This window comes from Microtus oregoni, unplaced genomic scaffold, assembly GCF_018167655.1.
Source record: "Microtus oregoni isolate MIOR12 unplaced genomic scaffold, Mior012 000006F_ref0000085, whole genome shotgun sequence".
Classification (NCBI taxonomy): Eukaryota; Metazoa; Chordata; class Mammalia; order Rodentia; family Cricetidae; genus Microtus; species Microtus oregoni.
The window spans coordinates 19,921,116-20,209,473 of record NW_024543065.1 but is presented as its reverse complement, the minus strand read 5'-3'; the positions used below and the strand labels follow the sequence as shown (position 1 = coordinate 20,209,473).

Here is a 288,358-nt window from a genome sequence, read left to right as displayed (position 1 = left end):
ATCCTATCACTCAGACTGACACCTGAGAGGGTCCCAGTGTGTTGCTGGCTGAATGAATGAGATTAAGAGAAGACCACTACATATTATGTTCATAAAAGAAAAACACCCTCTCTAAAACCTATGTGAGAAAATCCATGTGTCTTTGTGTCTGAAATATAATGCTTGCTTTTAGGGGAAGTGATTCTGTTTCATCACTGTTCTTAGCATAATCTTACATAAATCGACTTAGATTGTCTTCTACAGATTTAATTGGAAGTTAAGAGCTAGCATGTGTAAGCCATGTTTAAATTGCAAAGTGCTTTTCACACACTCTAGCTTCCATAATCCTTACAATCCCCAGCCTGACTAGACAAGGCTCATGGGGGCTGCTGGGCCTTGGGAAGTGCATTCTGGACACCAACCCTGCTCCTAGACTGCAGATGCAGTGCCAAACTCTTAGAGAATCGTTGTTCCTTAAGCAAGATACTAGACGTTTTAATATGTAAAACCCCATACATACACACACACACACACACACATATACACACATACACACATACACACACACACACATGTATATACACACACACACACACACACATACACACACACGTTTATAAGTCAGATATTTAAAAATCTGAACAGTGGGAACACAGTGAAATTCAATTGACTTAGAAGACACTGTTCTTTTCGGTTAGCACCTGATGCACGCAGCAAATGTGTACTCAAGTATGGGGGCCGTGGAGATGTCATCTGTGCACATGGTGGGGGCATCTGTTTGTGTTTTACCTCTCTGCGAGCAAAATTTCCACTTATTTATCAGGCTCAGTCAGAATTTCCAGTCATGCCTTGTCCCCCCCCAAAAAAAAAAAGGATGAGAATTTTGATATTCTTTGAATAGACCAGAATGCTTTGCCCTATGCATTATGAAAAAAAAAAGCAAATTGTCATTTAAGAGAGTTACTTTTGTGTAGCAAGCTGTTGCTCTGTTGAGGGTGTGCGGTTGAAAAACTCTTTGTGAGGGTGGGGGCTGTTTTCCTCATTTTGTAATTGTCATAATCCACCAGAAACGATATCTGATGCCATGTGACTCTACGGCTGTCCCACACATGAATGGTATAATATATCTCTGTTTCCGCCAAGCCAAACTCAGATCCCCTACTTCTGTTTCTCCTCTCAACCCAAAGTCCCTATAATTGTCACTTGGTAATGTATATGAGCATTCATGGGCAGAGAGGGAATGGGGCATGTTCATGCTCTCCTGCCAATAACGTCTGCGGCCTGATGTCATAAACAGTAAATCCTTTATGCTGGAAGCCTGTTCATTTTCACACCATTCGCTTGTTCCCTAGCAGTTGTCCAGATTTTTAACTTCAGCCCTCTTACATTAATCCTACAACTGCTGGTCCAGACAGGTGCAGGGATCAGAGCAGCTCCGTTAAGCAAAACATCTGGGCCTGCAAGTGATAATAGGCTCTTTTTATTCCCTCAAGTCATAGGGGAAACGGGAAGTCTTCAAACATTACAGTCCCATAATTAAGCTTTAATATTCACTTAAATACATACATCCAGCATGCTCTCACACACACACGGGGGCTGCTGTATGCACAGACAGACACATGGCATTGGTTAATGTAGCATTAGTTTCTTTATAAAACAAGGCCTCTTGCAAATAAAAGGCAAGGAAACTCAAGGATGCAGCTCTGGGACAGCCCGTTCCTCCCTGGGTCTCAGGATCTGGCTCTGTTGCTCTCATAAAAGCATAAAGATAACTCTGCAGGAAGCATTTCTCTAGGTTCAATGACACTCAGATTTTATAGTTTAATGAGTTCAAATTATATGTGATTCAAGAATGGAACGAAGAAGTTGAAGATGCCTGATGGAAGCCATCCCGTTGAGACTCGAGTCCTGACAGGGGCCAAACGTGAAAAACCACTGACATTTATAAGTCCTCTAAGGTCTAAGCATAAGGTGACTTTCCAGTCTCATCACTATGGTGGCTGAATTGTTGTCTAGGTCTCCATAGGAAAATAGAATTATCACAATGATTCTGTTTTTCCATAAACTTGAGGAAGTGCAGAAAATCTACTCTCTGGAGGCAATACTTCTTTGCTTTCAGAAGTCAAATAAAATTTCTGCATTCATTGACAGAGACATCCACCAGAGTTCTCATCACCACTGTCATCCGGAAAAAGAGTATTATTGTTTCCAATAAGTCAGTTCAGTTAAGTTTCATGAGGCTCAATCATCAACCAAAATTTAGACAAGGCACAAAAAGGAAAGCTCTGGCCAGTGTTTGTGTGCAGCCAATAAAAACCAGAAAAAGTATTTTTTAGGGGTGACCTTCCAGTCCTAAAGATTGGTACATAAAAGGGAGATCCCGTGAAAAATAAATATTCACTTGTTCAAGGATATTAAAAACACAAAATGTCAACATTGGGGCTAGAGAAATGATGCAGGAGATAACAGTGCTTATTTTGCAAGTATTCATGTCTGAGTTTTAATCTCTAAACCCCTATAAAAAGCTGGACATGCCAGTTCTTGGGGGAATCCACAGCATGGTGGAATGGAGAAAGGATAATTTTTGGATACAGCTCCAGGTTCAACAAGAGATTGTCTCAAAGGAATAATTCAGAAGGACAAAGTAGGACACTCTGCATCCTCCATATGTACATGGTCTACATGGGCTCACGTACCTGCACACACAAGTTCATATGCACCACACAAAGAGAGAGAGACAGAGACAGAGACAGAGACAGAGGCATGCGCATACATGCAGCAACAGAAAAACATTCAATCAAGCATGATGCAGTTCTAAGAAAGCCCCTGTGTGGCCACGAGGCAAGCACTACGCTGCCACCTACGATCACATACTATACCCAGTAGATTGTATGTGTTTTGCGGCCATGAGTAAGACTTATCTTTTCATCCTGGGAGCCTCAATACTACAAACTTCTGCGCCACTTGCTTTCTCCTCAGATGGACTAAATACTTGCAAGAATCTTGGATTTTATTGTTAGGTGATGGATAGCAATGAGTTATAAAAAACTTTCTAATAGTCTAAGTCAGAGGTTCTAAACATGGTCTCTAAGCCAGCAACACAAGAATCAGCTAAAAGCTTGACAGAAATATAAACTCAATAGATCCTCTCAAGCCTACAGGACCAAGTACTTGGCATGGAGTCGTTGACGTGGGTCTAGTCACAAGACGGTCTAAGATACACTAAACCAGGAAATAAAAGGTCACGGTAGAGAACTGGGGACAAAGGGGACAATGCCAAAACAGTGAGAGACATGGCTGTTCAGAGGTAGTGACTCATCATCTGTAAAGAATAAAAGCCCAGGATAACTCTCAAGTTTGAGGGCTGCTATTACTGCTACCCTGTGTACCACTTCTTAAGACAAGAGAAGGAGGGTCAATTCTTAGCAAACAGGAGGAATTATATTTTAATAATAAATATGTAGATTAGATCTCCCAACTCTCTATACACACTGTGTTTTTACCTTCAGATTTAACCACCAAAAGTTATTATAAAACTACAATGATAATAAATCAGTAAGATATAATTAATTCCAATTATCTAAAGATATAAGGTGTTATGTTTTGTGTGAAATAATCAGATAAAGTAAGATACATGATGGATGACTAACCTACATCTATACCTTCGTTAAATTCAAAAAGCCTAACCTACCCACTACAAATGGAAATTAGTAAAATGCAGTATACTTGGTGGTTGAAAAGACTCAGAAAGGATCAGAAGGATGAAAAGAGAGAAAGTGTTGTAGAATATTATTTTAACTGTGTAAAGTAACTAGAGTTCTAATTGGTCTGTCTGATATAGGGATTAATTCTGAAAGATCAGAAAAGCAGAGCAATCAGCCGCTAGAGAGGTCTTACCTCTACCCATGCTCAGACTAAAGGGACGATCCTGTCTCTACAAATCCTATCAGACTTCTGCTGTCTCTCCGAAACCTCAGACTGAATGTTCTATGAAACCTCAGACTACATCTGAGTTCCTGTCTCCTCCCGCCATATCGCTCCTGTCTCCATCTCCCTAAATGCTGGGATTAAAGGCATGTGATCCCAAGTGCTAGAACCACATTTGTGTGAGCTCTGTTTCTCTTTTAAACAGATTCAATCTTGTGTGTCTCAGGGTGGCCATGAACTCATAGAGATATATCTACCTCTTTCTCCCAAGATATGTGCTTCCTGTGCCTGGATTCTGTGGCTCCCTAGTGTCTCAGCTCTGCACTCTGCTCTTCAGGTGCAAAGATGTGTTACATTTGTTTGAGTAAATAAAATTAACATGGAGACAGGAGGCTGAGTCAGCACCTAGCTGACAGGAAGGGGTAGGGAGGAGCTAAGTGCAGCAACGGATCTTTAGTGGGGGTCGAGTAGAAAGACAGCCCTTTTTCAGAAGCCCATACTATTCAGCCTTTCTGAGTTAGTGGAATTTCACCTCAAACTTTGAATCTTGAATTCTGTAGCAGGATAGAGATTTAGATATTTTCCTTTAGTGCCAATGATAAAACTGGTGCTTGAGGGAACAGAATTCCTTGGGACAGCAGTTTCTTAAGGTGCAGCCACTGTATTGAATGTAAAACAACAGGAAGAGAGAGCAAACTGCTTGTATTGTATTAATATGCATCATATGCTTCATACGATGTGCGTGCAAAAACAAAATGACAAAACTTTATGATAAATAAACTTGAAATATAAATATAAATCAGGTAGAGGTTTTTTTCATCTAGAATTTTTGAACGACTTTCACAACAAAATAAGATAAATAAACCAATTCAAACAATGGCATCCAGGAAAAAATCCAAAAAATTAAAAACCATGAGGAAGAGAAATAATTTTTGTTTTTTGTTTTTGAGGTCTTATTTTGTTTTGTGTAAGACAGAATCTCTGTATGTAGTTTTTGCTGTCCTGAAACTCACTTGTAGAGTAGGCTAGTTTTGAACTCACAGAAATCCTCCTGCCTCTACCTCCCAAATTCTGGAATTAAAGACACACTGACAGTGTGCACTTTAAGTTCCTGTCATTAATTATCCTATAAGAAATCAATCAAAATACCATTCAGTACCACCAGCTTTGTAACAATGACTAACATGATAGTGCCATTGCTAAAGAAACAACACCAAATGCTGCCTTGGAGCAACTAGAACTCTTTTAAAAGGCTGATGAGCACTTACTGCCTTAGAAGGCAGTTTGGAAGGTTTTTACATTTCTAGGCATGCGCAGATCATATGGTGAGGCATAGTACTAAAGATACTATTCTGTTTTGAATATTAGGAAATTAGAACTGCAGCTGTGCCTGCTTGCAAATGGTGTGGTTGTCTCAGGGAATGCTAAGTCCCCCATGAACTAGCAAACAAGCTCAGGATGGGAACAAGACAAACATGGGGAAAAAACAGTTGTTTTTTCTAAAATTGGCAATGAACATGGACTGAAGTAAAAATGCAATACCAAATACAACTGCTCAAAATATAAAGAATTATCTCCTAATAAAACATAGGAGAATTTGCATGCTGAAATTGCACAATGATGATGAAAGAGGTTGATAATCTAAACAGAGTTACCATGTCCATGGACTGGAAGGTTCAAAAAGTACAGATGTCAATTTTTGATTTAGATGTAAATCAACATAGAAATTCGCTGCAATTTTTAACAAAATCCCAGTAAGATTTCTTGTGGCTATAGACAAGATTGTTTGAAAGTTAATATAAAAAAAACCAAAGAAATTAATAGCAGAAGCAATTTTAAAAGAGAAGAAGAGAGTAGGGAATCGCTAGTTAATCAGCGGACTCATGCATAGCTACAGTAACCAAATCCATGTGACCCCGGTGGGAAGGAGAAATCGGTGACCTACAACAGAGAGTCTAGAAACTGATGCACGCAAACATGTGCACTGGTAACTCGTGACAGAAGTCCAGAAGCAATTCTGGGGAGAAAAGACTGTGTGTTTGTTTGCTTTTCAGCAAAACTAAAGCTTTGGACACCGGAAACAAAATAATAGCCTTAAGTCCTACATCTTCTCAACGCTGTGATTAAATGACTCCTCAGTAAAATATGAAATCTGAATTTATAAAGGTTTAGAAAATACAGGAGCAAATCTTCCTGACTCAGGTTTAGGCCCCTTTGTTCTTAGAACTGGCACCAGCAGTGTGAAACACGAGAGGAAGAAAATGACGGCTTAGACTTCATCATGATGAAATTACTTGTTCCAGGAGAGATGGTGTTAAGAAGATAAAAATACTTGTTATCCAAAGAGTGGAAGAAAATATTTTCAAATCACTTATCTAATGAGAAATCACTGTCTATAACGCATATTTAGAAGTGCTTAAAATGCTTATACACTTCAATTAGAAAATAGGTAAAATATGCAGAGGCATTGCAAAAGAGAGAATATTCAGACACCAAAGACGTACATCCATTAGTAAACTGCAAACTGAAGACAAAATAAGATATAATTGTGCGTCTTTTAGAATGACTGAAAATTTGAAACAGTGTGAGCGCTGTTGAGGGTGCAGGAAATGAACACTTCAGCGTCAGAAACGGAGAGCGGTACAACCACGCCCAGCGTGAGCTTGAGTGTTATTGAAGAGCACATACCCACCCGCCACAAGATCCACTTCACTTTCTCGGGCATGTATCTCAGGTAAGCGCAAACCTGTGCTCACAGAAAAGCCTATACATAAATGTTTGAGGGCATTTCTTCACACTAGCTCAAACAAGGGAACAACACTGATGCCATTTGGTGGGTAAGGGTGGGTATTTGAATGGTAAAAAGCAGTGCATCTATACCATGGGGTACAGTAGAAAGGAACAATCTACTGGGACTCACAGATGCTTGGATAAGTCTCCAGAGAACTATGTGAAGTGGGAAAAAACCATAATCCGGTTCCTGATTATGATGATATATACATAATAATCTTAAAGTGGCGGTATTATAAAGCTGTACGGTATTTTACGGATTGCCAAGTGGTTAAGGGTTTACAAGTAGTGAAATGCTTAGGGGAAGTGAGCACAGTTATTCAAGGGCTATCAGAGTGACTGATGGAGATCAAACACACTGTCTTCACTGCTCTATGTCAGTGTTCTCAATACTCATGGTTGTCCATTGTGATTAACAACTAAACAGCTGTCGGCCCAGTCACTTCGTTCTGTTACTTGCTTTTTGTGTTATCTTCACTTTCAAAACTTTCTCTCTCTCTCTTTCTCTCTCTCTCTCTCTCTCTCTATATATATATATATATATATATATATATGATACATATATATACATATATATATATATCAGTGTGTGTGTGTGAGAGAGAGAAAGAGGAGTGTGTGCTTGTGTGCATGCGTGTGTGCGTGCGTGCACATGCTCATGCATGTGTACATGTACTGAGGATTGGAACGAAAGCTTCCTGGAAGCTAAACAGGAACTCAACTGCTAAGCTGGATCTCAGCTGCTGTTCCTCCTTCTTCCTCATCCCCATCCTCATCCTCTTCATCTTCTTCCCCTACCCTAACCCTTTCCTCTCTTCCTGCTCCCTCAGTGAGGACTATACTCTTTTAAAGGTACTTGTTCACTTTATTTAGCCATAATGCTATGGTCCCTAAACCTATTTAACTGGACTAGAGAGAAATTCTCTACATGTCAGTAATTTAATGAAGGAATCTTCCATTGATGGAATTTTGTTCTTCCCTTAGAATTCCCCTCACACTGAAAATGTGGAGTGTGTCAGAACATGTGCTCGATTTTTTTTGTTAAAGATTGGCAAAGCAATTTTCTTGTCTGCAGATGCAGTGTTAATCTAAATGTGATATTTTTTTTTCTCCACCTCAGTGAGTTTTTTTAAGAACACCCAGGAACATTAACCTAGAAACTGTCAGATTAAAAGAAAATTGGCACCCTCCAAACACACTTAATAGGACATTAATTAGTTCAAATGCTTTAAGGAAGAGGAATTTTCCTCGGGTTATAAGGGTTATATTTCTTTATATGTTTTCCGCGGCCACCTCAGGTATCTCTGTAGACATATTATAGGTCAGTGTAGCATCAGTCCACAGCAAGGAAGAGGCTTTTAGACTATCCTATCTTCCTATATTCCACAATGTACATTACATCTGTACCAGTTTCCAAACCATGAAACAATAAACTCATAGAATTATGGAGCATTTAGAATTGGAACAAATCTGAGGGTTTAGGAGTTTATTGCAATTTTTATTGTTCATGTCTAAATTCTAAACGGTGGTTATGAGCTGAAAGAGCCAGTTTCAGTGAAACTCTTGGATAATCAGATGTTGAGGCATCATGAATTGTTATTTCTTGTATCAGTCATATATATTGATTACAATTAATCGAATATAGGACACTTGCTTCTTTTCTAACATTATTTCCACGAATGTGTTTAAAAAATGACATATAAATTTCCTCCCTTTGGGAAGTTAAGAGTTGAGATGGAAGAAAACGGAGAGGGGATTCTAAGCTCTGAATATTATGCAGCATGTTAACTGGAATGCTTCATTTGTGGCACCCGGGGAAAGTGGGTCTCCAGCTGAGGGGATATGGAATAGCTAAGTGATAACATACAGAAAGCAGGTGTCCTGACAAGCAGAGCTCTGCCTCTCTCAGCTGCATGTTTTTACCTAAAGCCAGAGAAATGCAGAAAAGGCAAGACCATTTTCATTGCTATAATACCATTTATCTGAGTGCTACTATTTATTTTACACATCTTAACAAAAAAATTGTTTATTGTACCTTTTAAAAACAAGATGTTAGCCGGGCGATGGTGGCGCACGCCTTTAATCCCAACACTCGGGAGGCAGAGGCAGGTGGATCTCTGTGAGTTCGAGACCAGCCTGGTCTACAGAGCTAGTTCCAGGACAGAAACCAAAACCACAGAGAAACCCTGTCTCAAAAAACCAAAAAAAAAAACCAAAAAAAAAAAACCCAAGATATTCTATGTTTTTGGTTGTGAGCCTAGCCTTTAACGGCTGAGCAAGGAACTCAGGACCGCAAGGGGTGCACCCACACACTGAGACAATGGGGATGTTCTATCGGGAACTCACCAAGGCCAGCTGGCCTGGTCTGAAAAAGCCTGGGATAAAACCAGACTCGTTGAACATAGCGGACAATGAGGACTACTGAGAACTCAAGAACAATGGCAATGGGTTTTTGATCCTACTGCACGTACTGGCTTTGGGGGAGCCTAGGCAGTTTGGATGCTCACCTTACTTGACCTGGATGGAGGTGGGTGGTCCTTGGACTTCCCACAGGGCAAGGAATCCTGATTGTTCTTTGGGCTGACGAGGGAGGGGGACTAGACCGGGGGAGGGGCGGGAAATGGGAGGCGGTGGCGGGGAGGAGGCAGAAATCTTAAATAAATAAATAAATAAATAAATAAATAAATAGTTACTTCTAATGTTCAGCATCTCTCTTTTAAACTGTATTTACTTTGATGATAAAAAATAAACGCCTATCAAATGGTACCGATGCAACCCCATCCCACATACGCACACATACATCTACATCAACCCTCACAATTAGAAGCATGGTGTTCCTGTTTTTCTGTTATGCTTAACTTCATCTATCTCATGTTATAATTTTATCTATATCATGTGATAATTATTTATACATAATTCTGAATGTCTTCATAAGGCTTCTATTACTTCATCTATGTTACCATTTCTAGTGACAATATGACATCCATCGCATTAACATCCAACAATTTTCTAACAGGCTCTTTGTCTTTGAGTATTTAGACTAAGTGTGGGATGGAGGTTGGTAAACTTCAGCAAGCATAATAATTACACATAGAGAAGGAGCAGAAGGTCCATGGAAGGAATTAGAGGGTGGGGGGAAGGTTTGAAGTAAAAACAGTGTTCATATATCAAGTTCTTCAAAAGTAAAAATTTAAAAAGAATCTGTTGTATCCTACACACACACACACACACACACACACACACACACACGTTCATACACATTCATGCACAAGCACACATAATCTTGCCTCAAAATACCTGGAAGAAGTCAAAGAATTTCCATTTTAAGTCTTCAAGGGATGCAGGTACTAGGTACCACAGTGACTACACTTGACCTAGGACTTTCTGTCATTATGAGCACAATTGCTTTATCTTTCTCTTTATAACTAGTCTATCCAGAAGCAATTCCCCCCAATGCAAAACTGCTTAAAAAGAATTCTGTAAGGTGGTTTCTCAGAAAATTGGGAATCAATCTACCTCAAGACCCAGAAATACTACTTCTAGGCAAATACCCAAAGAATGCACACTCATACCATAACATAAGAACACTTGCTCAACAATGTTTATAGCTGTATTATTCATAATAGCCACAGTCAAATGTTCCCTTGATGCTCGATGCTCACTTGGAGTAGTTTCTAGCTCCAAATCATCCCCCAGGACTCTGCTTTCTGGTAACAGAGGAGCTGAAAGGAAATAAATGTATATAGCGCACATCTGGTCTCTGGGAGGGAACTCCAGTGATGGTCCCACAGCAGAAGGGTGCGTAAACTCTTTATTGCTGTCCTTTTAGGGCAGACATTATGGACTATGGTGTTAATTTAGTGTTCAGACCTAAGAAATATCCTTCTGGATTCTGGGTCCTCACAGTCTGGCTGGCTGAGGATCCTCACAAGCCTTCCTGGTGCCTCTCACACCAGGCAGGTGAAAGACACCCCCAGGTCAGCCTGGGTCCTCACTGTCTGGGCTGGCTGAAGACATCCTCTGGCCTTGCAAGGCTGGGCAGGTGGTTCCCCTTATAATAAGGAAATGTGTGGTGGAGAAATGGGAGAGAAAGAGAATCAGAAAGGTTCATGCTGGCCAAGGAGGTGAAACTGTAGACGTAAAGGCATTCAGGGAAGGACTGATGCGGGTGGCTGCTGACACCTGGGGCTAGGGCTGCTGCCAAGGGCCATGTCTGGATTTGTGATCCTACTGAGTCTAGATTTGTGTTGACATCCATGACCTATGTCACAAGAATGCCCAGGTCTGGGCTGCCACCTGTGGCCATGTTGGTGTCAGAGAACTGTCCTGCCACCAGGGCCATGCTGATCTGAGTGGCCTGTGCTGCCACCCGGGACCATGAAGGCATCCGGGACTGAACTGCTGCCAAGGGCCATGTCTGGGTCTGTGGTCCTGCAGCAGCCAGGCTCTGAGTTGGTGTCAGTGGCTCCTGTTGCCACCAAGGGCTATACAGATGCCCAGGATCTGGCCAGCCACCTGAAATCATGCTGCCAATTGGGGCATACTGATTTGGGTGGCCAAAGATCTGGGTGGCCTATGCAGAGGCCATGGTGAGATTCCCAGCCTGAGCTGCTGCCAACAGCCACATCTGGGTCTTTGGTCCTATTGCAGCTGGAGTCTGTGTTGATGACCACCACAGGGTGCCATAGGAACCATGCATGTTAAAATCTGAGGGCCATGCTTCCGAGGCCCCTCCCCCTTCACTGGGCCTGAGATGGCCCTGCCCCTCACTGGACATGGCAGCAGGAGAACTAGTCTCAGCCCTCATGGGAGATCTGTGTCCTCCCCAACCCATCACCCTCCCATTGTGCTTACCACAGGGCATGGGAGAGCTGTCCCTGATGGTAAAGGTCTAGGAGAGTTGGCTCCACCCTTTGCCTGAAAGGGGTGGTCCCAGTGGCCCAGACTGACAAGCTCAGCTACCACCCAGAGCCACATCCAGGGCCTTGGGTTGGCCCACCCGAACATTTACCCCATCTACGATCGCTGTAGATGGTGAAGACACTGGTCCTGTGGAACACTACAGGCAGATCTCCATGATTCAGCAACAGCAGCATAGCCAAGAGCAGTTTCAGTAAGGGTCCAGCGATGATGTCGCAGAAGCTTTGAACCAGGCATGCAGCTCATTGCAGTGAACATTTGTGGGTAGGACTGATTGGATCAAAAGGTATACTGCATGACACACAGCGGCTCTCAATGCCTCAGGATGAATGAAGAGGTGATGGAGAGGCAGGAAAGATGGAAGAGTGGTCAGGGGGTTTTCTTTGTTTGTTTTTATTTGTTTATAATTAATTTGGGGTGTAGGTTCTGGGGAGAGGACACTGTAAGGTGAGGAGTGGATATGGAGGAACTGGAGGTGAGTGGGACTGAGGTGCACGATGTGAAATTCCCAAAGAATTGATAAAGAATTACACTAGGAGAAAGAAAGAAATGTCCTTTATGCTATAAAGCATGGAATCACAAAACCATGTGATTTCTAAACAGAACAGTTTTTGTTCAAAGTCGCGGATATGACACACTGATAAATCTATCTTTTCAGGAAGCTGTCTGTTGGAGTTCTCTTCCCATCCTCTGGACTGTTAGGATTCACATGGCCTAGTTTTTGACTAGTTTGTGAGTGCTTGCCCAGCAGGTCTCCAGATGAGCCAGAGCCTAGGCCCACGGGGACAGTCTCAACAGGTAAGGACCAGTGGACTTCGGGACAGAGCAGATTACTGCTGGGACCACGCAGCCTGCAAGTTCTCTTCTTTCTCATAATAGTGATGATTCTCTTGGTGGTTTTTTAGTGTCACTTTGCCAACTGTACATGGAACAGATGTTATCCTTCTTGAAAAATCTCATTATTTTTCTCAAATATTTTCCCCTAAAATTCTTTGGGAGCTGCAGTTTCTCAGGTGTCTTTTTGGGGGATACTCTAGACCCTAGGAGCTGTCCTGATTCAGTGCTGACAGGGTCAAGGGCAATTCATCCTTATTTCTGTAAATATGCTTTGCTAAGTTTTGAAAGATATTGTTCTTGAAAATGTCTGCCTGTGTCTGTCACCTTTTAGGTTTGTAAAGGCAAGATGTACCTGACTCAATATTTGACCCAGCTAGCAAAATGATAAGTGTTGGTTTGGGTTGAAAAGATGTTTTGATGTAAAAGTTAGAACAACATCCTTGACGTTATTTGTTTGGCCAGAGGTTATTGTTGGAAGATGGGGAGAATGTGTTTGTTAGTATGGGGAAACAGGCTTGTTTTCAAAGAACTAAGAAAGATGACTAGAGCTCTTCGAGCTGTCCACTTGTGTGAAACTCATCTGACGGTCAGACAATCATTTCTTCACACAGACACCCCTTCCCCATCTCAGAACCCGAACCCAGGCTGCAGCAGGACTGCAGCCCAGGACAAACTGTGGTTTGGTGCTATGGGAAGACTTCTTGTTCATTATAATTTCCCCAAAGTTCTTTATAAAATCTTACTAATATTCTTCAGTGGTGTTAATCTTTTGTTCGTCAATTCCTCCATTGGTTTGGGAAGCTGTGGTCTGAGGAGCATTTGCGTTTATTCTGTAATTGTACTCCATGAATCAGGATTTGCCTGCCTCTCTTTGTACTTTCTCTGGAACAACACTGTATTTTTCTGTGTATCTTTCTTTGCCGGGTATGTTATTTTTGTACTGCCTAGCTGTACCTGAAAATCCCCCTCCTAAAATCTCAAATTTTTGTTTTCTTATTTTGAAGAAGGCTAGGAATTTACTATCTGTCATGGGACAAACCACCCTTCCCTAAAAGACCAACTCTTCTATATAAACAAAACATTTAAATCTCCTTTTTATCAGTCTCAAGATTTTTTTTAAAAAAGATCTAAGAATTTTCTGTGTCCCTACCTCCAAAGGGAGAAGGAGAAGGAGGAGAAGAAGGAGGAGGAGAAAAGATATTACTGTTTTTACAAATGCTTTAACCTTCCTCTTGGAAGGCACCAGAGTCACGTTCTTCTATTCTCTCCTTTGACAAATTGACACCTAAAGATAGTCCTCAAAACAATCCATACCCTCCTATCCTGTAGGTTCCCTGCTTCTCTGTCCTCCAGACAAGATAGGGTCCAGCCCCACTCACCCACCCCCAGGCTCTTCTGTACTGGAGGCTGGGTTTTCCAATGTCAGCCAGGGAGTGTGTACCTTTGGGAAAGTTATGCATATTTCATAAAACTCGGGCTGCAGTTACTTCAGAAAAACTCATCGCAAATCATGGTGAGATAGCAAAATGGAAATTGTTATGTATAAATAAGGGATGTGGGGCCATGATGCCTGGGGAAACAATAGATTACTGGATAGGACATTAGTGTGGGCTTGAGAGGCAAGTAAAAGACCTGAGAGAAAAATAAGCATAAGACAGAGGAAGACCCAGGGAATACGCAGTCTATCCAGAGACATGATTGGTGAAAGGAGCAGAGCTTGGGATGGAAGCACACCATGTCAAACACTTTAGATACCATACAAATAAAATGACGTTAAAGAAGCCACTAAATTTGGAAATTTGGACATTATTAATAGCATCATGCAAATTGTTGGTAATGAAATATCCATGAGTACTCAAAATATGTTGTTTTTGCACAAAGGGAAGGAAAGGAATAGTTATATCTATTCTTTCAGTGAAAGAAAAAATCCTAAATTATCTGATCAAAGAAGCAAAGCAGAGCTGAGAAGACTGGGTAGAGATATGCTCTGATCCCCTTCCTCCTGACGCCCCGGCTGACACCCGGGGACACCAAGGTGTCTGCATCCCAGGGACCCTGTGAAGCTTGCTTCTCACACTGCCCTGCAATCCCTGGGCAATAAACCAGCCTGGACTCTAGGTGTCCTGTAGCCAGAGCTCCTTTGCTGTGTGCATCTCACATCATTCGCCACCCAGAGAAGATGCATGTCAGGAATTATGTAATAAAGGATACAGGAAATAAATGCCTATGGATTGGATTGGAGGTAAACAAAGGCATCAAAACTCATTGGCAGACCCCAGTGTGTCTTTCAGAAAGCCTTTTAATCATAATATATTCATTCTCATTGTCAGGAAGATTACACTTGCTCAAATTTATAGGTTCTTTTATAGAAGATTTTCATTTATACTCACAAGAAAACAATACTTCACGCATCAGTAAGTGCAGAGACTGGCCAGTCTGTTTCCCCCCTCTTAACTGATAGCATTCACAGCCCCTGTATTGTGTAAAATGATGTTGTTTCTTCCTCCCTTTATCTTGCTATGTCTGACCTTCCATTAAAAGTTGCTTAGGAACTGCTCGGTGAATAGTCAGGGGTGCTCCTTGCTGACATCTTCCTTTTGTGTCTTCTCAGCTATTCTGTCAGCCCACTGCCTTTCCATAAGCATTTTTAGGCTTCTTTTCATCTCCTTTCAACAGGCAAGACTAAAGCCCAACATTCTCCCTGCATTGAAAGGAAACATCCGCTGTGCCTGCAGCTTCGCGGCACACAAGAAGCCTCCGTACACCTGCCAGCTGAGCGGGGTAGATTAGCAGAGCTTCCACGGGCTTTTGATTTTTTAACAGCTCTCTGCAGTGTGCTAAACAAATTATAAAGCCATTTTTCCTTTCTCTTTTCCTTTTCTTTCTTTTCTTTTCTTTTCTTTTCTTCCTTCCTTCTTTTCTTCCATTTTTAAATGCTGAAAACACAGTCTACAGTGCTTGCTGAAATCAACCTAAGTCAGAAGGGGGATACAGAATAGGAAGCCTGGGGCTTCCCACAAACAACAGAATCTCCTATTCTAAACCAGAATTCTCCAGTATGAGAGGAGTTGGGCTCCCAGTTTACAAAATCCATCATGCTCTGGACTTCTCTCATGTCAGTGTCTCCACGGACTAAGGGTTTGAACTGCACAACATGGCCAAGCGGGAAGGCAATCCAGCCTGCCCACATTAGATAACATGCTAGAGTCCTGATTGGCGTGCAGTGCAGTGGGAGATGAAGCGAGATAGAAGAAACACAGAATTCCAGGGGAACTGTAAGCATGGAAGAGGACAGGAGTAGAGATGGACAGCCTTCCTAAACTTATATCTCATTTTGGTGGGCCTAACGGAACAGCACGGTTTGAACCATAGCAATGGGGAAGAAAAAAAAGGATAGAGTAACAGAAAACCTAGCAAAAGGGAGGAAGCAATATTAAACTTGGACAAAAGACGGTCTATTATTCAGAAGCAGGGGGAGAGCTGAGAGTAGATGTGGAAGGCAGGAGCAAGACCACTGCTTCCTTGCAGTTTGCACATGACGGCAGTGGTAGTGTCCTGGTTGCGAGCCATTGGCCCTGCCAGCTGGGCACACATTCCATTGCCTGCTGCCTGCTGTGTTATTTCTTGGGGGTAAATCACTCTGCTGTCTGTATACTGCTGATATTTTCTGACACTTGGACCAGGAAAGATACTGACATGTCCTTGACCATGTGTGAGGATGTTGATTATCAAACAAGGACTATGCCCCTTATGCCAACCCTAGGAGGGAATTTCTTCCTGATCTTGGTGTGAGCAATGCTGGCATTTCCCCTGAGCCCTTGGGCGCTGACTTTCATTTTCCCATTGCCTTCTCCTAAGTTTAACATCAAGCTTGTGCCGTTAGGAACAAGTGCACCAGATCTATTCATAGACTGCCAGCTTTCCATGTGCCTGGATTCCACATTGCCACAGTCGACCCAATGATGACCCCGGCCACCATCTCTACTGACCATGCAGATACATCGTCCTTGTCATTATTCTCTAAGCTATGGGGAGCACATGTCCACTCTTCACATGACCTTTGTGCCATATTAGTTCCTACAAGCAGTATATAAATGATTTAAATTGTACTGAAGGTTGTGCCTTGGTTATAGGCGAATTGTGTGCTAGGGATTTGGATATCTGAAGGTATAAAATAAATTAAAAATGAAACTATATGAGCTCAATGAATCCCATTTATTGAAAACAACTACATCCCGTTATTACAATTCCCAGGGGGAAAGTGAAGATATGGGTACTGGTTTAAGTCTAGCTAATGAAAAATCTTTTTTTAAAAAAATCACCACAATGTTTTTGTTATTCTCCTGGCGTAAGTCAAACTGAAATTTGAGGCTAAAAGTTTACTTTCCATTTTATTGCCACACACACAGATTATATTAAATACTTTATTATCAAAAGAGAGTTTGCTAATCTAGCTGAACATTGAGAAGCCCTGTTATTTTTTGCTTTGATTATTTCACTCCATAAAGACTGTCTCTGGGAAGCAAGGTATGGCAACACAGGCTCAGGAGGTAAAGGCAGGAGGATTGCAGATTGCCACTAGTTACAGGATTCCCTAGCAAGATTCTGTCCTGAATGTTAGAAAAAAAAAAAAAAAAAGGAGATGGGAGCCTCCTGCAGGGAACCAATATCTTACAATTTTGTTAGATATTGATGTTGTGACATTTTGTCAAGTCCAGGATACTATTTAATGTTGAAAATTGACAAGAATTGAAAACATAGGTTTCACAGTTTGGAAGACGACAGCATTCTCTGGAACGAAATAGAATCTATTTCCCTTCAATTCCTGCAGCATAAAAATCCGCCGCCCTTCTCAAGTCTTGCCTCTCTTCCGGTCAGGCATTCACACAGTAAGGCATCAGAGCCCGCAGCCTCAGAAACTGAGCAACCCTTTGGATACAAATTGCCAGTGCTTTCAGGGTGATTTTTTTTACATTCTTACTGAAAAAGAGAAGAAAACAGCTATTCAGTAAGCACCTACCACAAGGCAGGTGTTTGGCCAAGAGCTTTGTATACATTTTCTCTCTTAATCCTCAGGTAACCCCATGAGGAAGGCAGCTTTAGCCCTTTCCATAGCTCAGGGAGGCTCAGTAACCTGCCCTGGTCAGTGAGCCCTGGATGGATTATGACCGTGGATCTGTCTGATTGCAAACCACGTGGCCCTCCCACCAAACAATTCAAACCCCACCTTGTGAACACTTTGCAAAATGTTTCTTGTTTCTCTGGGATTTTAACCTTACTTCCAGATTTTTGAGTTAAATAAATCATCAGCCAGAGGTTTCTTTTTTTAATTTTACTTTTGAAATTTTATTTTAAGGCACATTTTTTTTCCATCCTGGAGGAGAGTTTTCTTTCTTTATAGACAGTTTCGCACTGTTTTGAAGTATATGTCTAGGGCAATTGTGACCTAATTTAAGAGCTTTAATTAAAAGTATCATTGACATCTTTAAAACAGCATAGCAAATCTAACCAAGTGCAGCCCTTCTTCACCGCCTTTTCTGGGTGTCTGTGACTGCATAGCAAATTACTTTAAAACTTAGCTGTGTAAAACAACAACCATTTTATTGTATGTCATAATTTGGGGGGTCGGGAGTTTGAGCAGGGCTTTGCTGGCCAGTGTTCCTGCTCCATGTGGATTTTAACTGAAGTCGCTAAATTGTATTCAATTGGCCGATTGGCCAACCTGGCGAGTCCAGGGCAGCTGTCCCCAGAGCTGAGGCTTTCAATGCTTAGAAAGCTGGTCTCAGCTGGGCTTGTCAACTGAAGCATGCCACTAACCTCTTGCACATGGTGGTCTAGCTGTTTCCAGACTCTTAGTCCTGGAAAAAAACATTCCAAGTGGAGAAATAGGAGTTACCACCATAAAAACTGGCTTAGTGCTACTTCTGCTGTGTTCTATGGTTCTACAGGGAAGGATTATGCATCATTTCAGGACGAGAGGGTGTGTTGGCTACTTTTCTCATTGCTGTGACCAAATATTTGACAGAAGTAACTGGGATGGGTGGGGATTTTTCATGGTCCATAGTGCTCCATCCACTATTGTTGGAAAAGTGTGGCATAAGACTTAGTCAATTCATAGTGCCAGCTACTTGCAGTAACCCCAGTCAGGAAGCAAGGAACTAGAACCAGGAGAGTGGAACTGTAGCCCTCAAAGCACCCACCCACCAAATGGTCCAGCTCTGTCAACCATGCTTCCTGCCCCTAAGGATCCTCAACCAGGCCAGAGAGCATCACCAGCTGGACTGAATGTTGAGGCGCATGACGAGCAGGTGAAGAATCACAGTCAAACCACGATCCAAGGAACATTCTGTGGTCAGATTTTTGATGCACAAAATTTTATTTTTGGAGACTGTCATATAGCACAAATTTTAAACTCACCCATTTTAGATCATTCTGAAAAATTTTATTGGAAGTTTAATCTATTTAACAAGGTTATCAGACTGTTCAGTGAAGCAAGACGAGGGAAATTTGAAATGAAAATAAGTGTCGGTAGATTCTTACTTAAAAGGAAATATAGAAAACTTCATGGTGTCAGAAATATTCTTTAGGGCTCAGGTGATGTCACAGCAACCACTAAAGCCTAGCAAAAGTGAGAACCAAATTTCAGTCCCCAGAATGAGAATGAAATGCCAGGCAGTTTGGTGGCATGAAGCACTCGGAATCCCATTGCTAGAGAAGTAGGAACTAAAGAATTCCCGAAGCTCAATGGCTTTGCTGAGCCCTAAGACAATGAAAGACCCTGTAGCAAAGGAGGCAGGTGGCATTCCTCACAATAGCAGCTGAAGGTGTCCTCTACACACATGGGCACACATGTGCACATGCACACACAAATACAGATACATGCACACGTATTGAAAAACTGTTCCCCGGCTTCCAAACTTGGGTTCAGTTTGAATAAATGAAAATGAGGGTTTTGTACTCTGTTGAATACCAGGAATATCATGCTTTTGTTTTTATTCCATTCTCTAGTCTAGAGCAGTGAATTACAAATAAGATAATAGCCTGATATGACAACTTATATGGAATTTTCCAAGACTCTATTGATCTAAGAAACATGAAAGTGGATTTTGTTAAAACCTATTGCCCTAATGGAGGAGACTTCTGGCTTAGTAAAAGATTGGTCTCCATTCCTTCCATAGTAACAGTGCAGGGGTTGTACGTGTGGTGGTGTAAGTAAGTCACAGGCTTGCAGGCTGGACGTCTGGTTTGTGAGTTAAAACAGCCATTCTTTGCTATTGCCTATGCTTGCTTTTACTTTACTATGGTAGTATTGGATTTGACATACAAAGTGGAAAATATTTACTGTCTGGCCCTTAACAGAAAAATTTTGTTGACCTCTCTTCTAGGTCATGATTTCCCAAGACTTCTTTGTAGCTAACCCTGAGCTTTGTAGCTAACCAAAGAGCGAAACAGACTGCCACTTAAGCCTGACTTCCGGAGAAAATGTGAACCCTGATTTTGACAGCTGCAAGCTGATGTAACTGTAACTCATTAATAGCCTAACCCCCAAACAATTCTCTAGGAATACTGATCCCTGAATACTGTAAGGAGGTAAAGGACCCCATCCTGATTTGATGCACAATCTAAACTACTAATAAAACACATAAGGTTAGCATTATAAAATGATCAAAAATATGAGTCATTAAATCTATTTTTCTTGTAAATGGAGTATAACGTCAGTAATAAGAATGAAGTAAAAAATGTACACCTAATTCATTATTTTTATACTTCATGTACAGTAGTTGGGTAGTCTCTTCTTATACCTTCAGGAAATAGTTTTTAGAGTGAAAACCAAAGCTGTAAGTAAGCTTTACATCTCGCAGATCAGATGAGCCACTTGTCCCTTCCAGACGTGGCAAATACAGACAAATCAGAAACCCTAGGAGGCATTGCTACGACACTAAAAGCACAAGATCCCAATAGCCTCAATGTCTTCACGTTCAACCTTTACATTCTTTCCACATGATCACATAAGATTCGGAGTCTGGGTCACCTATGTCTAGCTAGAATGATTCTGACAAAGCAAAAACAATAATAATAATAATAACATTTTGATCGGTTGCACAAACAGATTTTAAAAGTCATCTCCAAAAGTTTGCTATCCTTACTTCCTTTATCTCTACAGTGTGAACTTGCAGTTTAATACATTCACCCAAAGGCCGGTACATTGTTCTTTTGGAGCACTGGAAAACATCAGAGAGACAATCACATACACAGATCTTTAGGAAGCCACCATCAAGTCAGAATAGTGAACTAGTGATTAGAGCCGCAAATGGTACTTTGATGCTTGGTCAGTATGTCTGGCAGCGCCTGGATGTGCCTGGGATACACAGACCCCATTCTCTGAGCCTTTATTGTTAGCCTCACACACCATTTCCTTGAATGTCAAATTTAGACACCCTTCCTAATTAATGTTTTTTTCAAGTCCCTTTCAAAAGCCATTGGGTGTTGATTAGCCCACAAAGGAAGGTTTCACTTCTGGGCTCATAGTTTTCTGTCTCCTTAGCAGTTAATTGAGTAAAGAATAATGGCTCCCCTGTAAGGAAGCTGTGGACTACATGGAAGGGTCGATGCCTCTTTAGTCTCTGAAAATTCTGGTGACATTAAACAGTCAGTGCTTAGAAAATCTAAACCCAGAATTAGAGAGTAAACTGATGTATGTGTACATATCTCAAGCTAATTTTCCCTGAGCAGTTTGCTCAGTATGTGGATGTGTATGTTGGCTCAAGCCCTCTGGGGAAATGTTCACAGTGCTTCTATTCTATCCCTTATTATGCTGTTGACAAAGTCAAAAATTATTCCTTCTGGTGCTATCTTGTTTGTACAATAACAAATAAAGCTTGTCTGAATATCAGAAGACAGAATGAGCCACTAGTTAACTATCTGGAGGTCTGTACAGACAGACAGGAAGTGATATGGTTGGAAGGAGAGAGGAATATAAGATGGAAAGATGTAGGCAGAGGCTGCTCATTCATTTCCCAGCTTCCCAGACCTGAAATAAGCACACGGAAACTATACTGATTGCAATACTGTTTGGCCAATAGCTTAAGCGTATTTCTAGCTAGCTCTTACATCTTAAATTAACTCATTTCTATTACTCTGTGTATCACTATGTGGTGGTAACATACTGGTAAGGTTCCATCCAGTATCCAGTGTCTGTCTCCTGCAGCTGCTACATAGCTTCTCTCTGACTCCACCTACTCTCTATATATATCTTTTCCAGCCTGGCTATATTCTGTTAAGCCATTAGCTGAAAGCAGCCTCTTTATTAACCAATGGCAATAAAACATATTCATAGCATACATAGGGGAATCCCACATGAGAAGGAGACAGGAGCGTGGCCTCTTTTTGATCTGGAGATTTCGTAGAGGTAAAACTACAGTGGCTGACTGCTCTGTTTTTCTAATCTTTCAAATTTCACCCCCTAATATCTGACTCCAAGTTTTTACTATTAAGACAAATTAGAACTCTTGTTACAATTTAAAATAGATTTTTTCCTATACACCACATTTACATATGCAAACTAAAATGCCTAAAGCAGGGGTGTGTGTGTGTGTGCGTGCACGTGCGCACACACCTTTGGTCCTACACAATTATAGCTAAACTGTGTTATTATTTGATAATATATTATGCAAAGTGAAAGTATCAATTGGTCTTTCTTTTCATTTCAATAAATTATGTTGGCCCTTTCACCCACTAAGAAAGTAAAAGACCATTTATCCCTAAGCCACATAGGAAGAGTAGTCTCCAAGGCTGGGAAGATAGTAAAATGTTCACCTTAAAAGCATGAGAACGTAAGTTCAATGCCCAGCAGTCACATTTTTAAAACAGCAGAGGGCTTGGGGAATGTCTCAGCAGTTAAAGGAGAAGACCAAAGTTTGATTCCCAGCACCTGCATCATGTGGCCCATGACCACCTGTAACTTCAGCTCCCAGAATATTTAAAGCCTTCTGGCCTCCACAGGAACTGCACTCACATTCACATGCCAACCAATTGTGCACACACATGCATACATATGTGTTTATTAAAAAAAATCAATTGATTTTTATACAAAGAAAAAGAAACATCCTAACTTAAAAAACAAAGTCATGTGCCTAAAGGCTGACACTTAAGGTTGTCCTCTGACCTCCACATACACAAGCACACACAGGCATGGGCACCCCCCCACACATGCATGTACCTGCATACACAGGCATGGGCACCCCCACACACGCATGTACACACAGGCATGGGCACCCCCCCACACGCATGTACCTGCACACACAGGCATGGGCACCCCCACACACACATGTACCTGCACACACAGGCATGGGCCCACACACACGCATGTACCTGCACCCACAAACACAAAAAGAAAAACAAAAGGAGTCCTAAAGCAGATGCACATTTCCACAGAAAATATACAAAGATCATAGATACTTAAAAACCAAGATATTCAGAGGTTTGAATAGTGTACTGGCTAGCTTTTTATTTCAACTTGACAGAAAACAGGGTCATCTTAGAAGAAAACTTGATCAAGAAAATGCCTCCCTACATAAGACTGGCCTATAGGCAAGTCTGTAGGGTCTTTCTTGATTGGTGATTGATGTGGGAGAATACAACCCAGAGGAAAGACACAGAGTCACCTATGAGTAGGCAGTCCTGGATATATAAGAAAAAAACTAAGCACCCAGGAGGAACTAGCCAGTAAGACCCACTCCTCCATGACCACAGCATCCATTCCTGTGTGTAGGTTCCTGCCCTGAATTTCCTCAGCAATGGAGTTGTATACTGAAATAAACCCTTTCCTCTCCAACTATTTTAGTCATGGTGTTTTATCACAATAAAAACCTTAAAGAATATTGAAGCAAAGTCTACTTCACTAAATTTATAGGATTTCCAAGAAAACAATAGAAAAATTTGCCAAAGATACCTTATCCTTAACTTGGTAAAATGTCTTTTTTTTTCTAATATAAATCTGTACTTTAAATAAATTGATAATAGTGGGTTAAAAAACTTGGTGAAAAGGTAACACCTGGAAAAATAAAATGCTTTGTGATTATTTATAATAAAATATTTAAAAAACAAGAGAGTAAGAAATTAAGAGAGCATGGTCCCAATGGGTAGTCAAGGCTAGACTTACACCACCTGTTCCAGCCTCCTGAATACTTGAATTACATGTCTGTACTGAAAATTTCTTTAAATGAACTGAAAATTCATCTTTATCCTTTAAGACATAGGAGCATACAAAATACGTATTTGTGCAAACACAAACTTCATCCCATAGGGAAATCTTTATATAAGCTGTAGGAATGTATTTTTTCTTTTCAAATAATAACAGCACAGAAAATTAGATCCAAACTACCTCAGTTAGTTAAAATTCATTAACGGATTTTTGCGTTTCAAAGAGTCTTCCAGGTGGCCAGTCCATCTCCCCTGAGTGCCCACAGTGCTAGTATAGGTTGGCAGCATCCTACTTCAAATGACTACCTATGTTTCCTACCACGGAGAGCAGGTGGGAGGTCTTAGAGTTTTTACCCACTCTTAGCATCGTTCAGCCAATGTTTGGTGAGAATTGCAGGGTAAATTCCCTAACAACGTTAGTGCTGTTTGTTTGTTTTTACATCCTCAGTGCTGCTTGGGTCATGACCACAGACAGCTGTGTCTGTCCTCAGTTTCATGTTTCCTCTTCCAGTCTCAGGTTCTGCTGGAGTTCTGGTGGCCTCTCAGGGCTTTGCCATGGCTCTGCTGACCTATAGCAGTTACTTTTTGTTGCTGTGATAAAATGCCATGACCAGAAACAATCCAAGCAGGAGATTGTTTTGACTTACAGTTCCAGAGGGCTAGATGACCAGAATGACAGGTAAGAAGAGAGAAAGAGCAGAATGCTAAGAAATCACCCCTCACCTACACAGAGGAGATGGGGAGAAGACTATTTTAAAAAACACTCTACCCACAGCAATGTATTTCTGCCAGTGAGGTTCCCAGACTAAAAGTTCCATAGACTCCCCAAAACCATCAATCGAGCAACAAGTGTTTATATATGCAGTCCTATAGGAAACATTTCTCATTCAAACTGGTACATTTCACTGCCTGACTGCCCCATTGGCTCGTGGCTATCTCAGGATATAAAACGCATTTTAGTACAACTTAAGTCCCCATAGTTTTTAATGATTTCAACGCTGTTTAAAACCCCAGAGTTCAAAGTCTCTTTATCAATTCAACTCTTAATTGTGACCTCGTGCAAAAATCACAAACAAATTATATACTTTTAACATACAATAGCACAATACATACATTTTCAGTCCACAGGGGAGGAATTTGTGCATGGTGGAAAAATACTGGACCAAATCAAGACTGAAACACAGTATGGAAAACATCAAATCCTCTAGCTCCCTGTCCAGTATCTGGGCTTTGGTTCAAAGGGCTTAGGTAGCTCTGCCCCTCCAGCTTTGGTGCTGCAATATACATCTCTCTCTTCGATTGGTCCCACAGCCTGCATGCAGCTCCCCTTGGCAGATATCTCTTAGTTCTGATATCTACAGCTTCTTGGATTTCTCTACTGCAAGTCAGGCTTCACGTCCACAGCTTCACACAATGGCTCCTTGGTGTCTTCTTGTAGAATCTCCAGCCCTGTCTCCCATCACATTGTCTCAGCAGCCTTCTGAAACCACAGAGGAAGAATTCGTGACCCTTCACTCTTGTGTCTTTCATGCCTCCAAAGCTTTACCACATGGACAACTCTGCCAAGTCTGGTGTCAGTTTGACAGGCACCCAGGTGCCAACAATCTTGCTCTTTAGGAAAGACACCAGTTAAAGACATGTAGTCCTGTCTCCTAAACTCCCCCATGAGGACTGAGCCTCATCGTGCATCTGCTCCTGTAACATGTTTTCTCTGGTCTCCCCTTCCCTGCCTCACGTCCCCACTCCACAGCTGGCATTTTTTGTAAGCGATTCTGCAATAAGCTTCTTTCATCCACATCTTTGTCTCGGTCTCTGGTATTTACAAGAACTTGACTGAGACACCAGTGTTTTACCCCTTTAAGGAAAACATCCCTTCTCTGTAGATTTTATGTCTGACCTTTATCAAGACTCTTACACATTTAAAATTTATACCTGAAAGAAATGAGATATAAAGGGAAATTGAAAGAAGCAAATAGGCTTACATATGTGCAAATGCATTAAAGAGTGTAAATGTTCATGAAAATAGGGGGAAAGCTGGGCATGGAATATGCCAGTAATTCCAGTACTCAGGAAGCAGAAGCAGGAGACCATCACAAGCTCCAGACCAGCATGGTCTAGAGTTGTGGCTCTTATTCTTTCTTGAGATCACTGGTATGTGGGCCCATAGGGGTGAAAGGAACAGAAGCCACGAACAGGATTCAGATGGCTGTGAGAATGATGGAGACAGCCCTCTGGGATATGTCTTCAGTGGATCAGATCAACTTTATTCCAGAGTATAGGAAATGCATAGAATTGGAAAGCCTGGAAAAGAACCTGAATTTTCATTAAGTGGCATGCTCCTATCAGAAGGCTTCATCTGAGGCAGCAGGGTCCTATAGCCAAAGCTCCTAGTACAAAGCTCCTAGTACAAGTCTTAGTTATCTTATGGGCAGTGAGAGAAGGCTTCCAGCAGGATCATCCATGTTGCCAAACTTAGAGAAAGCTTAGAAAGCTGCCAGGCTATGGCAGACTTTAACCTCTGACAGGGGCCTCCCAGCATAGAGTCTTGGAAAGAGATAAAGAGAGCCTAGGGGAGAAAAGTATTAGTAGAAGAAAGGTGAGAAAGCTGTGCTTTTGCACTGGGCCAGTTCCCTGCAACTGCTGTCTAGATAGCCCCTGCCTCATTAGCTGGAGCACAGCTCTAATTGCTGTAAACCAAGACTGCAGACCTTCGAGAGTGGCTAGAAAGAAGTGTGAAGAATGTTTCTAAAGAACATGTGTGTTCTCTGGAAGTTTAGGGTCTGCCAGAGAGTCCATTAGACAGTTTATGACCAATGCCTCACCTGCTGTACAAAAACTACAATGCTGTGAAGGAAAAGGGTAAATCCGGGAAGTACTGAAGAGGCAAGTGAAAATTTTATTGACACCATTGGAGGTGGACATAGTCTAAGAGTTACAAAAAGTGCAGACATCACCTCATTTGTATTCTAGATGTGTATGTGTTCTATCCAGCCTGCATCCACATCTTCCCATTCTTGTTTTTCCATTTGAGTATTTGCCTTTCCCATTCTCTGTGATCACAGGGGCATGGTATGTCCAGCTGTGTGACATTAGAAAACAGAGTCCAAGGGAGTCTTAGATTCTATCTTTGCCAGCTCTAAACTTCCACAATTAAAAAACCAACGTAAGTATAGAAATGTGTCTTGATCTTGGCCAGTCAATGATTATAGCTGTGAGGGGTTGGGAATAAAGCCATGTGTTCTTTATTAGTCTTTTGCAAAATAATTGCTAGCTGACTTCAGGAATATGGTGAAGACTGACTATTTGAGCAAAGGACAGGAAGCATTAATACACCTGAGAAGTTCAGCATGAAGTAGGAATATTTTTTGGCTCATTACCTTAATGACATTATCAGTGTTCATTGTTGATGGAAACAGTAAGAGACCTTTCTTTGTGTTTTGGTATATCCAGCACCAAGAACAGTACATGACACTTAGAAGCATCCAATAAATGGACTATAAATATCCTTTCATAACTACATAGACATCAATATACTTTAGACTTTTAGGTGAAACCTCTTATTAACTGGACTTTCTATAATAGGTTCTAAACTTTGAATCAGCAATACTTTCACATTTTGTGCACTCACTAACCCAAGTAGTTTAGGAAGCAACAACATTCACCAAATTAAATTTAAGATGACTTAAACTTGCTCTGTGGTGTAATGACTCAAGTTTAAATCATGTGTTGCAGAGGAAAAAGTTCAGAACCAAGAAAAAATGCTGAATCTAAAAACCATGAGTAAAATTTCCCAATTTTCCACTAAGCACATAATGGCCCTGAGCTGAGTGAGGAATGCCTGGGATAGCTTTCTTGTCCATTCTCCCTTAACAAAGGTTACCGGGCAACATCTTCACATAAAACAAAGTACGTGAGATCAGACTGTGCCCATAATCTCTGGCAAAGACTACAACATATAATAATGATGAATTGTGCTTTCCACTGATGTTATACAATGGGAATTTTTTTCTCAAGATGTGTCAAGCAGACATTATTTCTGTATATCTGTATCAGTTGACTCATCTCTAAACTATATCTGTTCTACTTTCCAGTAGCATGTACCATGATTAGACAGTGAGAAACTAAAGATGATTATACAAAAATATAATAAAGTATTGAAAACAACAAAAAAAAGTATGTTTAAAAAAAACATCCCTGTGCCAAGGATTGTATAGTCTCACAGAAATACAATATATTATGTATTATTATTTGATTTATGCATGAGGGGAAATGGGTTAAGTAACATTCAATTATATGAATTGAGATTATAAATTACTACATTCTGGGTGTTTCATTGGAGAACAACACATATAACTGATATATGCACCCATGCTATCTAACACTCTATACAACTGACATACATTAAAAATCAAATATGGTGTTTACTTTCTTGACTTTTTACTTAAAATCTTGGAACAAAATTTCCCAATATAATAAGAACCCATATTAACATACTTGTATATATATTTAATTACATATAAATATACATATACCTGAATGTTTATGGGGTTTTATTTTTTATTTATTATTCTATGAAGCACTTAATGCATTCCTGCTATATGCATAATATAAAAAGTAGGTACTAAGATGAATAAAACAATGATCTTTCTGTCAACAAATTCATGGCCAAATATCAAAAATAAGCATATCCTTGATGCCAAAAAGGTTTTATTAAAAGGCAAATACTCAAAACAATATTGAAGTTCAGATGAGTTCTACATAAAATAGTGAGAGGCAGAAAACAATGAGCAGAGAGTATAGCTGGGGTACACAAAAATAAGCCGGTTTACAGTGAAGTTCAAGTCAGTGAGATTATAACGGGGGTTGACATATCAGGAGCAGCAAGAACTGGTGAACAGGAGAAACAAATTAGAACTACATGGCAAGAGACTAAAGAGCACCGGCTTTCTCCCAACAACTATAAGAGTCATTAAGTGGTTTGAACTAGAGTGGGTAATGTGATCAAATTGCGATTGTAGTGGGAGAAAAAAACTATTCCAGAGGAAGTATTTTCCACAGTCCTCTTCTCTGGAACTATATTGTCAAGGACTAGTTTGCTAACTCATCTGTCTAGAAATACATTCTTGAATAACTCTGTATGTTTAGGATTGTCCTCTCCAGTATCAATTTGGCATTCTATTTACCACAAACTTCTCAATAATTAAAGAAATATTTCAAGACCTAGTTATCCTGAGATAACTAGGTCAGTCTTGGCTTGTGAATGGGAAAAATACCCCCTACATGAGATGCTCTCTATCTGGATGAGATATTCTCAATAGTCTCACAGAAGAGAGTAAAACTCCAGCAAAGTGAGCGTGATGCTCATGTAGATCGAGTGCTCTTTAAGGAAACATTTAAGTGAGGCATAAATAACAAGTATTCAGCCATTCTCATGGGTGACATCTGCCCCATTAGGATCAAATACATATCTGTCGTGTTTTTCTACCCTCCATAGAGACCTAAGAAGCATCTCCTGGCATTTTTTTGTGATGTCGTCTTAATTCCTCAAGCAGGATCTACAAAAGTATATTTACAAGCTCTCCATTGCAACTACAGAGATGCTAGGAATTCCAATGGCTCATGGAATGAGGACACAGCATGAGAAGATTGCAGCTTCAGAGCCAAACTCAAATGGGGATCAAGACAAATGAACATTAATGAGAAAACTGAGCTGGTGAGGCTGGTGACAAATTCAAGTGCATTTGCCAACTAAAGAGACACTATGTTCTAAACAAAAGTTGCTTCCAAGACCAGCAAACTATGACCAGGAGGAAAGCAGGCTGCTAGACAGTACAAGGTTTTTAAAGAAATGAAAATTTTTATTTTTAAAGAATTATTTTTAATCATAGAAGAGGCTATGTACACAAGGGTGTAGTGCTTACAGAGGTCAGGAGAGGGCATTAGGAGCCCTGGAGCTGGAGTTACAGGTGGTTGTGAACTGCCTGACATAGTTGCTGAAACCCAAACCCCAAGCCTCTGCAAGAGCGTTATACACTCTTAGTGCTGCTTAATCTCTCCAGCACCTGACTGAAATTTCAAATTCATTCCATCATTGATACCATGTGCCAACTAAAACACATGTAAGTATGATATAACTGATGGCCTGACTGATTTTCATTTTAGTCCTCAAAGAACAAATATCAGGTAAGAGAAACACAAGAAAGAAAGGAAACTTCTGGTGTGACCAACGGATCTTTAAACATGGGCGATTATAAAAGACCTGTGAGTGAAAATCGGGGACACTATGAAAAGACCAAACATAAGAATGATAGGAATAGAAGAAGGGGAAAAAACCCAACCCAAAAACCCAGAGAATATATTCAACAAAATCATAGAATAAAAATTTCACAACCTAAATAATGGCACACAGATAAAGGAATAAGAAACTAACAGAACACCAAATACATTAGATCAGAAAAGGAAATCCCCTTGCCACATCAAAATCAAAACACTAAAAATAGAGAACAAAGAAAGAATATTTAAAGCAGCAAGGGAAGAAGCCAAAGAACAAATAATGGCAGACCTATTAGATTCACAACTGACTTCTCAGTGGAGACCCTAAAATCCAGAAGGGTCTGGACTGACTACTGGCAGACTCTAAAAGACAGCAGATGTCATCCCAGGCTACCATACGTAGCAAAACTGTCAATTACCATAGATAAAGAAAGCAAACTATTTCATGATAAAGTCAAATTTAAACAATATCTATCCACAAACCCACTCCTACAGAAGATAATAGAAGGAAAAGTCCACACCCAGGTATTTAACAACACTCATAAAAACACAGGCAATAGATAATCTCACACTACCAAAACCCAAGGAAGGGAGGCACACACACACACACACACACACACACACACAAATTACCAACAACAAAATAACAGGAATTAACAATCATTGGTCATTAATATTCCCCAATAACAATGGACTCAATTCTCTAATAAAAAGGCCCAGGTTAACAGAATAGATATGAAAACAGGATCCATCATTCCGCTGCATACAAGAAACATACCTTGACACCAAAGGCAGACATTGCCTCAGAATAAAGGGTTGGAAAAAGGTTCAATTGAATAGACCTAAGAAGCAAACTAGCTATCCTAACATCTAACAAAATAGACTTCCAACCAAAATTAATCAAAAGTGATGGTTTTAGGAAGCCTTTAAAGTTTTTGCCTTTAAGACTCCCTTTCAGGTTTCAATTAAAGATCCCATGGATAGCTAAAGGGAGCTAGAAATATAAGGGTAAAGATCTGAGGGGTAAGAAATCCACTCACAACAGGAAATGTTCATCCATATTTCTCTATTCTTTTTTCTCTTCTTTCTCATTTCTATCAGTTCTCCCTTGTTCTCTCTTGCTATTTCTTCTACATTGCACTACACTGTCCCTCATTCTACCCATTGCAAATGTTCATAGTCATATATATCCTTAAAACCAGCGATTCTCCAGCCCTAGCAGATTCCAGGGCCAGAATTTTTTTGCCCCAAAGAAAATCAAATAACGGTTTTCTCTCTCTCTCTCTCTCTCTCTCTCACACACACACACACACACACACACACACACAGATCTGTGGAAGTGGCTAGTACACGTCCAGTGAACTCCTTAATGGAGAAAATATTATTAAAGCTTGAATCATACATACAACCCTACACAATAATAGTGGGAGACTTTAACAAGCCAGTCTCACCAATGAACAAGTCATCCAGATAAAAACTAAACAGAGAAATAATGGAACTAACAGATATTATTATTCAAATGTACCTAACAGGTATCTACAGAATATTTCACCCAGAAACAAAAGAATATACCTTTTTCTCAGTACTATATGGAACCTTCTCCAAAACTGGCCACATACTCTGTCACTAAGTGAGTCTTAACAGATGCAAGGCTGAACTCAGCTAAGACTCCTAGCAATAGTGGATATATAACCTGAACTGGCCAACTCCTGTGACCGGATTGGTGCCTAGTTCAATTGATATCAGAGAGGTATCATTCAGCAACTGATGAAAATAGATACAGACCTACAGTCAAACATTAAAGAGTTCATGGAATCCTGCAGAAGAGGGAGAGATAGGATTATGGTAGTCAGAGCTGTCAAGAACAACACAAGAAAACTCACAGAATCAACTAACCTGGGCTCATAGGGGCTCACAGAGACTGAACTCACTACCAAGGAGCCTGCATGGGACTGACACAGGCACTCTGCATATATGTTACAGTTGTCTAACTTGGTACTCTTGTGGGACTCCTAACAGTGGAAACATGGGCTTGTCTCCAACTCTTTTATTGGCTTTTGGGATCCTACACCTCATACGAGGTTACCTTTCCCAGTCTTAATACATGGTGTGGGGGGGGGGGGATGCTTAGTCTTGCTACAACTTGATTGCTGTGTTTTGTTGATACTCATGGCAGACATGATCTTTCCTAAACAGAAATGGAGGAAGAGTGAATCAGAAGCTGAAACAGAGGGTAAATGATGGAGGGGCTGGAAGAAAAGGAGAAAGGGGAAACTGTAGCTAGAGTGTAAGATGGGTGGATGGATGGATGGATGGATGGATGGATGGATGGATGGATGGAAAGACAGACAGACAGACAGACAGACAGATAGATAGGTAGATCTATTTTTTTAAAAAAGACCCAAGAGTTTAGGAAAGCCACAGCATTGTCCCCCATTCCAATGTGGAACACTCTAGAGAGAAGTGTCCAGAGTCCCAGAAAGTCAGCCAGACACATGAAAATTCCATATAACTGTCTGAGAGAAATTTTAACACTGATGACGGGAACTTGCCATGTCTATGGTAATCAGTATAGTAACCACTAGTCATAGATGGTTATAAAGTACCTGGAATAAAGCTGATATGACTACACAACTGGCTTTTAAATTTCACTTTAGGACTCTTAACTTTAAAAGTCATAGTAATGTGTACCTAGTGGCCATGTGACTACAGAAGGTCCAGCAGGTAGCTGTCAAAGTGTGTCAGCTCTCGGAATCCCCTGCAGTGCTTGTTAAAGCAGACCCCAGTCTGTCGCCTCCACACACTGCTGATTTTGTGGGCATGCCACACAGATCTTGGTCTTTGAATGAGGGAGTTAGAGTGAGGTGATTTTTGAAGGTGTTGGCTAACGAAATGGGACCCTAGATGCATCAATTTTCAGGTTTCTAGGACAGAGTGTGGCCTTGGGAAAGGTAGAATTAAGAACTGATGAAGATCTTTCTTTGATCAGTCCTTGGACTTCCCACAGGTCAGGGAACCCTGATTGCTCTTTGGGCTCATGAGGGAGGGGGACTTGATCGGGGGAGGGGGACTTGACCAGGGGAGGGGGAGGTAAAAGGGAGGCAGTGGCGGGGAGGAGGCAGAAATCTTTAATAAATAAATAAATAAATCTTTAATAAATAAATAAAAAGAACTGATGAAGATGGAGAGATAGAACAGGAGAAGTGGATAAGGGATAGAGGGAGGATAGGAAAGAAGAAAAGGAAGGATGAGGGAGGGAGGGAGAGAGGGAGGGAGGATAGGAAAAAAGGAAAGGAAGAATGGAGAATAGGGAGGGAAGGAGGAAAAGAGGGAGAGGGGGAGGAAGGAAGGGAGGGAGGAAGGAGAAAGGAAGGGAGAGAGGATAGGAAAGAAGGAAAGGAAGGTTGAAGGACAGGGAGAGAGGGAGGGAAGGAGGGAGGGAAGGAAGGAGGGAGGGAGGGAGAGAGGGGAGGAGGGAGGAAGGATAGGAAACAAGGAAAAAAGAATGGTTAATAAGAAGGAAGAAAGGGAGGGATGGAGGAAGGAAGGGATGGAGGAAGGGAGAAAGGGGGCCCTAGAATCAATCCCCATATTCCTACTGTGATGGAAGAGCAGAGCAGGTGGAGCTCATCACAACCGTCAATAAGTTTGTGCTGTTTGGGAAATGAGTTTTGTTTTTAAATCAGAGCACAGCGCCTGCCTTCTTGGGTGGCCCTGAGTCTTAGTTCCACTCCAGCAGGAGGCAAAAGAAAAAATCCTGGATCATCATGACACCTGGCAAAACCCCTACATCAGGAAACTTAACTAATACTTCCCTTAATATGCATAACACTAGGGAAGCGCCTCATTCATCCTTCAAATATGCTATAAAATATCAGTTCATGTCAACTGTAGCCTGGTGCCTAGAACACACATATTTTATGTCTAGGAAAAAACACAGAAGCTCCTGATCCTTCTACTTCTTTCCCATTTAAAATTAGCAATGCCAGGACTTGCTAGTATGATACATACAAGAAATTTCTGATGTGGGAGTGATATTTTTCTAATCTGTTGCTTTCATTGGTTAATTAATAAAGAAACTGCCTAGGCCCATTTGATAGGCTAACCCTTAGGTGGGTAGAGTAAACAAAACAGAATGCTGGGAGAAAGAAGCTGAGTCAGGCATTCACCATGATTCTCCCACTCCAATCAGATGCAGGTTAAGATCTTCCCTGGTAAGCCACCTCATGGGCTACACAGATTATTAGAAATGAGTTAGATCAATATGTAAGAGCTAGCCAATAAGAGGCTGGAACTAATGGGCCAGGCAGTGTTTAAAAGAATACAGTTTCCATGTAATGATGTCGGGTATAAATCTAGCCATGCAGGCAGCCGGGTGCCAGGAACGTAAGCCCACTGCTCCTATTACAACAGATTTCAAGGATATGACCCATATGTCTTAATCCTGATGTTTAAATAAACCACTTCCAAGTGAGTAACAACATCTAACAGGCTTGGAGGAGCACAGAGATTCAAAATGAGTCCCTCAGACAACTATCAAAAATTTCACATAATCCTAAAATTCATTTATGTGGAGTGTTCTCACTTGTCTGAGAAGCAAAGTATTTTAACCAGATGGAAAATGTGTGCTCCCAGCCACTTGTGGAACACTTGAACATATGGCCCATCTTCCACATCCACACTCCATTGTAGCTTCCCACACTGACTCTAGAATTTGCTGAATGAGTCACACCAGGCCATGGTATGGCAGTGAATTTGACCTAAGCAGAGACTTGAAGCAAACCTTGTACTCTTCTAGTTCTGGTTTCTTATACTTTCTTCAAGAGCACCTGCTTAAAACCCTTGGAAACAGAATGAGACATACATATGGAACAGAGCAAAACCTGTCCTATTACCCTATCTGATCCCCAGGTAAGCAAAAGGATTCAATCCAGATGCCAATCGTCTTTGCAGCTTTAGGTGTGACTGTAGACTAAAGTCAGTTTGGCTGACTACAGCTCACACTAGAAAAATTACTTTGCCCAACTGCTGACTGATATGAACCTAGCACACAGGATACACCATGAAAGATCTGATTAACAGTGGCCTCAAACAGCAGGAAGCAGTATGGATGAAACTATGCCCATACTCCAAAATATTGTTTATAATTGTTTGTTTACATTTAAAGGGGGATATGCTATAGAGAATTGCATTGGTATGAATCTTGGTTTATTGATACAAGTTTAAGGTCTATTTTGTTATATGTATATTTCAGTTCTTGATTAAGGTTTTGTGATTGTGTAGTTTATTTAAAAATGTACTGTATAATTAAGAAATATAGCTTAATAATCATCTAAATAGTAAAGCTTGTGGTTTTATTAGTTAGATTTTCTAGATATATAGAGATATATTTCAGTTAGATTACTATAACTGAATATTATTATTATATTTCAGTTAGGTTATTCTTCAAATCTTTCAGAGACCTTCAGAATATGGCATTTAAAATGTTTTAGTAACTTAGGACTTTTCATGACAGTTAGACACGTCTGCTCCTGGAAGAACAAGCTACTTCAAGAAGAAGATGGGCATCAAAAAGGCTGGAGTTGATTAGCTATTTGGGCAGGAAGCTATTCTTGCCTGAACTGCTTCATGGTATGCTATAAAAAAAAATGGACATGCAGACCTGCAGAGAAATGACTGCTGAACTTGCCTAAAGATGAGATGATCCTTCACAGTTCCTGATTCATGAAAGAGTCTGTGAGACATTCTGTAGGATACAGAAGAAAGTGTCTGAAGTGTCTTTGAAATTTCCTGCTTCATGGAAAAGTCTGCTGGATACTATGGGCCTGAAGACTGAAGATGTGTGCCCCAGTGGTACAGAACAACTTTGGGTTACATTCCAAGTAGCGAGATGTCTCTGTCATTTCTAGAGTTTTGGAAGTTGCTTACAATGTACTTCCTCTTTACTTAAGTTATATTATATCATTCTGGAGTCTTTGATGAAGTTGAAGAATTTATAGTTATAGTTCTCCTTAGTTATGATAAAAGATAAAGTAGATATGAATATTGTAACTGTAATTCTTATTTGATACCTGTTTTGTTATATGTAATTTTACTATGTTAAAGTTAAAGCCTTTTTAAACAGAAAAGGGGAAATGGTGTAGGAGGTCCTTCTGTTTATGTGTTGCTTTCATTGGTTAATCAATAAAGAAACTTCTTGGTCTGATAGGGCAGAACTTAGGCAGATGGGGAAAATAGAAGTGAATTCTGGAAGAAGAAAGGTAGAGTAGGAGATGCCATGGATCCTCTGCCTGAGATGGATGCCAGTTAGAATCTTGCCAGTAAGCCACAGCCACATGACTGTTGTAATGTGGTGCGGGCTGTGTCCTGCCTACCTGGCTCTCAGCTGCCCGACTAGCTTATATCCTGAAATAACAACACACAAATTGTATTCATTTAAACACTGCCTGGCCCATTAGCTAGCCTCTTCTTGGCTAATTCTTACAACTTGATTCAACCCGTTTCTAATAATCTGTGTAGAACCACGAAGTCATGACTTATCGGGAAAGATTCAGCATGTCTGACCTACGTCTAGCTCAAAGAGGAGAGCCATGGCGTCTGCCTCACTGCCTTCTTCCTCCCAGAATTCTGTTCTGCATACTCCGCCTACCTAATTTTCTGCCCTATCAAAAAGCCAAGGCAGTTTCAATATTTAACCAATGAAATCAACACAAAACAGAAGATCCTCCTATGTCACATGACAATACACAGATTAATGGAGATGGGTTAAATTAATATGTAAGAGCTAGCCAATAATAAGTTAGAGTTAAAGGGACAAGCAGGTATTTAATTGATACGGTTTCTGTGTGGTTATTTCAAAGCTAAGCTAGCCAGGCAGCTGGAAAGAACAAGCAGCCCTCTCCATGCAACTCTAAAAGAACTGCCCATTGGGCTTATACATACATGAGAAATAATACCGTATATGCAGCATTCTGGATGTGGCTTGTTACACAGCCAGAGCTAACTACTGCACCATGCATCCTCAGTAGGATATCAGTTATGATAAGCCAGTGCTAGATAGGCACTCCACATTTAGTGAAGATGCTGTAGTAATAAAGCTGCTCATGTGGACACTGCTGTTCTTTTTTTTTTTTACATCTTTTTTTTTATTGAGAAAATGAGAAAAAAAACAAGTTTCCACCTCCTCCCAGCCTCCCATTTCCCTCCTCCTCCTCCCACCCTTCTCCCCCTCCTCCCACCCTTCTCCCCCTCCCCCCACTCCTTTCCCCCTCCCTCTCCAGTCCAAAGAGCAGTCAGGGTTCCCTGCCCTGTGGTAAGTCCTAGGTCCTCCCCCCTCTGTCCATATCTAGGAAGGTGAGTATCCAAATTGGCTAGGCTCCCGCAAAGCCAGCACATTACGTAGGATCAAAACCCCGTGCCATTGTCCTTGGCGTCTCATCAGCTCTCATTGTTCGCCATGTTCAGAGAGTCCAGTTTTATCCCATGCTTTTTCAGTCACAGTCCAGCTGGCCTTGGTGAGCTCCCAATAGATCAGCTCCACTGTCTCAGTGGGTGAGTGCACCCCTCGTGGTCCCGACTTCTTTGCTCATGTTCTCCCTCCTTCAAGTCGACCAATGGAATCGTATAGAAGACCCGAATTTTAACCCACAAACCTATGAACACCTCATTTTTGATAAAGGAGCCAAAAGTATACAATGGAAGAAAGAAAGCATCTTCAACAAATGGTGCTGGCATAACTGGATGTCAACCTGTAGAAGAATGAAAATAGACCCATATCTATCACCATGCACAAAACTCAAATCCAAATGGATTAAAGACCTCACTATCAGTCAGAACACATTGAACCTGATAGACACTGCTGTTCTTATATTTATGTCAAACTCTGCTAATGGAATCTATAAAGGAAAAAAATCTGAAGGAAGGAATTGAAATCCTTGTTCATTCAGATATCTGCAAGCGATTGTCTCTTACCAAATCCAGTAGAAGTCTGCACATGTTAGCTTATGTTTATCACATGATCACAGTTCTGGAGCAACGAAATGAAAACCTCCTCCATTCCCTTGCCGTTTGGCTGTTGTGTTTCATTTTACAACCCCCAGAGGTACAAATTGTCCGCCAGCATCAGGCAGGCAGCCCGATGGTCTTGACAAGACCCCTGCTGATGTGCGTCCCTGTTCCCCACCCAGCTGTCCCATCCTTGCAGCTACTGGTCTAAAGTTACAGGACAGTTTCTAACTTTGTGCCTGTCTCAAGGCATCAGGACCAGGGCACATGATCTGTAATTTATGAGGACACCCACAGAGCTGTCACTTGCAAGGCAGGTGTTGAGAAAATGGCAAGCAGCTCTAGGAAAGAAAAGGACTGTGACCTCACCCTTGAATAATGGTGGCCAACCTAGTCACGGAAGAAAGCGTTGACATAAGTGAGCTTTAAAAAGAAAGCAACGGCTCGTCTTGCTGAATGCGCTGTCTCTCGCATTGAACACCACAGAACTCAAGTGATCTGTGGAGAACTGAGGTGGACTTCATATTCTACGGATGCTGGTGCAGTTTTCAACAGCACTTTGCAACCTAAATTACTGATTTCAGGTGTCTGCCGAGAATAAATCAAAGTGCAAGCCAAATTATCTATCCCCACAATGCATTGCGCCATGATCTCCCTCAAAGAAATTATATAAAATGAAAACCAGAAGTCAGTTCAAGTGAAAAGGAAGGAACTGAGAACAAGACTTGCTTACCCAACCTATCAATACTCCTAAATTGAGTGGTTTGTGAACTGTATGTTAGCTGTGCAATTGTTTTGTGACAGAGCCTAGGACACAGCACAGTGCTGAGTTCATGCTTTGCACGTACAAGACCCTGAATTAAATCTGTAGGGGAAATCTGTCGATTAAACTTGCTCTCATCTCAGCCTATTCAACTGATGCTTGTATTTGAGAGACTAAGAAAAATTAATCGAATTAATTTAAACAGAGAGGACCTCTATGTGCAGGTAGAAGTAGAGTGGAAAGTCTCAGACATTTGCAGAACACCCCCAGTTACACTCGGGTTGCTGTTCGGGGTGGAAAGAGTATCAACTCAGATGCAACCTGAGCCTTGAAACCAGATGACATCATGATGAAAAGGCTCCAGGACTTCAGAAACATTGCTTACCAATAGGCGGCTCAGCTTTCTGTCTTGGGTCTGAGAGTTCCAGCGGGATATCTGTGTTACAAAGCAAATCCAGCCAAGTTCACACCACGGGAAAGCCACAATGAGCCTAGAGACTCAAATAGCCAACTGTTCTCTGGCTGCCATAGGAGCTTCCACGCTGACAATATTACAAGCGTTTTTCCTTCCTTTGGTGAAGACAGATCACTTTGGCAGAAGCTTCTCATCCAGACATTCTTACTGTCTTCCTTTCTTCAAATCCTTCCTTCCTTATAACCTGCATCCTGGTATTGAAGACCCCATTCTTACAGATTTTATATATTCCACTTATGAACAAATAACCAACTAGTTGCCCATGGCATAAGCCATTGTGTCCTGCACCTCCCTGCTGCTGTCATAGGAGATCAGAGCTGAAAAGAACAGTTAAGGAGGTTCTGGACAACCCCAAGCCATTTTTCTGGCCCTTAGCCTGGAAAAACTCCTGACAGAAAGCCTGTCTGGTGCCCTTGGCAGAGTCCCACAAGATCTAGTAAAATGCCAAAGTTGGGGCACCATGACATCAAGAGGGACACGTGCTGCAAGCAGAAGGGCTACACCTGGCCACCGCACTTCGGGAAATGTTAATCATATTTTAGCTGACTAAATTGCAAGTATTAAACAGGAATATTTGATCCCACACTAATTATTGTTTAGAGGTTTTTCAGCAAGCTTCCATCCTCCTTACTTGACTAGATCCTCAAGCTTAGAATAGAATCTTGGTGGAAATCAGGGATATACCTGGCTAATTGTTTCTTCATTTACAAGAATATATTCTCCTCATGAAAGAAAAGAAAGTTAACTTTATTTTTTTTTTCAGGGTGAGGTTGAATATTTATTCAGGGCGTTATGGAGGAGGAAGGGTGAAGGGGGGGACAGAGAGAGAGGGGGAGAGAGAGAGGGAGAGAGAGAGAGAGAGAGAGAAGAGAAGAGAAGAGAAGAGAAGAGGAGAAAGAGACAGAGAAGGGGGAGAGCAGAGAAGTGAGGAGAGAGGCAGAAGCGAAGCTGCCTCTCCGAGAGGAAGATCGAAAGTTAACTTTAGAAAAAAACTCTAAAATTAAATTTAGTAAAGACTCTAAGAGTATTTGTTTCAACATCTTTATATTTAGACACCTTATATTGGAGAATGTAATAGTAAGATAATGGTCAGTGAGTCTATAAGATACATTGAGGAGGTGTGTGTAACTAAGCAACAAAAGCAAACAATACAGATTTCAATGTTGGAGCTTTATTCAAACCTAACTATTCTATTCTAACCTACTCTAAAGGCCAGACTCTTACTGCTCTCAGGCCAATATATATACTAGGTAAGGATGTTCCTAAAAACATGAACCATCTCTAGTGTATGTAATTTCGAGGCTTATGAAATTCTTTCACATTGTATCAGGTTATTAACTTAATTCAAATTGAAATCTTTTCAAGTTTTTCCTCATCCCCGTCACTTATGTCAAAGGGAACAAGGCTCCTCAGCTAGGGGTGGGGCATCCTAAGCCTCTCCCACATCTTTGCTGTGACTGTGGCAGGCTTAATCATGTGTGGGTCTTGTGGGTACAGCCACAGCCAAGGTGAGTTCATGTATGCAATGGCCCTATCTTGTCCAACAAATACTCCACCTCTGATTCTTACAGTCTTTCTGGAAGTCCTACACCTAGCTGAGGGACTGCTGGTAATTGATGGCCGTTCAGGGAAAGACCACTTTCTTCAGGAGTGAACTCCTTAAGAGTCTACCCGTGATCCTCCACCATGAACATACAAACAACACTAAGTGGACCCAGAGCATTTGAAAAATAAAAAAGAGCACATAAAGTTGAAGAGAAAAAGTGGTAGAGGGAATGAGGAGGAACTGAGGTGGAAGAAATGGTGGGGAATTTGTTGGAAACAAATTATTTGTTTGTAAGAAATTCTCAAACAATAAGATGGGTGAGGAAAAGAAAGGACACAAAGTTGTGAAGGAAATGTGTTGGGAGGGACTTAGTGGAAGCTGGAGGGAAGAGTTGGGGTGAACTTGATCAAGAGCTATTCTATCTATATATGAAATTTTCTATTTTATTAAAGACAATTAACTTTAAAAATATTTTGATCATATTCTTCCCCTCTTCCAAGTCCTTCCAGACCTGCTTCCCTCTAACTCACCCAACTTTAAGTTCTTGTTGAAAGAACAAAACAAAACACAATACAACAATGAAACCCTTCAAAACCAAGAAAACAAAAAAAATCACACCCCCAAAAAAACAACAACAAAAAAAACCACTAAACTTTAACCAAATAAAAGCCCACACATACCAAAAAAAAAAAAAAAAAAAGTCCTATGGAGTCTACTGTATGTTGGTAACTCCTTCTGAATATAAGAACTGTCCTGTCCTGGAGTGGCTGGTATATATATATAAAATTTTCAATGAATAAATTAAAAATCTATTCAAGTGTATTAATAATTAATTATTACTAACAATATTAATAATATATTTAAGCATATTTCTTAATAAATTATTGCAAATAAAAACAACTGACAAAGTGGATGTGTGCACCCCTGCCTACATTTAGATACAGAAATAACTAGACCCAAATCACTTGCGTTCTCTGAACGTTAGTTCAATGCCTTTCTTGTAAATGGAAATAGCAGTATACTCAAAAGCATCGTTATACATTATGTCTGGTCATTATAATGTTACGCTAACTGCAAATTAAGATGGTACCACATAAATACCTGTAGTCTAAGGCTTCTTGTTCATCCCCAGCTGCCCAGACCTGAAATAATCACACAGAAACTTCATTAATTACAACACTGCTTAGCCAATCACTTACGTATTTTTCTAGCTAGCTCTTATCTTAAATTAACCCATGTCCATTATTTTATATTTTACTACAAGGTTCATGGTTTATTGGTAAGGTTTTGGCTGGCACCTTGCGTTTTTCTCCTTCAGCTACCTGGTGTCTCCCTGACTCTGCCTTCTTTTCTCCTCTATCTCTGCTTGGAATTGCTGCCTTGCTCTATTCCTCCCTGTGATAGGCCCAGGCAGCTTCTTTATTCATTAGCCAATAAAAGCAACACATGTACAGAAAAACTTCCCACACCCAATACCTATTTTATTTTTTGTGATATTGATTTTACCAACACATATTTTTATGCCATTATGTACACTGAGGAAAACAGAAAAATCATATTTCCAAGACTTTGTCTTATATAAAAAGTTTTTGACAGAGTCTCATACAAGTTGGTTTTGATATCATAGACTTAACACTGAGGGTTTTTTTAAATTTTATTTAGACAGAAAAGTTCATAACTACTTTAGAAAATTTAATGCTTGTAAAGTAGCAATCATTGGGTTGAATAAATGAGCTATCTTAAACTATATTGCAAAATAAAAATGTTAAGTTTTTCAATAGATTTAGCTTCAGGTCCTAGAATATAGATCTCCTTCCAAACATTGACATAGTCATTCAAGTGTGAAGTTTGATTATTTCTCAGAATCCTTCAAACAACATTGAATTCACCATCCAAAGGGTGTTTGTTTTGTGTGTATTTGTTTCAATGATCTGACTGATTGAATTTGATCCTTAGTTCACTTACATTTTTGAAAGTGGCCAAAATAATTTTCTGTTCTTCCTTTTTTTAACCCAGGACTGTCCTGTCCTGGTTTCTTTTCCTGTGACTGTAATAAAGTACACTGAAAAAAATCAACTTAAGGGAGAAAGGATTTGCTTTAGTTCACAATTCCACACATGGGTAAGATGAAGCTGCTGGCTTATGTCTGCAGACAGAAGAAGAGAGAAATGCATGCATGCATGCTAGTGCTCAGCTTATTTCTCTACTCTTATAGTCCAGGATCCCTTGCCTAGGAAATTATCCACTCACCGTGGACAGGTCTTCACACCTCAGTTAACACAATCAAGAAAATTCTTCACAGACACGCCCATCTTCCACATATTCCTAGATTCTGTCTCGTTGACAATTAACACTGAGATTGTGTGCCTTGTTCTCATATCTACCTCATTCTCTAGCCTTAAACAAGCTGCTAGTCAACCCCAAGTTACACTGCAGAGAATCCCCTTCTGAATGAAGAGAACACTGGCAGGTATATGGCAAAGTGTGTGGGACCACAGAGGTACAAAATTTGGACCCATTATAAAACATAGCTTGATAAGATTCCAGCAGGTGTGAAACAGCAGCACTTAGCCCTCCCTTCCAGAACACCAAAATCCTTCTATCCTTTTCTTCCCAGTGGCTATTTTGTAATGCAAGGTGAGAAGCAGAGGAACAGCTGCAAGGACTTTGTGCGGTTTTTAACGGCTAGAGCAGCACCTCTCATTGTGAGTGACAGAGTATTTATGACCGAGACTACAGAGTCTTACATAGTAATAACACTGGCTAGAAGAAACTCTGTTTTCAAGATTGAGATCTTGTTACTCAGGGTTCATTATCAATGAGTCAGCTCCATGTGATACTTGAGAGACAGTCTCTTCTAGTTGTTATTGTTTAGCTGGAGAATTATGGTAGTTCCAGTGTCTCTAGCTAAAAGTGAGCACAAATATTAGATGTGGCTTTTAGGCAATCTTATCAGCATCATATTGCTGTCTGTTACCAATATTGCTGTTTTCTTTCATGTTTTCACATTATATAGCATGACAAGTTATGTCCTCTGTATGGATGTGTCATAGTTCAAGTGAATATGGGCCGTGTATTATGGTGAAACAAGTGCCTAGAAGAATCAAACAAAAGAATGCTAAAAACTATGGGAAGTTATCATAGAAAAAAATTGATGAATGATAAAGGTCATTCTCCTAATAAAATTAATAATATAAAGAGAAGGCAATTAAAAGGCTGAAAAACATATATCAGATAAACACTATGAGTAATTTATCTACTCAGCATAAACTACCATGCTGTATCGGAGCGGCAGGCTGCTTCCCGCCACCCGGCTAGCTTTACCCGAAATAATTACACGGAAACTGTATTCTTTTAAACACTGCTTGGCCCATTAGTTCCAGCCTCTTATTGGCTAGCTCTTACATATTGATCTAACCCATTTCTAATAATCTGTGTAGCCCACGAGGTGGCTTACCAGGAAAGATCTTAACCTGCGTCTGTCTGGAGTGGGAGAATCACGGCGACTCCCTGACTCAGCTTCTTTCTCACAGCATTCTGTTCTGTTTACTCTGCCTATCTAAATTTAACCCTATCAGAGGGTCAAGCAGTTTCTTTATTAATTAACCAATGAAAGCAACAAATAGATACAAGACCCACCTCCATCACTACCATTCCCACCTAAAAGGACAAGGATAAAAGAAGCCCTTGGATAATTTCCTTAGGTGTGTGGATGATGTGTGACAGACTCTCAGCCAGAAATCTTGTAACAGTCTTCTCAGAGACACATTAAGCATCTTAAGGAGCCAACCAATGATGTCAATCTTTGGCATATGCAAGACCTTACCCATCACCTAAATTAAATCCTAGCCTCTACCATAGCTTTTCAGGCCTATTCATCTGCTTCCTGTTAGCCCTTATGTCGAAACAGTGGTTCTCAGTTCTTGACACGACTCTGAAGCACCAGCATCACTTGGGGAAATTTACTAGAAGCTCAGACTCCGCCCCAGATCTGCAATCAAAAGTTGGGAACAACCGCCTCTACACACACAGTCACAACAAATGACAAGCTTATGAGACATGAAGAGTGAAATGACAAAGAACCCTAACTATTCAAAGAAATCCTTGAAATCAGTGTGCTTGCCCTTTGGATCCCACCACAAGTCCTGAATAAAAAATAAAGTCGCCTGATGAAGGTTAATATTCATGAGGATGCCTATGTGTTTGTCTTTGGATTCACCTTCTTATTTAGCTTCTCTAGGAACATGAATTATAAGCTCAATGTCCTTTATTTATGGCTGGAAACCAAATATGAGTGAGTACATCCCATGTTCCTCTTTTTGGGTCTGGATCTCACCAAGGCCAGCTGGCCTAGGTCTGAAAAAGCATGGGATAAATCCGGACTAGCTGAACATAGCGGACAATAAGGAATACTGAGAATTCAAGAACAATTGCAGTGGGTTTTTGATCCTACTGCACATACTGGTTTGGTGGGAGCCTAGGCAGTTTGGATGCTCACCTTACGAGACCTGGATAGAGGTGGGCAGTCCTTGGGCTTCCCACAGGTCAGGGAACCCTGATTGCTCTTCGAGCAGATGAGGGAGGGGGACTTGATCGGGGGAGGGGGAGGGAAATGGGAAGCGGTTGCGGGGACGAGGCAGAAATCCTTAATAAATAAATAAATTTAAATAAAAAAAAGAAACTAAATAAATAAATAAATAAAGTCTCTCTATCAGCGGCATGTGAGGAGAGATGTCTCACAGGAAATTCTCTGCTCCCAGGCATGGGTCCTTGGGCTTCTTGCTGCTGAAGCGCAGCAGCAGGCATCGTGGGAAAGTGAAGAGCTTCCCCAAGGATGACCCTTCCAAGCCTGTTCACCTCACAGCCTTTCTAGGCTACAAGGCTGGCATGACCCACATTGTCCGGGAGGTTGACAGACCAGGATCCAAGGTGAACAAGAAAGAAGTAGTGGAGGCTGTAACCATTGTGGAAACACCACCTATGGTAGTTGTGGGCATCGTGGGATACGTCGAAACCCCACAAGGTCTCCGCACCTTCAAGACAGTATTTGCTGAGCACATCAGTGATGAGTGTAAAAGGCGGTTCTACAAGAACTGGCACAAATCTAAGAAGAAGGCCTTCACCAAATACTGTAAGAAATGGCAGGATGACATGGGCAAGAAACAGCTGGAGAAGGACTTCAACAGCATGAAGAAGTACTGCCAGGTCATCCGCATAATTGCCCACACTCATATGCGTCTGCTTCCTCTGCGCCAGAAGAAGGCACACTTGATGGAGATCCAGCTAAATGGGGGCACTGTGGCTGAGAAGCTGGACTGGGCCCGGGAGAGGCTTGAGCAAGCAGGTTCCTGTGAACCAGGTGTTTGGGCAGGATGAGATGATTGATGTCATTGGAGTGACAAAAGGCAAAGGCTACAAAGGGGTGACCAGTCGTTGGCGTCCAAAGAAACTGCCCCACAAGACCCATCGAGGGTTGCGCAAGGTTGCCTGTATTGGAGCTTGGCACCCTGCCCGAGTGGCCTTCTCTGTAGCTCGGGCTGGGCAGAAAGGCTACCATCATCGGACAGAAATCAACAAGAAGATTTACAAGATTGGTCAGGGCTACCTTATCAAGGATGGCAAGCTGATCAAGAACAATGCATCTACCGACTATGACCTTTCTGACAAGAGCATCAACCCACTGGGTGGCTTTGTCCATTATGGTGAGGTAACCAATGACTTCATCATGCTCAAAGGCTGTGTGGTGGGAACCAAGAAGCGAGTACTCACACTCTGCAAGTCCTTGCTGGTTCAGACCAAACGGCGGGCTCTGGAGAAGACTGACCTGAAATTCATTGACACCACCTCCAAGTTTGGCCACGGTCGTTTCCATGGAGTAGAAGAAAACATTCATGGGACCACTCAAGAAAGACTGCATTGCCAAGGAGGAAGGTGCTTAATGCCAGAGTTTGCTTGACTGGTGTGGTTGGTCTCAATAAAAACGTTTTCAGTGAAAAATAAATAAATAAATAGTCAAGATTCTTTTCTAATTCTACTTCAAGTGCTACATAAAGCAATAGTTCCCCTTAATAATTTTCACAACATTTGTTCCAATTATTGTAGTAATTAAGGGCAGCGGGGCTGCGTCCCCAACACCCCAGCCGCCTGCCCAGCTAGCTTATGCCCCAAAATAATTACACGGACACTGTATTCTTTTAAACACTGCTTGGCCCTTTAGCCCTAGCCCTTACTGGCTAATTCTGTTATCCCGATCAACCCATCTCTAATAATCGGTGAGCACCGGTCTAACCGGGAAAGGTTCAGCATGTCTAACCTGGCGGCTTGCTTCATGGCGTGTGTCTGCCCAGGAGCCGGGAGCATGGCGTCTCTCTCAGGCGTCTGCTCCCAGGAGGAGAGCAGAGCTGTGGAGTCTGACCTCACTTCCTCTTCCTCCCAGCGTTTTGTTCTGTTTACTCCACCTACCTATGTCCTAACCAATAAAATGGGCCAGGGCAGTTCCTTTATTAGCCAATGACCTTCCTCCATCAAATTATCTTTGTAATTCCCATCACTATATATATGTACACGTCCATAAATACATACACAGTAGATACATAGATGATTGACAGACAGATAGGTTATATAGAATGGATTTACCTCAAAGATTCAGACTTAACATTATATGATGAAACCCTTGAGGGTGATCCTCATATATGAGGCCAGAAAAGGGGAATGGAGAGGGAAGGACTGTGATCTTTTATGTAAGTGCTGGGAATTCTCTTGGATGCAACATCTCTCTCTGTTTAGAAAGTCACCATGTTCTTTTTCTGTAGCTATCACATATCCAAGCAGCACAAACTTCTTAAAGAATAAAACCCAGAGAAATAATACATCTTAGTTCTGCATGAGAGACTAAGAAACAGTGTTGGACCCACAGAGAAATCAAATATGATCTGAGGAAACAAAGACGATCAGATGCCATAGTTGATGCTCAAACCTAACCATCACCGAAGAGTCTGGCTTACACCCATTTGGAATGCAGAAACAAATATTTGCACTAATGTTTAGATTTTTTACCTTTACATATAAATGACAAAGAAATTAAGTTTCTCAATTATTAATAGGCAAACTGACACTTTAAACTCCATAGTGAGATGGGACAAGAGCACACAGAGCCTTCCTCTAGCATATGGAAAACTCAGTGGAAATTCGCTCACGTGATTTTTCTTTCAGTATATCGGTCTCTATGCAGATTTCCCCTTGAAGAGTAGCCCTCCCAAAATGCATGCAAGGCTTAAACGAATTACAGAAATCTTGTTTGGAAATAATGCTAATAAAATGTTCCCAATGAAAAGAGAAAAATCCACCAAATTAATAGATTTTTCTACAAGAACTTGCCAGATCAATACTCAGAAGTATTGAGAAGGCAAACTAAATGCACATTTTGAAACACCGTTTTCACAATAATCGTTGCCTTATATGTATTTGATATTTTGAGATATTGGCAACCAGTAGCATTATCCTGACAACATCAAGTCATCATAAGCAACAAGAAATTTCCAAGTGAACTACGTTAACTTGAAGTTAAGACTCTGAAATCTTTTAAAGCAATGTTCAGAAGAATGTAATTTAACTCACTGTACTCAACAGCCCCCAGGCTGTGCATTATCTCTCTCAGTAGAGCCAGAGTGGCAGACCTAGCCTGAATTGTCTGGGGGGTGGGAGAAAATGGGTTGTGGCAACCCAACAACACATGTGAAACAAAATATCCCTCGTGCTGCCATATAAATGTGGTTCCTAAGAAATGAGCCAGTCTTGATTGACATCTGGGCTCATCTTAAAGCACTGTAAGCTGAGTAAACTAAATAAAAAGAACAGGTTATTTGTATTCCAAGAGTAGCACTCCAAGGCCTCAACTATCCCTTATATTTTGCTTTGTTTCCTCTCACCCTTTGATGCAAATTGTTTTTGCTTATGGGTCTCTCTGTCTCTTAGTGTATTAGTGTCTCAGAGAAAGACAGTAACTGGGCCTTACAGCTGTACCCTCAGGTCCTGCAATAGTGCCCAGTTACAGAAAAGAAACTTAGAACCTACCTGTGCCTGGGAAGTTGAGCAAACGTGTTCTTGCCGTGGCAGCTGGGCACACAGACTGCCACGTGACATGGCTAAGACTGGGGCTGTTACCTTGCTTCCAACATGATCCCCACTTCAGTTGCTGGGTCTTGGTCTTCCTCATGGAGCATCACACACAGCCTACTCTTCCTTGAGACATAGCAGTCTTCCTGGAGCACAGAACAAGTGCGCTTGCTTTCCTCAAATGTCTTTCTCCAGAACCTTGATGACCTGGACTCCAGTGAGGGCAAGGATCCTTCCTCCAGGCACTCAGAGCTTTAAAAGTCAGTTACACTTCAGTCAAATTCTGCCACCCAGCTGGGTGACCAACACATAGCACATTCTATCTGCAAAGAGCAGTGGGTTTGAAATTTTTCCCATTCCTGGGAGTCAAACGCAAACTAAAAGTCCCTAAATCCTTCTGGAATTCGACAATGCAACGACTGCCCTTACTCTCACCTCCAGCGTATGTGGTGCTTTTCACAGCTGAAAATCCACACTCCTTAGACTTCTCCTCACCTGGTCACTCAGTCCTTCATTTCTGCTCCGAGAATTGCCAGGAAGTTTGCAAAGGCAAAGACGGCAGCGGGGCAACATGGAAACCAAATATGGAAACAACTGGTGTAAAGTTGTACTTGTAAAATAAGCATTTCAACCAGCCTAAAAATCACAATCCCAGAGAACTTAGACATCAATGAGGACACTAGGAGAGACATACATGGATCTAATTTACATGGGAAGTAGAAAAAGACAAGATCTTCTGAGTAAATTGGGAGCATGGGGACCTTGGGAGAGTGTTGAAGGCAAGGGGAGAGGCAGAGAGGAAAGCAGAGAAAAATGTAGAGCTCAGTAAAAATCAATAAAACAAAATAAGCATTTCCAACCCTATTTGGGATATGAATGCTCTCTAGTTTCATTTTTGTTTCTGTGAAAGAAAATCATCTTGACAAAAAGCAACCTGATGTGGGAGGAGATTTATTACAATTCCAGGTTACAATCCATTATTGTGGAATGTCAAAGCAAAAAATAATATAAAGCAGCTAGCTATATCACATTCGCATCCATAGTCAAGAGCAGCCCGGGGGGGTGGGTGAAGACGTCATGCCTACAGCTCGGGCCACTTTTTCCATGCTTATACAGTCCAGGATCCAAATCCAAGGAATGGTGTCACCCATAGTAGGCAAGTCTTCCACATCAATCACCTCATTCCAAACAACCCACACACACACATAATCCACAGCCAAATATTTTGTCACTTGTAGAATTAACACTACCCATCATATTATACTTATCCCACATATCATCAGTTAATTTTTACAGTCATGTGAGATTTTCATCACTTTTGTAGGGTTTCCACTTTACATAATTAGAATATTTTAACTTCAATCTAACTGCCCAAAGGCTGAGGCAGGAGTGCTGTGAGTTTGAGGCCAGCCTGAACTATATAGACTGAACCCTATTTCAAAAAAGAAAAAGGAAAGAAAGGAAGGAAGGAAGGGAGGGAAAAGAGAGAGAGAGAAGGAAGGAAGGAAGGAAGGAAGGAAGGAAAAGATGTAACTGAACCTGAGCAACATACTGAGACAATGTTTCAAAACAATTAAAAAGAATTTAACTACGTGTCAGTAGGAGCTGAATGAACACTCAGGCTGGGGGACACCTGCTGCTTATAATGTATTTGCTCCTCTCCAGTAATTTATAATCTTTTCTTTAATATTCACACAAACATGCACGCTTGTGTTTGGCTTGGTTTTCTAAGGCTTGGGTTTTTTTTGTTTGTTTGTTTTTGTTTGTTTTTGTCCTGTTTGGTTTATTTGTTTTTGAGACAGGGTGTCCTATAACTTAGGCTCGCCTCAAACTTGCCAAGTAGCTAAGAATAACCCAAGACTTCTTGATTTATTTATTTTTATTTTAAGTGTATGAGTGTTTTGTCTGCACCTGTGTGCATCGCACCGTGTGCACACCTGGTCCTGGAGGAGACCATATGAGGACATACGATCCTCTGGAACGGGAGTTACGGGCAGCTGTGGCTACCATGTGGGTGCTGGGAACAGAACACGGGTCCTCTGCAAGAGCAGCGAACGCTCTGAACCACTGAGCCATCTCTCCAGTTCCACGTTGAGCTTTTGATTCTCTTGTCTCTACCTCTGTACCACTGTGATTATAGATGTACACCACCACACTCAATCCCAGAGCTCCGTGCATGCTATCAAGCACTCTACTAACTGAGTGATGTCCTTAGACCTTCCCCTAGAAAAACACTAAGGTTGCCCTGTCACCTATAATAACAGGTTCTGTCGTCGAAGGGATTTTTAAGTAGAAAGTGCTCTGTTCTTGCCAGAAAATATATTTATCTACAATCTCAGTTCACTGGGACTGTGGTTTGGGCAGAATTTGTCCCTACTCACTGCTTTGTCTATATCAGCATTTCCTTCCAGCTATGGTTACCATGCCAGGACACACAGACGTGGATGGATGCGGCTAAGCAAACATGTGCTGTCATTCTTCATGTGCCACACACCAACAGGAGGGTTCAGGGTCCATAGAAGTAATAGTGCAGTCAGTAGTCACTGTGGCTGTTATTGAATCTGACTTGTCTACCTTGAGGTTGTTTGAAATGGCTTTGGTTTACAACATGTGAGTGAGAATTTACTGTGGTTGTCAAAGCACAAACCAGGGTGGTAGAACACTGATTTAAGACATGTGTAGTAAATATTCATCATGGGGGAAAGAGTTTTCCTCTTACAAGATCCATAATAAGCATGAAAGATAAAGGGAAAATTTATTGTTGAGTTTCATTAAATTTAAAACTTACACTATAGAAGGCACCATTAAAAATTAAAAGACACAGACATATAAGCCCAGCAGCTGGGAGGTAGAAACAAAAGAGTCAGTCATTCAGAGGCAACCTCAATGACAGAGCAAGTTCGAAGCCAGCTTGGGCTGTATAACATTCTGTCTCAAAATAAAAAGTAAAAGTAAATAAATAAATATAAAAAGACAATATAGGATACAGTATTGTATGTATTCATAGATGATGTAATCTATTAAGATTAACCACTCATGGAGATAGAGAAAAGAAATTAAGATACACAAAATTCCTGAAGACACTAAAGAAATATAAATCAAAACCACAAAGATGCCTTTAAATACATTAGAATAGATTTAATTTTGAAATACCAGAAAAAATTCATTTGAGTAGTTGTAGAGAGTGGCTGCTTGTTTGTCCCGGCTACCCAAAATAACCACACAGAAATTGTATGGTTAATTTAAATCATTGTTTGGCCCATTAGTTCTAGACTCTCATTGGCTAACTTTCACATCTTGATTTAACCCATTTCTATTAATCTGTACATCGCCAGGTGGCAGTGGCTTACCGGGAAAGATTCAGCATGTCTGATTCTGGCGGCTCCATGGTTCTTCCCCTACTCCACCTTTTTTCCTCCCAGAATTTAGTTCTGTCTTCTCCACCTACCTAAGTTCTGCCCTATGAAGGGCCCAAAGCAGTTTCTTTATTTATTAACCAATACAAGAAACACATAAAAAGAAGGACCTCCTACATCATTTCCCCTTTTCTGCTTAAACAAAAAGGAAGGCTTTAACTTTAGCATAGTAAATTACATATAACAAAACAGGTTATCAAGCAAGAATTACAGTTACAATATTTATATTTACTTTATCTTTTATCGTAACTAAGGAAAGCTATAACTATAACTATCTATCTATTCTTCAACTCCATCAAAGATTTTGGAAGGATATAATATTACCTAAGTAAACAGGAAGTGCATTGTAAGCAACTTCCAAAATTCTAGAAATGACAAAGACAACTTGCTGCCTTGACAGTCACCCAAAGTTCTTCTGTACCATTGGGGCATTCATCTTCAGCCTACAGGCCCATAGTATCCAGCAGACTTTCTCATGAATCCAAAAATTTCAAAGAGAGTTCAGTCACTTTCTTCTGTGTCCTGCAGAATGTCTCACAGACTCTTTCAGGAAACAGGAGCCATGAAGGATCATCTCTCCTTTAGGCATGCCCTCTCGGGTTTTATGTGGCATTAGTTGACCATGTTGGAGTGCCAATTGTTGTAGGGAGTGGCTCCTTGTTCCTCCCAGCTACCCGGCTAGCTTAGCCCCAAAATAACCACACAGAAATTATATTAATTAAATCACTGCTTGGCCCATTAGTTCTAGACTCTTATTGGCTAACTCTCACATCTTGATTTAACCCATTTCTATTAATCTATATATCACCAGGTGGCAGTGGCTTACTGGGAAAGATTCAGCATGTCTGATTCTGGATGCTCCATGGTGGCTCTCTCTCACTCTGCTTTCTTCCTCCTAGAATTCTGTTTAATTTTCCCCACCTACCTAATTTCTGCCCTATCAAGGGCCCAAAGCAATTTCTTTATTAACCAATAAAAGCAACACATAGAAGAAAGGGCCTCCTATACCAAGTAGTGATAGAGAAACAAGAACTTTTCCAGTTTCTGATGAGAATGTAAAATGGTGGAACTCTGTTTTGGAGGAGCCTGAAAAGTTGCATAACCCAGCAGTTCCATTCCTCCATAAGAAATGGTAATGCACTGTGATGGGCAGTTTTAATTGTCAACTTAACATAAGCTAGACTCTCCCAGAAAATGTCTGAGTGAGGGTCAGGTTGGCCTGGGATCATATTAGTGGGGAATTATCATGATTGCTCTAAGTGATGTGGGTTCTTAACTACTGGACCATCTCTCCAGCCCTTCATCCTATATTCTCATAGTCTATGCTTATAGTTGAAGTAACTCACCAGACTAAATTTGGAAAAGTCGGTACATAGTACTCAGAAGTAGATTACAGTATAACTAATCTATACAATACAAACTAGCTTAGTGACAGAGAACCAAGTATAGTGTGTCTTCTCCCTGTTGCTGCTTCTGCACTGTGTGCTATATCATACTAAATTTGCTCATGAAGTATTGAATTTCCAATTTTAACTCCCAGTTTAACAATGTCATATGACAAAAAATGGCTTAAGATAAAGTCTTGCGTAAACATCTAACTGACATAAAGACTATTTCATAAACACCTTCCTTTCCAGGTACAAAAAGAAGCAAACATTGAAATTGTCTATAGCCATACACAATAATTATTCTTTGACAGCAAAGCCCAGTGAAAGACAATGGAGGAATCTGCACCAGACCATCCACACAAGACACAGATCTTCTCAAACAAATACTGCAGTAGTCCAATTCACACCTCCATCTATTTGCATCAGGTTCAGCTGTTGCCTCATTTCTCCACACTCCCATATTTGATCTATTCCCATTAGATTTCATAGGAACAGACACACTTAAACCACTGTATAATTATAGTTCCCTGGAGCATGTTTGAAATGACTGAGATTCATGGTGACTTCCCGATCCAACCGCTGCCAGACTGAAAGGATGAGAGCCAAGGACCCCCTGGTTGTTCTTCAGATGCTCAGTCAGAAGTAAGGCCATAACTCCATGTGCTATTGTATTTGAAACAAACAAACAAACAAACAAAAGCCTTTAATCTCTGAGATTTCAGGGGCAGCACGACCTATATGATGAGTTCAAGGCCAGCCAAGACTCTGACTCAAAACAAAGTAAAAATAAAGAATTAGAAGTTGGGAAAGGATGGGGGTGGATCTGGGAGGAGCTATGGGTGTGGAGACAATTGAAAGACATTATATGTACTACAAAATTCATTTTAATTTTAAATAATTTTTATAAAACAGATCATAGAGAAATTCTGGGAAGCACAGAGCCTACAGCATCACTGAACCCATGGGTTTCAAAGGAGCAGGGCTTGTAGCGCTGGAGACTTAGTTTAGTGGTGGTCCTGTGCTGGCGCACATGAGGCCCTGGGCTCATCCCACGCCATCAAAATAATTGTTAAAGAAAGTGAAAGAAAGGAGAAAAAAAGAAGTAAGGCCATAGATATACACAACTAACTGAAATATTCATCATTATTTTGTGTCCATAGGCCACTGGAATTAGAATGCAAAATTCATTTTCCTTTTATAGAGCATATCTCCTTAACAATATCAATGTAGTAGGTTGGACTAAATTAATCTCAATGTCCCCAGGCTTCCCATAGAACCTTGATCCAAACAGACTGCCCCATTTTATTTAAAAAATAATAATACAGAGCTGAAGAAATGACTTAGCAGTTTAGATCACTTGATCTTGCAGAGAACCTGGGTTCAATTCCCAACACTCACATGGTGGTTCACAACCATTCTTAACTATAAATATAATCAGTGCAATGCCCTCTTCTGGCCTCCAAAGGAACCAAGCACGTGCATGGTACAAAGGGAAATATGCAGGCAAACACTCATGCATAAAATAAAATAAATAAATCTAATAATAATTTTAAAAAACAGTGCTAAGTATCAGTCACACTCTACACATACGTGAAGAAATATCAGATCTACACAAAGGTTTGCTTATTGTACATCCTATTTTACTTTTATGAGCAGAAACATAAGTTTTCTGGAGACCCTGGGAGCTCAGGTTTCATAGTCCTGTCTTTCCTCATTAGTTCCACATTCAGGCGGGTAGGCTGTGTCATTCATAAAGTGGAACCAAGCCCTTCCCCTGGGACCCTGTCAGCATTGTATAGAGGAATGCTGGGATTAGAGAAATGTCATTTTATTTAACTGCATAATAGCCTTTTCACAGCTGGCTTTTCCTAAAAGAGAAAAGGAGCTGTGCTCTCCTCAATTCCAGGACAGAGGAAATGATTTTACCGAGTGAGGAGAAGCTACCAGCAGATATTTATCTTCACATTTCTGATACAGAGTCATCCTCATATTACTAAGCAGATCAATCAACTGTGACAGCTCAGCTCCGATAGTAATTAACAGCACCTCAAACACTTTTTTTATGTCAAAGTCTTGTATGACATGAATGGCCGAACTGGTTTTCTTTATAATCTTCTCAAAGATACTCAGAAATGCAAATCACCAAATTCCTCAAAGGTACTTGGGGTTTTAAATTGGATTTCATATTTTATTTTAACGATGTCACTACACTGGAAATTTCCCAAAAGGATTTGTTTTAGGTCCCACGAAGAAGAACGGACACGGTGGTCTCATAACTGGGAGAGAGCAACTGGCCCCCAAAAATTTATGGATTAGTGGGTAAGCTTGCAGTTGCTGCTCTGCTCTGTTTTGTTTTGTTCTCATCTGGTTTGCTTTGCTGCAAGTCCCGGAAACACTGACATCATCATTGTGGAAGGAGAGACTTTAGTTTCACTTAAAACCTGGGTCCGAGCTGTTAGTGACACTGCGACATTTACAGTCAGGCAGAGAAGCCGTGATACAGCGCTCCGACAGTAAGATAAGCAGCTTTTGACCTCAGCCATGCCCAGTGAGGTTGAAGTCACCACAGTGCATTGCTGCCCCAAACCCTGCAGAGCCCAGTACCATGGCTCATTCTTAGAACTGGCTAGATGAGAAACCATATGGCCAGAACCATGAAGACCAAGTGTCAAGTGTTCTTAAATAAGCAGAAGGCCAAAAGCTGGGTGTCACAAGAGTATCTAAGACTGGGGAATCAATATTTTAAAGGAAAAAGTAAGCTTTAAGTTGGCCACCTTATGACAAAGAGAATGGCCATTCTCACACTAGAACAATGGTGAAAATCAGTTGAGAGGTATTAGCAATTTTGTGCGCCAATTTTGTGCGCCAACTTTGCTAGGTTAAGGTTCCGCCATAGTTATTCAAGTATTTTAGGTGCGTCTATGAAGTTATTTTTATGTTTTCATGTTAATCTGTACATTTTAAGTGAAGTAGATGACCACCATAATGTAGGTGGGCCACATCTGACTATAGCAAGCCTGACTTCTGCCATTGCAGTGTCGGAGACCCACTGAGTTGGCCGCAGACTTTAGACTAGGTGCAAGGACAAAAGCCAACCTTTCAACTCTCTCTCTCTCTCTCTCTCTCTCTCTCCCTCCCTCCCTCCCTCCCTTTCTCCCTCTCTACTTACCTATCTACCTCCCAGTTGTGTCCCCTGCTCCTGATTCTATCATTTCCAAACGGATAACCTATCAACTCTTCCTTGTCTCTTCTCCCTCCCTTTGAAATCTGCTTCCTGGTGATCCTTGCTGTTAAGCTCACATCTACTCCTAGAACGTCTTTTGACACCGTAATTCAAGACCTAGTCCCTCATTTGCACATCATGTTTTTATAACTTATCTATTTGCTGTTTTAGCTGAATATACATTCACACTCAAGTTTCCTTCATCCCAAAGCACCTTACTTCAACCTCTCTTGCAACGTGAGTTAACTCTATAATAACTCCCGCTTTCCAACCAGGCTCTACTCCCATTTGTAGACAATAACTGCTTGCTAATTGATGTTTCAAAATGCTGATTCACTACATTGAAAAACTAAAAGAAAAAATTTAAATATCTATGATGGGTCAGGATCGCAATGCTACCTATGATATATGAAACTTTTCACCCAGTTGATTATGTGATATGGATTAAATATCATTAGTAGACACCACCATTGTGATATACGATGACAGCTCAAAGCCACTGGATAATTTCTTTAAGATGACACAGTCCTATTACTTTCACCACTCTCCCTGGTCTCTCCATGGCACTTCCTCACATCCCTGGCTTCGGATTGGCTTTCTATTTGGTGGGGTCCTCTTTACTCCCTGGATCCTGGAGCTATCTTATGTCAATGATCCATAGTCATTCCTTATGGGTACATCAGTCAGCAAAACATCCCCAGACATGTAAAACACCCACTGTGGGTTGAAGCAGACAGCCTGGGCAGCGCAGGGAAATGAGGTATGGCCATCTCACAGAAGCATGCCCTGAGGGCAGGAGGACAATCTGATGTGTGTCCAGCCCTGGGACTGGTGTCTGGCACTGGTGCATGCAGGGAATCACCAGAGGAAAGGAAGGGAAGGAGAGGTGCACATTTGGGTCTTCCTCCACATCCTACAAGGAATGCAAAGAGAAAACAGGGCCAAGAAACAAGGGATGTCACAGCAGAAGATAGGAAGGCAACCTTAGGGTGTCTTATTGTAAAGACAATAAGTGACCTCTGATCACACTTCCCAGGAATTTGGCCCACCTTCTCCAACAGCCTGGTGGGTACAACAGCAGTTCCAGCACTATGTGAAGAAATGTTGCCAACCCTATTGTGGCACACCAAGCTGTTCCACACTTCCTCATGCTATCCTGTAACATGGGCTAATTCTCATGATGCTCTCAGATTTGAAGAGTTCCTGGTCATTTCTTCTAACAGGCTTACCTTTTAACATGTCCTTCCCAAGTCTACAGGAACAGTTACAGTGAAAACATCAGGCTTTGACCAAATATCAAATCATGTGTGGCAGACAAGTATTCTTAAAAACAGGCAACTGAAACTGAGAAGCTTCTGTAAAGCAAAGGACACTGTCACTAGGACAAAAAGGCAACCCACTGACTGGGAGAAGATCTTCACCAACCCCGCAACAGACAAAGGTCTGATCTCCAAAATATATAAAGAACTCAAGAAACTAGACTTTAAAATGCTAATTAACCCAATTAAAAAATGGGGCACTGATCTGAACAGAGAATTCTCAACAGAAGAAGTTCAAATGGCCAAAAGACACTTAAGGTCATGCTCAACCTCCTTAGCGATCAGGGAAATGCAAATCAAAACAACTTTGAGATATCATCTTACACCTGTCAGATTGGCTAAAATCAAAAACACCAATGATAGCCTCTGCTGGAGAGGTTGTGGAGGAAGGGGTTCCCTCATCCATTGCTGGTGGGAATGCAAATTTGTGCAACCACTTTGGAAAGCAGTGTTTCGGTTTCTCAGGAAATTCGGGATCAACCTACCCCTGGACCCAGCAATACCACTCTTGGGAATATACCCAAGAGATGCCCGATCATCTGACAAGGGCATTTGTTCAACTATATTCATAGCAGCATTATTTGTAATAGCCAGAACCTGGAAACAACCTAGATGTCCTTCAATGGAAGAATGGATGAAGAAAGTGTGGAATATATACACATTAGAGTACTACTCAGCGGTAAAAAACAATGAATTCTCAAATTTTGCATGCAAATGGATGGAAATAGAAAATACTATCCTGAGTGAGGTAACCCAGACCCAAAAAGATGAACATGGGATGTACTCACTCATAATTGGTTTCTAGCCTTAAATAAAGGTCAGTAAGTCTATAATTGGATATCCTAAAGAAGCTAAATAAGAAGGTGAACCCAAAGAAAAACATATAGCTATCCTCTTGGGTAGGGGAAGTAGACAAGATTGCCAGGCAAAAATCGGGATCTTAAGGGTGGGGGGGAGGGGGGTAAGGGGAGATGGGGAGAGAAAAGTGAGAAGGGTAGGATGGGGAGAACTTGGGGCAACGGGATGATTGGGATAAAGGAAGATTGGATAGCGGAGCAGAGAAGCACATATCTTAATTAAGGGAGCCATCTTAGGGTTGGGAAGAGACTTGGACCTAGAGGGGCTTCCAGGTGCCCAAGGCGAGGTCCCCAGTTAGTTCCTGGGGCAGCTGAAGATAGGGAACCTGAAATGATCCTATCCTATAGCCATACTGATGAATATTTTGCATATCACCATAGAACCTTCATCTGGCGATGGATGGAGATAGAGACAGAGACCCACACTGGAGCACTGGACTGAGTTCCCAAGGTCCCAATGAGGAACAGAAGGAGGGAGAAGACAAGCAAGGAAGTCAGAACCAAGAGGGGTGCACCCACCCACGGAGACAGTGGGGCTGATCTATTGGGAGCTCACCAAGGCCAGATGGACTGTGACTGAAAAAGCAGGGGATAAAACCGGACTCTCTGAATATGGCGGACAATGAGGGCTGCTGAGAAGCCAAGGACAATGGCACTGGGTTTTGATCCTACTTCATGTTCTGGCTGTGTGGGAGCCTAGCCAGTTTGGATGTTCACCTTCCTAGACCAGGATGGGGGGGGGGGAGGACTTTGGACTTTCCACAGGGCAAGGAACCCTGACTGCTCTTCAGACTTGAGAGGGAGGGGGAGAGGAGTGGGGGGAGAGGGAGAGGAGTGGGGAGGACGGGGAGAGGAGTGGGGGGAGGAGTGGGAGGCTGGGAGGAGGCGGAAATTGTTTTTTTCTCAATAAAACAAAAAGAAAGTTAAAACAAAAAAAAAACAGGCAAGCATGGAGCTGGCAAGATAGCCCACATGTAAAAGTGATTGCTGCCAAGTCTGATGACCTGGGTTCAATTCCTAAAATCGCATGATGCAAGGCAGACTGACTCTAAACTATCCACTGACTAGACGTTTGTTCAGAACACACCTGCACCCCACATACATATATATAATACATATATATACAAATAAATACCACAAGTTTTTTGATCCATGACCCATGGACTTGAGTATTCTTATTTGATTCCATTTGGAGTCCACATTCCTCTTAGAATCCATAGTATCACTTCTGGTGTTCTCATAGAAGGGAGTGGAGAGACCATCCCTGCAATGGTGGCTTCTCCCACAGAAGCCACGACACTCCCAGGCAAGAGCTTTACAGCACCCATTCCCTCTCACTTATGTGAAGAGGCTGTGAAAAAGCTTCTCTCAGAAGATCGGGCTTGGGTTACAACAGCTGGTAGCTATTCTCTGCAGGCAGGCTGCAGGCTAACGGGCAGTGAGGGGTTAAACGTGTAGTGCTGCTGATGGGTGGCGGATTATACACTGACCCAGGAGACACAATGCTTTAACTAGAGGATGATTCTCATGGTGGGAATTACAGAACCTGGCAAGACAGCAGAGAGATATTTTGAGGCGGGCAGGCTTTCCAACACCCGAAATAACATCCAGTAGGAGGCTGCCTACGTGGGCCTGAAGAAGGTCAAGCCCCCACTGCTCTGTCAGCAGGAGCCTTCTGAATCATCTCAACACTTTCCTCCTGGCCAAACCTTACTCCTCCCACTCCCAACCCTGTCCTTCATGGGGTTTAGGACTGTCTTTGAAATGGAGCAGCAATCGGGAATTTTTTAATCTGGTTTGTATCTGATGGAGAGCATCAAACAAGGAAGACATAAGCCACTGGAGAGCCAGTCCCCTCCTCTGGCTCACAGAACTGGAAGGTAAATGCTGGGCAAGCCTTAACAAGCTGGTTATAATTCACACTACCAAGATGGCTCCCGCAAACCAGACATCCAGGGACGCCCATCTGTTCCTCGAACTGCCTACCACTCCCTCTCCCTGAAGGTCAGAGCAGAATGACAGACATCTGTGCCCAGGATTCCTCTCCCACCACTCACTTTCCACCCTACCTAGAGGCTCGCAGCACAGTGCACCAAGCACAGATTCCCTGGATTCCCCGCGGCATAGCAGCCATGCTTCAGAGAGATGCTTCATCTTGTTGTGAGAGATGCCATGCGTGGTTCCTGGAGGGTATATTTTCATTTAGTCTGGATGTTTGGCACACTCCACCCATAAACAGAAGCCCAAAGTACAAACAGATAACATGATTGACTTATTCCAAGTGTTGAAAGTGTTTTATCAACTAATAGTGATAATAAACCATCTCATAGGAAAACAAGATGGCAATTGCCCAGGCTGGGACACTTTCACATCCGGCTGAACAGCTCATAGGCACTTAGGGTGACTGGGGATGTGCACGAGAAGTAGGCAAACTGTGAGAGTCCCTTTTGTGTTTACGCTTGTCCATGTTTCTGGGTATCTTTGCAAACCAGCAGATCGGCAGCTCTACTGCTGATTTTATCTCCCTGACAGGAGTGAAAAATCATTCACTCATCCCAGAATCAACTTCCCTGTAATGAACTGTCTGGATATTGGCATGCAAACAGCAGCCGCACATATCCCCAAGCCTGGAGGTGTCTGCAGCAGAATCGTCCCCAAAACGTGGCAGATAAATCAAAGGCAGCAAGCATATGGTGAAATAAAATTTCAAGTATTTCATTCAAATAATTCAAGACCACAAGAGCTTATGACATAACCCTACAAGAATGCTTTAGTGTTTACTCATTCATTCACCATCCAAATTCATTTACCAGCCCAAAGAGCTGGGATCTTTTCTTGCCCTGCTGTTGCTTGTATCTCAGCTGCCGTCTACTACTATATAGTGGGAATGATTCCGAAAACATTTGCTGAGTCGAATGAGTGAGTCCATTCACCTTCCAGCAAGCAATGGATCAAATTATGAAGAGCACAAGGTCTTCCTTTAACCTACACTTTGCCCCCTGATAACTGCACAGTTTCATATCTATTGAATACCCCCATTTGAAGTGACATGCAAATACCTTGATTTCATCCCTCCAAAATTTGGTCTTTGGCAGTGTGTGTGTGTGTGTGTGTGTGTGTGTGCGCGCGCGCGCGTGTGTGTAATGTCAGTAAGGAAACATACTATTTTAAGTTCCTAATAGAAGGCCTATCCACAGGTCATATGAGAAAATGAAAAACAATCTTTCGGTTAAAAATGCATTTTCAGAGTGTAAATGATATGAATACATTTCTATAGAAATAAAGCATTTCTTTCTCTTACTATAGTTAACACAAATGCTTGAATTCTATTAAACATAAAAGGAGATGCATGCATGCCTTCAAATAGAATATTTTCATAAACCAACTTAATTTATTTTAAAACTATATCGATCAACTAACAAAGAGAACAGGTAATCGATTAAAATAAATGTTTATTTAATTTATCCCACTATCTAAAACACTTTTTACAGAAACATGAAATGTTACTGACACCTGACACTTACTGGAATTCCCAATAGCTAGAAAACAGTATGCCAAATGTTACCAAGGGTGGAGAGTCAAAGGAACCGTAAGTGCTTTTAAGTTGATGTGTGTTTGTGTGTGCACACATGCACCCATGTGCATGCATACGTATGCAAGCGCATACACGTGCGTGAGCATGCTTTGGGAGACTATTTGGTAGTTTCATACAAACACAAATAGGCATACCCTTAATATGATCCAGCAATTATATTCCTGGATATTACACACTTTATTTGAAAATATTGCCACACAACATTTTGTGTATAAATTGTATAAGAGTTCTCCTTATAGTCTCAAAAAAAAACCTGAAAACAGCCAAGATATCTTTCCATAGGAAAAAATGAATCAACAAATTGTAGCACATATATAAACAGCATATTTTACTCAGTAATAAAAAGAAATGATCAACCCACAAAAATACATACGTAACTTAAATGGAAACAAATGTCTGAAAACTCTACACAGTGTACTGTCTAGCTAGAAAGTAGCCTGTCAAAGACAAAAGCAAAAACATATCAGTGATTTGAAGCTGGTTGTGGTGGTACACACCTGCAATCCCAGCGTTTTTAGAGGTGGAAGCCAGGCCACAGAATGCAGAACGACCCTAAACTAAAGGGAATCCGTGATTTAGGAATAAAAAGGAGTTGATTGTGTAAAGCACTGATGAATTGGAAGGTAATGAAAATACTTCATATGAGACTAATTATGGATGCAGACATGATACAATTTCCAAAACATATAGAACTTTCCAACACAGAATGAATCTCAATATGTGTCAATTTAAAAAATATCTAGGAAATTAAAAGCAGTCGCAGGTAGAAAAGAAGAATAAACAAACTAAAATTACAAACACGTAAGACATCCTTTTTGAGCTTGAGGGGTAAAGGGAGAGGTTCTACACCCAATGACTTTACAAAAGAGGGAAGTCTATAGAACTAGGAGCAAGAGGAACAACAATTTAACCAAGAATTAGGTGATGATGTAGTTTCCACAGGATAATAGTGTTGATAATTTGACACCACTATGTTTGTATACGGTTATTAAACAAATAAAGGTTGGTGGATAATGAAAGGCAGATCTCCTACTCCAAGTGTGGTATTCTGTAGATAGAGTGATGTGTTTTGTAATAGATTTTAATAACATGGACTCCTTGTTAACTGAATAGAGATAAATTTACAAACAGAAATAGCTCTGGCTAAGTGTTTACACATAAGGTCATATCCACATATCTATATTTAGTGGTGTATCAAAGTGCTTAGCAGTAATAATATCCAATAGTGGTGAGCTATTGTTGTCCCTGGTCTCCATATGCACACAGCTGCACACACACACAGAGTGGGGGGATCACTTTTTGAACAGTAAAATAAAACAGTGTTGGATTTTAGGCTAAAGTATAAAATAAGTACCCATGAATTCATACTGATTCAAATAAATAAATAATAAATAAATGAACACAGAAGACACAATTGCCCCTGAAGAATTCCCATTAACTTTTTATAGATACTCTTCAGTCAAAGCATGGAGGGCAACCACCCACACCCTAAACACAAGTTTCACTGAACGACATTCTTCCAAGCAGCACAGCGTGGAAAGGGTTAACACACAAAACTCCACTGTGGAAAAAGCTGAAGCCCCAGCATCAGTCAGATGCCTAGATTCTGTGCCATTAATTGTGTTGGAAGTGCAGGTAAGTTTTGTGAAATCAGAATAATGCTTATAACTTCATTCTAACATAAAAAAATCCCAATATGAGAAAGTCAACACTTACATGACGATTTCCCCGCGACCCATCGAGGTAATAACAGAAGAAATCTTTAAAAAAGAAAAAACTGTTGCAGTCAAGAAATGCCTAAGACAGTATAACTAAGCACACTGAGATACCATGGCTATTGGTACAAAAGAAGTGCAAAAATAGTTGAACGTGAGCTTTGATTAACAGAAATGCATTAGTGTTGGTACATTAACTGTAAAAATTTGCTGTACTAGTACAAAATATTTACAGCAAGGGAAACCAGGCTTTAATATATAGATAACCTAGGGCTCTACATTATCTAAAACTAAAACTGATATAAAAAATAAATTTTTAAAACTTCTTATTATATAGCAAAAACATACTGAAGAAGTGAATGTAAAGTAACACAATGCAGTGACGTTGTTCAGAATGTATTTACCCCATGCTGGGGATGGTAGTTAATTTCATGCATTCATTTGACTGGACCATGAAGTGTCCAGGTGCTTGATTTTCTTCTGAGTGTGTCTATGAGAGCATGGGTGACCAAGATGAAGACTCAGTCACTGCATGAACAGCATTCTGCCCTCCATCGTGGGTGGGGTTCACCAAGTCCTGCATAGGCCTGACCAGGGAGATAGGTTCCTGCCTGAATCAATCGCTTGAATTAGGGTATTACTTTTCCTGTCTTTCAAGCCTGTTATAAACCCAATGAAACAAACAAACAATAAAGAAAAAGGAACTAGCTCTGATTCTTATCACGCAAAAGTTCGCAATATTAACTATTATCTGGCTGTAGATAAACAGGTAGAACTCACTCAGGAAAGTGGCTTGTCTAAAATATAAATTATTGACATGTTATCAAAACATCCCATGAGAGACCAGAAAGATATCCATATGACTGATAAGCATTCTGTCTAGGAAGAATGCAATCACTACAAAAGAAAATGAACAAAGGTTTTTTTTAACATGCCTAATAAGGCCATAAAATATATTCAACTTTAATAGGTAATAATAAAATGTAGACAAACATTCAGTGTATTTAAATGAATGCAACTGATGAAATCAAAAACATTTAAACAGTGTCAAGGGCATAAAGTGACAGAGACACGTTCACTTGCAGTTCAAAGTTCAAATTAATATTAAAGGTAATTTTATACAGATTTCTTTGTGGAGGTCAGAGGGCAATGTACAGGAATCATTTCTCTTCTTCCACCATATGGGTCCCAGGCACCAAATCCAGGTTGTCAGGTTAGGTGGCAAAATCCTTTACCCACTGAGTCATTTCTCCAGTCCACAGCCTTTTTATGTTTTTGGCACAATGGCATGTTTCTTTTTTAAGCATGTGTATGTTCTTCATTCCAAAGGATTCACATGTGTAGAAACAACTTTGAATTTTAATATATATAAGATGTTGTATAAAAATGTACATTATGTTCAAAGAAAAATAACAGTAAGAAATAAAGAACATTAAAGGGAAGAGTCCAGTTAAAAATAAGAGAAGGAGATGTCATCTTGTAGAAGAATGAAAATAGACCCTTATCTATCACCGTGCACAAAACTCAAGTCCAAATGGATTAAAGACCTCAATATCAGCCCGAACACACTGAACCTGATAGAAGAGAAAGTGGGAAGTACCCTTCAGGAGCTGGGCACAGGAGATCGCTTCCTATGTATAACCCCAGAAGCACAGACATTAAGGGCAACATTGAATAAATGGGACCTACTTAAACTGAGAAGCTTCTGTAAAGCAAAGGACATAGTCAATAAGACACAAAGGCAACCTACTGATTGGGAGAAGATCTTCACCAACCCCACAACAGACAAAGGTCTGATCTCCAAAATATATAAAGAACTCAAGAAACTAGACTTTAAAATGCTAATTAACCCAATTAAAAAATGGGGCACTGAACTGAACAGAGAATTCTCAGCAGAGGAAGTTCAAATGGCCAAAAGACACTTAAGGTCGTGCTCAACTTCCTTAGCAATCAGGGAAATGCAAATCAAAACAACTTTGAGATATCATCTTACACCTGTCAGAATGGCTAAAGTCAAAAACACCAAGGATAACCTTTGCTGGAGAGGCTGTGGAGGAACGGGTACCCTCATCCATTGCTGGTGGGAATGCCATCTTGTGCAACCACTGTGGAAGTCAGTGTTTCGGTTTCTCAGGAAATTCGGGATCAACTTACCCCTGGACCCAGCATTACCACTCCTGGGAATATACCCAAGAGATGCTTTATCAAATGACAAAAGCATTTGTTCAGCTATGTTCATAGCAGTATTATTTGTAATAGCCAGAACCTGGAAACAACCTAGATGCCCTTCAATGGAAGAATGGATGAAGAAAGTATGGAATATATACACGCTAGAGTACTACGCTGCGGTAAAAAACAATGACTTCTCGAATTTTGCAGGCAAATGGATGGAAATAGAAAACACTATCCTGAATGAGGTGTCCCAGACCCAAAAAGATGAACATGGGATGTACTCGCTCATAATTGGTTTCTAGCCATAAATTAGGGCCACGGAGTCTACAATAGGTGAACCTAAAGAAGCTAAGTAAGAAGGTGAACCCAAGGAAAAACATATAGTTATCCTCTTGGCTAAGGGAAGTAGACCCAATTGCCGGGGAGAAAATTAGGATCTTGGGGGTGGGGTGGGATGGGGGTAAGGGGAGATGGGGAGAGAAAAGGTAGAAGGGAAGGAGGGGGGATTTGGGGAATCAGGAGAATTGGGATAAAGGAAAGGTGGATAGGGGAGCACGGAACCACAATTCTTAGTTAAGGGAACCACTTTAGGGTGAGCAAGAGATTTGACCCTAGAGGGGCTCCCAAGTGCCCAACATGAGGTTCCCAGTTAGTTCCTTGGGTAGCTGAGGATTGGGAACCTGAAATGACCCTATCAGAGAGCAATACTGACGAATATCTTGCATATCATCATAGAACCTTCATCTGGTGATGGATGGAGACAGAGACAGAGACCCACACTGGAGCACTGGACTGAGCTCCCAAGGTCCCAATGAGGAGCAGAAGGAGGGAGAACATGAGCAAAGAAGTCGGGACCACGAGGCGTGCACCCACCCACTGAGACAGTGGAGCTGATCTACTGGGAGCTCACCAAGGCCAGCTGGACTGTGACCGAAAAAGCATGGGATAAAACCGGACTCTCTGAACATGGCGAACAATGAGGGCTGATGAGACGCCAAGGACAATGGCACGGGGTTTTGATCCTACTTAATGTGCTGGCTTTGTGGAAGCCTAGCCAGTTTGGATGTTCACCTTCCTAGATATGGACGGAGGGGGGAGGACCTAGGACTTACCACAGGGCAGGGAACCTGGACTGCTCTGTGGACTGGAGAGGGAGGGGGAGAGGAGTGGGGGGAGGGGTAGAAGGGTGGGGGGAGGGGGAGAAGGGTGGGAGGAGGGGGAGGGAATTGGGAGGCTGGGAGGAGGTGGAAACTTGTTTTTTGTTTATGTTTTTTTTCTTCTTTTCTTAATAAAAAAAAATTATTAAAAAAAAAATAAAAAAAATAAGAGAAGGAAATAAATAATTTTGGCACAAATTCTTAAATGGAATATTGTAGAGAAGAGGAAATAAATGAGCATCAGCTTCATGGATGATCTGGGTCAAAGTTGGGACAAAATTGTTTTAGAGACAATATTACAAGGGAAGGACCTGAAAGACTAATTAAGAGCAATTTTATACAGCTGAATAACATTTTTAATGAAAACAAATTTGGTTAATTTGTTATGCTTTTTGAGACTAAGGATAAAGAAAACCACAAAATCCACAGATTTTACTCTGATTGTGGACAGAGAGATTGGGGGGAGTCAATCTAAGAAAGACGTATTTGTACCTCGGGGAACAGAGAATGCCACAGTGCATATATTAAGAATACAGTTTAAATGCCATGTGTGTGGTGACAGATGCTCTAATCCCAGCACCATACTTAGGAGGTAGAAGCAGGAAGATCTCTGTGAGTTCAAGTCTATCCTGATCTATATAGAGAGTTCCAGAACAGCCAGATCCACACATAGAGAAACAAGAAAAAGAAGAAGGAGGAGGAGGAGGGAGAGGGGAAGGGGAGGCGGGAAGGGGAAAGAATTGCTATTTTAAAAGCCTGAAGATATTTTAAGTATTATCCCTGTTTTACCTAACATGTTGAAGCTCAACTTCTAACAAGCAATTGCCAGTTAAATGTAAGTCCAGAAGCCATCCCTCTAGAGTGGTTCTCAGTTGTCCTGAGGATGCAACCATTTGGTGCAGTTCATCTTGTGGTGACCTCCAATTATAAAATTATTTTTGTTGCTACTTCATATCTGTAATTTTGCTACTGTTATAAATCATAATGTAAATAGTTTTGGAGAAAGAAGTTTGTCGAGGTGATGGGAGGTCTCAACCCAGAGGTTGAGAACCACTTCAAGGTCCTCCTCAGTTTCGCTGAGAGCATCATAAACTCCTGAGACTTTGGGTAGGGCAAAAGTGATGCCCAGGAGATGCTTTTCATCCTTGTTTACTAATATTGGTAACAGATTTTATTTGTTTTCTTTTGTTTTGTTTTTGGTAATAGAGTTTTAATGAGCTGGAAAAATAATAATGACTGTGAAGTCATTCAAATTAATTTTTAAAAAAATAAAGTAAAATGTTCTATTGAAAAAGAAACCTTTGCCCCATTTTAGCACCCCCATGTGGCCACCAGAGAAAAGGTCATTGTTGCCTACTGCATTATAATGCCTTCTTCCTAAGGAGGTGCATACTAGGACTCCCACAGGTTAGTATCATGTTTATTTAATAAATTGCAACATAGACTATAAAAGTTCTCAATTCTCCTTATATTTGAGTAGGAAGTGTGTCCGAGAAGTAAAACTAAAAGTAGATCCTACAGGACAGTAAATATTTCTCAAATAAGCCAGGTATGTTCTACAGTATATATAATATATCTTGGAGAAAAGATAAAGTATTTCTCAGTGAAATAAATTATAGAAGTTCAGGACACAGTCAACACCGGGGCATCAGTGGTGGACGCCAGCTTAGTAAACTCTGGAACAATCCAATTGTTTTAAAAAAAATCTGTTTAACTCATTTAAGAATTCTTTTTAATTTTTTATTTGCCTATTGGTTTTTTTGAGACAGGATCTCTCTACACATCCTTGGCTATCTTGGTACTCACAGAGATGCACCTGCCTCTGCCTTCCAAGTGCTAAATTTAAAGACATGCCACCATGCCTGGCTCAAGACTTCTTTTTAAAAGAAAGTTGTAGCAGTATTATTTCCTTCTCATTCTCAGGCATACTAAAGTAAAACTTCAAATTTAATGGGCCATCTGAGGGGATTGTGGCTAAACGAATAAAATAATGCATTAATTGGCAATGAAGAATGACTATTAGGAAGAATCTAATGTTATCGCTTAGACAGCGTTTCTATCAAGTGTATTTGGCTTTACAACATTGTTTCAGTTTGAGTCTCCCCTGTAGCTACTATGTGATTGTTATTATTATTATTATTGATTATTTTTCATTTATTTTACATCCCCTCTAAACCTCTGTTCCCCATCTATTTGTTTCCTCCCAGGGGCATGAACAAAGCAAGGCACATCAAGTTGAGGCTGGGTCAAGCTCCTCCGCCTGCATCAAGGCTAGACAAAGCAGCCCAGCAAGGGGAATAGGTTCCCGAAAGCTCAAGAGCCAGGGACAGGTCCTGGCCCCCACTGCTAGGAGCCCCACAAGCAGACCAAGCACACAACTATCACCCACATATACAGGGCCTAGATGGGTCCCAAGCAGGCTCCTAGCTCTCAATCCAGAGTCTGTGAGCTCCCACAAACCCAGGTCAGATGAGCTACCATGTGATCTAAAAGTTTTCTTTAAACATGTCAGTGGTGATGCATTTGAGGCTTCTTCCAATACTTAGAAGGACTGGCAGTAAGGAAAACCTGCTTGCAGCAAATGATGTTTACCTTCAGTTTCTGACTCCTGTGCTTAAAATTGCCATCACGTAAGTCACATAGAGACAAGTTGGCTTCCATCACAGGGTTTACGTGAGAAAGAAACGCAAATGCTGACTTCAGGAACAACTAGTTTTAACCTACATCCCCCACATCTAACAAAACCAATACTAAGTATACTTCAGTCCAGCTAGAATTTGAGAAACGTTTATCTATCAAAAAAATGGGGGGAGGTAAAAATAGAGAATGATTTCGTGCAAGAGAGCCAAAAGTGAACAAGACACAAATTACTCATATAAAATCTAAATAAGGTTTGATGAATGCCATTTAGCAAAATCATAAATGAGCTGAATTTGAAAAATGCCAGATGGTTGTGAAACAAGGGGCAAGAATGGGGTGCAAAGACACATGTATAGGGGTACTTATGTAAGTTTTTCATTATAGAGAAAACAGAAAATGAATCAGACACCAAACTTTAAATATCTGTTAAAATATTGAGGATAAAATGGGAAACAAAATCAGAACTGGTTAGATCCAACGCATTGAAGAAAAAAAGTAGCAAGAAAACTTAGATGAATAAAGAAAGACAGATGTACTCAAACAGGAGAGGAAAGAGAGAGATAATAAACAGAGAAATAAAAAATAAACACGGAAACATTTCCTGCCACTACCCCTTTTTTTAAAAAGCTCAAGAATAATTCTATTCGAGTTTGAAAGAAAAATCCCAGGGCAAACTGTCTGTCTTAGCATCTGCCTGAAGGAGAGGGGTGGAAAAGAGGAAGAGAAAAATGCTGTTGGTTATTTTTTCACTCTTCTACTCTTTGGCTATTTGAGGTCTACCACCTGGCTCCTAAATAAATCACACGGAGGCTTATTCTTTCTCATGAATGTCCCCAGCCCTAGCTTAACTGGTTTCTAGTCAACTTTTTTCTTAACTTAAATTATCCTATCTATCTTCTGCCTCTGGGATTTTCTCTTTCTCTATTTTTGTATATCTTTCTTATTTCCTACTCTGTGGTTGACTGTGTAGCTGAGTAGCTGGCCCCTACTGTCCTTCTCCCCTTCTTTTCCTGCTTCCTAGATCCTCCTTCCTAGAATTCTCCTCCTATTTATTGTCTCTGCCTGCCAGCCCTGCCTATCCTTTCTTCTGCCTTGCTATTGGCTGTTCAGCTCATTAGACCAATCAAGTGCTTTAGACAGGCAAAGTGTGTGAAGCAAAACAGTTTCACAGAGTTAAACAAACACAACATAAAAGAATGTAACACATCTTTACATCATTAAACAAATTGCACAGCATAAACGAATATAACGCATCTTAAAATAATACTCTCTGACAGAGAAAGACATGCTCTATGTACCCAGCCTTGTGTTGGAAAGGGGGTGGGGTAGGGTTAGCTTCAGAGAAAAATGCCTAAAGTACCAGAGAAAGCATACTTAGGTTCTGACCACACTCTGAATGAAAGAAACAAAAGAGAAGAGAAGGGAGAGTTATACACTAAAGGCAAGTAGACCTAGCATAAAGCCTTTGCAGTTGTTGAGTGGCTGCACTAGAGCCAGGCTTTCTGGGAAGGAAAATAATATATTTCATTAAATGGAAAGTTATTCCTCCTCTCTTTTTCTCATGGTTTACAGTGATTCTGTGTTCCTGGGAGATGATCCATTACCCATCTGACTGACCATCCGAACTAGAATGTTAAGGTCGGACACAGGCAAAGATCAAAAGGGAAGGATGCCATTCTGTTTATCAGAAAGAAATGGCTTTCCCTGAACGAGTGCTTAATGCTACTATAATACCTTCCTTTCCCCAAAAAAGGTAACCCTGAAATCATTTATGAGATGGACCAAGTCCAAGAAGACCACAAGGACATCTCTCAAAAGATCTGGTAGTTCTAACAAGTCCCTTGTCCTCTTGTTCATGGAGGCCCTGCAGATCCCACTCAGTGGATTCTAACCAGTGTAATCAGTGCAAAAAGGAGGTCCAACACAGAGGGAAATGCCCTCAATGCTTCCAGGTGAAGTCACGACCAAGTAAAGCCTTTGACTCTTTCCCAACAAATAACAGATCTAGGGATTTTTCTCAAGACTAAGTGACTCCTGAAAACCAGATCCTCAAACTGGCATTGCCAATAAAAAGGGGGTCGTAGTTCTAGCCACCAGCATAATCTTAAAGACCCCAAAAGAAGCTACATCCAAAGAGAAAAATGATTGCTGTATTTTCAATAGTCCAGTGAATCATACTTCACCAAACATTAGACTTAAATCCCTATTAGATGTTATTTAGACAGCCATTTCTGACCAATAATTTTCATCTGGAAGAAGAAAATACTACCCATGTATTAGACATCATGACCTGAGCTCAATTTCAATATTGCAGATAGCCAAGAGAGACAGGCTCTCTGGTTTTTTTTTTCAACCTAAGCATCAAATGATAGGTAAATCTCTTCTCTCTCCCTCTCTAGAAGCTACCTGAGAGAGACCTATGCTATGATTCTGACCACTCTGACAGCTATCAGTATGGCTAAGAGCAAACCCTGGATTTATTACTCTTGAGTCCAACACTAGAGACACACACCCCCCAAAAAAATGGATAAGAAAAGCCCAACGAATAGATGCTCTTTTGAGCCTACTTAGAAATTCTAATGGACATTTTTAAATGCCCTTCATGCTGCCTTCTGGCTCTCTGCCTAGATCTTATGATGTCCAACTGTTGTGTTAACCCCTGCCTGGTTCTGGCAGGACGGAATCATTCCCTTTGCTCTAGGGCTCCAACTTTTGCTCTTCTCCTTGATTCTTCTCTTGACTTCACCTCTTCCTCACATCTCTATCCAGAAGGCAGTCAGGGGCTTCTTTCCCTCCACACATCTGACTGTTACATAAATGGATCTATCCATTATATTAGTGAGCTTTCCCTTAAATCAGTGGTTCTCAATCTTCCTAATGCTGTGACCCTTTAACACTGTTCCTCGTGTCGTGGTGACCTCACCAACCATAAAATTATTTTTGTTGCTGCTTCATAACTGTAACTTTTCTAGTATTAAGAATCATATTGTAAATATTTGACATTTCTGGTGGTCTTGGGCAACACCTGTAAAAGGATCGTTCGACCCCAAAAGGGTCGTGACCAACAGGTTGAGAATCCACTGCCTTAGCTAGTCCCACTCAGATCAAACAAGCCCAGTTCCCTAAATGTCAGTTAGGGTTGATTCTTCATACTGGAAAATGACCTGAACAGGAGGTAGCAACTGGACCAGGCTGCTCAGGGCAGGAACCCAAAGCAGCAGTTCCAGAAACTTGCTTGGTCCTCTGGCCAGGAATGCCACAGAGAGCTCTGTTTTTTTATGTCCTCCTAAATGAGCCCTGGCTGAAGGCTGCACATGAGGGTGAGGATGAGAACACCAGCCTCCAGCATTAATAAACCATTCTAGTGAACAGTGTTAGAACTGGGTCTCTTGTGATCGAAATGATTATACATATTCCCCAATTTCCATTTCCCTTTCTTTCTAAAAGCTATTCATCTCTTTTTGTCTGTGTATGCCATGTGTGGTGCAGATGCCAGCAGAGACCAGAAAGGACACTGGAGCCTCTGGATGGGTGTGATAGCTGTGTCAAGACATTTCACAACACTCCTCCCAATCCTCTGACTCGGCTCTTCCAACTTTCCAGGTGAGTCATTATTGCAGCGAACAGTGCTGTCTAAGACCGTTGATGTCCTTGCTCCCCCATCAGCCTATTTGGTACTTTCTGGCACCCTGAAAGCTGCCCAACAAGTTGGAGTCTGATTTCTCCATGCCCTACAACCACAGTGTGCAATGCCATCAGTGACAGGCTCTTGTCATATAGTTATGACTGGTAACCTGGGACAGTGCCGATAGCCTATGTTATTTTGGACTCCTCTAGGGCACCCTGATAACTAACTCTTAAGGAGGTATCCTGTGCCTTGCACTGTGGTTTTAATTTAATAACCCGTTTCTTCCAGAATATGGTGGTTTGAATGAGAATGGCCACCAAAGGCTCATATATTTAAATGTTTTGATCTCCTATTGGTAGAACTGTTCAAGGATTAGGAGGCATGGGCCTTGAGGTTTCAAAAGTCTTTACCATTCCCAGTTAGTTCTCTCCCATCTCCCATCTCTAGTCTCTTCTCCCTCCCTCCCTTTCCCCCTCTCTCTCTTTCTCGCTCTTTCCTCTCTTGTCTCTCTGTCTCTCTCCCTCTGCTTCCTGCTTTGTAGATCAGATATAAGCTCTCAGCTACTGCTCCAGTGTGATGGATGTCTGTCTGCCCACTACCATGCTCCGTGACATGATCATCATGGACTCAAACCTACTGAACCGTGAGTCCCACATTAAATGTGTGTGTGTGTGTGTGTGTGTGTATACATATATATATATATATATATAGCCTTTATCATGGTGTTGTGTAAGGCAACCTGGTCCACTTATGCACAATAATTCTCCTTGCTGCTACTGTTTAAGTTGTTTTTTTTTAAATTAACTTACTAGCAAAGGATACTTCTATACGGCTTTTTCTGCAATCTTTAGTTTTGGCTAACCCTCTTAGTGCTTCCTCCTTTCTCCCATCCCCCCACCCATCTTCTTCAACCTGCAGTATTCCTCCTCTCCTGTCACTCCACATGTGTTCTATCATCCTCTATCACACCACTCCTGAGCTTCTCCTTCTACATTAGGTGAAACACTGGGCCAGAGGGGCTTAAGCAGCAGGGGAGTAGGGGGAAACCACAGGGTGAAAGGAACACTAAATCAAGGAATGGAGTACAGAAGCCCTCTGGAAGCTACTATCTCACAACCCAGCTTCTTTTGTTTGTTGTTTGATGTGGGAGTGATTTCTTTCTAATCTGTTGCTTTCATTGGTTAATTAATAAAGAAACTGCCTAGGCCCATTTGATAGGCCAACCCTTAGGTGGGTGGAGTAAACAAAACAGAATGCTGGGAGAAAGAAGCTGAGTCAAGCAGTCGCCATGATTCTCACTCCCAACACAGCCACAGGTTAAGATCTTCCCTGGTAAGCCACCTAGTGGGCTACACAGATTATTAGAAATGGGTTAGGTCAATATGTAAGAGCTAGCCAATAAGAGGCTGGAACTAATGGGCCAGGCTTTCGGGTAAAGCTAGCCAGGTGGCAGGACACAGCCCAGCCCGCCAATCTTATTACAACAGTTGTTTTACTGTTTTTGAGATAAAGCCTGGCTATGCAGCCCTGACTGATCTGGAACTTGCTATGCAGAGCAGGCTGGCTTTGAACTTGTGCTAATCTTTCTGCAAACCGTGTGTTGGATGAGAGGCCTGGATTCCCACTCCTAGACTCCTTTCCTCATTTCTTAGGACCTCAAGCAAATGTACTCTTAAAACTATTACAGAAAAAAATTCATCTAATAAGATCAAATTTTCAATCATCTCTGAAGTGGTGAAGGAGCTTTCTGTCCTGCAGTATAAAATATTTAGCCAAGATTGAATTCTTTATATTAAAATAAGCGGGTACTTCATAAGCATGAAAATTTTTTACCCCTTATAAGCAGTAAAATTAAATGTATGCCTTATTATTATGAAAGTTTGATTTCTATAAATATTTCATATACCTATCTACCCAGAGTCATATAAATATCTCTCTGGTATTATAGTTTTGCTTTTATTTTTGTTTTTTGCTTTTGTGGGGTTTTGGGGGGGGTGTTGTGGATGTGTTTCTTTGGGATGGTATTTGGTCTTGTTTGTTTTCTAAGGAGAAAGAGAAAAAACATAAAGTTGGGGGGAAGGGAGGTGGGGAGAATATGGGAGGAATCATAGGAGGGGGAAAAACATGACCAAAATATATTGTATAAAAATTTTTCAGTTAAAAAAAAGAAAAAGAAAAACTACCATGCCTAATGAAAATATATATTAATAAATGTATTTATTCCCCTTAAACTTATAATCCCAAGCAGGGTTGGGATTATATATCCTTTCTAAAGTTCTCTCTGGTGAAAAGGATTGAGAGCGGAAAATGTTTAGAAACCATGATCTCAGATGAGCAACTATTCCACATGTCCATTACATCTGCAGCGGTAACTGGTGCATCTCACAGTCTGAATACCACCTAAGCATTTCACAGCAATCTCCCAATGGCATGCAGCACTAAGTCCATATTTTAAATTTCCCGAACTGATTCAAAGATTTTATTTTACACTGGTGCGTTTCTACGTAATTAGATCCGGAAAGGGTCTTAATTTTAAAAAGGTTGTTTCTCCATGTCCTCTGCAACAGTGGGTGTATATTTATTTAGGTTTATCTTTATGCTAGCAATTATGTAGATATGTGTGTCTATTTGTAGATATGTGCACACAAGTGAAGATGCCCACAAAGTTCAGGAAAGGATGTCAGATCCCCTGGCGCTGCAGTTGTATGTGTGCTAGGGACACTAAACTCAGGTCTTTGCAAGAGCAGTTCCCCAGTCTTAACTGCTGAGCCATCTCTCCAGCACCAAGAATATACATTTAATACTTGACAGACAAAGTTCGGGAAAAAAATACCATTTCTATTGGAATCTCCCAGTTACTGCTGAGGTTCATCATCTTCATATACCTCATTTTAGTGGCTTCTGAGAACTGCCTGATCATGTTCAATGCTTCCACTTTGTTTGCTTGTTTGTTTTTCCTGGTGTGTTCATTGTCCCTCGCTCTTATCAGCGAACATTAGCTGAGTTGTTTTCTCCCCATGTACCTTCTGTTTCTGTAACTTTTTCATTTCACATGTCTGTCAGTTTCCTCCTCTGTGCCCTCTGAAGTCCACTAATACATTAAAATGTTTCCTCAGTTTCCTGAAAATCATTTTTTTAATCAACTGGAATCAGAAACATTGATTATCAAATTTTTTTCCCCTGTCTGAGGTTTAGCATAAAATACTAGCCAAGCATAGAAGATATTTGCAGGTGATCTCAGATATACAACATTTTCTGTTCTGGAGCATGCGCACAGAAGCACAGAGCTCGTGGGCCACTCTATACCTTCTGTATACCAAAGACCACAAAAGATAAAAATGTTTTGCTAGAAAAAAATCAGTTTCCTGGTTATGAGAGACATTGGGAAAACATTTCAGACACATTACGGACCATTATTTTCCCTAGGATGCAAACGGTTTTCCAGGAATATTCACAACGATGTCATGCTCTTTTTATCAAAATGCTATTTCGAGATTTTTCAAGTGTATCCTTGAAACCTCACCTCGTAAATCCTAGGACTATGGGACCCAAGCTGATGACTCCGGAAGCTGTGGGAGTGAAGGGGAAACTACAGGACCCTTGGCAGAGCGCTGCTGTATGCGTGTTATTTCTACTAAGAGTAGAACAGCTGCAGGAGAGAGAGAGAGAGAGAGAGAGAGAGAGAGAGAGAGAGAGAGAATCCCCACAAACTAAGGTGCAGCAGGGTTTGTTTGACCTTTCTAAAATAAACTAACCTGTTCATATCCCTTCTCTTTATTCTCAGGCAACTATTTTGTCATTAATTCACTATATTTAAATCAAATGTTATGGTGCCCATATAGAGAAATACTTCAAGACAAAGGCAACCTGATGTGGTTTCCTCAACAAAAGTGTCTCTCCTCTACCTCTGGCTTGTCTAGGGAGAAGTCTTTCACTGAGAGGTCAATGTCATGAGCCTTGAATCCTGGAAGCTCCTCTGTCCTGTGTCCAAGTATGGTCAGTATGAGGTAGCTGTCACTTAGAGCCCTTGAGGGAAATTAATGGCTAACTGCAGAAGGCAGAGTGATAGGACAGATGGCTCTGTCACCACCGCCAGGCTGAAAGGCTGCAAGAGCCTCGGGGTCCGTGCAAATACCACTGCCCGGTTCATACACTTATTCCTTTGTTAAGCCAACCTCCCTGTGAGCAGCTGTCCTTCATTGTTTGACTTGGGGGAGGAGTTGTTTAATTTTCTGCACACATTTTCTATTTGTTCCAATTTGTTAATGACTCGAAGAAGACATTTTAGAAATTCCTTAAGATATCAAATCAGAAAGGGGTCCCGCCAGTGGTTTACTCAAAGAACAGAAAATTTCTCTTTTTATACAATACAAAGGACATATTGCCTTGGGATAGTTGATTGAAATTCTGCAAAAATCACCAACTGAAAGCATTGAATACCTGAGGTTTACATACAGCTAATGCCAACACGTAGTTAAACTACATTTAAAGAGGGGGAAGGGTAAATGTGCTAAAAATCACTTGCATTAACAGAGTTGAATGATGCACACATTTTTGCATTTTTCAAGAGTCTTGAGGCAACTAAATACCACACACACATGCACACACACACATGCACACACACACACATGCACACACACGCACACACACACACATACACGCACACACACACATACACGCACACACACACATACACGCACACACACACATACACATACACGCGCACATACACACACGTGCACACACACTGGAGCTTCCAACCCAAGGGGCTTGGAAGAAAGCAGTGAAAACAGCGTTGTAAGATTTTCACATCTTCTTCCTCCATCTTCTTGGCTGGCATTAAATCTCATTGTTCCTTTGTCAGAATACCTCTGGAGTTAACAGCTGGCTGCTGAAAAGAAGCAGCAGTTTAGATTCTCAGGTGTCAAGGTCATGCCCCAGCTGAGTAATCCCAGTAATGAATCAGGAGATGGCTCACCTGCACTCTGGTTTCTTTATAAAAGGCTAACAGGCAGGCTTCCCAGGAAAATCTCTGGAAATTCCCACCATGCTTCTTCTTCCCATTTCTGAAGAATTTTTGTTGTTGTTGCTTTTGCTTTTTAGATATTTTATTACAGTGTGCTAAGTGTGTGCTAGCATAGATTTTATTATAAAATTTTCATAAACATATAAAATATGTTTGACATGTATACCCCAATTACCCTCTATTATCGCCCTCTCAACCCTTACCTCTTTTTAATTTTTTAATTTTAATTTATTTTTAATTTCATTTTACATTCCATCCACAGTTCTACCCTCCTCCCCCTACCCCAACCCTCACCACCCCTCAGTCCACTCTCCATCCACCCCTCCCAACGGATAAAAGCTCCCATGGGAAGTCAGCAAAGTCTGGCACATTAAGTTGGGGCAGGACCAAGCCCTCCCCCCCACCCTCCACCCCCGCATTAAAGCTGAGCAGGGCATCCAGCCATAGGGAATGGGCTCCAGTAAGCTAGCTCATGCTCCGGGGATGGATCCTGGTCCTACTGCCCGGGGTCTCAGAAAATAGTCCAGGTTTCAGCACTGTCTTCCCCATACGAAGGGCCTAGGGTCCTATGGAGGCTCCACAGCTGTCGACCTAGAGTTCCTGAGTTTCCACAAGCTTGGTTCAGCTGTCTCTGTAGATTTCCCCATCATGATCTTGACCTCCCTTGCTCATATATTCCCTCCTCCCTCTCTTAGACAGGATTCCCAGAGCTTGGCCTGGTGCTTGGTTGTGGATCTCTGCATGTGGTTCCATCAATTACTGGATGAAGATTCTATGATGTAAGTGGGGGTATTCAGCAATCTGATTACAGGGAAAGGCCAGATCGGGCACTTTCTCCACTATTGCTAGGAGTCTTATCTGGGTCATCCTTGTGGATTCTTGGATATTTCTCTAGCACCAGGTTTCTTCCTAACCCCATGGTGGTTCTATCAAGATCTCTCTTTTTTGTTCTCCCACTTCGTCCCTTTCCCCCCTTGACATCCCATTCCCCCATGTTTTCATCTCGCATCAACTCCTCTTTACTGCCCCCCTCGGCCCCAGTTTACCCAGGAGATCTCATTCATTTTCCCCTCCCCAGAGTTATGTTAGTATTTTATGTGTATGGGTATATCCCCAAATGTATGTCGGTGCGCCATGTGCAATGTCTGGTATCCAAGAAGGCTAGAAGATAGTATCCTGCCCCTGGACCTAGAGTTGGAAGCCATTGTGAGCTACCATGTAGCTACAGGTCCTCTGGAAGAGCTGCCATGGCTCAGACGCTGAATAAGAGCTGACAACAAAGTTCATCATATAACCATTGGTGCATCCATTTTCTTCTACAAATTTTGCTGATGCTTTGATAAACAATTATGTTGGAGGTCTGAAGAGTCCTTTGATACATCCACAAACTTTTGAGTTTTAAGGATTGCAAGCCTTCCCAACAAATGAATTCTCATGGCAAAGTTGTCAGATACATCATAAAATAATAAAAGCTTTCCATTGCTCCAGATAGGAGTTTACCACCGAGTGAGCAAGGCCCTCATCTGCACAGTCCTATGTCCATGCTAAGGAGCTTCCTCACAAACAGCTTCTCTCTCCCTGTCAACCTGATCCACTAGCTCTTCTGCAAAAGCCCTGTGCACAAGGTCAGGAGCACCTGATTACTTGGCATCTCTAAGCCGTTTACTAAACCTCATTAGGTACTACTTCCATTCTATGAAGTCTGAAATGCCTTGAAGACAAGCCAGATTTCTCACTAATTAGTTCATTTCAGACTTATGTGTCCCAAAAGACCTTACCAACTCCCACACCATGCTTTTGAGTCTTGAGCCTGCATTGAGCAAATCCCTTTTGTCTTGCTCAAATCCACACTCCTGCCACTCTTGCTGGCTCCTGAAGTTTCCACAACTCTGCTTTCTCCCACCCCAATATGCGCTACCATCCGTGATGTTGTGATTTGTATACTCCAGGTTCTCCCCCACCTTTCCACACACAGTTACTTCATGAAAAAGTCTGCCACTATAATTCTGAATTGACTGGAAATGAATGAGTGTCTGTGTGTTTCTTGGAGAAGAATGGCAAAGTCAGCAAAATCATTGTCACAAAAAGGTAAACTACTTTCTGTGAATTAAATAAATGTGGGACACTTGATGTGGCCCCAGAAATATAGGAGAAACAAGGAAAGTACGAACGCAAACGAGACTGCTAACTTGAGGAGACTACAAACTCAACTTTGCTCAGATGCTATTTGTCTTTTTCGCTGTTGCTACTTTACAACTCAACAGTCAGGTTTTCTAAAGTAACCACATGGGCTGTTGGAATGAACTGAATGCAGAAGCCAATATGAGAATTTAGCTATGCTTTGTTAGAACAGATATTAAAAGACTAGGGAAAATGTAGAACAATGTACCTTTTTTCCAACAAAATAACTTTCTTTTGGAAAATGTATCTATAGTTTATGAAATATGTGATATGGCAGCACATGACAGATTCGTTATCTTTAATAACTTGGTAAATAAGTACTGTAAATGTGTCAGTTTTCATATATAACATGATAGATATCAATGAATATGACTGCATCAGCAAAAGATCTGTGGAGCTCTCAGTGATGTTTAAGAAAGTAAATAGGAACTTGGCTTGGTGGCTCACAACTGTAATTCTGTCACATGAGAGACTGGGCAGAAAAATTACTATAAGATTGAGGTCAGCCTGATCAACATAGAGTCCAATGCCAACCAGTTCTACAGAGGGAGATCCTGTCTCAAAAACAAAGAGCAAGCATAGAGGAAAGGCAGAGGGCACAAAGTCCCAGCCCCAAATGAGAAGTCGTTGGCATTTGATTGATTGGGAAAGGGAAAGTCAGCTTTCTTCAGTGGAGTAACATCTGGTATGTTGACCATCCTCCAGGGCAGACCCCATACCCAGGAGTAATCAGCCAACACAAAGAAGACATCTTGAGAAGGGGTGGAGAGAACATAAATTAGATGGTTAGGAATTTGGGGTAGGGTGATGAATACGACATTATATTAAATTCCCAAAGAATAGAAAAAACAAATATTATTTTTTAATGGGGAATCTAGAGAGATAGATTGGCAATTAAGAGTATTTGTTGCTCTCAAAAAGACCCAGGCTTGGTTCCCAGCACCCACAAGGCTATTTACAACCACTTGTAGCTCCAGTTCTGGGGGATTTGACACCCTCTTCTGGGTTTCCTGGGCACCAGGCATGAAAGTGGCATGCATCCATACATAAAAGGGTAATGCCCAAATACTTAAAATAAAAAATAAAATCTTCTCCAAAACATTTTGGAAAACTTCTGAGATGTTGAATGTATCCTAAATAAGGTTCATTTTCAAACAAAAACACAAATTTATTCACAACTTCGCAGGCATCCAATCAATTGAATCATTTTTCTCTACAATTCCTAGCTGAGCACCCGCATAGCAAAAAAACAGAAACACTGAGGTCAGAGAAAGATGAGGTAATAAAAGGATATTGGAGCAATTAAGGATAGAGGACAGGTCAGTGGCATAGACAGCAGTCAAAGGTCATCCAAGGGCACCGGTCCCAAGGGTGTGGAAGAAGCAAGACACCACTGACATCAGAGCTTCTGGCGCTGACACCTGCTTATTACATGACCTTCAACAGATAACTTGACCTTCTCCAAATCTTTGTTCTTCTCTTCTGTGAAATGGAGATTTGAGGGGGAAATTGCACATATATTTTTGTGAGCCACCATGTGGTTTCTGGGAATTGAACTCAGGACCTTTGGAAGAGTAGGCAATGCTCTTAACCGCTGAGCCATCTCTCTAGCCCTGCACATACATTTTTGAAAAAGAGACCTCGTCTTCCTTCAATCGGACCTTGTTGTGCCCTTTCTATCCTTCCAGGTCTCAGCTCTCAGCCATAAACTCAGATCATAGCTTCCTCTCGCGATATATACTATAATTCCTCTATTGTGTTTTTATAGCACTAATTTGATAAAATTACCTTATTAGTACATATCAAATTTCTGTCTGTCTGTCACCTCTACAATGAATGCTCCATGAAACCACTGATAAGAGCTCATGAATGACCCTGGCAGATTTGTTTCCATTTTCCCAGTGCCTAGAACCAAGCCCAGTTCCTGCAGGTGTTCTTGAAATGTTAGGAATAAATGGGTGTGATTGTCCACTCTGTAACCAAATGTGCATCCATCCTCAGTAGTGTTTAAAACACTTGGATACTGCAGCTATAATCATTGCTGCTTAGAATACATTATATAAATCATTAGATATTTACCTCAAAGTGCATATAAAAGAACTTATATTTGTGACAGCATAGTTAGTTCTCCCTCAAATTTAGTAAAACAAAAGTTCTTTCTTTGAATACAAGTCAGGAAGTGTGGTGCTTAGCACTAATAAACCCACCCGACCAAGATAACATGGTCTCTAACCTCAGAGTTTACAGACAAGAGGAAAAGACTATTTTCAAAAGCTAATTTAAAACAAGCATGGATGCTACAGGTGGATTACAAAGTGGAAACAGGACATCTAACATAGTGTGAGGTAGGCGAGGCATTTAGAAACAGTCTCACAGAAACTGACAGCTGAAAAAATGACAGCTGGATTGAATTTAATGAAATAAGAACTCAGAGTCGTCTTCTATGATAATAAAATGCTGAATGATCTTAAAACATCAGACCACAGGCTGAAGTGGTAGCTCAGAGGTTTTGAGTTCAATTCCCAGCACCCACATGGTGGCTCGCAACCATCTATAAGGGAATGTGATGCTCTCTCCTAGCATGCAGACATACTTGCAGACTGAGCACTCATACATAAATAATTAAAATTTAAAAGAGCAGAAGGAGGAGGAGGAGAATTCAGAGCATTTGGAAAAATCAGAAAGAGTTCAACATGTTGTGCTGGGGAGTAGGAGAAAATGATGAGAAAATCTCAAGCAGAAGACTAGCCTCACAAGAGAAGAAAAAAGTCAGAATCTGGTTTCAAAATTGGGTTTGTGGAGAGCCACTAATGAGCTGTCTTCTGGTTTTTTCAGCCTTTTGAATGTGTGGTGGTTTGGGTGAGAATGGCCCCCAGAGTCTCCTATGTTTGAACGCTTTGTCATTGGGTATGGAAGTATTTTGGAGGAGGTGCATCACTGGGGTAGGCTTGGAGATTTCAAAAACCCATGCCAAACTCCCTGTCTCTCTCTCTCTAACTGCTCCTTGCAGATCAGAAGGTAAAGCACTCAGCTACTGCTCTAGCACCAGACTTGTCTGCTTCCAACTATGATGATCATGGACTAACCCTCTAAAACTGGAAGTGCCTAATCAAATGCTCCTTTTCATAAATTGTCTTGGTCATGGTGTCTCTTCACAGCAATAGAGCTGTAATTAAGACAGAATGACTTTGTTGCTTGAGGAGGAAAACATCTCTGTACCTCCTAGAGACAAGTCCCCCATGACAACTACTCACATGCATAAGCTTCCATCAGAGACAGTACTCACTAACCCCTCCAAACTTCCTCACACCTTTCCTCTTAGAAGAAGAAAAATCAACAAGTTTATCCAGTCCACAGAGGAAGCACAGTGGGCATAGCTATAGTAGTAGAACTGTCTGCCAGACATCTAATCATAATTGAACTGATTGAATAATTTTTACAAACATTTCCATGGAACTATTTGGAAATTATAATATGATTACCTAATTCCCCCTTCCCTTTCTTCTCTCCTAATCCTCCCTGATCTGTAGCCAGAAGGCTTTTTCTGTTCTGCCTAGTTCTGCTGGTCTGGTTTCTCTCCCGCCAGTCAGTCCCCACAGCCACTTAAATGATCATTTAGAGGCTTAATATGAATTATAATTGTTTGGCCAGTGGCTCAGGCTATTGCTGGCTAGCTCTTATAAATGAATTAAGCCATTTCTAATCATCTATGTATCACCACATGTCCCATGGCTTACCAGTGATGCTCTGGCATCTTACTCCTCAGGTGGCTGCTGACATCTCTCTGACTCTGCCTTCTTTCTCCCCATGTCTCTGTTTGGGTTTCCTGCCTAGTTATACTCTGCCCTGCCATAGGCCAAAGCAGATTCTTTATTAACCAATGGTAATAGAACATATTCACAGCATACAGAGGGACATCCCACATTATTTATCTTCTTCACATTCATGGCCTCTTTATTAATTGTAATCACATATACACATGTTTGTGTATATACAAATTTATTTCTAAATATAACACGCTCAGTCTGTATAATGTTAGTCACATGTATGGTTGTTTTTAGGACTGACCATTGGGAAGTGGACAACCAATTGGTGTGCTCTTCCCTGGGGAAAACCACCTATAGCATGACCAGCTTTCCTTAGTTTCCTGTAGTACTTTGGGTAGGGTTGAGGCCTCATGGGCTTTTCCTCATCCACTTAGCATGTCCATTTGTGTCATATTATTCAGTTCTATTTTCATTCCATTATTCTCTTCCTTTTGAAAAATCTACTCTCAATAAACACTGAAGATATTGCCATCTAAGTTCCTCTAAACAAAGCATGGATGTTGGAGAGATCGTTCAGTGATTAAGAGCACTGCTGCTCTTGCAGAAGGCCCAGGTTCAATTCTCAGGACCTTCCTACATGGCAGCTCAAAATCATATGTAACTCCACTTCCAGAAGGTCTGACATCATTGGCCTCTACAAATACCTGTACTCATGTGTACACACACACACACACATACAACACACACACTTCATCTAAAATATTTTTCAAAAAATAAATTCTTTTTTTTAAAAAAAAAAAGCATGAGACAGCTGATCAGTCAATAATTCCTTACTTTTTAAGTACCTTTTCTAAATTATCTCAAACTACCAATAAATTCTCTTTGTTGTAGGTTTTATGTTTTATTTCTTTCCTTTTCCAATAAAGTCTGTATCCTTGGAAGGAGGAATGGTTCATAGTTTATGCTTTCTGGAGGAGGCCGAGTTTGCTCTCTCTAAGGGTATGGCCCCTTGTTGGTTAGCCATACCCCAGAAAACAATCCCATACCCAAAAGCATATAGACAGAACAAAGTGGACTCAATGGTTTTTTTTTTCTTTTTTAAGATCACACAAAGTTGAGAGGGGTTCGGGAGGTAGAGAATGGATCTTTGGAGGAATTAAGAAATGCAATAAGGTAAATATAACCAAGATACTTTTTATCCTTTTCTCAAATAATAAAAATTTATGTTTTTAAAGGTCAGTGCTCTTTAAGTAAAGGGGGAAACCCCACTCTCTGATCCCCTCATAATGTGCCCATTGTAAGGAGTCAGAAACTGTTTAGTGAGACATGATGTGAGATTCCTCTTCGTATGCTGTGAATATGTTTTATTACCATTGGTTAGTAAAGAAAACTACTTCAACGATTGGCAGGGCAGATTAAAGCCAGGCAGGAAATCTGAACAGAGATATCGAAAGAGAGCAGGCAGAGTCAGAGAGATGCCGTGTAGCTGCCAACGGGGACAGTTGCCCAGCCCTTAACCAGTAAGCCACAGCCTCATGCTGATACACAGATTAACGGAAATGGGTTAATTTAAGATGTGAGAGTTGGTTGGTGGGAAGTCTGAGCTAATAGGCCAAGCATTGTTGTAATTAATAGAGTTTATACGTGATTATTTCCAGTCTGGGTGGCCAGAAAACGAACAGCCTCTGCTTAGAGGGACATTTGAAGAAGAGTCTGCCACATTGCTATAAAGGTAAAAATCCTGTGATATAAAGAGAAGGGACTGATGATGCTACTCTGCTGCTTTCATGTTTGTGACCAACCCTTTTATCATCTCTATCATACGATTCTGGGACCACCACTTCATTCTTGCCATGACATCAAAACTCCCCAAACTTTGACATCTCTAATATAAAGTTACATTGGTCTAAATAATCTAGTTCTGTCTGTTAGCTCTGCTGTTCACTGTCCATGTCCTCAGTTCATTGAATCCCTTCTACTTCTTAAACCTTCCTGAATCTAGATGCAACCATTTACAAGGAAACTAAGGTGTTATGGTATGAGAATAGCACAGGCTGTAGTCTAGTTTTCCAGTTTAATTCAGTTTTTATATAACAGAAACAGTACTGAAGATCCCTGTGACTCCTGTTGATCCATGGGCAAATCTGGTTTTTGTTAAATAGACATCTTCTCTTTTTGTGATAAACACATCTTGTCACAATTTGGCTCCCTAATTTTAGCTCCAGCTGGGGTTTGCTTAGCCACCAAGTTCCAAATCCAGGACAGAAATAGGCAGAAGAGTGATGGTCATGTGTTTAACAAGATCCCAGGCAACAGGCCAACACACACTGGAGCTGGGGTGGAATTTCTTGCCCCATGAATATGCAGTGCTAAATCTTCCTCTCCTTCTTCTCTCTTTCTCTACAAGTGCATCTCTCCTGTACAGTGAGCTGTCACCTGACACTAACGAGGAGGATGTGTCTCCCAGCAATCTGAGCTACAGTCAAAAGTGCATCACCGACCAGCCCAGGCATGCCAACTTGGACCATAGTTTCTGGAATGGTTGGAAAAATATTTTAATGTAGTTCATCTTGCTACACTATTTCATTAATAACTTGCAAAAATTCACAGGCTCCATTTTCAACTTGCTCAGCATATGCCAATAGTACTTCCTTTCTGATTGTAGAGAAGTCACTGCTTGTTCTTTCACTCTTCCTTACCAGCTCATCTAGACTTCTTTGGTGAAATGTAAACACCCATCATCCCCTCTCTTCCTTCTTGTCATTAGTAAGAGAAGCGTTTTTACCCAGAAAATTATCTTTTGATTTGCAAATACACAGTGTTCTTTGTAGATATCTAGATTTGGATGCAAGTTCACATCTCCCTGACTCAGTGGCATCTTCACCACCTCCTTCACAGGAACATTGCTACATGTTAAGATAGTCTGCAAACCTCAAAAATTAAAAAAGAATATTCATACATTGGTGCAGGACAATTGTCTATATTCTGTCGATTATGTTTTAAATAAATGCTGATTGGCCAGTATCCAGGCAGGAAGTACAGGTGGGACAACCAGACAGGAAGTAGAGGTGGGTCAATGAGAAAAGGAGAATTCTGGGAAGGAGGAAGCCCATTCCTCCCCAGTCCTGTCCCAACTACAGAAGAAGGAAGATGTGATTGCCCTGCTGAAAAAGGTACCGAGCCATGTGACTAACATAGATAAGAATAATAGGTTAATATACGTTATAAGAGTTAATAAGAAGCCTGAGCTAATGGGCCAATCAGTTTATCATTAATATAGGCCTCTGTGTGATTTCTTTGGAGCTAAACAGCTATGGGATCTGGTGGGAGGACAGAAACCAGGCAGGATAGAAAACTCAGACAACAATACATTTACTATTTTATTCTTATGGTTAGCTTCTTGGGAGACTCAAGAAAGAATAGGAAAGAAGGAAAGAATCAAAAGTCCAAAGCCAAACACTATTGCTCTGAGAAAGGAATTTAGCAATAAACTGACTCCTGACAACATTCTGCTGTGCTCATAGATTAGTGTCTTGCACAGTTATCACAGAAGCTTCCTCATGAAGTCGATGGGAACAAATACAGGGACTCACAAACTGAATGCTGTGCAGAAAGTGGGAGACTTTGGAACACTCAGTTCTAAATGTAACCTCTCCATCAAACCCTTTCTTCCAGGATCTATGTAGAGGAGGGGGAAGAAAGATTGAAAGAACCCAAGGGGATGGAGGACACCAAAGAAGCAGTGTCCTCGAGGCACCGTTTTTATTCTGGTTTGTTTGTTTACTTGTTTGTTCTCTAAAGATAGAAAGAAATGGCATGAAGTTGGATGGGTGGGAAGGTGGGGAAGATCTGGGAAAGAGGGAAGGGAAACCATAATAAGAATGTATTATATAAAAAAATGTATTTTCAACTAAAAAAATTTTTAAAGAAGGAAACAGTAACAAAACCTAGAAATGATAGAGAAAGCCTGCAACCACATAAACATAAAATTATTATTCATTAGCTATGATTACTTTAACCAGAACCTGGAAACAACCTAGATGCCCTCAATGGAAGAATGGATGAAGAAAGTGTGTAATATGTGTAATATATACATATTCGAGTACTACTCAGCGGTAAAAAACAACAACTTCTTGAATTTTGCCTGCAAATAGAGGCAAATAGAAAACACTATCCTGAGTGAGGTAACCCAGACCCAAAAAGATGAACATGGGATGTACTCACTCATAATTGGTTTTTAGCCATAAATAAAGGACATTGAGCCTATTATTCACGATCCTAGAGAAGCTAAATAAGAAGGTGAACCCAAAGAAAAACATATAGTTATCCTCCTAGCCATGATTACTTTAAAAACAAAGATATTAACCTGTTTTGGTTTTTTCAAGACAGAATTTCTCTGTGTAATAGCCTTAACTGTCCGGAAACTTGCTCTGTAGAGCAGACAAACCTTAAACTCACAGAGATCTGCCTGCCTCTGCCTCCTGAGTGCTGGGATTAAGGACATTCACCATATAAACTATTTCTAATATTTTAAGTCATGCAGCTGGAGAAATGGCTCATGAGTAAAAGTGCTTTTCTCACAAGCATGAAGACCTGAGTTCAAATCCCTAGAAACCCATGAAAAGCCAGCACCATAACACATGTCTGTAATCCCTGTGCAAGCACAGAGAGAAGAAAGGTAGAAACCAGAGAGTTCCCCCAAAGCTCAGGAATCCCCTTGGTGCCTGTGTGTCATTTTCCCTGTCATCCCTCTGCTGTCCTTGCTGTTCTCATCTCTCTTGTTCCCTTTGTTAGAATGAGTTACACTTACTGTTTAGGTATCAGATCTTGTGCCAAGTTTCTAAGAGTAAAAACAAGAACAGGGACAATTGCGGAGTAACCTACATCATCCAGAGATACACCAATACAATATCTCAGCTAAATTATCAACATTGCTGACTTATTTTCTTCTTAATGCTTGCATTTAGCCTGAATGTATATTCATGAAATTTCATTCATGAAAATGTGGGAAATGTGGCCATAGGTACAAAGAACTAGTAGGCATTAGAGAAGTGGAGTCTTCAATAGGGTCAGATTCTAGTGAAAGAAAGAGTCAAACAAACAATGACAGCACAACATAATCTGTGGTAGGTGTATGGTAAAGTCCTGTAGAGAGAGCATTTTGTAGACGGAGCTGAGTACATGAGTGTGCACAGGATCCTTATAGGTGATGAGGTAGGAAGGGCGGCGTAAGCAGAAAATAAGTACCACCAGAAGAATGTAGACATGGACACCACCATTGGTGCTAGAGAGGAGGAGGGTGTGCATGTACGTGTGCATGAGCCACTTGGTAAGATGCGAGACAGTAAACAAGAAGGACGAGTATCTTGTTGTTTGTAGAATCCAATAAAAAAGAAAAATTTTGAGACATGTATTTTTTAAAAGCAGAAAGAATGAAAAAACAGTGAAGGATACTGATATATTAAGCTTTTTCCTTAAAAATAATGATGGTTATGTATGACTACAAATATGAACTAGTAAACAGAAAGAATACATTTTGAGTGGGCTGGTGAGATGGCTCAGTGAGGAAGACATTTGCCAGAAAAGCTGGCTACCTGAGTTCAGTCCCTGGGACACACCCTGTAAAATGAGAGAACCCATATGTGTTGTGGCATGTGGTACACACACACACACACACACTCATATGAGTACACACATGCATGCATGCACACAAAGCAAAGAAATATAATAAAAAATAGCAAATATATTCTTTGGCATCATAATTTTGTAACAGAGTGAATAATGTTATATTAATGTTATCTCTTGGTTGATTATAAAATTTACCTAGGTCATTTTTCTACAAGTTCATTTAAATGGTTAAAAATGACTCATATAGGAATTTTATTTTCTTTTTAAAGATTGTTTAAGACTCATATGAATACATGTGGGGAGTACACATGTAAGTTCAGGTACCAGAGGGGTCTAAAAGAGGGCATTGGTTTGCCTGGAGCTGGAGGGACAGGAGGCTGTAAGTCTCCCTACGTGACATTCTTTATAAGAGTAGTAGGCATTCTGATGGACTGAGTCATCTCTCAGCCCCAGGACTTAATTTTTCAACAGCATAATTAAAAGCAACATCAATTATCCTCAGCAAATACAAAATCACAAATAATTTTATAATAATTTTCAGAATAATCTTTCTATGATACAAACTTACAAACATTGTTGGGGGTATTTCTAGAGGATTATAACACTGGAGTTCATCTCCAACAAACTATAATACATAAATTTTAGGACATATAGAGCACTGATTCTTACAGATTATATCTTTAATATTTGACCCTGCATACAAAAGAATTTCATATAATTTTAAATTTATCCTTAAATGCAATTTTATAAAATAACATGTTCATGCATCTCTGATGTCTTAGTTTGATTGCTACTGCTGTGATAAAACACCATGATCAAGGCAACTTATAAAAAACATAGTTTTTTGGGTTTATGATTCCAGAAGGATAAGAAGCCATCATGGTAGGTGGCCAGAGCTGGATACCAAGAACTGAGAATTCACATTTCAGCTACAAGCACGAAAAAGGAAGAACAAACTAGAAGTGGTGGGAGTTCTTTTAGCAGTGAAAGCTTGACAAACATCTCCAATGACATAACCTCCTCCAGGAAGGCCACATCTCCTAAGCCTTCCCAAACAGCACCACCAACTGGGATCAAGTACTCCAACACCAAGACTATGAGGAACATTTCTCAATCACATCATCACAGCTGACATTGTTGGTTAGTTGGTTGTTGCTGTGTGAAACAAGCCTGCTACTGTTGCTATCATTGTCAAGATGAATATTTGCCTGGGTTTCAATCCTTGCCATCTTGTTGAGGATCTATAACCCTCAGACTACATTAGGTGCACACCTACTAGGAGGTCAGACCACCAACCCAGCAGTCCTGGAACCACCTTAGACCTGAGCCTGTACGTATGAAACTGGCTACCTGGTATGCCTTGACCACTCATGTAGGTATGAATCATCACCTACAAAACACAAATTTGAAAATAACATTAGTCATTTTGAGGAACCACAGCAAATCATTAACCCAAACCTAGGATCACTTTGGAGAGCAGAAGTGCTATAGAGGTTTGATTTGTAATGCTGTAACAGTTTCAAAACCAAAAAAATTCAAAACAATGCCCCTAAGGTGGGTATTATACATATATTTTACAATGGAAGCAGCTAACAGCCATGGGATAGCCACAGGAAGGTGGAACTAGAGCTGGGTCACCCTCCTTACAATTCACAGAAAACAAAGCATGGCAAAGGACCTGTGAAAAGCTTTAAGGGGAGAAAAGGAGCTGGGGAAATGAAAAGAGAAGAAAGGATGGAAGAGGAGGAGAAAGAGAGAAATGGCAAACTAGATCAAGTGATGAATGTGCGATTAGTTTGATTTTAATAAATTCACAATACATATTGATATAAAATGAATTAAACATGTTAAATACAAAGCTTTTCAATTATAGCTCAATAAAGCTTAGGGTAAAGACTCAGCGATAGAAAGAAGAGCAGACCCTAGAAGAGCAGACACTGCAGCACTTCTTCCATGTCATGTGAGCAGGATAGGCATCAAGTCTTGCTCTCACAGTCTTCAACATGATTCCATTAGTTCAGTTTTCTCTTTCGTTTTTGCCTCCAGAGTCCCCTGTCTACTCACCATCACGACTACCACAAACTGCAATTCTGTCAATTTTCCCCAAAGTCCATGGGGAGCCTGTGTATTTTCAGGCTGTAGAGACATTGCCCTCGTTCAGTTCAGAAATAGCCCATTTGGGAGGCATGATTGAGAGAAATGAAAGATAAGGATGTAAATGAGTGAGGTGATTAGCACTCCAGTAGCATCCAATAAATGTCAGCAGTCCATCAGCCACGAGAGAGAGAGAGAGTCAGAGGGCTCTTCTGTTACCAACCATGGCAAGTTGAGAACCTCTCTACCGTGCACATCCTTCTGCTGGACAGAGCTTCAGTCTCCCTTCTAAAACTCACTATGCATTCATCATTCAACAAAAATGTATTGAATATCCACAACAGTCTACTCTGGCTGATATTGTGCTTGGCATTTTAAAACTTGGCTCTCTCCTATCTATTTTACTATGAAGATTTCAGAAACTGACTCTATATTTTATCATACATATAAAAATTTAAAAGAATAAGATTTTCTGAACTCTTTTTTTCGGGTCTTAGACAAGCTCTCTGTAATCAGTAACGTTTAGTTGTGATCAGTTTGAGGAAGTTAGAAATTAATTTAGGAAAGTTCCAAGCTACTGTCGTATGTTTCTCGTTGTATAGATCCTTAAGATACTCTCTCAGAAATATTAACTATAGATATTTTTCGGATTAAAGTAAAGTCCAGCAATTTAATCCTATGTAATGGAAATCTATTGGAAGGAGGGAGGCACTCACATTTACTGAGCAATGGATGAGTTTGCTACATACCCAGAAGCCCCTTTATGTATGTATTCTCACTGACATTCATAATAACTGCCTGACCTTCATTTCACAGAGTCAGAGTTCAAAACTCAGAGAAGTAAAGCAAACGAATCCATGCCTGACACTGGTCCAAGGCAAAGTCAGAAGTTGACTTTTCTATTGTGACTTCTTTAACTCCAAAAACTGAATATCTTTTCTGGTAGTTAATTAATTGACAGACTAAAGGTTTGCCTCTTCCTCTTTGGGTAAAATTAAAGTCATAGATTACAGCTACCATTTTCTTAACAAGCCATGAAGATGTACCAGCTTCTGCGGTACACTGGGAAATCATTGCTTTCCCACTCATAATCCATGCAAACTGAGAAATACCAGGCATGATCTTGAGTTAGACAGTTGGCTACAGTTGTGCCCTGTATACTCTGCTTAGCAACAACTGTCTGGTCTTCGAATGATGAAAGAGCCCTGGGAGCTGGGTACTGACCCCGTGGAATGTGTGGAGCGCTGGGTGTGCAGAGTTCTGGAAGGCAGGGATTAAAGGAGAGCTGGCAAGCGTGTGCTGGACAGGGTCAACAGCACTGAAAGATGTGTGTTCTGTGAAGGAAAGAAAGCCGGGTCACATGGAAGACTCTGAGGACAAAGAGGAGGCCGAGGGTACCTGCCTGATATTTGGAAGGAAAACTAGAAATTATAAAAAAAACATTCAGCCTCCTAAACAATGCCTCTGTATGCATGTTTCTTTAGTCCCCTCTTGCAGCTTCTCTTTTCTCATCAAAGCCTCTGAAGCCTCTGCAGAGATGGTGTTCTGGCATTTTGTACGCTGCATCTTATTGTATCATAGTCATTGCTACTGATACACTACACCATGAAGAACACCAGTCACAAGCCGTTTCTCTGTCCCCTTTTTCTCCCTAACTCTTATCTGTTTCCCTCTGTTGCCCAATGAAGGAGACAGCAGCACTCTAGAAGGCACAGAAGTGCCCGTGAGTAGCAGGGCGTGATGCCTTACTTTAGTGCCTCTTCTCATTTAATGAGAGCCTGCAAAAATGACCTCCTCCCATGCTGGGGAAAGTGCCCAGTGACTAAGATTGGAAAAACTACCCATCACCTTATCACCCATAACAATTAATTAATCAAATGATAATGTCTCAGAGGCACTCCTTGATCTCTTGGATATTTAAAAGTGATAAGAATCTCTGTTATTTGTACAATACCACATGCATAGCAGTTTTAATTAACCCTGCTAGCCAGAGGTTTTCATCTGTTTCACTACAGCAGCACTCACAGATGAATGCAATTCACTATGCAGACCGATTACATATTAGAGAACTGAGCTTGTTTCTTGACCTCCACTGTGATTGGTGGGGGTGGCTCGTGAGGTGGTATTGCTCCACTGCTGTCAGGGTCACCTTGGACCCTCTATCCAAACGGTGCCTATTTCTCCTTCTTTGGTGTGTGGTTACATATTAAAAAGATACAGGTGTCTTTGAAGAAAGACCGAGAAATTGCTTGTTTTAATGCGGTAATCCTTCCTCCTGAAGAACTGACCTTTCTTTTAGGCTACTGAATCCCAATCTGAAACCTGACTCATAGCCAGATAATGAGCAAAATACTTTGATTTTTTTTTTTATTGCAGCAGTTTCTCTGCCTTATGTTGATTTGTTTTCATGGCATAAATTGAGGGCTGTCTTTGGTGGCCGCCCAAATACCTTGCTCTTAGAAACACTGTGTTTTATTAATTAACTTCATACCTTTCTGCCAGGCAGCCCCAGTGGAGGCCAATCTCAATCTTTTCATTAAAATGAATGAACCCTCCTTGTTTCCCGTGGCTAAGGACTCCACCTGGGCTTTCATTATTTTAGTATCTGTGTTAATTACTTTTCTTATTGCTGGGACAAAATACCTGATGGAGGCATCTTGAAAGGATAGATTTGTTTATATTGGCTTATGAAAATAGAAAGTACGTGAATAGAAAATAGAAGGTATTGAAATAGAGGATACAGTCCATTGTGATGGAGATGTAACAGGTAGAGTGGGACTCTTTATAGTGCAAGAAGAAAGGGTGAAGAGATGAATCAGCACTCAGGGGCATTGGTCAATCTTCCAGAGGATCTGGGTTCAGTTCCCAAAGCCCACATGGTGGCTCACAACCATCTGGAACTCCAGTCCCAGGTAATCTGAAACCTCTATGAGCACCATGGGACAGGCAGGACTCAACTAAGCACCACCTGTGATTCAGGTACCATTATGGTGAGTGAGCACAGGGTGGGGGGATGGAGAGGGAGAGAGGGAGAGAGAGAGAGAGAGAGAGAGAGAGAGAGAGAGAGAGAGAGAGAGGTGGAGTTTGTGGCTGGGGAGAAAGGCAGTTATGGAGAGGTATGGTGAGGTTAGTGAGGAACAGACTGGCCAGCTGTAGAGCTTGAAAGGAAATGTCCCCAAAAGGAGTGGCACTATTAGGAGTTGTGGCCTTGTAGTAGCTGTGGTCTTTTTTTTTTTTTTAAGAAATTGAGAAATAAAGCTGTTTTGTAAACTTTATCGTTTTTAATTAAGCTACACATTTTTACCCCACTCCTCTTCCATCCTCCCCTTTCCCTTTCCACCTTTCCCCCTGTCCCCAAGCTCCCAGTTTTCTCAGGAGATCTTGTCATTTTCTCCTTCCTAGGTAGACCCATGTATTTCTCTCCTAGGGTCTTCTTTGTTGTCTAGGTTCTCTGGACTTGTGGAATGTAGCTTGGTTATTCTTTGCTTTATATCTAAAAGCCACTTATGAATGAGTACATATTATATTTGTCTTTCCGGGTCTGGGTTACCTCACTCAGTATGTTTTTCTTTAGTTCCATTCATTTTCCTGCAAATTTCAATATGTCATTATTTTTTAACTCTGAGTAGTACTCTATTGTGTAAATGTACTACATTTTCCTCATCCATTCTTCAGTTGAGTGGCATCTAGGTTATTTCTAGGTTCTGGCTATTATGAATAATGCTACTATGAACTGCTGACCAAAAGTCCTTGTGGTAGGATTGAGCATCATTCGGGCACATGCCTAAGAGTGGTATTACTGGGTCTTCAGGTATATTGATTTCTAATTTTCTGAAAAATTTCAATACTGATTTCAAAAATGGCTGTACCAGTTTTCACATCCACCAGCAATGGAGGAGTGTTTCTTTTACCCCACATGCTCTCCAGCATAAGCTGTTATCAGTGTTTTTTATCTTGGCCGTTCTGAGGGGTATAATATGGTATCTCAGAGTTGTTTTAATTTGCATTTCTTTAATGGATAAGGATGTTGATTATTTAGGTAATTGTCTTTTGACCACTTAAGATTACTCTGTTGAGAGTTCTCTGTTTAAGTCTGTACCCCATTTTTTAATTGGACTATTTGTTCTTTTGATGTCTAGTTTCTTGAGTTCTTTGGTGTGGAATTCCATTCAGTATGCTGTGAATATCATTGGTTAATAAAGATACTGACTGAAGCCTATAATAAAACCATAGGGGACCCAGAGCTACGTGGGAAAAACTAAACTGAATGCTGGGAGGAAGGAGGCTCAGTCAGAGAGAGGCCATGTAGCCCCACCGGACACAGATGCTAGAACTTTACCTGGCAAGCCACAGCCACATAGTGATACACAGATTAACAGAAATGGGTTAAATTAATAAGAAGCTAGAGATAATGGAAAATACCTGGCAAGCCACAGCCACATAGTGATACACAGATTAATAGAAATGGGTTAAATTAATAAGAAGCTAGAGATAATGGGTCAAGCAGTGATTTAATTAATACAGTTTCTGTGTGATTATTTCAGGGCGGAGCAGCCAGGAATCAACATACAGTCCTCACAACAAATTAGCAGCCATGTGGCTGAGCATGGCATCCCACCATAGAGGTGGAGGTGGGCTTTGAGGTCTCATATATGCCCAAGATATTGCTAAGTATTTCAGACTATCTCCTGTTGCCTGCAAGATTTATGGATCTTAGCTACTTCTCCAGCACCATGTCTGCTTGTTTGTCACCATGTTCCACCATAATGACAATGGACTGAACCTTTAAGCCAGCCATTCCAAATAAATATTTTCCTTTATAAGAGTTTCTGTAGTCATGGTGTCTTTTCATAGCAATAGAAACCATAACTAAGACAGAAGTTGGTACGAGAGACTGGGTTATTGCTGTGATAGGCCTGACCAGTCCTTGTTTGGAGGAATTTGAACTTTGGTACTTTGGGTTAGAAAAGTAGTGGAATGCTTTATGCACTGCTTAGTGGGCCATGCTAGTAGGAACATGGAGGACAGTGGTGTTAAAAGTTATTAGAACTGCAGAGGGATGATTCAAGTGGTTTTAGAGAAGAATTTTAGGACGTTGCCTAGATAACGTTCTCGTGATATTTTGGTGAAGAATATGACTAATTTTTGCCCTTGTCCAAAGAGTCTGCTTGAGCTAAAATTAAAGTTTTGGAATAATTCTGTTGGTAGAAAAGAAAAATCTCAAAGCAGCCTAGTATAGATTCTGTTGTGTAGTTATTAGTGGTAACTCTAATGAGGATTTAGAATTAAAACTGGGTATTGACCACAACAGAAACAGCAGAAACTCATGGAAGCTGCAACTCAGAAATGAATAAAAGTTGGGTCAAGAAAGAAATCAAGCAAATCGCCCCACTACAATTAAATCAAAGAGGTAGGCCTTTTATTGGAGAGGTCCCTGGCAAACGGGGAGCCTGGTCCTGTTCCTAAAGACCCTTCTGAGGGGTGAGAGGGATCTTGGCCCCCGGCAGGAGCCAGAGTGAGGGCATTTTGTAAGAGGAGCCCCTGGCCAGCAGGGAAACCATTAGATAGCATCAATAGGAGGAGATAGGCAGGTGCCAAGGCAAGAATTCACCCAATAATCTGAAAAACAACATGAAAACACCAGAACCCAATGATCCTATAACAGAAGGACTTGAACACCCTAACACAGAAGAAGTGGGAAAAATTGTCTTTATGAAAGCAATAGAGTCCCTTAAACAACATGTAAAAAACGCCCTTATAGAAATGGATGAGAAGTATAACAAAAAGTTTGAAGAAATGAGTAAATACGTACATGATACCCTGGGAAACCAAGAAAAAAACGATCAAACAGGTAATGGAAACAGTTCAAGAATTGAAAACTGAAATGGAAGCAAGAAAGAAAACACAAACTGAGGACCAGCTGGATATGGAAAATCTAGGTCAAAGAGCAGAGTCTACAGAAACAAGCATAATCGATAGAATACAAGAGATAGAAGAAAGAATCTCAGATGCTGAGGACACCATAGAGAAAATAAACGCACTGATCAAAGAAAACAGCAAAGGGAACAAATTCTCATCACAAAACATTCAGGAAATACAGGACACAATAAAAAGACCAAACCTAAGAATAATAGGAATAGAAGAAGGAGAAGAGTCACAGCTCAAAGGCCCAGAAAATATTTTGAACAAGATTATGGAAGAAAACTTTCCCAACATAAAGGAAGATATTCCTTTGAATATTCAAGAAGCATACAGAACACCAAACAGACTGGATCAAAGAAAAACATCCCCTCGCCATATAATAATCAAAACACAAAATATACAGGTTAAAGAAAGAATATTAAGAGCTGCAAAGGAAAAAGGCCAAGTAACTTATAAAGGTAAACCAATCAGACTTACACCTGACGTCTCTATGGAAACCATGAAAACCAGAAGGTCCTGGATAGATGTACTGCAGAAGCTAAGAGACCATGGATGCAAGCCCAGACTACTATACCCAGCCAAGCTTTCATTCACTATCAATGGAGAAAACAAGACATTCCAGGATGAGAACAAATTTAAACAATACGTAGCCACAAATCAAGCCTTACAGAAAGTAATAGAAGGAAAATCGCAACCCAAGGAATCCAACATTGCCAACACTGCCTACAATATCTCAGGCATCTAGCGATCCTTTACCAGAAAAACTCAAAGAAGGGAGACACACAAACTCTACTACCAAAAACAATAAGAATAACCGGAGTAAACAACCACTGGTCATTAATATCACTTAATATTAATGGTCTCAATTCACCTATAAAAAGGCACAGACAAAGAGATTGGATATGAAAACAGGATCCAACATTATGCTGTTTGCAAGAAAAACATCTCAACAACAAAGACAGGCATCTACTTAGAGTAAAGGGTTGGGAAAAGGTCTTTCAAGCTAATGGTCCTAAGAAAAAAGCAGGTGTGGCCATACTAATTTCTAACAAAACTGACTTCAAACTAAAATCAATCAGAAGAGATCGAGATGGACACTTTATACTCATAACAGGAACAATTCATCAGGATGACGTCTCAATCCTGAATATCTACGCCCCTAATATAAAAGCACCCACTTATGTAAAAGAAATATTACTAGAACTCAAGGCAGACATCAAACCACACACACTAATAGGAGACTTCAACACACCTCTCTCAGCAATGGACAGGTCAATCAGACAGAAATCTAATAGAGAATTAAGAGAACTATTGGAGGTAATGAAGCAAATGGACTTAACAGACATCTATAGATCACTCCACCCAAATAGGAAAGAATATACCTTCTTCTCTGCAGCTCATGGAACCTTCTCGAAAATTGACCACATACTCGGAAATAAAGGAAATCTCCACAGATACAAAAAAAATCAGTGTTTACCTGTGTCTTATCAGATCACCACGGATTAAAGTTAGAAGGCAACAACAATGTTACCCCTAGAAAGCCGACAAACTCATGGAAACTGAACAGTCAACTACTGAACCACACCCGGGTCAAGGAAGAAGTTAAGAAAGAAATTAAAGTCTTCCTTGAATTTAATAAAAATAAAGAGACAACATACTCAGACCTATGGGACACGATGAAAGCAGTGCTAAGAGGAAAGTTCATAGCACTAAGTGCCCACTTAAAGAAAACGGAGAAAGCATACATTGGGAACTTAACAGCACACCTGAAAGCTGTAGAAAAAAAAAGAAGCAGATGCGCCCAGGAGGAGTAGAAGACTGGAAATAATCAAACTGAGGGCTGAAATCAACAAAATAGAAACACAGAAAACAGTCCAAAGAATCAAACAAAAAATTGGTTCTTGGAGAAAATCAACAAGATCGACAAACCCCTATCCAAACTAATTAAACAACAGAGAGAGAACACGCAAATAAATAAGATCAGAAATGAAAAGGGGAACCAGGAAAGAGAACTACAGGCCAATCTCACTCATGAATATCGACGCAAAAATCCTCAACAAAATACTGGCAAATCGAATCCAAGAACACATCCGAAAAATTATCCATTATGATCAAGTAGGCTTCATTCCTGAGATGCAGGGCTGGTTCAACATACGCAAATCTATCAATGTAATCCATCATATAAATAAACTGAAAGAAAAAAACCATATGATCATTTCATTAGATGCTGAAAAAGCATTCGACAAAATTCAACACTCCTTTATGATAAAGGTCTTGGAGAGATTAGGGATACAAGGGTCATAAGTAAATATAACAAAAGCAATTTGCAGCAAGCCGACAGCTAACATTAAATTAAACAGAGAAAAACTCAAAGCCTTCCCACTAAAATCAGGAACACGACAAGGCTGTCCACTTTCTCCATACCTCTTCAATATAGTGCTTGAAGTTCTAGCAATAGCAATAAGACAACATAAGGGGATCAAGGCGATTTGTACTGGAAAGGAAGAAGTTAAGCTTTCATTATTCGCAGATGATATGACATTATACATAAGCGGCCCCCAAAACTCTACCAAAGAACTCCTACAGCTGATAAACAGCTTTAGTAATGTGGCAGGATACAAGATCAACTCCAAAAAGTCAGTTGCCTTCCTATACACGAAGGATAAGGAAACAGAGAGGGAAATCAGAGAAGCATTACCTTTCACAATAGTCACAAATAGCATAAAATATCTTGGTGTAACTCTGACCAAGGAAGTGAAAGATCTATTTGACAAGAACTTTAAGTCTTTGAAGAAAGAAATTGAAGAGGACAACAGAAAATGGAAGGATCTCCCTTGCTCTTGGATTGGGAGGATCAACATAGTAAAAATGGCAATTCTACCAAAAGCAATCTATAGATTCAATGCAATCCCCATCAAAATCCCATCAAAATTCTTCACAGATCTGGAGAAGACAATAATCAACTTTATATGGAAAAACAAAAAACCCAGGATAGCCAAAACAATCTTATACAATAAAGGATCGTCTGGAGGCATTACCACCCCTGACTTCAAACGCTATTACGGGAGCTACAGTATTGAAAACAGCTTGGTATTGGCATAAAAACAGAGAAGTCGACCAATGAAATCGAATAGAAGACCCTGACTTTAACCCACAAACCTATGAACACCTGATTTTCGATAAAGGAGCTAAAAGTATACAATGGAAAAAAGAGAGCATCTTCAACAAATTGTGCTGGCAAAACTGGATGTCAATCTGTAGAAGAATGAAAATAGATCCATATCTATCACCATGCACAAAACTCAAGTCCAAATGGATTAAAGACCTCAATATCAGTCCGAACACACTGAACCTGATAGAAGAGAAAAGTGGGAAGTACTCTACAACACATGGGCACAGGAGACCACTTCCTACGTATAACCCCAGCAGAACAGACATTAAGGGACTCATTGAATAAATGGAACCTACTAAAACTGAGAAGCTTCTGTAAAGCAAAGGACACTGTCACTAAGACAAAAAGGCAACCTACTGACTGGGAGAAGATCTTCACCAACCCCACAACAGACAAAGGTCTGATCTCCAAAATATATAGAGAACTCAAGAAACTAGACTTTAAAATGCTAATTAACCCAATTAAAAATGGGGCACTGAACTGAACAGAGAATTCTCAACAAAAGAAGTTCAAATGGCCAAAAGACACTTAAGGTCATGATCAACCTCCTTAGCGATCAGGGAAATGCAAATCAAAACAACTTTGAGATATCATCTTACACCTGTCAGAATGGCTAAAATCAAAAACTCCAATGATAGCCTTTGCTGGAGAGGCTGTGGAGGAAGGGGTACCCTCATCCATTGCTGGTGGGAATGCAATCTTGTGCAACCACTTTGGAAATTAGTGTTTCGGTTTCTCAGGAAATTCGGGATCAACCTACCCCTGGACCCAGCAATACCACTCTTGGGAATATACCCAAGAGATGCCCTATCATATGACAAGAGCATTTGTTCAACTATGTTCATAGCAGTATTATTTGTAATAGCCAGAACCTGGAAACAACCTAGATGCCCTTCAATGGAAGAATGGATGAAGAAAGTGTGGAATATATACACATTAGAGTACTACGCTGTGGTAAAAAACAATCCATGCTATTTTAAAGCCTTTGTTCAGCTTACTTATACTCTATTAATGGGTAAGTTCATACATTCCAATTTTTACCAGACAGGTTTAATTCAAACAATTAATGTTTCATATCTAAACTCCTCCACATTAAAGACACATCTAGTCAGCACTGTGAGTTGTGTCAACTCATCCAAAATAGCACATTAACTGTAAACCATGCCATGTTATAACAGATTAAGACATTGCCATGCAGTGTCGTGCTATATTCAGGAAAATATTTCTGAATCTGAAAAGTATTTAATCTCACAAAAGACTGACTTAGTCACGTGCTCCATCATGACATTGCAGAGGTTTGTCTGACATGCCTGATTAATGATTTCCTCATTTTCGGTTAGCAGTCGGCCCATCTCACCCCCAGGCAGGTCTAATACCCTTCCCATTGGTCAGGGAAAGGGTGACGGATGGCAACAGCTGCTGCATTTAGTCAGTCCCAAACTCCACCTTCTGCCTAATAAGATTCCCACTGAAATGCAGCAGACAGTCCTCAGCTGTTCAGTAAAGACTCATATCCAGTTCTGGCTTGTACACTCTCACATGAACTTGATCTAGCGTCATCTGATTCATAGAAGAAACTGGGTCCAGGTCCCCCTCCATCCCTACCTACACCCAGCAATGTTTGCAGAAACATGTCTTCACTTTGTAAGCGTAGCACAGTTCTCTATGCAAACTGGTGGATGGTAGGATAGCCTTTCCAGAGTGAGAAAAAAATTAAGCAAACTCAAAAGGGTTTAACTAGACATTCTGCAGTCCTGTGACCACTGTGACTGGGGTTGCTCAAGCTGGCACTTGCCGGGCATGCACTAAGTAAGAATAGTGCATCGATTAATTCAGCTGGTGAAAGGATGTGACTAGAAATCAGGCATCATCCCATCTCAGAAACTCCAGAACAGGGAGAGTCAATGAGTTTTACCTATCTGCCTTTCTGAGAGTGCAGGCTTAACAGGGTCTACTCAGCTTCAAGTTTCGATGTAATGGCTATGAGGATACTTGTATTATGTCACAGAACTCAGGAATTACTGCTTTCTGGGAGCCACTCTATTGATCCTGGAGTTCCTCTATCAAGCAGCTGACTGGCCATTAATGAGTATCAATAATCTCTGGGGACTGAGCCATGGAGCCAGGCTGACAGCAGCATCTGCTGCTCGTCCATCATCCCACCCAACCAATAGAAATGGGCCATGACCAATGTGGCCTGGGAAGGCCCTCATGCTTTCTCCAGTGGTGGTGCCAGATGAAGAAGTCATTACTACTCAGGGCTGGCAAAAAAAAAAAAAGAAAAAAAAAGGAAGAAAAAAAACCAGTGGTGTCTGGAGGGAATAAAAGAATGAGAGAACAGGATACAGTCAGCCAGTTGGTCACCGAGGTACATTACATCCACTGCGCACTGTTTCCAGATGCCTTGCATTTTTCCATGGGCAGCCACTTTCCCTACCCCGTCACTGGAGGGGCTAAAGATTTCAGCATCCGTACACAACACAGTCTTTGGAAAAAAAGTAACAAGGAAATCTAGAGAAAAGAAAGAGATGTGTTAGCCCAAAAAGAGATCTGAAGCTGTCTTGGGGTTAATTTGAAATGCTCAGGGTAGTCTTGCGTCCACGGAGCCATGTCACCTAGGGAAACTTAAAAGCAATCCGACAAGCAGTCATTGCATGCTTCTTCAAACACTGCCAAAGTGAGCCCATTTTTTTTCCCTTTGCTTAGACTGTGCGATCTTTTCAGTAATGCACTTCACCAACTGCTCATGTCTTTTCAAATCCCTTTCTTATTTTTAAAACTTATAATACCACTAATGGAAATCTTCCTTGAGAGCCATGTAGAGCATTTTATACACGTAGAGGCTTTCTGCATTCATAGCTCCATCTGAAATGTCTTGGGAAATCAGAATAAAAAGCATTGTAGTCTCCTTTCTAGAGAGGAAACTGAGAAATGAGAAAATATGTCATTTTAGGTATCTAAGCAAAGTAGCCAACGTGCCCTGACCTGAGAGGTCTTGCATCTGTGTCCAGAAGCCTCTCCATACATGTAGCTCACACATGAGCCCTGCCCACAAATCGCATAACACCATCCAGCTGTGATGCAGAAGTCGGGACAAGGTGAAACACATAGTACCTAGGAAGCTTGTCTGGGACACTCCCATCATGGTATCACTTCCATGACAGAAGCCACATGAAAGCCACCAGTAGAATGAAATCGAAATCTTTCTGCTAACCGTAACAACCTCTGTGGAATAGCTGGCTCCTTCATGGACACTCTTCTTCGTTAAGACTCTCTGACAATTGTGCAAATCCTTCAGCCTGGAAATGGGCAACTCTGTGGGCTGGTGCTGAGAGTTTCAGACAGCAGTATGACTTACTTGGCTAGAACATGAAAAATTCTTGACATTTGAGAGTAAAATTCCTGTGACACAGTATGTGCAGAGAAGTTAGCTGTCCTGAAATTGCTGCCAACTTCCAATGAATACCACAGTTAGTGCCTGCCTCCCCTGAGATCTGTACGTCTAAATGTCCATTTCCATACTCTTCCCTTTTCATAAAATATGAAATATGAGGAAGAAAAATTTTCTCCACACCCTCAAAAATATGTAAGAAACATGCCCATTGTTGACATGAATCAGATATAGTCAAGTAGCTTGACCAACCAATATTGCATTATTTTAAGGACATTCTCTGTTTTGATTTTCAACTCTACTTAAGAGATTTGAATGAGACCCAATGATTTAACAGACTTTTGTGGGCCTTCTGAGTAACATTTACCAAAGTAATTCATAAACCCTAGAATATCTGACAAACTAAAAAAGCAACCACAAAGCACGTTAGTTAAGAAAGAAGACCAACAATTATTTATCTTTTCTTTAGTTAAGTATTTGAAATTTTTTTTAATTAAAACCATTAAAAATGTATGAAAATGAAGTGGGTGGTGGTACAAGCATTTATCCCTTTACTCAGGATGCAGAGGCAGGTGTATTTCTATGACTTTGAGGCCAACCTGGTCTACAAAGCAAGTTCCAGGACAGCCAGAGATGTTACACAGAGAAACCCTGTCTCAAACAAAGAAAACCTCACTAAGATATTATTTATTCTCTTTACGAGAAGAGCAATAAACTTTGGCTCTACTTCTAACTTGATACCAGGACACAATTTTCCCCCAACTTCAAATCCATTTTCTTTTCAAGTTGCAGAATCAGAAATGAGAGAGAGAGATAGTGGGTGGAAATAGAAAAACACAAACTAGTCCTGAAAGGCAACCATCTACGATGTGCACAAACTACAATAGGCATTGAACCATTACTTTTCATACTCCCTTAAGGAAGAGGCTGAAATTCTAATTGGTTCCTGAATGCGTAACCAAAAGTTGTTGTCATGTTTGATTTAGTCCCGGATTTGTGGGGTGGGAGGAGGGGTAGTTAAGATGGAGAGAAACAAGCAGATAGCTGTGCTCCTGTAGCTTCTGTTGCAATGGGAGGGACACATGACAAGCAAGTCATGTATGCTATAAAGAAAGTAGAATAAAAGAATACAAGTAACAGCAAGGAGCTGGTAGAGAAGGCATGTAGTAGGCTCCTCTGTGAGGAGCCATTTGGACAGAGGCCGGATCACATGAGGATGTGAGCTGTACTAAAGGAGACTGAAGAAGCACTCCAGACTGAGCAAAAGCAGCACTCGAAGTCTGTTGCTATTACCATTGTGTTTCACCATCAGCCTACAAGGTTGGAATTTTCCACCGAGGCCAGTTTTTGACTAAAAAACAGATTCGCAATTGAAAGAACAAAAAATGTTGCTGATTTATTTGAATAAATATTTTTTCAAAACCACTTGTGGCAATTTCTAGAACTAAAAAAAAAAAAAAAAAAGATGGAACACACACACAAAAGCCAAACAAAGAAATTAAACGTCTCGTGTGGTATAACATAGTGTAATTTAAAATATGTGAGCATTCTTTATTTATTTCTTTGCCATCCAAAAATTTACATTTCCTCCCCTCCTCCCATTCCCCTCCTGCTCCCCCACACTCACCCTCCTCCCTCCCCCTCCCTCCTTAAGAGAAGGCTGGGTAACCTGCCCTGTGGGAAGTCCAAGGCCCTCCCCCCTCCACCCAGGCCTAGGAAGGTGTGCATCCAAATAGACTAGGGTCCCAAAAAGCCAGCACATGCAGTAGAAATAGGTCCCAATGCTATTATAGATGGCTTCTCAGTCAGCCCCCATTGTCAGCCACATTCAGAGAGTCCGGTTTGATCACATGCTTGTCAGTCTTGATCCAGCTGAATTTGGTGAGTTTCCATTAGATCAGGCACGATGTCTCCCAGTCCTGATTTCCTTGCTCATCTTCTTCCTCCTTCTACTCTTCAACTGGACCTTGGGAGCTCAGTCTGATGCTCTGATGAGGGTCTCTGTCTCTATCTCCATCCGTCGCCGGACGAAGATTCTATGGTGATATTCGAGATAATCATCAATGTGATAGTGGGTCAAGGCCAGTTCAGGCACCCTCTGCTCTGCTGCCCAAGGACCTAGCTGGGGACATCCCCATGGACACCTGGGATCCCCTCTAGAGCCAAGTCTCTTGCCAACCCTAAAGTGGCTCCCTTAATGTAGATATCTTCTTCCCTGCTCCTATATGCACCCTTCCTCCATCTCCACCCTCCCACTCCCCCAAGCTCTCCCCAGTCTTTCCCTTCTCCGTTCTCTCTCCCCCTCTCCCCTTCCCCTATCCCCATTCCCACTCTTACCCACACCCCCATGCTCCCAACTTTTTCCCGGCAATCTTGTTTGCTTCCAATTTCCAGGAGGATCTATATATGTTTTTCTTTGGGTTCACATTGTTATTTGACTTCTCCAGGCTTGTAAACTATAGGCTCAATGTCCTTTGTTTATGGCTAGAGACCACTAATGAGTGAGTACACACCATATTCATCCTTATGGGTCTAGGTTATCTCACTCAGGATAGTGTTTTCTATTTCCATTCATTTGCATGCAAAATTCAAGATGTCATTGTTTTTTACCACTGAGTAGTACTCTAATGTGAGCATTATTTAAGCAAACATTTGAGCGTGGTACTCTACCCACAAAAGACGGCGCAAAGATGAACCTGGAGTTAAAAGAAATGTTTCAAAGGACAATCCCAGAATGTCAACATTTAAATGGATGGAAAAATAAGAACAAGGCGAATGACTGCTGTCAGGTTTGGTGGTGATTATCAGTTTAATGGGTAATAAAAAGCTTATTATAGATGTGACTTTTAATAGTCATAATTGGGGTGAGAAGTATAGCTTAGTGGTAAAGAACTCCATCTACTGCTTCTCAGCCCCTAGGCTCAATCCCCAGTGCAACTGCAAAAAATAAAATAATTAAAAAATTGTTGATAGGATACTTGAACTAGCCTAGACCAGTTATGAAAGGTATGTTGAAAATTTTGCATTGATTTCACATGTTAAACTCCCTGAGAAGGGCTGAGCATGTGGCCCAGTTGTAGAGTGCTGGCCTAGAAATCATGAAATTCTGGTCTAAATCCTCAACACTGAATCTACCTGGCACACCTGTATTCTGGTGGTAGAGATATGAGGATTAGAAGTTCAAGGTCAGTCATCCTTGGCTACATAGAAATTCAAGCCTGAGATTAATGAGATTTGTCACAAACAGGAAAAAAAATAAAAAGATAAATAGAGAAGGAAAAAACTGGTGGAGAAAGAAGCAAGAATAGCACAGCTATAGTTTCTGTAATTTTGATCTCTGTATAACATGAAAAGGTGATTCTTAATTTAGACATTTTTTTTAAGTTTTAAAAAATTAAACAGTAAAAATAATGCTGAAGAAAAAGTGAACAAGCCATAACTTAGCTGAAAACTGGAAGCTTTCTTTCTGCTAATACAATATAGGGTTTGAATGTGTTACTAGGAGACACGGCCTCAGCTGTGCAGAGAGCAATGGCTATAGCAAGCCAGATAACAATTGCATAAAACATTTTCTGGATTTGCTCAAAGGTAGGACATGTGATAAAATATGCCAAATGTGAGTTTAAAGAATTCTCAGACAAGTAACAGGAACTCTGACTGAAGTGGTGAAAGCAATTAAATTTAATTCAGGCAATATCTGATGGAAGAGGAAAATCAAGGCAGACCACAGGTGTCCCTGAGACAAATCATGTGCATTACCAGAATGCAAAATAGCACTGAACTTCTGCTAGACACTTTATCGGTATGAGCTGTGACTTGCTACAAATGCAAATGCCAAAATATCCAAAAAAAAGATATAACTTTAGTTTCACCTTTTTAAAGATTTAAGGTCAAGGGTGGTAGAGCCTAGCATCCACAAGGCTCTGGCTTTAATTCACATCACCAAAAATACCAAAAAAAAATGCTTTAGATGTAGAGATAATTTTTAAAATAAAAACGATAAGGACTGGGATGTTTGCTTAATGGCTAAGGGTGCTTGCAGAGGAGCTGCGGTTTCCAGGCGTTTCATCAGGTGACTCACAACCACCTAAACTCCAATCCCAGGATATCCAACACACTTTTCTGGCTTCCACAATCAATCACATGCTTGTGCTCGTGAGCAGACATGCACACACCCTCACACATGGACACACACACACTCACACACAAGGTTTTAAAATGGTGGGCAAAAGATTAACTTTCATGGTATCAGAAGGTACCATGCACACTTCCAAAGAACAGAAGTAAGCAAGAGTCCCTAGCCAGCTATGATCCCTATGAACCACAACAATGACCAGCATAGCACCTTAACCCTAACAGTGCAATAATGGCATGCATATCCTAGCAAGAACCAACAGCTCTCTAATTGAACTTCAGGCACACTTAACAAGAGGGAAACATGCCTAGTGATGGAAACCTAGTCAATTACTGATGGAAACCTAGTCAATTACTCTGGGCTAGTCATGAATCTTTTTTTTTTTAAGTCATGAATCTTGAAGGAAATCCTACAACCACTCCTTTTCTAAACCAGCGTAAGTTTTAACCACACTCTGAATATCTATCCTTATATTCAGGGTAAATGTGGTTCTCCCCTCACATTAAGGAAACTTCTCTTTGCATGGGCAAAGGTCATTGCAGAAGACCACACTTATCAAAATGTAGAGTTATGGAGCCCAGTACCAATTAATTCATGTATACTATAACTCCTGCACCTCGAGTTCAGAGATAATTTCAGAATAAGTGGTAGAAAGGTTGTAAAATTGTCGGGAGCCAGGTAGCCTAGTCTTGGATCAGCATATGACTACCTGTCCAATGGAGTTCCTCAGGGCAAGGCACCGATGGAAACAGATTCTCACTTGGCAAGGACCAGTAGACCATGAACAGCATAGGAATTTGCAAGATTCATGCAACTTATAGACACTTTTCTCTCTCATTATATTGGTGATTCTTGGGATGGTTTTTAGTTTTATTTCATCAGTCACACATGAAACAGTTGTAATTTTCCCTAGAAATGCTGTTCTTTCCTGAATATTTTTCCCTGAGATTCAGCAGGTAGCTAGTGTTTCTCAAGTCTCTTATCTGGAATTACTAACTACAATGTCTAAGTCTGGGAACTTTTCTGGCTTAATAGAAACAGGTACATATGAGAACACAATGCTTGGAACATTAACCATGTCTCACAGTTCTGGAAAGGAGAGTAAACACACATACACAGAATAGGAGAAAAGCCTCAAGAACACACATAGCACCAACTGTTGAGAGTAAGTTCCCTAGACACCGAGCACATAGAGTCAATGGTAGGATCTAGTATGATACCATGGGGAAAATACAATGTAAAATATGGGATGGAGAGAGCCATCTTTACCACACACAGAAGCTTATATTGGTGGAAGAAGCATGGAATAGTGAGATGGGAAAAAAATGTTTTATCAAAGTCTGCCTTTTTCAGAGAGATTGAGGAAGCTGTATAAAAGCATATCTTGCAGACATGAAAGAACTGTTTGGTTTGAATACTGTTGTCCTTAAAGCACTGTACCCATGTCTATTATTTTTCAACTTTGTAACCACAAGTAGCTGCCAGCTGACATAAGTGCTGAAGAGAAGGATGTGTCTGGCTCAGTATTTAATTAAGGCTGCAAAAATGCTGAACTCTGTATAGAATAAGGCTATGCAGGCAATGGGAAGTTGTGTTTGGGGGAGGCATAAAAGGGAACAATAGGGCTTTCAAAATGGCGATGATATATTCCTTAAATTGATATATTTCTTAAAAGTCAAAAATAGGAGCCAATAATAAAGCTGTTCGTGTATGCCTGATAGAAAAAAAAAGAACTCTGTTAGAGTGTAGATAGAGACAGCTTGAGTTATACGGAGCTACTTGAGTGCAATCCACCTGGTGATCAAAATTTTTCCTTGCGCTCTTACCCATTCCTACCTCAGGACCTAAACCCAAGCCAAGGCTCAACCCAGGTGTAAAAGCCAGAGGTACAGGTAATTTGCTATGATACTATGTCTCCTAGAAATGTCTGAAACTATATCTATAAAGTTTCATGCCTAAACATGACCTGAGCAAGGATGACAGCCATAGGCATGCTGGTGTGGAAGTAGGGAAAGTTAATGAGGCCTTAACCCTTGACGAAGAACGATAGGCACCTAAGGCATGCTGAGTGAAAAAATGGTACTCCTCAGAGAAGAGAACGTAAATTGATTGTCCCACACCAAAAGGTCAGTCCTAAAACATACATATAAGTACGAGTATATGGACTGAGCAGGTTACAATTATATATTTGCATTGGTGGGGGGTTGGGGTTGTTAATGATGATTAAAGAAAAAGAGGCCATGGGTCTGGAGAGATGGCTCAGAGGTTAAGAACACTGACTGTTCTTTCACAGGTCCTAAGTTTAATTCCCAACAACCACATTGTAGCTCACAACCATTTATAATGAGATCTAGTGACTTCTTCTGGCCTGTAAACATACATGCAGACAGACACTGTGTACATAATAAATAAATCTTCAAAACATTTGAAAAACAGAATGCAGTATAATAATGTATAAGAACCAACTATTGGAAGATTGAACTTTCCGAGCTTGAGGCCAGCATGATCTATGTGCAAGCTCAGGTCAGGCAAGACTACATAGTAAGACTCTGTCACACACACACACACACACAAAACCAAATTAAAAAAGAAATTTACAAGAAAACAGCAATACTGCATACATCTAGATATTTTTTTCACATATTGTGATTTAATATTTATATCTTTTAAATTAATTTTGTTATTGCACAAAATCATAGAAATAATTTGTATTTGCACACATATGTGTCATTTGGGTCCGTACTGTTATCTTCCCTTGTCCCCTTCCTACCTCTGCTGGTCTCCTTCTTCCTCCCAAACAGCTCCCTTTTGTTTTCCTAAGGTAGTGATGACGCCACAGGCTTTGCCGGAAGAGCAGGGTGGTGTCTCAAAACTGAGTCAAAAGTCTTCTGCTCTCAGTGTCGGTCTGTTGCAGTGCTGTATGGACACCCTACTTACACCCTTGCCTTCCTTGGGTGTGTGCCGCCGTTTAGAAGTTCTGCAAGTACCCAGGTTAGTAATTCCTTCCCAAGCTGCGCATGCTCTTAGCACTGGAAGAGCCGTCATGAAACTCTGGCATCCAAACACCACGAGCTGCAGCATGACACCGCCCACCAACACCGTTTTGCAGCTGAGGGGAAATTTATGGTCTTCAAATTAGGATTTGGAATTCTGGGATTGTCACCAATTGAAATAGTTACTAAAAACTAAATGCTTTAGGGGGTCTGTATTTCAAGGCGGAAGCACACACACACACAGTGCATGTGACACTGAGCGCACTTCACGTTGCTTCTATAAAACCGAGGGCATCATTGCTCGCCAACTGTGGTCCTGATTGCAAAGGAAAACATAGGCCCAGTATCGTATCTGAAAACAGTTCCCATCTTCCACCTAAGGACAGCTTGGTACAGGAAATACCCTGTGAGAATTTATTCATGAATATACTGTAGAAAAAAAATTAAGGGAACTTAAAAACACAGCCATGAATCCAAATACTCTCCAGCTAGTGAATGGGCGAGCAGAGTGAAACATTCATCACAATGGAATGTATCTCAGAATTGAAAAGGATCAAGCATAATCTTGCAACTTGGCTGATTTTCAAATGCATACCGATAAACGAAAGAAGCCACACAAGTAAATCTACATAGTGTATGGTTCTGCTAGAGAGGCAGTCCACGGATAGAAAGACGAGTAGACAGGAAAGGTACCCACAGCTGCCCTTAGAGAGCTGCTACTGACAACCAAGTGCTGGAACTGCTACAAAGGAGCTTGAAGAGAAGAGCGTGGAGGTCTGGTTTGTTTTCACTTGGGGTTTGTGTGTGATCAAGCTGTTCTACATCTTGATTGTGATGAGAATCCTAGTCCTGTATGAATTCGACAAAATATATGACTATATACTGCAAAAAGTAAGCATCTCTGCATGCACATCATCCCTTAATAAAAGTTGTATTAATTTTTAAAAGGAAGGAAGAGAAAAGCATAAAAAGAAATAGTACAGCACCATGTTTTGGTGGGAAATTTTTCTCCGAGTTCCAGCATCTTCAATTCTTTTTTGTTTGTTTTTTTTTTGAGGGGGGGTTGTATTGCTTTTATTGTTTTTTGTATTGGTTTTATTGAGCTATACATTTTTCTCTGCTTCCCTCCCTGCCTCTCGCCTCCCCTTCAACTCTCTCCCATGGTCCCATGGTCCCTATATACTCAGGAGATCGTGTTTTTTTCTACTTCCCATGTAGATTAGATCCATGTATGTCTCTCTTAGGGTCCTCATTGCTGTCTACGTTCTCTAGGATTGTGAATTGTAGGCTGGTTTTCTTTCCTTTATGTTTTAAAACCACTTATGAGTGAGTACATGTGATAACTGTCTTTCTGCGTCTGGGTTACCTCACTCAATATCATGTTTGCCAGCTACATCCATTTGCCTGCAAAATTCAAGCTGCTGTTATTTTTTTTCTACTGTGTATTACTCCATTGTGTAAATGTACCACATTTTCCTTATCCATTCTTCAGTCAAAGAACATTTAGGTTGTTTCCAGGTTCTGGATATGACAAACACTGCTGCTATGAACATAGTTGAGCATATGTCCTTGTGGTATGAATGAGCATCCTCTAGATATATACCCAAAAGAGGTATTGCTGGGTCCTGAGGTAGTGAGCTCCATGGGAGCATCTTCAATTCTTGAGAACCCCATATACCCTCTGATACTTACTTTGGTAGCAACTGCAAGTTAGAAATGAGCACGTGTGAGTGGTAATCTTGGCACTCTCTGGAAAACTCAGCAGTTAGGCTAGAATTACAGATGTGAGTTAGGTCGCTCCATTACTATCCACATGCTTTATTCTACTCCATGTAAATTCTGAAGTGCACTTGTGTCTCAGATTTAACCCTGACAAGAAAAGTGTCTCCCATGAAGCCAGTCTTGTGTGTGCGGGAGTGAATTATGTGAAGTAAAATGTTTAGAAAGTCCTTGTTAGATAATAAAGAACATAAATGAGCAGTTACTACAAGCAGAAACCAATTCGTCTGGCAGTTGAAAGGGGGCTGAACTATTACAACAAAGGTTTTTGGGAAAATTCCTTGGATTGGTTGGCATGATAAGCCACTGGATCAAGTTGGTATGGTGATCTATTTAAACAACTCTGTTTCATCCAGGTAAAAGCTTTTAAAAAATCATGTTCTTGAATGGGGTATGCTCTCTGTTTCTGGAATAGACTCTTTTATTCCTACTTTGAATTAGATATCCTTCCTTTTCTATCAGCTGAGGATCAAGAGATTGGAGGTATGATTGCTATTTCTCACCAAAACACTTCTCCAAAACGTTGCAGGAAGATCCAGAAACTTGAACAAGAAGACTTCCCCCCCACACACACGAGATGCTGAATTCTAGAACTCTGAATTGATTAAGAGATAGTAAATTAGTGATTAATTTTTTCTCCAGCTCTAACTTTTATGAAATTTTACCCAAAAATATGAAACACTCATAATAAAGAAAGACATCGGTTCCCTCCTAAAGATGAAACTAATGACAGAACGAGAAAGGGATATTGAGTTAACTCTGTGTGCTTGCTCTGCTGCTATAGCTTACTAAAATACTAATCTTTCAAGGTAGGCATATTTAAATTTCATTAAAAGAGATGTATACGACATATTTTCAAAAGACTTCAAGAACGGGTTCAACAACTTTTGTGTCAGCTTTTGAAAGTGGTAGTGGTAGAACACTGACCACAAACAAGGATTTTTAGAAAATAAATAAGAGGAAACATCACCAGTTCTTTATTTGAGGCTAGTATAGTCTTGATAACAAAATCAGCCAAAAATAAAAAAAAAACAAAGTACCTCCAGATATGATGGTGGACTAGAGGCTGTCTCTTATGTGATTCAGAAAAGGAGAAAGCCATAACACCATGCCTAGTACTGTAACCCAGCCAAAAGGCCATGTCTATGGAAGCAATAGGTCCTATGAATGGGGTTGGGAAGGACCCACCACTATTATTTACTTAAATTAGCAAAGTAACAAACTGCCTTCTAAATACTTATGTTTATACCCATAGACGAGTACTACTGTCAGCCTTTATCGGAAGAGTCTCTCTCTGTAGTGAATGGCAGTGCCTGAGAGATTTATTGCTTCTCAAGATGCTGAGAATAAGTGACAATTGAAGGTTCAGCCTTAAACAAGACATGTATACCACCCCCTCTGTTAGAAGGACCTTTCAGAAAGAGCTGGAAGACATGTAGGAAGGCTGCAAAATTCCATATTCTAGGGATAACACGGCCATCACAAACCTGAACTCATAACTGCTGTCAGCTTCACTGAACCTGGTCCTGTCAACAGTCAGTCATGGATGAAGGAGGAGCACATAGGACCCTATGCCATATGCTGAACTATTGGCTCCTGACAGATTATGGGAGAGGGGGAGTCATTGTCTGTGACCCCATTAGGCTCCAGTGGGCAGTTCCAAACCTATAGTCATACAGATAGTCCTCGCTAAACTCAGTAGGACACAAATAAAAATCAAAAACAAACAAAAAGACTAGATGGTGAGAAAGAGAGTTGTTAAAAGGTGAAGATTAGTTGGGGAGGGAAGGAAATAAGAGGGGGTTCAGACTAGGGAAAATCAGAGCTCAGTGTGTGTGTGTGTGTATGCATGTGTGTGCGTGTGTGTGTGTGTATGTAACTCTCAAAAAAGAAATGTAATTAATTTAAAATGTATAAAAAAGAAAGAAAGAAACAGGATAAAAGCTTCAGAAAACCACCAAGGAAATGAAAGGATAGTGGAAAAGTTCAGAAACTTAAATTAACCCATAATTCTTATCTGTGTTTAGCCATGAGGCTTGGCACCTTTTCTCAATGCATCATTTCATCTTGCTTCCTCCGTGTCTGAGTGGTAACTGAAGACTGAGTCTCTCCTCTTCCCAGGATTCTCCTAGTCTGGTTGCCCCACCTATACTTCCTGCCTGACTACTGGCTAATCAGTGTTTTATTAAACCAATAAGAGTGACAAATCTTTTTTTTTAATTTATTTATTTATTAAAGATTTCTGTCTCTTCCCCACCACCGCCTCCCATTTCCCTCCCCCTCCCTCCAATTAAGTCCCCCCCCTCCTCGGCCCGAAAAGCAATCAGGGTTCCCTGTCCTGTGGGAAGTCCAAGGAACCCCCACCTCCATCCAGGTCTAGCAAGTTGAGCATTCAAACTGCCTAGGCTCCCACAAAGCCAGTGCGTGCAGTAAGATCAGAAACCCATTGCCATTGTTCTTGAGTTCTCAGTAGAAGAGTGACAAATCTTTACAGGGTATAAGAGCATTATCCCACAACATCAGTGTTTCCTCCAGCAGATGGGTCAGTAGCAGAGGGACTTCCCTGTTTCCCAGGCTATATAAATCAGAGGGCAGCAACTGAAAGCCACCTTGAAGAAGAATCTATTAGTAAGAACTGAGCTACCCTCTGACCTATAAGAATAAAACATCCATATATCACACTCGCATATAAGCACAGAGCATCTGCACATCACACTTGCCTGAAAACACAGAAGAGAACACAAAACACAGGCCTATGAGCCCGGAGCATCCACATGTCCCACTTGCCTGTGAGCAAAAAGCATCCCCAGGTCACACAGACCTGTGAGCACAGAACATCCATACGTCACTCTTGCTGCTGCTGCTGCTGCTGTAGAGTTTGCTCCTCAACAAAAGGTACTCAGAACTGAGACTTCCAGAGTAATCTGCTCCATAGGAAAATGCACCCCCAAATTCAGAAAAGATGTCCGCACTAACAGATGCACAAATCACAAAGCTAGAAACATAACAAAGGAAAATGCCAGGCAACAGAACTCCTTCAAAAGATTATAATTCCTCAACTACTTAACTCAAAGACTCTGATATCAGTAAAAATTTCAAAAGCTTTCTAGTAAAATTCATCAGTAACCTGAAAGAGAATACAAGCGAGCAGAATAACTCATTTCAGACCCTAAACAAGAAAGGGGGAACAGATTGTCAAAACGGATGAGAAAATCAACAATATGGTTGGGGTAAAAAAGTAGCAACATGGTAAAGATTTCAGCAAGGAAATTGAGATTTTGGGGAAAACAAACCTTAAATGTTAGAAATAAAAACATCAATGAATAAGATGAAATGGGAAATGCAGTGCATCTGCAATAGTCTCAACAAAGCAGAAGGAAGAATATTGAGGATGAAGGAAAAAATTGAGGAACAGCTTTATTTAACTGCAACCATGGCAGGAAAAATGATAATTACTACAATGTCCAAGAACTATGGAACACAATCAAGAAAACCAAACCTAAGAATCTATGGACAGAAGAAGGGGCTGAGATAAACACCAAAGCTGTAAGTGACTGGGAGTCTTCTGTTCTCCGTTTGTGAGAGTTCAGAAAGCTTGGTGCTTTCTTTAAAAAAAAAAAAAAAAAAAAAAAAAAGGCCACTGACTGTAGATGTTAGCTTCATTCGGGAAATAACCAGGCTAGCTAAAAGATAAAGCAATTATTTTTTTTATTATAAGGGAAAAACTCACAAAACAGGACCAAGAAGTCCATGTTCAGCTGTGTTGTGAGAGAAGCACACAGAGGGAGAGCACCTGGGCCATGTGCCAGTTTTTCTTCAGGTCCCAGAAAGCCACACCCTAACTTGGTCCCACCTCTTAAAGATAATTGGTTAGCAAAGCTTCCCCATCACCTCCCCCTTTTGTCTAAAATAAGAGTGATTGAAACCTAATACAAAACTGTATACAATGGGAACAGATATGAAATACAACCAACATGAACAATATAAAGCAAGGAACACATGACAAATGTTTTAATAAACATTCTATTCCAAAGAGTCTAAGTCTTGTATTAGAAAGGGCTTGGCTAAATCATAAGAGGAAGGTAACTATGACTGTCTAATCTTCAATCCCATCGAAGGCCTGAGAAGGGAGATAATATTACGTGAGTAGGCAGAAAGTTCAGTCAAGCAGTTTCCAAAGTGAGCAGTATATGATGGAGACAATCCTTCTCATCCAGTCTGGACACCATGTACTTTGTCAGTGGTTGAGGCATGCACAGTTCCTTGCCCAAAGGCTGATTGTGCCAAGAAAAAAACAAACTCCAAGTGGAGTGTCTTTGGTGATCAACATTCTCTCAGGAATAGATTGGTGCTGTCAGGAACAACTGTGTCTCATGTAAACATAACCCTGAGTTGTTTAAATGTCATGTTCTACAGATTTTTGAAGTGGTTGAAGATTAGCTATCTAGGCAGAATACAATTTCTATGTATCTAAAGAACCTAATTAATCTGACTACATGTATAACAATTATCCAGTGCCCCTCTGCTGCTGTTGTTCCTTTCTCATTAGCACTAAAAAATTCAAGGTTAATAAATCATTAGGCAATCTATTTCTGGGGGGTATTTTCCATCCCTTTCTGTTTGTTTAGCATGTGCTTTATAGTTCAATGTTACCTTTTATAACTGTCTGACCTGTAGGATTATTTGGTATACCTGTAATATGCTTTATATTATAATAAACAAAAACATTTCATTTTCTTATGCTGGACCATTGTCTGTCTTTATTTCTGCATGAATGCCTATGATGCCCATAACTTCTAATAAATGCATGATTACTGAATCAGCCTTTTCCAAGCTCAAAGCAGTTGCCCATTCAAAACCTGAATAAGTGTCTATGGTGTGGTGCACATATTTTAATATTCCAAATTCCATAAAGTGGAACACATCCATCTGCCAGATATCATTCCTTTGAGTACCCTTTGGGTTACTCCCTGCAGGCAACAGTGTTTAGTTACAGAAAGAGCAAGTAGGACATCTCCTTATAATCTCCTTATCTTATTGCCATGTAATAGGAAACTCTTTTTTTTAATTTTTTATTGATTTTTGTTAAGTTCTACATCTTTCTCTGCTCCCCTTTCTACCTCTCCCCTCCCCTTCAACCCTCTCACATGGTCCCCATGCTCCCAATTTACTCAGGAGATCTTCCTTTTTTCTACTTCCCATGCAGATTATATCTATGTAAGTCTCTCTTAGCATCCTCATTGTTGCCTAGATTCTCTGGGATTGTGATTTGCGGGCTGGTTTTCTTTGCTTTATGTTTAAAAACCACTTATGAGTGAGTACATGTGATAATTATTTTTTCTTGGTCTGGACTAACTCAAAATGATTTTTTTCTAGATACATCCATTTGCCTGCAAAATTCAAACTATCATTTTTTTTCTGCTGTGTAGTACTCCACTGTGTAAAATGTACCACATTTTCTTTATCTACTCTTCAGTGGAGGAGCATTAGGTTGTTTCCAGGTTCTGGCTATGACAAACAATGCTGCTATGAACATAGTTGAGTACATGTCCTTGTGGCACAATTAAGCATCCTTTGGATATATACACAAAAGTAGAATTACTTGTTCTTGAGGAAGGTTGTTCCCTAATTTTCTGAGAAATTGCCACACTGACATCCAAAGGGACTGTACCAGCTTGAATTCCCACCAGCAATGCAGGAGTGTTCCCTTTACCCTACAACTTCTCCAGCATAAGTTGTCATCAGTGTTTTTGATCTTGATTATTCTTACAGGTATAAGATGGAATCTCAGAGTTGTTTTGATTTACATTTCTCTGATGACTAAGGATGTTGAACATTTCCTAAGTGTCTTTCAGCCATTTTAGATTCCTCTGTTAAGAGTTATCTGTTTAAGTCTGTACTCCATTTTTTTATTGGATGATTTGTTCTTTTGGTGTCCAATTTCTTAAGTTCTTTGTATATTTTGGAGATCAGACCTCTGTCTGATGTGGAGTTAGTGAAGAACTTTTCTCATTCTGTAGGCTGCTGTTTTGTCTTGTTGACTGTGCCCTTTGCTTTACAGAAGCTTTTCAGTTTCAGGTCCCATTTATTCTCTCAGTGTCTGTGCTGCTGGGGTTATATTTAGGAAGCGGTCTCCTATGCTAATGCGTTCAAGTGTACTTCTCACTTTATCTTCTATAAGGTTCAGTGTGGCTGGCTTTATGTTGCAATCTTTGATCCATTTGGACTTGAGGAAACTCTTTCTTTAAACCTTTACTATTGACATGATGTTTTTATGAAATTCTGAGGTCTGCAACACGCTTCCAATCAATAATTGATCAGTTTCTGCATTATCTTGTGCTAGAGGACCTGTCAGACCCCTATGGAATTGGAAATGTGTTATGTACATAGGACAAAGTCCATTCCTGATTATATCTTAAACCTGAATGAGTAATGAAGTAAATTCTCATCTGGTATAAATTCAGCAGTTTCAATATGCAAGACAACTCTTTTTGCGTATTGTGAATCAGTACCTATATTGAGAGGGTCTTTAAAATCACTTAGTACCACAAGAATAGCAGAATTATAAGGGATTTGTTCCACCTTACTTATTCCTTCTGATTTGTAGCCTGCTTTCCCTGATTTATTTGCATCAGTATAAAATGTACAGGCTCCAGTTATTGGTGCATCATGTACAATTTTGGGAAGAATCCAAAAAGTTCTCTTTATAAGGTTAATTCTGTCACTTTTGGGATAATTGCTATTAATTTCTTCCAAAAATTAGTACAAGCTTTTTGCCAGCTCAGTTGGTAGAGCATGAGACTCTTAATCTCAGGGTCATGGGTTCGAGCCCCATGTTGGGCACCAACTGTAGAAGTTAGCTCAATTCAGGAAATAACCAGGCTATCTAAAAGATAAAACAATTATATTCTTGTTTATTATAAGGGAGAAACTCACAAAACAGGAAAAAGAAGTCCAAGCTCAGCTGTGCTGTGAGGGAAGCACAGAGAGAGAGCACCTGGGCTGTATGCCCATTTTTCTCTGGGTCCCAGAAAGCCATACCCTAACTTGGTCCCACCTCTTAAAGATAATTGGTTATCAAAGCTTTCCCATCCATTGACAACAGTTATCTGATGCTCATAGAAATAAAATGCAATGAACAACTTGACTTCCAATTACTGGGTACCAGCTATGTCTGCTTCATCCATCAGATGCCCAGAAGATGTAGGTCTCCCTTCAATTATACTTCCTCAGAATTCTATATGTTTTCTGGTAGTACTGCCAAACCTTTAAAACAATATGCACTTTCTTTAAGAACACAGAATCATGCATATGTATGTCAAGTTTATAATGTACTATTCTTCAAGAAGGATCTTGGAGTTGAAGTAATATTCATGTAGGAACTGTTCGTGAACATCTTTCGCTACTTTCAAATCAATTGTGAACTTACTCCAGTTTCAGAAACCAGTGCCATGAAAGTCTTTAGAGAGCAGCTAGTGCAGTTTCTTCATTATACATAAAAATAAACAGAAGGCTGAAGAAACCCTATTCCACACCAAGGTCTTCACTGTAGATGAAAATAACCAGAGGAGTGAAGGAGCTCCGTTCCACACCAAGGTTGGTATCTGGATCCAGACCATCAGTCATGCCACACTACTCTCAGCCTCCTCTAAGAGTAGCTAAGATCATTTCATTGGGTTGAGTCTGTCTTGCTTTCTCAGAGGGCAGAGCAATGTCCCTTGAAATGAAACTAGCGGGCTGTGTTCCAAAAATATGTGACCTTTAGAACTATGGACACCCAGGGATCAGATCTGACACTTCATGTGTTTTAAGGTGGCAACCAGCAGCAAGCTCTCCTCTCCCCCCTCCCTTCCATGCCCTGGGGGTTCTGTCCAGTGTCTGGCTACTTGCCTACATAACTAGTTGACAACAAGTACTTCGACATGTCATCTTTCTGTCACCTACTATTGGGATTTTCCTTTTGCTGAGGTTAACTCTCCAGTGCTCATGTCTGCTGCTAAGGCAAAATGATCTTTATTTCTCTTTAACTTGTTCTATTTGGTGACTCAGTTTACTACTTTATTACTTTTAACTGACAAATAAATGTTTGTTTCAGCATAAATTCAAACGTGGTGTTTTGAAAAGTATACTAACCATACATATGTTGGAGTAGCTAAATACATGTAGTTTAAAAATTACTTCATATACTTGGAGTTTTGTGATTAAAAACTACTCTTAAGAATCCATTTTATTTGCAAATTTTGAAGGAGCTGACGTTCAAACCCAGAACCTTGTGCATATTAGACATGCACCCTACCACATTCTAGTTCCTCTTGGAACTTTGTAAGTATTCAATTCATCATGGTTAACTGTAGTCACTATGAACCACAATATATCTCTGCAAGTTTTTCCACCTGCCCAACTGAAAAGTTTTATCCATTGACCCACATCTCACCAATCTCCCAATTCCTGTAGCTTTTCATTCAAGTGCACATAAACAACCTATTTGTCCAACAGTAGTTGTTTAGGAAGGGAGCTATTGCGTTATGTTACCGTGGGGCTGTTTTGTTACCTCCATTGCCAAGAATAACAAAGGGCACTGCCTTGCAATAGTTGTCACCCAAGGGCAAAGCCAAATACATGAATGTAGAGTAGGACTTCAGATTCATTTTGCCATGAGTACCCACCCGCAGGGTAAGTGAAGGTTAAGAACATGTGGTCATTCCGAAGCATTGCGGAATCGCTGTCTTTAAATACTTCCAAGTGCTCACAGACATTACTAAAGTCATGACCATATTCGGAGTGCACATGTTTGGAAAAAGTATTAGCTATGCTAGTTATCTCTGAAGGAAGGCATTTTCTTAGTGAAAGCCTACAGTGAGACCTGTACTTTTTAGCCTGATACTTCATGCAGGCTTGGCTAGGTGAGTTTCAGTCCAAATTATATGGACAACTGGCAATTTCCCGAGTTTTGTTTGTTTTTATAAACATTATTTAAAGAAACTTGTAAAAGAATAAAAACATTGCACACCAAAATAACCAGACTCAAATTCTATTCAACTTAACAAACATCTCAACAGAATTGGTATCAAAATGAAAGCTGTGAGGCCTCACAGAAAATTTTGTATTTTTATGATCAAATATATTTTATGTACTTATCCATCATTAAAATCAGAAACTGTACAGCAGAATTAGAACTACGAAAACACTTAGCTTGCTAACCTCTTGTATAACTAGTGTCCATTTTGATTATTGTTGTGGAAAGACTTACATAAGGCTTAAAAATGGTATACTAATCTCTAAACTTTACATTTAATTTGGTTAAAATTCAGATAAAGTTATGGTTGGATTATGTCCTCTGTACCTGGTTGATTCATGCTGCTCTTGAAGAAAAATGAAATATATTGCCATGCAGTGAAGTCTGGATTTCACAGTCAACAACTGGACTTTCATTTTAAGATAGGATGCAGAGCGTCGGTCACATAAAATTAAGAACAAAAACATCACTGTAATCTTTTTTGCTGGGCCTAGACTGTACACCAGGGGTCCTGCAAAAAACAAATTTATATTGAACCATATATTTAAGACACAGACAAACTTGTTTTATTTTTACCACCATTAAATTTATTTTAAAAACCAGTCATAATAACAAGTAACTAAAAACAGACAATACAAGTATAGCATTTGTTGCTAAAAAAATTCTTCCATGCATGCCAAGAGAAAGTTCCTAGGAGCTCCTAAGAAGCTGTTTTGAGACCTCTGAGAAGGAGCGACGGGACACCATGCTCCACGTTCTCTTCTGTCTGTTGGTACTGTGGTTTCCTTTTAATCCCTCCAGCATCCTGCTGAAGTAAAGTTTATAAACACAAGTTTGGGGGTGGATCAACACCAATACTGTGAAGCATCTAAATCACCAGTCTGAATCCTTCAGCCAGTTTCCACATTGCAATCTGCAAACCATGCCTCATCGCTGTACAGTATGAAAACTTTCACGATATGGCAGTTTCTAGATGACCTGTAGACACTACATCTTTAGATAAGGAGAGCAGTGAAGAGTCAGAAATCAAAGGCAATTATACTGCAAGCAAAAGCAAATGCAAAAACAGCTTCTTCCTAACAGCAAATGATTGGCACATGCTCTCTGACTTAACTCTTTGCATCCAAATAAATATTACAGAATGTAAATTTCTTTTAGTTTTTCATGTTTTAAAAATATGACAATCTCAATAGAACATCCCCATTGTCTTAGTGTGTGGGTGCACCCCTCAATTGCAGTGGGTTTCTGATCCTACTGCACGTACTGGCTTTGTGGGAGCCTAGGCAGTTTGGATGCTCACCTTACGAGACCTGGATAGAGGTGGGCAGTCCTTGGGCTTCCCACAGGTCAGGGAACCCTGATTGCTCTTCGAGCAGATGAGGGAGGGGGAATTGATCGGGGGAGGGGGAGGGAAATGGGAAGCGGTTGTGGGGACGAGGCAGAAATCCTTAATAAATAAATAAATTTAAAAAAAAAAAAAAAAAAAAAAAAAAAAAATAAAAATATGACAATCTGCCAGGCGGTGGTGGTGCATGACTTTAACCCCAGCACTCAGAGGACAGTGGCAGATGCATCTCTGGGAGTTCAAAACCAGCCTGGTCTACAGAGTGTGTTCCAGGACAGGCTCCACAGAGAAATCCTGCCTAGAAAAAAAAAAAAAAAAAACAAATAAAAGCAAAAAAAAGGCAGTTCAAAATACTTAATATATATCTATCTCAATTATACATTTCACTACCTGTAACTCATCATTTAATACTTAATATATAACTATCTCAATTGTACATTTTACTACCTGTAACTCATCATTTTTAAAGGCTTGAGTTGTATAGATTAAATTTACATAATCATGCCTTTTAGGAAATATTTCATGGAAATTCAATAAAACAATTCATTTACAAAAGATAAATACAGTTTTAACCATTCTTAATGGATACACAAGCTCAAAGAAAAATAAACTTCAAAAACTTGTGATTGTTCCACAAAAGATAAAATTGATTTGTAAATTATATTTGAAAAAGTCTCAAAAATATGAGATGAATAAATGTAATACTCTTACAATAATTGTGTGTGTGTGTGTGTGTGTGTGTGTGTGGTGCTTTCCCAAACTTCCACTTATTTATCAACTAGTCTCAATCATTCATCTGGTTTGAACCACATGTGACTTTTTCTAAACTGCTAGGATGCATTCTAAATTTGAAAGAAAACAATTTAACTTTTTTCTTATTTTCCCACTAAAGCTGTTCAGTAAGTTTCCAGACTCTATGTTTTTCTTTTTTTTTTCTTCCTCCTTTTATTTCTCTGAAACAAATTCACAACACACAAACAAAGTCACACACGAGTGGGCTTCCATTTGTAGGTGGCACACCACACCTGAACACCCAGCTCTGCAGAAATGTTTCCACGTAATATTATTAACAGCCTGAATCCACCAAATCATGTCAGCTGCTCTCCTAAGTCCAAACACATCTCTCTTCAGTTAAAGTGGCAAGATGGCTTTAGGGAGGGAAATCTCTGAGATTACCATTGTGTTCAGCCCAGGGGTTGGCAGAATAAGGCAGCCAACGATGCCAGCTCTTGAGATCCCAACAAACCACAAGCAACTGAGGGCCTGGTCTGGCATGGTTTGCTCATCTGGCTTTATTCAGAAGTCCTTTAAAAATACATCTTGGGGCTGGAAAGCTGGCTCAGCAGTTTAGCAGACGGGATTTGATTAAACATACACACACCGTGGCTCACAACCGTTGATAACTCTAGTTCCAGGGCATCTGACCTCTTCTGATCTCTGTGGAAACTCACAAAGATTTGGCTTACTGACTATGAGAAGAGTGGTAAGTTATTTTTACAGTTTCAGATCATGTTAGAATTGTAGACTGGGGGGGGGGGTTGCTATTTGTTTGATTAGTTTGTCTTTTGGAAAAGGGTCTCCTTCTGCAGCCAGGCTGGCCTTGAACTCATGGCAATTCTTCTATATCAGCTTACCAGCATTCTAGGATTTCAAGCATAATTCACCACACCTTGATGAACTAGTATGTTAAAAGGACATTTTGGGTATCTAGAGAAATATTTCAGTGGTTAAGTAAATGTATTACTCTTCCAGAGAACCCAGGTTCCGTTCCCAGCAACCACACAGTTCTAGGGGTTCTTGTGCCCTCTTCTGACCTCTACAGGGACAGGATATATGCAATACACACACACACACACACACACACACACACACACATACATAGATGCAGGCAAAATACACAAAAAAAGAAACTAAAAGTAGAACTTTTTTTTTTTTTTAGAAAGGACATTTTGGGTCTAGAGAGATGGCTCAGTGGTTAAGAGGCACTGGCTGCTCTTCCAGAGGTCCTGAGTTCAATTCCCAGCAACCACATGGTGACTCACAACCATCTGTAATGAGATCTGGCGCCCCCTTCTGCCGTGTGGGCATACATGGAGGTAGACGATTGTATACATAATTAATAAATTAATTAATTTTAAAAAAAGAAAGGACATTTTGGTCTAATCCTTGGAGTTCAACAAATTGAATCTATCCTGAAGTAATTAGAAAGTTAAACCCATTCTGATACAATTGGTTTTGTGTTTCTTTTCCATGGTTTATTAACTCTTTTGAACATGGGAACTCAATTCTCAATTATTTTAACTATTTAATGCGAAGTCTTTCCTCTGAAACAGGAAGTGAGATAGGGAAGAGAAAGGGATGGAAACATTAGTTTTCTGTAATCAGTTTCCCAGTCCCAAGTCTCTGGACTAAAATTTGGTTTCTTCTACTATCTTCCTGACTTGGTAGCTTCAACAGATAGGATAGTAAAAGGTTTAAGGGACCTGAGTGTAACTTTGTGCTTCACCATACACTAGAGACCATCTGGAGAGGTTGAAAAATACCACCTTCATGTGCCTGACAGCTTCTCAGAAAGAAAACATGTAATGTGCTTCACTTTGGGTTGTATTTTGAAACTCTAGGACTGTTAATTTTTCCTATTTATGGTTTTGATGGAAAGGAATGCTCTCCTGCCTAGTTACCTATATTCCTTTAAACTTGTGGACCATCACTACTTATCAAGATTGTTGTAGACTATCTCCTGTAAGCGGGATGGAGACGTGTGGACCAAACAATGTCATGGACCATTACATTGTCGTTCCATCCTTTCCACAGTCTACCCAGGTAGAATGAGCCTTTCCAGATATAACATATTACTGGGCCTTGTTGGACCTGAAGAAGTTGTCAGGATTTTTCCCTAGAAAGCCAAAGCTGAGAAAGAGAAAGAAAGAAATGTTGTGGGAGCTCCTTCTGCTCCTTCAGCCAATCAATAGCCGCTGAGATACCAGCCCACTGGGGCGTGGTCTCTCTCCCTTTAAAAAAGCAGCCAATTCCCTCTCCTCTCCTGGCGCCAGATGAAGGCAAAGGTGTAAGTCACAAACAATCCCACACCAGTTTGGAATTATGATTAATAGAATGGTTATTTATTTAAAGGGAAAAAAACTTACAGATCGCCGTCCCAGACAACAGCCCTCTGCACAATCAGGAAGGGAGTCTAGTTGCGGAGTGGAGCAGGAAGTAAGAGAGAGAGGAGAGGGAAGTAGCCGCTTTTTTAAAGGGAGAGAGACCACACCCCAATGGGCTGGTATCTCAGTGGCTATTGGCTGAAGGAGAGGAAGGAGCTCCCCAACAAAGAAAGAAAGAAAGAAAGAAAGAAAGAAAGAAAGAAAGAAAGAAAGGAGGAAGGGAGGGAGGGAGGGAGGGAGGGAGTCAATCCAACTAAAACATCTGTGGCTAAACCCTTACTCTAAAAAGGAGTAGGTTAGGTGAGGAGGACAAAAGCAGAGAACCCCATCCTTCCTGCCTTTCTCTCAGCTTCCTCCCCAGCATGCTCCCCTACCACACACACACACACACACACACACACACACACACACACCTCTGTGCAGCAGAGCCTCCTAAAGAAGCACTCTTTGAAAGTGGACCCTCTCTGTTCAAAGACAGACTTGGAGATTTGAACATCTGAAACTGGGTTGGGACACAGCAAAAGCTGGGCCTGCATCACCTGGCCTACTGAGATGTCCTTAGACATGTGACCTGAGTCAGCTCCTAGCTTCCAGCCTGCCTTGCCGAGTCAATAGTCAACCTGATGCAAGTGAGTGTGGTGTGGCATCTAGGAGCAAGGCTTCCTGAATCCAATGGATTGTGGTCCAGGTTGGGGAGAGGGATGGGCACAGTGCGCATCTTCTTTTGATCAAGAGTAGCAGAGAGCTGAGAGGGATGTTCTTTCATCTGTGCACCTCCACAGTATAAAACTCCAGAGCGACCCCAGCCCCCTAGTTAAGCCACCTTGGCCTAACCCCTAAAAACTGTACTGGGAAGTTATTTGAATTCATTCATATTTATTTTGGTTTTCTGAGATGGTGACATGTTATGTAAACTAGACTGGCCTGAAACCTGGTAGTCCTCCTTCCTCAGCATGCAAAGTGTTGGGATTATAGTGTGTTCATGGTCCAGCACCGTTTATACATTACATTATAGTTACTTGAGGAATCCCTCAGGATGGCTTCCTATTTATAAGCTCAATTGGAGCCCCTTTCTGAAAAACAAAAAGCAAAAATACAGATTCCAATACAATTAAATTAAAGCAGCAATTTAATTTCAAATGCTCCTCTTATCAAAAAAGAGGTATCTTCAGAAGTTAATTGCTCGCAATTGAACGAGAATCAGAGTTCTGGGACTTAATCTGGCAGATAAAAAGGTTTCTGCTCACTTTCATCTATACATTACTTGGTTCTGGGTTCTGGAAGCTTACCATCTGTGCCCCCTCCCCCCAGCGCTGTCCCCAAAACTTGCTCTCCACGGTTCCTTGAGGTTCCTCCCATCTAAAGAACATTTTTGCCGCTTGACCTTGCCACGAAGTAACCATGGGTCAATTCACCCATAGACTAGAGGGAGGATTCTGTTGTTACATCTCATCTCCCCTCCCAGGAGGGTTTCTGGTGGAGCTTGGAGAAAACACCGGGAACACACACACACACACACACACACACACACACACACACACACCTCGGGAACCCGCAATAAGAGCCCACACCGCTGGGAACGCTGACAAGAAAAGGTATCACTAAGGGGCATGGTTCACAGTCTTGCCTTCTTAAATGGAACAGACCATTACAGCTTTTATAACTAACCAAAGAGACAACCTAAGTACTATGATTGCAGTGCTGAGGTGCGTCTTAGAACCAAGAAGTCCCTGATCTAAACGTTAAGGAACTTTTTTTTATTTTTTTAAAACAAATTTTATTTAATTTTATTCTTATGTGCATTGGAACTGGCATTAGACAGTTATGAGCTGCTATGTAAGTACTACGTTAAGGAACTTTTAAAGGGCCAGGTAGAGACTCCGGCTTGGCATAAGAGGGCTGGGTAGGAGCTTTTGAAATCTTAGAAAGTAGTTCACACAGAACAGGCGCCATCCACGGGAATCAAGTTGGTTCGTTGAAAGCATCAAAGAGAAAGGGGTGGGATAGAACTTAAAACGGAGAAAAGGAACGACCCAAGAAGGAAGAATTAAAACAGGAGATGGGGTACTGGGGACCCGAACAAGGGTTGGTGAAAGCGCACAGGAGATGGGACAGCAAGTCTTAACCACTGCCTGCCACTTCCCCGCGGAGTCCCGTGTCTCCTTTCTTAACCCATCTGTGGCAACCTTGATCCCGCAGGGATTCCAAAAGACAGCTCTATCCCTCCCCATACCTCTTCTGGGGACTGCAGGCAGAGGTTCTGCCCTAAGCCCTGCCTGCGACTTTCCTGCGTTCTGCCGGTACCCGCACCCTGGTTTATCACTGTTCCTGGTTTCTCTGTCTCTGTGTTTCTGCAGTCTCTGTCCCTCGTGGAAAGGGAATAGGGAAATCGCTACTCCGGGAGGGAAGTCTGGGGCTCCACTTTCAGAATTCACTCCCTGACACCCAGGCCACAAGCTTCCCGCGAGGTAGTCCCGGGAAACTCTCCGAAACATAGCTGTCCTTTGGTCCCCGCCCCCTCGCAGCGTCAGCGCGCCAGGGGCTGCGGGGTTTAAATGCGCACTAGCGGGAGCCCCGGCGCTTCTGCCCGGGAGCTCGGCCGGGCTGGAACCGCGGAGTGGGAGGGGAGCGAGCTGGCCACATCGCCAGCCCAGCACTGCCCCGCGGCCCATGACTCTGGGGCTCTGTCGCCACTGTCCCCGCTGCAGCATCCTTGAGCTCCTCCAAAACAGCGTTGATGAGAAACCACTCAGCTGCCTCCGCGGCGGGGAGCCATGAGCTGTCTGGATGTTATGTACCAGGTCTACGGTCCTCCGCAGCCTTATTTCGCAGCCGCATACACTCCCTACCACCAGGTACGAGTCTGTTCGGGTGGGGCGGGCACCAGTGGAGCACCCCAGACTACGAAAGAACCGCTACCCGAAAGGTCGCCTGAGCCTCTGAGCGCCAAGAGCGACAAACAGGCAGCCAAAGACGTCGGGATGCCGGGTGCGCAGCTAATTATCTTTAGCTGGTCCATTTACTGTCCTGGGAGGGCACCTAAGTCGTGCTAATATGCACCTAAGCCTTCCCAGAAAACAAATGAGGATGGTTCCTACTGAATTTTCTTCCTAAAGTCTAGTTCGAGTGCGCAGGGCTCCCGCAAAGCTCACGCTGGGAAATTCAAACTTTGATCTTGGCCGTAGGAATAAAAACAAAAAAGAAAATAAAAGCCCGCCTTGTCTTTCTAAGATGGAGAACCGTGCGATCATCCTGGGAATAATCTCTTCCATTTCAGGTCGGGCCAACTAACTCCCCAACTGCTGGATTCGTTTTCAGGAGAAACCAGCCAGACCGCACTGGCCTTGAGACCTGTGCCTTGCAGAGTTCTAGGGAGCCCTATTCCGGTGTGACTGGCCTGCCCCCGGAGCTCACCCTTCTGGGGCCCAAGTGGTAGAATGCGACAGCCCAAAGTCGTTTTTAAGATCATTTAACCCCGCTCCTGCAAACTGTCCAAGTTTCATTCAAGTCTGCCGATTTCTGATTTCTCCTTTCCGTGGGCTGTGTGTGTTGTCAACGGCTGTTTCTTTCCTTCCGTGTCCACGGCGAAGGTAGCAGAATCTGAGAACAGTATTCCAGGGCAAAAGGAAAAGCACACACCTACGGCGTCAGAGTTCCGGACCAGGCTGGAAAGCAAGCACCTGGTCTTCTCTTTAGGGAACAGTGAAACGAACTGTTGTTGTTTGCGTCAGTACTTCAAGTAATTTTGTTTGCAAACCCCAACAATATATTCAGATAATAAAATGAATAGATTTTACTTTAGGTGCCCCCTCTTCCCGGGCAAACTTTCCAACCTAGAATATCAAGTCCTAATTTGTGTTACGTTTAGGAATCGCCATGATTTCTCATGGTGAATGAAGCAAGAACATGCCATTCGGGTGTGGTGAAGATGTTCAAAATTAGAATTTTGGGGCCCCAGCTTCTGGGGCCAGAAGCCCTTTCCCAGTGTAGGATGATCTACTTCAAAAAGGAGGGATATTTTGGTCCTCTAGCTGGTCCTTTTTCCTCCTGGACCCCAGACCTGTCTACTACATAAAATCTCTTCTCTTTGTATGCCTCTGCCCTTGCTTTCAAGGCCACATCTGCCTTGAAAATGATTTAGCACTATAACCAATGCACGGCTCATTTCTAAGATGTTCCCAGTAGCTGCATCTAGTCTTAAAGTTCCATTGATACAGTGACTGGCTCAGGAGTACATCAGGATCCCAACCTTCTTCACTGTGCTCCTTTCATAACTTCTGTTTGGAGATACCAGTGTGCTCATCCTTTGCTGACTTTTCCTTACATAAATAATCTGTTTTAAATGACAAACACAGAGAATTCTCCTGTAGCCCCTGCACTTGAAAGGCTGAGACAGGAAGATCTTAGTTCAAGGCCACTCTCAGCTGCTTGGCAAGTTTCAGGCCAGCCTAGGCTGTAGGAAACCTTGCACCCAAACCAATCAAATGAATGCAAACAACTGACCCCAACTTTAGAGATTTTTGTGGGCGCCCATATAAAAATCAATTTGCATGTATTAGAAAGATCCAGAGTTTCCCCAGTCATGAGTCTGGAACTCCTTCTTGTTTTCTGTAGCACTTCATTCCTGATTGTGTAATGTGGAACCCTTTGTTCATTGTTGTTGCTCTTCTGTTTCATCATGAGGATGATCTTGTGTCTTGTGTTTCTGCTCTGAGTTCTCATGTACAGAACTGCTAGCTTAACTTGGGTGCCGCCCTGATCCTTGCAGACTGATTGGAAAAATCTATATGCCCTGAGCGCAGCTCTGAAAGATGAACTCCGTTTACAGTCCTCACAATCTGGTTTGCTTTTTCTTCATTTGTTTTGTTTTCTCTTTGTTTTATTGAATAACTAATGATTGATTGATTGATTGATTGTTCTGTCAGTCCAATGACTTCTGAGATTTTTCACCCCAACATTTTAAGACAGTTTTCCTGCAATTCTGGGAAGGGAAAGTATCAAAGAGGGCAGGTTTTCTTTAGGGAATATTGAAGGCAGAGAGGCAACTGTGCTGGTTTTTATAGCTTAGGCAGAGATGCCGATTACTCAACGGCTACCTTAAGGATGATCCTACATTGACCATCTCTTCAGAAATGACTTTTAACTCTCTCTCTCTCTCTCTCTCTCTCTCTCCTCTCTCTCCTCTCTCTTTCTCTTTCTAGAAACTAGCCTACTACTCAAAAATGCAGGAAGCCCAAGAATGCAACGCCAGCCCAAGCAGCAGTGCCAGTGGGAGTTCCTCGTTTTCCAACCAAACCCCAGCCAGTGTAAAAGAAGAGGAGGGCAGCCCGGAGAAAGAGCGCCCACCCGAAGCTGAGTACATCAACTCCAGATGTGTCCTCTTCACCTACTTCCGGGGGGACATCAGTTCTGTGGTGGACGAACATTTCAGTAGGGCCCTGAGCCAGCCTAGCAGCTACGCCCCCAGCTGTACCAGCAAAGCACACAGGAGCTCCGGACCCTGGCGAGGTGAGTAGGACCCCACTGCGAAGGGTAGGTGGAGGTTTATCTGCCTGCTGCAGTCTGCCTCCCGGGTCCTAAAAGAGTAAGTAGTAAACTTAAGAGAGAGGGTGAAGGGCAGCATTTGAAGTGGGGGGGGGGGGGGGCATAACAACGCAGAGGGAAAAGGCACGGGCGCAAGCTCTTCTAAAAACTACAGAGGAAAGCTGTGGCCTGCCAGCAGTGAAAGGCAAAAACTGGCTTTGGAATTGGAGCCCTTAGATGTGTGCATTGGCTCTACCAATTTCTAGCATTATGACCTAGGGCAAGTCTTTTAACCTCGTGGAGGTCAGTATTTACCGGTCTCTAAAATTAGAATAACACTTGCCCTCCTAACAATCCCCAGAGATGGCTCTAAGCATCAAAATTTGACATGTCTATTGATGTCCTGTGGAAACTGGAGGTTTCCCACACCCAATGGAGGAGAACCTCCGCCAACAATGTACGAGGCTCCTTCCCAGTTTCTGAAAATTTGCCCACCCGCCTCCCCCTGCAAGTGAAATCTGCTTAAGAGTATTTCCTAAAACTTGTCAACCTTTTGACAGGCTTCGAATGCTTGAGAAATCTTAAAGCAGAAATTCTGATAATGCAAGCCAGTGGTATAGCAAAGAAACAAAACTCTAACAGTCTCGTGATCTAGAGAAGCCTTTTTCTACATTCCCTACAGAGAACTGCTCTCCTCTAACCATGGACCAGTCATGGGAGCCATCCTTAGCTGCAATTCCTCGGTTACCAACAACACGGAAGTTGAGAAAATCATCCATAAACAGGCTCAGGCAGTTCATTCTTTCACATGTAACTGAGCTGAGAAGTGAAATTTTTGTTAGGGGAGAGAGAGAGAGAGAGAGAGAGAGAGAGAGAGAGAGAGAGAATTTTCATTTGTCATCTGTGCAGGAATCGCAGCCCTCATTGCTCTCCTAGTTATTCCTAAAGTAGTATCTGTCATTTTGCACAAACGTTGCCCTTAGACAAGATTTCGAAGCATTCATTTTCGATATAAAACTTCCTCTTATTTCGCTCCCATTGCCTAAACTATTTTTCAATGAGACATTTGTTCACCATTCAAAAGGTGATTTCCAAGTCGCTTTAGATTTTCTAGCGTGTGGTACCTATGCCTTCCCCAGAGGAGATGTTCAACAAGGGACTTTGAGTTGAATGTCTTTCTCTTCTCTACCCAAGGCAACAAACTACCTAAGCGCCCTTCTCTTATTCTACCATAATCTAGGGAGTTGTTAGCAATACTGATGACTGATTTATTATTATCTTTATTGTTATTTTTATTATTATTGACTCATATCCTTGAATTCTCGCGAGAGGAGTAATATTTGAAAGACCTCTAGAAAATAACACCACTTATTAATAACAAGCTTCGGAAGTCTATCCTTGGTGTCCCGGTCTAACGGACACCTACCTTGAACATGTTCTGGAGCGGGGAGGGTTAAGACAGTAGAGAAGGAAGTGAGACAGCTAGACCTCAGACAGGGTCTGAGACAAGGGTCTCCATCTGCAGCTTGGAAAAGAGAGATTGAGTCTGTCTGCCCTGGACCAAAGGGGACAGGACAAGCTCTCTTCTAAAATCTCCGAATTCCTCCACCATCAGAAATTCTGTTGCTAGCCCATCTAGAAAACTGGGTGATTCGAATGTCCTCTGGGAGGCTTTCAGGGAGCCATCACTTCTCAGTGACCTGGCCTCACTGTCACCCGCAGCAGGCCTCTTAGAAGATCGCCCAGAGGTGAAGGCTGCGGTACCTACCCCCTCCACAGCCTTCCAGCCCTTGAACCCTACGCCCCCTGTCCGGTAGGCTGGCAAGGCTTCGGTGACACTCCTTTTTCGCTTTCCTCCCATCCCGGACCAGCAGAAGGCACCTTCCCGATGAGCCAGCGCAGCTTCCCCGCCTCCTTCTGGAACAGCACGTACCAGGCACCGGTGCCCGCGCCGCTGGGCAGTCCTCTGGCCGCCGCACACTCAGAGCTGCCCTTCACCGCCGACCCCTATTCTCCTGCTGCGCTGCACGGCCACCTGCACCAGGGCGCGGCCGACTGGCACCACGCACACCCGCACCACGCACACCCGCATCCACACCATCCCTACGCGCTGGGCGGCGCCCTGGGAGCGCAAGCCTCAGGCTACCCGCGGCCAGCCGTGCACGAGGTCTACGCGCCCCACTTCGATCCGCGCTATGGGCCGCTGCTCATGCCCGCAGCCTCTGGCCGCTCCGGCCGCCTGGCCCCTGCCTCTGCTCCTGCTCCCGGCAGCCCGCCCTGCGAGCTCGCCGCCAAGGGCGAGCCGGCGGGAGGCGCGTGGGCCGCGCCTGGGGGACCCTTCGTGAGCCCCACCGGGGACGTGGCCCAGAGTCTGGGCCTCAGCGTGGACTCAGGTAAGCGGAGGAGGGAGTGCAGTCTCCCCGCAGCCCCTCCAGCACTGTACCCGACTCTGGGCTGAGCTCCAGGCGCCCCGACTTCCCTTGGGAGACCCCCCAGGACCATGTGGCTGAGAGAGTGCATGCCATCATTTTGTGTCTACGGGTAGATGTCTCTAGAAAGTAGCCCCCTGCCCTCGGCCTGGCTGCTTGGTGGTACAGAGGAGGACTCTTTTTGTTCTTTGAAGAAAGTTCGCTGGAAAGATTCTAGCCTGCTCTGGTCAGAACCGTAGCCACTAACCACATGTGACTACTGAGCCTTTACCCTGTGGCTAGGATGAACGGTGATGTGCTGTCAGACATAATACACACTGGAATTCCAAAACTACAAAAGAAAAAAAAACTATGTAAAACCTCACCTCGTTAACATTTTATACTGAGTTTGCATGTTCTAATATGTCCAGCAGTTGCCTCTTGGTGATATTGGGTTAAATAAAATATGCTATTAAAAGGCTCCATTGTTTCTTCTTCCGGTGGTGCCTATGGCGCCAGGGCATTTCACTGATGCTGCGCAGCACTGATCCAGAATACGGGTGACTCCTGGGGTCTCTTACATCAGCTTAACTGCCCTGTTAGGCTGGTTTTGATGGTAATTCAAAGACCATAGATGACTATCTTGGAGTTGAGCTTCAAATGCGCTCATTTCATTCCGGTGAAAATTGGGGTGATCTGAAGGGCTTGCCTTCTTTTTGATTTTTAGAGCAAATGACAAACGTTTAAAATAAGGCCAAGTATTGGCTAGGCCTTTGCCCTTCCCCCCTTTCTTCAGATGAAGATTCTAAGTCTCCGTCAGCTTTGCTTCACCCTACTCTGCCTGTCCTGTGGGTGAAGTGTGTAGCTTTCATGCTCACGCTACCAGCTGTGGACGAGGTGTGTAGTTTTCACACCCACCCCACCGGCTGTAGGTGAAGTTTGTAGTTTTCACAGTCACCCCACCGGCTGTGGATGAAGTGTGTAAGTTTCGTTAGAAAAATGGTGCATTTGTCTCCACCCTCCTTAAGTATCCTGCCCCCCCCCCCCCCCCCCGCCTGCCATGCCAACTTTTATTTATTTATTTATTTTCAGGTTTGTAGACTCAGGATCAAGTCAACGGTCTAGATGGGTTTTAGACAGACTACCGTCCTTGCTACTGGTCTCTGAGTAGTTCCATTGGTGACAGCCAGAGCTAACATAGATGGGTTTGTAATGGCTTCTGGTCTTGGTTTGCAGGTCCTTGTTAGTCTCAGTGAGCATCTTCTGAGCTGATCTGCTTCCCCTCCCGCTTCTGTCTTCAGACCTCCAGCAGGGACTCAGCATTTGTCTCTGGCTTAGTGGGTGAGAGAGCGTGAAAAGGCAGAGGCTTCAAATCTCCCAGTATGGTAGGAAAACCAAAAACTGAGTTTACAGAAATGTTGTCTCAAATTAATCCCTTTTAAGTTGCATTTAATGACTTTTGGCCAAAGCATTGCAAATATCTATGGTGAGATTGCTCAGCTGGCTGATGTACTATAAGCACTCTTGGAAGAGAAGAAAATGAGACTTTTTGCTGTGAATAATTTTTACACTGGTATGAATTTGCAACAAAAACCATGATAGAGAAGTACAAAGAAGCCAGACTTTTTCCTCATGACCCAGCCTCCACCTCCCACCTTACCCATGCCCTCACCACTGCATCCACTCTGGACAGAAGAAGACACACTCTTTCCTGTGAACTGTGAACACAGAAGCCTCAGCCTGCCTATGAGTGGCAAGTGGCTGATCTGGAGCCACCTGCCCAAGTCTTACTGAAATGCAGCTGTTGTCAGACAGCTGTTTAAAACTTCAGAAATACATCGACCAAGGTGGAACTTCATAGTGTCTGGCAGGGCAGTTGTGATTGCACTGGATAGATTATATATAAACATGTATATATAGCATTACTTTTACAAGGAACGTTTTGCCCGGAAAAAGAAACTTTGCTCCACCTTCTCTCCCACAAACCCTGCTGCCCCACCCCCCATGAAAATGCAAACAGGACACACACAAACACACACACACACACACACACACACACACCCTGTCTATGGGGAAGGATTCGAAATCACAAGGAGGAGGGGTGTCCCCTGAGTCAGCAAAACAACTTTTTTGTCTCAATCTCTACGGTTGTGGTTGCTAACTTTTGTGTTGGGATGAAGAGAGGGTCTACATGGAGCAGAGCTGGAGATGATGAGGAAGAAGAAAAGAACATTACTGATGTCTATATATATAATGAGAATGCTGCATTATTCCATAAAAATAAATGTCTCAGTTTTAATAGAATATGATAATTGATAGTATTATGATCTGATGGCTGAAATCTTGTATGGTGTATGTGTGTGTGTGCACGCGCACTGTTTTTCTGAATGACTACCGAGTTATGAACTCTCATTAATAACTTTCCTACCCTCACCTCACCTAGGAATGGGAAGTTAGGTATGGTTCTACTGTCATAACACACACCACTGTTTTATAGATGAGGAAACCATGCCTGAAAGAAGCCAAAAGCTCTTCTGTTGATATTCAGGAAACCAGCAGCAGAGATGCCACAAGGTAGACCATTTAGTCAGCTACAGATTTATTCATTTGCAGGAAAGAGTTGCCCTTAAATCCTAGACTTTAGACAAAATAACCTTTGGTTGATAATGGTGTTTTGTGGTTTTTGTTTGTATTTTTGTTTTTTTTTTTGAGACAGGTTTTCTATGTGTAACCCTGGCCATCCTGGAACTCACTCTGTAGACGAGCCTGGCCTCAAACTCACAGAGATCCACCTGCCTCTGCCTTTGCTGGGATTAAAAGCGAGTACCACCACTGCCTGATCTTAAAGTGATTATTGAGATATTGGCTATTTTATATCTTCTATGGAACCAAATCAAAAGAGAGGAGCTTTTTAAATTGGTAACTCTTTTTTATTGTTGTTGGTGCCAAAACTAGTTGTGTTCTTGCATTAAGGTGCCTAGGAGAGATGTTCTGTATCATGGTCAACATGCCCTTTCTACATTGATAAAGCATAAATATTTTAGCATATATTTTGGTCTTCATTTTAATATGAGAGGCAAATATGACATATCTTGGATAATAGTCTAAGAAGCGGTGAAAGACCCCTATTCATAGTGGAAGCTTGTCAGTTACTCACTCACACAAACTTTTTCTTTTGGAAAACTGTGAAGTAGATTTAATCAACACAAAAATGTTGTCTCTGTTTTTATGCCGATAGAAAGCACTGTGGGTTCATGCTGTTGTGATAACAAATAAGTAATGTTCGTTGTTTATCATATACCAAGTACTGATCTAGAGGTCTTGTGGATGGATTAGCTCAGTTGAGAGTCCTGCATTTTATATGCCATTTCTTATTACCTCCTTCTCACTGTGAGGTTTGCAGCACACAGAAGGGAAGTCCTTCACTCAGTTACAAAGTATCTATGTGGCAGGGTCAAAACAAAAACACCGAGAGGCAAGCATGGAGGCTAGTCAGCCACACACTGCAATCGCTGCTTCTCAAATCTTTTATTTCTCTTTGCTGTTCATCTCCTCTGCAGCAGATTGTGAAAGAAGGGAAAGAGGCAAAGAAGCAAAGTTAGAAACACTGAAGAGTACATAGGCTTCTGGGACTCAAAGGAGCTGTCCCTGGGCATAGTATAAACTCCATCAAAGGACACTCACTGCCTTTAGACTCTCCAGACGGGCGCAGGTCTCTAGTGTTCTCCGGGAAAGAGCAACTGCTTATTATTCTTCATAATAGTATTCTTCATATAATACTTCAGTATTTAACAGCCTTCGTTGCTCTCAAGTTCTTCACACCCAACCTAACCAAGACATGCAAGAGATGGAGGGCTGGATTGAAGTAATAACTAAAATTAACTCTGGACTTCTCTGTGGATTTTTTAATCCATGTTCCACTGGCACGGATCACTGGTATATGCAAGCATAAATATTAAGCATGAAGTCCCAGTGTGCTTCTCAGAATCTGCCATTAAGTATGCCATAGAAGAAGGTGTCACGGTCTGTTCCTGGCAACGCACCTCCTCTCTGTGTATGCCCCACGGGAGGAGGCTCATTTCCTGTGCTCCGTCTGCAAAAGCACCCCTAAATGCTGTGACCATAGCCCACAGAAGCCTTGCCCTAGCCACAAGGTTCTGATTGCTGAAACTACCTGAGCTGCATCTGGTCTGAATATCAGGTTGCGTGTGGGGAGACTCATTCACTGGAACTGGCCTTTAGGACAGTCTTCAACAGCCCGTCCAGACTGCTGAGCCAGCCCAGGCTCCAGCAACCTGGCAGGGACGGTGTTTCATTCTGCCTTATAGCTTCCCAAAGTCCAAGTGTGGCATGATCTAGAAAGACTGAATAATGAGAGCGTTGAAGAGAACTCTGGCATTCGTAAGTCTAGCTGGCACGCTGTAAGGCCACCATGGCTCCATGGAAAATAAGAACATCCATGCATGTCTCTTTAATATTAATAGTCATAAAGACCCCAAAAGTTCTAGAAGTTGGAAAAAGAAATATAAGAAAACGAAGGACGGTACAATAAAAGACAGGTGTGGTGTTTTTATGTCTTATTACACCTGGTTGAGGGTCTGAGAAAATTCCGATCCGCCAGCAATCACATCTTTGGCACTCTGTCCAGCTCACCCACAGCCTCCCTCTACACTTGGCCTGAGCTAAGGAAGAGGTGATGAAAAGGGGAGAGACTGCTGTCCACCACCGGGTAATCCTCCTGCCCATTGCCCTCTGGCTGAGAATGGACTCAGCCAGCAAGGGGAACTCTATCTGCTCTATTCCTTTAGTTGAAAAGAATTTGCTATCCTATCTCATTTCCCCCTTTGAAGTTCTATTTCAATGGGTGGCAAACTCTAACATGATTGATGCCCAGCTTGGATGGGAGGGGAGGCTAGAACTGGTGGGTGAAGGGACTCACACTCTCTGCTCTGGGTGGACACTATATTTTCTGTGCCAGTTTGCACTGGAGGAAGGAACTCAATGTTATTTTAATCTCCATTTTGCTTAGATTCAGAAACTGCATCTATGTAAATTCTACCATAGTAAACAGGCACGCTGTCTTTATTAAACACTCAGTGAATTAGAGGAAGAAGGAGGGATGGCTTTTAATATCAGTGCCATTTCCATAGAGCCCGTTTTCAGTGAAACTCATAGAATGAGGTCACAGCATGAGAGGAAAGTGGAAAGATATTTGAAAGACTTTAAACAAAGCTGGGAAATGAGACTCATTTATAACATCATTTTACTTAGTTTGCTGGCAATTACATAAAAGTAGTTTATATTTGATTGTCAAACGCTTTACCCCCATATTCCATTTCTCCTTGCTAGAGCTTTATAAGGTATGATATATTCCTAGATCTGGGATTATAATGATTATAATTATAAGTATTATAATGCGTCATTACCACAGTTGCTATTTGTGCGTAACAGAAGTCATGATAGTCATAAGAGCAAAAGGGCTGAGCAAGCAATTTTCATATTTTCTTAAACAGGTTCTTCCTCATCATCCATAAATAAAGTCTGGTGATACAAAAACTGTACTCCTGAGTCTTTACAGAAGAAGAATCTATTTATCCACAAATCACATGCAGGCACGCATACACATGCACACACACACACACACACACACACGCATGTGAAACCAGAGAAACCAGAGACCTCATGCCCTCAGACAGGCACAGACAAATGATTATTCTCACTTGACGGACCAACTGTACCGTTATTTCCTTGTATTTCACCCGAGCCCCAAAGGGCTGGATCGGGAAACAGACACTTGATAGCTGCCGTTTCCATGGTTGAAATATTTGTGAAGTTAGCACATAATCTGAAAGCAGAAGCTAATAAATTACAGAGTGCTAATTGGAGCTGGAGCAGAGCTGTCAATCATGTCACCCTAAACACAGAGAGACCCTCCTAGCCTAAAAAGGCAAGGCAGCCTCCCCGAAGGGCTCGGAGTTCTTTCCAGCCATGACCTCGAGCCCAGCATTCAGGAAGGGCGGCACTGACAGCAGAGGTGACTCTCTTGAGCCAAGTTCACTTTCCCACAGACACGTTTCCCATCCGGAAAATAGGCAAGTGTTTTTGCTGAGGAACCTGTGTTTAGTCTTTAGAGTTATGTACGCCCATGTGCGCAAGTATACGTAATTGCCTAGAATACCCATTACTTCGGTAAAGCATTTACTGCTCGTTTGAAATGTTTCATTTAGGGAAACTAACTCAAATCAAACAAAAACTAACCTTTTCATACGAGCATCATTTTCCCCCTCGGATCACAGCATTTCTGCGAATGTTTCCATGTATCTGGTAAAAGCTAGCTTCTGTTAGCTGAGATGTCCAAACAAATATCCTCCTTGCTTTGCTGGAATCCCATCCTTAGCCTAAGCAGCAGCTGCTTGTTTCCTTTTCTGTTTTGTTTTCTTGATCTCTTAGGAAGCACTAATTTCGATGGATTTTTCTTAATCCATTCTTGCTTTTTAATTTTTTTTGGTTTATTCATTTTACTTTGCATTTGAGTGTTTCGCATTGCATGCATGCATGGGCCCCATGTGTGTGCTTGGTGCCCACAGAGTCAGATGAACCCCATCTTACTAGAGTCGTTGGTGGTTGTGAGCCACCATGAATGTACTGGAAATGAGCCCTGGGTCCTCTGCAAGTGCTCCTAACTGCTGAACTATTTTTTCCAGTCCATTCTTTTCATTATTATTTCTACTTCCTGTCAAAAATATGTAAGTGAATATATATGTATATATATTTATATATACACAATTATCCTTACACAAAAAAATTGGCATTAAAAGTACACGGAATTCAGAAAACAAAACTATTATTGGATTCCTTGTCAATAATTGTGTGGTTCTGATTACTAATTACTAATCCAGTTACTAATTAGCAAATCTTATCAACATTTATGTTGGAGTTTATATTTTATACTCCCTGCACTTACTAATAGGAAATTAGTAAACTTGAAAGCTTTATAATTTGAAAGCTTCATTAGAACACTTCAAACAAGCATTTCCTTCAAGAGAGGAAAAAGCCAAGGCTCTTACATTTCTAAGCTAACACTTTGTAGAAATAACACTGATGATTGGGATTTGTTGACAGAAATCAGTTCTCACACAGCAGCCTTGACCTCCTCTTTAGAACCGCTTTATCGGCCCAGTGCCAAAAATGGTATTGCCGAGAAATAGCTGAGAACAAAACCGAATGATTGTGTTATTGCTCCCTATTTTGCTAGGTGTAGTCTCCCTGCCTTCTCTTTCCGCATTCTTCTCACTACATAACCAACCCTCTCCAGAAAGCAATGGGATACTTTCGCTCCAGTATCGTATGACTGATATCTTCCACTGTGCTGGCTATTTTACGGAATTCCTTGGTGTCTTTGTAAACACTGCCCGAGAGGTGCTTTGCTGTGAGGGTGAAGTCTCCTTGGTTTTCTCTTTGAAATCTCATTTTACCTCAGGCGGTTTCTTCCCTACACTCAGAATGACATCGACACACAAATGTGGGTAAGACACATAGGGGACAGAGCACATGATTTCTTCTTTCTTGTTCGAGGGTGTCTTTTATAAACACATTCTTCACTCAGACTTTCTTTTTTTTTTTAATCAAGTAGACAAGATCAAGAAAATGGGTCCAAACCCTGGGGTGCAATAAGGGGTAACTATAAGCTATCTTCTAGTTTTCAGGAGGATACAAGCTCACCATCCAATAATTGAAATTATATTCAACTTGAATTAGGCAGAAAAATCATTCAGAATTTTATACTTAATGATCTTAAACTATTTAGCAGATTAGCAAGAGCAATAACCCCCCTTTTTTTAATGCACTGAAAATGTGGGGTTGGTCATTGAATAGTTAAAGAATTGTGTCATTATAAACAGGATTGAAAAATTTAGACAATTCGCCAAGGAGTATTGATATCTCTCTTGTTTTTCATGAGATATAAAATATAATAAAAGCAAAAAGGAAAAAAGGAACAACTTTCAATAGTGGGGCTATACACCTGTGCCCAAAGTTAGTGTAGATGTTCGGTCTTAGGAAACTGAAGCAGAACACATAAGCCCCACAAACCCCGCTGTCCTGAAGGGCAACAACACTAGGAGGACAGAACATGCTTTTTAACTACCAGCTTCACCGTATTTACATTTTTCCCTTCATCATGCTTCCAAATATATTTTTGTGGGTTTGGGATGAACATATAATTTTTGTCACCCCCTTAATCAGCAGGATTTCTTACTTTAATTACATACAGAGTATTGCTCTTCTAACTAGAATAAACTCTAAAGATAACAGTGGAAGCACCCCCCCCCACACACACACACATAGGACAGACGTCGTGGTTGTCTACATACACAAAGTTCTGGGTTCCATTCGCAGCACCGTACAAGGGCATGGTGGCACACATACATGCAATTTCAGCACTTGGGAGATGGAGACGAGGGGATCAGAAGTAAGCGCAAGAAAAAAATACTGCTTTGCACATTACCTCTGGATTCTCTGGTCTCGCTCTGCTGCTGCTGTCTGGTCCCTCATTTCTATAGGAATGCTGCAAAAGCTCTGGGATGCTATGATCTCCTTGTATTTGGCACGGTATAAATTCACCATCAGATAGTATCGCTGATCATAATACAGAGCCCAGAAGTCACCAGACTACCAAATCATAACTGTTACAGCTGGCTGTTGCTCTAGATGAGAGGGGTCTGTCCTAAAATCTCTCAGACGGGTTCTGTAAGTTTCCACTTCCCATCGAATTAAAATGCCTCATCACTCTCTTATCCAGAGGTTGTGGCAACGGGTTTAAGTTTTTGCTCCTCTGCAAAGCCTTGTCTCCATCCTAGACCACAGTGAGCAACCACACCTTTGTGGGAATTCCAGTCACTCATCTGACTGACTATTTGGCACTTAAATAATGACATCATCCCTAATTCAGGACCGAGAAGGCCGCCACAGTGCCATAGTCTTCTCACTCACTCTGGACTCCTACCTCTTTTTTTTTTTTTTTGAGCAGGTACCATCAACCATTGCAGAAAATTGTCATTGCATTAAAATATTCCATTTAATTATGTATGGACAACTTTTAAAATCTAGCTTGACCTGAGATTTGGAGGACAAGTTTTTAAAAAGGAAAATCTGGAAGTCAGCTTCAGTCAAGAAAATCCTCTGATTAAAAGGAGCTGGGAGAGCCTGTCACACTTAGGAGGAGTCAGAGAGTGTCAAGTGTCACTTTGCCACACGTGGACACAGACCCTCAGTCTCTTCAGCAGTACCTCCCCTTCTTGCATCTTTGTTCTTCCTTCTCTGAGGGACCTTTCCCGTTTATACAGCACAGGCTACAATATTTCCTGTCTTTAAAAAGCCAAAATAACACACATGAGAAAACTTTATTATCTCTCACCCTGTACCAAAATCATTTCCAAATGGATCAAAGCCCCCTAATAGAAGACTCGAAACTGCCAGAGGAAACAGGGAAACCACTTCTGACAAGGACTCTAATGGTTCCGGAAAGGATATGGAGGATTGACGGATGAGAGTGCAGGAAATTAAAAGGCTCCTGCCCAGCAAGAGAAACCATCACCGAAGGGAGAAGAGAGGCTGCAGAATAAGAGAAAATATTCCCCGTCTACCCATCTGATGGGGGTGAATAGCTTGAATTTATAAAGAATGCTAAACATTGAACAATAAAAACCAAATTATCTCACCACTAAATAGGCAAACAAATTAGACATCGAGTCGTCAGAAGAAGAAATGTTTAACAAATAATTAACAAAATGTTCATATTTATCCATCAGGGAGATGAACAAAACAGCTTCAAGGTAGGCACAGGAGTACACATTTATAATCCCCAGAACTTGGGAGGTAGAGGAGGAAAGAGGTCAGGATTGGAAGCCAGGCTCTGCTATATAAGACCTTCCCTTTTTTAAAGGCAATTTTATTTTATGTGTGCATTCTGCCTGCGTGCCTGGTGCCCAGGGAGGTCAGAAGAGAGAATTAGATCCCCAGGAACCAGAGATGCAGATGGTTGTGAGCCACCATGTGTGCGCCAGGATCCAAACCCAGGTCCTCTCCAGGAGCAACAAGTGTTCTTAGCCAGTGGGTTAAAACCAGCCTTCTCTCCAGACCTAAACCCCACCTTAACAACAAACAAACAAAAACCAACAATATGGAAAGTCTATCTCAGCACAGTCAGAATGGCTGTCTTCGGGGACACAAACAGCAAATGCTAGCTGGGAAAGAGAAACCCTTACACACTGTTGATGGGAATGAGTAAGCTTACAACTTGGTACCCAGGATGGAAATCAGTATGGAGGACCTACAGAAAATTACAAGTAGAACAACCAAATGCTGCAGTTATACCTCTTAGGTGCCCAGGCGATGGTGGCGCACACCTTTAATCCCAGCACTTGGGAGACAGAGGCAGGTGGATCTCTGTGAGTTCGAGGCCAACCTGCTTACTCTACAGAGCGAATTCCAGGACAGCCAGAGCTGGTACTCTGTCAGGTGTACCTGAAGACAGCTGAGCCACAGCACCCCAGAGACATTGGCACATCCACATTCTTTACCCCACTACTCGCCATAGCCAAGATATGGAACCAGCCTAGATGCTCACCAGAAGAAAGAGAAAATGTGGTATACATATTCGTTTGAGCTGCATTTGGCTGTAAGGAGAATGGGATGATGTCATTTGCAGGAAAATGAATGGAGCTGGACGGAAACGATCATGTTAAATAAAACAAGCCAGATGCAGAAAGACAAATATTCTGTTTCCTTTCATATAGATTCTCTCTCTCTCTCTCTCTCTCTCTCTCTCTCTCTCTCTCTCTCTCTCTCACACACACACACACACACACACACAAAATAAATAAAAAATATTTTAAAAAATATTTAATAAAATATTACAGATGTCAAATAATAAAAAAATTAGAAATAAATTCTCTCTCATCTCTAGAGAGAGAGAAATCAAAGTACAATGGATCCACAAGGCAAGCATCTGCATAGGGCTGACCCAGTGCACACTGGGTAGTCCAGCAGTGGCTGGCTGCCTGCTGGGTGGGGCTGAGAACCTCACTGGCTCATTCCATAAGGACAGATGTCTTAGTGTCCCGCAACCCGGTACTACCAGCCTGGGGTACTCCTGAAGACTTGCATGTTTTCAGATGGCATTGGAAAACCCAAGAAGCTGGACTCTAGTTCTGGTGAAAAAGCAGGAGCAGTAACAGTGGGGCCGATGTACTTGCCAGCAGGGAGCAAAAGTGGGCAGGCAAAAGCAGCCTTGCTTCTCCCTCAGCTGCTTTTGATCTGGGCCCCCACCAGAAGGTGCTGCTCACTACGGGAGGGGTCCTCCCCCTACAGTTAATCCCTCCAGGATTTCTGGGCAAATCACTTTGCTTCTGCATCATCAAGCTCACAGGGGCTCCTGATGTAGTCATGTGGTCACCATCACTATAAGCCTGCACCACACCCATGAGTATTAGCAGCCCCAGCTCTGGGACCTTGTCCCCTGGCATTAGCTGTGGTCTGCAGATATGGCTAACCACTGAGCTTCTTGGTGATTTTTGGAAGGTGCCTCTCTTACTTATCAGCACTTCCTAGAGACTGGTAAACTAGTGGACTCAGGGAGGTCTTCTGATTTCACAGAGCATGTCCATTCCAGCATCCCCACCTCCCTCAACCCTTTTGCTCCTTCCTTTTCCTTCCTATGGGGCATAGCATTGACTTTCAAGTGGCTCATCTCCATGAATCTTATCCAGGTCATAACATCACGTTCAGTTCATGAAAAATCTCACCCAATGAGTGAATTTTCACCGGGTAGCTTTGGAACATAGTTCTTACATTATTCCCTGCCAAATCCTTGCGTGGCTTGGGTCCTGGAACCTTGACTAGGGGAAACAAGGAATTAAAAAAAAGTGATAGATGCACAGACAAATGAACAGAAAAACTGGGATCGGGTAGTCTGGACTCTGACGGAAAAGCCACAGCTCCCAGGAGGCTCAGCATGTTTCCTGCATACAGTTGAACGGGGGCTGGGTGGGATTACCACATATGGCTAGCCAAGGAAGAGTTTATTACAAAGAGCTAAACCAAGGAGGCTTGGTTATTAGAGGCCTGGTTATTACATACAGCAGAACAAGGAGACAGTTTAGTTACTCTGAGTAGGAGGGGACACTATAACAAAGGAGTCTTCAGGCAATAAACATCTGGAGGGGAGAACTACGGTGGACATTTTCACCACATGAGATCAATGTCCACACACAGACCAGAGGAAGGCTTTGCCATCCTTCTAAGCCTCATCCACCCCTCCCACGCCCACACCCCGGAGGAAGACTGCAAGGCCCATGGGTCTGAGGCACTGGGGTCTTTGACATGGCTGTGTCTATATCAACAGCACACATTCACCCAGGACTTCACGCACTCCCTACAATCCCCCAGCTGCTGCTAGCACATGTTGGTGAACCCTGAGAGCTCCCTTCTTCGGATGAAGCCTACTGGCAATTAACTGCAGTGTCTCACCTGTAATCAGGTGAGCAGGTGGCTGGGATGGAAGAGGCCTTCTTCACATCATCCCCTAAAGGACTGTGTTATTCCTTTGGGGAGAAGCGGGACACTTACACATTCTGAGGGACCTGAAGGGTCTGGTAAGCTAAAATTCATCAGGGGGAGTGGTATTCTCCAAATATCACCATCTTTTGTTTTAGGATTTTTCCCAACAGTCCTCCCTTCCCTGAGTTTCTGAAATCCGGGCCCTGTAACACTGTGGAAGGCTGTGTTTGCTCCTCGACTGTCTACATTTTTCTTTACTTATACCACCACAATTACTCTAGGTATAAAAACAAGCTCATGTATGAGAACAAATCTAGAGGGCAGTGTGTGTGTACCTGTGTATTGAGACATTACAGAGTTAGATGTACACCTCATTTTTATATATGCTGAGAATAAGAACCTGAACAGACATGCCCAAAAATATATATCCACAATCCTGTTTAGAGGGTGTGAGCTAGCGTCTTGGTTCTCATTGAGTAAAATAACACCTGGGAGGAGTGGCACAGGTCATTGGGTTCAGGCACCGTGTATCCCTGACCAACTTCAAAAAGGAAGCTAACACAGAGAGACTGCGTCAAAGAGAAGCCAAGGGCTTATCCTAGACCTACAGGGTCACTCTGAGGACTTGAGACTGTGGGTGGGTTGAGAATGAAAATATAAGTTTTCCTACTTTATACGTTTACCGTCACTTCCAGGGTTTTCTAGAATGCCGCATGTACATCTGATGTGAGCCCAAAGGAATCCACGCCAACTAACTTACCCATTGACTTCAGTGTCCGAAAACAACTTAGGCTTGAAAGCTTCTTTGGAGTCCTCTTGGCTTTATACTAATTCTCTGATGTCCCCATATGATCTGCGGGCCAGGGCTTGTTCTGAAATGTTCTCAGAAACATACTAAACGTGAAGTCTATCGACAACATACTAAACATGGATACCTACCCAACAACATATTAAACATAGATGCCAACCCAACAACATACTAAACCTGGATGCCTACCCAACAACATACTAAACCTGGATGCCTACCTAGCAACATACTAAACATAGACACCTACCCACCAATACTAAACATGGACGCCTACCCAATAATATACTAAACATAGATGCCTACCCAATAACATTCTAAACATAGACGCCTACTTTGCCTTACAAAATATGCAGAGGAATAGAAGATGCCACCTATTTTCAGGAAATTTGGAATTTATTTGTGTAGGTAAAATATAGAAAATGAATGGTAATACACATGGTTACTGACGTGAGATATAAAAACAAAGACAGCAGAAACTCTGAGATGGAAGAGGTGACGGAATTAGGAGTAGGCTTTTCCAGAATATTGGAATATAAGCTGGCCCTGAGAAGTAGGGTCAGGAGAGCACAGAATGGTCACAGGCTTTCAAAGCCTGGGATGGGTCAGCAGTGGTGACTGGGCCCAGGAAAATGTGGCTGCCTCCTGAAAACCCTAATTAAAACTGTTATTTTCATGACACCTATTTGTAGAGTTTACAGGACAGTTTTCAGGAGTGGGTTGTTTCCTTCCATTGGGTGGAACCCCAGGGACAGAACTCAGGTCATTAAGCTTGGTGGCAGCAATCATCTTTATTACTAAGCCATCTCACCAGCTCTTGAATTTAATTAGAATTATAGCAATGTGTGTGTGTGTGTGTGTGTGTGTGTGTGTGTGTGTGTGTGTGTGTGTTGAATGTGAATATTCTCACACACACACACACAGAGGCCATTCCAATGTCTTCAATCACTCCTTGATCTCTTTTGGTTGCTTTTAGATTTCTGCATGTTTGTTTGGAGACACATTCTCCCTCTGAATCTGTAACTCACTGTATCAGTTAGGCTGTCCTCCTGCCTCCACCTCCAGTGTTGGAGTCAGAGGGGCACAGTGCCATGCACAGCTTTTTGTACTTGCGCTGGAGATTCAAACAGACCCTCAGATTGCTTAGCAAGCCTTTCTCCCACAGCGTCATTGCTCCAGCCCTATAAATTATACTTCTCATTTTCAACATACTTAGATTTTTCTTAAAGATTATTTCTTTCCCTTAAACAAATTTAAGTGAAAATTAAATTTATCAAGCCAGCTTTTTCGTATAAACTTTTCCCACCCATAGCTTTTGTATTTGCAAGGACTGTTTTCTCCATCTCTAACATTTCCGGGTCATTTACCTTGAAAATGAAAAAAATTTTAAAGATTTTATTTTTCTGTTGAACATAAGTACATATCTTTTAACACACACATTTTTATCCATTGTCTGTTTTTCTCTCTAATATTTCCAGAATTGATTTTATTTCTCCCTAATATTTTCAGAATTGTAATTGATAGTATTACAATTATGTAATCAACAAATCAGTTACATTTCAGCAATTATTTTTCTCTGTAACACAGTTTACATACAAGATTTTCAGTCACTACCATTTTTAATTAAATGATCCTGCTAGTATTTTCTACTATGAATTGTTGTAGGACTGTTAGCAAACTCCTTAGCTGAAACATGACAGTTGTTCTGCCTATGCCTTCAGATATCTGTGGATTCTCTAATTACAATGAACATATACTGTACAGTAAATCTAATTCATCTCAGCATCTCAGATACATTTGCATTTTCCAAAACAGAGCTCTGTGGAGCTGGCAGAATGAATCCCAAGTTACAGATAACAGAAATACCTCTGATTTAGAAGGATTTACCAAAAGGATTGGGAGGTGGCTGGCAGAATCCCAGGAAGAAGGGAGACCCTAGAGCAGGGATCAAAAAGGAGCAGCCAGCAGAACCGGTCTGTCTGGCTATCAGGACTGCCAAGGCAGATTCCCTCTGCTGCCTCCTCTAGTGCCATGAACTCTGAGTGAGCAGCCTGGGTACATGGGTTTTGGGGGGTGTGAAAGGAGGGTGCAGGTTTGCCTTCCTGCTGCAGAAGATTCTGAGGGAGTAGACATGAGCCGGCTCCCACTCTGAGAGTAGTGTAGAAGTCTTCGTAGAGAAAAGAAAGGGTCTCGTGTCCTGAACTAATTAAAGGAATGACAGAGGCTTCCAAGAACAGAGAGAAGTATCCTGGGTGTGTGGCAAAGTGAATGCAAATTCTGTGCCTTAACTACAAGGCTGTGCACCCCCAACCTAGGGCATTCGCTTCTCTGTGTTCACCTGCCGCCAGTCACCTGTGCAGTTTCTCAGGCACCAGGTACATTAAAGATTACCAGAGATGGAGGCAGGTTTAGGATCTCCCACAGGAGTTTTTAGCAAGTGTTCCAATTAGTCGCCTCTAAACAGCAACCGAGGAGCACAGAGACTAGCCACATCACTGTAGAGACGGCAGCACTTCAGGTGTAAGGTGCCACTGTGCAACCTCAAAAGCAAACCCGCTTTCTGAGTATCGTTCCAGCTCTTCTCATGTAGGTGTTTGTCCTTCCATGTCGCTGGGACAAATTACTCAGCTGTGAGTAAAGTGTGTAATCACTTACATTTAATTTTAAGGATAATTTATTCTAGATTTTGTATACAAACCATGTCTGACAAAAAAAATAGTACAATATGAGTGTGAATACGTGTGTGTGTGTGTGTGTGTGTGTGTGTGTGTGTGTGTGCGTGTGTGTATGTGTGTTGCTGGGACAGAACCAAGGGCTTCATTCAGCTAGTCAAGTGTTCACCGAGCTGTATCCCAGTCATTTCCCCCAAACAGTCCTTGTAATGTTTCAATTGGAGCAGAAAAATCACCAGACAGGGGCTAGAGAGTAGGGCCAGTAATTAAGAGCATGGGGTGCTCTTCCAGAGGACCCAGCTTTGTTCCCATCACCCACTGTGGCAGCTCACAACCTCCTGTAACGCCAGTTCCAGGAGATCCAATACTCCCTTCCAGGGGATCCAATGCTCCCTTCTGGCTTCTGAGAGCACCGAGCACACATGTGTTGCACAGGCAGACTGGCAGGCAAACATTCATACACACAAAATAAAAACTATATATATATTTTTTTTTTTTTTAAATCACAAGATTACTTTTATGCCACCGAAGGGTCACAAAATGCTCAGCTTTGAGATTCAGAGGTTTCCACGGTCCTGTTTTCACTACACCTAAAGCTGCTCTTCTGAGTTTCCAAAACTACAGAATATTTTACAGTGGTGATTAAAGAGATTATGTCAGTGGAATAATAGCCTGCCAGATGATTTCTCGTGGCTCGGGCGGCCCCCTCCTGTACATGTTTCTCATCATCTCCTGCATCCTCTTTAAGGTCATCCGCAGGACAGTGGTCATTAGCAGACTCCCACCCACGCAGCCCCCATTCAGGTTCTTGAATGGACCTATTCCTGTCACTAACCATTTGACAGTGATGTTTGTACTGCATCCCAGACAGGGAAGCAGGCAGTGCTTTAAAGGGAAGGACTGCCCAGGAGACGGATCATGGTATTTTCTTCCCAGACTTCAGAATTTTTCTGGGATTTCTGAAAACAGGAAGGTTCCTCTCATAACCCACTAAAGATTGGGCCACTGGTAAAGGGAATGCTATGAATGAAACCAAACGGCTCTTGGAACCAAGATCAGACTTCAGAAACATCACTGTATCCGTTCAGAGCCATAGACTACCGCCACACATTGATTCCTTTCTGCAAGCAACTTAACATGGTGTCTGTCTCAGGGCTGTTTCTCTTATGGCATGCTGTTAATCAGACACGTCTCCTTGTCCAGTGTGAGTGAGACGGGCATAGTTCAAGCCTCCAGACCTGCCAGGAGGGCAGGAAGCCACTTGCGGTTCTTGGCCGAAATCTTTGTCTGCATCTAGTTGCTTCTCATCTTGCTTCAGACCACAGGACCCAGATTCCTTCGGGCCTAGAGGACTCTCAGAATTGTCTTTACCTTGGCTACATTTTGTGGCGAGTACCATATAGCTTAATCCTTCTTGGTTCTTGGTTTCCATCAATGCAACTGGCATCGTGTCATCTGAATTCAAAGCAACCATTTTATCATCTTCACCTGAGAACAAATATGGAAGTTATGGCAGTATCCATCTCACACCTAATGTTTGTAATGATAATACAACGGGACAACTTCAACTTTAGATTGTTGCTTAACAAACTTTGAGGAGGACAGCTAAATGCTAGAAAGACAAAAGTAAATGGGACCAGCTTCCTGTCCTTCAATCTATGGCATTCTAGAAAAAAAGCAGACATGTCACTATAAGTGGTATGTCCAATTACGTAAAGGACTGGATAAAATACCATGATACCCCAGAAGTGAGAGACTCTACTGAAACGTGTACAACAGCTCACCGGCCTTATGATAAAAGTTCGGATCCCCAGGAAGCTCATTGTCTACAATAGCCTTTGACCTTTTCACCAGACTTAACCCTACAGTTTCCTACATACCTTTAAAAGCTTAGTCCTTTATATTTGGTGATTGACCTACTTGCTTTCAAACTCTATGTTCCTTTTCTCCTTTTGTAAGATGTGGTCCTGCTATGTAGACCAGACGAGCCAAGAACTGAAAGTGATCCTCCTGCATCAGCCTCACACGTGCTGGGATTCCAAATTGTATACCACCATGCCAGGTTACTGGCTGCTTGTTAAGATAAGAGATACACAGTCTGCCAGATGTAAGGCATGCACTGCTTAACTGTAACACAGAGTCATTGCTCTCCAGAGTTCACACTCTGAAGGAAGGAGACGGGCAGTTAACCGAGAGGCCCAACTGCAGGTGACAGCAGTTACTGTGAAGAGCAATGGGCAGAGCAAAGGCCTAGAGCAGCGGTTCTCAACCTTCCTAGTGTTGTGACCCTTTATACAGTTCCTCATGCTGTGTTGACCCCCCCAGGCATAAAACTCTCTGCATTGCTGCTTCCTAACTAACGTTGCTACTGTTATAAATTGCAATGGAAACATGTGGTATGCAGAGGGTTGTTCAACCTTCCCCAGGGGTCACAACACACAGGTTGAGGACAGCTGGCCTAGAGAGCCACAGCATGGAAAGGAGCTGCCATTTTAAATAGCATTCACAAAGTATCCCTGAATGAGGTAAAAATCAGATTAAACAAGGGAACTTTCCACGCGTCTCTTTCATCTTGTTTAGTGTTTTCTTGTCGAACACAGCACAGGTGGTTGAGCCTAGGGTGTCAATCATGCTACCCAAGTCGTCTACACGGAACTACATCCCTGGCCTCCTGTAATGGTTACCGTGAGTTTCCCAGGCAAACTTGAACTCTCAGCCCTTCTGCCTCAGCCCCCCAAGCGTGGGGGTTACAGGACTGTGCCACTAGGCCTACCTCCTCCTTTCGCCCTCTGTAGGCTCAGCTGTGCGGTTACTCTAAGGGCACTGCCAAGGAGAGGAACGAGGCTTCCAAGGCAGGAGTATGCTAGATGAAACAGCAGCAGGGGGCCAACACAGCTGGTCATCTTCTGCAATGCAGGCAAGGGAAAGATGCACACCTGGCCAAGTCGAGACGCCAGGTTGGAGGAGGAGGATGCCATGACGTATACTAATAACATGATTATTGTTCATGTTGACACTTACTGAGTCCTTATTACGCACTGAGCAACACTAAGTGATAGTCATGTGTTAACTTATTTTTGCCAATTCATTAGGCACGGCTATTGTCTACATTTAACAGGTCAGGGAGATGAGGCATGAAGGAGCTCAATAATGTGCTCAAAGTCACACAGCTAGAAGGAGCTTGTGTCCTGATGTGTCTCTCTGCATCTCCATGCAGTGTGAGAAGCAGTGAAGACAGTGATCCCTGAGAGGGATGTCAAGTTTGGCTGGTACCTACAGGCTGAATACCCAGAGACAACCCAATTTCTACTAACTGTGGCTATCACCAATTGTACTACAGACACTGAAAGCTGGCTATTTATAATAATAGCAATAGAAAAATCAATGAATAGAGGAAATAAGATCCTTAACATTAAGTTGTTCAGTGGCCCCAATGGACTAAAAAGCAACTGCTCTTCATTAAGATGGTTTTCAGAGGCTTGGGGAAACCACACAACAACTCCTATGGGTCACACCTTTCCGCTCTTGCTAGCTGCTTCACTGACATCCACTTAATCCATCCAATAGTATATTGGAACACTTCCACCAAGCAGAAGTTTAATTATCTTTGCTTTGTTGATAGTGAGGGCAAAAATGATCATTTATATGAAACAGATAAATTTCTTTTTGCAAATTATGCTTCTGTGTGCCTAAGAAAAACCATTAACCAACTTTGTTGGTTCAGAGTGCTGGCAGCAATATTTAGTAACTTGACCCTGGCAAGCTTTTAGCAATTAATACATCTTGTTGCATAAAGAGCTCGGGAGAAGTGGTGGTGATGGGAGAACGTGTTTTGATACTTTTGTTTAAAAAGTATTCACTATAAAATCTACAGATCAGAGCTAAGGTGGATATTCTGAACAAAAGTGGTAGGCACTCGGCAACTTCTTTAGAGGGGAAATATTAAAATAAAGACTTCCGAGTAAGACAGGGCATTTAGAGGCGAGACATTCGCCGGCTGACTGGCTATGTTTAGAACAGCACAGGGGCATTGAGATTTCTTTCCTGTAGAACTCTCTGGGCTGGTGAGGTGATGTTTACACAAGCGTGGGGATGAAGTCACTGGGATATTTTTACTAGGTGCCCAGATATGTTACTAATCTCTCTCTCTCTCTCTCTCTCTCTCTCTCTCTCCCTCCCTCCCTCCCTCCCTCCCTCCCTCTTTCCCCATCCTTCTCTCTCCCTCCCTCTGTCCTTCCCTCCCTCCTCCCCTTCTACCTGCTCCCCCTTCTGACCTCCTTCTCCCTCATTAGGTCAGTAGGACCAGAGGATAGGCATTATTGCTATTATTGCTGTAATCATATGTTGCTTCATTTAAAGATGGAAGAAGCTCTTCCAATGATTTTCTTGACTTATTATATATCTTCTACATTGACAACAAAGATGGATACTTCAATGCCATGTTAAGTATGCTCATCAGTCTACAAAGCAGAAAACTATTATTTAATTCATTTCTCTTGTACTTAAAAAATTACATTCAGCCAGGTGGTGGTGGCACACGCCTTTATGCCCAACACTCGGGAGACAGAGGCAGGCAGATCTTTGTGAGTTCAAGACCAACCCGGTTTACAGAGCGAGTTTCAGGACAGGCACCAAAGCTACAGAGAAACCCTGTCTCAAAAAGAAAATAAAAAAAGAATTACATTCAGGTTTTCAGGTTTTCCTTCCAGAAACTGCTCTAGGATTTACATTTTTGCAAATATGCAAAGCCCACTCTTCACTCTGCTTCTTCTCTCTCCCCTGCCGTTCTTCTTCACAGCCTTAATATCACAGCTTTAGTGGCTCCCGTATTTCTTTCCCTTCCTTAACTTCAAAGAGAAGAATGCTGGTTCTCTTTCACTACAGTTAGACTTCTGTCAGCCCAGATTAGTCTCTGCATCATCATCGTTTATTTCCGGTTAAAGTTCTCTATCCCATTATGCTGAATGAGCATGTCCACGTCTCTGATTTTATTAATAACGATACTTGTTTCTTTTTGTTTCTTTGGACAAAGTCTCACTGTGTATCCCTGGTTTTCCTGGAACTCCCTACATAGAACCAGCTTGCCTTGAGTTTGTGATAATCTATGCCTCTGCCTACTAAGTCCTGGGATGGTAGGCATGTGCCATGACATTGGACTTTATTGCTAGTATTTATGATTCCCATTCTCTCTGCCAATACTTAGCATCTAAATCTATTTAGTATAACCAGACCAAAATGGTGGATCATTTCTAGAAAGCAGTCAGGGATAAGTTCTTTTGTTCGGCCTGGTTGTATAGCCCGTTAGTTGTAGTGTAATCCAGAAAGTATTGAAGCTGCCTTGATGTCAGCATCATTTGCTACCTCCCTCAGTCTCTCAGTGAACCATTCATAGGTCTATGAAAACCTTTGGTAGAGCCTCGGGAAGAACTAACCTCTCAGGTCCATCGGGGCAGCCTCTGTGATTTTTATAAAACACTCTTAAACACTGGAAAGGAATGATCCTATGAGCAAAACCTGAATTTTTCAAACACAATGCAGAGCTTAATAAAAATTAAAAATAAATAACAATTGTAATCTTATCACTCTCCAGATAAGCCAAGAGGATCATTTGTAATTCAAAGGCATTCTCAGTTACACAGGAGTGTGAGGACAGCTTGGGCTACGTAAGGCCCTATCTCAAAATTAAAAGAAGAATTAAATAAATAATAAAATACAGGTCAACAATAAGATGCCTGTACTCTTCTGGAAGGCTGGCTATTTCTGTAACATTCACCCACTCCTTCCTTCACTGGCTACTCGCTGTTCCTTGGGTTTCTATGACAACACTCCTTTGGGGTTTTCTTCTTCCTGTTCTGTCTTCTATCCATGCCTACCAACTTGTTATGCCAGTCCCTCATATTCATGCATACCAAAAACATTTTTCAGCAAGACATACGAAATTGAAAGATATCCAACAAAGTAATTAGAATGCATAGTAATTGGCAGGGGGGAGAGGAAGTAGAGCCAGAGAGGAATATGGAGACAAACGGACTAAACAAATACACGAAATAATGGAGAAGCCCTGCAGAGGCCAATGATGATAATGTACCATAAACAGAGAGTCTCTAATTATCTAAAGTAAACTCTGCACTTGGAATACAACTGATGAAAGGCAGGGAGGCCATGAACAGACTGGAGAGAGACAGCCTAGCATGCAGGGAGGCCATGAATGGACTGGAGGGAAACAGCCTAGCATGCAGGGAGGCCATGAATGGACTGGAGGGAAACAGCCTAGCATGCAGGGAGGCCATGAATGGACTGGAGGGAGACAACCTAGCATGCAGGGAGGCCATGAACGAACTGGAGGGAGACAGCCTAGCTTGCAGGGAGACCATGAATGGACTGGAGGGAGAGAGCCTAGCATGCAGGGAGGCCATGAACTGACTGGAGGGAAACAGCCTAGCATCAAGGAGGCCATGAACAGGCTGAAGGGAAACAGCCTATCACGCACACTTTTTTGGCTACCTTAGATATGCATGATCTTTTTAAAATTTTAATATACAATACAAGGCATTTCAAAGAGGCTCACAACAAACAGGGTAATGATAGTGCCCGCATATTATTTTTCTTACCTACCCTATGGTGCTTTCTGTGTGCATCCCATTGTGATCTCGTTCAGTCACACTGGGGAAAAATTCTGAAGAATCAAGCTTACCTTCAAAGCCTTTATTGATGACTCCACTGGCATGTGCTACTTCTCCACACTGAGAAGTATTATTTAAGGAAAAAATTCTGAATAACTGAAGCTTGTCTTGAATGTTATGGAAAGTCGGTCTTTGGTCAGGTTCTTGAGCCCAGCACTGGGACATTAAATTCCACCTGGACATGTGGGTAAAGATGGGAAAGGACATGATGCCAGGATGTCGTTACTAATATTCCAGGGAAGGACATGTTAGAGAGCCTGAGTTCTTTCCATTTCCCCATGTTTAATGCAAATGAACAGAGTGAAGAATTATTTGTAAGAGTGGCTACAATACCCAGGACATTTCTTTTGAAAAGTTGACATTATCTCAGTACTGATAACTCAAGCTGAGAGATAAGTAAATGGATGATTGTAAATGTCTACTTAGCACATCAAGCAACTAACACCTTTAAAAATGATTAAAGAAGCAGAGATCACTTTTTTAAACTTCACAGATAGACATAACAGAGACATCCAATGGCAGAATGAGAGGTGGAAACCATATTTGAGTCCGGGGCTGTTCCTTATACACTGCCAGAATTAAATCAGACCCTCTCAGTTCCCCCAGACATTTGTAATAGGTTGGCTGAATTGCCTTTTTCTGAATGACTGCCGAAGAAAAGTCTGTAGCACTTGTAACAGCTTACATACATTGACTCATCCTAGATCTTTTTTTAGACACTTGTTTTACATGAGCAGAACATTAGGGGCTAGGGTTGCAGCGGTGTGGCTCCTGTCTTCATGGATGACATGGATAGCCAACGAAAAAGAGTGACATTTTATCACGCTGCCACTCAGATGAACAGGGAGGAAAAGGGTAACTCTCCAAACATTGTCTATTCTTAGATCTTTTTTCAGAGTTCCCACCTAAAAGAAGACAATTACTTCTTTTAAGACAGTGCGGTATATGATCTGCTTCAATCCACCATTTTAAACCATCTTTTTAAGTAATGGTCACATTTCTCTATAATAATACAGTTTGTCCTAGGTCTGGGCTATTCCCACTACAAACAGTGTCAGTGTATCTGGAAAGAAAGAGGTGCATTGCTGTGCAGTGGCACCATGAGGGATTCCCCCTAATCTTCAGGGTCAATCTGGAATTCAATCCAGAGTGACAGGCCTCATCCACCCTGTTTACAACCGCAACTAATAAGGAACCAAAGGACTCTAGCTAGCTCTATTACTTCCATTATTGGTTTTCTAACTGGCAAATTTTCTGGGTTTTTTTTTTTTTGAGAATTTCATTTATGAGTATCATGTATCCACTATTTCCATCTTTTCCCCAGCTCCTTCCATGCTGCCCACTCCCTCTCAACAATTTTATAACCTTTTCTTTTTAAATTATTTTTGAGACAGATGTAGTGCATCCCAGCACTTGGGAGGCAGAGGCAGGCAGATCTCTGTAAGTTCTAGGACCGCCAGGACTACGTAGAGACCCTGTCTTAAAAATTATTATCATGGTTACACATGTGCATGCATGCACATGTACACACACACATACACACACAGCTACTGGGTTCATTCAGCATTGCTCATGTGTACATGTGTTTAGAGCCGATCACTTGAGACTGGAGAACTCATCTCTGAAAAAAAAAAATTACTCTCCCCCTCTCTCAGCAGTCATTGATTGTCTGAGCTCTTTATCTAGTGGTAGGACCTTAGAAACTTCCCCAGTCCGTGTTCACAAATCATCTGTTTGTGTTGCATTAGGCAGGCCCTGTTTAGACAACCGTCTTGTTAAGAGACCATGGGCACAGCTTCCCTGCCATGTCTAGAAGACACTATCTATAATTAACTACCTGCTTTTTTTCTTTGCAGACCTATGAAGCAGATTAGGAACGAACAAAGGAAGGGATTAGGAGAAGACACTAGTCACTGGAGCTGGGTGTGTACCAAAGTCAGGGAATGCAATAGAAGGGGGAAAAGCATGTGCAAAGTCCTGCTTGTCGCAGTACGCAGAGACAGCGGCCACCGAAGCAGAGAGGGGCTACAGAAAACTGCGAGAGCTAAAAGACTAGAGCCCCGCATAGCAATAAACTGGCAATGGGATGGAATGAAGAGGCTTTTAAGAATTTAATACTCCTAAGAAAGCTTTACTTAGGTCTTTCAAGTAAATTAACAATTACGGCTGTGGTTCAGGGGGTGGCTTCTTACCAATGCTCATGTCAGTGTCTAGGACTGTACATTACACACCTCGAATACCCAGGCCTAGATGCATCTTCTGTTTCACGGGTTCATTTAAATTTGTGGGGATGCTTGTTTTAATTCTAGAAAAGTATTCACTATACTTGGAGTAATTCATTTGGCTAAGAACTGGGCTTCAAATCCCTTCATTCACTATGTGGCCCTTTGATCTTCTTTCCGTCTTTGGCTTTGTTTTGGTCCCCCCCCCCCTTTTTTTTTCTAAAAAAGCATGAGACTCATTAGCTGTGTTCGGTATTACTCTTCATGAATATTAAAGTCCTTGGATTCACGAAGCCATTGAAGTTCGACAGAGGAAAATGTCACAGCATCTTCTACTTTTAAGCGGTCAAGTGTCTGTATTTAAATAATACACCTAAAACACAAACTTCAAAAATCCCTCCTTTCATTGTGTCCAATCCCAGAGAGACTTAGAATCGAGCTGAACATTTTTAAGGGCAAAACGATATGTTAAGATTCTTCAGCCTGCCATTGGTGTCCTCTACATTTGAGGGTCTCTCCAGTAAGGCTGTCACCGTGATGTGTCCATCACCGGGAGGGGGGAAGCTGGGAGAGCGGGGAACGCAGGGGCGGGGGGCGGTGCAGGCGGCAGAAAGCTCTTACATGCAGCAGCTTTCCCTTTGATCCTGTTTTTTCACAGGTGTGGTGGTCGGTCACAGTAAAAGCTAGAGAGAACACTGTTAGACTTTGCTTTCCATTCCCCCCCCCCGCCCCGCCCATCCCTCACACCCCTGCCCCCACCCCCACCTTACACCTGAGCCTTCGAACAGATTCCAGGAATGCTCTGAACGCCACATTCCAGCCATAGCTGAGGAAAGCAGGGCATCCCGAGCTCCCCTGACCCAGAAAGCAAGCGGTATTTAGGTGGTGGGCGGAGGTGCAACGTGGCTCAGCTCAGACTCTCAGCCTCTAAGCTGGGCCTGTGATCTCAGAGACGCGCTTCAAATAAAACTTAGTTGCCGTAGACTCCAAGGAGAGTAGTTAATCTTTATCGTGACAACTTAAGGCCATGACCAGATTGAATGGCGTGAGAGCTCCACTTCCCGGTACACCTCGTTTCCATGGGGGCTGTTAACTCTAGCCAGGGCTCTGCAGAGTCCTGCAGCTACAAGTATTGCTCGTCTTTTTATGATGCTCAAATGAACTTCAAAACCATCAGTGGACAATCTCGGTTTCAAAGAAGGATATTTTTATAAAAAGTAGGTACTCGATGATATTGCAGGCGGGTATTTATTTTTTATGCTGTTATTTTGTTTTGTTTGTTTCTTTTGCTAATATGTTATGGTTGCTGACTTTGTATTTTTGCGAGGGTTTGTGTGTGTCTTTGCATCTGTGCTTTCCTCTGGATCTCTGTTTTTCTGTTCATTTGCTTCATACTATTTGGTTTTGTTTGTTTTTGTCTTATTTTATTACTACAGTTTTTAGATGCCCATTTGTTTCTTATGAGAGAAACCAAGAAGGGATGTGGACCTGGGTGGGAGAGGAGGTGGGGATGATCTGGGAGGAGTTAGGGGAGGGAGAACATTAACCAGAGTATATCACATGAAAAAAAAATCTATTTTCAGTTACAAAAAGGAAAACAATAAGGTCAATAATGTATTCAACTGAGAAGTTAATTTAAGATAAAAGTACACAAAATGTTATCCTTTCTCCACTCCTCATAAGAACATTCTAGTGCTTCCTTTCTCCTTGAGTTTCTAGTACCTTTGAGGAGAGTAAAACCTGAGACACTTATGCTTTCTGTTTCATGGCACATCTGTTTATACTCCGTGCCATTGTCCCAAAGCAAAACATGGGAACAGAGTAAGACTGTATAATTCAACCATCTATCCCTTAAAGCCCATCCAAAACTACTGCGTGATTCTGAAGACACACGGTGCCTACCTGGTGGAAAAGAATAACATAAAAGTTCTACCCTGGTGGAAATAAATAACATAAAAGACAAAAAAAAAAAAACTAGAAGGAACTTATGAGTGCTTGAGAGGTCAGTTTTTCAGCTGTGGAATTAACATTTATTTCACGTTTAGGCATCCTAGTTCCTCCCTCAAGCACTAAATAAAACGTTTCGTATAAATTCTTCCCTGTCTCCCTACAAAAGGCTCATGAATCGGTTTGAAGGTGCCGCTATCAAATGTGACCACGTGTGTTTTCACCTAAAAGGTTTTAAAGGCTGAATCAGAAACGTGTGGTAATTTATATCTTCTGGCCAGAAGATTGAAATAATGCAGAAACATTCACCAGTGCAACATCCAACCAAGGTGCCCAACTCTTAATCATTCTTTGGCTCAAGGCTAAATAGTCCTGGAAATAACACGGCACTGTCAAGGCAGCGCAACTGTGGTGTGCGTTCGCATACTGCTAATTCCTTCTGCATTTGTCTGGACCACACAGTTTAGCACTTTATTACATGCTGGCTGGCCATCTCACTGCCGCCTCTAACATCTCGTTCGGAGTACATTCCAAGATGCACAAGAGCTGTGGCCCTGATGTAGAGACATCTGTACACATGATGTTTGGCTTGGCAGCGTATGCAATGTTTATACTTGCTGGTTATTTGTTGTTGTTGTTGTTTTTACAATCTTTTATGTAAAACACCTCTTGGACAAAGTTCCAAGATGATATTTCTGTTGACAATGTCCACGGGAAGTGAATTTGTATTCACCATAGCTGAATGTTTTTTCTTCTTTAATTGAGCTCAAATCACTCAAATCACAGTTGAAGGTAACTATTAAAACTCAATAGTAGGCAAAATCGATTGAACCAAGTTACTCAGTAATTTTGTATTAACTGTATAAACAAATAAATTGGTAAATCAGTATAATTTTAGTAATAGTAAAATCTCATTGGTCAGTATATGCTATATCAAAAAGACAATCTAACTTTTAACTAATATATTTCTATTTAATAGAATATTTTAAGGCACAGATCAAGATGATAGTATCCAAAAAAAGATTCTCAAAGTAAAATGAAGCACAGAGAGAGAAATCTTATATTTATGTATTTGTATTTACTATGACTACAAAAATATTATACTCGCCAAAATTTTCTATTGAAACAAAATACGACATGCAGACATAAGAACAAAGCCATGCTGTATTAAGTAAATTAAATCCCTGCCTTAGTTTATATTTTATGTGGGATGTACAAATATATAAATCCCAGGTTTTCTTTTAACAGGCCATGCCCGTGAGCCCTAAGACTGCGTGTGCACGTGTTTCTGTTTTGGGGGTGCTTATGCTAACATGATTAACTTACAGATCGTCAGGACAATTTCTTGGTGGCTCCAGTCTCCCTCCTTCTTGCACATAGTTTAAAACATCAAGGTTGGAATGCGCTGGATAAGGTTGATGACCAAGAGTTAAAATCTCCCAAACCAGAATTCCGAAAGACCTAGGATGTTGAAGGGTTCTCTTTAATTATATTTATTATAAACATCAGGTTTACAGTAGCTTCTCCAGCATCACGATTCCTGGGGCTACAGGGCTTACTTTGTGATTGGCATTACTGGCCTTATAAAAAGCAAATAAGAGACTTAAAAGGAGGTTGGTATTAAGAAAAAATAGAACAAGACACTGCGGATGAGCCACATATCAAAGATGGTAGACAGGCTTAGTGTGGGGCACACACAGGAGACCCAGGCATACATGCCGGCACATGCACAAACACGCATGTACACAGAGACAGAAGCACACCAGAGCACATACAGACACATGTGCAGGTGAACAAGAAAGCTTATCACCATTTCCTTCCCCTGCCCTGAATCTGAAGAGGATAAAATGATGACAAACATAGAGGAAAAAGTCATGAATAAAAATGGATTGCTTAGGGAAAAGTTTCTTCTCCTATATGATTTTTTTTCTCACTGAAAAAATTTGTAAATTTTTAGGACCTCTAATCAAAAGTTAGGAATAGAGAGCAAAACTCAAATATCAAGGGACCCAATGTCTACATTTTTCTTAATCCATGACTTCAAATCTATCTATAAACTACAGATGAAGCATTCCCTGTAGACAGTACCAGGGCACTTTCCTGAACATTACTGATAAGTACAATTTCTGCTAGTCAGAAGCAGACACACCTTTGGCGTATAGCAAAATGCTTTAAATAAATGCATCTATTTCATGTAAAATTTTTAGATAAATGATAAAAAGTTATTGAGAGAGATATATAAGGAACTTGAGAGAAATCATAGTTCTCCTTGACTAGCAGCCTCAGGGGAATCACTAATCTCCCTGAACACACATCATACACACCAAGGTGGGGGAGAGAATAAACAAAATAATTTATAAAAGAGCAGAATCATACATTCTGATATTGACACTTTTGCCCCCATTTTTCTGTGGTTCTGTGTAGCTCACCATACATCAGACTGAGAAGTGAAAATTCCATCCATCAAGTTTTCTGGAGCCATCCACCTAACAGGAAGCAGGCCTTCCCCTCTCTTTCTGTAATAATCGTTTTTATAGATTTCCCTTGCCAGTCCAAAGTCACCAATCTTGACTACCCGAGGGCTGGTGTAGTCTTTCACAGATACAAGGCAATTCCGAGCTGCCAGATCCCTATGGGAGAAGTTACATTTGATAATGATAAACAGCATTCTGGAGGTCACACAAGTAATGCCAGGAGGTCTGAGAAGAAGGGAGACGTCTGATGACGAAAGCTGATTGACAAGTGGACAGAACCGAGAATCACTTAGAGACAGATCTCTGAGCGTGTCTGTAAGGAAATTTCCATATTTGGTTACTGAAGTGAGAGAAACTTACCCTAACTGTGGACAACTAAGGTGTAGGGTCTCACATTAAATGAAAAGGAGAAACCCGGCTCAACACCAGTGTTCATCTCCCTCTGCTTTCTGAGCACAGACGCAACATGATTGGCTGCCTCACATTCGCGCTGCCATGGCAACCCCACCATGGTGCACTGTTTCCTCAAACTATAAGCAAAATAAACCCTTCCTGTCTTCTTTAAGTTTCATTTATTGAGCATTTTGTAAGCAATGAGAAAAGTAACTAATACAGAGACTTTTTACAGTAATGCTGGTCCTTTGAAGGAATGAAACTGTTTAAATCTCTAAAGTGAGCTACCCAAAAGTCACGATTGTCAAGGGACCATCCAATAGCCTTGTATCCACAATATCATAGTACCTGTGAATGAAGTGCATTTGCTCCAAGTAGACACAGCCTTTAGAAATATCTACACACACCTCGACAAGGTCAACCAAGGTAAGTAGAGGGCCGTGAAACTGGAAGAGATGAAGGAACATTATCAGTACTTTCCCACTTGGCAGAAAATACATATACATATGCATGGATATATATGAATATACATGTCTATATGAATGTATACTCTTGTATAAGATGTTCTAAAGAATTTTTTTATGGTTGTAAGAACCCAAGAGGAAAACAAACAGCTATGTAACATAGAAGCAAACTGTATTTATAAATTTGAAATCTAGCTCTGCTATCAATTATGTGAAGTTGCTCATTAATTAAGCAATTTTCTTGCATGTGAAATGGGAATATTATGACAAACTTTTCAAGATTCAAAATAATACAGATATACAATATTGTCAACATACAATAAGCACTTAATAAACAAGTGGCATCTGATCGCACAGTGGTAGCAATAGTCTAGTAAAAATAATCTATGCTAGCTAGATTAATGATTGGTTCAATGACTTTGATTACGTTAGTCAGGACAATGGGCCTGTTCCATGTAGGACCTCCAACCCTGTAAATTATTAGCAAACTATCTTTCCAGATTACTTTTTTCATCTAAAAAGAGCCAGCAGAAATATAGATGAGCTTATACTTTTTGAAAGAAATTCTAGTGAGGGGAAAAAAGCCAGTCAAAATTTTTATTAGTAGCATATGGAGAAAATTCAAAGTTCCTGCCTGGAGGCAGCAGTCATACATTGAGCCTTTCCATATCCCTGCAATTACCTTGGTCCAGGCCTTTATCACCCCTAATCTGACGTATTCAAAGACTCCCCCGTGTGTCCAGCCTCTTGTCTTTTCATTAGCTCCTTTGTTGTGCCTAACTTCCTGTGGAACCCATTATCAGATGCTGGGCACAGCCTCATGGCAGCCTCAGGCTGCACCAGGCTCTCTATCTGCCCATTCATTTCCCCTTTGCTTCTCCTCTCAGAAGCTGCACTTCAGTTTCTCTGAACTATTTGTCCTTCCTTAGATCTGCTCTGTGTTTTCTAACCCTCGGCTAATTTTTCCCTGCTGTTACCTCACTAGAATAGACCCTTATTCTCTATATCGTCCACACCCTTCACATGCATCTCAAAGGACTCCCGAGCTCATACAACCTTACAACCTATCAGTTACTCATGCAGAGGGGCTGCCACGTGCTGTCCTGCTGCTTTGCTCGGGACATAAAAGTGGAGGTCGTCTTCATATTCTGGGACAGAATACCACCAAGGTGCCATGTAAGACTACCTATCTCTGATTCACCAGGCTCTGGCCTGCTGTTCTAAAGTAATCTTTATTAGGATTAGAAGAACTCATGAGAAAAATATACAAATACAAATAGTGATATACCACTATATCTGTAGATTTGAAATATAGTTCTGCTGTTAATTCTTTGACTTTTCTTAAGTTAAGTAGGCAATTTTCTTATATATAAAATGAACATTGTATGACTGACCTTTCAAGATCAAAAATAAGGTGTGTAACATTGCTTATATATAACAAGCACTTAATCATATCCCTTCCAAATCTGGCTCAGGTCCACCAGATACCTATGTCATGGCCTACGTCTGAATCCTGCAGGCATCCTGACTGAATAGTTAGCTGCTGTGTGAACAGAACTCTGTTTCGCTATAGGTAAACCCCACTTTACTTGTAAGACCTTTATGATTCTCTTAAACCTCATACTGGTGATTATTACCCTGTTCTCTTCTGATAAGATATCCATGATACGCCTGCCCACCTGCCTGCCTGAATCCCCAACCATGCCTTTTATCCATTGTAAAAGTTGGGACACCCCACCACCCCATATTTGGCCTCCTTAACTTTAGATGTTGCCATTACCTGCCACTTGTTTTGTCTTGATAAACTCTTGTCATATTAAAACTTTACCAAGGTCTATCCCTGCAAGTGTTAATCACTCAATGAAAAAGTAGTTGTTCAACCTTAGCTATCAGAGAAATTTAAATCAAAAGGACTCTGAGATACCATTTTATACCTGTCAGAATGGCTAAGCTCAAAAATGCTAATGACAGCCTATGATGGAGAAGACATAGAGTAAGGAAAACACCCCTCTGCTGCTGGTGGGAGCACAAACTTGTACAGCCACTTTGGAAATCAGTATAGCAGTTTCTCAGAAAACTGGGACTCAATCAATCTACCTCAAGACCCACCTATACCAATCTTGAGCATACATCCAAAGGATGCTCAATCATACCACAAGGGAATTTGCTCGATTATGTTCATACCAGCATTATTAATAATAGCTAGAAACTGAAAACAACCTAGATGTCCCCCAACCAAAGAATCAATAAAGAAAATGTGGTACATTTACACAATGGAATATTACTAAGCTGTACAAAACGACATCATGAAATTTGCAGGCAGATGCATGGAACTAGAAAAAAATCATCCTGAGTGAGGTAACCCAGACCCAGAAAGACAAACAGGCCATGTACTCACTCATAAGTGGATATCTGATGTGAAGTAAAGAATAACCAGGCTACAACCCACAGTCCCAGAGAAGCTAGATAACATGGAGGACCCTAAGAGGGACACATGGATTTCCCTGGGAAGGAGAAATAGATGAGATTTCCTGGGCAAACTGGGGATGGGGTGAAGAGGAGAAGATGGGGGTATGAGAACATGAGAAATTGGGTTGGTCAAGTTGGGGGTGGTATGGAGAGGGAGAGTAATGAAAGAGATATCTTGATAGAGGGGGTCATTTTAGGGTTTGGGAGAAACCTGGTATCAGGGAAACTCCCAGGAATCCACAGGATGACCCCAGCTAAGACTCCTAGCAATCATGGAGAGGGTACCTGAACTGGCATTTTCCTGTAATCAGATTGAAGACTACCCTAATTGTGATCACAGAACCTTCATCCAGTAACTGATGGAAGCAGATGCAGCCATCCACAACCAAGCACTAGGACAAGCACCTGGAGTCCAGCTGAAGAGAGGGAGGAGGGATTGTACAAGCCTGGGGAGGGGACGTCAAGATAATGACTGGGGAACCCACAGACACAGCTGACCTGAGCTCATGGAAGCTCATGGACTCTCCACCAACAGCTAGTGCACCTACATAGGACCTACCTAAGTCCTCTGCGTGTGAGTGACAGTTGTGTAGCTTGGTCTGTTTTTGGTACCATTAGCAGTGGGATCAGGACCTGTCCCTGGCGCATGAGCTGACTTTTTGGAAACCTATTCCCCATGCTGGGATGGCTTGCCCAAACTTGATGCTGGGGAAGGAGCTTGATCCTGCCTCAACTTAACACATACTTTGTTGACTCCCTGGGGAGGCCTGTCCCTTTCTGAATAGAGATGGAGGAGGAGTGGATGGGAGGGGGGAGTAGAAGGGAGGTGAATGAGGGAACAGAAAGAGAGGAGGGAAGGCAAACTGCGGTTGGTATGTAAAATAAATGGAAAAAATAAGGGAAGAAATGAAAAAGATAGTTGTTAATGTTACATCACCTGCCTTGGTTTTGTCCAAAACACACATTTACTTTGATATGATTTGTTTGTGATTTTCTACATTAATAAGATCCTAGGCTACCAAATTTTTTTTAAAAAAAAAAAGCAAAGATAAACTTAGAAAACGCTCGATTCAAAGCCGCTGCTTCTATCATGATGCCTTTGAATATTCGTGTGTGGAGGTTACCAGTCACGAGGAAACCAGCACAAATGACAGAGTGACAGTAGTATTGTCATGTGGGACAAAGCACCCAACAGTGTCTTGTCTTCCACGGTGAGAGTAAGATAAGGCCCTGGAAGACATTCTGCTCAGTCAGAAAAAAAAAGGTGGGGAAGAATTGCAAGACCCCTGAAAACCGGCGTTACAACTGATCACTGCGACATACCCCACTAACCTCAGCCCTCAGGAGGCCCTGAAAAACATATAAGTCGCATCACACAAACTGAGCACGTTATACTTATGTGTTTAGGAATATATACATATACATAAATTATGTATATGCATGCAACAGCAATGAAAAAAGAGACCATGAATTTGAAAGAGAGAAGGAAGAGATATATGAAAATTTTTATGTGGAGAAATGGGAAGGGAAAAATGTTATTGATTATATTATAATCTCAAAAATGAAAAGAAACAATTAAAAACAAATATGGGGCAAAAGAAGAGATCAGTGGATAATAAATGCGGGTAGAAAAATGTTGTCCCAAAAAGTTAAAGACACAAAAAAGCAAACCTTTACCCCAAGTGCATGCTTTCCTGAGTCAGGAAAGAGCGGTCACGTGATGGGTGGTAAAGAGCTCAGTATGGGCAAGAGCGAAGGGAGACACCAAGATGAACAGGAAGAAAGTCTGAGATTCACAAACGTATGGCTAGCCTGGAACAAGCACCTGCATGGGCTCCTAGGAGGACGGGCCCAAGAAATAAGTGCTCAGATGCCTTTCTAGAAAGGGCACAATTCTGTCAGAGAGTAAATAGAAAAAGTAGATGGAGATGAAGGCAAAAGACAGTGCTTATGAATATTCCAAGATCGGAAAAATAAAATAAAATAAATGCCGCAGTCACAAGACTTGGCTGACTCAGCTGCACGTCAGGATGAGAAGTCATGCAAATGAAAATCTGGATGCTAGTAAGAAGGGAAATGTGGTCCCCAAGGGAGAGTGCTACAAGCTCTCCTGTGTGTGATGTGGGAACAGTGGGGCAGGGATGTGGGGATGTCCTTGTTAAAGTTTCTTCTACTTTAGGAAGTGAATAGATGTCCCTTCAAGATGAAGTCAGTGCGCCTCAGTATAAGCAGAGTATTTGAGACACCAGGTAAACACCAAAAGACATGAAGACCTGGAGTGTGTGTGAGATAGCACACAGCCTCCAGGTTCTCACGCTACCCACCTTGCTGTAGGCTTTGTTCAGCCCCACACTGCTTAGTTCAATTAGGAAAAAAAAGTGTTTTAAATCTATGAGCACTTTGCCTCTTGTCTTCTCATCAGAGGTATAAAGCAGGATCCTGCAGAAAGATCACTTCCTGATTCTGCCCAACATGCCAGAGTATTTCCAGGATCTGCCCTGTGCCAGGCACTGGGAACGGAAGGATGGATCAACTGGAACCACACTGGGAAGGCTGAACTATAGAGCAGGGTTTTTGGAGTATCTAGGTGAGGGGAGCAAACAGGACACTGAGTAGATGGAATGAGCAAGGATGCATGAAGCCAAAAGTTTTGTTTCAGCCAAAATGTTGTGATGCCAAAGGAGAGTACCAAGGAAGCAAGGCCTCTAAATCAACAGGTGGATGCACATATGACGTCACGGAGACGGAGACTGCAGTCAGAGGACCTGCAAGAGTCTGCACCAGATGGAAGTCCTAGAGTTGAAAGGGAAAGTAGACATCTGCCCCCATCCCTAACGGAGATGCTATCTCCAACTCGAACCACTCGAACATAAAAGTTTACTCTTCTTCAAGGGAGTCTCACTGGAGAGACAAACTACTCTAGGCTCCATGCCCAGCAGTAGATGGCCAACAGAAAACAGGGTCAACAGCATCTTTGAAGGTTCCTTGTCTTATGTCATCTCAGCACTTTAATTTATATGTTTTTCCTCTCTTTTACTCTACAGATCATTTGCTTATAGAGTGTGTTGGTGTGTGGGCCGCTGCATCTATATCTGGTTCTTATGCCTCTTTGGACTCTTTTTCCTCCTGTTTGTTTTGTCCAATTCTGACCTGTCAGTTTTTGTTTTATGTTATTTTATTTTAATTTTATCCCTTAGGAGTCTCTTTGTTTTCTAATGAGAGACAGAAAGGGGGTAGATTTGAATGGGGGGGAAGGTGGGAAGGAACTTGGAGAACATAAGGAGGGAAAACCATGATCAGGACATATTATATGCCAAAAAAATCTACTTTCAATAGAAGAGAAAATAAACAAATTTTTAAAAATCCAAATAGCTCTGTCATCCTGAAGAATAGCTCAGCCTACCAAGATCAAGGTCAGCAGATCCATCCAACTGCAAAATTTAGTATACATCAAGATTTGAAATAAAATCTGGAATGGACAGAGTAGATGAAGTTGAGAGATATGTGTTTCTATTTCCCCACAAACCTTATGGAGGGGGGTGTGCTTTTGTTTATAAGAGTACTAAAACAAGGCTCAATTCTCATTCAGTACTAAAACCAGGCTCAATTATTAGCTGAGGGTTCCAATTACCCTAATCCAAGATGAAGAAAAGATGTACTTTCTTTCCTACCACCTACAGAGCTTCTCCCACCAGCCAAAGCTACTGCACACTAAACTTGAAGAAAACCAACAGGAAAGTCTAGCACACTGCTTTAGAGACTGTTGACTGAGTTAGTGGAGGTTCACTGACTCTGAACTGACAGCTGGGGAACCTGCATAGGACTGAACTAGGTCCTCAGAATGTGGGTGATAGTTCTGGGGCTTGGGCAGTCTGTGGGGGCACTGGCAATAGGACCTGGATTTATCCCCAGTGCATGAACTAGCTTTTCAGAGCCGTTCCCTACAGTGGGATACCTTGCTCAGCCTCAATACTGGGAGAAAGGGGATTGGATCTGCCTTAACTTGATATGACAGACTTTGTAGACTCTTCATGGGGAGGGCTTATCCTTTCTGAAGAGTAGAAGGGGAGTTGGGTGGGAGGGAGATCGAGGTGGGAGAAGCGGGAGGAGGGGAAGAAGGGAGAACTGTGGTTGGTATGTAAAATGAAAAGAAAACTTTTAAATTAAAAAGAAAATGAGCAAGAGGGAGGAAGGAAGGAAGGAAGGAAGGAAGGAAGGAAGGAAGGAAGGAAGGAAGACACTGTGGCACAGGCCACTACCTACCGTTGTCCCCCGGGCTTTCCGCAGATAGCTTAGAAGGTCTCCTCCTTCCATCAATTCCAGAATGATGTACTGGGGCTCACTCAGCAGACAGACTCCCAGCTGCTTCAGAATGTTGGGGTGATTAAATTTGCTGAGAGGTGAAAAGTCACAAACTGGATGACACGATCCTTACAACAGTCCCAAACAGTTCACCCAAAGTGTCCTTTCGAAGCCCTCACAGACTCCCTCTTACAAGGGAGAGCTTCCCTTGCCTGACTCCCCTTCTGTATGTTTGCCTTAAAGATGGACCGTGGCAACCTCTAGTGGCCAGAGCATCTGTGAAGACTAGAAGGAGTTTTAGAAGAAATAATGTTTCTTTCTCATTATGGGGGTTTTATGATTAGGAAAGAAAGCAATTTTGACTAATAGTCTTCTTCAAAAGATGTTTAGAAGCATGCCTGTATCATCGCAGTTATGACAAATATCCTCTCCCTCTTAGGGACACAACCCAGATCTTCAGGCTTGGGCCTCATTGGTTTGTGAAGACCCTAGAGTGAGAAAGCCCCAGCCTAGTTAGAGGACCCAGCTTGACTCCCCAGGAGTCTCTGCCTCCCGCTTCTCCTTAAAATGTCCTTGAGCACTTCTCATGAGTGCTGTAGGCTGATACCTTCCCGACAAGTTTTCTGGGCAAGAGATATTCTTGCTAACACCAGAACTCATAAAGAAACATTCCTCATGGGCTGGAGAGATGGCTCAGAGGTTAAGAGCGCTGACTGCTCTTCCAGAGGTCCTGAGTTCAATTCCCAGCAACCATATGATGGCTCACAAACATCTGTAATGAGATCTGGTGCCTTCTTCTGGCCTGCAAGTATACATGCAAGCAGAACACTGTATATATAATAAATAAATGAATCTTTAAAAAAAAAGAAACATTCCTCCTTGGTCTACTTGACCCATTATCCCTCAGTAAGAATAGGTACATTTTAAAAGCAAAAGAACCTCAGAATTTGCATGCAGAACACAGTCCAAATTTAAGATAAGAGATGGGAGGATCTTTTGCCTGGGAACTACCTATCCAGGCTCTGAAGACTGGCTTCTAGAAAATACTTAATAAGTAAAGATTTATTTCCTTTTAAAGTCTTTGTTCACGTTTATTTTCAGAATGATCTGGTCATTGGATGTTAAAAATCCGACACAGAGAAATGAAAGCTTTGTATCCACACTAGTAAGAGAAATTTACTGCATGAACTATGCCAGTACCTCATCAGGTGCGCCTCCTTCAAGAACTCGATCTTCTCCTGGTCTGTTGAACCCTTTTTCAAGGTCTGTGAGAAACAAAGGCGAGCCAGAAATCAGACACTGGGAGCCCAGTGAGTAGTGGAGACAACGTTCTGTTGATTGTTTTGTCTTCTTTGTTGTTTTTTCTGTTTTGTTGCATGAGCCGCTCTGATATCAGGAACTACATCACAGATAGAGCGTTGCGTATAATCTGTAAATCCCCTGTTGGTGCTGTGTGTGGTCTCTAAAACTTCTGTAACTGCTTCTGTTCAATCAAGTGTTTCTCAGTCCGGGTTTTGTGGGAGCCTAGTCTGTTTGGATGCTCACCTCCTAGAGCTGGCTGGAGGACAGAGGACCTTAGATTTCCAACAGGGCAGGGAACCCTGACTGCTCTTAGGACTGGAGAGTGAGGGGGAGGGTAGGGGAGAGTGGGAGAGAAATGGGAGGAGGGGAGGAGGTGGAAATTTTTAATAAATAAAATAGATTTATTACAAAAAAAATAATTCCTCAGTCCGCTAGATAAAAGATTGAGAAACAAATATTTAAAGTCCCAATAAAATATAAAATGTTTTTTATTTTATGTTTTCAATTAATTTATTGTTTATTTGTGTGTATGGCTCTTTGCCCATATGTATGTTGGTACATCACGTGTGTACAGTGCCTGTGGCAGCCAGAAGAGGGTATCAGATCTCCTGGGCCAAGAGTTCTAGAAGGATGTGAGAGCCATATGAGTTCTGGGAATCTGAACTGGATATCCTAGAAGAGCAGCCAACACTCTTAAAGGTTTACCCCTCTTTCCATATATAGAAGAATTGAACACTAACTTGGGCATTCAGTGGGTCAGCATCTTTTCAGATTTTCTTGTCAACTTTCCCACTTTACTTGCAATCGTACCCTGGTTCATTTTTTGGAGGATTGTAGCTCTTTGCTAGTCAATAGATGTAAATTAATCATGAAAAGCTAGTCTAAAACTCTCCAGTCTCTCTGCCGTGAGTCTCATGTTTTAGCTCCAGCTAACAAAACGTAAGAGAAAAACTGGTGAGATGGAGATATTTTTAGGAAAATTTCCCCTTCCTAAACCGTGTATGTAGACCATTCTACCTCATCTCCCTGGTCTGAGTGACGCCTTCCTAATTCTTGGCACTCACATTGGTATTATGGGGTAGCAAGGAAGAATAAAGTAGAAGGGATTTCAGAAATGGCACAAGTCCACCAGGCCAGCAGTCATCTCAGCACGTGAGAAAACAAATAAATACAAGTTCAGTGGGTCCAGACTAGAGAAACTTACAGGACGTTTCAACTCTATCATTTGGAAATGGAAAGAATTTTAGCAACATAGATTGGCCATCCTTAGAGCAAAAGTCTCCATAAAGTAGTGACCAAGATATTATTTAATTATATGAGATTGCTCAGTCTTCTCTCAGAGAGAAATGTTACCAGAACGTAAGATCATATGTTGTATTTCTCTAAAATGCATCAACTACACAATGGCAAGCATAGCTTATAGGCAGATGCAGTCTGTCTTCTATATCTATAAAGGCTCTATATTCTATCTCCTGTGTCTATATGAGTCTCTGCGTTCTGTCACCCGTGTCTATATGAGTCTCTGTGTCCTATCACCCGTGTCTATATGAGTCTCTATGTTCTGTCACCTGTGTCTATAGGAGTCTCTGTGTTCAGTCACCTGTGTCTATACAGCATAGAGTCTGAAATCAGCCTCCATCCTCCTAAATGGTGGGAATATTGGTAGAGAGTAGAATTTCATGACATAGAAAATTCAGACGTCGGTGTTGGTAAGTAAAGTTTAGTGGAAATCCTTGTTTGTTTAGAGGTTACTAAAGTTCTGTGAGCTGCAGGGGCAGAACTCAAGAGTTAAAGCAGAAAGCACATGGGCAGTAAGTTTGAGAACGCATGCTAAGTGCTAATCTGGATCCTGAGGAATTTACTGTACAATTCTAGTGTATGTAAAGTATATTGTTATTGTTGTTTTGAGACAGTATCTCTTGTAGCTCATACTGGCCTCTGACTCTGTGTGAAGCCAAGCATGACGGTGAACATAATTCTCCTACTTCTTCCTGCAGTATTGGGAATACAGGCATGCACATCACACCTTTTTTTGCTACAGTGTTGGAATCAAGCCAGGGCTTTTGAAGTACTAGACAAGGGCTCTCCAAATCAAGCTATTATCTCAAACCTCCTCTTAGAGTACTTTCAATGGGAAATAAATCTCTGTTAGGTCTTACCTAATTAATAGCTTTAATAGTAACATAAGCTCTGGATATATTCTCCTTTAGAATTCTGCTGAAAATGAGGGAAATGATGGGTGGCTTTTGTAGCTAATAACAGACTTTCACATTCTGCCATTCTTAAAATTTAACTTACTTTTCAAATGCTTATTTATTTTATTTTTTGTGTTTTTGCCTGCATATGTGTGAGTATATGTGTGCCTGTTGCCATTAGAGGTCAGAAGAGGTTGTTGGGATCCCTTGGTACTAGAGTTACGAATAGTTATGCTTGTGAACCACCATGTGGGTGCTGGGAGCCAAACCCAGGTCCTTTTCAAGAACAACAAGCATTCCTAAGCACTGAGCCAACTCACCAGTCCCAAATTTATCTTATGTGTAGTTGACGTACTATTTGTACATAATTTTGCTATGCAACATGATGTCTGGGGTTATATGTCCATTGGATAATGGTCAAACCCAGGATATTAGCATATTCATCGCCTTAAACTCTTATCGTTTCTTTATTAGTAAACAGACTGAGATTCTGCTTTGAGACATGCAGCGCATCATGTTACTGAACTGGAAGGCCTCTCTTCCACCACTAGCGCTGGATTTCTGTGCAGCCATCTGCCTGGCAGAGCGCCGAGATGCACATTACCTTCACGGCCACTTTGATTTCGCCACTTCCCACTCCTAGGATGTCCACGGCTGTGCCTTCATACACCTCTCCAAAAGCTCCGCTCCCCAGCAAAAGGCGCAGGCTCAGCTTCTCCCGAGGGAAGGCAGGAAGATTTTCAATCTCTTCTTGGGTTGGAAGAGTACTGTAAAATAACAATATGTCTGTTCTCCCTAAGGACCTCGTATGCTCCCCAAGGTGTATACATTTGTATTTGAAAGAAATCGAGCTATCTCAGCACTTGGCAGCACTGTACATTCTAATTTGGTAATGAGAAATTTTGTGCTCCTATAACCTTCCTATTCTATCAGTTTTTACACAAAGTCTGTCACTTTACTTCTGAACACCATAGTTTCTATGTGAAAATGAAAGTGAAAGCTTCCCCAAGGCTTCTACTGCAGCTGCTTCGATCAAAATGAGGAGTTATGAAATTCTCTGGGTTGCAGATCTGTGTAAAACCTGATGCAGAGGGGCTGGAGAGATGGTTCAGTGGTTAAGAGCACTGCCTGCTCTTCCAAAGGTCCTGAGTTCAATTCCCGGCAACCACATGTTGGCTCACAACCATCTGTAATAAGGTCTGGTGCCCTCTTCTGGCCTGGAGACATACAGACAGAATATTGTGTACATAATGAATAAATAAATAAATAAATAAATATATTTTTTAAAAAAACCTGCTGGGGGCTGGAGAGATGGCTCAGAGGTTAAGAGCACTGACTGCTCTTCCAGAGGTCCTGAGTTCAATTCCCAGCAACCACATGGTGGCTTACAACCATCTGTAATGATATCTGGTGGCCTCTTCTGGCTTAAATGTATACTGTATATGTAATAAATAATAAATATATATACATATATATAAATAATATATATACACTGTATATGTAATAAATAAATAAATCTTTAAAAAAATAAAACAGCCAAAAAAAAACCTGCTGCAGATGAAGAAAATAGCACCAGAAGCAGCTGGTCCCTGGAGCTGTCCCTTCGCCTAGCTCACCTCCCTGCTTCCATGACAAAGAAGACTGACTCTGACCAAAAGGGCCAGCTCATCTGCCCCCATGTGGCCTCCCAAAGGCCAGCTCATCTGCCCCCACGTGGCCTCCCAAAGGCCAGCTCATCTGCCCCCACGTGGCCTCCCAAAGGCCAGCTCATCTGCCCCCACGTGGCCCCCCAAAGGCCAGCTCATCTGCCCCCACGTGGCCCCCCAAAGGCCAGCTCATCTGCCCCCACGTGGCCCCCCAAAGGCCAGCTCATCTGCCCCCACGTGGCCCCCCAAAGGCCAGCTCATCTGCCCCCACGTGGCCCCCCAAAGGCCAGCTCATCTGCCCCCACGTGGCCCCCCAAAGGCCAGCTCATCTGCCCCCACGTGGCCCCCCAAAGGCCAGCTCATCTGCCCCCACGTGGCCCCCCAAAGGCCAGCTCATCTGCCCCCACGTGGCCCCCCAAAGGCCAGCTCATCTGCCCCCACGTGGCCTCCCAAAGGCCAGCTCATCTGCCCCCACGTGGCCTCCCAAAGGCCAGCTCATCTGCCCCCACGTGGCCTCCCAAAGGCCAGCTCATCTGCCCCCACGTGGCCTCCCAAAGGCCAGTCCTCACCTTGGGATAGTATGGCATTGCTCCTTAATCTACATTAAGTACACTTTGAGTTTTGTTTTGTTCTGTTTGCAAGAATATTTTTTAAAAGATGATTTATTTATTTTTATTTTATGTGCATTAATTGGTACTTTGCTTGTGTGTTTGTCTCTCTGTGTGTGAGTGAGGGTGTTAGATCACCTGGAACTGGAGTTACAGACAGTTGCGAGCTGCCATGTGGGTGCTGGGAATTGAACCTGGGTCCTCAGGAAGAACAGTCAGTGCTTTTTACCACTAAGCCATCTCTCCAGCTTCAGCAAGAATCTTAATTATCAGATGCACAGTGTATTTAAAAAAAAAAAAAAAAAAAAAAAAACCTCTCCTCTGAAGAGCTGGTTTGGTTCGTTTCTGTATTATGCATCTATTTTAAATCCTGTTTTGTAGATTTCAGCAAGTAAGGCCTATGACCATAGGATTCTTTTTACAAAGAGCATGGCATAGTGTCTTATGCAAAGAAATATTTAATTTCCTTAATAATAATGAAAGTTTAGAACTCATTTTCTTACAGGGACACTATAGGCAATCATCATACAGCTTCCATAATAGAATAGGAAGATACATGCAAGACTTTTAGGACATTCTCCCTTCTCAGTCATTTAGTCTTTTTAAAGTGATACATTTCTCCTTTTTTTTTTTTTACATTTCTCCTTCTTAAGTTGGTTTTTTAATCACATGATTAAGCAATAGAAGGCAATGTGTTTGTATTTCTCTTAAGGGTAACCACAGATGATGTGGGATGCCCCTCTGTGTGCTGTGAATATGTTTTCTTTCCATTGGTTAATAAAGAAGCTGCTTTGGCCTATATCAGGGCAGAATACAGCTAGGTGGGAAATCCAAACAGAGATGCAGGAAGAAAGAAGGCTGTCAGGCAGATGCCAGCAGCCTCTAGAGAAGCAAGATGTGAGGTAACAAGCCACGGTCATTGTGGTAAAAATAGATTAATAGAAATGGGTTAATTTAAGATGTAAAAGCTAGTAAATAATAAGTGTGAGCTAATAGGCCAAACAGTTTGTAATTAATATTAAACTTCAGAGTGGTTATTCAGGAACTGGCAGGCAGGAAAGAGCCGTCTGTCTACAACATACGTCACCATTTGTCCCAAGCCACATATGAGATTAGAAGCAAATGTTACTGACAGTGATGCCCAAAGAACTCTGGGAAATGTGCGATGTGTGGACACCCTTGATACTGGGTCCACACTCAACCTATGCAATCCAAGAAGATGGCATGAGTCACATACTGTACTGCATAGCAGGCATTGGCCAGTCCCACTCCCGCCGCCAGACCTCGCAGCTCCGCCAACTCTTTGTCGTCTTCGTTGAGAACTGACAGCCCTTCCTTGGAAGCTTTGTGATTTTTCAAGCTTCTGTACCAGACTGCAAAGAAAACAGACAATTTGCCAAGTAAATTATTGGGGTTTTCCCCCTTAAAAAATGTTGGTATGTTTTAGGTGCACATATGTGTGTGAACACTGTTGAGAGAGAATAACAACATTTGATTTTAAAATACTGCCATAACAATGTTTTTAAATTAAATTTTGGTAAAATTCCATATAAAACCTATACAATTTATACACTTTTAATTGTAAAGCTTACTATATTTCTTACTACTACAAATAAATTTTGAAGTATCTTATTAAAATGCATTTCTCAAAATTAACTGTAAGCTAGGAACAAAGTTCCAAAGCTTGCAGAATAATTGTTAATGAAGCAAACTTACTTCTGCATCCAGACAATTCCCACCATTCATCATACACCAGCAAACTTGAAGGAATGCTTCCAATACAACGGCGCATTTAAAATGTATTCAGTTGATCTCTGCCCAGGCTTTCAACTGAGGCCAAGTGTAAAATGTTTCCAGTGTGATGCACACGGTACAAATGTATGTGCATGCGTGTGTGCGTGCGTGTGCGTGCGTGTGCGTGTGTGTCCAAGCTGGGGAGATGACTCAGTGGACAAAGTGCCTGCTGCATAAGCATGAGGGCCTGGGCTCAGATCCCCAGAACCCATGTAAAAGTTGGGTGTAGCACATACATGTAACCCCAGTGTTGCAGGTGGAGGTCCATGACAGGCAGCTCTTGGAGACCTGCTAGCCAGACAGCCTAGCTGATCAGTGAGCTCCAGGTTTAATGACAGACTGTCTCAAAAATAAAAATGTATTGGGATAGAAAAAGACTTCTGACACTGACCCCTGTGCTCCACATATACACATGCTTGCGTAAGTACACACACACACACACACACACACACACAGAGAGAGAGAGAGAGAGAGAGAGAGAGAGAGAGAGAGAGAACACAGCTGTGCAATACTTAGATTCTAGAATCACGGGTTAAACTCTTAGACATCTTCTGAAATGTTTAGCTGCCCCAGAGTTGAAGGAATTCCACGTGCTACCTGGTGGACTCCTTAAAACAAAAGTTCAACTCTATTCAAAGTGTTCTTGGATACCTTCCTCCTGCACTATAGAAACAGAAATACGTTCAAAGTAATGCATATCTGTTGTTCATATACGTCTGTAGAAAATTTGCTCCAACAAACAACAGCCTTGGTCCTATCTACTTGTAGAATCGTGAGTGATCTGTTCTCCCCCCCCCCCTTTTCACATTTTATAACGTTCACAAGACATTCTGTGATAAAGATTAAAATATAATTATGTCAGTAAGATCACCTGTTTGTGGTGTATATTGGTACAGGGGTCAAAATCAGCAGAAATGCTGTGGAAATGATGAATAAAATTTAAACGTTTACACGATGGTTTACAACAATATTCTGCAAAGTTGGAGGCTGAGGCAGCAGGAGCAGCCTGTTCCACAATTAGTCGGCTCTGTCTCAAAACAAAACAAAAGCAGCCAATAAAGTTCCTCACGTATCTAAGACATTGGAGTTTCACTCTGTGACATTCCGTCCGAGGGACCGCACAGGAGCATCTCCAGCCCCTTCACTGAAGCACTTCTCCCTAAGCCTCACTTGCTCTCACCCTTGCATCCTCAGCGATGGAACCACCTCATTCTCGACAGACTCTGCTCATCTCTCATCAGTGAGCCTGAAAGGCCAACTGGGACTACCAGGGCTCTTTCCATGCCAGGGTCGCCGGCACTTATAACATCCTGCTGCAACTTCTCATGCAGATATGTCTTCCCACCATTATTAAAGGACAGTCTCCTGAGGTCACTGATTACAGTTTACAACTTCCCCTTTCCCTGGCACAAGGTTCATGCTGCGGATCAGGTATGACCTCTTGCCAACCCACAGGCTGCCAGGACTTATTTTTAAGCCTTTGTTTCAATTTTACAGAGCCCTCAGAACAATGAAATTCCTAACTATGAAATTCCTAACAATGAAATCAACAACTTCGTCTTTTCTCATGCCCTCGCCCATTCCTACTGCTACAACCACATGCACTACTAAGAGAAGCAAAAACTAAATTAGCTTAGCTACTCCCCCCAGATCACCACAAATTCCAAGCACAATAAAGACCTTTAAGTCCTGAGAAAGCCAGATATCCACAGGATGTCTCAAAAGCACACAAAACATTGAAATGTTCTCATGTTCATCCACTAGTGTCATGGGTTCACGTAGTGGTGATGGAGAAAGTAGGCAGGCAAAGGAGAGATGAAGGGTTCCTCATATTACACACCCGCCAGCAGGAAGCAGACAGGAAATCAAGCCAATATGCCAACTGCCGAATATACCACAGTCAGACGAGTAACTCTGGAGGGACTGGCTTAGCGGCACAAACATCAGCTGTGTGATAGGCAGACTCCCTGGAACCACAGGTTAAAACCCTGGCAGGCTCCGCTGAAATGTCTAGTTTCCCCACTTAGCTAGAGGCGTCGCATGTGTTTTCTGGAAGGATAACCTCAGTTCAAATTCAAAGTGTTGTCTGAGACCTTTTACCTTCAGTCACTCTGGAAAAAGAATAGTGATTGGGAAAACTGAATTACATCATAGCTTTATTTCCCCAGAGAGAACGCAACCTTGTCACTTTCTCTTACTTTATAAACACAGTAAGTCGCAGCTTCCTGAATATGTGCTGGGATTTCTTTTCTGGGATCATGCTCTTCTTACCATCCTGGGTGGTGGGGGGGGGGGGGGATGCTTTTGGTATCAGCAGTAGATGGAAAACTCAGATATCTTCTAACCCAAACCAAGATACGTGGGGAACCAAACAAATGTGATGTTAGCATGTATTATGTAACAAGAACACACAAGAGGGTATGATCATGGTGATAACCCTCCAGGCCCAACTTCTTACCATCTATTGTGGGTTTTCTGTGTTTTTAACCATAATTAAAATAAACATTAAAAAGTGGTAGATCTTTAAGGAATATCATATTAACGTAAAATTAATAATGAGAAACAGCTATCTGACATAATCCTGCTGCTTTGGGGTCCTTAGTAAATGATCAGGGATTTTGACTAAGCCTATCAGTTGTCAGAAAGCAAGAGTGAGTCTCACAGATGAGAAATGGGTCTCCTTGAGAGGCCCCGTTCATTCCAAACTGAGCTGTCTGCCGGGGAACCAAAGCTATTCCAACTAGTGACTGTCACTGGCTTCCCATTAATCCTGCGCTGTTTTTGTATTTTTGGCTGCTTCTCTTTTATTTATATTCTAGCCTACAAGCCACAAAACACTTGCAATAACTAATCAGAACCATGTGCTATTTTACAGAAAGCTAAAATAGAGTGTCTTCACAAACAGTTGCATCTCAAGGATTCTATCAAATGTACACTGAAGTATTTGCCACGAGATAGCTAACCCATGCTGTGGTCTGTACCCAGGATATTCTTCAAAGGTGCATATGTTACAGCCTTCCTCTTCAGCTTGAAGTCCTTGGAACACAGAGGTTAGAGCCTAATGGGAAGTCTTGTCACTGGGGACATGTTTTTGAAGGTGATGTGGTACACCAGCTCCTTTCTCTTTCCCTTCATTTCCTAGCTATGAGATGAGGACATTACTACATCATACCCCTGCCATGAAGGGCTGCCACACACCCAGAGCAACACACCACTTACTCATGAACCAACACCTTCAAAACTATGAGCCAAAATAAGCATTTATGTGAAAGAATACAAATGCATCCCTTTGTTAAAAATAAAAAATCATAGGAGTGAGTAACTGTGAAAAGACAGTCAAGGGAAATGCTGTGAACTTTATTAACATGTTTTATCAGCTTGTGTTTCATGTAGGAAATGAGATAAACTGAAAAATAAATCAGTCAGCAAGATCTAATAAACAATTTAATACCTGCTTGTAAAGTCTAGAATACTCACCAAAGGTCAGTGGGACTGTAGTGACCAGAAGTATACCAACTAGGGCAGTAAGTATAAAACTTGTTTCTGTTATCCAAAAACCATCTAAGGATATAAATGGGAAAAGAAATTTATTCACACAAAAGAACTAAAGGATCCCACTTCTTCCCAAGCATGAACACACTGGTTAGCAGGAGCCAGTTCCTCTGAGGTTTTTACCAGCCAATGGTTTAGCAGTTGGCAGTTAGAAGTCAACTAGATGGAGATCATGTACCCAGAAAAAAGTTACTCTTCCTTTTGTTATTTTGCCATCATCTTGCTGAAGCAACCCACCTAATCTATTTTAAGACGACTAAGAAAACATGTGTGCTTCTTTATAAGGAATTCGGGACAAAGGAGTCTTTATCCTCATATATTAAAGAAATAACAATTTATTATTTTGCATTATGTGTCCACACCCATTTAACTCCACAGACATTAATCTAAGGAATACCAACATGAAAGTATGGCAAAATGTCTTTCATACGCTGTCTACAGAGGAAACAAATGTGCAGACCACAGCTTGGCAAACCCCAGTCTGTGGGGCAAACCTGAATGCAGCTTTTTAAAACTTACCATGAGCTAAGAATAATTTTTACATTTTTAAGATATTTTAGAAAAAAGAAAAGAGAGGGAGTAAAAAAAAGAAGAGGAAGAGGAGGATGAAGGAGAGGAGGTAGCTACAGAGAGCAGACAGAAGCTGCAAAACCTACACCATTTACAACTTGACTCTTGTCAGGAACTATCTTGGCAAGCACTAACTGACTGGCTAAAATATAACTAAGAACGATGGCAGTTTGTCTTTTAATTTTATGTGTATGAGTGGTTTGTTCTCATGCACATCTGTGCACCACATGCGTGAAGTTTCTGTGGAGGTCAGAAAAGAACATCAAATCCCTGGGGGAGCTGGAGTTACAGAGAGCTGTGAGCCACCCTGTGGGTGCTGGGAATCAAATCCAGGTCCTCTGCATGAGTGAATGCGCTAAACTGCCGAGCCAGCTCTCCTGGACACTTTTGATTGCAGTTTTTCTTTATGCAATTATTTGTGTGTGTTGCATATATGTATATGTGCATGTATTTGCTTGCCCGGGCACAAATTTGGAGGTCAGGAACAGCTTGTGGGAAATGGTTTTCTTCTACTACCATGGGAATGCCAGGGAACAAACTCAGGTTACAGACTTGGCAGCAGGTGCCATCTTAATGACCAAGAATGACGGATGCTTTGTGTGAAATGTAGGTGTAAAATGCAAATAATTCATTTTGCCTACTGTACAGCAATTCTACATGACAATGGGTTCATTTAAGTTAGGACTGAAAATGAAAGGCTGGTGGTAGGAAGGGGATGAGCGAGGGTAATGGGTGATCATGATCAAGATACATTATTTATTTGTGTGAAAATATCACAGTGAAGCCCATTAATATTTATAATTAACATACGCTAGTAAGAATCTAGAAATAAAAGAGATGAGTAAGATTAAATTTCCAGTCATTCGTAAAGATGTAATTCAGTCACAGAGTACTTACTTTACACCTGCAAAGTCCAGAGTTTGATTCTCAAGTGCACGCACACACACACACACACACACACACACACACGAAGAGAAAAAGAAAACTCCCAGCAGACAGATGAGAACAGACCACATAATTAAAATCTGTTTTGTTGAAGAATATAAATCAAGGTGCTACTTCCTATATATATGATATATATTGAGAATCAGACCTACTATAATTACTACAGTTCATGTAGAAAAAGTAATACTTAAAACAAATGCAATAAGAAAGCAAAGACATGAAGGTCCTAGTGATATTGTATAGGAATAAAGACTAAGATGCAATGTGCTCAGAAACAAGATATTTAAACGATACCAATGGCAAAGGGGAAATCCCACGTAAGGGATGCATGGGAGATAGTGCAGGCTGGTCTTTTAGGCTGAAGGAACTACAGGTCAAAGACCTAATTACAAAGGCTATTGTATCACAGGGACCAATGCTAGGAAAATAAACCCCTGAGGGGCAGGTCCCAGGAGGCTCCACACACCACATTGAAATCAGGAAATGGAGCAATTTCACATTGTTCAATGATGGGAACAGCCTCAAGCTTGTCTTCAGCTAAACTGTCAAGGATATGGTAGAGCTGAGAGCTCAGGCAAGAAAAGACACCTTAAATCAAGAAAGACAATGTGGAATAGCATGTGAAAACTAAGCAGTAAGAAATTAAGATGATGTGCCAGCAAGATGGCTCCTTGGGTAAAGGTGCTGGCCACCAAGCCTGGCAATTTGAGTTTGATCCCTGTGGCCCATGTAGCAAGAGAGAATCAACTTTTAAAAGTTATTTTCTATCTGTACACACATTACTATGGCAGGAAAATGCCTATGCACACATATATACAAAGAAATAAATGTAATTTTTAATATGAGAAATTGATATGTTTCTCTTCAAAATCAATTGAAGTTGCTGACTTTATAATGGGGCAAATCAAATGTGTCACTGAAGTTTCCAGCATATAAATCCTGATTAGTTTTGTTGTCCACTTGGCAATCCTGGGAATAGAAACCCACAGTTGAATAATTGCCTCTATCAAATGCCTATGGATATGTCCGTGGGGTCATCTTTTGATTTCCAGTTGATACAAGATAGCCCAGCCCACAGTGGTACCAACCCCAGGCAACTTGGCCCAGGATGCATGAGAAAGATAACCACGGGGATGTGAGCCAAAAAGCCAGACAGCAAGTTGTGATTTCTGCTTCGGGTTTTACTTCTGGGTTCCCATCTTGAGTTCCTGCTTTACTTGGCTTCCCTTGACAGTGGGCTATAACCTGTAAGTCAAATAAACCCTTTCATCCTCAAGATGATTCTGATCAGTGTTTTGTCATGGCAATAGGAAGCAAAGGAACACTGGGTGTTTAGAGAGATAATGCACAGCCTAAAGTAGGGTACACACAGGGGAACAGCTAGATAAGAAGGAAGACAGAGTAGTCCTAAGACTCTTATGTAAGAGAGCACGAGGAAGCAAATATGATGGTTGAATAGATTAAAGGCCAGATTACGGACAGTCTTGAAAGTCTATGAAAGAGATTGGAATTGGGATCATAGACATTCAGAGTGGTTGCTTATTTACAGAGAAGCAAAGTAACAAGATAAGAACGATGCTTTAAGAATACACCAGATAAACTGAACCTTTCAATAGTCTGTATGAATAGCTATTCAGCCACTATATCTGTGACTAATATTAAGACTATATCAATCTTTGCTACTAAATGTTTATGTAACAAACTAGTACATAGACAGATATGTTAATATACCTTCCACTAACATAATATCCTCACTGATTCCACTGTATTCTCCAAACCCAATATTATTTGCAGCCACTGCTCGGAACTGGAATGGTCCACTCAGGTTTGTGGACTTCCACGTGCAGATGCTACTGCAGGAGCCATTAAACACCATCTTCCACGGTAAACTCTGGTTCTGGGAATCACTTGAAGCGCCCTTTCTGCAAAAGAAACCAGTAGATTAACAGTCGTCTACAGCACATAGGACAACGTGCTGTTCTTTCTAGTCTCTCACCACTTAGCACGCACTTGACCCTTGGCCTTATTTCTGTTGTTTGATTTTCTGCAGAAGAGAGCACATTTATCAAAGTCTTGGCAATTCACAAGCAAACCAACTCCGTCCATCAGAAGAGTAAGGAAGAATCAACGGCAAAGGGAAAGCTGATGGCCCCGTTCCTGCTGTTTAAAATGCAGGAAACTGCTGAACTTCAAACACGTAATTACTTCTTTACCTTTCTTTAGCTAGAAAGTTTGCACTTTTTTTCCTTTTCTTTTTCTTTTTTGATCTTTTTGCTCCTGCATGTATGTGTGGTGCATATGGACATGTGTGTGCACAGCTCTCCATGTGTAGCAAAGGCGAGAGGAAAACATAGGGCATTCTGCCTTTGTCACTCTCTACCTTACTTTCTTGCAACAGGGTCTCTCACTAAACTGGAAGGGACACTGGTAGCCAGCAAGCCCTGGAGATCTTCCTGTCTCCACCTGTCATAGTGCTGCTATTAAAAACATGCACACAGCCACACCTGGCCTTTATATGGGTTCTGGGGATTAACACTCAGGTCCTCATGGTTTCAGAGTAAGTATTCTTACCCACTGAGCTATCTCCTAGTCTTTTTGTTTGGTCGGTTGGTTGGTTGGGTTTTTGAAACAGAGATATTGATGCAGCTAGGATGGTCTTGAACATATGATCCTCCAGACCTTTTGTTCCTACACTTTTGGATTACAGGCATAAATACCATACTTGGCTTATATTTTTAAATTTTTAAGTCTCCTGTATCACTTATAATTGACTTATGCTATATGTGGCTAAAATACACAATTTAAAATTGAAAGGATAATAATACTTCAATAAGTTGATTATAAACATAGTTCAGCCACCAAAGTTATCAATATATATGAGATTCTAAGATTCATTATTTCCTTTTACATGGGCCGATACGCTCCTCAAAGTCAGCCCACACTGATCTTCCTATAAAACAATAGCTGAGTTCATAAAGAATAAACTAGAATGGCTTTTAATAGCACCATTGACCAAAGGCAAACTCATGGTCTTCCAATTGCGTCCTCTCTGTCAAGGAAGAACACGGGGTCTGAACCTTCTCAGGTCACAGCATTATGCCATTCTGCTTTTATAGTTTGTGAAGCTTGGGGTAAGTTATGGCAATTACATTCATTGTTTAATAAAAATAGCTTTGATTTTAAGCCATAAAGTCCTCTAGGAAGGAGTGAAGCAGCTACTGGAGGACAAAGGCAATGGAAACATTGACATAAGTTGAGCACCTTCTATTTAGAATGCAACATAGTGGAGTTCACTGTGTCTTTGGTCTCATTGAGTCTTCACAACAGCCCAAAGAAACAGAGAGACATCAATATTCCCATTCCACAGGTAAGAAAACCGTTCCAGGAAAAGTAAACCAGTGAGGATCTAAATACAGTTAGTAACTGGAATTAGTGACATCCCTCTATTCTTGCAATCAATACCCAGTCAACCTATGCACGTGACCTTGGCTAGAAATAAGGTCGTGGCACATGTCACTTAAAGATGAAAACATGCTACGTGAAGGTATGTCATAGTTCAATGTCTAGTACCCTTTCAGAAAAGGGAAGGGTGAGCCCAGATACATAAAATAGAGTATGAGATGCTGGAGTGAGATACATATACAAGTCAAGTAACACCAAGGGAGTCAGGCCCAGTACAAGAAGCTGAGACAAGGTGGGAAAGGAGTCTTCACTAGAAAGTCAAAAGGGAGTGTGCTTCTCCTTACACCCTTATGTCGGACGTTTTCTATGTGTGTTTTGTTTGTTTTTTTTTTTTTGTTGTTGTTTTGCTTTCAAGACAGGGTTTCTCTATGTAGCCCTGGCTGTCCTGGAACTCACTCCATAGACCAGGTTCACCTCAAACTCAGAGATCTGTCCGCCTTTGCCTCCCCAGTGCTGGAATTAAAGGTGTAAACCACCATCGCCCGACCCAAAGTCAGATTTCTAGTCAGCTGAACTGTAAGAGGAAATTTCTGTGGCTTAAGTTACCAAACTGGTGTACCTTCCCCACTGCTCTTACAGCTGAGGCAAGAGGATCACAAGTCCACGGAATAACCAGGCTGTAGAGCAAATTCAAGGTCAGTCTAGACAACTTAGTGAGACTCTGACCTCAAGAAGTTAAAGAGTAGCTTGTCATGTGACTCAGCGTTAGAGTTCTTGATCAGTGTGCTCTAGGTTCAGTCTCCAATACTAGGTATGGGTGGGGATAAAAAAAATAGAGATTAACTAGAATCAGACTAGCTAATTAGACTAACTAGTCCAACTTTCTGAAGAGTTGACTCAGTGACAATACTTCTCCTGTCCTATCGTGATAATAATTTAGTGCCAATAGTTGAGATCCAGGGCAAGGGGATGCCTAATTAAACACTTAAGGTCTTACTCAGAGGAACACACTAAGGGTCCTAGCAAAAACAATCCTGTGGCCTGGATGTTCCACACTGTTATAGTCACAGGCCACCAAGATATTTTTACTAAGGACATATTTTACTGCGCATGAGAAACAGTGACAAAGTATTTCCTGAAGGTTTCGACTGAAAACAAAGCCAAGAGAATTTTCTAATGTGAGCAGGAAATTTTCTGAGGTTCTGGGGATGCCAGAATGAGACGAGGCAAAAATAGACCTAAAGCTCAAGTTGCCAGGACTATAATTATGGAAGTGACTTTTGTCCTTGGAGCCTCTTAAAGGATGGCTTCATAGTCCCGTGAGGGGAGTGTCTTGGGTATTTGGAACTCTCCCCTCGAGCTGGCATGGAGTCGGTCCTTTTGGGCCAGTTCCCTTGCTGAGCTCCTCAAACTGGCTGGGTCTGAGGGGACGCGTGCTTCTCAGCTGCTGGTTTTAGTTGACAGCACTTTCTCAGCCTCTGGAAACACATTCAAACTGCTAACCTCAGAGAGATGGAGAAGCCCATAAACCTATTGACATGGAATGATGATTCCAGCTCTTTCCCTAGACTCTGATTCTGAAGACAGTATATAGCTTTTTGCCCATTCTCACCTGAGAGCATTTAACTTATATATTATAAGTTATTGTATATATAAAATTTAGATATATTATATGATATATAGATATAGATAGATTATATAGATATACATCAGAAGTTTACAGGTATTTGTCATCTGACACCCAACATTGGCTCAGCTTTATAAGCAGAGTGGATAGTAAGTAAATATCGGTGGCATAAGCTATGATGGAGCGGTTTCTGTGAAGTTTGAATAAGCAGTGGCAGATTTCTGAGAACGATGTGGTGTGTTTCATGCTTAGAAGATCAAAACTGATGCTAGGAATTGAGCAAAGAACATAGTGAAACATACAAAAGTCCTCAAAGATTCATTTTGAAATATAAATGTACTTCGACAAAATTATCCCTTTTGACCCGCTTGTAATTAACTGCTTATCTCTTTGTGGTACACAAAACATTGTTTGATACGTACCTGATCTCAAGGATATGGTACATCAGTCTGCTGCCGTTATCTTCAGCTTTTTCCCACTGGATTGAATTTTTACTCCCTTCTAGTAATTTAGGAATGCCTGGTTTGCTTGGGACTCCAGCTTCATGGGGATAAAGAGAGAATTGACAGACATGTCAGAAATAAAAGATATTTGGTATTGACTCTCTTTCTCTGGGATACATTGAAAAAAGAGAAATGTTTTAAAGAAATATTCAGATGCAAAGTGTGTGTGTGTGTGTGTGTGTGTGTGTGTGTGTGTGTGTACATGTGTTTATGTGTGTAGATAGCAGAGATCAACCTCAAGTTTTGGTTTTCAGGAACCACCCACACTGTGATCTGGTGCTCATCCACTGGGCTAGCCCCATAGATCCACCTGTCTCCACCTGCACTAGGATCACAAACGCTCTGTCATATCCAGATTTTCGGTGTGGGCTCTGGGGACTGAACTTGGGCCCTCGGACTCACGTAGCAAGAACTCTACCTGCCAGAGCTATCTCCCCAGCCCTGAAGCACAGATTTTTCAGTGAGTATCTGAAGCTTTCATTAGTGATAGGTTAGCCAGTTAGTGGGAAGATTAATCATGGATCTCATTTTGATACAGAATAATCAATAAGTACAAATTAAAAAACCATCACAGTTTCGGAGCATTTTGCCTTCGACCCTGGCAGGAGTCAATCTGGAGTTATGGTATTCAGAATGTTAACTGAAGAGATGTGTGGGGTTCAGTTTTGCTTTTTTTTTTTTTCATTTTAGCATTTGAACGACAAAAGTTACTTTGTGACTGTTTCTTGAGCATTCAGCTACCCCGTTTCATATAGTTCTTGCTACGAAACACAATATACCTAGAGAGGATAACAGAAAACTGAAGGAAGAAATTGTTTTGCCCATCTCAGAATCCTAAAAGACCAAACCAGAGCCAGGCAGCACGCCTTTAATCTCAGCACTGGGAAGGCAAAGGCAGGCCTGTGAGTTCGAGGCCAGCCTGCTCTACAAGCTAGTTCCAGGACAGGCTTCAAAGCCACAGAGACAAACTGTCTCGAAAAAATAAATAAATAAACCAAACCAGGGCATTCTTGGTCCTTCCTATAACTACTCCTGACTCTTCTATTCAGTCACTTACACTACAGACATAGTAATGACCCTGTCGGGAGAACATCTGAGAAGGCGCAGAGGCTAAGAACACTTGCTAGTGATGCAGAGGACCCGGGTTCTGTTTCCAGCACCCACATGGTGACTCATAGTCATGTGTAAATCCACTTACAGATCCAGGAGACCCAGCACCCTCGTCTGTCTAACTTCAGTACTTAGTAACTGCACCAGGTACACAGGCAGTGTACATATATACACAAACAGTAACATACATAAATTAAAAGTAGATACAATTATTTTTTGAAGAAAGTATTATGCTTCTAGACTTGGGCTGGTGGAATTTGAAGATGTGTAAGGAGTAGAGATGTCTGCGCTGCTTGAGGAGGATGCTGATACCCACCTTTTGTCTTGAAGCTCTCTGGACTCGAGGAGCTGTTTTCTCCTGTCATATAGACCACCACCACTCGGATGTTATAAGGAGTATAGGGCTGTAGGCCCGCGATATTACAGACATAGACTGGACCTGGGCTGCATGACGCTTCAACGTGGAAAAACTCATTATATTTCCACTAGAAAAATAAATATAGCAAAGATTTTTATTCTTTTCAGAAAATTGTGGACACAGGACTTGATTAAAACTTAAATTTATTTATGTTAAAAGTAAGAACTTCTCTATGCTGTTTAACTCCAAACAGTACCCTCAAAATGCATGGCGCCATTGCTGCTTATGTCAGGTTGTAATTGGATGAGCAACCCTGTTTTAGCGTAAGTGCAATGTGGAGCACCCCTGACTGCAATGGGGAGGACTCAGAGCTGAAGCATGCTGCTCTCCCTAAATGCACGCACTAATGCTAAGGCAGGATGGCTAGGAATGGAAGCCAGAGGATAGGAGCAAGGGTGATTGCCTTCATTCCAGGAATCTGTTCATTTTAAGACCATGCTCTTATGTGTTTTGATTCTTAGTTGAAATCTACAAACAAACCAAAACCATTTGGAATGTTCCTCTAATGCCATCTTCAGATATGTGCCAGTGTGCCTTTACACACGTTCCTGGGAACCCTCAGTCCTCCAAGGAGGGAAACTCTCACCCACCATGCACAGATAGATCCTCTGCAGCAATGACGGGTGTTAAATGCAGGAGATCTTGCTTCCATCACATTTTACACATCTGATGGTCTTTAAGTTCAGCTAGGTGAAGCTTTTTATACCTTGGAATTACTTTTTAAAAATCCTTTCTATTTAGGTCCTTAAAATCATTACTTGAAAATGGCAAGTGATTTTTGTTCAAATAAGAAAGACAAAGGATGTGGCATTTTGTCAAGAGTTCATAGTGTCTTTTCCTTGGTAGCATTTCCTAAGAAGGTCAGTTTCCATAAATAAACTTTCCTCTGCATCTCCTTTTTCATTCAGCCCTCATGAGGTCGCATCATGTCATCAGATAGGCACTTTACATTAGTTTCTATTAAGTTAGGATTACCTTCTATTGCCATTTCAGGAGGCAGACCACCATGTTACAAAAAAGGGGGGAGGGGAAAAAACAGAAGGAATGGAAACAGTAAGAAGTAGACATGCTATTCAAGGCAATGCGATACTAAACTCGTGACTATGCCAGTTCCACTGAGACATAATGAAATGGCTTAATTAAACAGATGATTTAATATGCATCATGTACTCAGACTGAATGTGTGTGTGTGTGTGTGTGTGTGTGTGTGTGTGTGTAAAAGAGAGAGAGGAGAGAGAGAGAAAAAGAGAGAAGAAAGGAGTGAGGGAGAGAGATATTATTCCCAACTATACTATAAACTTTAGCCAGTCAAGTCCTGCCTTCTTAATGATATGGTATATAATTTACCTTTAGTGACTGGACTAGGGAAACCACACACTCTAGGCATCTAGAAATCAGCAGAGCTCCTAAAATGCAGGAGAGATGTTTACCAAGAGGACTTGCTGGAAAACTGGCAGCAGATTGGCCTTGAAGCAGGAGTGAATGTTCTGGGCAGGCCACCAACTTGGCAGCTACAGTGGGCTATCCCAGAAAAATCACAGGGAGTTGGAACCTTCCACTTGCCAGAAGTTAGCAAGCACAGGGGAGCAGGCTACCCCCAGAGAGACTGACTATTTATTTGCACAGTTTAGGAGAGTGATTAGCCTATAGTATTTTACAGATCAGAACTTCAGAAATACATAGTTGGAGTAAAGAACAAAAATTAAGGGGAAGAATACAGTTTGATGGGTTTCAATGAAAACAAGCCAAAGTAAAATTATTTTCCCCTGATTTTAAATTGAATATGTTCTGTTTCTATACACTTTTAAGATATTTTTAAAATTTTACGTAATTTGAGACTTAAATTAAAAAATTAGCTTGAGGGCTGGGATGTACCTAAGTTGGTGAAGTATCTACCTATTATATTCAAAGCCCTGGGTTTGATCGTCAGAATCATAATCCAGGCGTGGTGGTGCACACCTTAATCTTAGCATTGAGAAGGTGAGACAGAAGAATCAGAAGTTCAAGGTCAAGGGTTGTCTTCAGCTATATAAAGAATTCAAGAGCAGTCTGGGCTATATAAGAAAGACCTTATCTCAAAACAAACAATAAAGAAATCCTTAGCTTATGTTCTGGTTTCTGGATTTTACAGGCAAGGAAATTGTGTCAGAACAACAAATTTTACCATGATGTTTTTTCATTTATAAAAAAAAATTAATTAGAGGGAACATCTTCTAATTAATCTCCCCTCACTATTCATCCTCCAAGCGTCTCAATGTGGATTTATGGGGTCATTGTCAATAATCTTGTCATTAAGAGACAAGTCTGAGTCACTCAAAAGAGATGGAGATTCCAGCTGAAGGACATCTATCCACCATCCAGAGCCAGAGCCCTCCATTCTGCCCATGCACCTTTACTACAGGTGGTCACAAATGCAGAAAGAACCTCTTTTAGCTTCATGGTGCACTTTTCAAAAAGCAGGCTCTTACTGTGGAGAGCCCTGGATGGTCTCAGACTCAGCATCCTGCCTCCTCCCACATGCTAGAATTAAAAGAGTGTATTATCACACACCCAGTAGTTTCATGGCTTTCTAAGTGGCCTATGAGAAACCTGTACTGGAAAAGTCCGGGAACAGAGGAAGTATACAATAAAAGCACCTCCTGGAAGTCAGGAGGACTGGACCAGGAGGGCCCTGTCTGCTGCCCTCTCTGGACTTTGAGGAATGGGATGACTTAATGACTCATGTTCCTTCCATGGAGAACACCCAACTGGGACTGTTCTAGAGATGTGTCAGCCCTGGGGTTCGTCTGTGCCTAACTGGTGGCATCCGACTCACGATAGTGTCTATCCCAGTCTCTGTCTCCTCATCAAGAAAGGAAGATGCCAGGTCATTATTACCCCTCACGTCTTCCCCAGTCTGGGAAGCAACACTACCATCCTTTCCCTTGACTTTACATGAACTGCATTAAACTTACTTAAGTAACTCGAAAAGCAAACCATCCTCCAATGTCTCCAATTTAGCCTTCCTGCTGTGATGTCACCATTTTAAATAGAAAACAAACCATTAAAACAGATTCAATGTTTTTTAAAAAAGCTTTAAATTATAATCTTTCATTTGACCAACTCAATACTCGTTGCTCCATTTTCTGTCTTATCCAAAAAAATATAAAAATCACAAAAGTATATCTTTTATGGTAAAATTTTAAAACCTATGAAGAGAAAAAGACCATGAGATGGGAGGGAGGAACTTTAAAGAAATAGTGGAATGCATGTGACATATAAGTAGAAGGGGTTCCTGTTGGGAGAGGAGGGAGACAAAAGAAGGTCACTGGGGAAGAGCAGTAGTGGGGATGAATGAGAACAAGATAATTCTATCAACATTTCAGCACATATGGGGAAGGCCTAAGCGAGGTCCTTCTTCCTGCTGGTGAGATATCGCTAATCAATGGTGCCAGGGTAAAGGAGCCCTTTTTCTCTGAGGGTAGAGGCACAGGTAAGTCACCATGATCCACTAAATAACTCCACACCCTCTTTACATGTAAGCAACTCTGATTAAACTCAATGGGATATTAAAACAGACATAAAAGGATGGGGACTATGTCAGGAGAAGAGTGGGGGATAAGGGAGAGGAACAGGAGGGGAACATGATCAAAATACACAACATTCTTATATATTAAAGTGTCAAAGAATAAATTATAAATTTATTTTTAAAAATAAATGGGAACAATTTCACCTTTCAAGAGACAGTGAGATTGTGACAGTTCTAATTTGCTTTAAGCACCCCCCAAACAAGATATTTCTAACCAGTCTTTACTAAAGGGTCCACGTAAGCCCACACATATGTAGGCATGCACACCAATAGAGAACAGTAAGAACGGCAACAAGCAATCACAAAGAACTCACTGTTCTTGGTGCGACCATGTGAAAGTCAGCACGACCCTCCTTAACGGTGTCCAGTTAACTGACATCTTAAAAGTCAGTTTGGGTGCTGATTTAGCAAAGCATGAAGAATTTTGAGTAAAATAAACATTTAAACTTTATGAATTATCAGCAAACGAGTTTATATGTTGTTTCTCTTCTGTTGCTGCACTCTACTTAAATACCGTAAGGACACATCTAAACAAGGCTTCGGCTTTTGCTCATCCGTTTATTATATTGTTCACAGAAAACCCTAAATTGTGGGTTTTTAAGCCTGAAAACATATAAACCAAGTTAATTTCATTAATAACTAATATTTTACTTGATATTTAATATGAAATTAGTAAAATAACTTACATAGTTTTACATAGGTTCTTGTACTTCTATGTGTATGGATACTTTGCCAGATCTATGTCTGTTGGCCATGTGTGTGCCTGATGCTCTTTGGATATCAGAAGAGGGGGTCACATCCCCTGGACAGTTGTGAGTCACTATGCGGGTACTGGGAATTGAACTCTGGCCCTCTGAAATAGCAGCCAGTGCTCTTAACTGATGAACTATCTCTCAAGACCCTAGGTGAATTTTTTTTTGGGGGGGGGTATTGACAGGGTTCCTCTGTGTAGCCTTGGCTTTCTTGGGATATATGAGTCTCCTGAAAGACATTTCTTATCACATATATTTAGTGTGGAAGGAGATGTGAGAAGGTACACATGTGCCAAGACTTGGGCGTGGAGACCAGAAGACCATTTGTGGGAACAGGTTCTCTCTGTCTACTTTGTGAGTCCCATGGATCAAACTCAAGTCTTCGGTCTTGACCATAAGCACCTTTACCCTTGAGCCACTTCGCCACCCCTTAAGAGCAAATTAAACTTTGGACACTGTTTTGGCCAGAACTTTACCTGGATAACTTAATGCTCTCATGCCAATCTAAGCCAAAGAATATTGGCAAGCATTGTTGGTTTATACAAGAGAACATTCTGCTCGTGAAAAAAAATCCTTCCAGCCTATTGTACATCACAAAATAAGGATTTGCATCCAAAGTCTACCTTCTGGAGTTCAAACCAAAATCTGGTGAGGTTAACATTGGACGGAGCTTTCCAGTCTAACTGCAGACTAGTGTTGTCTGGAACCAAGGCAAATGGTTTCTCCGGTGTGTCAAACATGTTAACGGTGACAGCATGACTCTCAGTACACCACATTTCCTCCGAGTGGCAGGCCAGGACCTTTTTGTTTAAAAAATAAAATGTTAGTCTTTTCAGAACATGTGCATGACTATGGCGACTAGAAGTTTCCAGGACACTCAATCTCTCAATACCTTCAACACATAGAGTTGTCCACCAGATAGCTTAGTGACAAGGACAGCAAGCCTGGCATTTGGAAAATCACCCTGCCTTAGAGGCGTCTCAGGGATCGGAGCCAGGTGCGACATGAGCAGCTGATAGCGGACTGACTCTTTGGGTCCGTTTGACCTAGGCGATTCTGTCCACAGTATGTGGAGACTGGTGTCTGACAGCACAGTTGCGTTGATGTGACAAACTGCCCCCGGCACTGAAATAAACAGCAGCAAAGGATAAGGGACATGGCAACAGCACCAGGTGGTGGAAATGAGTGAGAGAGTCAGTTGAGGAACGGTGCTGTCATGTGAGCTGAACCAGCCACAGAGGTCCAGAGGAAAGTTGGCCTCTTACATAATGGGAAGTGAGCAGGCTGCCTGAAAAGATGTTGTCTATTTTTGCCTGGTGACCAAATCATTCTCATTGACGCCAGCTCAAGTCTACAGCAAGTGATGAACTACGTAATTTCGGGAAAGCTTTGTGACGATCAGCAGACACGGCTGAAAGAAAGGAGCGCCACCTGCAGAATTTCGATCTCTTTTTAAGACCGTGGAGTTGTATTACCCTAAGCCTCAGGATGCTGAGCGCATGTCAGGTTACATCTTGGTTTTCCTGTCTCGCCACATGTGCCGAGACCTAGGAATACATGGGAAGAGACTGACACTCTGTGGTAAAACTAAAGAATGTGTTTCTTGGTTGAACTGCATGTGACGCTTCACCTCCCGGTCACTTTGTGATTTTCTTGGACATTACTCAGCCCTGTCAAGGGCTAGAGCCAGGGTCAAGTCACTGACGTGTTTTTCCCCGAGTTCACTGTTCTTGTTAAACTTTAAACACTCCCCATAATGATCATTACTTAGTATTCAGATAAAAAATACAGACACATATCATCGAATTCCACACTATAAACCCACAACAGCCCATAAACTCACCTCCACTTTTAGTTTTTCCCTGAATCTCTTTTCCCAGAAGTAAATGTTCTAAAGGATCTGAATAGTAATTCTTCACAGCTACCTGAATCACATATGTTGAAAATGGCTGCAAACCTTCAATACGGGCTACATTCTCCTGTGATTCCTGTAATTGATTTTTTTAAAATAAGCATTTAATTCTTGTATGTCATAGAAATGACTGAAAACAGTTGTCCTGGATGATTCATGATACTGCTGTCTCACTATTACAGGTTTGACATGTTTGCCACTTCCATGAATAGGTGACAAATGACTAGCAGTCAGCTCTCAGCAAACGTGAAGTGACTCACTTCATGCAGGCAGTGAGATCCAGAAGAGGGCAGTAGTTCCTTACGTTCTCATTGCACTGGGATGTGGGAACACACATTTGCAAACTTAGGTGACCACAGCAAAACATCAAAGAAAGGCAGTTAAACACCCTGAGAAATGAAGTCTAACGGGGTAAATAACATCCCTGGGGTGCTGGTTCTCAACCCTGGCTGTGCCTTAGAACCATCCAAGAAGGGTCTGAGCACACTGTGCTTTGGTGCTGCTCTCAGCGATTCTGATTGGGTTGTCTTGGTTGGGAGTCACTGACTTACACCTATCTTAATCAATTTACAGTCAAGAAACTAGAGTAAGTCTAATAACAGAAAGGTCCGGCATCACAACATAGTCTGGCCAGCCAAATGACCCAAAGAATGTTGTGTGCTTTATGATAACACATAGTATCTCATGCCCAAAGCTGATGATCAATTTCCCCTCTTTGAATTGATTAAATAAAGTGAGTAGAAAGCAAGCTATTGGACACAGATTATTCCATTACTCTGATAACCAACACCAGTATTGAAGTGAATAGTGACAGTTCATTCATCCAAAAAATAGCTAGATCAAAGCACAGCGATATGTGCCTGCAATGCCATGACTACAGGCATGAGGCAAGGAATTCTGCAGCAAATTCAAGGTCATCTTTGGGCTTGGGGTGATGGGACTAGTGTCCATCCATCTAAGACTATACAGTAAGATGATGTCTCAGAGAGACAGAGAGAAACAGGGACAATGAGAGAGACTTAATGTATACTTACTATTTCACAGCAACTAGGGAAACCATGACAAATTACAAGCAGATGTGTCCCTAGAGTATGTGCCACAACACACAGGACAAATAGACAACAATATTCTATATATTTATGGTAGATAAATGCTGTGAACAGACACATAATAGTCATGTTCTCTCTGCCTAACTCACTCCTTGCTCTTCTGTTGGATAGCTAGGTCATGGGAACAAGGCTTTATCACTCTTGGAACAATCAAGAAGGGGACCAAACAAGAAAGTTACCGTGACAACTCATATCTAGTGTTAGTAAATATCCCTATGTTTAACTTACTTCCAGACAAGAAGACTAGATACTATATGTGTATGTATATATAATATATATAATAACGTGTGTGCACATATATATATATACATACATATTGATCATTTGTTGACTGGAGGAGTTTTGAAATGGGCATCTTTGTCAGAACACATGGTTGAAAGGGCTACATAAGGAAAGCACATTTTATAAAAACAAAAGCAGCCAGTTCCAGACTTACCAGCATTCTGTGTTTCCTGCTGTGGTTGTTTGTCCTATTAGCTTCTGTATAGTAGACCAGGTATGTTGGTGTGGAGCTGGTGATGCCATGCCATGTAAGCTTTGTCTTGACTGGAGGTAATTTGAGTGTAAGGCTGGTGTTTGAGGCATTCAATATAGTTGCCTCTACCACGTCTGAAGCTAAAGACAGATACGCTTTATCTAAAATAATAAGAAAAAAGACACATATTAACTAGTAGAAGGTGATTAGGTGGAAGAAGAAGGGAAGAGTAGAACACTGGGAGAAGGAAATGGGTGAGTGTGATCAAAATATGTTATGCAGGGCTGGAGAGATGGCTCAGTGGTTAAGAGCATTGCCTGCTCTTCCAAAGGTCATGAGTTCAATTCCCGGCAATCACATGGTGGCTCACAACCATCTGTAATGAGGTCTGCTGCCCTCTTCTGGTCTGCAGACATACACACAGACAGAATATTGTATACTGTATACATAATAAATAAATAAATACTTAAAAAAAAGAAAAACAAAACAAAATATAACCCAAACCAACATTATTTATTTAAAAAATATGTTATGCACATGTATGAAAATGCCACAATGCAACCCATTGTTATATGCAATTAATATATGCTAATAAAAACATTAAAATAAAAAATAGCTCTAGGTCAGTTTGGACTTCAAAACCCAAACAACTCAAATACTCTAAAAGGGAAGAACCAGGTCATAAAAACAATTATATCAAGCAAAACCCAATATCCAGCAGTGAATCAACTCCTACAGCTCAATCAAGATCCAGCAACCAGGACTCACTCACTCATCCATTCAGTAAATCAACTTTTGTAGCTCAATGTCCAGCATCCAGGACTCACTCTTCTGGCTCCAAAGCGTTTGAATAGCCCTGCCTCTCTGTCTCTACCATCCATAGCACACACATAGGGTCAGGCCAGCTCCATCCTACATCTGCCGCCATCCTTGGTGGTTTTACCAGTCCTGGATCTCCAATACGCTAAAATCTCCACTGCAGCTAAAGCTGCACCTCCGCCAGCGGCATCCTTGGTCTCTCTGTGTTACATGGTACCCCATACCCCAGCTGTTCGTGACCCCTTCAGTCCTACAGTTCTGCAGCCAATGCCAGTACTGTATGGAACTCACACATTGCCAAGCTTGATGGCAACTTGAGATGAAGACTTGGTCCCCACTGGACAACAGTTTCTGTGTGTTGACCCCAAGGAAATGCTCCCCAGATTCCATCTCAGTGATACTGGTCTCTTGTTAGTCACGGTTGCCTATTCAGCAGCAGCTGACTAGCATCTGTTAGCCTAGAAAAGCTAAGGCTCTGTTCCACAGATTCTTAACTCAAGAATATCACACGCTAGAGTCTTTGCTTCCCTTTGACACCCCACAAAGCGGCCTCCATCACCTGCACCTCTTATTAGGGTTCAGGCATTATGCTGGCCGGTGCCCCCCTCAGCTGGCAGGATGCTTTGCCAGCCCCCAGGCAAATACCTAGCCGACCTCAGAGTCTTACAGCTGCGCATGCTCTTATCAGGCAAATACTTAAGTCAGCCTGGGGTCCTACATATCACTACGTCATGTGCTATGTGAGTACATCACGCGTTGCGAGGATGTATAAGGCTCTGTATGCACGCATTCTCGAAGCGTTCTTTATAAGCAAGCTCTGCCTTTGCCTTGCTCTCTTACACACGAGTGGACTGTCACGAATCCCCCTTTTATGCCGCTATCAATAGACTCCTATGTGGGGTTGTTGTATGCTGTGGTTCGTTCTCGCCTCTGCTAAACTACAACACCTCTCTGCCAGAACAGTACAATGAGAGCTGAGCATTCAATGGCCTGTTCTAGCCAAAATTCCAAAATACCCCAACAGTCCCTTCCAAAAAAAACAAAACAAGACAAAACAAAACATGGCCAGGTGCATCAGAAACACATCTCACTCTCGGCTGCCAATTTCTGTGTTAGTCTGCTTCTCTGCTGCTGTGATATAACACTGGCCAAAACCAATTTGGAGGCAAGGTGGGGATTACCTCTGCTTCCACTTTGCCAGTGACATTGGTCACTGAGGGAAGCCAGAGCAGGGATTGGAAACAGGAACCTGGAAGCAGGAACTTGAGCAGAGGTCATGGAAGAATATTGCTTAATGGCTTGCCCCTCATGGCTTTCTCGACCTGCTTTCTTATACAGTCCAGGACTACCTGCCCAAGAGAGGTATCACCCATAGTAGACTGGGCCCTCCCTCACAAATCATCAATCAAAAAAGTGCTCCCATAGACACATCCAAAAAGCCCGTCTGATAGAGGCAATTCCCCAGTATTGAAGCTCCCTCCTCCCAGGTGACTCTGTCAAATTGACATAAACTAATCATCACATCATTGCGGCCTCTAAAATTATGTCTCTGCCATATACAGTTGGCTGTAATTTTTGATCTATTCACCTGGCAGGTACCATGTAAATGTCTTCTAAAACACAGCATCACTGTGCAACATGGCAAGCACTGCAAATGTGATTTTATCTGAAACCTAAACCGCCTTACACAATTCCATGGCCCGCTGTCTATCAGAGTTGGCAACATATCTCCTCTCTACTGTTCTATCTTGCCTTTTCACTCTGCAAAGTTATATTTCACTCTGGTCACATTGCACTGTCTGCAAGCTATGGTGTTGTGGGGACTCCTTCAGCCAATAGCCTTTAAGATACCAGCCCACTTCAAGTGTGGTCTCACGTGCTATAAAGGCAGACAAAAAGCGTGTACAGCCCTCTTTGCTGCTGGATTCGGTTCCAGTTCCCAGCACACACAGAGGACTGCAGAACAGTACGCTTACAGTGAGTTTATCCCCAAATGAATAAACCTTCGTTATACTCCATTCCGGGCTATTGTGAAACTTTTTGGTATGACTATACTGTGCTAGTTGTCACCTGTCTATTCCCTGGTGCAGGCTCCCTCCACAGTCTCAGATGACCTTCCCCATGCATTATATCTCCTGGGAAGCCCTGTTTATGCCCTACTGCAGGTGAGAGCATTGCTTCTGTCCCCATCATACTCCCATTTCCTTCCACCATATTAGACACATTCAGTTTGACTTGAATGCTTTATTTCTTATCCACCAGCAGAATGTGAATCTTCTGATTCAGACCAGACTTGCCCCAGTGTTCCAGAAGGAAGTATGAGACATTTTAGCTGCAATCTTTACTAGTCAGTATTTTCAAACTATGAATGCATCCTTTGCATCTAAAAAAACTTGAGAGAAATGTCTACGCACTAAATATTTGATCAAGCCCAGTCCTTCACTTCTTTGGGACGGTGACTCCAGCTCTTCTACAGAGATAATTACCTAGTTCACAAATGTTTGCCTACTGTTATATCTCCTCACACTCCACATTTCAAATAAATGTTATATATCATTGATCATAAGCTATTGGGAATGCTTATGGAAAACGATACTGCTGTGTCAGTTCTAGTTATGAATTCCAGAGCACAACAGACTGCTCAGTTAGATTCCTGGACTCCTGGGACATGTGAGTATAAGTTGAGGATACTGGGAAGGATTTGGAGGAGTTACATAATGCTGTTCACTTGTGCTGACTTCTGATCTAGATGAAAAATGGGATGGCCATATTAGGAAAATTGAGCGAAAATTGCCTCAATAATTTATGTCACTTATTTTTATTCATCTAATATGGAAGGCATATGGAAATGTTGGAAATGTCATTTGGTATAGAAGGAAAGATTCCCTCTCTCCTTTCCTCCCTTCCATTCTTCCAGTTTTCAAATCCTATGCATTTTGAAGCCAATACCTCTGGAGCAAAGAAACTGGTAATTCCCTAAAATCTCCAGCAGATGGAGGTAAAGTACCCTTCCCAAACGGACCTGCAGTGGGGTGAAGAAGATGTTTCTTCCCAAGCTGATGACTGCATCTTATACTGTGAAGAGTTTCTGTAATAAAAACTCATGCTACCCTTAGGACCTCTGCTGTTAGGGATGCGTTGGGACTGTTATTTAGCATCAAACAGAGACTTTATGTTGTTTTTCCTAATCAGCATTATTTTCTAGTACTGTTTGGGGTTCACAGTGAAATTGATATAAAATTGGAAAGGCCTCTCACATATGTCCCAATGCATGCATAGAGTCCCCATTACCCATAGCTTATCAAAGCACCACCTGTTTTACAATCAACAAGCCTACGGGAACACAGTATTACCTAAAGGCCATAGCTTACATCAGACTTCTCTGCCGGGCTATCTATTTGATGAGTTAGAAAATGTCTTAGGGTGTGAGCCCACTCTTATAGTCTCAGACGGAGGCATTGCACTGCCCTGTGTGCTCCATCTCTTCATTCCGTCTTCCCTCCTCCCCTAGGTACCACTGATTCCATCACTGCCTGCCCCAGTTTGTTTCTCAACTGTTGGGAAAAAACCCTGACCCAGACCAACTTAGGAAAGAAAGGGTTTATTCGGCTTCGAGGTTACAGCCCATTATTTGGGAATAGCAAGTCCGAAACTGAAGCAAAAACTCGTCAAGGGACACGGCTTACTGCCTTCCTCTGGCTCACTGTCCTGCTTGCTTGTTTCTCGCTAGACCCACCTGCCTAGGGATGGCACCACCTAAAGGAGGCTGGGCCCACCTACATCAAATAGCAGCTAAGAAAATGCCCACAGACTGCAAAGGGGTGGTGGATACCGAGGGGAGCGGATGTGGGGAGCAGCTGAGAGGCATAGATGAAGGAGAAAGGGTCATCAGGAAATAGTATATGAGTGTGGGCAGGACTATTTTCAATAAAAGGAGGGGGGGAAAAAAAGAAATTCCCCATGGGCCAGTCTGGTGGAAATAATTCCTCAGAGGAGGCTCCTTTCCAGGTGACTCCAGTTTGTGTCAAGTTGACAAAAACTAACCGCACAACCATGGCATTAGTTTATACATTTGGGGAACGTCATGCTGGCGGAATCGTTTAATAGGAAACCTGTTCAGTTTGGTTTCTTTTACTGCCTTCCATGCGTGTGTGTTCTCTCCACATCTTTTCATAACTTCACAGCTCCAAATATTTTGCCTCTAGATTTGTACTCCACTGTTAGCTAACTTTTGTGATGATTATAAGGCTCTTTTCCCCCAACATTATTTGTTATAAATATTACGCTTTCAGCACTGTTTTACATTTGTCTCTTTCCAAGGTCTCCAGCTGGGTTACTGCTTATCCGTCTCTCAATGCTGAACGGCCTAGATTGTGGTAACTTTGTGGAAGGTCTTCAGGTCAACTCATGCTTGTAACTTTATTCTTTCCCTTTGATATTATGTCAGCATCTTTTGTGAATTTGTTTGTCAATGCCCATAAGATCGTTTCCTGGATTCTGAGGAGACTGCTTTGAATCTATGGGTCAAACTGGGGAAAATGGCATCTCAACTACATATTCATTTCGACATTTATTTCACTTTTCTTCAGGCACTCCCACCAGAACTTTGTAGAATTTTTCATACAGGTCTTGAACATATTTTGTTAGACTTACACACAAGTATTTCATTGGGAAAATGATAATACATTATCATATATTGGGAGACTTTTGCCAGCTCTTCCAGATTCTTTCTGGAACAGTGGTCATGCTGCCTCTAGATGAACCAACCCATTGTTGTTTCTCTCTTCCCAGTGAATATGCTCTTTATTTTCTATACAAGATGAAAGACAAGTGAAGTAGATATAAAACATATACACACATGCACAAGCACACATACACAACATGAGCAATGAAATTGCCTGTTGCTATCATTGTGAACTAAGAAAGACATTCATTCTTGTTTTCCCTCAACTACTTCCCTCATTACATAGGGCTGAGTTTCTGACCCAAGCCATTTTCCTTCTTTCTAAACAGCTACTTTTAATATGTCTTACAAGTCCAGTCTACTTACCATATTGAATGCATAATACAGGATAGTTCAAAAACACAACACTTGCCTTGAAAGATAGCGGAGGCTTTATGCAATGCTTTTGACACCACCCAAAGACCTAAAACAGACAGAAGAGATGAAGGACAGGAGGAGAGAACAGGTCACGGAGTCCCACATCTAATGCTGCCTACTGCAGACCAAGCTGTCTGCATTTGTGTGCCCGGGTAAACAGAAGGCATGCTGACAGAGTGTGGAGCAGAAGCAAGATCCTAACACAGACACTGAAGGGACAGACAGCCTTGGCGAAGGAGATGAGCGTGTTGTCAGGACGACTCTGTTACCTGGAAAAGGCTGCAGAACTGAGCTGTAAGCCAAGATATGCTTGCTCCCAGGAGCTTTCACCTGAGAGATCACAGCCCCACTTCCCTTCTCTGCTTGATAAATCTGTGTGTTGTCCTTTGTTGTAATGATCCAATACACAAATTCTCCGTCCACTGTTAAGCTAACAATTCTTTTTCCTGTTGATTCAAACCAAAGAAAAAAATTAAAGGATAAAGGAATCAAATTACATAAAATTAGACCTCTTAAGTTTTCTCCTCTAAATAATATATAAAGTTATTTTTCTACAAGAAAACTGCTAAATGTTAAATATTACAATATGAAAGTGCCTATTACATGGCACTTGGCTCACTAATGTTTCCTCACTTTGTTTCTGGACCCAGTGAAGTCAAAGTAAACACTGTCATTACCAGTTCTATCTGAATACACTGCTCACAGCCACAGGTTAATTAAGAGCAGAGTGAGTGTAAAAACCTGCCTCCGACATGAGACACCTTCCTACAAGTTAGTGAACACCCAAAAATAACACAGGCAACTCCCGTTGTTCTTGATTGTATACCAGGACCAGATAGTAAGACCCTGCTGTTGAAGACAACAGACACATAGGTTAGGAAATACAGAGGAATCCACTAGGGTTAAGGGAGAGCCTTTCATGGTACTGTCCAGGAGGACACCCTGAACGCTCTAATGTTGACCTACAGCTAAGTACGCCCACTGCTACAACAGTGGCACCGAGGTTATGGGGTAATCAACCACTTTCTGAGTGGATCTGAGGCCTGCTCCAGAGGAAGGAATCCATGCCTGGTACTGTTAGCCTGGTCAAAGCCCACCGCCAGAAACTCTTAGGCCTCTGTGAGGAAATGTCTTCCTTTGTGTGGGAGCCCACAGTGACTCTATCTACATCTTGGCTTAAGGTCAGAGTTCAAGCTTGTCAAGGCCAAATAATAAGATGTTTGACCAAAGGTGTGGCTACTAGACATCTTGTTCCTCAAGACCAAATAACAGGATTTTTAACTAAGGGTGTGCTTACTAGATGTTTTTAATATTAAGGAAGTAATTATACTTGTTTGTTCCTTGTATCACTGGTGAGGAAGTCTTTTGCCCTCCCCTTTTTGCTTTGGGTATAAAAGGACTAACGGCCGCTACAGTACTCACTGAGAGCCCTCCCAACTCTGTTTGCTGTCTTTTGTCTCTTTCTTTTCTCAGTCCTCACTCCCCTTTTCTGGCATGTTTGACAGGTTGGCTGGTTCCGACATCTTTGTTTTGCTAAATAGATATGTTGTCAAACTGCTTCTAAATAAATTTCTATGTTTATACCCATAAGTTAGTGCTTCCCTCAGCCTTTGCTAGGGAAGTCTCTATATGCAGTGGGCAGCAGTTAATGCAGAGATTTAACAACTGTCAAAGTGCTAAGAATGAGTCATTATTGAATGCTTTGATATCTAATTGGGAAATCTAGTACAGGACCCCTAATGCACGCACACACACACACACACACACACACACACACACACACACACACACTCAGCTCGGGGAACACCAAGTGTTGACAGAGGTTTCTGTCCCACCTGGTCCCACAGCCATTCAGTCCCAAAGAAATACACAGAGGCCTACATTAATTATAAACTGGTTGGCCTATTAGCTCAGGCTTCTTATTAACTAACTCTTACATCTTAAATTAATCCATAATTCTTGTCTGTATTAGTCAAGTGGCTTGGTACCTTTTATCTTGCTTCCTCTGGGTCTGGGTGTTGACTGCAGACTAAACCTTTCTTCTTCCCAGAATTCTCCTATTCTGGTCACCCTGCCTATACTTCCTGCCTGGCTACTGGCCAATCAGCATTTTATTAAACCAATACAAGTAAGAAATCTTTACAGGGTACAAGACCATTGTCCCACAGTAATCAAGAAAGAGGGGAAAATGACACTGTTTATACACACAAAATTATACTAAATGGGAAAAAGTAAATCTGTCTCTGTGACTCCAAATTAAACAGCATAAAGCCATCAACAACAGACGGCACATACAGGACTCATGGCCTGGCTCAACATTTGCATCAATGGCTTGGGACAAATGCATAACACAAATCCTCATCACATTATAGATTATATAGGATTTTTCACTTTCACTAATGGGTTTAGATACAGGCTTGAAATTCAAAGCTATCACCACCACATCAAGAAAAAAAATGGTCACATAATGAAACAAAACTCCTAAATTCAAATTGAAAAATCAGTTCTATAAAGTCAACAGGTGAAAGACATCTGGCTTATCTATGTGTGCAGAACAAACTGTGGGTTTCTGATGTGGTAAGCACTGCAAATATATGATACTAGTTTCAAGTGCCATCATCCTTCAGGTGTCTTCCAACTTTGCGATAGAGTTCATTGTTTTTTTGGATTTCGGAGATTTTATTTTTTATCACATAATCCTTTATCTTGTCACTAACATCCTTTTCCTACAGGTATTTTGCTTGCAACTTAAAGCTTCTGATTTTGCCTTTTTAGGGAATTTCTCTGGGTGTCAATGTGTGTGTTTCTAGGTCTTTGTATGATTCTTGTGATTTTTTTCTTTATCACTTTGGTTCTTTTTCGTTTGTTTGTTTGTTTGTTTGTTTATTTATTAAAAACTTTCACCTCCTCCCCTCCTGTCTGTAACCTGACCAAATAGGTTATAGTAGCTGACAAGTGGCCTTTGAATGACTCACCTGTGTCTGTCATCATCACGCCTTTGTGGCATTACAGATGTGTGTTACAATGCACTAGCAACCCAAACTCAGGTCCTCACAGTTTCAAGGAAAGCATTTCACTGATTGGTCAATGTATCCAAACTCGTGTGTGTGTGTGTGTGTGTGTGTGTGTGTGTGTGTGTGTAAATGCCCATGTATGTACATTGTATGTACATGATTCACTCAATAGCCAAGGATTCCCTTGAACTTTTGATCTTCTTTATTCTACCTCCTAAGTACCTCCAAGCACCTCCTAAGTGCTTGGATTACAGATGTGTCAACAGGTTTAGTTTTATGAAGTGCTGGCTTCATGTATGTATACATGAGCACGCACTTTTGTGTATATGTAGAGGCCCAAGCTCAATTCACTATGGGTTTTCTTCTAGTAACTAGCTGATCTTTAAGTTAATCAAATTTTCAATGAGGATTAAGATTATAGTTTGTTTGTTCTTTTGGATTGGTTTGGTTGGTTTGGTGTTGTTGGTGCTGTTTTTAGATGGGGTCTTTCTCTTTAGCCCTGGCTGTTCTGGAAGTTACAATGTAATCCTAGCTGGCCTTGAACTCACAGAGATCTGCCTGCCTCTGCCTCCCAAGTACTGGAGTTAAAAGCATGTGCCACCACGCCAAGCAAAGATTATAATTTTAATTGGTAGTTGTGGGATCAAATTTTATAAACCCAGAGTTTATCAGTTCTGTTAGACTGTCTGGGATCATCCTGTCTCCACCTCACCACTGCTTGGATTACAGGTGTTCATCAGCATCTGCCTTTTATGGGGGTACTAGTGATTCAAACTTGGGTCCTTGTTTTTGTACAGCAAACTCAATACTAACTGTGCCATCTCCCCTTCCCCTGAAAGTTCTTTCTAATGGATGGGAAGGACTGCTGTTATAAATGAAGATACACATGCTGGGATATAGCTCAGCTGAGACTGCCTAGCACACACCACTGGGTTTGATAGCCAGCACTTCATAAAACTAAACCTGGTGACACACATCTGCAATCCAAGCATTTAGGAGGTAAAAGAAAGAAGAACAGAAGTTCAAGGGCATCCTTGGCTATCGAGTACATTTTTGGCCACCCTGGGTTACCTGAAACCTATTTTAAAAAGAGGAAGAAAAGATATATGCATGCATTTGCACATTACCAAGGATGGCAGGCACCATGGTGATTTTCCAGCATTGGCATCCTTCCAGATCCATGGCCCAGATCTCTTGTCCTTTGGTAAAGTATATCCGTGGTCTGTTTGGGTCAGAGGTATCAACAGTCATTGCTCCACCTAACTCAGATTCAATCACATTACAAGAACATTGGCTCCTTCCACTCGGGTTTGAGGCCTTGGGTTGTAGAATGAGGTGCAAGGTGTGATTGCTAATACTGCAGTAGAACATCCGATGGCCCAGATCTGAAACTTCTGTCCAATACAAGCGACTGTAAGGAAGGGGTGAGGGAAGAAATCCTTTCAATTTAATGAGGAAAATATGTCACTTCAAATATGAGTTTGCAATGAAAATTTCATGCATAATAATGAGAGGACAGATGAAACCTTGGCAGTAAACGTGTCCAAATATCAATTAACTTCCTTCTGAGATGGAAGAGGTCACAAGAAGTTCAACTCAGTGTTGCTCAATTTTTTTAATAGCATATTACAGCCAAAGCCCTGGGTGCTAATGGCCTTGAACTCATAGTCTGAGCACCTTCAGTGACCATCAAAGGCTATAAATTCTAAATATATTTTCATATTTTTCAGTATGTCCTTCTCCGCACTCTCTTCCTATTCCTGTTTTTTAAGGGCAATAAGCAACCTAGTTTTCAAAACGGTCTATTTCCATGCTATGGCACAAATAAAAATACCCTCTCCAAGCTGGAAAATTGATACTCCATTGCTGAATGGAGGTCCTAAGACTACACTATTAAGATAGGAATTTTATGAAGATGGATGAACCTAGAAGAGCTTTAGCTCGGCCACAGCTGCTGGCCATCTGTGCTGTCCATCCCGCCTTTGTCTCCATCTACTTCTTGTTTTTGTCACCTGCAGCTGTTATAAAATTCACTGATATAAAAATTTGCTATGGCTGTCCTTCTGGCAATTAGCCCATCTGCAGGCTAGTCAAATTTTCAACATGCATTACAATTATAATCTTAATTGTTGGTTGTGAGATAGAAGTTTATGGAGCCTTCATGAGAATTCTATTTCTGAGCCTTGTTTCTTACTCTCATTTTCTAGATTTTGAGTTGCGGGGGGGGGGTGTTACTAAATCACTGTGGTTGGCCTTGAACCCACAATGTTCCTGCCTCTGACTTCTGAGTAATGGGGATGACACATATGGATTACCAAACTTGGTTCAGAATTATTTATTTTAATTTAATATATCTCCCAACCATGCAATCCCAGTGCCTGGGAGCTGAAATAGGAACAATAGGGGGGAATTCAGGTCATCAGCAGCTAGCTACATAACCAGCTTGATGTCAGTATAAGTTACATAACACCCTCTTACAAAACTAAAGTAAAAGTTAACCATGAGCCTTAAAGCATCTTATTTCCCCTTTATTAGCTTCTAATAGTAAACAAAGATATCACATCAATATATATCTATTTCATCACAATAAAGACATTCGTACCTTAAAAGGGGATACACGGAGAAAGAAATGATTGCTGAATGCCTTTTGCAAATCTTCAACTCCCTAGGAGATTTCACCTTGTATTCAAGATCAACCCTGAATATCCGTGTTCCGTCTTGAGATGCTTTCAGTGCAAAGTAGAGGTGCCTTGCAATCCAGTCCACTGCAATAACTGCAACATCAGAAACCAGAGCATCCTGGAAAAGCTTAACACAGGGTAGAGAGCAGAGAGCACAGCTAAGAAGAGAGCTGATCCTTTCTGTTTGGAGATTCCTGTGCCCGTTCATATCATTACACATTGAACTGCTCTGGAACCTCCAGCCTCGCTCCTCAGGCTCTGCGACAACCGTAACTCAAGCCGTATTCTCTCACTATTTATCCATCTAGTTTATTTCAGCCACTCGGCTTAAGCTCTGATCTTCAGAGCAGGAGGGCTAAAACTCCTCGTCTTCAGACACAATGATTCATTCAGTTAGGGACTCGAATGCCAAACTACCTTTTGAATGTTTCCATGTGAGTTACTCCAAAAATAAGAACCAATCACCCCACCCTAAACCCCTTTTTCTCTTGCGCATCACATTGTTAAGGATGTCCACTATTAACCCCAGGAGTCATTCTGCTCATATGTGGATCCCCCTTCATTTTCTTCTCATATCATTACATGGGGAGCTAGTCTCTGAAAATCCTTCCAAAACTTGGCATCTTCTTTCTCATTTCATTGACTGTCACCTAACTCCTAGGTTTCTGTAGTTTCCACTGCTGAAAAATAGAGCAATCTAAAGCATAATGTGAAGTTGGAAGTCATAGTGCACATCTGCAAGGCCAGTACTGCCCAGGTGGAAGGAAGGGAACCAGGAGGTCTGTGTTAGCCTAGGTCGCACAGTTAATTTGAGGCCCAGTCTGTGCTATGCAAGACTCTGTCTCAAAGAAGAAAGGGGGGGGAGGAAAGGAAAGGAAAGGAAAGGAAAGGAAAGGAAAGGAAAGGGGAAAGGGAAGGAAGGGAAGGGAAGGGAAGGGAAGGAAAGGAAAGGAAAGGAAAGGAAAGGAAAGGAAAGGAAAGGAAAGGGGAAAGGGAAAGGGAAGGGAAGGGAAGGAAAGGAAAGGAAAGGAAAGGAAAGGAAAGGAAAGGAAAGGGGAAAGGGAAAGGGAAGGGAAGGGAAGGGAAGGAAAGGAAAGGAAAGGAAAGGAAAGGAAAGGAAAGGAAAGGAAAGGAAAGGAAAACACATGCGTGAACCCATTCTGTATTCATGAGTGACTAAATGGCCACACATTTACTACTATTTCAATCATTCTCATCTTAAAGGCTCACCCACCGGCCAATCATCTTAATTACATCCTTCACATCAATAGAATCTCAAAGGGAAATACCTTGGAGCTGGAATGATTGTGCAAATTCAGAAGGAAGAGTGAGTTTCCTTGTGCAAAATACCCCATTTCATCATCTGCCGTGTACCCCACAGTGCTGACGTCTCCCTCCGTGGAAAATGTCCATGCAACTTGATTTTGATCTATATCTAGAAACACGATCTTATTGCCAAGAAGAGATATAAGATACGGAAATGGTTTGATTTCTGCAAATGAAAAATAAGTATAGAGTGCCCATGAGAAACAAGCTTCAGGTCATGAGAAATCAGCCGTGCTGAAATCCATGGGCCACTTCAGATTCGTCTTAACACATCAGGCTCGATGAAGACTCTCAGGCCCTTTGCGTCTGAGTTTCTTCAAACTACTTTGACATGAATATGTATGTATGTATGTATGTATGTATGTATGTATGTATGTGTGTATGTGTGTATGTGTGTATATATATGTGTGTGTATATATATTCTGATCTTAACTTTTAATCCAGAGCTGTCGTTCCTTTTCCTAAACATACCAACAAAAATGTATACTTTCCAATCGTTATTTACAGATTTTAGGTAAGAAATACCTGATGTTTTAGACATCACTGTATCAGAAAATGGTCCTGGCCCTTTGGATGTGAAGACACGAACCTAAAGAATAAAGAAAGGAAGGAAAACTTTTAAATGTATAGGTGTTCTCAGTAGCAGTAGACTCAGAGGCTGATAATTATACAACATTCATTGTATACACCTAATATGCATTATAAGTAGTTTAAAAGCATTGCTTACATCTAAGTATATTGTAATAAATAACTAAAGCTGAAACTATTGACCTGTACTCACAGTTGGTTTTCTATCAAAAAAAGGATGAAGAATAATAAATGTCTCCATTGCTTGGGAAAGGTCTGGGGACTTCTTGAACAACCCAGATACTATGGATATGCTGATTAATTTGTTGTGTCAATAATTACCCAATATGTGTACAACTAATCACTAATTATTATACCTGAAACACAAAAAATCTTTACTCATCAATTAAATATTTTTAAATGAATAAAAAGTCATCAACTATTTCCTAGATCAGGTTATATAGAATAGTTAACAGATATAAATCTATACAAATTATGATAAGTTAAGTATACTCGACTTTCTAACAGGAGGTTTAGAAGGAGAAAATGATCAAGTCTCCTTATATTTAAAAGTAAGTATGCATTTTACATACAGTCTCTTTGGGTCCTCGCAGCTACATAGGAGGGGAAACTGGATCAGGATTATGTGGAAGCTCACAGAGCACACAAGTGGGGACTGCAGCAGAGCGATGACATGTGTATCCTCCTGAGACCTGTCTGTCTTCCCTTTCACTGTGTCATGCTACATCCTAACAGGAAAGCTTTTATTTTAACTTTAATGTATTTTATTGTGTAATAAATCATTTCCATTTCCAAACCTTGTATTCGTAAAATTGCCTACAAAGAAAATTGGCACATAAGATGATGGCCTCAAAGTACTCTATCAAGAAAGCAACAGAGAACAGGTTGTTTATTTTAATTTTTTTTATTTGGGGTTTGGGTTTGTTGTTGTTGTGTTTCGTTCTTGTTGGTATTTTTCTGAGACAACATTTCTCTTTTTAGCCCTGGTTGTCCTGGAACTCAATCTGTAGACCAGACTGGGCTCAAACTCAGAGATCCACATGCTTCTTCTGCCTTCCAAGTGCTGGGATTAAAGACATGTGCTACCACTGCCCAGCATCTTTAATTATTTATTTATTTTCTTTTGTGGGTGTGTTTTAGTTGTGTATATGTGTATGTACCACATGCATATGTAGTGCCCTTGGAGATTAGAAGATGGCATTGGCTCCCATGAAATCACCTAGGTGATAGGAACTGAATGAGGGTCCTCTGCAAGAACAACAAGTGCTTTTAACTGCTGAGCCATCTCTTCAGCCCTGCACCAAATTGTTTTCTTATATTTCTAACACTAAATGTATTTTACAATATTACATAGTAATGTCTGTGTATGCATTTATCAATTCATGCAGTCTTTACTTCTGAATGAGACTGTGCTAAATGTATCCGGATATGTCACTTTTTATGACACTATACTGACCGAAATTTGAAGTTACATATAAATATTGACAGACACAGCTAGAATATGTATCTAATTGGAGTATTTAGTAACATCAACAATTAGAAATTAGTATCATTTTTAATTTTATGTGTGAATCTTGATTAGTATAAATATAGAGACCTAATAAATTATTCCTGTAATTATTGTATTTAAATTTAAATTCTAACTAAAACATTCAAAGTAATCCCCTAAACATTTCTCCCCAGAAGATGTGGAAAATAAATGCAAATATGTACAGTTATCAAGAATACAGTAATGTATGAAGAAATTAATATATACATATTCATATATATATATATATATATACACACACACACACACACAGGGTTTCTCTGTGGCTTTGGAGCCTGTCCTGGAACTAGTTCTTGTAGAGCAGGCTGGCCTTGAACCCACAGTGCGTGCTCAGTCAAAGAAGACAACCTTCCCCAAATAGAGAAAGACCAGTCTTTAATCAAGGGTATACAAGTAGCTGCACTCCCCTGCTGAACCTCCAAGCAAGCTCTCAAGCCATATATTTAAGTTTAAAAAAAAATCATAAATTTAAAATACCAGAGTGTCATGGTATTAGAATACTTTCCTGACTCCTCGTCTCTTTCTGCTCTGTTACTACTACCACTACTACTAGATTACTGCTCTGAGATATAAGCGCTGTCAGGCCTCACTTCTATTTACACATGCGATTCCTGGTCTGGGCATTTGGGTCATTCACAGAGACGCTGCCACAAGCTGCAAAAGACCACAGAGGCTGCATGGGGCGTACCACTGCCTGGTCATGCAGTCTTAGGAGTGAGTTGACAGATGCAGCGATCAACTGTGAAAATGAGTGCATTTTCACATCATGGTAGGTAGGTTTTGAGTACATGAATACAGGCTTTATCCTAAATGTGAATACTCTGAGTGTAAGACGATTGTCAGGGCATCCTTTACCCAAGCTGTGCTGTCTCTCCTGTCTTCGTCTGCCAACTGCTTGATTCCTCTGAGCACAGCGGAACTGAATTACTAACAAAGTAGACGTATATTAACTCAGTCTTTTAATTAACCATTCATTATACTATGAACATTCACATCCCAGGGCTGGGAAGATGGCTCCGTCATTAAATTCTGGGCTCACAACCAAAATATCAAGATTCATCTCCCAGGAGCTGCAGAAACAGCTCAGCAGTCAAGAGCACTTGCTGTTCTTTCAAGGAATCCAAATTCAGTTGCCAGTACCCACAGGGAGTGTTCACAATTGCCTATAACTCCTGCGGCGGGGATCCAACACTTCTGACCTCCATGGGCACCTACACACACATGTACATATTCACATGCAGACATGCAAGAACATAATTTAAAATAATTAAGATAAATTCTAAAAACAAAAATACGTATCCCTGTTTCTCTCTCGTACCTGGAAGGCAACAATATACCGGAGATTCATGGCCTCCAGCTGAAAAGACAACACTGAGGGCTTCACAATGACAGAAATCCAGTCTTCGCTTGTTTTGTTGGCATTGTTTTGTTTAGATATATGATAGAAGATTTCAAATTTGGTTAGCACTCCATTTTCATGCTTGGGTTTATTCCACCTAAACTCTACCGTGACTTCATTCTTGTTGCCATATCTTCCACTTGGCAAAATAAATATTCTGGGGTTCTCTGGTGCTGATGGAACTGAAAAGTAGATGCACAGAGAGTGTTGGATATAACATAAGGCTGACTTTTATCACCCATGATCATGGCTTGGATATCTTGGCAAAAAGTATTGCTCATTCTAGACAATCAAGGTACATCACTCTCATTCTTAAGGCTATTTAGAAGAAGAATCTACAGGTTTCTTCAGAAGCTCATCTTGATATTTTAGCAAGTCTCCATGATTTCCTTTCAGTCTACCCCATGTCCTCTTACTACTATATAAACTCATCTTTCTCATCTCTGTGTCCCAGACAGATGAAAGGTGGACCGGTTATCCCTAAGAAAATACAACATTCACTCTCATCCTGACAGTGTGGTTTGGCCAATGTCAGTTATTAAGAGGCGAGGCAATGACCCAGACTGCCCTTCGCTCTGTTCAGGAGGTAAAATACAGCATGTAGGGACTTTGGCTTTCATAACACTAATCCTCAAGGAGGCAGGAAATGGTAGAGTTGACTAACAGGTATCCCAAGACTATGGCTTTGGTATCTCCAGCTTTGCCAGAGTTGAACCAAGCCATGAAATGCCAGATCGTTCTATTCTACAAATTTCTCTTCCGTCTTGAAAGTCCTCTGCTAGGTCTCAGGGCTCACACCTTCCCCATGTCCAGTCCCATTGCTTCCTCATGTTCCTCACTTATACGGTGGACTTTGAGACTTCAAAAACCTATGCCAGGCCCAGTGTGTTTCTCTCCCCCTGTTGCTTGTGGATCAGGAAATAAAGCTCTAGCTTCAGGGCGATGCCTGCCTGGTTGCCACCATGCTCACTGCTAGGATAACAATGAACTAACAATGACTAAGACCTTTCAATCTCTTCTTGCTTGGTTTTTTGTTGTTGTTGTTGTTGTTTGTTTGTTTGCTTGCTTGCTTGCTTGCTTGCTTGCTTGTTTGTTTTTCGAGACAGGGTTTCTCTGTGTAACAGGCCTGGCTGTCTTAGAACTCACTTTGTAGATAAGACTGGCCTCGAACTCACAGAGATCCACCTGCCTCTGCCTCACAAGTGCTGGGATTAAAGGTGTGTGCCACCACCCGGCTTATCTATCTCTTCTAACTCCATCTCTCAAAATCCAGCCAAAGTCTTTGCACTGAAAGGCCTTCTGTATCAATCAGTTCATGTACATCTCCCTCTTCTAGGAATATTTGCCGTCTCTTGACAAAGCTGACGATTTTATATGACTGCTATAGGTCATGCTACTCAATTCAGTTATCATGGCCTCATTTCTATTATACTAGAAGCAGATATGATCATTTCCATCCTGTTTTAGGGACTCCATAAAAAAAAGGAAAAAACTATCTTTATTTGTTATTTAAGACCTTCCCCAAATCTAGTATTGAAGTGCTTAATAAAAATTAGTGAGCCTGGATAATTGTTTACCATGTTGCAAATATTCTGAACTATGGGCCATATCCCATTATTCTTCCATACTGCTCCAAGTGTCTATCAGATGTTTACCACAGGCCCCTAGGAGATCCCCGAGGGATACAGTTCAAACTCATCTCCACAGAATTGCACCACCAAAGCTGGAAGTCCGAGACAATCTTAGAGCACATCTGGATACAAATACTACCTGAGGCAGAATGTGCCCATGTTCCACTATGTTCCTGCCTTGAGCCTTGTGTATGAATATTATTGAATAGATCCTACCATTAAAGGTGCACTGCTGAGTGGATCTCTGTGTTTCCTGAACCATCTGTTCTATTGGACGTTTATAGAAGTGAAATTAATATGATGCTCTCCTTTACCAATATTTGCTAAAATGACTCAAGGAGATTTCTGGAACTCCAGTAAGAACTTTGGATTATGTCTCACTTCTGCAGCTAAGACTCTAACATCTGTCTGGGTGGGGATCCAGCATAGGTGGGGGGTGAATGTTTAACAAAAGTGTGATGCCTGTAAGCATGCTTTGTACGCCTGCGGGGATCTGTCTGGAGCTCTTTTTCAAATATATCCCCAAGAAGCAGACCATCTGGACACCAGTTACTTATGCTCAGGACACTGGGTTTCCAACACCGCTAATCCCTGTCGCTCTGAAGAGGGGTTTCACAGACTTCTTGAAACGTGTTTTTGCCTCTTAAATATCACTACAGCGGAGCCAAAATAGTTCTTAACCTTTCAAGTATTCATCTTTGGGAATATATTTACAGGCTTCTTTTGATGATACTATTCTAAATTCCAAGAAGTCATTGAAAGGTTATTGAATCTATACAACTCCATAAAACTCAAAAACTTATTTTAACTATTATTGCCTATTCATTTCAGATCAGGTAAAGTAACCAGCATCTTATTATTGTTTTAAAAGAAATTTTTTTTTACCTGATTCAGGTGCACGAAGAGATAGAGATGTTTTTTGGCCCTTTCCCCAGTAAGTATATGGAGTGACAGAAAAGTTAAATAAGGCATAGGGCTCCAATCCTTCCACAGTAAACACGGGTAAGGACTGCTGTTCAATAGCCAGGAACTACAATAAAAGCACAACACCTTTTTAGAGGAAAGGTTATTGACTTTTCACTCATAACTAACTAACATTTCTAAATTTTGGTTTACTTCTAAAACCAAGACTTGAAATCTTGGAAACGTAAATGTTGACAATTGTTTTTGCTATGTCTTTGAGATAAACCAGTTAAACTGTAGCCGGCATCACAGTTGGCACGAAACAGACGACTGTATAAATGTTCTCAGGCAAACGCTTAATAACCAAATGCTACGGAAAAGCAACCAAAGGGATGTGTTTGGCTCAGTGTACAAATCGCATCTACACACACTGCCGGCACGATGAGGAAGCGCCTTCGGGAAATGGTGCTGAAGCAGCAACTCTTAAGTACCTTAGAATGAGCGCTAAGTTCCACGCTGTAGAAAACTATGCCCCAGTCCACGGCAGGGGGCTCATTCCACAGGACTTGGAAATTTGAAGTGTGTCCTTCAATCCGAAAGGAAGACTCCTGAACAGAATCTGGGATAACCTTGGGAGTAGAGGAAAAGTTTCCTGTGGAATGAAAAAGGAAGAAAGAAATAGCGAGAAAGCTAAGGACAGATTCATGGAAAGCCAGCCGAAATGCCTAGACTTGGAATTAAAACCGGCTGTAGTGGTGCACGCTCGCAGTCCCACCACAAGGTGGAGGCAGAGGCACTGAAGTTTAAGGGCAGTCTGGACTACAAAGGCTCCCTAGATCAATCTTGGCTACATGAGACCTTGTCTCCAAACACATGTCAATTTTTTTCCTTTCTTTTGAAAGCATCTTGCAAAATTATCTTTAAATTTTGCAGGTTGTACATTTGAGTTAAGAATAACTTTGCTATAAACAAATAAAAAACCCCACTAATATTTTTTCCTTAAGAAGTATGTTAAAACAGGAAGAGTATCTATCAAACTATCTGTTGAAGATGGGTGGTCGTGGCACATGCCTTTAACCCCACCACTCAGGAGACAGAGGCAGGCAAATGTCTAAGGACAGAGTGACTTCCAGGATAGCCAGGGCTCCACAAAGAAACCCTGTCTTTAAAAACCAATATATTTACATATATACACATGTGTGTATGTATGTGTATATATGTGTGTGTGTTTGTGTATATAGGCATGTGTGTATATGTATATACACACCTATATATGTGTTTATTTGTATATTTGCTTCATATACATATACCTATATATGCACATATATGTATATATACATATTCATATACATATATGTGTGCTTTGCATATATATGAAGCACAAAAGTGAATTGGTATGGATAAAATGCTGTACCTGGCAGAGGCTTGAGGGATGCCTGTATAATCGTGAACTGATTAAATTTCGCTGGCTCCAAAACAGACACACTGGTTCTCTGACCTATTTCCTGTGCCGTAATAATCCTAAAGCCATTGATCCAGAAGAGTCGACCACTGTAGTACACCAGTGCATTCTGGGAAATTTCAGAAGGACTCCAGGCTGCAAACTCTGTGATGGTAGAGTCCCCAGCACTGCAAAAACAGAAAGTCACAGAGTTTGGGGAACTCTGGTCAGTACAAGCACTCACAAAATTATGTGATCCTAAATAAATACATGTGTATCTGTGAATATGCAAATAAGAAAAAATATTTGCAACAAACAATTTTCCATGTTTTTACAGTTACACTAAATTGATTTTTTTTATTTTTCTTTAATTGCCAAACTTACACCAAATTTTCTTATTAATACAGCAATTGCAAGAATATACACTAGTTTCAGGCTTGAACAAATCTTTGTGCTTTGGGTAACACATATCACAACCGGAATTCTCACTACTTCACTAGCAGAGCGTTCACATCTGGTTTTGCCCCATGTTTCCATAACACTTGCAGTTGCAAAAGAAAAACTTAGTGCCAGATTCTTCCAAGCCTTAGAAAAAGAATTACCATGTAGAAGAATGAAACTAGATCCATATCTATCACCATGAACAAAACTCAAGTCCAAATAGATCAAAGACCTCAACATAAAACCAACCACACAGAACCTCATAAAAGAGAAAGTGGGAAGTACACTTGAAAGCATTGGCACAGGAGATCATTTCCTAAATATAACCCCAGCAGCACAGAGAAACAATTAATAAATGGGACCTCCTGAAACTGAAAACCTTCTGTAAAGCAAAGGACATGGTCAAGAAGACAAAATGACAGCCTACAGAATGGGAAAAGATCTTCACTAACCCCACATCAGACAGAGGACTGATCTCTAAAATACTCAAAGAACTCAAGAAATTGGTCCTCAAAAAAACAAAAAATCAAATAAAAAACGGGTACAGACCTAAACAGAGACATCTCAACAGAGGAATTTAATATGGCTGAAAGACACTTATGGAAATGTTCAACATCCTTAGTCATCAGAGAAATGCAAATCAAAACAACTCTGAGATTCCATCTTACACCTGTAAGAATGGCCAAGATCAAAAACACTGATGACAACTTATGCTTGAAAGAATGTGAGGTAAAGGGAATACCCCCTTTACTTTGCTGGTGGGAATGCAGGCTGGTAGAGCCCCTTGGATATCAGTATGGTGATTTCTTAGAAAATTAGGAAGCAGCCTACCTCATGACTCAGTAATACCACTTTTGGGTATATACTCAAAGGATGCTCAATCATACCACAAGGACATGTGCTCAACTATGTTTATAGCAGCACTGTTTGTCATAGCCAGAACCTAGAAACAACCTAAATGTCCCTTGACCAAAGAATGGATAAGGAAAATGTGGTACATTTATACAATGAAGTACTACACAGCAGAAAAAAATGACATCTTGAAATTTTCAGGCAAACGGATGGATCAAGAAAACATCATATTTAGTGAGGTAATCCAGATCCAGACAAACAAATATAATATGTACTCACTCATAAGTGACTTTTAGATATAAAGAAAAAAACAAACTATAATTCACAACCCCAGAGAACCTAGAAAACAAGAAGGACCCTAAAAGAGACACACATGGGTCTAATCTACATGGGAAGTAGAAAAAGACAAGATTTCCTGAGTAAATTGGGAGCGTGGGAATCATGGGAGAGGGTAGAAGAAGAGGGGGAGGAAGGGAGAGGAACAGAGAAAAATATATAGCATATATATATGGAACCAAAAAAGAAAAAACGTTGCCATCCAGAAAAAAGTCACAAAAAAAAGTATAAATTTGCCACCTGTGCAAAAATGCTCAAAGGGTGCATAGACGGAGTCAGAAGGGCTTGGGGCCAACAAGGACATCAGTAACACAACAATAGAGACATGAGTTAGGGTTTTAGCACAATTGTAACATTAAAAAAAGAAAACCTATTTGAAAGGATTAGAAAAACAGGTAGCCAAAAACCAAAGAATTTATGGGCATTTACCTAGGATGGAAAGCTCCGCTTACCTGGAGTGTAGTAGCCACAAGAACCCCAATCCACAGAGATGCAAAGCAATTTTGTTATTAACATAGGTGCCATAAACTCTGTCCCTGGCCAAGAAGGGCATCTTTCTCGTCTACCTAATAACTCCACTCACTTTCTCCCCTGAAATCAGTTCCCATGAAACCAACAAGAGGAGCCTGCATGCCCACTTGATTATGATGCCTCTGCAGGTGAATGAATGAATTGGCCAGCGGTACAGGTTGATACTTCAACAGGAGGTAGGTCTGCATGCAAATAATTTAACTTCTCATTTAACCTTCTATGAAATATGAGCATAACAATAGCAAAAATTCTGTGTCTAGGTGAAGCCTATCTCCTCTCCTCGGGGCAGTCTCAGACAATAAAGAGACATGTTAGGAAAGGAAGCACTCTCTTCACGCCTTCCAGGGACCGTCTTACCTCCGTCCTCGAAGCACAGCTGTGTACAGATGAATACACTGGTTGCCCTGCACCAGCCAGTACAGGAACCCATCACTGAGGTCTAAAGTTAGGGCGATAACCTAAATAGAAAATAAGGGAAGAAAATGTACCCAGCCTGAGGAAACAGCTCAGAATCGAGTCCTTGTCTAGCATGCTTACAAACACTGGCTCAATCCCCCATGCTGCAAAAACAAAAGGAAAGTGAGTCAAACACAGATCTAAAGCATACCTTTGTGAGTAGGGCAGACTCCAACTATAGGCTTATTTTCGAGGACTTTTACCTTCATGAAATATCAAAATCATATTATTTATGGAAATGTGCACAGATTTCCTGCAACTCTTCAAAAGGCAGGAATTATTCGGCTTTATGTGCTTACTTCTGAAAATTATCAAAGTGGGGTTCTCAGCTAAGCAGCACCCCAAAACTGTCAAAGAATACAATTCTCAACCCACTGCAGAGCTGCTCAGTTTGACAAGGAATTTCTCTCAAGACTAGCCTAAAACTAGCTGTGATGTTACACTCATTAGCCCCACAAGGGAATGACTTCTGTTGGTGATTAAACCAGTTGTTCTCCAAGAAGACTGCACAATAGAGTTTTTGTCTTAATTATTAGGCTGCATCCTGTCATATTATGATCTCTAGGTATAAAAATGAATCTCTAAGATGCTTTAAAAATCCCCATATAATTCCAGTGTACCACCTGCTCACACACAGCTATAATCCCAGCATTTAGGAAGTGGAGGTCTTCGCCAGAAGACCAGGAGTTCAAAGACAGCCTCAGTTGCGCAGAGAATTAAAGACTAGCCTAGGCTCCATGAGACTCTACACACCCCAAAAAGAATAATGTGTTTTCTGTTGACTGAATCCAAAAGCATTCTGATGCGATAGATAGGTAGATAGATAGATAGATAGATACATACATACATACATACATACATACATACATATACACACACACACACAAACAGAGCTGGGCGGTGGTGGCACACACCTTTAATTCCAGCACTCAAGAGGCAGAGGCAGGAGAATCTCTGAGTTCATGGCCAGTCTGGTCTACCAAGCTAGTTCCAGGACAGTTAGGACTGTTACACAGAAAAATCCTCTCTCAAAAAAAGCAAAAAGAAGAAGAAGAAGAAGAAGAAGAAGAAGAAGAAGAAGAAGAAGAAGAAGAAGAAGAAGAAGAAGGAAAAAGAAAGAAAAGATACACGCAGAATGTTCATATGTTATAATTGGATACTCAAGTATATAAGGCCTCCTCACTTTCAGGTAAAATGTAAAAACCACCCATTATTACTCTTTGTCTTCTATTGAAACCTATATCTTAGTTTCATATCTGTTTTTCTAGGTGGATCCTGAGGAAAGATTGTTCTAGGAACTAGCATGCATGAGACATGAGGAACCATTGATGGGACCTTTCTGTTGCTGGTTGCCTTCTTTGGCTTTATAGATATTATCTATTCTCAAACAGCTGAGAATAGTGGAGTTGCCTACGGCACACTTATATGTAGAGGATTAAAGTGGTGACGGCACCCTTAGCAAGCTACAGCAGAACTAAAGAACAAGGAGAGGCAGGGGTGATGGAGCACATCCGTGATCCCATACTCGAGAAGTGGAGGCAGGCTGACCAGGAGAGAAGGCCTTCCTTCTCAGAAAGGAGGAGGGAAGGAGAATTCAAAGTAGCCAGGGCAGGAGGGAGGGGACAAGCAGGCTGAAGGAATTGGAAAAGAAAACAAGAAATCACGAGTCATCCAAAATTTAAAAGGAAGCAGTAAGAAGTCCAAGAATTAAAAAACCCTTCCTGACAGTTTGCCTACTACAAAGGAACCATCTTAAAGGACTTTCCTATAGGACCTTGCTAGTGTCATGTCGTCACATATGGCGTCTGTCCTCCAGAGAATTCTACTGATTTCCTTCTCTAGGTGAAAAGTACTTCCCAGGCTTTAAAATTCAAATCCTGTTTTGATCCCCTTATACTTCAAGTTTTACTGATTTTTTTTCCAGTTGGCATGAAATCGGGTCAGTTTTATTTGGTTATCTATTTTATCGTGTGTGTGTGTGTGTGTGTGTGTGTGTGTGTGTGTAGCACATGTATGTGTGGATGTGTGTGGACATTGGTCAGATGCCAATGTTGGGTGCCCACTTTCAGTCTCTTCTTTTTTGTTTTATTTTGTTTTTGAGACAGGGCTTCTCTGTGTAGCCCTGGCTGTCCTGGAACTCATTCTATAGACCAAACTAACCTTTAACTCACAGAGATCTGCCTGACTCTACCTTCTGAGTACTAGGATTAAAAGTGTGCGCCACTACCACCCAGCTTCCACCTTATTTTTTGAAACAGGGTCTCTCACTGCACCTAGAGCTCACCCTCTGGCTACTTTGGCTGACCAACAAGCCCCAGGGTTCTCCTGTCTATGCCCCCCACCAGTACTAGGCTACAGCTACACACCTCTGTGCCTGGCTTTTCCTCCTATGCTAGGATGAAGTTGTTTCAGCTCTTTGTCTGGTTATTAGTAAAAAAAAAAATACACTAGAGCTTTCTAAATTACAAATAAACTATCCCTGTTTTAACAAGAGATTTAACAGGTCTTTTGCCCAAATATAACAAAGTGTCCAGTCATAAGTAACTACTATGTGTGGTCATTCTCATCCTCTGTGTCTGTCCATAGTCCTGTATCTAAATTAATAAGACAGTGTCCCATAGATGTCTGTAATTGTCATCACATCTAGTCTAGTCTGATCTAAACTGAAGTTTAATGCTCTAAATTGAATTTGTCAAATACAAAAAAATAAATAAATTCACGTTAGATGTATCTCTTTTCTTTATTATATAATAATTGTGTCTTTTCTGACTTTATCATTCTGTTTGCTCTTTGTTTCCTGATTGCTGTCTGAGGTGTAATTTGTTCATGCCAACAAGCCTGGTGCTTGCTGCCAGCTTCCCTGCCATGATGGTGATGGTACTCTTATCTTAGATGTATGCTCAAAATAAACCTTTCCTCCTATGAGAAAAAAAAATTGTGTCTTTCTACAGACAATTAGGTGACTATGTTTTCTTATGTCTACTGATTGGAAGCAGCTTGTGGCTGTGATAAATCCAGAAGAGACATAAATGAAAGGTGGGGCGGTCTACAGGTTTGCCCAGCCAGCGCAAAAGATGATTCAGTTGGTGATGTCCCGGATGTACAAGCATAATGACCTAAGTTTGGATCCCCAGCCTCTATGTAAAAGCCAGGGTGTGCCGGTGTGCTTCTGTAACATTGGTGCTAGGGGAAGAAAACACGTCAATCCCTGGAGTTTGCTGACCAGACAGCCTAGCCAAATTGATGAACTCTAGGTTCAGCGAAGAAACTGAGTCTCAAAACCTAGGGTGCAGACACCTAGAGGACAGGACCCTGTTGCTGAAGATAACACACATCTTGGCTGCGTGAGCAGGAAAATCAAGCTGGCACTAAGTTGGAAGCTTTCTCCTTGAGAGCTAGCTTTCATAGTCCATGAAGGCTTTCTGCTAGCTGCTTAGGGAAAAAGGTATTAACAGTCTTACCTCCTTTGAAGCCTAGAAACTACAAGACAAACCTGTCAAGCAAGGTGTGACTGCTCATGCATTAGTGGCACCACTGCTAGAGCGCAGGGGGTAACCAACTCTATGACCGCATTTGAGGGCTACTGCGCAGGAGAGTATCCATGCCCAGTTTTGAAAACCTAGTTCAAACCCACATCAGAGGAGTGAATATGCTCTAGAGGAGGAAATGAATACAGTTGTTTAGCTTAATTGAGAGAGCATCAAATTTCCTTCTAAATATTTTTGTTCATGTCTATAAACAAAGACAGCTTTCAACCTTCACCACAGAAGCCTCTTCCTGCTTAGTGATGGCAATGCAGAGACTCGTGGATGCCCAGTGGGCTAAGAATAAGTTATTGATGAGTGCTTGGCTCTCTACAGGACATACATGCAGTCTCCTCTAAGACTCAGGTAACACTGCAGAATACAGGTGGAAAGAGTCTAAGGGCCAGAAGACGGAGTGAAGGTGCAAGATGACATCTTCTGGGTGCTATTCATGAACTCACTGCACTTAATGATGCCTACACTCAGCCCACACAAGAATGGTCCCATCAATAGTCAGGCGTGGATGAAGCAGAAAATCAAGGGCCCTGCCCCTCATTGCTGGGCTATTGGCTACTCTAGAGTCAGAAAGCGAAGGAACACTGCCTGCAGTTGTGTATCCACTGGCAACCCCACTTGGCTCCAGTGCATAGTTCCAATCCAGGGATCACACTGATGGTCCTGGTTAAACAGCAAAACCAAAAGTCATAAATCTAAGGAAGAGTGGGGATTGATAGGGAAGGGAGGGAAGTATGGGAGTGAGGCAGTGATAGGAATGGGTTATATACATGAATTAACATTAAAAAGCTGCCAAGGCAAACTACAGAAATCATTGTATTATATTCAAACTTAGAAATTAATCAGTTCTGACCAGCAAATAAGGTTTAGGGAAATGCTGGTCATATAGTGATCTTGCTCTAACAGCATTGCTATTAGACTTCTCCCTCAGCTACAGTAAGTAGCAGCAGTATTACCATTGCTGTAGAATGGCGCTATTTAGCATCATCAAATAATTACATCCTAATTCTTATTTTGTCACCTTTTTCCCAGACAGCCAGGGCTGAGCCTGTAGTACAAGAGGACTTTCTCCATTTAGTCTGGTGCTCTCAACCGAGTAGAGGGTCGTCCAGTACAGATAGCCACCGACAGAATCCACAGCCATGTCGTTCACCAGCAACTTCACGTGAGCAACAATGTCTGTGTGGCCTGTCAACACAGACTGCCTTTGGATCTAGGAAACATGACAGTATTGCCAGGTAATTACTTTCAAATGGCATAGTTATTTCTGGGTGTGTATTGCAAGTGTTATTAAGTTCTTTCACTCATTTATATGTTCATTTACTCATTCAACCACAAGTATGTATCAGCGCTCTATGGTTGCTGGGTGGAGAGCTCAGCCTTGGAAAATAATAGATATAGCTGGGTTGCTGGGTAGAGGCCTAAGCCTTGAAAAATAGCAGATACAGCATCTGCCTCAGTAGAACTTTCAAAGTCTTTTCATGTCTGTGAGAAGTAAACAAAGTTAAAGCATTCAATATTTCTAATTATAAATTCAATCAAAGTACCCATGAATGCCTTAGTTTTTTTTTTCAGAGTCTCTCTAGATAGCTATGTCTGGCCTAGACCTCAGACCAGATTGCCCTTAACTCAGAGCTCCATATAGCCCTAGGATGGTGTCTGGACTGCGATTAAAAGCATGAACATGTGCGGTGACATTCTTGGTATTTGACTGGGAGCTGGGAATGTAGCTCAATGAAAGAACATTGCCCAGCATGTACAAGACTCCCTTTGTCCCCTTGACTCCCAAAAAAAGAGAGATTTCCTTAGACTAACGGGAATATGCATGTCTTCACAGAGGACGAGCCTTCTCCTTGCTCCTCTTTACTACATATTTTCCTAATTTTAACTCTTTACAATTATTTAGTACTTGTTGCATGCTAGGCACTGTACTTTTTATTCTTAAGATATTAGTTACCATGGTTGGAGAAAAGGCTCCATGCCATGCAAGTCACCGAAGTGAGCAGGCATTGCTTTAGAGCACCCAAGACACCAAGCTCTAACTTACCACATATGTCTTCCCAGCCCAGTAGAGAAAATGGCCCAGCCATTCAAAGGCCAAAGCGCCAGCTCCTGCAATGCTCGGTATGTGATAATTCTCTGAGACATCCATCCCGTTCAGGGGCCGCACATAAACATTGCCTTTGGTGTCACTGTAGTAGAGGCTGTTGTTATACCAATCCATATCTCAAAACAAAGACAAACAAATGGCACTTATCTTCATGTGTGCTAAGAGAAGCAGGGTGAGTCAATCACACTGATGCCTATAAAGTATAGCATTGACATGGCAGTTTGTGAGAACTTAGGGTCTGTCAAACATTTCAGCAAAGGCTGGTTGTGATGGTGCAGGCCTTTAATCACAGTACTTGGGAGGCGGAGGCTGTCTGCACATTTGAGGCCAGCCCCATCTATACAGTAAGATCCAAGGCTTCATAGTGAGATGCTCTCTCTCTCTCTCTCTCTCTCTCTCTCTCTCTCTCTCTCACACACACACACACACACACACACACACACACACACACGAAGAATATTTCAGTAAAGTAAGTCCCAAATCTCAGTTCCTGGAACCAGGAAGAGGAACAGATTCACACAGAGCATCTGCCTGACATTATCCCAAGGGCTTTGCTACCTAACTGGACTCCTAAAACAGTGATGACAGATTGAACAGTCATTTTCTTAGATTCCATGAGATTGTCTATTCTGTCTGAGACATCAACGATCAAAGAGAGGGAGCCAAGTTTCCCACCAATTCCAGGTCACACTCTTTCCACTGGTATGGCACTGGCCTTCTCAGTCCAGCTCCCTCGTTGGGTGGAAATGCTGTCATAGCTTAAGAACCAAGTTGAAATATAAAATAAGTAGATAATACAGAAGAGATAACCTTTGGGCAAGATCACTGTCACAGCCCTTTAGAAAGAACACTTCTAGCAGTAGTGCCCTGATTTAGCCTCACAGGTCTCTCGCCAACAGGGCTTCCCGGTCTCTGTTTAAAATGATAAGCACCAATCTTCTTGCTTCAGTCTCGCATCAAAGTCATGGAAAATCACCTAAGAGCTGTCTCAGCAGAACAAGACAGGTCGCTATTGAAACACAATGCTGATAAATTAAAACTCGTGAGCCTCAATCAAAGCCCTTCTGAAGTGGACACAGGACATAACCTCACGTTTTATGTAATAAATAACATCCCTGCCTGAGAGCAGACACTTTCTTAACAACGGCATTGACAGGATTTTCCCTTCTTGGTAGCCCTGGTAGCAAGAACTCGGTGCTTTCCTTTTGCTAAGTCACCTGGCAAGGCACCAAGTAAGGACCTACACCTGGGGGAGTGAGCATGTCTACCTGACACATTTCCTACGTCAGAGGACAGGAACTCTCCTGGGCCAAAACTACTGAGTGGTTTGCTCCAAAGTCCATCTTCCTTCACAGCCATGATAAATGGTGGCTCAGTAGCTACATGGTAAAATGAGAAGAAATTAGTAAGAAATTTCACACAAAGCCTAGCTTAAGGCAGTGTCTCACTATCTAGTACTAAATGGCCTAGAACTCTCTATGTAGACCAGGCTGGCATCAAACTCATAGATATCTGTTTGCCTCTGCTTCCCAAGTGCTGGTATTAAAGCCCATGTGCCAACATGCCCAACTAATGCATACTTTTTTAAAAAAGTAAACTATCAACACTTTGAAAAATACTATAGAATATTACAAGCAATTGCGTCTGTTTAGTAGACTTCTCTATCCTGTTAAATGTTCTTCTGAGCTTTATATAAATATTTAAAATCAAATGTGAAGAGGGATGGATAGCCTTGCTGCCACTAAAACAGTGTCTAACAGTGCCAGGCCAGACACTCAGGGTCATGCCACCGTCCAGCACAGTGGCTCTCAACCTTCCTAACGCTGAGACCCTTTAACACAGTTCCTCATGTTGTGGTGAGCCCCCGGCATAAAATTATTCTTGTTGCTACTTCATAACTGTACAGTTGCTACTGTGATGAATCATAATGTAAATATGATATGCAGGATGTCTGATATGTGACCCCTGTGATAGGGTTGTTTGATCTTGACGGGGTCGCACCCCACAGGTTGAGAGCTACTGGTCTACCACCACAGCCGTTCTCACCGCCCACAGCTACTGTTTGCTGTGATCTCGTTCTGAGGACCCAGCAGGAGTTGTGGTAATGACTATATAATGGGTACTATTGTCCTTCCATTTCTTTGAGCCAAGACGATGAAATTCAGCGTAACTCATAGGCCCCTCAACATCTCTCTCCAAGACCGTCCGAGATGAGGAATATTATATCTTAATAAACTAAGAAGAAATAAGTGAAGAAGAAAATTACATTCCTTCAAATATGTCTTGAAGTATACAAGGTATCAGGTAAGAAATACAAATATCCATGGTGATTAATTTGATTTCCTAATCTCAGATTAAAAATTCACCCTCAAGAGGTCAGCACAGCTCGTTCTTGTCCCTTTATAACGTTTGAAGTAAGCACTCACAGGACACTCGGGCTAGGGCTATCCTCCCTCCCAGACCCACACTACATTCTTACCTGGAACCAGGGTGGTACCCACTGAGGGCTCTGACCAGGGCCCTGGGCCTTTGGGAGAGCTCGCTCTCACAGAAACTGTGTATTGGGTCGCACTCTGCAGCTCAGGTACGTTCAGCGTGGTCCCACTTATGTTAGAGAAAACTCGAGTGGCTTTAGGAAGGTCTTGCGTGGAAACTTGCACCTCATAAGTCCAGTTCTGCCAGGCAGAAGGGCCTAAGGGGTTAGATGATGTCACTGACCTGGATAATACCACAAGGGCAGACCAAGGAATTCTGAAAAATTGATCTCAAATACTGAGTAATTAGCAGCCATGCTTACTCGACTAACAGAGTTAGGTGACTGAAGTGCCCATTCCTCCCCATGCCACTTTCTCTGCGCTATTAAAGGAGACAGTATTTCCAGCAACTAAAGCCGTGACAGTGTACTGTTAAAGACATTTTTACTCAGCCGGGCAGTGGTGGCGCACGCCTTTAATCCCAGCACTTGAGAGACAGAGGCAGGTGGATCTCCATGAGTTTGAGGCCAACCTAGTCTACAGAGTGAGTTCCAGGACAGGCTCCAAAGCTACACAGAGAAACCCTGTCTTGAAAGGCTTTAAAAAAATAAGTTGAAATTTCACCATGTAGCCCAGGCTTGCCTTAAATATTAAAATCTCCATGCCTTAATCTCTCAAGCACTGAGATTATAAGCACGTGCTACCATGCCCAGCTAAGACTGTCACTCCTTCTACATGGTAGACTCTGTGTCATGTAAGAGAGGTTCTTATAATACTACCAGGCATAACCAGGCTCTTAATAAAAATAATTAATATCCAATATAATTACCAGAAGCCAAATCAACTTGGGGGGGGGACCTGCCAATTTATTCTCAATGTGAGTGTGAGAGAGAGGCAGGGAAGGTATCCTCATGTGTCCTAGGTTGGCCTCAACTTCTTACCTAACTGAAGGTGACTTTGAACTTCTAATCCTCCTACCTCTACCTCTTGAGTACTGAGACTGCAGATGTCTATCACCACGTCTAGTTTATGCATCGCTGGGGATTGAACTCAGGACTTGGTGCATGCTGGGCAAGCACTCAACCAACGGAGCTACAAGCCCAGCCCTCATTCTCAGCTATTTTTGAGATATGTAGCAAGTAAGCATAATCAGTTTGTCATACAGTAAAACTTGCCCGAGGTTACTAAATCTTACTGCCTGAGACGATTAAAGGCTATGGAAAGACGGTTCATGGGCAAAGCTGTTCTCTGCTTCTGTTTGAAAAGTCACACGAGAACACAGCTTCAACTGTGCATTTACATCTGGTCTACAGCTGCTTCCGCAGCAACCCAGAGTTAAAGACCATCTGTCCACAGACTGGGATCATTTACCCTTCTTTTAACTGAAAAGCTCCAGAGCCAACTTCCTTCCGACCACGTGTTGTATTCTGTCTACCCAGAGATGGAGAGTCAAGCTCAGAGAGCTTCAGGGAATAGCCAAAATTCATGCAAGCCCCTCAGCCCAAGTGTGTCATCCTCCTGCCTCGACTCCATGAAAACTAGTCAGTCAGTGTACCTCATAATAGATGTCAAAAATGGCTGGGCTATTCTACTGGGATCTACTGATGGAATATAAAGACCATCCTACTGCAAGGCTAGTAATAAATGCAAGAAAAATGTAAAGACACTATAAAACACTATTCAAGCTAAGTCGTTGCCCTTGACTGAAGACTCGATGCAGGCTCTCAAAACTGAATCTCTATGCTGACTTCTCTCCTTCCCAGCTGGCCACTAGTCACCCTGCACACAGCGTACTCACTGGCTCCTATGGCGAGAGCAGGAGGCCTCCATTGCACAAGGGCTTCTTGAGAACCAAACAGCACCGAGAGCTCCTGTGGATGGCCTGGCAGAGGGTACGACTGGATGGATGAGCCAAAGATGACCAAGTTACCAAAGCCAAATTCTTCTATGTGACTCAGGTCACATCCGACGATGAACTCATTGAAAGACAAGGAGTCCTGCTGGAAAATGGCCTTGCCGTCTGTAATGAGGAAGTCGTTGTTTTCACAAGCAAAGCTCTTCACCTCCTTAAGAGGGGCCGAAGGCAGCACCTGATGGAAAGCAGAGCCGTCCAGAAACGTGGACATGAAGACTTGCATGGTGTCATTGAAATAGATGATTCGCTTGGACCGTGGCTTTACGGCAAAGTCCTTTAGTGTGCCGCTCTCCACGATGCGCACAGCTTCCGTGTGCCTGCCAGATGGCAAAGGGAGATTGACTCTATAAATGCCATCTCTCAGGAGATAAAAGACGTACCTGACAGGGGACAAAAGAAGATGGGTGTAATTCAGCGAAAGGGTGGCTGTGTGATGTTCTAGACTAACTGCTTTAGCCTATTACAAAATCAGTGGTACAAAAATCACGTATCCCAGGACTTCCCAAAATGCAAAATGATAGAGGTCAAAGGTGGAAATATGCACAGCTGATTACAGCTGGAAATTAAAGACTTGTGCACTCCATCCTGTATGATGATGCATGATCTTTTAATTCCTACATGGGGCCTTTTGAAGAATCAGAGTTAAGACTAAAAAGTATCTGTAAAGATTTCAGGGGAAGCATAATATATACAAATCACATAGTTAGGGCTGGGGATATGGCCAAGTGAGGAAAGTACCCTCCAGATAAGCATGGAGACCTGAGTGTGGATCCCAGAACCCATGAAGAAATCAAGCACAGATGTGTACACCTGCAACTTCCGTGGGTCTAGGGATGCAACAATAAAATATCAAAGTAAAATTGTGACCAGTGGGGCTGAGAAGATAGGTGCAGCAGTTAAGAGCATTGGCTGCTCTTCCAGAGGACCCAAGTTCGAGTCCCAGCACCCACATGGTAGCTCACAAACATCAGTAACTCCAGAACCAGGGGACCTGATACCCACTTCCCCTCTTCTGTCGGAGCCTACTGATGAATCAACCCAGGTGCCTGGTGGGGGGCATGAGGGTTGAGGAAATGGCAGATGAAAGAAACGAGACGGAGACACGGGAAAGATTTGGGAGGTCTGTTGGTCAACACCAAACAACCCAGAGCTTTTTTTCAGAACGTGCTTTTATATATATTCAGAGCAGAAGGCAGGATGAAAAGCCACGGAGTCAGTTAACCACCGTCCTGCACTGTCCTTGAGAGAGATCACAGGCAGGCTCGCTGTCTACGGTGTGAATCCTGCTAGCAACCAACAGTTTCCTTTCCTATCCATATGCGAACTTCGACTGGCATTCACCAGCCTGTGTCTTAGTAGGTAACGAGTTCTTTCCCATGGGCTTTATCATAGCTTTCTCACAGCCCTCAAGGAGACTGAAACGAGCAAGCTTGAACTCAAAGGACTTATAAGTCAGAATAGGCTCCAGATGGAAACTGAGTCACTTGTGGGCCACCACACTCTTCCTGGCTTCCTCAATAACCAGGCATAAATTGGTGCACAGACATATAAGAAGCAAAACACTCATACACAGAAAATAAATATTTTAAAATTTTTAACTGGTGTATATAAAACAGCTAATTTGTTGATTAAGAATTTGTGAACATGAAAATAGATGCTAGTGGGTTCATACCATCCAAAATATCTTGTCAGAACCCCAATGCAATGTTACATTCTAGAGTACATGACAACTGTTAGGCCCTCTTCCTTGTCATTATTCAGTCTACGATCATTCTTCTTGATGATCTTCCCAAATCTTGATAACTGCAACCACATTTCAGCCTCGGGTAAAACCCTGAGATGCAAGCTCATTTTGAGATATGAATCTATGTTGTTTGCCCACTCCAGAAGGAATGGCTCTTGTCTGTCTGCTCTACCAAATTCAAAACTGTTTAAAAAAAGTAATTGGAGAAACAGACCATATAAAAGAAAAACTGGATTAATGAAGCATAGTCCTCAAACAGACAGGGAAGAAAGTGGAACTCCTACCCTGCTCACTACATGAAAGGAAAGAAGAAGGAAGAAGAGGAAAGGGAGCGAGAAGAAAAAACAGACCGAAGTGAGAGGCAGAATACAAAGGATGGGAAGAAGGGAAGAGTAGGAACTCCGTAAGGGCATGACACAATGATGGGAAAGCAGGACACCATTGTGAACGCCAGGACAGCTGTAAACTGCCGCACACATCCAGTGTCCTAAGGACACAGACCTCCTGGAAGCTGCCTGCTGGTTTTTATAGAAACTTCCCTGTCAAAGTAGAAGATGATCAGAAGGGCCAGATATAGAGGGTCCTATCCTGGCTCACTGAAAAGCGGTGTGGAAAATCGTTGGATCTGCTTGAGTCTCAGCCTCCCCATCTAACAAAGGTAACTACCACAGTATAAAACGATTATTGAAAGGAAGATTTTGGTAATGCATAGTATAAAAAATTGGTGTAATCCTAATTATCATGATCTTTTCTGGTCATATTTCAAAATCTAAGCACAAATCCATTTTATTCTGATGGAGAAAAGGTATGTTTGAAAGGCTGATTTGGTAAGCGAAGTTCATTATCCACAGAATGATCATATTATGTAACTGCCAACAGCAACAGAGAATTCCACAGGATCTTACACCCTCACAAATAAGGGAAATAAGATCTGGAGCAGATGAGACTGCATGCATTCAGGTGGTATGGTTATAAACTAATAACTAAACTTTTCATTTAAAACTTGAAAAACCAAAACTGCTAGAAGCAAACAAAACAGCAGGTAGAGAAGAATTCTCTAAACAGAACAGGAAATGACCCCAAGTATCAGCAGCTGAGACTACATGATGTCCCTACAACAAAGCAAAATGTTTAATCTTACCCATATTGGGCATGTTTATTAGTAAAAAAAAATGTTGTTATTTGGTCATATTTAAGACCAAATAATCCCCAAACTATGTTTTTTTGCTGAAACACATTTACAAACATCTTCGTCTCATTTCAGAATTCATCTCATTGTCAAAAGCAATGCCACAGACTGACTGGCTTTTTGCTAGGGATCTCAGTGCAACTGCACAGCCCAGCTGAGACCAAATGTGGTTCTTTTTGTTTTGTTTTTCTCATCAGGGAAAGGGAACCTTACAGTTGAGATGTGTACCTGTTCTTAATCACCAAATCCTGTCCCATAAGGGAAGATGGTAGTAGCCTACATGTAAAACAGCCTCTTAATAGGCACAAGAGTCAGGCCAGAGGATGAAAGGGAGCTGAAAGGTTCGGCCACAAAGGCACGTGATGAAGCAGCTTCTCACCATGGCCGCTGAAGGGAGCAACGAGATATTGGTTCCTATCATAAAGTAGTGTCAAGCACTGGACTAGAATCATGGTCCCAAGGTCTCTAACGAAAGGTCATTTCCATGTAACTATAGTTTGCTGTGGAAGAGGAAACAGCCAAATTTGAAAGCAATTTTAATTACATTGACCTGAAGCGAGGTGCTCAGTTGAACTTGTCAGGTATTATAGGGCTGTACTGGAAAGCAAACTTCACAGAAAGTTTTGCCAAGGGAAGAGAACCCATATTTACAAGGTTAACACTTACCCGTTATAAGAATCAACCACAACTTTTCTAGGTGCAATAATAGATAATGGAGTAATTTCCTCAAAATTTGAGCAATTTTCTAAGTCGCAAGCATATACCTAGAAAATCAAAAGTACAGCAACAAGATTAATGTCTGTCTGCATTCATCTTGGCACCAAGTGTTTCCTGAGCAGTTTGGTACTTGGAGTTGTGATGACCACTGTGGACTTTACGAAACACACAAGAAAAAAGCATTTAATGGGTAATTTAATAGGTGCACAGCTATAATCCCAGAGCTGAGGAGTCTGAGGCAGGAAGATGGTGAATAGCAGGCTAGCCTGGGCTATACAAAATAGTCAGTATGGGGGAGAAAAAGGAACTTTCTATTTTATGTCCTAATAAGTTTTTATTTCTATTAGTACCATTAATATGCAAAAACGGTGTTTTTTGTTTCGTTCTTGCTTGCTGATTCGTTGATTGGTTGGTTGGTTTACGGAAGTACCCAATTACTTTTAAAATTTGTGCTATATACAAGCTTCTGAACTTCAGTGGGACAGCAGCCTTTGTTCATTTCAATAAACATGCACTTATAAAATGAAAACTTGAAACACAAGTTTAAGTTAAGAAGACTGTATCTTCTTAAAGATTCCAGTACTAACATATTTTCAGAGGCCTATTAAAATACACCAGGTTACCATACATTAAAGATGCAGCAGACTTTTTTTTATGGTAGATAGCCTTACACAGTCATGTCACAAGTACATGAACTTTCTTAAAGTAGATAAATTATCATTAATAAAAACTTGCTGGGTAATGTGGGATTCCCCTCTGTATGCGGTGAATATCACTGGTTAATAAACGACGGCTTTGGACCTACAGTAGGGCAGAACTTAGCTAGGCAGGGAAAATAAAACTGAATGGTGGGAGAAAAGAGGCAGAGTCAGGGAGATGCCATGTAGCCCCTCTGGAGACAGACACCAGAACTTTACCGGGTAAGCCACAGCCACATGGCGATACACAGATTAATGGAGATGGGCTAGATGTTCTTGTATACTAGGTCCATGATTCATTGTTGATCTAATATCTGAAATAAGTAGTCAGTGAAACAATGTCATATTTACCACCAAATATGAATGTTAATATTGATAACTAACTATATTCATATAGACTAACCAGTTTATTCATGATGAAATACATCCTCTGGTAAAGCCAATCTAAGGAGATGGAAGAGATTAGGCCTGAGCCTCTGTAAAAACTTCTCAGATCAGACATATCAGACATGTTGGCTGCCTCCTTCATCCATATGGAAGTTCCTTCTGAGAAATAAACCACCTGCTGTTGGACATTGACTGCTATCCCTAGAAGAGTCAAGCAAGAACATACATGTGGTTAAATGTCCACAGGAACAGAAAGACTTAGAATGAAGTGAATTTGTCTTTAATGTTTGTTAAAGTCAAATAGAAGCTCTTATAATTTAAAAATATTCTTCTGGGGGCTGGAGCAGTAGCTCAGAGGTTAAGAGCACTGACTGCTCTTCCAGAGGTCCTGAGTTCAATTCCTAGCAACCACATGGTGGCTCACAACCATCTGTAATGAGATCTGGTGCCTTCTACTGGCCTATAGGACATAAGTAGGCAGAATACTGTATACATAATAAATAAATAAATCTTAAAAAATATATATATCTTCTGAATTCTTCTAGTATATATAACGTATCTGTGCAAATATGTTGGGTATATTCATAATGTACATAAAATACTTGAAGAATTTTAGAATAGTATAGTCTGCAAATATTCAAGATAGTCAATTCTAGAAATATTGGGAAAACTGGGGTAAAGTGGATTTGGTGTGGGGCTATTTGTTTATTGCTGAAAGACTCCAGAGCCTCAGACATGTTTAAGCATGCCCCCTATCGGTGGACTACATACCCAAACATGAAAGCTTTTTTGAATCATTTTTTATTGTTTGAAAGTTTCATAAATGTTTTTTGATCAAATCCACCCCCCATCCTCTCCCCCACCATCCTCCACCCCAACCCCTAGTCCCTCCTAGCTTCCTGTATTCTCTTTTTTCAAGCCCTCTGAGTCCACACAGTGGTCCCAGTATATGCTTGAGAATGGAGTCATTTGGGAATATGGGCAGCCTCTCAGGGGTCACTGAAGAAAGCTGACTCTCCATCTCCCAACAGCCATCAGTTGTCAATAGCTCCTCAGTCAGTTCTATCTGACCGAGTTCATGTACCTTCCCCTCTCCATGCTGGGTTGGTCTGGATTGATCTCGCAGAGAACTTGTGTGTTTAATCACAGCCACTGTGAGTTCAGATGTACAACTGCTTAGTCCTAACAAGAAAATAGTTTCTCTATAGTCGCCCTGTAGTGTGCTTAGCACATTTCAGCACTAGGAAAGCTATCCAGAAAGGATAAAGCTTCCAGGTCTTTTCCCAGTTCGATCTCTCCGTGTTCGGGTGTTTTCAGAACAGCATCTTCTTTCAAGTTCCTGAGGGTAACCAAGAGCATTGGCAATATCCTGTAATGTTTGGGGGATCTGTGGGATCCCCATAGCTAGCATCGGCTTCTGAGAACAAATTTTAATATTCCTCTCCTAGAAAATTTCATCCACAATTCCAAATATTTCCTTTTACAGTAACGAGGCATGCTTCCGTTAGACTGACCTGTAATATTATGGCGTATGGTATCTGACCAAAGGCAATGTGCTTCATCTACCAAGTACTTTAAGGACCTCTTTCTTAGAGAAGTTTTTCTGGATAAAAAGAGCCATTGTTCTTCTTCTTGAACTGAAAGACATAATATATAGGCAGACTGAGCAACATACACATAGCAACAGAGTAAGTTTCAGTGCTTCAACCTAAGGGAGACAGCTCTTTGAAAGACTCAACTGAATTTTCTGAAGTTACTTAGCAGTATTGCATCTGTGGAATAATCTCCCAATACCCATGGTTGGAAGTAGAAAATATGGTGACAATCAAGTAGGTCTATGTGAACTTGTCAAGTGACATATTATACCATCCTTGTTCCAATAGACATTAAACCGGTATCCCCAGTCAAGACAATTTCCCTAACTACTGCAATCCAGCCTCAACCAAAGTAGGTTGTTACATAACACAGGGATTGCCTTCAACCTCTTCCCTTTCAAGCAGGAGAACAGTTCTTAAATTTGAAGGCTACAGACCTCTGATTGCTACCCTGTTCAGCTGAAAACTGATGCAAGGTGCATGAGTGATGGACGCGTTCAGGACCATTAATGAGTGGTATGTAATAACCACATAGCAACCTTAACCCCGCTCTATATTTAACTTTCCCTTCGGGCGTGTTTCGTGCCTGATAATAATACCTCCGTTTTCCTAGAGTCTAGGAAGAGCCAAAAATATAGGCTGATGATAGATGGCATCCAATACTACAGGCATAGTTGTGTGGAGATGGGAGCAAGCAGTGCTCAAGCCATGAGATGGGGTTCTGCTGGAAGCTGAAAACAGACTAAAGGAATTTGGAACCCTTGACTTAGGCAAGACTCTAATTCATTTCTCAAATATATATACAGCTTCTTCGAAAGCATTTGCTCCTACAAATACCAGTAGATTTCAGCCCCTCAAGGTAATTCTTTAAAAAAACAAAAAGAGTACTTTCAAAAATAGAATAAATACACAGGAGGAATTTTCAAAAGTTAATCTTTAAATTCTTAGTGTTCATATGTACTTAAAAACATTAAAGCAGACTGGGAAAGTGTCTGTTGTGACAATGCACAAGAGAAGCAATGTCAGCTTAGGAAAGTTTATGTGTAAATCCTAAATTTGTAAACACGAATGACCATACCTAGTGATCTGAATGAAAACCAAAAATTTGTTTAAAGCCATCTTTCTTAAAATGCTTAAGTTTTTCATTCTATTTTTTAAGTCTCAAAATTCTAGTATCAACTGTCTCTCTAACCTTCTATTTACCAAATATATAGAATAACTTGAAATTTTAAATTATCAGTCACAAAAAAAAATCATGCATAAGAGGAGGGATCTTGAGGTCTACCAGATGACCACTGAACTCTGACCTTTACCCCAGTCAACCACTATCCCTGTGTAACACGGAGGAGAAGGCTAAACCATACCTGCAGGGGATGGAGTGGTAATTACAGATTCTGCTTCTGGCCCTTCACCAACTTCATTTACTGCTGCAATAGAAAACCTATTCCAAAAACAATTTGGAGAGATGTGTTTCACATGGCATGTTGTGAACATGAGATAAATATAGGAGCACCAGAGCGTCTATTTAAAGATGTGCATAGATCTAGTTACCCGGTGTCACCGCTCAGCCCTGGGATGGCCATCAATCACATCCCTGTTTTCATTCCCCACAGAACAGTTCAGGGTCACTGAGGTCAAAAGCTCCACTCTGCTATCTGCATGACCATTTCACCCCCTACTTGAAGAACTCTTCGTTAATGCCAGTGACGCTAGCCATAATAAAATAATCCCCAGTGGTTAATAAAAAATACCACTAACAGAATTTTACCTCCTTTGTGGTTTTTTTATGTTTCATGAAATAAACAAATCACAGCTATGGTATTTATGTTATTATTGTCTCATACTTATAAGGGCCATTTAATATATTGAAAACTTTCTTGCTTAGAATGGTGTGATTATAGTACACATGCAAAGTTGAGAAAAATTACAACTTCAACACGAAGGAATAGAGTCAGTGGTGTGTCTCTGAATACACTTAATTGATTTTTAGGCAGATTTCTTAACTAAGCATCCTGCCTGCATTAATAAAGGTGTCATCTCTACCTGTACCGCTTAGCTCTTACCTGTAGGTGGTGTTCGGAAGAGTGGAATAAAACTGGAAACTGGTTCTCTGGGTCCCTGAATCTAACTTTTGATTTTTACTGATCAGCCTTAAATTATAACCCAAAATAGGTCCACCTGGGAAGTGGGGCGGAGCCCAGCTGACTTCCACGGTGTCAGGGCTTGAGCTTTCAATTTTCATGACGAAGGGTGCAGTTTCCGGAACTGGAGAGATAAAGATGGCATGGGTGAGCGTCAAAAGGGCACATTTCTGTACTCTTGGAATAGAATAATAGGGGGAAAAAAACGTTTTGATTAATACTGAAAACACAGCAGAAGAATGGTAGTTAGAGATTCTGAGCTGCAATTCTTCCTCTCTAAATCATACCAGCTAAGTCCTGAGCCCTACCGAGAACCTTGCATCCAAGCTTCCTCCTTTTTAACTTAGAAAATAACACTGGATACAGGAGACTCAAACCAGACCTATAGTCTAGACAAAAAGCTGAAAGAAAAAAAAAACAAATATCCTCTGGAGACCTATCGAATGGTGGAGGTGGAAAGGAAGCACATTAGAAGACTAGAGTCTGCACAAAAGACAGTGAATGATTAACACGAGCTCACACGGCAGGCCCAGGGCTCTTTACTCCCTCAGCTATGGCCTGACTGGTTCCAGATGATGATGTGGCTTTGGATAAATAGGAACTAGAATGATCTACTTCGCTTTCATTACTATCTTCTCTGACAATTCAGATGACACCTCCTTCACAGCCCTCAGAAGTCCCGGCTGACAATCACAGGATGAGGGAAGCACAAATTATGTGATTATTTATTTATTTACTCACAACCTCTAGCAGAAAAATGAGGTGGCAGCCCAGCTTGCATACATGTCTCCACCTACTTGTCATACCTTAGTCCCATGAAATACTCTTGTTTCTACTCTTTGCACAGAACGGTGTCTTTTGACATCTTTACTCTTGAATAGACCCCCTCTTCCTTCTGAACACTTTTGGCAAATGTTCTGCTCACTACTGGTGGATTGGAGGTAGAAGAAGTAAGACAGGTCAGCCCTCAGACTGGGTTATATTTAGAAGGCCTTTTCATGGGTCTGTTGCCTGCCTCAGATACAATCCCTCCCAAACTCCCAGACTATCATGAATGAGCACAAATATCTCTGTGTTTCTCCTTGCCTCTGGGTACTCAGTCACCTGTGTGAAGAGCAAATGAATTAGAATCAGGATGCCAACAGCAACACATTAGGGTCGACACTCAGTGTGATCTGTTCCACTTCAAGCAAGTTAAAAGTCACCTACACTGCAAGATATGATCATTATCCAAATATCACACACACACACACACACACACACACACAAACACACACACACATTCCTCTTTAGAAAATAATACATTGCCTTATAAACACTCCTTTTGGTTGGGGTGTGTCCAACTTTGGAATAGCCCCAGGAAAAAGACTCTAATATCAACTAAAATCATATAACTCTTATGGCCAAAAAGAATATTGACCGTAAGGCAATGGGCATGAACGTAAGTATATGAGCAGCGCTGTGGCCAGAAATGTGCGGGAGAATCTGACAAACAGGATGCTGTCCGTGCAAAGGACACCAGAACAGGGCACGGGAGACTAGAGAATCCTTGAGCTTCCTCATCAGCAGAAAGTCCAAAGGATGGCGAGAATAATTTCTCTTTTTTATTATTTTGAGCTGACTAGCCGTGGGTCATGTGTTTCTCCGGTCCCAGGAAACAGGTCACGGTGTTGGAAGTATATGAAGCACGACTGGGGCAAAGAGGTCTGTGTGTTGTATTTCAGTCTGGACCTTCTCAAGTGTGGCCCTGGACCAGAGTGTCTGACCTTGGGTTCTAAGAGGAAACGGTCAGAGAATAATCAGCAGAAATGGTCACACAATCTCTGAGACCTAATTATCAAAAAAAAGGACACTCATCAAGGAAGGAGAAATGCCCCCAACTTATTTCATCAGTTCACCGGCTCTTCTTAGACCCAAAACCAAGTTCAACCCGAGAACACGGCTGTATCTGCATGACAGGAACATGCAATCCATCTGACCTGGGGCAAGTCTCCCCAAATTGCCTCAGTTAAGTCTGGGAATGATGGCTCCAGACAACTCTCCCTGAATGTGCCCCGCATTTTATAGCCACCCTGAGTGCGCCCTGCACCTGACACCCTCCCTGGGTATGCCCAGCATCTGACACCCTCCCCAAGTGTGCCCAGCATCTGACACCCTCCCCAAGTGTGAACCCACATTTGATACTCTCCCCAGGTATGCCCCTCATCTGACACCCACCCTGAGCATGCCGTTTTTTAAACCCATCTTTGCTGAAATACTCAAGTATTAAAAGACTCTCCTAGCTGCTCTCTATCCATAGGCTTCCAATCCCTCACTGCTTCCATACACTCTATTTCTCTTTTTAAAGACTGCAATGACTCCTCTGCTTCAGAAGCTTCTATAACCCTAACTGCTTTTTCAAAGAGTCTGAGTGCTGTAACGTGGCATTCAAAATCATTGGCACTCAGGACCTGGTCTAATCCTCCTGCTTTCTCTCCCTGTGCCATGTGCTTCCAGCAAACAAAGTGCTCTCATCCCCTTCCCTGCTTAGAACGTACTCTCTGACTCTGTTCATGCAGATATGGGGTCTGTCCTTTCCTTCCTCATCTTGTATCCAAGTCAAAGAAAGAAAGGGAGGGAGGGAGGGAGGGAGGGAGGGAGGTGAATCTGGGGTCATTCAGAGATTCATCAGTCTGACTCAAATTTTGGTTTTAGTAAATTGAGGGTTTTAATTAAGAAGAGGCTGGCCATATCTAATCGCCTCTTCATTGAGCTCAGTGCCTTCCAACCTCATCAGCCACTTCTCAGACACACTCAGCTAACTGCTGCTATTGATCTTTGCCTCCACTCTCCCTTCTGCCTGGAAAACTCATTCCTCAATATTTGCATAAATTCTTCTCTTACATCATTCAAAGCCTTTTCAGAGAGTCCTTTCCTGATCACCCAGACCTCCAAAATTGGGTCCCACCCTCAGGTATTCCTTACGGCCTATGTTTCTTTTTCATGTTTGCATTTACTCCTCTGTACACCTGTCCTGCTTTCTGGTGCCATGTCTACTACCCAGGAATCAGTAAATATCCCTGTCTCTGACCCTTCCTTTCTCTACAGAATGATGGGGGCCTGTTCCTTAGCAGCGGCCATGTCACTGCAGTGCTCAGTTAGACAGAGGTAATAATTCTAACCCTGAAAGAAACAGTGTGATCTCCCTATCTTTCCCTGGCTAGCAAGCTTAATAAGAGGCAGCAAGATCTGTTGTGGAATATTCCTTTACGCTGTGTGAAGGTATGTCACTGTGATTGGTTTAATAAAGAGCTGAGTAGCCAAAAGCTAGGCAGAAAGAGGTTAGGTGGGGCTTCTGGGGACAGAGAGGTCTCGGAGGAGGGAGAGAAAGGAGGGTCGCCAGTCAGACACGGAAAAAGCGGGACATGAAGGAGGAGAAATAAAAGCCACGAGTCATATGGCAACATACAGACTGACAGAAATAGGTTGTTTTAAGTTATAAAAGTTAATCAGAAACAAGCCTAAAGTAAGGCCACATTTTCATAATTAAGAAGTCTATGTGTCATTACTAGGGAGCTGTCAGTACCAAGGAAGACTTACTATGGATGTCTGTTCTGTAAATTCAAGCTTTCCTTTAAGTGGGTTGATGGCTCAATTCTAGCACATGGTATGGTATAAAAGTGCAAGTGAATCTCTGTGAGATCAAGGCCAACCTCATCTACTTTGAGAGGTCCACAAAAGTGCTACCCAACCCTGTCTCATAAAAAGTAACAAACAAAAGGTCTCTTGAAAAGTTCTAAATCTTTCTAAAATATCCAGTGTCTCCTAACTATGGGTTCCTTGGGGGGAAATAGTAAACATTTTCTTACACCAAGAAGGAAGGGCACAGCCACAATCAAATCAGAGCCAAACCAAAATTCAACACCATGGAAAAAGCGCTTGGTGTTTGGTTCTCACTCACAGTGCTCCAGGCTCAAAGGAACCTGCATCCCTTCTCCCTCTCTGCCCTCTGACTACACATAGCTCGTCTTCTAGTCTCGGGTCTACTCTACTTTACAGACGCTGTTATCCTCGATGGTCTCCCCGTGATACTGGCCTTCTCACAATATAAAGTCTCTGCAGCAACCGGGCTGAACTTTCACTAACATCCTGGTCTCTCTACAGGGACTCTGTTCATGCCACGTGAAGCCAAGCTTCAACTTCTCTCCTTGACCCCTTTCAACCTAGAGTTCTACTACAACTAAGGTTTGACTGTCCCTAAAGGTGTCTCCTGGTCTTACAAAGCACCAAGCCTCGGCTGTTCTTCATGACCCTCATCCTGTCATCACCCGGGATACTCTTACACATGTCCAAGTTCAGTTGCCAGAAGGAGGTACAACCTTGGTTGCCTCTGTTCCACTGTGTCTTTGTGTGGCCCTGAAGAAACACTACCCAGAAGATTTCACCTCAGCAATGATGATCTCTTCTTAACCACCACGAACGTTTGAGACCAGGGGACCAGAATCAATGACCCCAGAAACAGAGGTTTCACTTTAGTCCCCTGTTCATCACAACCAACTCTTTGGCTCCACTTGGCCAGAGTCACAAATTCTTAATTCAGAATATCACATAAATAGCTCTAATAGAGTCTTTGCTTCCCTCTGAAATTTCACAAGCCATGTCTTCTTTGTCTGTATCGCTCTCAACGTCCTTATCTTCTAAGCTCCCACAAAACAGCTCACTGAGCTCTGAACACTCAATAGCTTCCCTAGACTGATGTTCTAACTCCTTCCACCATCTTTCCGAAAACAATAGCTTCCCTAGTCCTGTCTCTAGGTAACAACATGGCAACAGTCAAGTCTCTAGTACCAGTTTCTGTCTTAGTTGGGGTTTCCATTGCTGTGATAAAGACAATGACAAAAAGCATCTGGGGAAGAAAGGCTTTATTCTGGCTTCTAATCACAGTCTGCCATGAAGGAGTGAGGGCAGGGACCCAAGGCTGAAAGGCGTGAAATAAAGCATGGACCATGAAGGAACGCTGCATACTGGCTCGTTCCTCTTGACTTGCTCAACCTGCTTTCTTACACAACCCAGGAACAACCTGCCCCGGATCGCCTCTCCCACGGTAGGCTGGGCCCTCCCCCATCAATCATTAATCAAGAAAATGCTTGAAAAGAAAAGGCCAAACTAATGTAACCAATTCTTCAGTTGAGGTTCCCTCTTCCTAATGACTCTAGCTTGTGTCCAGTTAACAATAACTACCCAGAAACCCTTATTTATGTGTTTAGTAGTGGCCATGTTTCCCCTCTACCAATGTAGGTTTGACAAGAGTAGAGGTCATAGTTCTGATCAATGAGGAATTCTGAACATTACCTGGCACACAGTTAATGACTCAAAGGCTAAACGGAATACCAAGGGAATCAATTTCTTTCGTTGCTTAAAACAAAAACAAATTAAACAAAAACTTCAAAATAATGTTCTTACTTCACAAGTGGCATATGTATGCCTACCTCCATAAGAATGAGTCCTGTAACTGGGACTTGGTGGGGAATAAAGATGCAGCTGGGCTGTGAAGATCCAAACCACTCGGAAAATATATTCAGTGAACGGATGCAGGGGCTCCACCACATATGAGAGCCTGGGCACAGTCTAGATCCAGGAGAAAGCAAAAGTCAGCATGCATCCAAACACATGGCCCACTGAGACACAGAGTTCAGATTAATTTGGGTGTGCCTTTGGAGATGGGGCTGCCCAGATCCTGCTGCATGGGCAACAGCCCAGGTGCCGAGTTTCGAGACACCAATCTGCATTAGTCACAGCATTCACTCCTTCAGGGAAAGCTAAGCATTCAGTGACTCAGCACTTAGCTCAAGGACTTACTTGAATTTTCCCATGTTACTACACTTGGTACATTAGGCTATCTTTTTTACTGCAAGTGCTCATGCTTTCCCAAAAGGGACCATCCTGAAAGCCTACTGTAAGCCGGGGGATGGTGGCTCACACCTTTAATCCCAGAACGTGGAAGACAGAGACAGGTGGACCTCTGTGACGTTGAAGACAACCTGGTCTACAAGACCTAGTTCCAGGACAGGCTCCAAAGCCACAGAGAAACCCTGTCTCAGAAAAAAAAAAAAAAAGAAGGAAAGAAAGAAAGAAAAAAGAAAGCCTCCTATAACCCGCTCTTCTAAATTAGAGACCCCTTCAAGAATCTCCCTCCTGCCCTTCATCCTAGTTGGAATCACTTTACAGATTTGATGCCATGCTGACGGAATTATATATGTGACATGTATACTTTTTCTTCATAAAGGGTTTCCAGAGTAGCAGAGATTAGGTTCAGTTAATCCAGCAACTGCGCTCAATTGTTGCTAGAATGTATTAAGGTCAACAAATCATTTTCTCTATCCACACGAGAGATTCCTTACACCCCCAGTAGAAGCTTGAAACATCAGATAGTACCAAACCCATGTAGGTACTATAAACGAAGCAATGCCAGTCCTGTGACAGTCAGCTCAATAACCTTCCTAGAGGCTGTCTGACAGATGACTGTTGTGTACGGTGCAGAAAACTGAACCTAAGTGTGACTGGCTTTCCAATGAGCCAGAGTGACATGACCCGGTAGTTCATCATGCTCCTCAGAATCTGGGATTTAAAACCTTGCTCTTCATTTTAGTGGTGGTGGTGGCATCGGTGAGTTTGTCTTGGTTTGGTTTTCAGGCAGGGTTTATTTCGTAGTTCGTGCTAGCCTGGAATTTTCCACATAGCCCACACTGGCCTCAAACTCACAATACTCCCACCTCAGCCCACCAAGTAGTGAGATGACAGCCCCGTGCCACCACACCTGGCTTCAATCTTTATTTCAAATACTTTTCCATTTAAAAATTGTAAATAGTATCTGAGCACGGATAACTGACAAAAGCTTTGGAAACTGAAACTACAGGGAAGGATATCTTGGAGCTTTGAGTAATTTGGGGGACAAAAATGTCTTTGTTTAGATAAGAAAATAGCTTTGCATACCTCTGTGTATGTCCAGCTTCCTGGAAGCTGGTCATATTTCCACTGGATGATGTATTTTACTCCAGAGATGTTGGCAGGGTCCCATCTTAATGTCACGCTGTGAGTGCCAATGGAAGACGCAAAGGGTGCTGTCGGGAGGTCTATACTTTCTGGAAGGAAACCACATGTCAATCACTAGTCACTCTGTGGATGGGTGTGGCTGTTTTGTCTAGGCCTCTCCTGCTAAATAACACATCTGAATATAAATTATATTCAAAGCACCCTGTCTTTTTTTCTCACAGGAAGGCAACACGGTATTCTGAGACTGACCAGTCTTTTCTTACGGCCCCATTTTCTTACAGGCGAAGGGAGGAGAGGCCAAAACCTTGTCTGTGGTATAGTAGAAGCATCCAGGGCATGGTACCCCATGGCATTTTCAATGCTATCACTGCGGATCCTGACACTGTGCCTTCTTTACCGTAGACGCCAGAGTGTGTTACAGAGTAAAGCCAGCTTTGTGAGATGCTGGGGACCAAACCCAAGGCTTCATGTGAACTACATCCTCAGCCCCAGCAAACTATTCTCATATGCACCAAGCTATTGCTTTTACCCCCAAAGACTACATGTTCCCCTGGTCTGTGTTACAACACATGTCATGGCTTCTCAAAACTGGGGTCGCTGTGGTAGGGACTTCATGAGTCTTTGCTAGATTTCTGCAAGGTTTATGCTACTAAAATGACATTATCTTATTTTAGTCTTTTTATTTTCCTAAACTCATGATGGATTTAAGACTTCAAATTTCATTTATTGAAAAAGCACTGTACTGATTGTCAGATTGGTAAGGAGCTTAAAATTGTTAAATGCAAATCCTGAGAACCTCACTCTTGCTCTCTGGAAGGTGATTAGTGGGACAATGGTAGGATTTTCATCACTACAAATAATGAATATGGACTAATTAAAGCTCCTTTCCAAAATATAGAAAGCTTAAGGCCATTGTCATCTCAGAATGACACAGAACTCAACACAACCCCTCTCTGTTGACATTCATTTGGGGCTGTTAAAACCACACAGGCAAAGCCCGGCTCCACCTTCTTCCTTTACAGTAAACCCTTAAGTATATCCGCCATCGGTGTAGGTTGTGGACACCTGGAAGAGGTGTCCAGCGATGGCGCTGGCAGTGAGGAAGATGGCCAGGAGGCACAGGAGCCAGAGTTGTGTAAGCACCGGTAAAAAAGTTTCAAAAGCACAGTGATGCATACAAAACAACACCGGCGAAGCGGGGCCCTTCTAAAACTTCACTGAGAAGCAGCACAGTTGAAGCAGTGTCGCTCTAAATGAGCTTCATCCTACATCCGGGGCTCTGCCACCACAGCAGGGAAGTAACTACAGTTGATAGTCTCTACTATCTCCATGACCCCAGGCAACTATTTAAACACTGCACTCCAATTTTCCCATCGGACAAGTGGGGTTAGTTATCTCGTTTACTGCCTGTGAAGACAAAGGGAGCTGGTAAATTAAGGAGAACAGCAGTGCCGTACTCAAAGATGCTTAATAAAAATAGCTATTGTGGTGGGGGACGACTCAGTGGCAAAACGCTTGCCATGCAAGTCTGAGAATGTGAACTCAGAACCCGTGTAAAAATGCTGGACGAAGCGGCATGTGTCTTTTTGGGGGGGGGGGGGCGGTGAGACAGGGTTTTTTTCAGTAGCTATGGAGCCAGTCTTGGAACGTGTTCTGTAGACCAGACTGCACTCAAACTCACAGAGATCCGCTTGCCTCTGCCTCCCGAGTGCTAGGATTAAAGGCATGCGCCACCACCACCCAGTTGGCATATGTCTTAATCCTAGCACTTTTACAGGAAGATGGAAGGTAGAAACGGGCGAATCTTCCAGAAACTCACTGGCCATGGTGTACATAGCACAGTGGGGGGGGGGGGAAGAGACCCTGCCTCAAAATAGGTGGAAGGTGAAGACTGACTCCTAGCGCTATCTGCTACCCCCTGTACAAGCACCATGACACATGTGCATCCACACACACACACACACACACACAGAGAGAGAGAGAGAGAGAGAGATTAGTAGATTGTTATTTTGATGCATTGTTAGCAATTAACACTTCCTATCACATAGAAACGAATATGACTCATCTAAAATCAAATAACAAAGCCCAGCCAGAAATAAATAAGTGCATTGATGCACTAGAGATGGACCTGTGGGGGGAGGGGGGGTAAATGCCTTTACCTAGTCTTGACACATCATTTTTTGAGCCAAATAGCACAGATCCAAAGCCAATGAGAAATTTAAGTAAAAGTTGATTATCTTATAATCTAGCACAATTATATAACTGTCACCAAGGTAATAATATAATTACAGAATATAAGAAAGGGATGTGAGTCCGGTTTGCACTTTTCAGTTCTGACATTCTTGGCTTCGGTAAATTTGCCATGGCTCTGTGGAACGGAGGAATTATCTGACCATTTGCTCTGTTAGACGTCGTGACTTCAGAAGTATGTGTCCCAACTGCTTAGCAGATGCTTGAGACAGTGGCACGTGTTCCAGGCCTGGTGGTTCACAGCTGCCATCCCAGCACTCGCCTGGAGGCCAGTTACTCAGTGAATTTCAGGCCAGCCTAAGCTACAGGCCGAGTCTTTCTCTAAGCAGCAAGAACAAAGTGCACAGAAGATCTGCCAACATGGCAGGGAGGGTAAGGGTGCTTGTTCCCCAGCCTGATGATGTTGGAGGGAGGCCGCTTGTTGGTTCCTGGCTGCTTATCCCCGAAATAAACACTCAGAAACTGTATTAATTAAATCACTGTTTGGCCCATTAGCTCTAACGTCTTATCAGCTAACTCTAACATCTTAATTTAACCCATTTTCTATTAATCTGTGTATCACCACAAGGTCATGGCCTGCCAGCAAAGTTTCAGTGTGTCTGTCTTCGGCAGCTCCGTGGCTTCTTCCTGACTCTACCTCCTTTCTCCCAGCATTCCATTTAGTTTTCCCTACCTAGCTGTGTTCCCCCATAGCTCTGCTATAGGCCCAAAGCAGTTCCTTTATTAACCAAAGATATTCACAGCATACAGAGGGGAATCCCACATCATGATGACCCTAGTCTGTAACATGTTTGTTTTGTTTTTTTTTTCACGTACAAATGTTTTGTGTTTTGAGACCTCTGCACTCCAGGCTGGTCTTGAACTCACTGCAATCCTCCTACCTTAGCCTCCTGGGTGCTGGGACTACAGTTGAGAGCCACACTAGCCTTATATACAAATATTTTCAATGCTGTTGAGATACAGCAGTGTAGGTTCTGTGAGGGGAGCTCCCTTATCCTTTCCTAAATCCCCTGGCAGGGGCGATTACTTCATGATGTCAGCAGCGTTTTCTCACCCAGCACTTCCTCTTCATAGGTCCCCTCTGCAGTGCTGCAGCCGACCTCACAGGCCTCTCTCTGTGGAAGACAAGGGGCATGAGTCAGTGCCTTGGAACTGTGTTTACTGACAAACTTCAACCACAATCGGGAACATAAGTGCCTTATCTATCTTTATAATTGGGGTGAGGTAGTACATGCATGTCATCCTAGCCCTTTCCAGGCAGAGGCACGACTTCAAGGCCATCCTTAGCTACTCAAAAAGTTTGGGGCACCCTGAGCTTTATAAGAACCTGTCTCTCCAACTCAGCCAACAGAGCAAGTTCCCGCACAGTCAGGGCTAAACACAGGAAAACCCTATCTCGAAAAACATACATACATACAAACATACATACATACATACGAGAGAATCTGTCTAAAAAAACCCTAGAGTGAGAAAGAGCACAAGCATTTAAAACCATACAGTAGCTCTGGTGGGTTTTAGTGACCTCCAAAATTGTGTCATCATCAACACAATGTGATTTTAGAACACTTTCCTCACGTCAGGAAGAAACCCAACAGGGTGCCCTTATATATTTCAGTTTCTTCCATTTCATTCCGTTGACGGTGACTCTTGATTTACTGAATTCATTCCGTGGCCCTGTCGTTTTATAGTTTGAAAAAAACTCTGAGTTTAATAGTTCACTTTTATTTTTACCATGTGGGTTAAACGTTTGATGAGCTGAAAACCTAAAATTCCAACCCAACATAAATGCATTTGGTTGTCTATTTGTTGTGCTATCTCTACTCTTCCTTAGAATTAAAAATTAACTACAAGTTCCACAATAGCCAAGCATTCTACTGGGTATCTTCGTACCAATACTGACATTTAAGATCTACAACAATCTAACCAGGATAGACACCTTATCTCCTTAAAGCAAAAAGAAAACAGAGTACATATTTGAGGACTGAAACCCAAACTGCCTGCCGCTCTTAACAGGTGCATCGGCCTCCGCCACAGAGAAAAGAAAACGGTGAGAAGAAAGCACACATAGTAAAACTCCAGCAAGGCTGTGCTCAACCTCCCCGGTGTCCTTGAGTTTATCATTGCGATACCAAGAACAGTCTGCTGTCAGTTTCCCAGTGATGGTAGGTACCACGGCACAATGCATCTGCCCTGGGAAGAAGAGCTGGAACGTGCAAATATTAACTTTGAGCTGTTTGAGCTGTGCACTGAGAGGAAGTAGAGTCCGATAACCCCGGGGTTGCTTAGTTAAGGATTAATTCAAATACCATGGTGTGGGCCAGGGATTGTTTAACTTAAAGGTCCGTGTACTTGTCACATCCTCTTTGGAAATTTGAGGAAAGCTCACTTAGTATATCCAAGGACTGTGGAGAAGATACAAACCAAGAGGCAAGAAGAGAATTACATAAAATAAAGGTTTTTCCTCCAAAAACAAGAGACTTTGTTTAGAAATATATATTACTTGGAAATATAGGCCAATCTGAAAAAAAAGATGAAGGAAAAAAATTGTGGCCCTGTTTTTCCTGCCCCTTCCTCAGAGGACACATAGAATAAACTCTGTCAATCTCAGAATTTAAACATTATCTCAAGTGGAGACAACACTGTCAGCTACGTTGCCCCACTCATGAAGACAAAGCAACATCAGGCTTTAAATAAGGGCATCCTGCATTTCCCAAGTCTAAGGGACCTGGAGAGAACATAGAGGTGGTTGTATCAAAGCAGTTCACAGAATCTGAACCAGAAGCTTCTAGATGTGATATTTATTCTATTTATTCCAGGAGACCTGACTGCCAACACTTCTCTGCCCAGGGGCTTTATCCATCTGCCATCTTTAAGTCTACCCTCACTACCATTTTCCCACAGTACTAAGACCATCTTTATTATCTCTTGGCTTCCCAGGCTGGCATTGGGCTGCCTGCATCTTTCTTCATTTTCTTAACACTGTTAGGAAACCCTCTCCAACCTCTGTATGGATTGCAACATTCTTCTCCGAAAAAGCTTTCATTCATTCAAGGATATTTATTGAATCTCTTTTCTGTCCCAGGTGTTGTGCAGGGCAGCAAACAAGACAGGTAAGTTCCCTACCTTTGTGGGACTTACATTGTCTTAGAAGGGGTATAAAATAAAGGATTGACAAGTCTAAAACAAACACCTCAGATAACGAAAGTGTGTGACTGAGTGTTGTGGCAAGAGGATCAAAGTTCTGGGCTGTGACTAGGAGACTTCCTTTAGTGTGGTCAGCTGGAACAGCACAGAGATGACGCTCAACCAAGACTTGAGCACTTACAAGAAGCAGGGAGAGTGTTTGTGCGGAAGAGAGACCCCTAGATGGTTGTAGGAGAGTTGAAGCCATGTGTCTGGCACAGAGAACATTATTTCATTTTGATTTGTTTGTTTGTTTATATGCTGGGGGAAGAGGCTTACACCATGGCCCAAGGATGAAGATCAGAGAACAGCTTCAGGGCTCATTTCTCTCCTTTTACCACATGGTGGCCTGGTATCAAACTCAGGTCATCAGGCTTGGCAGCAGGCTCCTTCACTCACTGTGCCATCTTGCCATCCCATAACCAGGTTTTAAACTGAACAATAATAACATTTCTTCACAAATAAGCAGGGCCAAATGTGACTCAGAGTGTTGGCAAAGATTTTGGTGAATAAAAGGGATAGAAGGGTTCTCTTTGGAGTTTGGCTTTGTTCTGTTCCAGTTTTAGTTTTGGACCTCTGTAGGCTGGCCTCAAACATGTGGTTTCACCTGCCTCTGCCTCCTACATGTTTGGAATACAGATGTACAGCACCACAGCTGGCCTAAGAGGTCTCCTGCAATGTGCTGTGAATATGTATAGTGGAGCACTCTGTGTCTGGAGAAAGAAAATACAATCTTGTGGCCCAGCTGCCAAGCAGAGTCCCATCCTCAGAACCCACTTGGTAGAAGGAGAGAAATGATTCCTGCAAGTCATCCTCTGACTTCCACACACGTGCATGAGCACATCCACCTACCCAACACAAACACAAAATGAATAAGGAAACCTAAAGAAAAGAAAAAAGAAAATGCTCTTTGCAGGGATATCCCAGAATGCATTCTTCTCTTCTTTCCTCCCTATGAGACTCAGCCTTCCCTTGGTCCAGGACAGGAAATTACAGTCTTCTAGGTGAGACTAAAGTTACAGTCTAGGGGGCTGGAGAGATGGCTCAGTGGTTAAGAGCATTGCCTGCTCTCCCAAAGGTTCTGAGTTCAATTCCCAGCAACCACATGGTGGCTCACAACCATTTGTAATGAGGTCTGGTGCCCTCTTCTGGCCTGCAGACATACACACAGACAGAATATTGTATACATAATAAATAAATTTTTTAAAAAAATAAAGTTACAGTCTGTCCTTGGACTCAGGTTATACATTTGTGTAGATTTCTCCTATTCAGACAACTGAGAGACAAGCATATTTGCTATTGCATCTTAACTGAATGTACACGCACACTTGTTTTGTGTAAACATATACCTTAAAAGCTATTTAAACTGAACACGGTAGCGCAGGCTGGTAATGGCACTTGGCAGTAGAGGCAGGAGGACCCGAATTCAAAGTTATCCTTAGCTGCAGACTGTTCAAGTTCAGTCTGGCATACATGAGATGTCTCGAAAAGAAGGAGGAGAGGGAGAAGGGGACATGAGCTACTTCCACAACACTTACATTGTAATAACTGTGGACAGCGAACTATACATGATGTGAAGGATGGAGGATGTAAAGACGTACGCAGGTCGTGTGCATATAGTACTGCATTCTCAACGAGGGATTTGAATATGTAAGAGTTTGTGAATTTGGGGAGTTTCTGAAGCCTGTTCCTTTTGCACACTGACAGATGATGATTTATGTATACATGTGAATTTGTATGTATCTGCATACATATTAATAAAGACTAACATATACACATGGATACATCAAACGGCAAATGTCTATGCCAAAATGAGATTAGACCCTCATTTATGACTGAGAAATTCTTCATCTTCCTTTAGTGGCCTTTGGAAGTCTAAGAACCACACTTGGGTTTGATTATATCTTCTTCATAAGGGATTATTAACTCACCTCAGAAATGGTGGTGTAAGTATCATTCTGCATAGAAAATAAAAGGAAAGGGAAGTTAATGTCCTGAACCTTGCAGATAACTTCAGTGATTCGGCTGTGCATTTCCTACAACCGAACTTTTTTCCACGGCCGATAATCAGCAATAAGACAAACAAGTGGTGCTGGAGAGATGGCTCAGAGGTTAAGAGCAGTGGCTGCTCTTCCAGAGGTCATGAGTTCAGGTCCCAGCAACCACATGGCAGCTCACTACCATCTGTAGGGGGATCTGATGCCCTCTTCTGGCATAAAGGCATACATGCAGATAGAGCACTCATACCTAAAATAAGTAAATCTTTTTTTAAAAGATGAATAAGTAGCAGTTGATATAGTCAAAATGGCATATGCCTGTAATCCCAGCACTTGGAAACTGATGAAGGAAAATCTCAAATTCAAGAGCATATGGAGACCCTGCTTCAAAAAAATAAATAAAGTTGAGCCTGTTGTGTGAATAGCTTTAAAATTATGATATTTGGCCAGGTGGTGGTGGTGCATTCCTTTAATCCCAGCACTGGGGAGGCAAAAGCAGGTGAATCTCTGAATTCCAGGCCAACCTGGTCTACAGAAATAGTTCCTGGACAGGCTCCAAAGCGACACAGAGAAACCCTGTCTTGAGAAAAAAAAATGATATTTGTGTCAGTAAGAAAATAGTAAAATGGGTTATCCACTAGAAAATCTCAGTGAACTGGGAGAAGCCTGTAATAGACCAGGCTAGGGAATTTTACTGCAGATCAAGAGAGACAAATTGGAATGAAAACCAGTTGGAGCTCTAACTAGCAAAGGCCAGCAATTTCCTCTGCCCACATTGGTGGCTTCCTGTATGATTGCCTGGCAACAAATGGTATTCCCACTCCTGTGCTCAGCAAGAATCAATACCTGCTTTGTGCCCACCCTGGTCAGTGGAGGAGACGTGGTCTAGAAAAGCTGAGTGCTTTGTGCCCTGTAGGAACTTACATCGTGGCATCAATGATATTAAACACTTAGCTAGACAAATAATTAAGTTGCCGTTTGTAATGTTATGTAAGAATAACTCAGTCCAGATGACAAACACTCCATTTGTAAAATTACATTCTATAATGCACACAGCCACAAGTGGAAACAGGCATTAATAACTTTTATAACTGAGGTCTACAAAGCAAGAAAAATTATGAAAATGCACATATGAAGAATTAGTTGTTTATAGAGATTATGATGCTTGTATCCCAAGCTAGGTTCAAACCCTAAGTCACTCCTGGTTCTGCCTCCAGAGTGATTGGATCACAGTTATGGGTTGCAAACCCAACTTTAACATCCTCAAATAAGTGTCATCGTTATAATTTAGCTCATTAACAGAAAATGATATTATTGAGGTGGGCTGTGTTTCAGTTGATAAATTATTAGCCCAGGTTCAACCCCCAGTGTCTCATAAACTGATGTGGTGGTATATGATTGTAGTCCCAGCACTCCAGGAAGAGAGAGTAGGAAGATCAGAAATTTAAGGTTGTCCTTAGCTACATATGAGTTTGAGGCCAGTCTGGGCTACCTTGGGCCCTGTCTCAAAAATACGCAACAATAGTTAATACTTACACACTTTAAAGCACACTTTTCCTGATCTACAGCGCTCCAAAACTGACATCCTTGGATGCACTGCAAGAGATAACAAGACACGGGCGTGAATAAAGAATTGTGAATTTTTGGTTACTTGAGAGTACATAGTAAGAAAAGTACCACTTTGTATTTTAGAAATACAAATGCATTGGCTAAGATAAGCCCCCGGACTCTCCGAACTGCATATTTACAGACAGGGCACAGTGTGGCTGGCTGCAAGAGTTCAGGACTGCAAAGCCGAGTTAAGTCCTGCGCAAGATGGCACCCCAAGAGCACCCAATACTCTATCCGCTGGGTAGACATCAACCAGTTATGTCCAGGACAGCAAGACATCAAGTGTATCCTGGGTCTCCAGTTGTCCTCACACAACCAACAAGACACACAACCAGGGACTACAACCAGGCAGAATGTCAAAGCTAGTAGATAGGCCATTTCTTAATCTGTTCCCTTCTGGCTGCTTTTACACCAAAACTGCCCTCAAATGTCCTCCTACAGCTGTACTGGTCTCCTGTTGGACCGCTGGCCCATGGCTCCTGCTTCATCTCTGTCTGTCACTCTTCCAGCCCGCATGCTGCTAACCCCTATAACTGCCTGGCTTCCTAACAAGCTCCATCCAAACCTGCACTCCCGCATCAGACACCCAAACCTGAGTCACTACAGATTCCCCGTGTGACACACTGAATCCCTCATATCCAAACATTCTCCCATTTGTATGCTTGAGTGGCCTAAAACAGGAACCCAGGCACGTTTTCTTTCCCTAACTCCTAACCCTCATATTACAAACAAGGCATCCCCAAGTCCTACTGACCCACCTGGTCACTAGCCAAGTTCTCTCTGGCTCCCTATTCACCGTCTCAGCTATCTGATGCGCCCCTTCACAACGTGCTAAATGCTCATGGAGGACCACTCTCAATTACCTCTTTGGAGGTCAAAAACCCATGGTGGAAGAGATGCCAGGCCTTGTGCAGGGACTGAACACTGTCAGCTAAACTGACATCATTCCAAGCTGCCTTAGAAATATTTGTGTTTACATCCATAGGCAAAAGTGATTCTCAGCATTGACCACAGAAGACTCTTATTCCAGCCAACAGTGAATACAGAGATTCATGGCTGCCCAATAGGCTAAGAGTATAAAACAGAGACGTGCTCAGTCCTGAACAAGATAGTTACACCAATATTCCCTTTTTAAAACCAACACAAACTGTAAAGTTCTTGGTAATAGAACTAGTTACTTACTGCCTCATTCAGATTGTACGGTGGGCCAATGTCAAGCTGTTTGCCCTGAAACAAGAAGGGACAATTAATGTCATCAAAAGCACCAACACCCCAGAGTGCACCATTGCACTGGTTTTTAAGTTTCATGGAATTCAGTTCTTCTCATTGTTTGCTGATTGTAGAGTAACTTGCCAAGTGTTTCCAAGTCATTTAATCTGGCATGGAGCTGGACAAAAGGCTGATGCAAATTACGGATGACTTGCCTAGGATCCCACAGCGCCTACAAGGATGGGGGTGAGAGTGTGGCGAGGCAAGGATGACAGAACCTCATGGCGAATTAAACAAGCCTGGGGATTCGGCGACTGATCCAAACAGAGGTCTCCTGAATTAGAAAAGAACTAATTTCAATTTTTTTCCCTTCTCTTTACAATTGCTCAGTAACTGTAGGGAAACATACAAATTTGGAATGTCATGTTTAATAAAATATAAATTCTCTCTTTAGTTCTCACATACTTTGAAATTTTCAGGGTGGCATTTATGGAGCTAGTGGATGTTCTCAATCTGTGGGTCATGACGCCTTTTCAGGGGTTGCATAAGATTATTCTGCACATCAGATATGTGCATTACGATTCATAACAGCAGCAAAATTACAGTTATGAAGTAGCAACAAAAATAATTTTATAGTTGGGGTTCATCACAACCTGAGGAACTGTATTAAACTGCATTAGGAAGGTTGAAGAGCACTGGGCTAGAAAGATGGCGCCATTTAAGAGCATTGGCTCTTCCAGAAGACATGGTTTTCGATTCTGAGTATCCATATGGTGACACACAACCATCTGTGACTCCAGTTCTCAGGAATCCGACTCCCTCTTCTGGCCTCTACAAGCACCAAGTGTAAACATGGTGCAAAGACACATAGGCAAAACACTCATACACATAAGTAATAAGATAAAAACAAAAAAAAATGAAAGGGAAGCTTTTGTTGCTGGTGGAGAGACAGCTCATTGGTTCGGAATGCCACCTGTGCAGAGGACCTGAGTTCAGTTGCCAGCACCCACATCAGGCTTCTCACTAGCACCTGCAACTCCATCCTCAGGGGATGAAGCACCTTCTTCTGGTCTCCTCAGATGCCTGCACCCTCATGCAGATAACCACACGGGGACACTCACACACATACAAATTACTTTAAATGACAAATACTGTCTTAATGCTTTTGTTTCATTTTGTTTAATCTTCCTGGTTTTGGAAACAGGGTCCCATGTAGCACAGGATGGCCTTCCAACTTCCTATGTAATCTTGGAAGGCACAAGAGGATGGTGAATCAGAATGTGATTGAGTTTAGTTGTTTCTTGTTTTGTTTTGTTTTGTCTCATTTTTCCCAGTGCTTGGAGTCAGATCCAGAGCTTCCTATATGCTAGGCAAGCACTTAAGAATGTTTTCTGTGGTTGGTTTGTTAGTTGGAGCTAGGAATTGGGTTTTTTGGTTTGTTTTAGTGGTGGTGGTGTTTTAAGAAAAATAAAATAAATCTTCATTTATAGGAAGATTATAAAGAATGGCAATGCAGGATCCATAATGCTCAGGTCAGTGATATCACATGAATATTTCATGCTCTGCTCTACCGACTGATTAAAACCATAGGCAGAGGCAACCTACATGTACATTTCTATTACTGATTGGTCCTGAGCAGAACATCTGTGATTTGGTTTGACTTGGTTTTGTCTGTTCTAGTGAAACAGTATTTCTCACGTACCCTAGACTGGCCTAGACCCTTCAATCCAACTGCCTCACCTTCTGAGTCCGGAGATACAGGTTTGCAACATCCTATCTACCCAGAGAGTGTCTACCTTAAGAGTTTGCTGAAGAAGGAAGTTCACAGGGGTTTAGTCCAAAATGAACAACTACAGGCAACTAAGGAATGCAGAGAGAGGAAGGAAATAGACTTCCCTAGGGAAGAGCACAGCATTGGCTATTCAATACCAAATGGTCAGCCCTGAGAACATATGAATACAAGTGGCATTATATGAATTAAGCAGATTGTATCTCTGTATTTGTGGATTTACACTATATATATAGTCAGATATATATATCACAACAAGCAGAAAAAAGCCATGTATTTGAAAGAAAACAAAAGGTTGGGTATATGCAAAGATTTAGGGGAGGAAAGGAAAAAGGGAAATGATAAAATTATGAACTCAAAAAATTAAAAATTTTTCAAAAGAATAGTTTTCTAAGTTGGATGTGGTGGCACATACCATTGAAACCAGCACTCAGGAGGCAATGGCCGGCAGATCTCTGTGAGTTTGAGGCCAGCCTGGTCTACACAGTAGGTTCCAAGCCAATCAAGACTATAGTGAGACCATATCTCAAAAAGCAAAACAAAAAAGGTTTATTGATATGAAACACTGAGTTAGAGACGTAATCAATATAGCAAGGGACATAATATTCATCCTTGGCTTCCAATTCTATAAACAAAATATGTCCCTGGAGATGATAAAAAAAAAAAAAAAGCCCTGAGAAGGATGAAAGTGTGGTTTAAGCATTCAGTATGGCCTCTGAAGATACGGTGCTATCACAGGAGACAGCCCATTCCTAAGATAATGGTATACCTCCTCCTTCCTATGCATTTCAGGCTTCTTTTCAGGACTCAGAGAAATGCCTGATGGGTAACTACTGTTCAATATTTACATGCAAAATGAATGCTTAAAAGCAGACGCCCCCAGTCCCCCCCACACACACACACAAATTCAAAAGCTCTAGGAGTTCCTGTTGTCTTTATCCAAGGACTTCACGCTGTGAGGTTAGTTTGAAATCAAACTCAAAATTGAAAAGACAAACATTTTCATCCTTGGTGATTTATACTCGAAAGGAAGATGGGAGTTTATTTTGCATAACAAGTAATAACAACACTTTGTATTCACAGAGAACTCTGACATTTAAGTTAATTTTGTAACCTCCTGAAGGTTGCTGTTTTATTGGGCTTTGCTCTGTTGTCTTGGCATTTTTTATTACACTTGTCTATTAATTTGGTGGAGCAGTGGGGTGTCTTGGGACAGCATGCCTGGACATCAGAAGATTCAGTGGAGTCAGCTCTGTCCTCCCATCGTGTGGGCCCTGGGGATCGAACTTGGGTTATCACACTTGGCAGCAAATGTCTCTTAACCACTTGCCAGCCCTGGTTTTTTTGTTTGTTTGTTTTTGTTTTTTTGAGGTAAAGCCTCAGGCTGGTCTTGAACTCACTAGGTAGTCAAACATGGTCTTGTTCTCCTCCACCTCTGAAGTGCTGGGATTATAGGTGTGAGCCACCATACCACGCTTCCAAATGTTTAATAGGACTTTGCTTTCATGAACTTGCTCAAAATGAAGCTTTGGTTCCTATAGGACGATTAAATCCTAATCACACAAAATCAGGTGAAAGATAACTGATTCATAATTGATTATTTTCCCATCTCTTCAAAATTATGTTAGCTCATAAAGACAAAGGAGAAGATGCTGAGTTGAACTTGTGTCCATGTTAAACACAGAGACAGGAGAAGATTCCTGGTGGCTACAAAGCTATATTGCAGCAGGCATGAATCCCTGGAACCGCTAGAGAGGAAATTCAACCAGCTGCACAGATGCCTACCACGAGGCCTTGGCAAGCCAGCCTTTGTCAGGTCTGTGGTTTTCCGAGGGAGTGAATTATGTCGTCATTTTCTCAACCTCCATTCACTCACCCTCCATCCCCGTTGCAATCACCACAGCTCACAGTCCTAGAATCATCCCTACAACCCAGGCCAGGCACGTTTATAGTTGTCTTTATGTGAAATCTCAATAGTTGTTCTCAACAACGCTACATAACATGCACTGTTACTAACCCTGTTTTATAGCCGAGAACTAAAGTTTAGTAAACCGCTCAGGTTCCGGTTTCAAAGAGCACGGAAGTTGTGATCTCTGTGAGCGTGCACAAGCGTTCTCTGTGCTTTGGACCTTCAGCGGTCCCTGCAAAGCTCCAGTGAGCTAGCTACCTCCAACACACAAACTGGGTCCCACATCACAGACCTCTTAACCCAACACCTACTCCTTAGCCCCAGCCATGTCTATCCTGGCACTTGAGCTGGAACTAATCGAAGTCTTGACTTCCTCCCTTACAAACGGAACCAAGCAGAATGGCCTGCATTTTACCTCATCTTAACATATAGTTGCTCCTTAAGAGATGTGTTTGACTTAGTATTTCTCATTTCACGTCTAAGAAGAATAATACTTAATCCGGAAGCCAATTATGAGCTTCATACCTACAACCCCAGCTTTCAGATTACTAAGACAAAAGATTGCTTCAAATTCCAGGCCAGAGAATGAGATCCTGACTCAAAAAAAAAAAAAAAATTAAAAATTAAGCTAAGCCCCCCTCCACAAAAAAGGGAAAAAATAACCAAATAAGGTTTAACTCATAGCATTCTGATAAGATTCAAACAATGTACTTGTATAATACAATTTTTTTATGTTTTTACCAATCAATTAAAAAAAATAAATGACTCAGTGGTACAGCAGTAGCCTGCCATATACAAGGTTCAAGACTCAACCACAGCACTGCCAAATAGAAGCACATAAATTTAGATTTTTTTTTTTTAAGAATTGTAAAGTGTTGGAAAGATGGATCAGTGGTTTAGAGCATTTATTGCTCTTGCAGAGGACCTGGTTCTCAGCACTCACAGAGTGGCTCACAACCATCTAAAGTCCCAGTTCCATAGGGTCTGATACCCTCTTCGGCTGTCCCACAGCACCAAGCACTCAGGCAATACACAGATATATACACAAAAAATTTAGCTGGGCGTTGTAGCTCATGGCTTTAATCCTGGCACTTGGGAGGCAGAGACAGGAATATCTCTGTGAGTTTGAGGCCAGCCTGGTCTACAAAGTGAGTTCCAGGGCATCTAGAGCTATACAGAGAAACTCTGATTTGAAAAAAAACTGAAAAAAAAATCACAATTTAGTGCAAACTCTTAGGAACTTCTTGACATGTGCGAGTTTGCGATACGCAGCCTTTCACACAGACTCATGATTAGTTATGCAATAATCTCAAGTAATTTCTGATGTGCAGGGCTAAAAAATATCATTTTTGATATTTTTTAATATAACTTGTTTTCTTAAAATTTATAATTTGCATTCTAATCTATAGTGAATGTCAACCCCAGCTTGCCCGCACCTTTATAAACCATGAACTTTTCTGCATAAATATTTGTATCTTTATCAAGCTAACAGCAGAAATAAATATTGGTTTCCCTTTTCAGTTCTGTTTGGTCTGAGGCTGACTATTATCACATGCATTTTAGCAGCTTATAGGGTTTTTTTTCTTTAACTTTATTAAATTTATTGGAGGGGGTTGAGCAAGTCACAGGACACGTGTGGAAGTCAGAGAACAACTTGCAAGAGCAGTAGGTCCTCTCTGTCATATGGTTCCTAGGGACTGGACCCAGGTCACTAGGCTTGACGGAGTCCTTGGGAATGAACCCAGATCACCAGGCTTGGTCCAGTTCTAGGGACTGAACCCAGGCCAGCAGACTGGGCATCTTTGCCCACTTAGCCATCTCTCCAGGCCTAAAGCTCTTTTTTGTGATTTTTCACACTCTTATTTTAAGTGCTTTTATTTATGTCCAAGTTGGTTAATTTAATGTAATAGCATTTTCCATACTGAAACTTTCTCTATGACCCAAAAAGAGGAACATGGGATATACTTACTCATAATTGGTTTCTAGCCATAAATAAAGGACATTGAGCCTATAAAAAAAATATTTTGAAACAGCAAGCATCTTTTTACAAAGGAAACTTCAAAGAGCCATTTATTATTTTTAATTGACCAGGCTTTTGTATTCTTAACTGGTGCATGTATTAAATTTAAAACATGAGTGGTTATCAGTTTTGCCGGTTTAAATATTCCCCACATTTACATTGTCGGCTTCTGCCAGTCTCTTGTAGGAGAGAACTAACAGGGCAAAGGAGCTTATGAATTCAGGGGTTAAAGGAAAACATGCTTTAGAGATGTTGTATTGTAGCAACTGAGTTGTTTTTGTTGTAGAATAGAATTTTAAGGTAATGAATAAGGATTCTCACTCAAAGATTGCATATATTTAAAAAACTTACCATAAAATGTTATATAGGAAAGATGATACTTATTTTAGGTAAACAAACTATATTTATGCTTAAACTATAAATCTTTGATGGTGTTCTTTATGCTATATGCAATAACAGCAAATTTTATTAAAAACAATTTGCAGATATCACTGGAAAAATAAAAAAAACTTTCTCTATGTCATTTCTGTATATTTTCCTAATAGACAGAATAATTGAAGTTTTAAATAGTTAAATTGTTAGGGAGTCTGGATCTGTTTTAGATTTTTTTAATTTAATTTTTTTTTCTAGACTGGGTCTCTCTGTGTAACAGCCTTGGATGTCCTGGAACTCAATCTGTAGAGCAGGCTGGCCTTGAATGCAGAGATTCAACTGTCTCTGCCTCCCAAGTGCTAGGATTAAAAGTGTGCACCCCTGGTGCCTGGCCCAGGCTTTTCTAAGATTTATTTATTTTACTATGTGTATATGAATGCGTTGCCTGCATGTGTGTATGTATACCATGTGCATGCCTGTCAGATTCCCTAGATCTAGAACTACAGATGGTTGTGAGACACCATACAGCTCATGGGAAATAAACCCGGGTCCTCTGCAAGGAAGAGTGCTCTTAACCACAAGCCACCTCTCTAGCCCATGTTAGGCTTTTCAAGACATTCCTACTCCTGGGCTTTTGGCATAGCCTCCTGTAAGTTTGGCTACTATTTTAATGAGACAAAGTAGGGGCTGTTTGTTTTTGTTTTTTTTTTTTTAAATGTGCTTTGGTTTTTGTTATTTGATTGCTGGTATCTCAATCATAACCTTTATTTACAACTCCGAGAAGTTATTTGAACCTGGTGGTTAATGGGGGGATTTTTTTTAAGTGCTTGGTACTTTATGGGGCATTATGGTGTACAGCTATAATTTCAACACTTGTGAAGTAAAACCCAGAGGACTGGGCATTCAAGGTTGTCCAGATACATAGGGAGTTCAAAAGCCAACCTATATAATCCCCAACTCATAAAAAAAAATGGTGGGTGGGGTGGGGCTTTGTTAGTTTGAATCTTTATCTATAAAGCTGGGCATGATGGTGCCCAGCTACAATCCCAGCACTTGGGAGGAAGAGTAAGAAGGAGGGTTGCAACTATAAAGTCAGCCTGGTCTATATAATGAGTTCCAGGCCTATCAGGACCACACAAGACCCTGTCTTGGGGGCTGGAAGGGTGGCTCAGCAGTTACGAGTATTTGTTGTTCTTGAAGATTACCTGGGTTCAGGTGTCAGCACTCATGTGGTGGCCTCACCATCATCTCTACCACCAGTTCCAGGGGATCAACACCCTCTTCTAAGCCCTACAGGGGCTGCACCTGCATGCATGCTGGCAAAACATTCACACACATAAAATAATTTTCTTAAATCTAGCCAACACTTTTAATCCCAATGCTTGGGAGACAGAGGCAGGCAGGTAGATCTCTGAGTTCAAAGGCAGCCTGGTCTACAAAGCAAGTTCTTGGGATAGCCAGGGCTACACAGAGAAACCGTGTCTCAAAAGGTAAATAAGTAAATAAATTAATACATAAATAAATAGCCTTTTAAAAATGCTTAAAGTCCCCATCACAAGAAAAACAAAGAATGGATTTCCATCTTTATCTTTACTCCCTATGTAAGCTATGTACATAGCTTCAGATCTGGATTATTTTCCGTTTTCTGCCCTGTCTGTTTCTACGTGAAAACAAACTGTGAGCATTTCTAGAGGTTGCACTGAATTAGGGGACAAGGGTTTTACTCCGTAATCTCATTAGGATTTATTTTTCTTATTTTAAATTATGGAGTAGGGGAAATTCAAGTGTGCACTTGAGTACCGGTGCCTCAAAGGCTAGAGGCGTCAGATCCTCTGGAGCTGGAGTTACAGGTGGTTGTGAGCCACCCAATATGGGGCTAGAAAACAATCTTAAGGCCTCTGCAAGAGCAGTACATGCTCTTAACCAGAAAGGTGTCTCTCCATCATCCACCTGACCCAGTTATTTTGTTGTTGATGTTTATGTTATGTTGACATACAAAAAAGGTACTGATATTTGCACGTGTTTTTTTAAACAGGGCAGCCTCCTGAGCCCTGGTTTCTAACCGTCTTTTAGTTGGTTCCTTTGGAACTTTATAAGTAAATTTTAAACTGCATTGGCATTATTCTCTAATTTGTCCAAAGATGAAACTACAATACAGTACTTGAGCAACTTTTAACTGTCTAATGATCAAAATTTTGACACTTCAGCACACTACAGCTTCTGTGAGGGCACCGGTCACAAAACGGGTTTCCTTGAGTTCCCAGCTGCAGCCACTGCAGAACTGCAGGTGCATAGTTTCCCAGGGACTCTACTGAATAGGACTGACGCTGCTGAGCGAACACTTCTGGTTCAGTTCAGTTGTTAAATCGTTGCTAAAGGTGAGAAAAGTGTGATGAAACCGAGCCTTCAATCTGCTGCTCTGCCCTCAGGATCTACAGCGAAACGCACTTCTACAAATTCTTTGCTATGAATCTTTGGGGGTTTTGTTTGTTTCTGAGATATCCAGTGGTATTGGAATTTGCTATCTTTTTTCTGCAGAACATGGCATCTAGAATTCAAATACAAGGCCATTAGTATACTGAGCTCATAGATAAGCTCCCTCAGTCCATGTGAATCGCCCCTGCTCAGCAAGAACTCAAGCTGGTCCTTACACACACACACACACACACACACACACACACACACACACTTCTAACATTCTTCTCTGTGGTTGGTTGCTTTCCCCCACACTTCTAACATTCTTCTCTGCGGTTGGTTGTCATCACTGTCTGCTTCACTGCATGGCCCAGGGTACCCTGGAGCTCACTCTGTAGCCTAGGCTGGCTTCAAACCCGTACCGATTCTGTATCTGCTGGGACTAGAGGCATGAATCATCATGTCTGACTTCACCCCTGCATTCTTTCATTCAACAACGTGTCTCAGGGCGACATGAGATGGAAAACGCCTTAATGTCAACCAGCCATCAAAATCTGGAAACCAAAGATGTTCAATGCAGCAAATGTCCACATGAAAGGGGGCAGCAGGAAATAACCAAGTGGGGTACATCATGCCACACAGCGGCTGTGTTCACTCGTCCATCCACCTGCTGCTGCCCCTCCCACACCTGCGTGGGAGGCCCAGCTCAGAACACTCTTATTACATTCACTGGTCAAACCAGCAGACTGTGTCTCTCGCAATTGCCACCTCAGGGGCTGTGCCCTCCTCTGTAGGTGGTGAACGGAAGGCAGCCCAACAAAGGAACGGACTGTCTGTCCGAGCTGCCAAACCCTGAGGGCATGGGGCCCACACACAGAGAACAATGAGAGCTAGAAACAAAAAGAAGACGGTCGTTGTTTTCAGAACTTCAGTCAGTTTCAAAAGTAAGGGAACGGGCAACTTGCAGGGGTACACCCATGACAGAGCACTCTAAATACGCTGAAGAGCTTGTGTCCCATAGAATTGCGGGATATAGAGGGAAATTCGTAATATAATGTGAAGTGAGACGGGTGTATGTAAAATTATATGTATGCTTAAGCCAGTCACAATGGCTTGCTCCTGTAATTCTAAGCATAGGCAAGCTGAGGCATGAGGATTGCCATGAATTTGAGGACAGTATATGCATATATACATATACCAAGATATATTTGAGAAAAATACCAAAAGAAAAATAATCAGGGGTTAACCAGTCTTCATTCTTTTCTCTTTATCATATAAACAGTATGAGATGTATAGATATGAACCTCTACTGCAACATATTCATATTACTATCAGAAAAAAAATAAAAGAAATCTCTTTTAGGGCAGAAAACAATAGCCCAGGTTGGCATCCACTCCTGGTCCTCCTGCCTCAACCTCCCTCACAGCCTCTGACTTCCACGCTATTTTTAAGTTTGTATTATAAGTACAGGAGCTAAAGCAAACATTTCTGCATCAAAGACAGTAAAATCTTGGCAAAGATTTCTGTAACTATTTTTGAAATGGTACTAACTACAGTTTGCCCAAACAATGATCTACTGCTTTACTTATATTCAAACATAAGTATGTAATACACACTTCTCTAATCTTCCAGAGAACTCTCCATCCAATGTATTAGCATAAGAATAAGCACAGTGCTTAGCTACTTTATAATAAAGCTGCAAAATGTCATACCCAAGCTGTCATGCTATTTCATCTTTGGAGGGGGGGGGGTAGCATTTTGTTTGGTTTGCTTTAGTTTGGTTTGGTTTTTAGAGATAGGGTTTCTCCATATAGCCCTGGCTGTCCTGTAATTCACTCTGTAGACCAGGCTGGCTTCAAACTCATAGAGATCCACCTGCCTCTGCCTCCTGAGTACTGGGATTAAAGGTCTGCACCACCACTACACAACTATGTTATTTAATCTTTAGAGAGGAAGAATGCATGTCTTCCCAGCTACAGTATTTGGCTTTTCAAGTTAATTCCTAAATAAATGAGTTAACTTGATAGGAAGTTTTAAGCACAACTAAGTTGCTATTGAAATGATATCATATAATACATACAAAAGGGCAACAATAAGAAAATCTTTTCATGTCAAAACTGATTAGTCAAACCTGGCAAACACAAAGGTAGAAATAAAGAGACGCAAATAATCTTGTCTCTTGATAGAAAATGTTGTACCTAGCCTCTGCACCTGCTCCCTGGTCAGCAAGCCATCCACGGTACCACCAACTGTTAACCAGGAACTGGAAAGTTTACAGTGTGCCAAAAGCACATTTTATATTTTAACCAAATATTAATTGATTTATAATAAATTACTAAGTGGAATATTTTACAGTTTGTAAACTTGGTTCTATTTAAAGATTATTTAACCAATCCACAAATTCCCCCCAAAAAATCTAGAGCGTGATGACAAATAGTTAAAATATGCAGCATATGTTTTGGAATTATATATTCTCTTGCCTTCCGTGAAAAAAAAATAAGTGGAAATCCTTGCTACCTTCTCATGCAAAAAAAAAAAAAAGGTGTCATGAGGAGAAAACGAACCTCAGTTACCAGGAGATTGTGTTCCAGTTCCTACGAGCACGAGCATCAGGTCAGTGAAACTTACCAGGTTCCTTACGCAGGATGTCAGGCAGCTGCTCAAAACTGTACCCTGTGCCACAGAAACCCAGATGCAGCCGAGGATCACAGCATTGGCAGGTTTCGGGGTGAGCCAGCCGGGGCTCTTCATCCCTCATCCAGGCTGGCTTCCTACAGGGCTGGTGTCGTCATGTCTCCATCTTGCTATAGTAATTCTTTAGGCTTCATCACTTCTGTCGCAAGAGGGACTAGCGGCTTATCTGTTTTCTTTTTGCGATGTTAAGAGTCTCTTTCCCTCTTAAAAGAACATTGAGAGCCGTTGGTTTGTACCTTTGGATCTTAGATAGCTCGGAACATCACAGTGTGGCTATTTTACAGTTTAGTTTAATTCCCATAACGAAAGACATGCGCTGGCTTAAGGTTAGCTCTTAGGAGAGCTCTCCACACGGAAAGTAAACAGTGGGTCTGCAGATTGTGCCCCAGCAAGCAGGGCCACACAAACTTGATGCAGAATGCTTAGGTCCGTCAGCCACCGTACTGCTTTGAGGTTGGCTAAGTTATTCAGGAAATTGGGTTTGGACTGTGCATGCTTGGCAAACCGTAGCTTACAACAAGTATTTTAAAAATTGGAAGGCTCAGTAGTGAGCAATGAGACAGAAAAGAAAATAGGAATGCTTTGAAATCAAGCACGTATTTTTTTTTTAATGAAAGAACAAACAAAGCCGAAAACGAGTAGACAATTTCTCTGAGGGTGAGTTCAAGACAAGGAAGTTTGTTTTTTTTTTTTTAAAAAAAAAAAACCTCTCAGGATTTCACTACATATTAACTAAAACACTGCCTTATCAGGTCTCTTGAGACAGAAAGCAACCACCATAGAGATCTAAGATACTTACAAGTGTAGCACCTTGGGACGGAAATACTGTAGGGCTGGTGAGCTTATCACTCAAAGTTCATGTGAAGCTACAAAAAAAGATTGAACTCTGCAAATTACAGAATTCAGTCATTCAATCATTCTGGCTAGATTACCAAGGGTTTTTCTAGACCAGCGCTCGTTCCCTCTTTGTCTCTCTCCTCTCCTCTCCTCTCCTAGACAGAATTTTCTATAGCCTAGGTTAGCCTTCAACTCACTAGGAAGCTGAGGATAACTGAACTTCGGGTCCTTCTGCTCTTGCTCTGGAATGCTGGGGCTACAGGTGTCGTGTACCACCACATTCGGTTCTTAGTGCACTGAGGATCAAACCCTGGGCCTTGACAATGCTGGGTAAGCACTCAACCAGTCCCTGGAACCTACACGGTGGAAGGAGAGACTCAGCTCTCACAAGGTTCCGGGGATTGAAGCTATCCATAGCACTAGTAGTGTTCTCTTTAATAACCATCTGAGATGTCAAATAAGCTGCCTTGTTGTCTTCAATCAATAAGAGCAAATATCATTTAACCTTTTGCAGGGGACCCAGGTTCCCACACTACACAAACAAGAGACTTGGCCTGCAGTTGAGCGTCCTTTTGGTAAATGTTGACTCCGGGTGCAACAAAACCTGAATGGGTAGTGATGGCTCCCATACTTAGCCACAAAATTTTGTTGTCTTGAAAAACGATTGAGCCTGCTGTTCACCTGTTGTTTGTTAGACTTCTGCATTTTCAGAAATGGAGATTAAAGAATGTGCAGCCACTCTGTATTTCCACCTTAGGAATCTGAACATCTTTCTGGAGAAAATAATTTTTCTCCTCTCAGAAAAGTTGTAGCTAGGGCTCTTGCAGAGGACCCAGGTTCTGTTCCCAGCTTCTATAGCTCAGGCGTCTGTAGCTCTAGGTCCATGGGATCTGATGCCCTCTTCTGGATACCATGGGCATTGCATGCATGTTCTGCACATACATACGGGTGGGCAAAATATTCATACACATAAAATTAAAATGCATAAATCTTTAGTTTTCTTCACTTGAACCGCTAGTGCCTTTTGTCCTGTTAGCATAAGCAACACTTGTAATTTTTTTCTGGTTTTTTGAGACAGGGTTCCTCTGTAGCTTTGGAGCCCATCCTAGAACTAACTCTTGTAGATCAAGCTGGCCTCGAATTCAGAGAGCTCCACCTGCCTCTGCCTCCCAAGTGCTGGGATTAAAGGCACGCACTACCGTTACCTGGCTCACTTGTAACTTTTACTTGGCAAAAAAAAAAAAAAAAAAGACTTTCAAATGTGGCCTGAAAACTCAGGACATTGATTTGTTTGACTAGGGTATGAAAAAGAAGTGCTGTAACTTAAACACTGTGTGTTTGCTCTGGATTTTGTGATCTAATGAGCACATGAATCTACGTGTATGTAGGAGTACTCTTACAGACGTTTGCTGCATTTATTCTCATCAAGAAAAATCAGCCAGGCATGCTGGTACCTCCTGTAACCTTGGCACTCAGGAGGCTGAGGCAGAGGAGTATTGCCACCAATTTTGAGTCAGCTCATACTACATTGTGAGTACCCAACAAAGCAGAGGCATGCAGCTGGGGGGGGGGGGGATGAAGAATTAAAAAAGAAAAAAGCCAGGCATGGTGACATCGGCCTATAATCCCAAGGCTCAGAATATGGAGGCAAGAGGATCAGGAATTCAAAGCCAGCTTTGACTGCATAGTGAGTCTGAGGCCAAGCTGGGCTACATGAGACCCTGCCTCAAAGGGGGAAAACTGATCAGAAACAATCTAAATGTAACACTGTGTGGTCTATTTGTCTGAGCTTCATGCTACTTCTCCATGGGAGTTGACTTAAATTTCCTCCCAGCTTGATGGTCTCTGAGCAATCAGACCATTCGGTGCTGAGAGCCTTGAAGGGAGACATCTGGCAAAGCATGAGCTGTGCGGTCTTTAGAAACCACAGGGTCGCCGGGGATGCGACAGTGGTGGCAACACACGCCTTTAATCCCAACAGTTGGGAGGCAGATGCAGGAGGATCTCTGTGAGTTTGAGGCCAGCCTGGTCTACAAGTAAATTCCAGGATTTTTACACAGAGAAACCCTGACTCAAGAAAAAAAAGAAATAAGGAAGAAAGAAAGAAAGAGAAAAGAAAGAAAGAAATCATAGGGTCACATCTGCTGCATTCCACTGGTAACAAAGAATTATAGACCTGGCCAGATTCTGGAAGAGAGAAATTATGAGAGAGAGAGAGAGAGAGAGAGAGAGAGAGAGAGAGAGAGAGAGAGAAAGAAAGAAGGAGGAGGAGGAGGAGGAGGAGGAGGAGGAGAGAAGAGAATGCTCCTGTCTTATTGATAAGGTAAAGAGAAGATTCTAGAAAAACTATACCTTAGAGGACAAGTTGCCAAGAGCTTACAATCTTCTTCTAGATCCTAAGAGCATCTTCTTGGGGTAAAATCTTTAAAATGGGCCTCTGTGGAGAAGATTCAAAATACAAACAATAGTACCATAGCAACATTAATATTGAGGCTGACAAGATGCTTGGGATTAAGCACACTTGCCTTCCAGAGGACCAAAGTTTAGTTCTCAGCATCCTGTTATTTATGTTCCAAGAGATATATCACCCTCTTCTGACCTCCAGCAGGCACAAAACAGATGCATACAGAAAAACATAAATAAATGTATTCTTAAATAATACTAATATGGTTGTTTGGCGGACTCTAGACAGTGTAGCCCAAGGAAATAAGTAAAGGAAAATAATAGTGATAGAAAACTAGAGATACCCCAGAGGAAGTCATGCCAATGAGGAAAAGTCACACTAGCCATACATGGAATATATACCCATGATCCCAGTCCATGGGAAAGATCAGGAGTATAATGTCACCCTCAAATACATACCAAGTTTCAGACCAGCCTGGGCTACAAGAGACATGAAACACATTTTTTGGAGATATTCAGACACAGAAAATGCTATGGTAAATGCTGAACACTGAAACAAACTCAAAGAATTTTGACAATTTGCCAAAACATAGAAACGAGTAGAGTGAAAAAAATCAGAAATGACTGTAATCTTTCCATTCAGGATTATTCTATTCACACTGAACTATTTTTTTTTCAATTTTTTAGAAAAGATGTATTTGGACAGATTGAATTGGCTGTATCAGAATTGTAGAATCATGTAGAATCATGTCAGTATTCTAGACAGGAGACAAAAAGCATCTCACAGTACTCTGGTTACTGTGTATTTCAGTTGCTAGGTTTGGTTCTATATTTATGCTGGGTACAGTGCTCGTCGGTTATCCCAACCTGGAGCTCGAGGTAAGAAGACAGTGAGTTTGAGGACAGCCTGGGCTACATAGCTTACTTTGAGACCCTGTCTGAAAACTCCTCCCTCTACCCAAAGAAGTACCCAAAAGGCAGAAGCAGGCGGATCTCTATGAGTTCATGATAGCCAGGTTGACAGCAAGTTCAAGCCCAGTCGAGTCTACACAGTGAAGCACCATCTCAAAAAAAAAAAAAAATTAATAAAATTCGTGCCTGGCTGTGAGTCCCGTGCTTACAACCGTGTTACAGTCATATTCTCTGGCATACTCTTAGCCATGTCTGTTGCCGGTTTCCAGTCACCTGACTTCGACACACTAGTCCAGGACCACAGTCACAGCGCTGGAAGATTTCTGGGGCTTGGGCAGTGTCCTTATGTCCTTTCCTGGAGCAGACTTGTCCCTCTAGTAGAACCGGCTTGCAAATTTTTGTCCAAAAATAGCGAACACAGCAAAGTCCAGGGTCACAGTCGGAAGTTCTCAGCTTTCTCCCTCCTGTCCCTTATTGCTCTGTGATTTCTTCACACTGGGCTTCCCCTGAGGTCTGTTTTCCTCTAAGGGCTGTTTGGCGGTTCCTTCTGCATAGGTGTCGTCTTGGTCATCAGTGTTTCTGCCCATTACTGGCCTTGTGCAAACATCGTCCACACAGACGGTTCCCGGGCCGCACATGGGGGTCCTCTGGCACCTCCTCCGAGCTCTGCGGCACGTGGCACAGAGCGACCTATCGTGGTGCAGCGTGAAGCAGAATTTTCCTACACTGCCGTCCTTGTCTGACGCACACTGTGAGCCCTTCCCAGTGCCTTGCACGTCAGTAGAGCTCTTGATGCTGAAATCCAGAACCAGCGCTCCCAGGGGTGAACAGAACCAGCTAAGTCCAAGCAAGGCCACCAGTACCATCCTTCAGACAGTCAGGTCTCTGGAAAGTTCCCAGTACCCCTTGCGTCTTCTGAGGCTGGGCTGCTGCAAACCCAAAGCTGAGTGATCCTGCCGTGCAATCTGCAAGTCGCCTCGCCAAGAGGCCTTTTCTGAAAGAGAAGGGATTCTGCCCAAAGACTGTGTGTTAAATGAGACAGGCCGGGTCTCCTGAACTATTTTTTAAATAGGTCTTTTACTCTGTAGTCTAGGCTCACCTAGAACTAACTATGTAACTCAGGCTGGCCTCAAACTCAAAACAATCCTCCGGCCTCAGCTTCCAGAGTGCTGTGGTTACAGCCTAAACCGCCACGTCCAACATACCAGTTGCTTTGTGATCTGTTGATACAAAGCAAAACAAAGATTGTCTATATCATAATCCAAACGGAAGTAGAGCACCTTGGTTTACAGGAAATTTACTCTTTCTGTAAAGAAGAAAAACTTTTATTCTTCACTACCTATCCGTTCATAATTGTTGAATTTTATATCATGAACATTTATTACAGACTCAGAAACTAAACCAAAAAGTAATGATTTGCAATAAAGGTATGTTAGTGCACGCCTCCAATCCCAACACTTGTAGAGACAGGACAAGAGTTCAAGGTCATCCTCGGCTCCACGTGACTTTGAGGCTACCCTGAGCTACGGAAAACTTTGTCTCAAAATAAATAAACAAAAGCTTCCTTCCAAGTGTACATTAAATTTTTTTCAAGAAATAAGAAAAGTAAGAATGTTTTAGATTTCTGTTCTTAAAAATGATTGCATCTGACAGCCTGGTGATGGGGTGCACGCCTTTAATCCCAGCACTCAGGCAGAGGAAAGCGGATCTCTGTGAGTTCAAGGCCAGCCTGTTCTACAAAGCAAGTTCCAGGACAGCCAGGGCTGTTACACAGAAAAACTCTGTCACAGAAAAACAAACAAAAAAATTATTGTACCTGTATGTTAAGAGTTCATAGTCTGTCTGTGTAAATAATTTATTTATCAACTTATTTTTCTGATAAGCTTTGGACATATATTCCTGTAAAACCTATAATGTACAATACCTTGTAAATATGTCCACCTATCTTAGTGTTCAATGTTGCAATGAATATTCTTTAATTTTAGGCAGGGGCCTCACCTGCTCCTGACTTCTGAGTGCTGTGATTAAAGAGGTGGCCACCACGTCTGACCATAAATATTCTAATTCATCTATCATCTTTTTGTGAGGCCTACTCACGTGATATTTATATAAATACATTAACACATTTGTTAAAATTGAGGAAGAAGTACTCCTATTATAATTTTTGTTTCTGAAAATAATTACTGTAGTGGTAATATTCGGTTCTTTTGTTTGTTTGTTTTTTGAGACAGGGTTTTGCTGTAGTTTTGGAGCCTATACTTAGCTCTTGTAGACCAAGCTGGCCTTGAACTCACAGAGATCCACCTGCCTCTGCTTTTCAAGTGCTGGGATTAAAGGCGTGCGCGACCACCACCCAGTTAGTAATATTCAGTTCTTGCTGGATCCACAGATAGTTCTTGACCTTCAAATGCAGGCAGTAGAAGATGGAGTTAGGTGGTATCCTGTACTTTGTTCCTCTCATCCCCTGCAGATGGTTCAACTGCTTGAATAAAGACTTGACGTTGGTTTTTTTTTTTGTTTTTTTTTTTAGCCATTTATATTTAATGAAGGGATCTCATACCCACATACTTTCAGAGAGCCCTAGACCACTTAGGTACGAATTGTGTCAGCAAAGGAGAGCAAAACACTGTATTTTAGAGTCTTTACGCCTTTGTGATGATTCAAGTCCAGTTTGTCCATAGAAGAACTAGGAAATGGACCAGAGTTACAAAACACCTACCTGTCTTTTTTCAGGTCCTCTATCTGAATCTGCAACCCTTGCCATGGGTATTTGAGACAAACCTTTCAGTACTCACAGGAATGAGGAAATTTCACAATGCAAAACAGTTGCAAAATCTTTCCACCATAGAACAATGTATTGTTTACTTTCCTGTCCAATGACTCTTCTTGTAGTTTAGGTTAGTTCGCAGGGGACAGAAGGACAGGAGAGAGCAAAGCAGGGGGCGGGGATCAGGTGACAGCATTGTTGAGAAAGCTGGCTAACTGGCCCCTTACTACCTGGGGCCAGAAAGAAACTGCCTTGGGGCGTCTCTCAAGGTTTCTATTTTTAAAGTTATCCGTGGGGAGAGGGAGGTCTGCACTAGAGCTTTTGCAGAAATCAGCTTCTTTGCTTTTGTGTATCGAAGTTTAATTTCTTTCTTTTGAAATCTACACAGAACCCCCAGTTCTCAGGGCATCTGTGCATTCTGGGTTGGCACAGAGCTGCTGGTTGTTGGTTTTGAGTCAGGGTCTCAATGGAGCCCAGCCCACAAGTTTAGGGTGTATGAGGTTTACATAGCAAGTTCCAAACAAGCCAAGGCTACCACAGCCTGACTTTTATTGTAAAAAGTATAAGTGAAATTTTAACTTTGGATGTATGTAGAGATATAGCTTGGTTGGTCGAATGTCTGGGGTCCGTGAGGCCTTAGGTTCTATACATACAGGATCACATAAACTGGGGGTGGTGGTGTATATGAGCACACACACACACACATACACACCACACACACAATACTTTATAGTCTCTGTGTGTGTGTGTGTATAATAATTAAAATATTTGACCTTATTGCTTAGAGTTTACATTCAGAAAACAATCAGTCTCTCTCAAGTCTAAATGGATCAAAGACCTCAACACAAAGCCAGCCGCACTGAACCTTATAGAAGAGAAAGTGGGAGGTACATTTGAACACATTGGCACAGGGAACCACTTCCTAAATATATCCCCAGCAGCACAGACACCGAGAGAAACAATTAATAAATGGGACCCCCTGAAACTGAAAAGCAAATGACATGGTCAAGAAGACAAAATGACAGCCTACAGAATGGAAAAAGATCTTCACTAACCCTACATCAGACAGAGGTCTGATTTCCAAAATATACAAAGAACTCAAGAAATTGGACACCAAAAGATCACATAATCCAGTAAAAGAAATGGAATACACACCTAAACAGAGAACTCTCAACAGAGGAATCTAAAATGGCTGAAAAACACTTAAGGAAATGTTCAACATCCTTAGTCATCAGAGAAATGCAAATCAAAAGAACTCTAAGATTTCATCTTACACCTGTAAAAATGTCCAAGATCAAAAACACTGAAGACAACATATGCTGGAGAGGTTGTGGGGAAAAGGGAACACTCCTGCATTGCTGGTAGGAATGCAAGCTGGTACAACCCCTTTGGATGTCAATGTGTCGATTTCTCAGAAAATTAGGAAACACTCTTCCTCAAGACCCAGCAATACCACTTTTGGGTATATATCCAAAGGATGCTCAATCGTGCCACAAGGACATGTGCTCAACTATGTTCATAGCAGCTTTGTTTGTCATAGCCAGAACCTGGAAACAACCTAAATGCCCCTTAACCAAAGAATGGATGAGGAAAATGTGGTACATTTACACAATAGAGTACTACACAGCAGAACAAAATAACGACAGCTTGAATTTTGCAGGAAAATGGATGGAGCTATAAAACATTATTTTGGGTAAGGTAACCCAGACACAGAAAGACAATTATCACATGTACTCACTCATAGGTGGCTTTTAAACATAAACCAAAGAAAGCCAGCCTACAAACCACAATCCCAGAGAACTTAGACAACAATGTGGACACTAAGAGAGACATACATAGATCTAATCTACATGGGAAGTAGAAAGTAGAAAAAGACAAGATCACCTGAATAAATTGGGAGCATGGGGACCTTGGGGGAGGGTTGAAGGGGGGAGGGGAGAGGCAGGGAGGGGAGCAGAGAAAAATGTAGAGCTCAATAAATATCAATAAAAAAAACAAAAAAACATAAACAGCAAGATAGCAAAAAAAAAAAATCAGTCTCTCTCTCTCACACACACACCCACCCACAAGTGTATGATAGGACTCACAGAGTCCGTGCTGACCTCCAATTCTCTTTGTAGCTAAACATGACCTTGAACTTCTGATCCTCCTGACCCTACCTCCTGAATCCTGAGATTAGTGGTGGGTACCATCACACCCAGTTTCTGTTGTGTTGGAGATTGAATTCAGGGCTCTGTACATGCTAGGCAAGCATACTATCTCATGAACATCTGCAAATCAAAAGGAGAATTTTTTTCTATTGTACGAATTTTATACTTTTGAGAGATAATAATTTTTGAAACTCTAGCCTCTCCTGAACAGAGAAGGCCGTTTCCTAGGCAGAATGGGTAAGACATGAAAGAGGAGGTTGCTTGAGTAGAGCTGTGGTTGAGCTGAAGTAACCCTAGGATCACAGAGGACCATGGAGTTTGATGTGGGAATTTGTTTATCTCTGGAATCAAAATGGAAAGAAATGTGGCTCCTTCAATGATTATGTTTTATAAACATACACTGTCAGTCTTTGTGTCAGGGATTAAGGTGAAGCTTCTGAGCTTTATTGTGTATTTTTCAGATAGCCCACAATTTAATAAAATCTTATTTTTTATGAATTTCTTAAAATGTGTAAATAGGCAAATAAACCAGATGTGGAAGTATCTGAGTATAATCCCAGCCTTGGGGAAGTGAAGGCAAAAGGATCAAGAGTTAAAGATCATCCTCAAGTACATATCAAATTTCAGAGCAGCCTGAAATACGTACACATACGTACACACACATACATTCACATACACATACACACACATACACACACACAAGATCACTGATAACCACATTCGGCCAGGTGTGGTCGTACAAGCCTTTGATCTTGGCACTAAAGACAGAAACAAGTAAATCTCTGTGACTTCCAAGCCAGCCTGGTCTACATAGCATTTCCAGATCAGTCAGAGACATGTGCACAGAACCTTTATTTTCTGGTGAGCTTTGGCCCACATATTAAACACTCTAACATAACCATAGTCTCCTGACCTACTATGGTTTTATGCTTCAGTACAGTGTATATAACACATAGCATACAAGCTACTCTGTTACTGACACACATTTTTAGTTGATTTCATATCTGCACTCACAGAAATTCACTCAAAAACCTCGCTCATTACATGCTTGTTTCGTTGGTTTATTTTTATTTGAATACTTGTTTAAGCAATACAGGCATGGTTAGTTATAATCGGTAAGAATCTTTTTACACCAGACTGTGGCGACACACACCTTTAATCCCAACACTTGAAAGGCAGAGGCAGGCAGATCTCTGATTTCAAGGCCAGCCTGATCTACAGAGCAAGTTTCAAGACAGCCTGGGCTACACAGAGAAACTCTCAGAAAAGAAAAAAGAATCTCCATATTGTTTGGTTTGTTTTGAGACAAGGTTTCACGTTGTGGAGGCAAGCCTTGAACTCAATGTGTGTCTTGTTTAACTGAGGATGACCTTGAACTCGTGATCCTCCTGTCTGAACCTCCCAAGAGCCAGAATTACAGGTATGGACAACCATACCTGAGACACATTCAACTTCTTACTCAGCGGGGCAGTGGCTGGGGGTCGGGAGCAGAAAAACGTAATAGACATTTTCCAGGCTCAATACAATAACAAATTCCCAAAGTGAATCTACTGGGAAATCCGAGTCCAGCAGGTTTCCCCAGCAGCTTTCTTCTGTGAGGGAGTTCGCCACCTCTTGAGTTCTCGGAAAGCCTTGTGGGTGGGTTCTGCATGGGATCCTCCTCACCAGGTCTACGTTCTGTCCTGCAGTATCTCTCCTGAAACAGACTTAACAGCGTAGGACTGTGGCTGGCTCTCCCCGGCAAGAGCACCTATCCGGAAATACGCAAACGCCGCCAGCGTGTATCCCGTCAGCACCCCTCAGATTCAAGTAGAGTAGCAAGCAGAAGTACAGCGACGCCAAGTCTAGGGATCTGAGTCCAGGCCATGCTGAGGCATTGTTGAAATTTTAAATGGAGGGAATAAAGAAAGGCAATGTCAGAGAACATGATAAGTATTAACTAGAGTGCTGTCCTCCACCTCAGAGGCCTCTTGCTATGAATTGGCTCGCTTCACTTGATGCAAGTGTTCAGCATGCAAGTCCCACGTGCCATCCCGCGATAACCCGGACCTAAGAGCGATGCACACCTGCTCTATGAAGCTCATAAAAGCAAAAGGTGATCTGGGGAAATGGAGAGGCCAACAAGCCGCAGAAACCAGCACTGAGATGTAAACCTCCCGCTAATGGCTTACACTGTGAAGCATTAGAAAAATGACTCTGTTTTCAATATGGGGCATAACCTAGTGGTGTGAGTCAAAAATAATAATAATAATCATTTGGGGGGGGCAGAAGAGGAAAGAAGACTAGAGAACAAACCATCTAAGAAAAAAGAAGCAGGACAGCAAGATGGCTCAGTGAGTAAAGGTGTGTGCTGCCAAGCGTGTCAACCCGAGTACAACGCCCAGGACCTGGTGGAAGGAGAAGAACCACCCGGAAGTAGTTCTCCTCAACCCCCAAACACATCACTTATGAACACACATGGAGGAAGTAATAAATGCATTTTTAATTAATTTTTGAGATCTTATTTATTTTTATTTTATGTGCATGAGTGCTTGCCTGAATCCACTCATGGTCCGTGCACCACCATGCAAGCACACAGTGCCTGCAGAGGCCGAAAGAGGTGCAGGAGTTACAGACAGTTGTGAGTCACCATGTGGGTGCTGGGATATGAACCCAGGTCCTCTGGAAGAGCAGCCAGTGCTCTTAACCACTGAAACACCTTTCTCAACCCAATAAGTGTAATTTTTAAATTAAAATAAAAAGAAAGGTTGGGCAGTGGTGGCGCACACCTTTAATCCCAGCGCTCAGAAGGGAAAGGCAAGTGGATCTCTGTGAGTTGGAGGCCAGCTAAGTCTACAGAGCAAGTTCCAGGACAGCTAGGGCTTTTACACAGAGAAAGCCTGTCTCAAAGAGAGAGAGAGAGAGAGAGAGAGAGAGAGAGAGAGAGAGAGAGAGAGAGAGGAAGAAGGAGGAGGAGGAGGAGGAGGAGGAGGAGGAGGAGGAGGAGGAGGACGAGGAGGAGGAGGAGGAGGAGGAGGAGGAGGAGGAGGAGGAGGAGGAGAGAAGAGAAGAGAAGAGAAAAGAAAAGAAAAGACAAAAGCCTCTTGAGGCCATCACATCTTATGTATAGTCCGACCTTAGAAACACTGGAATCTGGGCACACAAAGCCCAGTCTGCTTCTAGATAGTCTGGGGATGAGAACTCTTCCGGTCCAGCCTCCCAGTACATCTCTGAGAAGATCGTCTTTCCCTCCTTCTCCTGGACTCAGAGCTTGCTCAGTGCCTGACAGAAAGCAATGGGAAACCTAAGTGTGAACATCCACCATTACCCTCTAAGACCACCCCTCCCTTCCCGCTCTAACTCAGCTCAGTGAATGCGGTTCTCAAAACCATTGCAGGTGAGGAAACGTAGGTTTCGGCAGCCAAGTGGCCCAGCTAGAAGTCAAACTGATGTACCTGTAAATCTCCAGTTCTTTGTGAAAGTACTGACTTCCCTACTTTCTCCAGTCGTCTCCAAGTGAACTGAGTCTACAGTTTATGGAACTAAAAGTCAGCCATAGAAACTTTGACATGTAAGTTCTATTCTTATATTCCGCGTTCTTCGCAGCATCCTTCTCACTGTAGGCTGCAGGGATCATATATCAAGATATAATCCCATGGTTTACAGTTCTATTTAATGTGTGCTGTCTTATGGCTTCTGAAAGCAATCATTCTCTTCATTTTTACATAATCAGCAATATGTGTGATGTCCATATGTACTCGCTTTAGGGTATAATTTAGTGTGTGATCTCCAGGAGCACAATAGCAGGGTTTGTGAACACCGAAGGCCTCAGCTCCACAGGGTGGCAGTGTAGCATCCCAGGGACTCAAGAACAGGTAAACACCACTAATAAAAACCCGTCTGCTCGGCTAAGGGCTCTCCTAGGAGTACCAACTACCCCTTCCTACCCCAGTCACAGCCACCCACAACTGCTGCCATGTCCCCAAACTCTGCTCTGGACAAGAAACGGAAGTGGGACCAAACAGTTGAGTGACTAATTGATTCAGGCCTTTCACAAAACATTTTAATTTCTTTCCGGCAGAATTATAGAAGCTTAGAAGCCTTAAAAATCACAAAATAGTTTCCAGCCTTCTGTCAGAGATCACGTATTTGGTATTGCGCATGTGCATCCTCAGGATACTTAGGTTGTGCATACCCCTACACATCCCCAAACAGGATACTTAGGTGGTCCCAGCACATGAAGAGCCAGGGACGTAGCTCTTATTGTTAGAGGATTTCTAGCATGCAGGAAATCCTGGGTTCCATTCCCAGCATCATATAAACTACAATCACAGAACTCAGGAGGGAGAGGCAGGAGGCTGGGAAATGCAAGGTCACTCTTGGCTGCACACTAAGTTTGAGACCAATTGGGGCTACGTGAGACTGCCTTAAAAAAAAAGATATATATATATATATATCTTTTTTTTATATATATAACATATATATATATGTTTTTTTTAAGATTATGTTTAATTGGGGCTGGAGAAAAGGCTCAGTGGTTAAGCATGACCTGCGCTCTGTCAGAGGACCTAGGTTCCGCTCCCAGCATCCACAACGTGGCCTACCCCCTGTGTAACTCCAGTCCCAGGAGAGATGAGATGTCTTTTCTGGGCCTCCAGAGGCTCCTGCTGAGGCGTATGATACAAGCACACACACACTGAAAAGGAACTTCTTTACATGTATGTGCGCACACACACGTACACACATGCACACGCGTGCATGTCTATCAAGACATAGCACTCATGTGGGAAGCAAAGGAAGGTTTTCAGAAGTCAGTTCTCTCGTTCCAGCCTCATGGTCTTAGCTTGGTGACAACTGTGCTTCCGCGTTCTTCGCAGCATCCTTCTCACTGTAGGCTGCAGGGATCATATATCAAGATATAATCCCATGGTTTACAGTTCTATTTAATGTGTGCTGTCTTATGGCTTCTGAAAGCAATCATTCTCTTCATTTTTACATAATCAGCAATATGTGTGATGTCCATATGTACTCGCTTTAGGGTATAATTTAGTGTGTGATCTCCAGGAGCACAATAGCACACTGAACATCTTACTGCCCCGGATTCTTAAACTGTGAAAAACCTCTCACTGAATTCTAAGCACCTTCTACAACTTTTTTTTTCTCTTAATTTTGGGACAGGGGCTCACTATGCAGCCCTGGCTGGCCTGAAATTTACCATATAAGACCAGATTGATCTAGAACTCCCAAGATCCACCTGCCTCTGGCTCCTAAGTGTTGGGAAGCAAGCCCTGCCCACTCCACACACACACACACACACACACACACACACACACACACACACACTAAGGCAAGCGGGTCTTTCTTCTGCCTCCAGCCTGAGCCTTTTCCTTTTTATCTCTCTCCCAAAGAGATAGCCTCTCCTCTCCTCTCCTCTCCCCTCTCTTCTCTTCTCTTCTCTCTCTCTCTCTCTCTCTGTTTCTCTTTCTCTCTGCCTCTGCTTTCCCCCCTTCCCCCTTTCTCTTCCCCTCCATAATCTACTAAATAAATATCCAACCTCACTCTGTATGGCATGCCTCTCTGTCTCTCACCTGCCACACAGCTCCCTGCCTGGGGCCCACTGCCGGCTGCTGCCACTTGGGGAACTGTGCTGTTTTATTTTTACCATTACACATGAGTCACCATGACCAGGTCCCTTCTATAGCATTCTTAATAAATGCCTACCCTCAGAGAAAATGGTAAACACGACTCTGAGTTTGCACAGGCTCTGGCAGCATGGATCCAGTGCAACAGATTGAGAAACGTGTGTGTGTGTGTGTGTGTGTGTGTGTGTGTGTGTGTGCATGTGCCAGAGACATGGGGGGAGGGGAGAGGAAGAAGGGAGAGAGAGAAAGGGAGGGAAGGAGAGAGAGTCTTTATTTTCTCTCAAAAAGAAGTCTAAAAACAATGTATAACTTTTTTTCTGCCAACAGTTGGAGCCAGAATATTTACTTTATTTTTTGCTGATTTGTTTGCTTTAGGGTTTGGTTTTTGGAGATGGAGTCTCTCTATATGTGCTGGCTGTCCTGGAACTCACTATGTAGACCAGGCTGCCCTTAAACTCAGGGATGTCCTGGCCTCTGCCACCCAAGTGCTGGGATTATAGGCTTGTGGCACCTCATCCAGCTTTAGAGTTAGGAGTTAAAATGATTTTAGTTTGTCTAGTATCTAAAGGTGCAGGGAGAGGACCTCAGAAGCCTCCTTTCCTTTCACAGAGACAAGGGCGACCTTTGAAAGAACAACGCTTTTTGCCAGACCAACTCTGTGCCTAACGAAGGCCTTGAATTTTCGATCTTTTTACCACAGCCTTTCAGGGGCTGGGGTTACAGAAGAGCATCACCCCATTGGGTTTACAAGTTCAAATTCTTTTCTTTTGTTGTGGTGAAGAAATATGCTTCGAGTTTATTTACCAAGACTGTTTACATCTCCTCTGGAGGTTGCTTTATTTTACTACCCGTTTCTGTCGCTGTAACTAAATACCTCATAAAAGGCAATTTAGGCAAGAAAGGGCTTGTTCCGGTTTACATTTGTGTGTGGGAGGGAGCATGGCAGGAAAGCCAGGGCAAAAGAATCAGGAGGCCAGCTGGTCACACTGCATTCGCACGCAGTCAGAGCGGAGTGATCAGTGATTGTGAAGGGAGACTGGGCTAGGAGACCTCAAGGTCTGCTCCCAGTTACTTCCTCCGACGTTCACAACCTTCCCAAACACGGTTTTCACAATTCCAAAGTGCTGTGGTTTGCTTTTCGCTCTTCACCCTTTAGGCCTTCTTGTGGGGGTGGGGGAGGGTCCGTGACCCAGCTCCCAAATAAATAAAACAGACTTATTACTACTTGTAAACGCCCAGCCTTGGCTTGGCTTGTTTCTTGTCAGCTTTTCTTAACTTAGATTATCCCATCTATCTTTGGCCTTGGGACGGTTATCTTCTTTCTTTTTGCTTTTTTGCTTTTCTTTTCTCTTTTTTTCTTTCTTTTTTTTGGTTGTTTGTTTTGTTTTGTTTTTTGGAAACAGGATTTCTCTGTGTAACTTTGAGGTCTGTCCTGGAACTCACACTGTAGCCCAGGCTGGCTTTAACTCACAGAGATCCACCTGCCTCTGCCTCCAAAGTGCTGGGATTAAAGGCGTGCGCCACCACTGCCCGGCTCCTTTTTCTTACTTCTGTACATCTTCCTTTCACTCTTTCTCCATGGCTGTATCGTGTGTAGCTGGGTCTGGATGGCTGGCTGGCCCCTGAAGTCCTCCTCCTTCTCTTGTTCCTTCCTCCTCTCCTTCCATTTGTTCGCTCTGCCTGCCAGCCCCACCTATCCCTTCTGCCTTGTCATTGGCCTTTCAGCTCCTTATCAGACCAAGCAGGTGTTTTAGACAGGCAAAATAACACAACTTCACGGAGTTAAACAAAAGCAACATAAAAGTAGCGCGCCTTCAAATAATATTCTACAACACCAAAGTTTCTTCTGAGACCCAAGGTCTTTATCTGTGAGCCCTTTTCAAAGGTTCTCAGCCTGTGTGGGCCACAACCCCTTTGGGGTTGAACGACCCTTTTATAGACAATTAATAAAAGTAGCAAAATTACGGTTATGAAGTAGCAACAAAAGTAGTTTTATGGTACAGGTCACCACAACATGAAGACCTGTATTAAAGGGCTGCAGCACTGGGAAGGTTGGGAACCGCTGACATACACCATCCTGGCACTGGAGGCATCAAGAGGAACAGACTAGCTGGTCGCTTTGCAGCCAGGAAGCAGAGCCAGGTTAAAATCTTCAGGCTGGCCTCCGCCTCACAGCAATCCCCCCACTGTAGCCATCAGAGTACCGGGACTGCGTGTAGGAGTTGGCGCACCAAACTCGTTTTGGTGTTCTAAATGTTCACTTTTAAAACTCCCTGTGCTCCAATATACATGGCCCGAAGACCAAAGGGGACAGAGAAAACAAGAGCAGACCATGGGGGTAAGGAAGAAAATTTTGTATGTTTCTATGTCATATGCAGCTCTAGACCTAAAGATATGAATATGTGTATGTACATGTGTGTCTGTACATACGACATGAGAACAGGAGGAGCATTATTAAGGGTACCAGGAGGAGCAAGGAGGATGGGGAAAAGCGATGGGTAAGGAAGGATGAGCAAAATGTAAAGATGCATATACATCAAAATACCATATATATGCCACATTAAAATTACTTTTCTTTTCTTTTCTTTTTTTTTCCGAGACAGGGTTTCTCTGTATAGCCCTGACTGTCTTGGAACTTGCTTTGTAGACCAGGCTGGCCTCAACCTCACAGAGATCTGCCTGCCTCTGCCGAGGGCTGGGACTAAAGGCATGTGCCACCATTCCTGGCTAAAATTACATTTAAAATGACAAGTAATTCTCGACCTGGCAGAGGCAGCCTTTGCTTTCGTCCCATCAGAGCTATGAGAGGTCAATATGGGTTGACATTTTTTTCTACAAAGAAAAAAAAATAATAAAGTCATTTGCCCTAGAATTGCTGAAGAAAAATAGACAGTTAATACAAAGAATGTTTTCACTAGGTAGAGAGAATTGGGAGAGGACTACAGACACGACTCAGCGGGTAAGGGTGGTAAGTGCTCTTCCAAAGGACCTGGGTTCAAATCCAGCAACCACACGCAACCCAACACTGTCTATAACTGCAAGATCTGACACTCACACAGACATACCTGCAGGCAAAACACCAACACATATAAAATAAAAGTAAATAAATTTTTAAAAGAAAGAGAGGGAGAGAGAGAGAGAGAGAAGGAAAGAACTTTGGGAAAGATGAGATGTGCCAAGAATGCTCTATAAACCAAGAAAAACTGGCCCAACCAGCTTTTCCTGTGCAAAAGAATGGAATTGAGGCGTCTAATCACAATATAGTTCCTCAAGTGCATGCTCATCACGAATTTCAAACCAAATTGTATCTGCATTTAAATTTTTATTTGTATCATGATATAATAATTGCACATAGCTAGCAATGTTGCTAAAGCAAAATCAAAGCTATGTTTTGGAATCACTGGAAGAACACATTTCAAATTGTTGCCTGGGGGAAAGGAATTAGAAAGATCTGTCTGGGTGTAGCTGGTCACTCTGTAGTCCCCATTTGAGCTATCCTGTCTCAAAACAGGTAGGGGTAGAAAAAAGTCTAGTTCATTCTTTGTCTGTGTCATTGTGTGTCGATGTATAGGTTTTTGTTTAGGTTTTTAAGATTTATGTTTTATTATTTTTATTTATATGTGTGTGTATTTGTCTTGTGAATATATG

General features: G+C 41.7%; 2 protein-coding genes and 2 pseudogenes across 3 annotated transcripts; 2 read left to right on the top strand and 2 right to left on the bottom strand.

Moving 5' to 3' along the window:
- The first annotated feature begins 45,446 nt into the window (after positions 1–45,446).
- LOC121449678 lies at positions 45,447–46,655 on the top strand (annotated as a pseudogene).
- An 83,673-nt stretch (positions 46,656–130,328) lies between these two features.
- Positions 130,329–135,836, top strand: Vgll2 (vestigial like family member 2). Of its 2 annotated transcripts, none has more exons than XM_041655013.1 (3): positions 130,329–130,409; positions 132,756–133,062; positions 134,952–135,836. In XM_041655013.1, the coding sequence occupies exons 1-3, from the start codon at positions 130,329–130,331 to the stop codon at positions 135,533–135,535; spliced, it is 972 nt and encodes a 323-aa protein (XP_041510947.1). In that variant the 3' UTR covers positions 135,536–135,836. The 2 variants fall into 2 exon arrangements, with proteins under 2 accessions (XP_041510947.1, XP_041510949.1); XM_041655015.1 differs by having other exon boundaries at positions 134,949–135,836.
- A 16,861-nt stretch (positions 135,837–152,697) lies between these two features.
- Ros1 (ROS proto-oncogene 1, receptor tyrosine kinase) lies at positions 152,698–270,077 on the bottom strand. The gene is made up of 44 exons (XM_041654206.1): positions 269,955–270,077; positions 258,795–258,839; positions 257,538–257,597; positions 255,936–255,962; positions 251,876–251,936; positions 248,512–248,660; positions 247,008–247,146; positions 241,462–241,663; positions 240,763–240,839; positions 239,318–239,440; positions 237,820–238,004; positions 236,668–236,765; positions 232,952–233,448; positions 231,159–231,371; positions 229,948–230,058; positions 228,617–228,795; positions 227,591–227,782; positions 222,932–223,032; positions 220,388–220,602; positions 219,465–219,625; positions 218,956–219,100; positions 216,359–216,621; positions 213,429–213,492; positions 212,867–213,069; positions 211,499–211,704; positions 210,024–210,307; positions 206,152–206,328; positions 199,924–200,123; positions 198,310–198,454; positions 197,359–197,591; positions 197,090–197,266; positions 192,045–192,213; positions 190,538–190,655; positions 186,818–187,008; positions 183,497–183,580; positions 179,463–179,598; positions 176,576–176,738; positions 173,675–173,739; positions 172,436–172,565; positions 165,588–165,685; positions 164,802–165,002; positions 163,699–163,833; positions 158,215–158,378; positions 152,698–153,008 (listed from the first exon to the last, which is right to left on the bottom strand). Exons 1-44 carry the CDS (start codon positions 270,075–270,077, stop codon positions 152,698–152,700), a joined length of 7,020 nt encoding a protein of 2,339 aa, XP_041510140.1.
- A 4,317-nt stretch (positions 270,078–274,394) lies between these two features.
- Positions 274,395–275,038, bottom strand: LOC121449116 (annotated as a pseudogene).
- Positions 275,039–288,358: the final 13,320 nt, after the last annotated feature.

Bases quoted from the DNA above. Each gene is read 5' to 3' on its own strand.
- Vgll2 (XM_041655015.1), top strand. From the start codon at position 130,329: ATGAGCTGTCTGGATGTTATGTACCAGGTCTACGGTCCTCCGCAGCCT. The intron at 130,410-132,755 runs GTACGAGTCTGT...TTCTCTTTCTAG, and splicing joins CATACACTCCCTACCACCAG to AAACTAGCCTACTACTCAAA. The intron at 133,063-134,948 runs GTGAGTAGGACC...ATCCCGGACCAG, and splicing joins GAGCTCCGGACCCTGGCGAG to CAGAAGGCACCTTCCCGATG.
- Ros1 (XM_041654206.1), bottom strand. From the start codon at position 270,077: ATGAAGAGCCCCGGCTGGCTCACCCCGAAACCTGCCAATGCTGTGATC. The intron at 163,834-164,801 runs GTGAGCTACACA...TCAACATCCTAG, and splicing joins ACTTCTCAGTCTGATGTATG to GTCTTTCGGAATTCTGGTTT. The intron at 153,009-158,214 runs GTAAGCTTGATT...ATTTGTTCTCAG, and splicing joins CATCAATAAAGGCTTTGAAG to GTGAAGATGATAAAATGGTT.